A 238400-nucleotide genomic window follows, 5' to 3' on the forward strand; every position below is an offset into this window, starting at 1 on the left:
TTTACAGAGGTCCAAAAAGAGGCAACAGTCTGAACTAGGGTGGGGACAGGATGGTATGTCGGGAGGGAGAAAGAAAACAAAAGAGGCGAGTGATATCTTAGAGACAGAATTAGCAGATGATGCCTGCCTGGACATGCTGGTGAGGAGACAGAGGGGGCGCTGGCAATCCTAAGGCCATGCACTTGGGGGTGGGGGACCTGAATAGATTCAGGAAAGGGAGATTGAGGTGGCCCTGGATTCCTACAGGCACGGAACAAAGGCTCCCCACTATGGCTGGATTTGATTATCCTTTGCAAAGATAAACTGTTGACTCCCAGCCTTCTAGTGTAGCTGTCACCCTTCACTCAACCTCCACCCTTCTAATGGGAATCAGAATCAGAGAAGTCAAGAACTGGCAGGGTCTTTAGAGGTCATCTAATTCACCCTCCACTTTCAACTACCACCACTGAACAGATGAGGCCAGAGAGCAGAAGTGGCGATGAAGAGTGAGTGACAAAGCTGGGGTTAGAATCCTGGTCTCTTGACTCTCAATTGAATGAATATATTTTACCCTTGTCACTCAACCTGGTGATACAACTACAGGAGGTCTTGGCCCCATGACACCCATTTTACCTGGATGCCTAAAGAGACTTTTCCAAAAAAATGTAGGTTTTGTTTTGGCTTGCAAAACCTAAAAGCCCTGGTATTGGAGTAGGATTAGAAGACCTGGTGATGGTCATTGAAGGTATGAGGCATTGGCAAAGATTAGCCCCCAACTATGCTGTACACCTAAAATTAATATAAAAGAATATTGAATGTCAACCATAATTAAAGCATAAATAATTCATTCTTGTTTAAAAAAAGAAAAGATGAGCCCCTTCTGTGCTGATCAAGGAATGAGGTGATGTTGGGGGATTTTAAGAAATAGAAGCTGGTAGTCAGAAGTGGGGAGAGATTAGAGGCAGAAGATGGAGGCAGGGGGACTCAAAAAGAAGAGCTCCCTGGGCTCAGCAAAGTCTGGCCTAAAGCCTTCGCGAAGAATTGAGAGAAGGAAGATAAAGTGGTGGTGATAGTGGGCTATGTCCCCTGGGGATGTAGCACCGGATACCAGAACATGAAGACTCAGTATGGGATAGGGTGGACGGTTTTAGCCAATTTAAAAGAACCAGAGCTCAGCTCCCAAATCGGCAGCACCTCTCTGTCTCCCCTGGGTCTCTGACCACTCTCTTCTCCCTCCTCCCTTTGATTGCTGGTGGTAATTGCTCTCCATTTGGCAATTACTTAGCTCATTAATTGCCTAAAGGAGAGTTTCAGCCTAGGGTGGGGGCAATTGGTGAAGAAAGTAATGCGGAGGGAGGACTCTAGGGAAACGGAAATGGACCTGAACCTGGAATGGGGCTGGAGTGTGGAGGAGGAAAGTGGGTCTTATATACCGGACTCTAGTCAGCTGCATTGCTTTGCTCAGATCTAGTTTGGAGGACCCACTTTTCAATTCTAATACGGACACCAATACTTTCACTCTCAGATACCCTGCCATCCCTGATCTAATCGCACTCTCCATCTGTCCTCCTCCTCCATCATCCATACTGCCACTCTCCAAATGTCTTCCTCCACTGTCATCATCACTACTGTTGCTCTTGTGGTAGGCAACCTCTAAGGTGACTGCGAGTGACCCCTGCCTCCTAGTATTCATGCACTTGTATAATCCTATCCCTTCAAGTGTGGGCTGTATTTAATGACTCACCTCTAGAAAACAGAGTTCAGCAGAGGTGATGGGAAGTTACTTCTGGATTAGACTACAAAAAGATTATGGCTTCCATCTTAGATACTCTCTCATCCACACTGACTAAAGCCAGTTGTCAGATATCCTGTGGGGAGGCCCATATGATGAGGAACTGAAGGAGGCCAACGCACAGCAAGGTCCAAGAGCCCACGAGGAAATTAATCCTGCCAACAATCATGTGAGTGAGCTTAGAAGCAGATCCTCCTCCAGTGGAGACTACAGGTGAGATTACAGCCTCAGCTGACACCTTGGTTGCAGTCTTGTGAGAGACTTTGAACCAGAGGCACCCAGCTAAACCTTGCTCAGATCCCTGGTCCACAGAAATTATAAGATAATTTGTTGTTTAGAGCCATTTAGTTTTGGGGGTAGTTTGTTCTGTAGCAATAAATAATTGATACAGCCATCACCACCACCATTATTATCACCATCACTGCCAATACCGCCATACCCTCAAACTTACCACCATGACTACCATTACAGCCATCACCACTGTCACCACCATCCTCACCTCTAATTTAACCTCAAATAGGGCTTCTCTCATGAGCACCAGCACCACAGTCATCACCACCAGCTACAAATGTCTTTCTAACACCCAATCTGTACCAGGCTCTATGCAAGAATACAAAGAGTTGGGAGCCATAGTCTGTGTCCTCAGAGAATCAGTTGGAGACTCTCTTGGGGAAACAGGATACATCCATGAAAAGCGTATAGCAAGTCCAGGAAGTCTATGCTTACCGCCACTTTGCGGGGTAGGGAAGGCTCAAGAGGATGGGGCCCCTAATCTAGGCCTCAAAGAATCAGTGAGATCTGAATAGGAAGGAATGGAGGGGAAGACAAGAATCAGCTCGATGTATGAAGTGGAAAATGAAGTGAGGACATCTGGCCAGAGGGGAGTTCCATGCAGGGGAGCAATGGGAATCAAGGTCGGAACGAGAAATGAAACACATAGAAGTTTAATGGCATTTGTGCAGGGCTCTCCACTTTCCAAAAAATTCTCTGTGCTAAGTTAACCAAGTGGTCCCATCCTTTTAAAGCTCTGCCCAGTTTCCTAGCCTAGCCATAAAGAGCCACGTCTGGGACTGAAGCCTTGAACCTTCTGCTCCAACTGGAGGCAGTGTGGAGTGATGGGATCCAGCAGACCTGAGTCACAATACCTTTTAGCTGATAACAAAAGACAAGTTATTCAACCACCCAGTCAATTATACCTACCTCTCAGGCTCTTGTATAGATCAGATATCATATGAAAAACTATGCATGTGTTTCCAGGCACATGGCAGCCTGGAAACAAATGTTAATTCTATCTCCCAGCCTCCCTGCACCTTCTCCTGCCCAGCACCTTGTCCCATTCACCTGGAGATTGGGCAGAAGTTCATCTATGCAGACAAACATGCCATATTGCACAATTCCTGAGGGCATCATTTACATATGGACATTAGGCTAGGAGGACTTAGGAAGGAGGCACTATCCATCAGCTGCTTCTAAAACCTCTTGCTCCAGAATGTCTTTCAGGATTAGTCCAGGAGCGTTGACTCCTCAGTTCAGGCTTGTGTGACCAAGAAATCACCTCATCTGCCTTCCCCAGAGACTACATTCCTCCACTCGCTAGGGAGGGCAGAGCCCAGAGCCAGGATCCCAGGGCCGGAAGGAATCCTTTGGAGCTTCTGGATGAAACTCAGCACATGCTTCTGCCAGTGAACATGCCATGTAACAACAAGACAATGCCATCCTCTGTTGTTTACAGCTTTCATATCCACGGTTTTGCTGATACTTACCACCACCCTAGGACATGAGCCTCACTATTACTTCACCCCCACTTTATAAATGAATAAATGGGAGCTCAGAGAGGTTAAGTGATGTTGCTCAAGACCACCGAAGCAGTGACAGGCTGAGCTGACCCCAGATCTCCAAATGCCATGTTGTCCCCCCGAGCCCACACTGCCCCAAAGCTCCCACGGGCTCAATGACTTGCATGAAGTCCCTCAGCTGGGACGCAATAGGGGGGTTAGAACCCAGGCCTCCTCTCCAGCCCCTAGAGCAGTGTTCTTTCTGGTCCGTCACCCTGCACTGGATAGAAAAACTGCTGCGGGGAAACAAGTTTGGCAGTGGAGAGGGAGAAATGATGGCAGGGGAGGGAGGAAGGAGCTGGAACCCTGCGGGTGACTGCAGAGGATGAGGTCGATACAGAGATGGGAGGGCTGGGACGCCAGGGTCCCCAGTTGGCTGGGACTGGGACCAGCCCTTCCCACTCTGTCAGGCCTGGGGCTGCAGGCTGCCAGTGCTTCTTCATCAAGACCCCCGAGAGCCCAAAATCAAATATTCCCCCTCCCTTGCTCAGACAGCCTTATTGCCTCTGACAGCAAATGTATTGCTCTAATCTTTTCTCATTTTGCCAGGATGGGCTTCATTCTGACCTCCCTCTCAGCCTCGAAGGCTTCACAGAGGCAGGAGGGATGCATCAAGGTGGGAGGGAAGTGCAGGGGTTGGGCCGTAAATGGGGCAGCTGCAGTGATGTTAGGTTTGATATGGCCTTGTCTCTATGAGTCTGAGACTGGAGAATTTGGAGATCTCTAGGGGAACCCATGACTGCGGGTTCCCCTATGAAAGCAGATGGGAAAGGCTTGGTGGGCAATGAAGAAGCAAGCACTGGGGCCCCAGGGAAACAGACTTCTGCAGAACAGACAGACCTGGTGTGTGTGTGCGTGCATGCGTGTGCGTGTGTGATGGAGCCAACATTTTAAACTTGGGAGATGGTCCTGTTGGGATGGGGGAAGGCAGGGCATGCCTACCGTCTCCAGAGCGACTGGCCTGACCCACCTATCCTGCTGTTCACTCTGATGCTTAGAGGAGCCTTGCTGATATGAATGCCTCCTGCTCCTCTGGCCACCTCTCCTTCTGGCCTTCCCTGCTTAGATGAGCAATTGGGCTTGGCAAACCTCAGAAAGGCACTGTGGAAGGATCAGAAGCGTGGGTGGGCAGGAAGAGCAGTGTTTGGGAGGCACTCAGCCTGGGGGTCAGGGCCTGCATCCAGAGCCCAGGCAGAAGGGAGAGGGGCTAGGAAGGGCAGAGTGATTGTGGGAAGGAATTTGTTGCTCAGAGCCAACTTGGGGTTCATGAGAAAAGGACAGCAGATGAGTGGAGCTTGACCAGGGATGAGAAAGGGGTCACATATCTAGAGCAGGAATGGGGCAGGTGAGGAAAGGGGATGTCCAGTGCTCTGGCCTGAGGAGGCTGTAGGGCATTCTGTGTGTGTGTGTGTGCGCGCGCGCGCGCGCGCACGCACGCACAATTGTCTGTCTATCTCAGGGTCAGGTAGAGTCCTCGTGTCCCATCATGGTGAGCATCTGTATGTCTGGGTGCACCTTCAGGTTGGGCTGGTAAGTTTTCAGGATCCTGACAGATTATGAGTGTGATAGGGCTTCAGTTTCTGGAATATGTATGTAGGAGCCTGCTTCTCTCTTTTAGGTTCTTTGGCCCTTGCCAGGGAGAAACTCGTGACCGCAAAGGCTGAACTGGGTCAGAGTTCTGCCCAGGGTTAATCAGGGTTAGGAGGAGGAAGGTGAGGAGGTCAGAGAATGGAGGGAGAGTGTGGTCTCTCCTGTCCTCTCCTCTGACTATGAGCTGCTGCCAGCAGGGCAAGCCCACATCTTAGGATCTTCTCCTAATGATTCCCTTTTTAGACAGAACCCCCAGGCTGGCTGACTTTCCTGCTTTTTTCTGTCCCAACTCCACCTTCAGAAGGCTTCCCTGCCTCCACAGGTCTCCATCGGCTCCCTGCACTTCTGAGGTGCATGCCAAGATCACTCACTCAGGAAAGCCATCTGTGCCTTGTGCCTCATTCAGTACCTCTTCTTCCCTTAGTCCCTTCCCTTTGCCTGAGGAGAGTTGAGGTGAAGTGTGAGAAACTTTCCAGGTGGCAGCCAGGAACTGGATCTCAAGGCCCAACTGGAGTGGAATTACTCACTACCACATGCCTAGGTGTATGCACAGTGCCGAGTGACCTGGGACAGGTCAATGTCCCCTCTGGGTCCTCTTACCTTCCTCAGCTCTGGAGACACATCTCCCTTAGAGAGCCTTGTTACAGGTCTCAGTTGTGGTCAGCAGACCCAAGACTGGAAACTTGGCCCCACCCTCTCCGACTTTGGAGAAGCCTTTTTGCCCACAGGCCTCAGTTTCTACATCTCACCGGGCTGCAGCGCCCCCTAGTGGCCTAGAGCCCGTTCTCCAGTGTAGCTGTGTAGGAAGGCAGCTGTAAGGGCCTTGGGAGGGTATTTAGACCAGAGATTTCCAACCTTATAACTCCAAAACAATTACCATGACCCCGACATGATAGTAGTTGTATTTTTGATAGCTTTCGATTGAGAAAATACCTAATGACTGCATTCTGGATCACATCATTAAAATTCATTCTTATTTTATTCATCCCCAGCAGTCACGGTTGCACATAGTCAGTCAGTTACACAGATAAAGTCTTTATGAAGCCAGGGGCTGAATCTCCTGTGATCACTCCAAGGCCACTACAGTTTGGGAACCAGAGATTTAAGCCAGTCATCATGTCACAGATGAGAAGACAGGACTAGAGAGGGGGAAGAGATTGGTTTAAATTAACACAGCTAGTAAGGGCATTGCACAAGAATTTGAATTCAAGATGTATATTTGCCACAGGGACTGCCAGTAGCAATCTTATAGGGGCTTAAATAGGAAGGAAGTTGCAGGCAGAGGTGGGGCAGAACAGGACCATCTCTGAGAGGTGCAGAGGGCCCCCGCCCCATCTTCCTATCATTCAGATTCAGGTAAAATTCACCTAGAGGAGCTGCAAAAGGGACCTAAGGGGAAGGGATGGCAAAAGAACCAACAGGGATGAGCAGAGAGGAGCAGCCACCTCTGCTTCACGCCTTTCCCCTCTTATACTCAGACAGCACAGACTCTAGGCAAGTCAGTTAACTTCTCTGAGACTCAGCTTTTTCCTCTGTAAAATAACGGGGAACTAGCAGCTGAACATTCCCCTCCCCATGGAAGTAATGTCTTTCTTACCCCACAAAACTGTTGGAAAATCTAATGAAATATGTATGAAAGTTCCAGGTAAATTGCAGTGATTGGGAAAGGGAAATTTGCATCCATAATCTTTTCGGTCCTCAAATTAACCCTGTGAAGTAGGTTCCATTATTCGCAGTTAATACTGAAGGTAACAGAAGTTGAACAGAGAAGGAGAGAGCCCAGATTTGATTCCAGGTCTGACTCCCCTGAGAACTGGCTCTCTTGGATTGACTTTTAGGATTAACAGTTAGTAGAAGTAGTACTCGTTATAATTTACATAAATCTCTAGTCGTTTTTGTTTTTTTTTTTTTAGAACCAACCACTTTCCTCTCCCTCCTCTTAGCCTGTCTCCCTATAGTTCAGGCCACCTTGAGCCCAGAGTAGCCAATTGTCTTCTGAGTAAAGTGCTTGGGGCAGGATTAACTGAGGTGGGCACATTGAAGAGGGAGTCGAAGAGTGTGTGGACAAGAGAGGGGACAGTAGAAGGCTGGTGGGTTCCAAACCTATCTTCATCACCTGAGAAGTTTTTAGGAAGTCCCTGAATCTCACTCTTTGTGAATCTAGGCCTTGGATCCATATTTTAGATGCACATGACCAGCCAGGCTTGGGAAGGGGATGGTGATAGTGAGAATATGTTACCTTCTTGGATGTAGCCTTTCAATGGCTATTATCCAGCAGTGGTTCTTGAAATATGGTCCCTAGATCAATAGCATTAGTATCACCTGAAAATGTGTTAGAAATGCAAATTCTCGGGCCTCACCAAAGGCCTACTGAATCAGAAACTCTAATGGTGAGGCCCAGTGAACTGTGTTTTAGCAAGAGCCCTCAACCACTGGCATAGAGCCGGGACCTACGGAAGGCCAGGCATGTTGATAGAACTGGGATGAGGTGGGATGAATGAGCTGTGGCCTTTATTTTTAAAGGGGCTGGAATCTGGTGGAGATGAGTTCAGTACCTCAGTGACTATACGCCCTCTCCCGAGCAAGTCTCCTCCGAGCCTGGGCACCTGAGACGCACAGGTGTGTTTCTGAAGGGGACGAGCTTTTGTTAAGAGTATGATTTATTTCAACACTTTATTATTGTGAGAGGGTGATTCCTAGGCACGAAACGGGGGAAAGCATGGATTTGGGAAATTTCTTTGTTTTTGATTTTTTCTGAAGAGAGGGAGAAAGGTCATCAGAAGAAAAATAAAGTGACAGAGAAGAAGACAGGGAGACACAAAATGATAATTACTACTTATGGAGCACTTACTATGTGCCAGCACTGTGCTAAGGGTTTTGTAAACTGTCTCATTTGATCTTCCCAGAAGCCCTTTACACTATAATCATCAATCCCATTTAATAAAAAGGTAGAGGCACAGAAATCAAGTTGCCTATCACACAGATCATAAGTGATGGAAGTAGACCCCGAACCACCACCAGTATAGCTCCAGAGCCCGTGCATTTACCTGCTAAGCTTTGCTGCTTTTCTTAGAGAAATAGGAAGAAGTACAGGCCCGTTATTTGCTCAAAAACGTTCAATGCCTAGAGAATTTAACTTATTTGGCCTGGTATTCAAGTTCTCTCACACGGTGGTCTCAAAATTTCATCCAGTTTTACCTCTCCCCTTCAGTCAAGATCTCAACACTTCGGCCACAGTGGATTGACTTCTCCCTTTACTTCCTTGACTGCCTCATTTCCCACTTCCCTCCACGTTGGGATCCTATCCATCCTTGAAAACTCAGCTCAAACGCCTCCTCTTCCAGGTAGACGATCCTGATTTACAGCCAGAAGTGGGTTCACTCTTCCTGAACCCCTAGAACACAATTCCCATCTCCACACGCTAAACTCTTTGTGCCTCCCGCCCTATTTCGTGCTCAGCACACTGCCTAAAACGCAGAACTGCTCAAAACATCTTAGTTTAATTGACAATAATTCTCGAATAGACGTAGGGTGTGAGATCTCCAGAGATAAATGAGAAGGAACTGGGAGGCAGAAATCAACTGGGGAGAGATGAGGCCAAACGCTGGGCGGTGGCCTGACCGACCGCAGCCAGAGACCGCGTCTCCTCCTGCCCCGCCAAGCGTCCCCCACTGCTCGGGGACCGACAGCGAATCTGTCGCGACTTCTGGGCTGGCAGCCTGTCCCTGGTGAGGTGGGGTGCGGGGGCGGCGGGGCGCCGCGCGCTCAGGCGGTCACCCGCGTCTTCTCCATTAGCATAAATCCCATTAGCAGCTCCTGGCGCGAGGCAGGCGCAGGGCAGAGGGGCGGCGAGCTGAAGCGGGTCGGGGGACGGCCCTCCCCGCGGAGGCGGTGCGTAATGCGACTACCGCACCCTCCGACGGCGCGTTCCAGTAGAGAGAAGCCGTTTTACAGCCATTACTTCGCTGGTGCCTCAGAACCATCCAGCGAGTGGGGCACTCTAGTCGCGGGAGAGTAAATAACCAGGCCAAGATCGCGCCTCTAAGTGGCCGGGAATCGAACCCGTGCTTTCTGGCACCAGATCTCGTGATTTTCCAGTTACAGGTGCAGCCCAAGGATGCCTCCCTACTCAGAGAGCTATAGTTTGGGGAGAAAGAGAGTTAGGACCCCACCCCAACCCAAGCACAACCTTACCTTTCCTGTACTTTTTTTTCACCAGACTGGTGCAGCTAGGAAGAGGGCTGAGAGGAATGGGAGGGATATGGTGGCAGGATGTGTGGGGGAACAGTGTTTCCAACTCCCATCCATCATTTGGGACACAGGGATTGGGTGGTGGTATGGAATGCTACCACCATCCCATTGAATTCACTTCCACTCATTCAAATGGCTATTTATTGGAGCTGCAAAAGCAAGAGACTATAGCAGTAAATCACAGAAGTACCCTCTCTTTTTTCCCCCCTCTTTAATTCCCCCCCACCCTACTCCTACTCCCACTCCCACTCCTACCCTTGACCTATGCATGTTGCTGTCTCCCTTTTTTTAGGAGGTGGCTCTCTGAAGGCGGGCTGTCTCCGCCCCCATGCTCTCACGTGTGAGCCTGGAGCACACCGGTGCCTGGCTCACCTGGGAGCGCGGCGCACCTGGGGCATGAACTCAGGACCTTCTGCATGTAAAGCAGATGTGCTAACCATTACACTATGGAGCCACCCCCAGGAGTACCCTCTCTTGTTCTCTGGAAATTTATAGTTCAGTAGGGAGAATCAGGATTATTTACTGAGCAATTACTGTGTGCCAGGAACTATGTTAAGCTCTTTACATGGGTATTCCAATTTTCACTTATAGATGAGTGAGCAAAGACACAGATGGCTTGTGGAAAGCCATATGACATAATTGGAAGAACCGGGAAGGCAAAACAAATGAGGTAACGTATATGAAAGGGGAAGAACAGGGTGTTAGGGGAGCTTTATAGCAAAGGTGAGGCTCCAGGCCTCAGAGGACTCCCAGGGCAAGGCGGAAAACATTTAAGCTGCCTGGAAGGGTGAGTAGAATTTAGCCAGGTGGAGAGACAATGATGTCAGGAAGAGGAACTGCAAAATGCCAGAAGGTCAGGAAGTGCTACGCTAGGGGCGAGCAAGGGCCAGTTTAGGAGAGTCTTGGTGAGGATTTTAGTTTTTATTGAGAAGGAAGTTGAAGTCATTAATGGTTTTAAATGAGAGAGGAATTATTAAAAGTTCATTTTTAAAAGATCACTCAAGATTTAAATGCAAGTGGGTAAACAGTTCCATTGGTGGTTTGGACTACTGAATTGGACTAGGGTGGTGTCACTATGGAGAAAAGTGAGCACATACAAGAAATACTTAGCATTTGCACTCAGTAATTGGATAAGGGGTAAAAAGGAGAGGGAAAAAAGCTGAGTAATTTTATACCCCCTTCTCTCCCTCACCCCTGGGTCCAATCGTTTAATAAGTCCATTTAATTTCAAGAATATCTTTCCCACCTGTCCCCTCCTTTCCATCCCCAACTGTTACTGGCCTAATTCAGCTCATGTCCTCTCCCTAATGATAACGCAAGAGTCTTTCTACTTTTACTTTTTTCTCTCTCTAGACCATCCTCCATGTTATCTGAGCATACAATCTAGAAAAAATGCAGACCTAATTACAGTCAGTCCAAGCCTGACTGTCTTATTGTTGTGTCTGTTACAGGATAAAACCTACCCCCTTCCTAGTCTGGCCCCAACATACTTTGCTAGCTTCTCCTTTCCCTCCCCAGGCCAAAGCTACTCAAGAAGCATCACACATGCTGAGCCCCAGTGTCCCCTGCATTTGGAAGTAAATGTTCCATTACTCCCCTAAACCTTCATAAATCGTTTGCTTGTGTATTTATTAAATATGCACGACTCATTCTTGAGAGGTCACATTATCCTCAATTCTCCCATTGCCAGGAATTTGCCACCCCTTTCTATCTGGTAAATTTCTATTCACATATCAAGTTCCAGCTCAGATATCAAGTCTCTGTAGGCTTGTCTAACACACCCACTCCTCAGATAGGATTAAATGCTTCCTCATCTGTGCTTCTAAAACACTTTACACAATTTGGTCCTAGTACTTATTATATTGTATTACTATAGGCATCTAAGGAGGCACAGGCTAATACAATCAATAAGTGCTCCTGACCTGGAAGGGTTGTTGGGAGGTTTAAATGGGATAATATATATACAGTTTCTTTTCTTCATCGCTTTCCTAATAATAGTAACAGAATCTATATTACAATTTGCAAAGTATAAATTTAGTATTCTATACAATCTCTCGTCTTATCGGGAATAATTCTGTGAGGTAGGGATGGTACTATTATTTCCGTTTTATAGTTGTAGAAAGTACAGAAGGGGGGGAAGTGATAATGCAGATGGTTTAGTGGTATGCTTGCTACACAAAAGTGCTCTATCAGTATTTAAATGGAATCAAGTTTTCTAGCTATAAAACCTGTGATCTTTCTAGTAAACCACACTGCTGCTTCTAAGCGGTAGCAGTTTTTCAAATGGCAGTAGCCAGTCATTATTGAGTAATAAATTCAATAATGTAGGGACAACCAACACGGGAGAGGAAAAGGAGATTAGAAAAGTTCAGAGTACATTATATGTAGTAAAGATAAGTGGAGTTCTGCGATACTTGATTGTACTGTAAAATATATTTCTTAACATGGGTCTAGGCAAAAAGAAAGGATGAAAGTCCCATGCTAGCATAATGCCAAGTTCTAATTGAATGTTCATTAAATGGGATTATAGCACTTTCATTTTGTGTTAATTTTTGTTTACCTGACTGTCTCCTCCATTAGTGGCTACTGAAAAGCAGAGATCATATTATCTTTATTTTTCTGATTCCTAGTTGAGTGCTTGTTACAAATTTGGTGCTCTTAATAAATGGGTATCAAATTAAATCCTGGATGAATGCATCCATGAAGGCATTATAGGTCAGTAAATATGGTTGCAAATAACTACTGTTCTCTTTCCACATTACTCTCTAATTCAACAGCAAGACCCAACACTATTAAGTTAATAGTTTGTCAAAGCCTTGTCACACTGCCTGGTGGACACAATGAACCAAGAGTTTGAACTCAAAAAGTATCATTTGCCTTCGATCAACACGGTATTCTGAATGACTTCGGGAAAGGGCTCCGGGGGTAGGGTGAGGGAAGAAACTAGAACTGTTGACCTTAGTAAAAATGGCTACCGTTGGCGTTTCTATGAGAATGCGCATGCGTGGTCATGTCCCCGCCGCTCCTCCCTCCGTGGCCCTGATGCGCGTGCGTCGTAGCTAGAGGGACAGCGCGGGAGGAATAAATTTCTCTGTGATTGGTCAGTGCAGGATTTCAAACTCGAGCTGGAGGCGCGGTGCTTCTCTGCTGTTGGGTGCGGCGCGAGGGAAGCGGAAGGCCACTCAGGTGGGTCCAGGCGAACCCGGCTAAGTGGGTTCAGGGGAGCTGCGAGTAAGAGGTTCGTTTGGTGTTGAGTTTGTGGTGGGAGGGAGGGCGTCGGAAGTGGTGCGCCATAGCCTCTGCGGGGGTTGGGAAGAGGGCGGCACCTACTGCCCCTCCAGAGGGGCTTTCTCCGTGCCGGAAGCCGGAGCGGCCTGAATGGGTGGTGGCAGGAGAGATGGGGGACTTCTTGGCGCCGTGTTTTGTGGAAATCTGGAGCGTCTTTTTGAGATGGTGGCTTAAACAGAGCAGGAACCAACTCAAAGTAGTGGCTCTCACCTAGATGGAGTTCGGAAGTTTGGGGGGTAACACCCCATCCTTTTCTGGGGAACAGTGCTTTTTCAAAGGGAAAAGCCCTGGGATTTGAGAGGCTGCAGCGGCTGGAAGTGGAGCCCCCGTTACCGTATGGGCTGTGTGTATCCAGGTAGGCTGGCCGAGGCAGTAACTTGTTGCCCTTCCCATCCTACTTCTTAGTCTTAGTAACAACGAGGCTGTACTTTTACACTTTCCCGTATATTTCTCTTCGCAGAATTTCATTCGTAGGGAGAGGGTGTGTATAGATAGAAACGTGAGGTGGGTGGGAAGATAAGCCTTTTTTTGTTTTTTTTTTTTTTAAAGAAATGTCATTATCATTCTCTTGAATGTGTGGCGTGAGCTATTCAGTGTTTTCAGAAGGCGCTTTTCCTATAGTTTAATCACTCAATAAGTATTTAAGTGCAAAATGTAAGTAAAAGACAATCTTTTTTGGCTTTAAAGGAGCTTGCAGTTTATTTGGGAGCGATAGAACTTTAAAAAGATAACTGATTGTGGTGAATCTAGTCAGCCTTTACACTCTTGAGAGTACTGTCCATTAGTACAGACAGCCCTTTTAGAAAATATTTGGCAATATTTGTCAAGAGCCATAAGAGGTTTTTACCCTCTGGTCTAGCAATCCCAGCCTTGGAAATCTGTTTCAAGAATCACGGCCACCTGAAGAAAACCACTGTCCTCAGTGATGTCCATTTATTCAATGAATTTTTATTGCTTATTCGTTTAGTGTCAGGCACTGTTCTGGGCACCAGGGTCTGATTAATGAACAAAACACAAAAATCTCAGCTTTCTTAGAACTGAAACAATTGGGGAGACAGACAATAAACAAAATAAGCAAGTTAATATGTAAGTATGTTAGATGGAGATAAGTGTTTTGGAGCAAAATAAAGCAGAGAAGTGTTGGGGGAAAGGCTGCAGTGTAAAATAGGATGGCTAGGAAAGACTTCACCTAGAAAAGACATTTGAATAAATACTTGAAGGAGATGAGAGAGTGACTGTGCAAGAGGTTCCAGGCAGATGTAACTTAAAAACTGGAAATTACCTAAATGTCCAAAGAAGAGAATAGTTAAACAAATAATTGTCACCAACTTTTTGTAACTTAATGGAAACATGATAGAAAAACAGCACCAAATTATTATATAATCTATGATTGCAATTCTATGAAATAAACAAGTGCATACTAGACAAAGATTACATAAGGAGGTGCATATAGTTTAGGGTGGTAAGGATTTAGTTTTACTATTAAAGAAAACTTTAATTTTTTTGAACATTGAAAATTAACGATATGAGGCAGTGTTTTATATTTGCCAAGTAAATGTTGCAGATAATAAAGAAGAGATCATTTGGGACTGAAATGGTTAGGAAATGCTTCTGTGAATTGGTAAGACTTACACTAGATGTTGAATGGAACACTTCGGAATGGGAATTCACAGAAGAAAAAAGGAGAATTAATATACTGAACCAGTAATAATTTTCTGAAAAATAATAATTCAGCTCATCCTTTTTAGTTTTTATTCATATTGGACTGAGGATGGTCTATTTACTCTTTCTCCAATTGATTTGCTCATAAGAACATTAGGTTTTAAGATATTCCTTCTGCCTGCCAGTTGTATGGAGACTTGATGTGGTTAAGCAGAGGCTGGACACTTGGGAAGAAAAATTGTTCTGAGATGCTTTCATATAAAAGAATCCTCTAGTATTGGGATTATCTTAGGGAATTATTTTCCTTGGCAGCAGAGAATCTATGTTGTTCATTTCTTGGGGATCTCCAGATTTAGTAATGTTCGCAAGAATGTTTTTCATGAAAACTCCTGAAAAATTCAGGCAGCCTTCTATTGCTTTGTCTTACAATATTTAACACCCTTGATTCATCTAAACAACATGATGTATAGGTCTCTTAATAATGTTATTTGTAGGTGGAGGAAGAAGAGGATAGAGACTTCCCCCAGGATACTCTGCAGTTAAGATCTGTAGTAGTCTGTTATTCTAAAGGACGATGTCTGTCTCTTGGCTGGGTATTGAAATTAAATTGGGGACTCAAGCAATCACATCAAGCTGTGACTCTTTCCCAGTGATGCACAATCGCTCCCTTAGGGATACTCACAGACTGGGAATCTGTAGCATAGTGACTCCTCCACTTTTGGGGCTTCTCGTCAATAATAGCTGAGATTTTCTAGCATCTTTTTGTTTAAAGTGCTCCACGAACAGATTTCTTTGCTCCACACAGGGATCATTTCAGTTTTCCCGAAAGGCAGCTGCCTGTGTAGTGAAAAGTGACAGCTGTTTTACAGCTACAGAGCAATGTACTACAAGATGATTTTGTTTTTGTTTCCTTTCACATTAGTGTATCTCCTAGCTATGGAGCTAAATAATGAAAGGGGAGAAATAAAGAAATATTCATGAGGGTGAAAATGTGACCCAGCAGGAAAATTAAGACCATTTTCAATTGACATTGAATAGGATGAGTAATTTTTAACTTTCTGAGTTACAATTTGGCTGAGATATCACAGTACTGATGCAGAAAGATATTTTTGTCATCTATGAATAATTCCTGAGAGTCACTTCTATAGAACGTTAATAAAGATGCATGATGGTCCCCCAGCATATAAAGAGAAGAGGATTAAATTTTACTAGTGCCATTTTCAGATTACCTTAAGTAAACCTATGTTAGAAGAAAAACTAACTCTTCTTAGATGCTACAAGCCTCGTGTAGAAAAGCTTGCTTAAGAGGATAAACGTGATCAAATTTTGCCATCACTATTCCAGGGTGTAAATAACTATCAGACCAAAGCAAAAACAAAAATTTTAAACATAACTATAATAATACCTATATTTTTATAGTAGAGTTCAATTTAGGCTTTATGAAACTTTTAACTACATTAATAATATTCCATGAGGTAAGTAGGACAAATATTATTGTTCCCATTTATAGATGTTAATAACATACATGAGAGAAGAGTCCACAAGGTTTGGTGATTATACTTGTGGGACAGGAATTAACTTAACATCATTCTGAGATTTAAAAGTGAGTGACTGGGAGAATGATAAACAAAAGGAAATCAAAATTGGGAGTCAGTAGGGTAGGTCAGTGGGAAGGGTAGTTGATGTGTTGCTTCATGACAGGAATACATTCTGAGAAATGCATTGTTAGGTGATTTTGTCATTGTGTGAACATCATAGAGTGCACTTAAACTTATACACCTAGGCTATATGGTATATGCTATTGTTCCTAGGCTATAAGTCTATACAGTATGTTACTGTACTGAATACTGTAGGCTATTATAACAATGGTAGGTATTTGTGTATCTAAACATATCTAGACGTAGAAAAGGTACAGTAAAAATATGATATAAAAGATAAAAATGCTACACCTGTGCAGGGCACTTACCATTAATGGAGATTGCAGGACTGGAAGTTGCTCTGGGGAGTCAGTGAGTGGTGAGTGAATGTGAGGGCCTGGGACATTACTGTACACTACTGTAGACTTTATATACACTGTACACTTAGGCTACACTAAATTTAGAAATTTCCTTCAATAATAATGTAATCTTAGCTTACTGTAACTTTTTTACTTTACGCATATGAGGGGAAAGGATAGAATGATGTCCTTAAATCAAGCTCAACATCTGGGGCATCTCAAGCAAATTGAGAGTTCCAGGACTGGCGTTAGGAGAGAGGCTAGAGCTTGTGAGATAAATGGGTGATTCGTCTGTAGAGATCTAACGATTAAAGTGAGATAGTTTGATCTGTTCTTTAAGAGGTTAGAGGATTGAACTTTAGGCTTGTCTGGGGTTGAGAGAAGAATAGAGAAAACTGTATAATTAAACTATTTGTAAAACTCTAATCTGGAGACTGACAGTGTGCCAGAATTAGGATTATCTCTTTACTGTTTTACAGTACAGTACTGAGAGTTCAGTTAAACAACTGTCTCCTAGGTATAAGGCATCGTATTAGGAGAACAATGTAGGTCAAGGTAGTTGTATGAGATAATGGTTACTATGATGAAGATGTGTCCTTAGGTAGGTTCTCTGCATCTTTAGACTTTTCGAGAATCAGGTTATGTTTACAAGAGAGTACCTCCCCCCAGCCCTTACTCTAGGGAGTGGTATGCACAAAGAACATAGGAAAGAAGAAAATGTGAGGATTTCTTTTAAAGGACCAAAGGATTAGGTTGTTGAATTGTCATTTAAGACATAAAAACTTTCTGAAAGGAAATTTTTAAACCAGTTTTTAGTTCCCTAGTTGCACTGTGAAATTTTCCCTTTCCGCATTCTTGGACTGGTAGTTTTCCTATGTACTGAGCTCACTCACTGTCTTATAGTCTCAGAATATACAGATGAATGCCAAGATGATAGAAATCAATGCCCCCCCCCCCCTTTAAAACTGATCAGTGGCTTTCATTTTTACTGAGAGCCAAAGGAAATCATCATTTGAATGAGCTACTGAATGCCCTGCTCCTGCTTCTGCCCTGTATCATTTGAGTATATTTGCCTGTTCTGTCATAGTGTTAAATCCTTGGGCATCTCCATGACTTCCAAATTTCTTCTTGCCAGTTTTAATGCTATTATTTTAGTTTCGTTCTTAGTTTAGAGAAAGATTGTTGTAATAAATTTGTTGGTCTGGTTGCTTAGCAGCTTGCTACAATTTTGTAGCTTGGAATACATTGCCGTTTGAAAATCTTGGTTTCCTGCCCTGATTCAGGTATATATTGCATCCAAGCTTGGAATTGAAAGCTTTTTTGCTATTAGGGCAATCATCATATAAGTACAGATGAATAATTCTGTAGCATTTAATAGAAAATATCTATATATTCCTTTGTCATTTGTGGTTTTTATTTTCTTCCCTGCTTGCCCTGATGATAGCATATGGTACAATCTTATAAACATTGTAAAATCACGAAACCTTCATAAAAGAGTTCTTCAAATTTTATTTAGAGCATGAAATAAAGGCCTGGACTAGAATGTTGAAAGGGTGATTAAGCAAAACATAAGAATTCTTTAATGGTATTTCTGAAGACATTCAATTTTTAAATGAAACTTGATTTTTTATTTCATTTCCTTGATAGTTTTCATAACATCAGTTGATGTCTTTATTTCTTGACTGTTAAGTGAAGATCTTATTTTCTCAGAATATTCTCAGTTTGAAGTATTCGGGGTAGAACTGCTAGTGAGGACACAGTTTTTAATCTAATATCAGCAGGTCTTTGGGGGAAATACGAAGCCCGAAATTCACTATACAGAACACAATAGCAAGTGATTTTTTCCTTTGCCTTTCTAACTGTGAAGGTGGTGTATTGTCTCCTTGATGTCTGAATGTGGTACAACATAAGCCTTTGCCTATACTTAGTATAAATTTATTAGACATAGTCCCTGCACGCAGTCCAGCAGAGATCCCTGCATTACAGAAATAATTCTTGTGTTGCTGAGCTGGCGATTTCCCTACTTAATCACTCGTGTGACGTCATCTGTGCTGTTGGTAGGAAATGTGCTGACCATGTCCTGTGTTTTAAAAGGCAGATGCAACAGGAGTACTAGCTAAAAATGAAATTAAAAAATAAACCTTTTAGGTTATGTTGAAGGTCTTCAAAGTCCAGAAGGATTAGAGTGGCAAAAATGTGATTAATCAATAGCCTTGACTAAGAACTACATTTTGTAGTTGGCCACCTAGTAATCAATACATGCTCTTTCCTAATTCCTTTCCTCTCAGCTCCATAGTGATTGCAGGGTGCAGGAAAAGAAGTAGGCAGGAAGTGGGTATTATATTCAGAGGTCTGAAATGCTTTTCTAATTTTCAAATGAGTGTTAAATATTCCAACTTTGTTTTTATAATGAGGATCACACAAAACATTAATTATTGGCTTGAGATTCTTATAATGGTAGCTCCAAATGGAAGAGTCCAGATGTTAGTCACTGATGACTCTAGTGGATTGCTACTGAATCTTTTGTCTGGGGGAGAAGGCAGGATCCCTAATATATATTTGATTTCTTGGCAGAAAGATGGATACTACGATGCTGAACTTGAGGAATCTGTTTGAGCAGCTTGTACGCCGGGTGGAGATTCTCAGTGAAGGAAATGAACTTCGTAAGTCATTCTGAGCTGGCCTGTGTGAAGAGAGAAAACAGATTTCAGATTTGGGTTTTCCACAAAGCTGAAGTGTGTTCCAATCCTAAAACTCTTTTTTAAAAAATAATTTAAAGAATTTTAAATTATAGTTGGCATACAATATACTAATTTTGGTGTACAACATAGTAATTAGACATTTATATAACTTATGGAATGATTACCTTGATAAGTCTAGTGCCCATTTGACAATTACTGGTTTTATAATATTATTGACTATATTTCTTATGCTGTACTTTGTATCCCCATGACTATTTTATAACAATTTGTACTTAATCCTGTCCTCTTTTTCACCTGCTTTCTCAGCCCAGCTCCCACCTGACAACCCTCAAAATGTTCTCTGCATCTGAGTTTGTTTCTGTTTTGTTTATTTTATTCTTTAGATTCCAATTGTCAGTAAAATCATATGGCATTAGTCTTTCTCTGTCTGACTTACACTCAGCGCAATGCACTCTAGGTCCATCAATGTTGTTGCAGATAGCAAGATTTCATTCTTTAAAAAAATTTTTTATGGTTAAGTAATATTATATGTACCACTGCTTTATCCACTCATCTATTGATGGACACCCACATTCCCTCCATATCTTAGCTATTGTAAATAATGCTGCAGTGAACATATGGATGCACATGTCTCTTCAAAGTAGTATTTTGGGTTTCTTCAGATAAATACCCAGAAGTGGGATTACCGAGTCCTTCTTTGTCTCTTGTTATAGCCTTTGTTTTAGAAGTCTTTTGTCTGGTATAAGTATTGCTACCCCAGATTTTTGTTTTGTTCCATTTTTATAAAATATCTTTTTCCATCCCTTTACTACAAGAATGAGTCTCTTGTAGCCAGCATAAGTAAGGGTCTTGTTTTTTTATCTTTCGATCAGAGCACTTAATCCTTTTACATATGAAGTAATTGTTGATAAATATGTAGTGACGTTTTATTATTCATACATTTGATCTTTTTTTTTCTTAAATCCTTCTAACATTTCTTGTAATACTAGTTTAGTCTTGATGATCTCCTTTAGCTTTTGTCTGGGAAGCTCTTTATCTTTCCTTTGATTCTAAATGATAGCTTTGCTGGGTAGGGTAATCTTGGTTGTAGATCCTCTTCATCACTTTGAATGTTTCATGCTAATTCCTCTGACCTGCAAAGTTTCTGTTGAAAAATCAGCTGATAATCTTAGGGGAATTTCCTTGTAGGTAAATAATTGCTTTCCTCTTGGTGCTTTTAAGATTCTCTTTGTCTTTAACCTTTGGCATTTTAATTATGATATGGCTTGATGTGGGCCTCTGAGTTCATCTTGTTTGGGATTCTCTGTGCTTCCTGAGCTTGTATGTCTATTTCCTTGACCAGGTCAGGGACGTTTTCTGTCATTATTTCTTTAAGTAGGTTTTCAGTTCCTTGCTTTCTTCTCTTTCTGTTATCTCTAGGATGTGAATGTTGGTAAGCTTGATATTGTTCCGGAGGCCCCTTAAACTGTCCTCATTTTTTTGGATTCTTTTTTTCTTGTTGCTGTTCTGACTGGGTGTTTTCTGCTACCTTCTCTTCGAAATTACTGATGCTATCCTCTGCTTCATCTAATCTGTTAATTCCTTCTAATGTATTCTTCATTTTAGTTATTATATTCTTCATTTCTAACCGTTTCTTTTTTATGTTTTCTATCTCTTTTTTAAAGTTCTCACTCAGTTCATCTATTCTTCACCTAAGACCATTGAGCATCCTTATAACCAGTGTTTTTAACTCTGCATCTGGTAGATTGCTTGTCTCTGTTTGGTTTAGTTCTTTTCCTGGAATTTGATTTCTTCTTTCATTTGGGCCATGTTTCTTTGTCTGCCTCCCTGTGTTTGTTTCTGTATATTAGGTAGGGCTCCTAAGTTTCTTGGTCTTGGTAGAGTGGCCATACATAGTAGGTGTCCTTTGGGGCCCAGTGGTGCAGTCTTACCTGGTCACCTGGGATATGTGCTCCAGGTGTGTTCCTTGTATGGGTTGTGTGTGCTCTCCTGTTGTAGTTAAGCCTTGGTTTCTGTTTGCACATCAATGGGAGGGATTCATTGGTTGTGAGGACTGGCTGGTGAGGGGCCAGCCCTATGAAGAAGGATTCACTTTAGCAGGGTCTGGTGCCTGTCCAGTCTGCCCTTCAGGTATGTCATCCTCAGATGTTCCCTGGGCGGGTCTCCAGGTTGTGGGTAGAGGTATGATCAAAACTGGCCATAGGGTGTGCCAGCCTCAGGGCCTCCTAGGAGAGGCCCTGCAGCAGGCAAAGTTCAGCAGCAGCCTGTGCACTGCCTGAGGCCACCTAGCAAATGTCACCAAGGAATTCGCAGATGGCTGCCACCCGTGCCAGGCTTGGAAGTACCTCGAGAGGCCAAGCCATGAACTAAGGCTGCTTGCCACTAGTGGTGGGCTTGGGTCTGCTCAGCAAGAGGTACGGGGCACTTGGAGGCCAGGTGCTGCTTGTTTCGGTTTTGTGACCCTTTGAGAGATTTTAGGAAAGTCTGCTGCATAGGCCAACACAGGCCATTTGAATTTAAAAGCCACTGGAGGCAGCTTGGGTGGGTCCACAAATTGGGAGGGGAATCACCTGTGTAGGGTGACCTGTGTTAACCAGGTTGATGGAGACTCAGATATGGCAGCTGCCTGTGTTTGCATGCTAGAGGGGAGGGCTCAATAAAAGGAACAATGGATTCTGCCTGCACTCTGGGAGAAAGCTGCTTCTCTAGATCTAGCTATGAAGTCAGACAACTCAGTTTCTCCCGGTATGTCCCTGGGCTTTCTGAGCAGCTGCCCCAGCACTGGTGCTCAGAGTGAGTGAGTTTGTCAGCAACTCTCACAGCCCTTCATCTCACTCAGCTACAGTCTCCACTTGTTTTTCACAGCCAGAGGTAGTGAGGACTTTTTCTTTTTGCCCAGGAACCCTGGGCTTGGGAGCCCAGTGTGGCACTGGGACCCCTTGCACCTCCAGTGGGACCTCTACAGCTGAGGTATCCTTTCCGATTTTCAACCACTGTGGTTGTGGGACCAGCCCATTTAGTGTCTCCACCTCTCCCACCAGTCTCTAGGTGGCCTCTTTTGTATGTCCCTAAATGTAGGACTTCTGTTCACCCAGACCTCAGACATCTACCAGTGATGGTTGTTCTGTCGTTTAGTTGCAATTTTGATGTCGTCGTGAGAGGAGGCGAGCGCAGTGTCTACCTACTACACCTTCTTGATGGGAAGTCCTTAAAATTGTTTTTCATTTGGGTTGCCTAAAAAGAAAGTGATGGTCACTTATCCGTGGACAGAGCTTAATGAACACTCATTCGAAATGGTCACTTTTTTCTATACTTCTTAAATGGGTTTTATCTAGCATTTTTTCATTATCAAGGTTCTCTTTCCACTAAATAGTTGGCCTTAGTTGCCAATTTCATTTTTATACCATGAACTGTGAAAAATCTATTGAATTTCCAAGGGTGTTGCTTTTTTCTTTAGTAGTTGTCTGCATTTTTTATCCTGGGCTTTTCTTGTGTTTTATAGAACATTTTCAATTGAAGAAGAGAAAAATGTCATAACTTTTTTTTGAAGGAGGGACTATTCATCTGCTTTTATTTATTTCATATTTTGATGCTTTGTAATAAAGGATTGAGATTGGGTAGAGAGCTGGGGAGGAAAAGGAAGTAGATTAGTAAGAAATGAAGCTGGGGCTATTGGCAGTGACTTAAGTGGTCTGTGAGATTTATTCTTTACCAGCTTCTCTTTGTGTTGCTGTCCTCTCCTATTTCAGATTTTCATTAATACCTAATTTAATAAATGTTGCTCTTAAGTCAACCTCATTGATATAAAAGTAATAAAGAACTATGTCTTAAAACTTAAAAAAATCCTACAGTACTTAGCATAGCACCTTATGCCATTTAATATTTCCTTTAATTTGATTGATGTTTTTAATAGCTCTTATCCACTTACAGGCCTTTCAAAACAATATTCTATTTTCTCTCTCTAATAGCTGTTGCATGACCCTATCATCTGGTACTAGCTCAGTAACCATGATAGCATACTAATTAGGCTTCTCTTTGAGGTCACATCATCTCAGAGGATGGATACTTTGGAGTCTAGTAGAAAGGAGTATTGAATAAGAGATCTTAAAAGTCAGGTTAATTCAGCAAATATTTAGTGAGAACCTGTCACAGCCTCTGGCACACATTGAGTTGAGGGAAAAGTGTGACTAAATGGCTTCATGGAGAAAAGTAGGGTTTGAGTTGAGTCTTAGATGTAGGGTAGGATCCCAACAGATAGAAATAAAAGAGGACATTTAGAGTCAGGAGAACAGGTGGCAGAAGAGTGTGGGGTTTAAGGAGAATAGGAGTAAAGGGGAGTGACATAATGAGAGGTCTGCTTTTGGAAGATTAACCTGGCAGAAGTAGAGGTTGCAGTAGAGGTTGGAGGCTGGGAGACTGATTAGCACATGATTGCCATTGCTCAGGAAAGAGGCAGTAGGAGTCCTAACTGGAATGGTGGTTGTGAAAATAGAAATAAAGGGAAATGGGTGGAAAAGATTGTGAGAATAAGATCTCTAGGAGGAGGCAGCTGATTGGATATGGGGACAGAGGGAGGAATCTAAGGTGTGGAGTCTCAATAACTAGTGCTGTGCTGGCTTTTAATGGTTATTTCTGTGTCTTTTTCTCTAGCTGTAAAATAGGAATTTAAATGTCTTTATCTTTGTGAGAGTACTGTGAGGATTTAGGGATAAAATGAGATACTAGTTGTGAAAATACTTCAAAAGTAATTATGCCAAAAAAAACACAAGATGTTTGTTTTTACAGATACTCTTATTTTATAAGCAAATTTACATCTTCCCATTTATTTTTGTTATAAAATAGAGGTACATTTACCTCCCTCTTCAAACCCCTAATTTGGAATGTTGGCTTTTGGGGAACTAAAGTGGTTCAGTGTTTTCTAGACTCTAGAATTGCTTTTCTGCAACCACCCCAGTCTCTGTCTTCTTCTTTGACCTTGGGAATTGCTCCCATGCTCAGGTATCCCGACTCCTTATTCTTGAGTTTCAGCATCATAATTTTATTCTTTCTCCTTTGTATAGTCTTTTTTTTTTTTTGTAGCTAAATCCAAGGTTACTGAAAGATCCGAGTGAAGGTTAATATTCAAATAAAATGACTTTAATAGCCTGGGTATTTTGTTATCTTTGTTTTTCCCAGTCTACATGATTTTTATCTTCTATTTTTATGTTATCATGAGTTGCCTGAACTTCTTTGATGTTGTTGTTGTGCAAATTAGGAATAAATATAACAATATCAGGTTCCTGTTGTATACCAATGCCATGTTAAGTTTGTGCTATGCTATATACAATAGGCAATACTGAAGTATATGTGACATGTTGTCTGTCTTCAATAAGATTATGGTTTTTAAATTTCAGAGACAGGATTCTTTCTCACGAAACAAGATAATACAAATATCAAAATAATATGCTTTGGGAAATATAGAAAAATATAATGTAAGCAAATAGATTAGGAAAGGATTCATAGAGCAGATGGGACTAGAAAAATGGGTACATAAAGAAAAGTAGGTAGGGCATCATTCCATTTGGAGTGCATAGCTTGATCACAAGTAAGAAGGCAGGAATGAGTATGGGTCTGTTCTGGGGTTAGGGACAAACTGGGTTAGCTAGGGTATTGTGTAGCGGCGGGAGGTAAGTTTGATTAGATGCGTAAGGTGGGCTTGGATGCTTGGGGTTTAAATGTGATCTGAACAGCAGCAATTCTTCATTTGTTCAATGAATATTTAAGTGCCTTCTATATGCTAGGCAGAGTGCAAGGTACTGACAATAAAAGAACAAAAGAGATACATATGGTCCTTGCCTGTAAGAAGAGTAGTGAGTAGTGGGGAAGACAAAGGGAAGAGCCTGTGCAAAGGCCTCAGGAGAAGTGAGCTGAGAAAACAAGATTTTTGGAACTGCTTTAGTCTGCTGAATTATGAACCAAATCCTGTGTGTGTGTGTGTGTGTGTGTGTGTGTGTGTGTTTAAAATGAATTAAAGATTATCGTCAATTTGTTTTAAAGAAATTTTTTTCTCCTTTTTAAGTGCATTTTATAATTTAATATATACATAACTTTTAGGAGGTAATTTGAATTTAATAAATCTTTTGATTGTGTTCTTCATGACTGGAACTAGTACCAAGTTGAATTGCGATTCATAAACTGGCAAAAAAAAAGGCCATGTTCGTTGTTCTCCAAGATGAATATTTTTCGTGGTCTGGGTCTAAAGTGCCTCTTTGACCCATCATAACAAACTTAATTCATAATAGAATTGTACAAAAAAAGTAATAACTTAGTCATGTATGCAAATGTCCTTCTGGTTTTGGTTTCACACTAAGCTGAACTACTAGTAATTTCATCATTTGCATTATTAAAATAGGAACTCCTTCCTTGAAGTGAACTGCTTGGAGTTCTATTGTCCAGTTCAGTTAGACCTATAATATATGCCAGTTAGCAATGAACAGGGATTAAAACCCAAATTTAATAAGATTTACCAAGAAGGAATATTCTAAAGAACAAACCAACAAAATTAGGTCAAATGAAAATCCTTTCATTCTCATGTGTTGCAATTTCATAAAATATTTGAGAGTGTATGTAGCACTATATTTAGAAACATTTAATTGACCACAGTGTGGAGCTAGAAAAGTTTTTAGACTGTGTAGTTAAAAAGTGTGTTTTTTGTTCTTTATTTTTTGAAATTGAAATATTACATACATCAGGAAAATACGCAAATTTTAAGTGCACTACTTGGTGACTTGCCAGAGTGAATATGGCTAAGGACTAGCTTTTGTTTTTAATTTTTTTCCTTGTGAATCTATGATGTCTAAATAGTTAAATCTGCAAAAAATTATATTGTTTTCTTTTTTTTTTATATTAAGGAGGAAAAAAACTTAGTAATGTGTTCCAAACTGTTAACTGAACCAGCATATAATTTAAAACTATTCGAATTGTAATAATATATTTTGGGGGGGGGGGCTGATACTTCTATCATCTAAGATAACTAGGTCGTAATATCCTGTTTTGCTACTATCTTTTGTTTGCTAAAAACTGAAGTTTTCTTATGTATAAGACTTGGTTTCTGTAGATCGAGTTGGTATCCTAATTTTAATTTTAAGTTTGAAATTTAGCCATATTAAAATTGTTTTAAAGGGACAACATTGTTTTTGTGCTCTTAGGTTGAATTCAAATAGGAAAAGTCCCTTAACTGCCTGAGAATCGTTAGCCTTGTGTGAATTTGGCCTAGTTTCAGCTGGGTTTAAACTGGGTTAGTTTGACCAACAGCAGGTATATGCCTTGGAAACTTTTTTCATGATGCTGGAGAAAAGTGATACTTAGAGATAGATTGAGGTTAACTAGGAAGTAGTAAAGCATCGTAAAAGAATAATCTGCTGATAGCAGGTGATGAATGAATACCACCAGGGTCTTCATGTTTCAAGGTGCTGGCTTGGAAGTGATGCTGTATTTGCAGACATTTGAAGAAAGTCTACATTCTGCTATCAGTGACTCACTCAGAGCTAGTATGATCTTCTCTTCCCGTGCCTTCCCAACTGGAATGTTTACATACCCTTCAGGGCAGTGTTAAACAGCAAAAGCAAATTGGCTTTTTACTTTCAAATCAATATTTGTATAATTATATAGCTGAATGGAATTGCAGGCCTAGACATCTGTAATATTAATCTACATCTACTGGAGCATATTACTGCAGTTACATTTGAATTTGCTGTTTAACGTCTCTCTGGCGCAGCAATGCGTGAATCTCAAGGAGGCTGTTTTTGTTTTATAGCTGTAACTGTCCTGGTGTGTGACAGCTGCCCCAAAGGTATTCCCCTTTGATTGCCTTCTGTTCCAGAGCTTTCAGTATTGGTGTTTCATCTGGAGCCAGGTGACTAATGAGTTACTTATTCCATAGCAGATGCCACTGGCGAAGCCAAAGTAAGTAGCCTATTGAAACAGGAATTGCTCCCCACAAAACTCTCATCGAGGGTGCTGAACATATATATATATCCAGGATCTGCTCTTGGTTATTTTCAGTTGGATTTGCCTATAGTTTGGCTGGTTTCTTAATTATGTATTTAGAGTAAAACTAACCAGAGGACTCATTTATTAGAACATTTATACTGTTTGATGTTTGAATTATTAAAGTTTCCTCCTTTTCCTTAGAATTCATCCAGTTGGCAAAAGACTTTGAGGATTTCCGTAAAAAGTGGCAGAGAACTGACCATGAGCTGGGGAAATATAAGGATCTTTTGATGAAAGCAGAGACCGAGCGCAGCGCTCTGGATGTTAAGCTGAAGCATGCCCGCAATCAGGTGGATGTAGAGATCAAACGGAGACAGCGTGCAGAGGCTGACTGTGAAAAGCTGGTGTGTATTGTTTTCTGTGCTAGAACTGTGATGGTGGGGGAGGGGGAAGCATCATCTTAGATAATGTTTCCACTTGTCAAATATACCCAGTTTCTTATTCCACATTAAAGAACATAAAAGCAACCTGTCCATTAACAACTTGTCCATGATTAGAGCCGAAATTGCATCCTGGGAATCCTGTCCACCATAGGTTGAAATTTAAGTTTATTTTTGCTTTAGACTCGAAACTGTTACATAGAAGACAGATTTCCAATGAGAATTTAAAGAATTAAAATTGGAGGGAAGGGTAGGGAAATCCTAACATACCGTCATAAGACAATTGGCAGTCTCTCATGCTACCCAAAATACCCTCATTCTTATATCAATAGCTAGTACTTTACCTTGGATACAGGTAAGACAACTCTTAAGTCTTCCCTTCACAGTGCTTCTAATTCAGGGTAAAGGGCTAGATGTATTCAACCAGTTGAACAATGCGGCTAACATAAAACAGTTGCATTTCGATGTGCAAGGGTGGGTCATGATACAAAGGAAAGTCTTTGTTAGGAGGCACTAATCCATCTTGGTACAGTGTTAGATGCCTCAGTAAGCTCAAATTGTCTGGTTCCAGTGTGTCACAGCTTTGTATCCATTTTAATACATTTTGCTCCACCATTTAGGAGGTAGGTGGCTGCTTTGATCTGTAGAAAAAGCTAATAATTGTCCTGATAAAATGACACTAAAGTGATTTTACTATGCGAAATCTATTTTGGGACTCTTATTTTGTAATACTCTCTCCTCTTGGATTAGCAATTTGATCCAAATGTCTTATAGCAGAAACCCCACACTATTCTAGGTGGAGTTCATTTTACCAGTCAGAAATCAGAGACACAATCTGGGCTTGATGTGAATTAATATGCTGTTGGTGTAGCAGCCTTCCTGAAGGCTCATTTACATAATGCTGTATTTTAATGTCTTCTGGTCTGCCCATCCCATAAATTTGAGGTGAAGCTTTCTCCCCTGGTTAGTTAGGATGTTTTACTCTGCTTTGGTCTGTAGGAAAGACAGATTCAGCTGATTCGAGAGATGCTCATGTGTGACACATCTGGCAGCATTCAACTAAGCGAGGAGCAAAAATCAGCTCTGGCTTTTCTCAACAGAGGCCGACCATCCAGCGGCAATGCTGGGAACAAAAGGTGGGGGAACTGCATCTGTTGTTATCTGATCACAAGCAACACAGCTGTCAGAAGTTCTTGTTATCTGAACTCTTAAATATACTGCTTCTGGAATGTGTGCTGAATAAAGCAGAAAAAGACTTTGGAGGAACGGTGGGTGGGAAATAAAAGCAGAGTTCTCCCTGTTTTCTTTTATTGGGTGTATTTTTGAAAAATATTTCCTTGAGATTTTGTTTCACCATGGGTAAAATTTTGATGTTGGTGCTAAATTGCTCATCAATAACTAATCCTGTAGATTGCTAAGAAATCTAAAGGTGAAAGTGGCAGTTCAGCAATACTTTCAGTGTTTACTCTCCAGAGAGCTCTTGTAGCTCTTCTGGTTTAGAAAGGCCTTCTGTGAGCCAAGACTAGACAATAATTTTGGTTCCACTGCATCCTTCTTTAAAATAGTCTCAGCCAGGCTTTGAATTTAACATCCTCAATACAATACATAGGGAAAGGTCAGCATTCTTAGAGCTATTTATTTTGTTGCCTGTTTGTTTTACAGGGAATCTTTATAACTAAAAAGATGTACAGGGTTAATTTCTTAAAAAGCTAATGCTGGGTAATACTCTTTCTTGTAAAAAGCAAACCACAAATGCGATCAAATTAAACTTCACTCTTCTGCCTTGTGAATTTTTAGTAGCCTGTAGTACACACTCAGCAGGGAATAGCACCCATGCCACTGACTGTAATTTTCAGCTGTGGTTATAAGGCCTGTGCTGAAAATGCAGCTGTGCTGCAGATATACTCATGCATGCACACACACTCCCCCATGAAACCATAAAAAGCAACCCACCACAGCTAGGGTTTGAGCTTGTAGTTATCTCCGTAGGGAAGGCATTGCTGTGAAATTGGCTGACGCTACCTGACCAATGTGACTGTTCTGGATGCTGATGGATTTTATGTTTCACAGTCTTCTGTATCTAACACTGTATTGTTTCACTCATCTAGACTGTCAACCATTGATGAATCTGGTTCCATTTTATCAGATATCAGCTTTGACAAGACTGATGAATCACTGGTAATGAGCATTTGATCTCTGAGAATTACATAAATTCTTTCTCCTTCAGGAATATCTCCTATCCTCTCTTCTGAAATTCTTTTATTACTGTGTTATTAGTTGATGTGTTATAGATACTGAGCTAACATTTTAAAATATGAATTCACACAAGCTATAAGAGACTGGCTTACATATTTTTTAGTTTCTGGAAGTGAGAATGTAGAATTTAGGATTTGGCATGAGGTTAGTACATGAGCTGCATGTACTAACTGACTATATCTTGACTTATCAAAGCCCCAGCTAGCAATAAAAAAATTAGCAAAACTGTATTCAGGCAGGGCTTATTTGCTGCTCTTTGGGAGAATAGACTTGTGCCTTATGTCTGCATTAGTTTGGTTCTTAAGGAAAACTTAATTATACTTTACAGTTAGAAGGACAATCAATGCTCTGGAGCTTCAGTCAGAAGACTGATGAAAGTTTCCAGGTGCTTTGATCAACAATGGTTAACATGTCTAAACTCTTCGTTACCCTGCTTTTGCGGGGTGACATCCTTCTAACTTATGGTGGTGTTTCTACATGAAAGATCATCTCCTGATATTTCAGTCTTTGATATTCAGGAGATTGGTAGTTTATTAGTTTGTGTGTCTTTCCTGTTTTACTGGCTGAAAGCTAATAAACAAAACAGTAAATCAGGAGGTTATTGGTAGTTAGTTTTCTGATGCAAGCAGAACAAGTCACAGCTACTTGTTACATGGGCTAGGAATTTTCTGTTCAAATTCAGTATTTGACTAAGTAAATAATTGCCATTTTACAAATAGAAATGTTAGATGTCACCTTTTTAAAATAAGTGATATAGAAAAGTCGGATGTATAATAAAACTAAAACATATTAGCTGATTTTGGAGTTAGACCTATGATATGATATCTGTTGTAACTGAAGCAGAATTAAACAACCAATAGCTAAATTACTTGAAAACGAATTGGAGAGGTTAAATTTATTTAGCTAAGTTACTAAGTACTGTATATAACTGTTTCTGAATTTTGTGTTTTCGGGGATTATCAAGAGTTAAGGAAGTCACAGGCAGCTACTAAAAATGAATGCAGGTGGTTAAAATAAGTGAAATGAAACTAGACCACAGTAAATGTCACATAATTCTTTGGTGGTGAATATGTCTTTTAGAGTCCAAGGAAGACGGACGATTGAGAAATGTAAAACTTGAACTAGAACTTTTTAAGTGGCTATATTGCACTGAACATCTGATTAGACAATAGCAATCCCTTAAGAGCAAGAATCACATTTAGCAGGATCGTATAACACCTAACATTCTGTAAGTTCTAAAACTAATTAGAAAAATAATCAAACAAAGGACCAAATACTGGAGATAATCACGACAAGTTGATTCTTTAACCTTTTCTTGCCTCTGTGATATTCATTCCTGATTCTGTTATGAGAGCTTCAATTTTGGAAAGAAAGCATGTTCTTTAGCTCTATAGCTACAACACTTGAGACCCTTTCTTCCCCTTTGTTCAAATTATAAACTAGGTAGTCTGACTCAAGAAACCTTTAAAGTTCTCTAAATTTATTTGCATAGGGTTTTGAGAAGGTCTAACCAAACACAGAAATTAATACAGTTTAATTATCAACAGGATTGGGATTCTTCTTTGGTAAAGACTTTCAAGCTGAAGAAGAGAGAAAAGAGGGTACGTATACTTTTATTTAGTTTTTAATATAATTTAATTTTTACAAAGTAACAATAAAAGAGTTTTCTCTGGAAATTCTGCCATGATACTGTATTCTTGACATGTTGCTTTAGCCGTTGTTAAATACATGTTGCAAATGAATCCATGCTGGGGGCAGTATTGATGTTCTTTGAGGTAGTAACCCAAGAGAGAATCTGTCGCATTTCACTGTTCTGGATTGCTCTCACTTCAGTCATTGAGTGTAAAAGGATATACTTAAGTTTGTTTTGAGTTGTCATATAAATTTTTATGCAGGACTTTTGTGCTCTAACATAAGCTTCAGACGAAATGTGTGTATAATGGGATATACAGAGATCTATTTGTGTGTGCTTGTTTAGGGTACTTAATATGGTTCCAAAGACTTTATGTTCTTAGATAGGATTACAGCTCTACTTTTTCTGGTGCTGTCATCTAAATTTTTCCAAAGCTTACTTGTTTCTTCTAGGGCACTGAAAGCATTTTTGTGTTGGTACAACTTAAGCTTCACGTGGAAATTGACAATAAGAGAAAGTACATTGTTTGTTACTTACTGTAGCCCTGGAACCTAGGACTTACATCCAAGCTTTCGAATAAAATAATTTTATCTTCCGTGCTTCAGATCTTCTCCTTGGCACTAAAGTTATTGTTATTTGCCCCCTCTCTAGCGTTCCAGTAGCCGACAGTTCATTGATGGTCCCCCTGGACCTATAAAGAAAACTCGTTCCATTGGCTCCACAGCAGACCAGGTAAAAATAGTCAGGCCAAAGAGAATTATGGTCTTGAACACATCAAAGATTTGTGGGCCTGAGCATTAAAAATCTGAGTTAATATTGCAGTGTATTTTTGAGAGAGATGTTTAGTGAGAGTTTTTTATGTTAATAGGCTTCTTATCCATATGAATGGATTATTCTGATTAAGTAAACCACTCTCGGCTTTATGTTTGATTCTTAGTTGCTTGTATATATACCCCTATGACCTATATTTCTGTTCTAAAGTATGAGATTTCAACTTAATATTATTTTGGGCTGGGTCCTTAATCCTAACAAAGACTCAGGAATTTTTCAAGCTCTCCAAAACACCCTATAGTGGAGGAGGGGAAATGAGATTCAATTATTCATCCTTCTTATTCCTTTTGTTTCAGGGAAATGAATCTGTAGTTGCAAAAACTACGGTGACTGTTCCCAGTGATGGCGGGCCCATTGAAGCTATATCCACTATTGAGACTGTGCCGTACTGGACGAGAAGCCGAAGGAAAACAGGTCCATTGGGTTTGTGCCTGAATTTTCTATGTAAAACAACTGGTAAAATTTTGGGGAGAATTGTTTTCTTAGAACCTTATGAGGAAGGGATTGGATGTATTGGGTAGTTTCTTACTGAGGGCCAGAGCACTCTGTGTCAAACCTTACCCTTAGACTGCCAGCCTGGCCTATGTCACTAGTGCATAACTTGTTCTTGAAATGGTTTTTTTTTGCAATAGTTATTATATTCCTTTCTGATTATGGTTACAGATTACCAATTATCTACCAGTTATATTAAAATTAGGGTTAAATTCAGAAGGAGCAAAATACTTAAGACTTAAACTTGTTTTCTAGGTGCTTTACAGCCTTGGAATAGTGACTCCACTTTGAGCAGCCAGCAGCTGGAGCCAAGAGCTGAGACAGACGGTTCTAGCACTCCGCAGAGTAATGGAGGGATGCGTTTGCATGACTTTGTCTCTAAGACGGTAAATACATGATTGCTTCTTTTTTGGGGGTATCTTTAATTTTCCAATTGTGAAAGTAATATGTACTAGGAATAAATTTAAATACATCAGTGTTATAAAGTTAAATGTTGAATTTTCTTCCTCCTTCTAGTCCTACTCTCCAGGGGTAACTACTCGTTATAGAAGGTATATATATTTCAATTCCATGAGTAATATTAAAAGAGAGCAACTTTTCAGAAGCAGTTATTTATGCTTTTTAATGATACATATTTGTGTTTTGTGCTTCAATAATAGCACGTTTTAACTTTGTCCCATTTGATTTCCTCATAAAAAACCCAAGCAAAACTGACAATCTCAGAGGAGTTAACTGACTTGTTTAAGCTACGTGACAGTAAGTGGTGGAATTAACATGGAGGTTTTCTGACTCCTTGTCAACAAGTTCTTCCCACTACTGTACACTGCTCTCTCCTAGCTGAATGAGATTATGCAAGTTGTTTAACCTTCTTTTGCTTCTGTTTCTTTATCTTAAAGAGATCAAAACCTGTTTTACAAGATTATTGTGAGAAATACACAAGCAAATATGTGTAAAAGGATTAGGAAGTTGTTCAGCACTGCTAAGTGCTTAATAAATGTTGGTCGATGATGTTTATCATTTTATAATTCATACCACTCTGTTCCTTCTGCCCCGTTTCATCCTCAGGTTATTAAACCCGAATCTTGTGTTCCATGTGGAAAGCGGATAAAATTCGGCAAGCTGTCTCTGAAGTGTCGAGACTGTCGTGTGGTCTCTCATCCAGAATGTCGAGACCGCTGTCCTCTTCCCTGCATTCCTACCCTGATAGGAACACCTGTTAAGATTGGAGAGGTATGAGCCATCATTGTGTTATAGCTTCAGCTCTTCCAAAGCTGAATGTTTTTGTTTTAAAATTAATGATACCAAATATATTTCTTTCCACACATAATGAACAGAAATTATGAAATATGAACTCAACAGAGTCCTGTTTGGATTTGTCTGTTTCGTAACCTTTCTGAACTATACTCCTCTTCCCTTACCTGCCCTCCCTCCCGTCCCTCCCTTCCCCTTTCTCTCTCCCTACCCTTCTGCCATTTCCATCCTTCCTCTCTCCCTTCTTTTCTTCCTCTCTTTCCCTTTCCTGCTTTTCTTTTCTATTTCTTCTCCCCATCCTATTCTATTTTGTAAAATTTGAAACAAAAGAAAGTAGAGAGATTAGTATAACCCCTGATTCCTGTTCAACTCTCATGATTACTAATTCATGTCCAGTCTTGATTTATCAGTACTTCCACCTCCTCCTCCTGGCCCTGTCCAGTGAATTATTTTGAAGCAAATCCCAGCCATCATATAATTTCATCTGCAAATATCGTTTCTCTTACATTAGAGATATTCCATACTAGGCTATTAAGATTAGGTTGCTTATTTCTAAAAATTGATTCAATCCATTAAGAGATTATTTATCATACAAGCAACATTAGCAAGAATCAAAACAAAATGACTAAGCTGCTACTCAGCCCTCAGCAAAACCAATTTTATTTTATCCTAACCTTAAGAGTTCTTATCTGTGCAGATTTTTATTTATTTATTTTTTTTACAAATTTTCTGTACTCTGATATAGTACCATGGAATTCTCCCCTATAGGTAGGTTTGTATTACAACCCACTGAGTTGTGTTAATATTTCTTACTAAGAATAATTTAAAAGGTTTTCTTTTTTAGTGCAACAAATTAGTTTATATTAAAGGCCATACCTGTAATCTCATTATTGCTTGCTTTCTGATGCCCTTGAGTAGAAGAGAAGCACGGACAGAGTTGTAGCTAGTTGTTTTATTACTTGTTCATGAAGACTGTGGTATCTTTGACCATAAATCAGTCCTGGTGTAGAGGTAGGAAAAACAATTGAGAGTCTCTGTTTTAATATATGCTTTGGGAATAGGAATTTAAAAGTAGACATGATGTCTCAGCCTGAGTATCAGTCTGGAGATGGTTCTTCCCACTGGTCTGGATCTGCTGGTCTAAGTGGTATAAAAACTTAAAACTTCCTTTTCAGGGAATGCTGGCAGATTATGTGTCTCAGACTTCTCCGATGATACCCTCCATTGTTGTCCACTGTGTAAATGAGATTGAGCAGAGAGGACTGACCGAGGTAAGGGTGAACCCTAGGAGAGGATGAATTTATTACTTGTGTCAACAATTAGGAGCTTAACTGAAATGTCACCCCAATCGTAGACAGGCCTATATCGGATCTCGGGCTGTGACCGAACAGTAAAAGAACTGAAAGAGAAATTTCTTAGAGTGAAAACTGTACCCCTCCTCAGCAAAGTGGATGACATCCATGCTATCTGTAGCCTTTTGAAAGACTTCCTTCGAAACCTCAAAGAACCCCTTCTGACCTTTCGGCTAAACAAGACCTTTATGGAAGCAGCAGGTAAGGACAGATCTTAATAGGTACTTGAGTGTGAGTCCCACAAGGGGAGGAATTTTCGACTCTTCTGTTTACAGTTTTATTTCTGCCTAGTAAAGTGCCTGAAACATGGTAGGCGCTCAGATACTTGGATGGATAAATAAATATATCTGTGTCCCCTATGCCTGTTTTCTTTGTCTAAACTTTTGTTGTTGTTGCTTTCTTTTTGCTGTTGTTCAGTCAAGTTTTAGGTTGTTCTTTTGAACTTGGAACCATCTTCGCTTCCTTTTCCTCGCATTCCACATTTAATCCAGTGGCAAATCTTGCCAACAGAGGTCTCGTAAAATACATCTTAAATTTGCAATTTGTCACTCTTTCTACTACTACCACTCTTTACATCTTCACTCTGGAGTAATGTGAGAACATCCTGATTTTCCTGTTTCTACTCTTGCCCCCTACGGTGCGATCCGCATACAGTAGATAGAGTGATCCTTTAAAAATTTAAATTAGGTGATGTTCCTTCTGTCCTCAATATCCTCTAATGGCTTTCCTTCACTCTCAGAATAAAATCCACAGTTCTTAGCATGGCCCAAAAGACCTTACACAATTTGGCTTCTGGTTATGTCTCCAACATCATTTCCTTTTATAGTTTTCCCTTCTTTCCTTCTTTTCCAGTTACAATGGAATTCTTGCAATTCTTAGAACATAACAGACTTTTTCCTTGAGACCTTCACATTAGTTCTTGTCTCAGCCTGGAATGATATTTTCATGGTTTGCTCCTTTATTTCTTTAGGGTTTCTTTTTGAATATCTTATCCTCAGAAACACCTTTCCTGACCACGTTGTCTAAAATAACAGCTCCCATTACATTCTAGCTTTTTGCCTGCCATGTATTATTATCTAATATGTTACATATATTACTACTTAATAGATATTTGCTTTTCGACTAACTCTTCAATAGTACCTGGCACATAGTAGGCCCTTCAACAGGCATTATGAACGAGTACCTACTTGATAATTATAGTCACAGCAGTGTGGGTCTCGGTTGCTAGCTGCTTTCCCTAACTGCAAGGGCTGGCTTTTTAAAAAAGTTCCAATTTCTAATATTGAGTTGTTGGCCAGTATCTTGCCTGTTAATGAAAGTAGAGTCTGATGCAGTCATGAACCTAATCAGGAGTTTCAGAAGCTTACTGTATAGATGAGGCTTTGCAGTCAATAACCTGGAAGCCTGCTGTCGAGGGAAAGAAGTCTTAGGCCTCTTGGTGCTCTCTTTTCATTTACAGAAATCACAGATGAGGACAACAGCATAGCTGCCATGTACCAGGCTGTTGGTGAACTGCCCCAGGCCAACAGAGACACATTAGCTTTCCTCATGATTCACTTGCAGAGGTGAGTAAAGCAGAAACTTTTTTCAGGGAGTTAACGGAATTTTCCAAGGGGAAGATAATGTGGGTTGGGTATTAGGGAGGGAACGTGAGTGATGGATTGTTTTCTTGTAGAATTTATATTTTGGTCTGTGTTTAAGTGGAGAAACAAGTGTTCTAATTTAATGCTCTTTTGCTTAGAGTGGCTCAGAGCCCAAACACTAAAATGGATGTTGCCAATCTGGCGAAAGTCTTTGGCCCTACAATAGTTGCCCATGCTGTGCCCAATCCAGATCCACTGACAATGTTACAGGACATCAAGCGTCAACCGAAGGTAGGCAAGCATGTATATATATGTGAACTTGTGTAACATGACCTGAGAGACGAGGAAGAGGTTAGCCCTGAGCTTTTGGAAGTTTGCTGACATGTTTGGTGGTTTTTAGGTGGTGGAACGTCTGCTTTCACTGCCCCTGGAATACTGGAGTCAGTTCATGATGGTGGAACAAGAGAACATTGATCCCATGCGTGTCATTGAAAACTCAAATGCCTTTTCAACACCACAGACACCAGATATTAAAGGTAAGGTGTAAGTTATGCTTTTTTTTTTTTTTTTTTTTGGTAATTTTTAAAAATTAGTTAATTTTTATGGTAACATTGGTTAATGAAATCCGGTAAATTTCAGCTGTACATTTTAACAGTAAGACATATATATTTACATTGTACGTTCACCTCCCATAGTTAGATTTCTTTCTGTCATTACATATTTGATCCCCTTTACCCCATCTACCTCCTCCCTTCCCCCCTTACTCCATCTACCTCCTCTCTCCCCCCTTCCCCCTTGTAAGTTGTGCTTTTTAAAGGACCCGACTCCCTGTCCAGTTTTGGCCACGTGTCCTCTCCCTGCCTTCACTAGAGTTGTTTAAAATTTATATTATTCAATAAAAAAAATTCATTTTGAGAATTCTAACATTAAAGGAAAATTGTACAGTTCTACCATCCTGATTTTTTCCCCACTTTTTAATGGTCTCCTTTCTTTACACATATAGACATTTTTAAAAATGTAGATATAATAATAATTTAGATATAATTTGTTATGTTTCTTGATATGTTTTACCAACTTGATTTTTTAAAAGCGTTTCCCAGTTCGTGTTACCAGCAAAAATGTATGAGGCCTATTTCATTCTAATCTCACTGGTATTGGTGACCTGTTCTTCCATTATTGCAAGTTCCTTCTAAGAGAGCATATTGTTTTTTTATAGTATAGGTAAAAATTAAATGGTTACATGTTATAGGTGTGAAGTTTGGAGTTTGAGAATGGCCTGAATCAGGAAGTGAATGTCAGCTATTAATTGAGCATTTGCCTGCATAGTTCAAAAGACATAGGTGTGTTCTAAAATGATGATAAAAATGAACTCCAGGACTTTGCTAGGTCTCTAACCTTAGCTCTTAAGTGCTTCATGGGTGGTTTCAGCTTAAAACAGGCTACCTACAAGGGTGCTCTCTTTTTTTCCCCCTCCTTTAAAAATATGTCTTAACTTTGATTGAAGTGAGTTTCCTGGGGCCTGTGACCACTCCTGAACATCAGCTTCTCAAGACTCCTTCATCCAGCTCCCTGTCACAGAGAGTCCGCTCTACCCTCGCCAGGAACACGCCCAGGTATGTGGAATTGGCCTGCTTAGAAAATAAAAAATGACCGCTTTCTTAGGTTTCTTTCCCATCATACTGAAGCTTATTGAAAGAAAGATTGAAAAAGGTCTTAGCTAGCAATTAGACTTTAAAAGGAAACCTGGGGCCTTTTTTAAAGGGTCAAAAGGTCTGTACTGTTTCCCCTCTCTCATCTCAGGTGACAGAGTAGCTTACAGGGTAGTTATTGAGGTTTTTTACTTTTAGTTTATTATATCAAGTCATATTAGAATTGTTTATCATTTTTTATAGAATACTTTTCTAGTTCATTCTTTTTCTTTAGATTTGGGAGCAAAAGCAAGTCTGCCACCAACCTAGGACAACAAGGCAACTTTTTTGCTTCTCCAATGCTCAAGTGAAGTCACGTCTCCTGTTACTTGCCAGCATTTACTGACTGCTAAAAAGGGTGCACCTGTACTCTCTGCTCTTGCAGCCTCCTGTACTCATTACTACTTTTAGCATTCTCCAGGCTTTTAATCAAGTTTAATTGTGCATGGGGGTTTTATTAAAACTATATATAATCTCCCTCTCCTTCTCCTCAAGTAACGTAATATCCACACCTTATACTGTCATTGGGAGCTTTTAGATGGGAGATCTTTACAGGCATAGAGGGGTAGTATGGAATTCATTGTGATTCTTTTGGGGGCTTAGGGGAATGTCCCTTTGGCTTAAAGCTAAATGCCGTTCATAGAATAACCTTTCTCTGATGTTATCTAGAACTAATTTCCACGACACAATGACAAAAGCCCTACCTCTTTGGTAAGACTGACTTGTTTCAGGGTGGGAGGTGGCAGGTGGGAGGGCAGGGTAATGAAAGGTTTGGACATAGGATTTAGGATGGCTCCTTCGGAGAACTTGGAAGTTCCCATGCCCCCATTATGAACTGAGCTATAACATGGAGCCTTTATAAGAATGGGATAGGGTAAGGACAGAACTAGTCATGGGAGTATGCTTAGCTTTAATTTGGATTGATTAAGTTTTATAGTGTTAAGTAGCACAACCTTGTAAAAGTGACACTACAACTTATATTTATCTCTGATAGGCCTCTGGCTGGACTTTGGGTCTGGTTGGGGTCAAAGCCAGTTCTTAAGTTGAATTCATTCTGATGTTTGACATTCACCTGCACCCCCTCCTTAGTCCATTGGAGCCATAAAGGTCAGTATGCTATCTATTTGGCATCCCAACTAACAAGAGTAGGCTGGCTAAAAAGGGAGATTGTCAATATTTTGTGTGGCAAGAAAAGCCACATTCATTTTGTCTTTGCACTTTGGATGCCGGAATCCTCTTGTATAACATAGCCACATCTAGATAAATATGAGCTTTTCTGTCTATTAAAATTACTTTCAGTGTCTATAAAAATGCTTTCTTCTTTAGAATGTTTCTAATCCATATTGATCCTTACTTGTAAAACACATATTTGGAATAATATTTGGAAAAAAGTAAATAGTTTTTTCAAAACAAACGTGAAGTTGATTTTCTTGTCCTGGATGGTAACATTCAATGCCTTTTTTCTTTAGAAGATATTTTTCCTCAAAGTGTTTTGCATCTGTCGTTCATCTCCCATTCCCTCATCCCAACCAGACTTTACCACCACCAGGAGTTTGTTTCTCATTCAGTCTCTTTCATTGCCAAATTGAAATGGTAGATTTGTCCCTATGATTGTTATTCTCATTTGAAGAAACTACTTTAAACAAAAAACAAACTTTTAAACAAGTCTTTAGGGACCAGAATGGTGCAGATTTAAAAAAAAAAAAAAATGACTCTGGCTGGCTGACTGCCCAGAAGGAACATCCTTCACTGCTGGAAGTGACTCTGGAGTGAGCCTGGATGATTAACTGAGGGCACCTGCACTTGGAACTCTGAAGCTAGTGAACAGAATGTATCTGAGATTGAACGTAAACAGTTGCAGGCTTAATATGTAACTGTGGAGAGAGGAGGCAACCTACTGGCTTTTTTCCCAGTAGGGAAAAAAGGTGGCAGCTCTCACAGCAGGGCCCATCTGCCTCAGCAAATTGACAGAGGATGGGTCGCATGTCCCCTTCCCCCCATTTACACACACATGCCTGTTAGGTTTGGGTTTTTTAAACTTTTGTCCTAGATGTCATCTCTTTTCTTATGTCTCTGCAAGCCTACTGTTGGCCTGGCTCCATATTTGCTGTTCTGTAGTATCTCCCCAAGGTGCATTTTAAGTCACTAATGTAGAAGAAGTAAATGGATTGTATAATGTTAGTGAAGGCAAGACTTCTCTATGCAGGAACTGATGGCCCATTAACGAAAAAGGAAATAGTCCTATGTGTCAAGTGTTGGCAGCCAATCTCTCAGTTTTGGGCTAGGCCAAGAGACCTTAGCCATGAAAATAATTATGATCTTAGCAAAGGGAAATATGTACTCACCTCCAACTTCTTTAACAGCACTTCATGTGGAACATCCTGACTTTTAAGGGCTTTCTTAAATTATATTTCCTTGCATTGGATCTATGGAAAAGGTCCAGTGCTCTGGAGTGACAGTCACCCCTCTCTCCTGCTCCTAACCCTTTCTGATGCTACCTCTTACTCCTTCTTAAATGCAGTTTAACTTTACTGCCCCACTTGCTAATAACCAGAATCTTTAAATCCCTTCTCAGTCTATGTAAGACAAGTTTTATGTTTATTTAACTGGGCAAGCATTATATGGTTTGATTCAGCAGCAACAATTTGCATTTATTACTGGGTGTTTAATGATTTCCTAAAAAGGTGAATTCATTGCTTGCAGAAATAGAAGGTAAGAAGTCACCTGAGTTTTGATCAGAGGACTGCAGGGTGCTCAATTGATTGACTGTGGCAAAAATAGTCATTTTTTGGCCATGAACTGAACCTGTGGCATTGAAAGGGGTCTTGAATTCTTATATTCATGCTTAAATTATTGGGTAGCATAAAGTGACAAGTAATACTGAGTGAGTACAAGGAACAAAGATACCAGGCTTGCTGTTTTTTTTGTTCCAGCAGGGCCTCCCTACCTACCTCAAGCTTCAGACTGATAGACAAACACATTCATGTACATATACATATGGCATATGAGTTCCCATTGGAAAAGCATTTGGGAGATCCACTGCTGTGCCTGGTACATCAAGTGGTTTGCTTAATCAGGCATCGCCTTTTCTTAGACTCTCAGCGCGAGCAGGGAGAGCTGTTTTGCAGTCCAGATCTGAGAAGCAGGGGTGGCACAGAGTTCAGTGTTTAGGTTGGCACAGCTCACATAGTAGGTTCTTGGTCAATGTGCTTTGATGATAGTCGTGGTCATGCCTCAAGTTGCAGCTACTGGTGTGAAAAGCTTTTTAAGCATGCAGGATTGGGGCATGTTAGTCATTGTGCTTTTAGTATAAACAGGGTTTGGAGAATGGCCATTTAACCTAAGAATTTAATAGTTTAAAAAAATCTGCTCCCCAGACCTGGCATATTTTGTAAATAAGTGAAGGCCCCAAGTCAGGAGGTCCTTAACTTGTAATTTATTAGACTCTAGTTCTTAGAGTCTGTATTTGTTGATGGTTTCTATTCACGAAGTCAGGCGGCAGACAGCTTGACATCACCAGGAATAACCTTGCAGTGTGTGGGAGCCTTCTCCTTTGCAGTCACGTGGGATGGGAAAGGAGGCCACTTTTCACGGACTCAGGGTTGGAAGCAGAAATTTTTCCTTTTGTCTACCTTCTCCCTCTAATTCTTGCCAGGCTTCATTTAGTTGCATTGTTTTTATATAGCATTACTCTCACATCTCACAGTTGGACACCATCTGTGTGCTAGGTTCAGACACATGTAAATAGATATTTAGACTTCTAATAAAGGGCTTGCCACTTCACATCTTGTATGGTCATCAGTGACGATGGACTTAGGGACCGATTCCCCACAAAGCCTCTAGGAAAAGTAATATGATGATTTACAATATACAGAGTGCTTTTCATTTATCTTACTTCATCTCCCCACACCCATGTACGGTAGGCAGAATAGGTGATGTCATCCAAACTGACAAATGCAGCGAGGTAATTTGGCTCAGATTCCCACAAACTAATTATAGTTTCCCTGGGGTTCAGATCTGAGCATTGCAGCTCCACACTGGAGGTCAGCTGTGGTGCTTGCTATTTCAGATTTCTTCAGCATTGTGGGCTTGTTAGTATGTTATTAGGTACGTAAATGATTCCAGAAACTCAGGGCTGTATGTGGATGTGCTTATTTACTCAACAGATGACCCGAAAAGAGCTGGGGGCCCAGGCTGCTAGGAAAAGCATTTGGGACAGGAGAGTGTCTTAATGGTTGGAGTTATTGTCTGGTAGAATAGAAGACCTGTGCTTGGTGATCCAGGACTGTTTTCTGTGTGGGAGAAGGAAGAGCTGATGTGGGTACTTGAAGTTGCTTCTGGTGGGAATCTGTTCTCCGGCCACCCATGTGCATCTTGTGTGCTCTGAAGCTCAGAGCCAAGAACAGGCAAATCTCTGAACCAAAGCCATCAGCCTGCTTCTAGAAACGTGTCAGTGGATTAGCTTATTGGCTTTCCCCCTGAGTGGCATTAGCTCTCACCCCATCTCATGTTCACCATCTGGCTTTGAGTAAGAAGTTTTCGAGTGATCTCTCTTCAGCAGCCTGCTCTGTGCCAGGGTTTTCTGAGGGCTGTTCAGCTTTCTCCCTCATTAACCCTAGGGTCCAGTGCTCTCCAAAAAGAGGTAGTCTGTTGTCCATACTTTTGCATATCTGGGGGTCAGAAGACTATTTAAGGCCTCAGAAGAAAAAAAAGAAAATCAGCTCAGGAGAATGAATCTGTATGGTTAGTGGCCTACAGGTTTTTTGTTGTCAGAACTAACAAGTGGATCTGTCCTTAGGTGAGTTTTTGAAATGGAATTGCTCCTGCCATAGAGAAAGAGCTTTCTGCCTGTCAGATGATACAATTTGTCCAGATTTTAGTAGAGCGAGGGAAACGAAGGGGCTGGAATATTTCTTATTGGATAGGAAAGCCTGGGGATGGAGGTGCTTAAATGAGCCGCCTCCCCTCCTCTCAGAGCTGGCTGCTCTCTCCTCCTAGGTTAATATACATTGACTGGGGCTAAACGCCTGATGCTTCTGGACAGAGTCCAGCCCCTCAGCAGAGCAGCCGCACTGTGGAGATACAGCTGCTGGCATTAAAGGGCTAAGCCCTTTCCAGCTGCTTTGCTTTAACGGGAACTGCCCGCAGTTGGCAGCTTAACAGAGCCGTCTTAGCCAGATTAGGAGGAAATGACTAATCTAGGCATCTTCTGGAACTGGCCTGGAGGCTCTGGGGCTGATAACCCAAGTAGGGTGGGAGGTAGTTGGATAAATGGTGTTGAAGTGCGAGGTGATTAGTTACTCAAAAATGATGGTCCTGGCTTGGCCTGGCTTGTACTTTGTTTTGTCTCCCTGAAAAAAGTGGGGTTCTCTTTAGTGACCTCCTGGCACTGAGGGAGAGGAGGTGTTCAGAGCCCTGGGTATTAAAAAGCTGGACTAGTAGTAGATGTGCAGAGGAGTTGAGAGTGTGCAAGGGCAATAGTTTCCACTCCCTTAGAGGAAGAAGACTTGGGACCCTCCAGAGTGGTCCCCCTTTGGCTTTCCATTCCCCTTTTCTTCAAAGTCTGACTAAAAGAGCCAAGATTTGAAGGAGAGATGTTTTCCTTGATCGTAAGGTACACTTGAAATATGTTTTACTATCTCTGAGAATTGGAGTATCTTATAATCAATGGAATCATACAAATATAATGATGTGATTTTTCTTTCTTAGTGGCTCATAAAATAGTGGTGCATCTTATCATCAATGTTATGTGGGTTGGAAGTATTAGCCATTTAGGGGAGATAGGCTGTTAGCTAGACCAGATGTGGAGGCCAGGGAACCTGCTACTTAGCTGTGGAGAGATTAAAACAGGGAGTTGCCTCAGGTCTGAGGGAAGCTGCAATATAGGAAAAGCAAGTCTCAGTCCCCAGGACATTTGGCACAAAGAAGCAGACAAGCAATGTGTAGGACAGGATCAAAATCTGTCCCACTCATGACCCTCAGAGCCATTATGTGTGACCCCTGAGTCGTGGAAGCAGGGAAAGCCATTGTGAATCGGTGAGGCCAAGACCAAAATAATAGTATGTCTTGGTGGAGTTAAATCACAATATAAGAGTAAAACACTCAGTGTGCCTTAACACAAAAGAGATGAGAGTGTTAGATACTCTCTTTGGGCAAGGAGTTTAGAGTGTGTATTACAATCTTTTGCCCAGTTTGCTTACAAATACAGAATAGCAGAGGTCTTTCCTCCCTTGAAACGGGAAGGCCATGGTTTGGGAACTGACAAGAAAAGGACAAATAGTCAAGTTAAGGAAACCATTGCCCTGAGATGAGAAGTAGACAAAAAATCTAATTTTACTTAAGAAGATCTTCCAATTCAGTAGAGAGAGGTGTTCAGATAACTAGGAAATAATGTGTTCGGTGCCAGGATGGAGGTGGGTGCAGAGCACTGGGGGAGCTCGGAGGAGGGAGGGGGCCGAAGGCTTAAGAGAACCTAGCAGGTGAGGATATTCAAGCTGGACTGCAGGATGAACAAAGCAGCTAGAGAGGGCCTGGAAGCATGTTCCAGGCTAAGGAAGTACCTTTAGCCTGGTGTTCTGTAACCAGATACTCCTAACTGCTGACCTGGTTTTATCAGTCCATGGGTTTGAGGTGGAGTTTTTGGCTCCTGCCTCTGTCACTGGCCTCCTCCACCGCCAGCTCTGGCAATAACTGCCCCTTCACCTGACTTAATCAGAGCTCTGAAACAGTTTTTCATTTCCCCCTTTACTGCCCATTAGCTGCGGCCTATTAATTAGTGCCATCGGATGCCCCACCCTCACATACCCCCTTCACAAATCATGCCTCCCCTCTACAGCTTTTGCTAAATATGTGACTGCTCCTCAGTGTAGCTGCCCCTCCCTGAGAAGTGATTACAGATCTTGGCTGCGCGGACCCCCTGCCCCAGCTGCCTGAGTGGCCATAGCTTGGCTGGCTGCTTCATCTTGATTAGCCCTTAAGGTCTCCACTCCCTCCCCTCCCTGTCTTGCCCCTGACTTTGCTGGGCCTGGCATTGGTTGCAGGTTAACATCTCTTTTGATAAAGGAGCACTCTTCTTGCACTGCCCCAGATCATGGAGAACAGCGCTGGGGGCCCAGAGGGACTGAGGTGATTCCTTCTGACTGACCCAGCAGAGTCTCTCATCAGAATCCCCAATCAGCTAGTTCCAGAGCTCTTGAACTCAGAATCAGAGATCACAGATTTTGCTCTGTGCTGCTTTTTAAACTCTCATCTCTAATGGCTGCTCCCCTTTTGTTTACTTAGCTTCCATATGAAATTCCAGATACTCAAAACCTTCCTTTTCACCCATTTATACCCACCCAGCCTCCTTACTCTCATTCCTTGACTCTCCTCCAAACCAGCTCCCAGCCACGATTACGCCAATGCTCCACTTCTCTGTTCTGAGGAGGCCCTTATTTCTCTTTCTTGCATTCTATTCTTGACTCCTTTGGGATCCTGCTCCCGTAAAACACTCATGCTCACATACTCTCTTCTTTGCTCAAACTAAGCCTGGGGTAGGAGAGGAAGTGATCCCTTCTTTAGTAATAGTTGGACTGCATTAGAAGCTGTAGGGGAGACAGCCGGACTCATCAGCAGAGGGAATGATAATCTATTGTGATGATGGTAAAAACTGCTACCACTGATTGAGATCTGACTATATGTCAGGCGCGGTGCTGAACACACATATACATCCTGCATATTCTTCCAGACTCCTTAGAAATAGACCCCATTTTCCAGAGGAGGAAAGTGAGGCTCAGGATTTTAAGTAACGTGCTCAAGTTCACACAGCTGTAAGTGCCCAAGCCTGTATTTAAACCCTTTCAACCCTTTCAACACCTAGTCTACCTTTGTATAGTCTTTTTTTCTTTTAACCTTTGTGCACAGAATCCTTTAGGTCAAAGTGATTTTCTTTGGAAAGTCTTGCTTCTCTCCCCTCAGTCTGAGGAGCCCAACAAATGTGTCCAAGAGCCTGACCCGTTTGTGGGCTCCCCCCCTTCCACAGTGCGGTCCCAGATTAGACCTGTCCTCTTTACACCCCGAGGTAGCAGTGGGGGTGGGAAGTGGAGAGGGGCTTCCTGCCAACCAATGGTGAAGGCTCTGTGCTGGCATCATCTGCTCCTGCTAAGACAATCATCAACATAAAAGGCTAATTGTATTAATCACCAAGGCATTCGTCCCGAGCCCCCCTCCCTTTGGGGAGAATTATGAATTGCAATTGCAGATGGCTCTGCTGATTGAAGGCAGTGCTCAGCAGGGAGAAGGGCCAGATCAGATTACACACCATTAATTAAAAACTTCCCCTGACAAATAGGAGGAAGGGAGTGCATGCCAAGGGTCTGTCTGGTTGGGTCTCTGTTCTCCCTGTGCTCCTGGTCCCCCACCCAGGCCCAGGGGCTGTGACCGTGAAGCCCACTGTCCCTGGCTGGAATCCCCGAGATCTGGCTCCCAGAAGGCCAGCCCTTCCCTCATCCAAACAGATGGCCGGATGTCCTATTAAAGGGCTGCAGAGGAGAAACTCACCTTTGGTTACACATTCCTGTCTAACTTTGAATGCTCTTCAGACTATAACCTAATTCCTCACTGCTCATGAAGCTTTTCTTCTCTTATTTAGTCTATTCCAACAGCACAGCTTCAAAGAACTATTTGTGAACGTAGCCCCCAGCTCTCTCTTCAGACAATCACCCTTACCCTTTTGGCCTAAAGTTTCTGGGACAGAGGTTACTCACTCTGGAGTAGGAGTGAGGACTCCTCTACCCAGCTACCCCTACTTGCAAGTGCAGGCTTCCTCGGCTGCTGTCATCTTGGCTCATTTGGAGCTGTAAGTTCTGAATTCTCTTGAGCAATTATTGCCTCCCCTCCCTCCCAGCCACCCAGCCTCAGTCATTCATTCATCTAACTTTTATTAAGCACTCAGTGTGTGCTCGACTCTGGGGGCTTGGAGATGATTTGTCTAAGGCTTAAGGGCCTACTACAGGAGCTCCACCACCTGCTCTCTTCAACCTTCTAGTTCCTGCTTCTTTCCTTTCTTTGGCTGCAGCTTATATAAGTTGCCCTGGAGCACTATTTTGGAAAATTCTAAGCTTGGAGCTGGGGAGACCTTAGGGGGCTGTGGTACTGAGCTGGGTGACCTTTAACAAATCAGTCACATCCTACACACACACACACACACACACACACACACACACACACACACAGAGCTGTCCCTGCTCATCAAAGGGCACAAGAAGCCCTGGGCTCTGAGAGATTACGAAGATAGATGAGTACAACTCAGCTTGGAGAAATGTGAATAGTATTCTACACTGACAATATTACAGAATGCTGAGCACAGCTGCTATGGCCAAGAGCACTGGGGACTTGGTTGCTGCACTGGTTACAGGCTGGGCCCTGTTACCCTGTCCTTGGAAGACTTTGACAGCCCCTCCCCCATCCACAGCCCCTTTGGAGACATCATGGAAAAGGATCTATCTTTTTTATGGATTTGGTTGCTGCATCTCGAGGTACCATGGTGATGGGCATCACTGAGATGAGAAGAACTGACTTACTGGTTTGTCTCTTCATTCCGGGGCCCCTCCCCCAACCTCCACCATCAACACACACACAAAGTTCCCAGGTCACTAGACCCAGGAAGGAGGCAGGGTCCCCTGTAAGTGGAGCAGATGAACTGAGAAAAACCTCTCCCCCTCCTTCTCAATCATTTCCTCTTCTTCCCATTACCAGCAATTGTATTCAAACCCAATAATTACAGTAATAGTGACAATAATCATCATTTATTGACTTTGTTTTTCTAACATTTTAACTTCCTCAGACATTTTCCAACCTCTTGTTTATTTTCTCAGCAGCACCTGGGGGAAGCTTGTGCCCATTTAATAGCTGGGAAAGCCAAGATCCAGATAGAACCCCAAGTCATGGGCAGAGTCGGTTCACAGCAGCTCGTGAATATTAACAAACCAATAAAGACTCTAGTAGTCCATTAGAAGCATTGAACAGAAAACCATGGTTTCCTGGTCATTCCTGAGTTCCTAGCATCCTTGGGACTTACTTATTTAACAGCTTTTGGGGGATCCTGGCAGAGCTGAGATTAAAGCTGGAGTTGCTGCTTCTGGCCCAGGTCAGGGGCCGAGGGCTGGGCTGGCGCTGTCCCCTCAGGATTGTTTCTGTGAATGGGGCTGTGAGGTGGAAGGCGGGCAAACACCCAGGAAGAGCTTGCCCTGGAAAAGTCCTGTCTGGCCCAAACCTCCCTTGCAGCCTGAGAAAACTTCCTCTCTGTGTCAGCTCTTCCCAAGGGTGGGGTCCTGTCCTGGGCATTTGGAGGAGTGAGGAATGAAGAATGAAGAGCTGTGAGAGGGTAATCACTGTCCTCAGGAAGCCCTCAGTCTGAGTAGGAGCCATAGGCACCACCCTCCCCCCAAACCACACTCAAGAGCAGAGACATCCCTCTGAGGAGCTGAGTCTTCTGAGAAGTCTGGCCCCTCCTCCCCACAGCTAGGGTAAGAATTTGGGGTTCCCTAAGTTCTCTTTAGCCCTCAGCCTATAAGCAGAGTGGCTTTCTGGGCTCTAATTCCTTTTTTCAAGACATGGGGATCTGCAGTCCAGATGGATGAGAGAAGTGGAAAGCAATCATGCATTCTCCTGCCTCCCTCTGCCCTGTCCCATTAAGAGATGGAGGAGGAGGAAAATGAACAATTTCCTCCCCAGACTTATCTAGAAATGTAATGCCCAGGAGAGGGATTAGCATACCCTGCCCAAGATGTTAGGACAAGAGGCCACGCACCCACAACCCACACTTGAAAGCCCCCTTCCCACCACCCTAGAGAACCTGAAGATATGTTGCCCACCTACACAGCTCTTCTCAGAAGCCTGAGGGGAGGGGCCAAGTTCTATGCCATCTGACATACACTCTCCATTTCGGTGTTCCCTGAGCTGGACTGGGATTCCTTCTGGGGCTCCACCCCTGCCAATTTCTCCATCTCTGCGGTGCCCATGAGGATGGCCAGTCGCTGGCTCAGGGTCTTGGTGTCAGGAAACAGGATAAAGTTGTAGATCAGCGAAGCCAGGACAGCCCCTGTCAGGGGTCCCACCCAGAAGATCTGAGGAGGCAGAAAGAAGTAGGTACCTGGCTCATGAGCTGTCAGGATCATAGGGTGGCTTTGGGACCCCTGCCTGCTTCCTTAGTGTTGTCTTGGTCTCCCAGGACCCCGTGATCTCTGCAAGGTGGAAGATTTGAGAAGCACGAGTCCTGCACCCATCCACCACTCCCCTTATCCTCACTACTCCTTCCTCCCTCCTTTTCTCGCCGCCCCTGTCCCAGCCAGGAGCCTTGGCTAGTGCCATTTCTGTCTTTGCTGGTGTGTGTGTCTATTTCTGTTTGTCTTTATCCAAGTTTGGAAATTGGTCCAGCTGGAGAAAGTGAATAAGGAAACAGCCAGGACTTGAAGTTAGCCAAGGCTGCGGCTCTTGCCCTGGCCCATTTCTTGCCAGCCCACCGGACACCCTGGACTATTGAAGTTGTAAAGAAATTTAGTACAGAGCCAGGATACTCTCCCTGGTCTTCTGAGCTTAGAGAAAACTCCATCTGGGGTCAAGATGTTCTGCGGCAGGAGGACTTGTCTCCCTAAGTCTCTATGGCCCCACTGCTGGTGAAAGCCACCGTAGTCTCTATGCCCCCACTTGGGCCCTCTCCCCTTCCCATGGCTGCCAGTCGAGGGTCTCACCCAGTGGACTGTAAACTTCCCAACGATGACGGCAGGACCGAAGGAGCGGGCTGGATTCATAGAACAGCCAGTGAAGTAGATCTGGGGAATGATTGTGGGTTCGGGGTATGAAGAGGCTTAAGGTAAGCCTGGGAGGGGATAGTCCCTTCTGCCTTGGATGAGAACCTCAGTTCCAGCTTTGGCATCTGCAGCACCATATCGTAGGTCTGGAGTGTGGGACACAGCCTTAGCCCCAAGGCATGAGGAACTCAGGGAGGGACACTTCCTGGCCTTTAGGCCCCCGATGGCCCCCCCTTTGCCCCTTACCCCAATGAGGTGGCCCAATGCCACAGAGATCCCAATCATGGCTGCTGGGGAGCCTGATGCCTGACGGCTGTCCATGGAAGCAAAGACACAGAGCACCAGCTGCAGGGTCAGAACCAGCTCCACCACCACTGCCTGGCCAGTCGACACGTTGCTCCGGACCTGGGTGAGGGGGTTATACTGGAGCCCACGTGGGCTCTGCTAGGGGATGAAGACCTCCACACACTGTATTTCTTCATTGTAAGGGTGTGATACCTCACCACTGCCAATTCCAGGACTTAAAGAGAACTGTGCAGTAGGGTTTAGGTCAGTCCCAGACATTTGCTCCCTGCAGAAGTGAGTATCACCCTTCTTGCCCCAAAGGTTGATTGGGGCTGGTGATTTAGAGGGATGGCAAGGGCCCAGGTGGGAAAGGGGAGACGTGGAGAAGCTGGGGTGCATGTTTTCAAGCTGACAAGAAGGAGACCTAGGGAAGTAGGTGGAACATAGATGATTAGGGGAATTTGGGGGGGGGGCAGGTAAAATAGGTCTCAGGGTGCTAGGGAGGGAGGAACATAGAAAAAAGAGCAAGGGACATGTGGGGAACTTTAGGGAAGAAGATGAAGTGCATGCATGTCCCTACCACAACCTACAGCCCCAGCCCTTCCTGGCCACCCCAACCCTCTAATGCCTAGTCCTTCTCCAACTCCTGCCCCTTAGTAGAGCTTCTCCATGCTCCACCTGTTTCTCGAACCACAATCACATTCCTACTCTGCCTGCACTAAGGCCACACACTGATTCCCCTGGGCCCCTGGCCCTGCCCAGAGCAGATGTGGAGCATGCAGCTGTGTGGTTACCTCCCTGTTCCCTCTCCAGCCTGGCCCCCCACCTGTTTGGACACCTCACATCTGGCCCTGCCAGACACCCCTTTCTGCACCTACCTCATTAACTCCAAGGGTTTCTCGGACGTCCCCTGGTGTGACCTCATAAAGCAGAGCAGCCCCCACAATGGCCCCTGCCAGCTGGGCAGCCACGTAGGCCACGGCCCGGGGCAGTGAGATTTGGGAGCCCACAAGGAAGGCCAGTGTCACGGCGGGGTTGGCATGAGCCCCGCTGGTCTTCCAGGTGACCTGCACAGCCGTGGCTGTGGCCAGATTGAAGGTAATGGCGACCTGCAGCACAGAGGGAAGCGCCGAAGACCAGTGCAGAGCCGAACCCACACCAAAGAACACATACAGCCCCGTGGCCAGGAACTCGGCAAACAGCGCCTTGCCGATGGCCACCCAGAGCTGGCACCCCAGCATCCCAACCAAGCTGCACCCTCCTATCTCCACCATGTCTAGGTCCTGGTGCCTTGGCTGCAGCCTCCTCTGCTCCCAGGGCCTCTGTTCCCCTTGCTTCTGGTCTCCTCTGTCTCCTCTTGTCTCTTGTCTCTGGCCTGCTCTGGCTGTCTTATTGCGTAGAGGCTTTGCTGGCTCCCATCTAAAGCTCCCCCATGCACTGCTGCCCCAGGACTGTGCCAGTCAGACTGGCAAAGATCAGGCTGATAGGGTTATATGTGTTTGGCTGGGGCGGAAGTATAGGGGTGGCATGAGGGGTGATGCTCACGTGCCTGCTCTACTCTGAGCTCACCTGACAGCCAGGGGAGGGGGATGTCTCAGGGCACTGAGCTGGAACCTCCCAGGAAGTTTCCAAGCTAGATAGGACTGACTGCTGCAGGCAGAGGCCCAACCTGAAGGCTATAGGTAGAGAAGCAATAGTGAGAATGGGATTCCGGGGCGCTCACATCCCTGATGTCAGATTAGCTAGAACAAGATCACTCGATCCTCAAGACCAAGGCCTGCTTCAGAGGGTCCTGTGTATTCTGGGCTTGGCGCGGGCTCCTGTTCTCCTGGCCCCCTCTTCCTGCAGGCTTCACCTCCAGATGGACTCACACTATTCTGTGCCCTGTAAACCTAGATGTGAAATGAAGCTCTCTTCCATTCCCAATTAAAACCTCACTCACAGAGAGCAGATGTGAAAAGAGTTAACTTTACTAAGGATGTGGGCCTGTCGGGGCACAGAGGGGGCAGATGGAGGACAGGTTTATTCCACAGCTAATCAGATGATACACATGGTGGTGGGCACCTCTGTTTGCCTGCCAGGGGAATTGCTATTGGTCCTTCACTTGCCTCCTGCCTTCTCAGCTCCTCTCTGTTCCATTCTCTGCTCCTGCTCTCAGGACCAAACAATTCCTGTTACAACTCACAGGGGGCAGCTTAGCCATTTTTATGGCTATGCAGTCCCTAAGGTCACCCAGACCCTAGGCTCTGCCCTTTTACCCCCAGCAGCAGATGAAGGTCTTTACCCAAAGCTGTTCTCCCTAAGCAGAGTCTGCTGAGCAGTTCAAATAATTGTCTTCACCTCTTAACCACATCTGGGTGCCCTGACCTTGCCCCTGGCCATATCGACCGGCCCAGTGGATGTCCCCTGGTTGTCCTCAGGCTCCTCAACTGCAACCTGTCTCAAAAGGGGATCCTCCTCTCTCCCCGTGCCCACAAACGCACTCTTGTTTGCTCCAGCTTAGTTGGGGGCACTTGAGCATCCTAGATCCTTCCTCTCCTGCCTCCATCCAGTAAAGGCATCAAGTCCTGCTGATTTTGAATCCTTACTGTTTCTTGACTGTGCCCTCTTCTTGCCACCCCCGCTGCCCTGAAGCCTTTAACCATTCTCTCTGTCTGCTCCCTTGCTCTGCTCCAATCAATTATCCACACTGCAGCCAGAGTGATCTTTCTAAAATGCAAATCTGATCCTGCTGCTCCTCTGCTAAAATCCCTTCAAAGACTCCAGTCTCCTCTGGGATCCTGCTCCTCCTGCCTCACCTCTCCCCAATCCTTGCCTTGCCCTTTACCCTCTAGCCTCACCAAATGCCCATTGGTTCTGGAACACTCCATGCTGATCTCTCCTTGGAATATGCTCTCTTCTCCTTAGAGAGCCCTTCCGACTCCCTTTGCTTGGGCAACTCCTAACCCATCACTAAGGCTCAACTTCAATGTCACCTCCTCTTTTCCTGGGTGAGGACCCCTCTGTGTTCTCCCACCGCACCTGGGCATTTTCATGCACTTTAGTCACCATAGGGTATTGTCACAGTGGTAACGTGTCTCCCCAGAGAGACGGTGAGCCCCTGATGGTCAGGTGCCAAGTTTTGTTCATCCTCACATGTAGTGTCTTGTCCAGGGATTGGCCATAGAAGGTGCTCAATAAATATTTGTTGAATGAATGAATGAATGAATGAAAGCATGACCTGGAGGCGGGTGACTTTCATACCTGCTTCATTTCAGCCAGCTATTCTGATAGCCTTATACCCTCCCTCACCTGGGACTGGGCCCTCTGATACCTTCTAGTGAAACATCTCAGGGTTGATCACAGGCTCTGTCCACGCACCCTCCCCCATCTCAGTCACAGTAAAATTCCCTTCCCCACCCCCTTTCTGTTCTCCCAGCCAGATCCTCTGGTATCTAACCTCAGTGCCCCACTGTCCTAGCTGCCTGTTCTCTCCACCCCACCCTCCACCCCCCACCCCTCACCCCTCATCTTTCCATTTTCATTCTCCTCACACCCCTCTGCCTGCCATCTGCGTGCTGCTGAGCACTGCTGGAGACACTGGCCTAGCCATTCGGACTGCTGCCATGACAAGTGTATGGTCTCTGGCCTCAGCAGGGGTTGCAGCTCTGCTCAACAGTCCTTACATCATCCCCAGGTGGCTTTCTCCCCGTCGTTCGAAGGCCTACTTCAAACCTTCCCCATTCTCTTTAAGTACTCCACTCACTCTGGCTTTCTTCCAACAGGTCAACTTGCCTTCTGTCCCACCCAGTCAAGCTAGCAGGCAAGACTTTTTTCCATCCTTCCTCCCCAGCCGCCAGCTCTCCAGTGGCTGCCCTATGCCCTCACCAGCCCTGAAGAAGAGGCAGCCCTTCTCTTATGTTGAGTTAGGGGCCCCCTCTCTGTGCTCTCTGAGTGATGGGGACATCTCCTGGCCATTCCAAGTCTCATCTGTGGTTTACACATCTCCCTCTCCTGGCTTCTTTTTAATGTGCCTGATAATCTCAGAGTAATGGAGAGACCATGGGTTTGGAATGCCATTCCTCTTTGTTTTTCTTTCAAGACTGCTCAAGTCTGATTTCTCCATGAAGCCCACCCTGATTTTCCTCCCCGGCAGAATGAAGGCACGCTTTGTGGAGAACTTGGGCTTGAGTAAAGCCAGCGACAACTTCTGGCTTCAGCCTCCTCAGTGCTTCCACTGTTCCAGTGCAGACTCCTGTGTTTGCCTGGCTTAAAGGAGTCTTTCAATACTCAAGGAATGAAGGAATGTCACCCATACTACTCATGGGTGACATTCCTTCCTGCCACAGTGGGTTCCCTGCCTAGGAGCTGTCCCAGAGAACATTCAGGTCATCTCTCTCCTTCCCTCACCTTAGACAGGGCCATAGAGGGTTTGGGGACAGATACTTACCAGTCCCTACATCTTACCTAGAAGCTAGGTTTCTGTACCTGCACACCAAGCACCAAACAGCAGGAATGCCTATCTTTTGGGAGACTTTGATAAGACAATACAAGCGAGAGCATGTGAATATTGCTTTATATATTGTACTCCTGACCAGTGCTTAACTTCTGTGATCTCGGGTTCTGGACCTATAAAATGGACATGAAAATTCCTACCACCCCTTGTGTCACTGGGAATAAATGTGCTAATTCCTAGGAGAGTGTCTCTGAGTCAAAAAATATTGCTTATTAGGATTTCCACTCCTCTTCCCTCTCCAGTGAGACAGCTGTGAGGACCAGGCTGGGGTGGGAGGGTCCTGGTGCTGTGGCAGCTCCAGGATAAGCAGTACCTGCAGCTCCAATCTGGGCCTGGAGGCTGAAATTATTAAGTGCAGCAGCAGCCCTGTGTTCCAGCTGGCCTAGAACAGAGCCTCCGGTGGCCCTATCTGGCCTGTGACAAATTCCTTCACCCGCTGAAGCTAGTCAGGCATTGGCCAGGGCTTACACCAGTTCCAGCCAGCACCTTGCTAGGCTCAGCCAGTCTTGGGCTCTAGTGTTATGCTTTGAGGTCACTCATGCTCAGAGGCCTTTGCCAAGGCCCCACAGATGGCCGCCTATAGCTGTCTGTCCGGTGACTGTGTGTTTCTCAGACTGCTGAAGTGGGCACCTCTGTGGAAAAGTGTATGTGAGGTGTGTGCGTGTGCGCGCGTGCATGTGCACAAGAGGAAATATGAGCCCTGACTGAGGTCCTCTCAGGGCTTGAGCGAGGTAGAGGAAACAAGGGGGAGGAGAAGGAGGAAGGTACGGGGAGAGCAGAGGAGGGACACTAAAAACACGTCTGAAAGGGAAGAATTCAAGGTTCAATGGAGCTTCCCTCACATCATCTCACCAATCCCCACAAAGGTAAGGAGTTCTGATCTCATTCGCACCTGACTCAGGAGGAAGCTGAGGTACAGAGAGGGGATGAGAAAGCTGATCCTCCAACAGCCCCTCCTCCTGTCCATCCATCTAGACAGCCAACCTTCGGTCCATTCTCTGCCATTACCCCCAGTTCTCTCCATTAAGTCACCCTGTCTATCTTCCTATCTGGTGAAAACTGACAGCCCCTGGGCAGAAGGGGAGTGAGACCGGGAGAAAGCCTCCCAGAAAAGAACCAAGAGTCTTTCTGGGTTCCATCTTCAGGTAAAGCAGAGGGTCAAAGGGGCAACTGAACGTGTGTGCGCATGGGTATGACACACACGTTTGCCTCTCGGAGAACACATGGAGTCAAGGCTTCTAGTTCCAGTCCTGAGCAGCCCTATGAAAGAGTATTGCGGGAGGGTTGACAAGGCTCTCATACGCACGGAGTGAGCAATCCCTGCTAATACACAGCCCTTCAGTACAAGTGAAGGTCGATGTGGCTGTGCACGGCTAGGGTGTGCGTGCTCCTGTGTGCGCAGGTCTTTGTGAGACTGGACCTAGCAGCGAGTGGAGAATCAGCCACCAAGGAGCACAGCGCCCTCTGCTGACCACACAGACCAACTGCCGCAACTTGTCCACTCAAAGCCCTGGGCGGACCCTCGCCCTCTGTCCGGGCTTGGAACTCCCTCGTACTGGGTGCCCCACTCGCCCCGAGGGTCTGTCCCCCACAGGCCCACAAAGGGACGCAAGTTGCTGGGCCAGCCTTGCTGGGGAGAGGCCAGCCTCACAGTCATGGCTGTGCCAGTACCTGAGTCTTGTGGAGACTGAGTGGGGAAGAGAGATCCCCTCTCTTCTGCATCCACTCTCGGATGGTGGGATGAGGGGGGACTGCGGGTAGCTGCTTCCTGGTGGCTCCTGGGGACCCAGCCTGAATGACTCCCCTTGTCCTCCACCCCCACACACCCCATCTGGCTGGAGCCCAGACTCAGGACTCAGGGACGAGGAAGTGCAGCAGCTGTGCATTTGGTGGACGACGTCCCCCCCTGCAGGTCGGAGCTGGCACTTGCGGCCGGGCTGGGGTGTGGGCCGGAGGTGGCCAGTAGGGGACTGCTCCTTGAGGTTCTCACATGAGCTCTGCCATTTGTTGTTAACTATGCCGATGAGGCAGGCAGGGCAGGGCAGGGCAGGGCGGTCGCAGCTCCCACGTGGAGAAGGGCTGGGGACTCTGCGGCTCTCATCTCCAGCTCCTGGGACTGACCCTTGCCAGCAGGGTGCATATTCTCTCCCACCCCTTCCCAGCCCATCTCCTGGCCCTACTGGCCCCTCCTCTTCTGAGGCAAAACTGAAGACCGCAGGGAGAGGTTCCCACACCACAGAGAAGCAGGAGCTCAGGTTCGAACACTCAGGAAAACAGAAGCTCAGAACTGGGGTGTGGCTGGGGTCCCAGATGTGTACATGAGGGTTTCTTTTCACACTAGTTTAGTGAACACTCACTCTGAGGAGCCTGGCCCTGTTTGCATAATGGTTTTAGTTCATCCATTGTCTCATCTTATCCTCACAACCACCCACAAGGTGGGTACAAGAATCCCCATTTTATAGATGAGGTACGGTAATTAAAACTGAGAGAGTTTATGTTACTCGAAGTTGCACAGCAAGACTTGAACTCCAAGCTGGACTCCTTAACTATGCAGGGCTGTGTCTTGAGCTGCTCATCTGCATTCCACCCTCTTCCCCACAGAGAGCAAACAGGCCCCAGGAATCTGACTCCTTCATCTCATCTCAATCCCCACAAAACTCTGTGAGGGAAGCAGTTTTAATTCTCATTTAATAGCTTAAGAGATGGGGGCTTGGTGAGTTAAGGAGGTTTCCCTAAGGTGTGTCAGTGGGCAAGGGGACAGCAGAGCTGCAGGCCCAGAAGAGAAGATGGTGGGAACATTGGCCTGCAGAGGCAGGGGAAAGGATACCAGAGAAGAACCCGGCCAGGTGTGGCTTTTGGGTTTGTGTGTGACGGGGTGGGGGCGGGGAGGGCTGCTCTCTCTAAGCACAGGCTCTCAACACGGCACCTTTTTGGAGCATTGAAGTGCAGAGAGGGAAGTCCAGGGCTGTGCTTCCTCCCAATGACAGACCTAGCTGGTCACCCTCTTGGCATCTCAAGGGGCTGCTGGCTGTTTACTTCTCCACTGTGCCTGGCACACCTTCCTCAAATGGCAGGGACTTGACATAGTTAGGGTGGGAGGGGTGTGCAGGCGGGAGACTCAGTGAGGAGAATGTCTCCTTCTTAGCTCCCACTGCCCCCTCCTGATCTCTAGCTCTATTTCTATATTTGGCCTTGCCCTTCCCACTTTCCCCACCCCAGTATCTGACTCTCTAGGCCTCTCCTGGCCTCAGCTTCCCTGTTTCTTTTTCACAGAGGACTGTGGAACCCATGGGGATCCATAGGGGAGGGTTTGGGATAATGAAGAGGGGAGGTGATGAGCCAGAGTGTCCCAAGAAGAGACTTCTGGGGAGAGATGAGGCAGTACATGAACATCAGTGGTTTATTGGGAAGCCCCTACCCCAAACACCAGCAGCCCTACCCCACGAATCTTTAAGCAGAAATAAATAAGGCAGCATTTAATGAACCAGTCTGTCTCCCTCCTAAGGAGCTCTGGGGAGAGTCAGCCTCTGCTGTCCTAGGATCCCTTTGGCTCTTGAACAGGATCTAGGGAGAGTGGGGGATGAAGAGCGCAGGCCACCCCTTCTTGGCCTGGCCCTGGGGCAGCCTGCGAGCTTGGTGCTGCATTCATAATCGCTGAGGTCTGATCTCATCGCAGCAGCCTGCTGTGTCCCAAAGAGACACCTTCTGCATCAGACCCCAGCCCCTGGCCCCCACCCAGAGCCCCATCATGGATCCCTGCTCCCATTTCTAACTGTGGAGCCTGGGGAGCCAGTACCTCGTCCCCAATCCAGGGGGCCCAGCTATGGGGGAAGGAAGCTTTGCTGTCGTATTTTTCTTTTCTTTTTTTTCTTTTTTTCCCCCTGTGGTTCAGGGGCTGAGGGGCTGGCCCCTGCCTGATGCTGGTCAGCGGGCAGTCAGCTCCATGGTTTTCTTCCGCTCCTCCCGCTGCTCCTCCCAGTCCTCTTCAGGCTCGTATGTGCCCTTGACGACAGCCACACGCTCACTTAGGCTCAGGGAGTTGGGGAAGAGCAGGTAGAAGTAGAGAATGGCAGCCAAAGCAGCCCCCACGATGGGCCCCACCCAGAATACCTGGTGGAGACACGGTAGCATCAGGAGGCTGAGCCCCAGGCCTTAGAAATTAACCACTTCTCCCCAGAGGACAGACTCATGGACCCTCAGAGGAGACGGATATACAGACTTCCAGACCTCCAGAAGGAAAGACTTCCCTCACCTCAGAGACAGATATACTGACACCACACTCTCCAATGACAGGGACATAGACCAGAGACATCCACATACTTAAGGGAGACAGATATATCTCTAGAGAGACAGGGCTCCTTCAACCCTACCCTAAAGAGAGACAAAGGAACCTTAAGAGGAACAGACATATAGATACTTAGAGAGAGGAACAGAATTTCTTTCCCTTCTATGTTAGGATAGAGACATACTGGAGAGAGACCATGAGCCCTCACAGCAGGTGACAGATTGTCTAGAGGGACAGACCCATAGGAAGGAAGATTCTTCCAACTCCTCAACAGGGACAGATAAATAAAACATCAGACACACAGACCCCCAGAGGGACAGACGAAATCCTCAGATCAACTCACAGGTACAAATCCCCTCCCTCTCCTAGAAGGATAGACACACAGGGTACCCCCTCCAGCCCCCCAAGCAGGGTCCTCTAGTCCTAAGGGCTCAAGCCATATAAATCTACCTCTGCCCTTGTTCTGGCTGCATCCATTGCCTACTGTGTCCCCTTCTCTCTCCAGCTACTGCTCTCAGGATCCACCCCCAAGTTCTGGGGCCACAGCATCCAGAAAGTCCAGTTAGCTCTTGGCTGCCATAGCTGGGTGTTCAGGCCCTCATTGCCAGGGACCGAGGGGAGGCCCAGACTCACCCAGTGTGCAGGGCTGAAACGCTTCATGACCACTGCGGGGCCAAAAGAGCGGGCCGGGTTCATAGAGCAGCCAGTGAAGTAGATCTAGACAGAGAGAGGGACATGGTGAGGAGGGGGAAAGTGTTTGTCCACTCCCACAGGGCCCCCAGATGTCCCAGGCACACCCACCAGTACAAGGGCTCAGCCAGGTCTTAAACTCAAGTCTCCTGATTCCTAGGCTGGTGACCTCTCCCTCCATAGGTTCCTATGCACCCCTCTTCTCTTCTCTGTCTTGAGCTCAGGCTTGGTTTCCTGGCTCCACCTCAGTTCCCACCTCTCCCACCTTTCCTCAGGCTACAGAAAGATCTGAGGGTTCAAGTCTGCACCAGAGTATAGCAGCCCCACTCCAGATCCAAACTGCAGGGCTTGTTGGTCCAGAGGGGTGCTACTCTAGGGCCCCATTATTTGTCTTGAGGGGCTTCCCACAATGCCAGCTATGTGGCAGGCAGCTCTGCTCACCCCCACGAGATGGCCCAGTGTGACCGACAGGCCAATGGATAGGGCTGGGGAGCCCACAGGGCTGGTGCGGCGGGAGTCAGTGGAGGAGAAGACACAGAGCGCCAGCTGGAAGGTCAGAATCAGCTCTACCACGACGGCCTGGCCCGGTGTTGTATTGTTGTTGAGCTGGAATGGGAGGGTGGGTTAAGACCCCTGCCTTCTTCTTCTTCTATAGCCAGGGGCTTGTGGAGATGAACTTTGGGTCTCCAAGGACACCTAGAGCCCAGTGCACATCAAGTCAGGGAGGTCATTTGACAAAAGAGACTACATAATTCATAGCGTGTGCAATGCTTGGAGCACAGGCCAAAGGACAGCGCGAGGGGAGCTTTTCCTGGACACAGTTCTTCCAACTGTTCTGCCCAGTCCCCAACCCCCACAGGCTGGCATTTACCCTCCCTCCTGTGGGCAGCGTCCCAGTTTGCCTGCTGCACCCCCAGCCCACCTCCCGCCCGTGCCTGACCTGCTGCCAGTGCCAACCTCAAACCCGTCTCTCCGGTGCGGCTGACTCACAATTCGACAATAGCTGAGAAAATCCTCCTCTGTGTTTGATTAATGAACCCAGTTTGCATGGGACATGGGGGCTGAATCTGGTGCTGGGGAGAGGAAGGCAGTAGGGGGCCAGGAGCAGGAACCAATATTCATCAGAGACCCTACGCACTGGAACTAAATTAGGGGCTTCAAAAATATGGTTTCTAAATGGGATCTCTTGACACCTGCTGTGGTAGGTTATGATGATCCCCATGTGATGGCTGAGAAAAATGAGACCCAGAGAGGCCAGGGTCATTGGAAGCCAGGATTACAAGCCATCTCTCTCTGATGGTTCCAAGAAACCACTGAGGAGCAGACAATGAAGGGCCCAAGACAGAATTCAGGAGTGAGATGGGAGAAAAGGCATAAGTTTTAAATAAGAAAGGAGGAGTAACAGACACCAGGAGAGGAGCCAGGAAGTAGCAGCAGGAGGGGAGCTGGGCAGAGGATGTGGGTATGAAAGAGCGAGGCTGAGCCCCAGCACAGACCAGCCTGGGGATTCATCTTCTTGGCCTTGGAAGGCTCTGCCTTCCTTGCAAGGGTGTGTATGGGCCCACTCAGTGGCACCCATTCTTGAGATGGGATATGGGGGCCTGGTCCCAATCCCACTCCAAGGTCCTTGACCCGAACCCCATTGGCACTCACCGCATTGACAGCCAGATTGCCCCGGGCATTGGTTGGTGCCAGCCCATAGAGGATGCCTGCTCCCGCAATAGCTCCGAGCAGCTGGGCCACCACGTAGAAGGTAGCCCGGAGCAGGGAGATCTGGTTGCCCACTAAGAGGGCCAGTGTGATGGCGGGGTTGATGTGGCCGCCACTCACAGGCCCCAGGGCCTGGGCCAGGGTTCCTATGGCCAGGCCAAAAGCCAGCGAGATCTGCAGGATGGAAGGCAGCGCCGACGGCCACTTGAGGGCCGATCCGAGGCCGAAGAAGACGAAGATGAGGGTGGCCAGGAACTCGGTGAAAACAGCCTTGATGAAGGCCACGGAGCACACCTCCTTCTTCATGGTGGCCTCGGGGGCCAGGCGGTAGCGGGAAGTGCCCGTCGGGGCAGCGGCGACACCGGGGGCAGGAGACTGGCTCCCAGGCGCGGAGCCCTCTCCCACTGCGCGGCTAGTGGCCTGGCACGGGCCCTGCAGGGCTGCGCTATATAGAGGGCGGGCGCCCCCGAGCGGGGCCAGCGCGGGGGGGCAGTGGGCGGCTCCCGCGCTCGGGGGCCAGCGCCGCGCGCAGGGAGGGGACTTCGCGGCCGCCCTGAGCTCGCTGCTGTCCCGGGCCCCGCGCGTCCCCCTGCCGGGGCAGCGTGAGACCTGCCCGGGCCAAGTTACCCAGGCGGCGGTATAGACTGGCCCGCCGGCGGGAGACCCGTGCATGGTGCTCTCGGGGCGGCTCGTGCGCTCCACTCACGCGCTCCGGAGGAGACTAGGCTCCGACCGGACTCTCCTCCGGACCGTCGCTTCTGCCCGGCTTTTATCTCCGGCCGTGGTCTCCCCACTTTCTCCTCGTCGGGCCCTGGGTCCAGCTCCTCCTTTTCCTCCTGCGACCCGGCATCCTTACGCAGCCTCACCCCACCGTGGAGCTGGAACGATGCGAATCCCTAAGGACAGCGCCACACAGCTCCCTGCGGCCGGGTGGCGGGGGCGGGCGGCCGGGCTGGGCAGTGCGGGGCGGTCCGACCGTCGCGGGCCTCTCCCCGACCCAGGCAGGCTAGCCTCCCAGATTGAGGCGGGGGCGTTTTGGGAAAAGCGGGCATAGCGCCAGCCTGCACGGCGCTTGGCAATCCTCGACCCCCAGAGCTGGGCAGTCCTGGTTGCGGGCGGCGGACCTCGGGAAGTCCCCTCTCCTCGGCAGCCGTCCCAGCCCCTCCAGGAACACAGCCCCCTTGGGGATCCCAGGGAGTCCCCTAAGGAGGTGGGGGCCTGAGGTCACTTTGTCCGTGCGACGGGAGTGGGCAAAGCCGGTTCAGTTTTGCTTTAAGTCAGGAAAGAGGCCCCAGGATGGGGGCGGGGAGGGTGGTGGGGGTTGTGCGGAGAGTGCAGGCGCACTACTGACCTCCCGGACCCGATCTTTTCCTCTCTCGCCTTCCTGCCGGAAACCTCCACTCTAAATCTCAGATTTTCCTTCTCCTGCGTCTCCTGCTTCTCCCCCTCCTCCCAGTTTCTTGAATCCCCTCGTCCTTCAAACTCTCACTCGGTCTTGATTTCTCTTCCTATAGCAAGATCTCTGCCTCTCTGTCTTTCTCCTTCAGTTTGTTTCTCCAACCCCTGTCTCTCTTTTTCAGACTTTTTTTTTTGTCTTTCTTCTCTCTCCCCGCCCCATTTCTGTTTTTATCCCTTCTTTTTACAGTCTTAGCTTTTGTCTCTCTGTCTCAGTCTCTTTATTCATCTCTGTCTCCATCGCCTCTCTATTTCACCTTTCCTCTGTCTCTTAATTTCTGTGACTTTCTTCGTTTGTTTGTCTCTACCTCATTTTCCATGTCTGTCTTTTTTTCAGTGCCCCCAAAGCCAAGTCCCTCTACCCCTGGACTGGGCGACACTTTTTTCCAGTTTCCTCCCCTCCTCCTGCCCTTGCCCTTTCTCTCTGAGCTCTCAGCTGCTCTCCACTGGTCCTCCCACCCCTCCCTCTTCCCAGGTTAGGCATGTGGGGAATGAGGCTGGAGGGCCCTCCGGAGCTTGGAGGAGGGGCAGGGAACCACCCCCAAGATCCCAAGAGAGGAGCTGCAATAAAGAACCCACCACCACCACTATAATGTGTCCTTAGGAAGCACTTAGCAAGGTGCCTGGCCTGGGTAAGGCTAAGTAAAGTTTCCTTATGTTGTGACTATAATTTAAAAGCCCACTCAAGGGTCTTTGGTGCTAAGGTGGAGGGTGCAGTAGAGAGAGAGAACAGGTGCTTCTCTGGCAATCTGTCAGGCAGGGGCTAAGGGGAGGGTCCCGGAGGAAAGTCCAGGATTTAGAGAAGTGTATTCTGGGCTCCATGGCAGCTAAGAGGCCAAAGAAAACAAGGACCAAAGAAACCCTGTATTGTTCCTCCTCTGTTTAGTGTTTCCTGCTGGAGCAGCTCCTCCCCCACCTTTCTCCTCTTGAGGCTGGAGGTCTGTCTGTCCTTTCTGTCATGGATCCTGAGGTCCTGCTCCTGGCAGGGCATGACAGCTGTACATAGGATTTTCATTTGGACTTGGGGATCAAGACTTGACGTTGGCCTGGCCCAGACTGTGATGACCCCACTGGCCTTTGGGGACCAGGCCCCTTGGTTGTTGAACTTTCTTGCCTTTAGTTTGTACCCTTCTACCTTCTTTCTCAACTTTTCTCTCTAGGCACTGCCTTTGTGGATCCACAGGTCTCAATCTTTATTACCTTGGGTGAGAAGGACTTGGCAGTGCTCACCAGGGGAAGCTCCTACTGGAGGATCTGGGCCCAATCCTTTACAACTAACCAAAGTCTTTAGCCGCCACTGTGTGATTTAATTCTGAGCTGCCTGTAAGGAAACCCAGACTCAGAGGTTACACAGTGATCTGAGATAGGACCCACGTGGTCACCAAGAATGGGCCTGGTGTGGCTGAAGGAGACTCGATCTGTCAAGGCAGCTCAGAGGGGCCAGCTGGTTATGTTTCCTGGGCTTGTGCTTGAGGTTCTTCTATTTCTCTAACATCAGGGTCACCCTGTCTCCAGGTTGTCCCAAGAAACTACTGGAACTCCTATGTCCTGAAATTGTCTTTTCCCTGAGCACTTGGTCCCTGCCCTGCTAGCCCCAGAGGAACCTCTCTGGGTTGGGAAATGGGCCTCCCCATTTGTGGCAGGGAGAGCTAGACTCCCTCAAGGAGGGCTGCTTTTCACCTTTCCTGATTAGGGGCCCCTGTATTCCCTGGGATTGATGAGTGCTGGGGGTAGAAATAGTAGGGTAATTGGCAGCAGGTGATCCCCCGGGGCTCCACATATCCCCAGTGTTAGGAAACAGTCATTCATTCATTCCACAAACATTTATTGAACATTTACTGTGTACCAGGCACTGTTCTAGGCACTTGGGCATAGGGATGAGCTGAAAGGAGACAGACAATAAATAATGAACATATGCAAATTTTATAGTATCATAGAAGTTGGTAAATGCTATGGAACAATAGGATATATGCTGGGGTAGGAGTAGAGGCTCTTTGAAATTTTAAGTGGGATGTCAGTGTAGGTCTTATTGAGAAGGTGACATTTGAGCAAAGACTTGAAAGTGGAGAGAGTGATTCATGCATATATCTGGGGAGAGAACATCCCAGGCAGAAGAGCTGCCCGTTTTGCTGGAACAGAGGGAGCAAGAAAGAGTGTAAGGAGATGAGGACAGAGGTGGAGTAGGTGGGCAGACCTGGGCAACATCAAAAGGACTGCAGACTTCATTCGAAAGATGGAGGGAGTCGCTGAGCCAAAGAACTAGAATGGTCTCATAAAGTTTTTAGCACAGCTCCTCTGCCGTTGTGTTGAGAAGAGTCCAGAGTGGGCAAGAATGGAAGCAGGGAGACTAGCCGTCACCTATCCAGGAAGAGACAATGGTGGCCTGGAACTGGGGTGGGGAGTTACTAAAGGTGAGGGTGATAGGATTCTGGATCCCTTGTGAAGTAGAATAGACAGGATTCCCCAATGGCACTCACGTGGTGTGTGAGAATGAGGAGTGAAGGATGATGAGCTTTTTGGCCTTAGCAGTTGGAAGGATGGAGTTGCTATCAGTTTAGAGGAAAGGACTGTGGGAAGAGAAGATTTAGGGAGAAGAGCAGGCAGTCAGTTTCAGACATGTTGAGTGCTAGGTGTTGTCCCAGACTCTGAAGGTCTCTACCCTGACTTCCCGAGCCATCACAAGGGAACCAAGAGGGCTGTTCATTGCTCTGTCTGCAGGCCACACAGCCTGCCCATGTCTTCATGCCCTCTCCATGATGCCACATGGTTCACCCCCTGGATGCTCATCTGGCCAGGATGACAGTTAGAATTTGCCACCAATTAATTGAGCATTGTATTTCCTTTGCACCATTCCTAAGAGCAGCTCTGGGGAACACAGGACATGCCAGAGACCCCAGTCTGTCTTCTTGTACCTTCGACCGTATTGACCATTTCTAAGTTGTGGAAGAAATAGCATTTATTGGCAAATGAGCATTTATTAAGCTTACTATCTGCAGAGCACTGTGCTAGACAAGACAGATGAGGGAAGATAGACAGGAGAATGCCATCCAAGAACTGGAAGGAGCCCTGTCCCTAAAGGGTTTACAGTCTGGTTGGGAGACATTGCATATATACATAATCACAGCTTAAAGATACAAAACAGCATCAAAGTGATACTTACAAGTACAAAGTCATCTGGCACAAAGTGGGAATGTGGGAAGGGATGCGGCTGGGAACTGGGCCTATCCACCTGCCCCCTCAAGCTCAGCCATCTCTTCCCCTTAGCTCAGGGCCCCTCTGTTTCCAGGTTGGGGACCTGGAGGCCTGTTCACCTGCCTCTATGCTGCCTGGCCTCTGTCTGGTTTGGGGTGTGTCTGACCTCCACCCTCCTCCAGAATGGGTACTTTTCAAGTGCAGAAACCACTCCATGTTGTCATTTTTGCCCTGCCCTGCCTCAGCGCTCCCCAAGGCCCTGTGTCCACCACAAGTCAGTGGGCTGGGCTGGATAGGCGCTGTTTTGTGTTCTAATTTTTGCCAGGGGCTTCCAAGAGGGGCCTAGGACTTGCCTCAAACCAGACTTGGTCTCCTTTGGCTTCTGAGTGGAAAGATCATGGGGTTTTGAATAAAAACACCTGAGTTCAAGTCTTGGCTCCACTATTATAGAGCTGTGTGACTTTAGATTAGTCTCTTAGTTTCAGTTTATTAATCTATAAAAGAACAGTACAGTCGTGTGCCACTTAACAATAAGAATTATGTTCTGAGAAATGCATTTTTAGGCGACTTCGTCATTGTGCAAACACCATAGAGTAAACTAACAGAGACCCAGATGGTGTAGCCTACTACTATAATTGTATGTATTATATTTTTATAGGCTGGCAGCACAGTAGATTTGCTTACATCAGCATCACTGTAAACATGTAATGTGTTGAGCTATGATGTTACGATGTTACAATGGTTACGATGTCACTAGTAGAAATTTTCGGCTCTATTATAATCTTATGGGACCGCTGTCATACATGTGGTCAGTCATTGACCTAAACGTCGTTATGTGACACATGGCTGTATTTGTTCTGCCCATCTCACATAAGGGATTGCTTTGGAAATAATAAAACCTGCATGGCTGAGAGCCATTATTCCCTATCCTGCCTGAAGTTTTAGGAGGATGAAATGAGCTAATACATGTAAAGCGCACAGCCCAGAGGCCAGGACACAAGAGATGTTTGTGTCCCATCACTTTGAATCCTGCTTTGACCTCTGACCTTAGTGACCCCAATATGGGCTGGAAATGGTAGGCATCTCACATTTAGTTTGGAACTGGGGAAATGAAATCCAGGAAGTGAAACAGACATAGAGAGAAATTCTTAGCAATTTCCAGAGGGATCTGTTGGGGTGAGGTGGGGGAGCAGGAGGACGAAGTGCCTGAGACACATCCAGGCTTTGAACACTCAGTGCCTTGCTGTCTTTAAATTTCCAGAGCAAGGACACTCAGCTAGGAATACAGCCCCGGAGGTCACTTTGGTCTCTGACTTGACCCCTCCCCCAGTAATGAGGCCAGTTGGCTGTCACCAGCTCTATAGGAAGTTTGGGAGAGTCATCTTTACAGCACTCATAGCCCACGGCAGACTTGTTCTGATCCCAAAGGGAGCTTTAGTCAAGGAAGACAAAAAAGACATAGATACAAAGGTGTGCACCATTACACTGATGTTCCTCTCATGTGGTCCATCTCTAAAGGGAGTAGAAGGCAGGAAGGGGCTGGTGAGTCCAGTGCACAGTGGCTGTTTGGTGTGTTGTGGGGCAGACACAGATAAAAGCCTTGAAAGCATGGAGGCAACAGAGAAGATGGAAAAAGGGACTCAAGGTGTGACTCTTACATTAGTTTGCAGCAGGTGGTGGGGAGGAAGGAAAGGACAGAAGAGTCAGGGTCCACTCAGGTCCGGAGAGTTTAAGAAGCTGGACCAGGACGGGGCCATCCCCAAACCCATCTTCTGCCTGCACCTTGGAGTTCCCAGGACTCTCCTTTGCTTTGACCACCAACTAAAGGAGGTGAAGAGGCCAAGGGTCAGGCCCCTTCTGAGTTCTTATCACATGAAGCAGAAGTAATGAAATGATTTCAATAATGTGTGATAATGGTATAAGGAATTACAGTTCACACAGCATCTTTACATGCATCATCTCACTTAATCTCAGTTAATCCCAGTTAATGCACTGGCCTGGAAATTTAGAAGCCCAGGCTCTAGATCTGCCTCTGCCTGGACAAGTAATTTCCCTTCTCTGGTCCTAAGAGTGCTAGGCTGCTTTCTCCACAATAACTGTCCTGTGGTGGGGGCTGGAAGGGAGCAAAACACTGGGGCTGAGGAGGAGGAAGGGAGGGGAAGAGAGATTCCTGGGAAGGAAGAGCTGCTGCCTGGGGATGGGGGCCTATGGTGGGATAGGTAATGGAGGGGTGTTGCCTGGTGCCTGTGGTTGCATGCCTGAGTGCCTTGCCCAGCCAGCCAAAGGTGTGCGCTGGGTGAGAGCGCTCACTTGCGAAACTGAGTGTCTCCTTTCAAGAAGTGTCTAGTTGCAAATCTCCCCACTCCCAATTCAAAGCCAGAGGCCCCAAAAAGGGTTTTGTTTTCTCTGTCACTGTGGGAGGCTAATCTCTAGGTCTGGAGCCACCCTGGAGATGGGTGGTCACAGGCACACACATGGCATGCACATACACATGCCTGCTTCCTCTTGTGGAGAAATCCTCCCTCAGGGCAGAGAGGGGGTCCTTGGCCACCCATTCCTCCTTTTTCTCAGAGGTCACTTCTAAAGGAGCCAGCCATTCTCTGGTTGATACCTCTCTCAGTCTTTAGCAATGAGTCTTGACAAGTCTTGGGTCCCAATGCTGCAGCTTAGGGAAATTTTCCAGCAGGGGCAGGATAGAGAAATCAAGACCCTCCCTTCAGCCCTCTCAAAGTGGTCTCCAGATGCTCCCTTTCCCTTCTCCCTGAAAACACACTCTTGGAGCTCCTGGGGATGACCGCTGGCAAGTACTCATCCACTGCAGAGGAAGTGGATTTATTGCAGAGGGGGAGGAAGGGACAAGGCGGCAGTGAGAAGTCACCAGCAAGTGTACATTTGCACCACCACAGCACACCTGCTCACCCTTAGGAGCATGCACAACCCTGCGCTTGGGGGGACTGAGAGGCACTCGGGGATGAACACACACACATTTGCACACTACTAGCAAAAGCTCATTTCCAGGCCCCCAAAAGCTAATTTCCAGGCGAGGTCTGTACACTTTCTCCTCGCCAGTACCGCGGGCAGGCTCTCCCAAACCCTCCTCTGCCGGCTCACCCACCCTCCTTCCCCAGCTCGGTCCCCAAATCCCTAGCTCCCCGCAAGGGGCCAGAGGGTCGGCTCCTCTCCCGCCAGCAGCCTCTGGACGGGAGTCTTCCAGGCTCACCGCCAGCCCCGCATCCTTTGCCGGGCCGTGCCCTCCTGGAAGCAGCTACTCAGCACTGGCGGCCAACTTTGGACCCGGGGGAAGGAGGGGCAGGTGGGCCCTTGTGTCTTGGCCGGGGCCGGCGGGAGGGGCGGGTGCCCCGCAGTCCGGGCGCGATCTGGACCCGCAGGCGGCCGCTCCGAGCTCCCCAGGGCCGTCCGGGCCGGGCCGGGGCGCTCAGGCCTTGCTGCCCCGCGGGAGGCTCTGCGGCGAGTGCAGCTCCACCGACTGCCGCCGCCGCACCTCGCGCTCCTCCCAGTCGGTGTCGGGCTCCAGCCCCTTCAGCACGGCCAGGCGCTCCGACAGGCTCTTGGCGGGCGGGAACAGGACGTAGTTGTAGAGGAGGGAGCCCAAGATGGCTCCGACCAGGGGTCCGATCCAGAAGACCTGCGGGGAGCGGGAGGGCGGCTCGCAGGGCGCGCGGGGCCGGGTTGGCGGGGGCCGGGGTGGTTGGGGCGGGGTGGGGGTTACGGGGCAGGAGGACAGCGCCCGCCGCGCCACCGCTCCGCGTACGCTTCTGAGCCTGGGGATCTGCTCCTCTCCCCACCTCGCGTGGGAAAAGGGGCCTCACACGCGATCAAGGTTACCAAATTCTATCATATAATTAGTAATGACAACATGAGCTGCTGGGGAAGACTTTTTCGTTGGGGGTTAAGGGTGCGCGTCCCAAAGCAGACTTCCTGGGTGAACTTAGACAAGTTACTTACCCTCTCTGTGCCTCAGTTTCCTTTCATTATAATAATACTTAGCCTCCTAAGGTGGTTGTGAAAACTAAATGAGTTACTATTGGCAAAGCACTTAGAATAAGGCCTTGTACATGCTAAGCACTAGATAAGTGCTAAAGAATAAAAATATATATGTTAGCTAGCATAAATACTACCATTTATCAGGTTCTAAGTGATCGGTTTTACACCAGTAACCTACCTCACTTAATCCTTCCAAAATGCCAGTGAGGCCAGAATTACAATTATCCTCACTTACAGATGTGGAAACTGAGTCTTTAGCATCAGACCTGTAGGGTGAAACTCAAGGCTCCCAAGGAAGAGAGAAGCGTGCAGAGTTTGCTGAGCCCCCACCCCACTCTATTCCAGCCTTTGCCGAGATGAGTTTCTGGAGGAGAGGAAGGCAGGGAGGTCTCAGCCATTACCCAGTGGTCATCAAATTTGCCGGTGACAACGGCTGGAGCCAGGGATCGGGCAGGATTCATAGAGCAGCCAGTGTAGTAGATCTATAATGGAAGATAGGGTTCAAGGAGTGAAGGGAGGTGATGACTGGGCAGGGAGTTTTTGTACCCTTCTCCGGTGCTTGACCTCAACCTAGAGGGAGTCCATGCCACCGACAATTAAGTTCATGTTATATTCACAAGGCTCTGTATTCATTTGAGGCTGGAGTGGTATGTGTCCCTTCGGGGTATCTGGCAGTCAAACCCTCTGGGGTATGTCTGTCCCTCTTGGGAGTTCTGTATATCTGTCCTTCTGGGACATCTTTGTGTCTATAACTTTTGGGGGTTCTGTAGCAGTTTCTGAAGTGGTCCGTGTGTCAACTTCTCTGGGGGAAAGTCTGTGTGTCTGCCCCTCGAGGGAGGCTGGAACCAGTAGCCACAACCTACCCCAAGGAGGTGGCCCATGGTCACAGAGAAGCCAATGGAGAGGGCGGGGGTGCCCAGGCTGTCTCCACGGCGCTCATCAGTGGAGGCGAAGATGCAGAGCACCAGCTGCAAGGTCAAGAATAGCTCCACAGTGACTCCTTGGCCAGCTGTCGTGTTGTTGCCGAGCTGAGGACAGACAGGGAGGGTGGAAAAACAGTGAGCATCTTCCTACATTGGCTCCATCATTCTGCCCACCTGCAGTCAAGGCTCCAGAGACGTTTCCAGGCTGTGAGCCAGAACACCTTAGCCCACATTACCTACAGCTTCATCTTGGGCTGTGGCCCAAAGGCAGAGGGATAGACCCCAATACTGCCTATGGTCCCCCAGCCAGAGATAGGAAAACTGACTCTATAGCCCTTTAGATTTGGGGGCTGGGGTTGTGTGTCTACAGTGCGGGAAGAAAAGGATGCTGAGTCCAGAATTCATTTCCTGAAGAACAAGAAAGGGAGAGATTTTGAATATAGTAGGAAATTTTAGGCTAGCTAATAGAAAGACTTTCCTCTCTCCCTGGGCCATAAGATACTTGTGTAACAAGAGGCCCATTGTCTTTCTTCTTAATGGTCAAAGGGCTCCCATGGACAGGGTCTAGGGACTTGTATCTGGGGATGGTTCTAGTGTGCCCCCTTACCCCACAAATCTAACATTTGACTTTTTCGTCTTACCTTTGCCTGTTTCCCACTGCATTACAGGCCTCAGTTTTGCCCTGTGGGTTTGCTCCTTGTATTTCCTGTGGAGGCTGGGCTGGGGGTGCTAGAGCCCTATACTGCAATGCCTCCACACCCATGTGGGTGCTTGGGGTTCCAGCAGACCCTGCCTTGGGTGATGAGAGAACTTGGGGCCAAGTAAAGAGGCAATTTCATAACCTGACCGCACCCAGCACTGGATTTCTCTTTGGGTTTTGTCATCCTGTGCCCTACACCTTTCCCTCTGGGGCTGGGCACTGCACGGGGAGGAGCTGTGACAGCTCTCACCACCCATGTTCCTTCTTTAGGCTCTGAACCCCCACCCCTGGGTCCTAGCCATTGGGCTGTCACCCTTGAGACTCTCTAGGGTCTAACTTCAATTCCCTGTGATCCAATGTCAGAGCCTCTAGTTGGGGACAGTGAAAAGAGCTTTAAAGGCAGACACTTTGGAGGCCTCTGACTTATTGTGGGGTCCTATTTACTTCAGTCTCAGTTTTTCCTTCTGTAAAATGGGGATAGTAAAATTCAGGAAGACTGTTTAAAGACTAAAAATGACAAAGGCAAAGCCCCAGCCTCATTCCATCTGGTGAGAGAGACAGTGCGAACATGGGTTTGGTGCCAGACAGCTCTGGGTCCATTTTCAGGCGCTGACACTTACTGGTTCTGTGATTTGAGTCATTTGAATGCTGAGTCTCAATTTACCACTCAGGGTGGAGGGATCACAGAATTCACCTTACACTATTATACCAAAAATGAGATGATGTCTGGTCTGGCACAGAGCAGGTGCACATCAGTGAGAACTTCCTGGTGGCCTAGGGACCTCAGAGGACAGCTGAGGCAGCCCCACTGCTTCCCCCTTCCAGCCAGGCAGGGTTATTCAAGATAGTAAATGCCAAGCAATAACTTGGGGGAACTTTTCCAGACAATTTTATTCTGAGGGCCCCAGTCAACTCTGAAATGGTGAAGGAGCAGGAAGGGTAACCCCACGTCCCTTTAGCAATCCCACTGCCTCTCTGTTAGAGGAGATTCCCTAGCCACACATTCTGAAACTTTCTTGGCCATGCTCTCAGGAAGTTCCTCTTTCAGTCTAACTGCTCCTCTCTTTGCTGCCAACTGAACTAATTCAACGGAAAGGGTCACACTCTTCAGTTTGTCCACCACCATGGCCACTCTAGTGTCTTCTCAGCCCTGAGCTCCCAGCCTCATCACATTTTCCAATTTGTAGAAGAGAGAAGCTACCCAGTTGGGATACTTCTGCCCCTCTTATGAGGAAGGACCACCCATGCAGAGGAGAAGACAGCCACAGAGACTGTGCAGGACTCTTCAGAGGTATCAGAGCTCTTATCCAGTGGCCCAGAGATAGAGCGGGCCAAGAAATGCAGGGGACGGAGGCATGAAAGAAGCACTTGCTGTCTAGGCTTGGGATGGGGGTCGTGTGGAGTGAGAGTTATACTGAGGGGGCACAGACCATCCCTCCCAACCCATCCCCTCAGATGTCCAGGCCTTGCAGAGACCCAAGAGGAGAGGGCAGGGCATAGAGGAGGAGGGGCTGTGGCATCTGCCTGACTAGCAGTTAGCTCATGGGCGCCAGGGTCTGGAGAGACCTCACTCCTTTAGCTTTCCTTTGGATTCTGGTGTTTTCTCTGGTATCGACAAACAATAGAACTTTTGGCCTGTACTTCCCTTCCCTGAGCCTCAGTTTCCTTGGCGATGGCTCAGGTGAAAAGATCATGGGTTTCGCAGTCAAGCTTGGGTTTGAAGTCTGGCTCTGGCCTCAGTTCCCATATCCTTAAGAAAAGATATACCCATCTCAGCTTTGCAGGATTGTTGCAAAATGTCAATGCGAAGCTCATGAGAAGCACTTGCCCTGAGGCCCGCACACAGTAGATGTTGAAGAAATGTTGCACCCTTCTTCCCTGTAGAAGACTCTTGGGACTTACACTCTGAGGTTCCTCCCAGCTAGGAAACCACATCTGCTTTGGGACCCTGTCTTCTGCTGAGTCTTAGCCCTGACCTTGCTGTAATTCAGGTATCGAGTCCAATAGAGACCTTGATGCTGCTCTTCCTACATGAGGCCCAGGGCAAAAAGCACACATGTCCTGCTTTCTCTCTGCATTGTTGCTGCTTCTACCTTGATTCTCCTTTGACAGCTGTGTTCCTGCCTGCAGCATCTTTACCAACCCTTCCTCCCTCTGTCTTTCCCTGCCCAGACCCTCATCCAGATCTGTTCCCTCTCATCTCATCCTCTACAAGGGACTCCCCACGATCTGCCCCATGTGGAATGGATCAAATTCCAGTTACTCACAGCATTGACAGCCAGGTTTCCTCGGACGTTTGGGGGTGTGATCTCATGGAGCAGGGCAGCCCCTGCCACAGCCCCCAGCAGCTGGGCAGCCACGTAGAAGGCAGCTCGAAGAAAGGACACATGGCAGCCCACCAGGCAGGCCACAGTCACGGCAGGGTTGATGTGGGCCCCGCTGATGTGTGCCAGAGCCTGCACAAGGGTGCCGATAGCCAAGCCAAAGGCTACGGCAATCTGCAACACAGAGGGCATGTTCTGTGGCCAGTTGAGGGCTGAGCCCAGGCCGAAGAAGACAAAGAGGAGTGTGGCCAGGAACTCTGCAAACACAGCCCTGGAGAAGGCTATGGACCGGAGTTCCCACATGCTGTGGGGCCTTCCGAGGGATGGCCCAGCTGTCTCGGGGCAGGGGGCTTGTGGCTCTCTCCCTCTCTTCCTCCCTCTCCCTCTCTCTCTTTCTCAGGGTCCCTGTGGAGGCTGGGCCATGGGCATTTATAGGGCCCTTTCATCCTGGATTTGGACACGTGGGGTGGAAGTGGAATTTGGGCCAATCCTCCTCTCTTCTATGGCTGACCGCTACCTCCACTCCCCACCCCGGCCCACTGCATGCCTATCACTCTATCTTGGCCTTCACAGCTGACTAATGTTCCCCATTAATAAGCTACAGATAAGGACTGACGTCCTGTGTTTCCGTGTTTGTTCCCTCGGTTACCCCAAGGTTGCTGCCCCAGGGCGGTCCCCTGCCCCCATGGACTCTGTGAATGGGGATTCTGTAGAGATTGTGCCAAACCCCTCCTCTCTGACTCAAACTGTTGGCCAAGGCAGGGGCAACACTTTACCCAAAACTAACCATGAGAGTGGATGTCAACACTACCTCTTCTGGTGATTGGGAAGTCCTTCCTGATGTCTGACCTCCAATTATTCCTTCTTGAATGGGATGGAAAACAACTGGTTGGCTTGTGACACGAACCTTCCAAAGCAGAAAGGTTGTGTGTTCCTTCTTTGGTCACTTTCTTACAATCAATCACCCGTAAGTCATTAAACATAACCTCTTCCCTGGAACCCCAGCCAAATAGCAGCTCTCATAGCTTGAAGGCAGGGGGTGGTTTCCATGGCTTTGGGTCCCTGGCCCTGGCTGGTGGAGCCAACCTCGGGGGGTCAACCAAGGAAGGTGCAGGCTTTCATTACAGCATCATGCTCATCCATCTTTGTGAGTCCTTTCTTGTCTGTCTCTGTAAAAAGGGGGAAATAAACTTACATTATTGGATTGGGGTTTGGAATAAATGAAATAATATAAATAAAGTGCTCAAAGCAGCGCCTGGCTTATAGTAAACCATCAATTAATATCAGCTGTTATTAATAGGATTATTTATACTCTGAGGAGGAAAACAGGTCTCCTCAAACCCACATGTTAAGGTTCCAAGATCTGTGACAAGCTCTAGGCAACCCCTGGAGCTCAAAGCCACGCAGGTCTCTGGGGAAGATCATTTCTTTGGGGCAGTGAGCTGTGTAGGCTCAGGGAGGCTGCAATTTTTGATGACTCTCCAGCCTTGGTGCCCTCTCAGCCCAGCATTGGGCAACGCCACCTCCTGCCATCAATTGCTCTGGCCTGGATTCTAGGAGGCATTTAGGTCTGAGAGTCCCCAGGCCTCATGCCCTGCTCTTCCTTAATCCCTCCAGCCTTACTCCATCTCCTGGGGATCAAAAAGCAGGCACAGGCTCAGAGTGTGGTCAGGAGGACTGGCTTCTGGACCCTGCTCTACCTCCTGGCCAGCATGTCCCCAGGCAAGTCACAATCCCAAGAATGGAAATCTGGGAGGGATTGGAGGCTGTACAGTGGAGCCCCTTGTATTGTATCATGGGGGTGCAGGGACATCGAGGCCCAGGGATGGCAAGTGACTCACCCAAGGTGGTTCCGAAAGTTAGTAGCTGAGCTGGGACTATGACCTGATCTGGAGCTTTCCACCACACCCTACACTGCCAAGTCACACTCTGAGCCTCAGTTTCCCCATCCAGACAATGAGAGTAATGATGCCCACCCCACAAAGTTGTTTTGAAGATGGAGCAAGATAATGAATAGGCAAGTGTGTTGCAATTGAGAATGCATCATCCAGGTATATACTGAGAGTTGCGAATCTGCTGGTGAGGAGTAGGAAGAGAGAAGGAGGAGAAGAAGAAAGAGGAGACCCAAACAGAACGGAGTCTCCAAAAAAGCAGGGATTCTTATGCAGTTTGTTCTCTGATGTATTTCCAGTGCCCAGAACAGTGCCTGATACACGGGTAGAAGCTCGGCTATCTTCTGAATAAAGATAACTTCCTTCTCCACCCTAGCCTCCTGCCAGAGGCTGAGATAAATCCATATGGACAGAAGACTGGGATGGACATGAACTCCACATTTCCTACACCCATCTGCCCACTCTGAGTCCAGCGCCCAGTAGGTTTCCGATTACTTCAGGCAAAGCTCCCCCTGGACCTGCTTGCCCCCTCTCCTTTTCCAGGGCACAGCTCTTACCTGGAACCTTGGTTCTCTGCCCATAGCCAATTCTCCCCAAACTCAGGCATTCGCAATGCTCTAGGAAGAGATTCAGAGGGAGAGATTGCAATTTAGCCACTTTCTGGTCTGGGCCCATCTGGGAGGAGGGGAGAGCTCCAACCATGACTGGGGCCCTAGTAGTAGCCTTTGAGCCAAAGAAGGAAGAAAGTGTTCCTGTCAGAGCCTCAGGGTTCAAGCCCTGCTTTCTGGCAGGCAGTGGAGCTCCCCAGGGGAGGACTGCATTTTGTCTCCAGCGACCACTATGTGGCGGTATCTTTATGAAGTCCAAGTTGTCATTAATTGTATGATGCACTACTAATTAGAGCATGACAAAAATACTTCCTTAGAGATGGATGGCAGTGATGGTTGCACAACAATGTGAATATACTTATTGATACCATGGAACTGTACACGTACAAATGGTTAAGATGGTAAGCTTTGTGTTATGTGTACTTTACTACAATTAAAAATAATTTTTGAAAAGTGAGGAAAGGGAAATGACTTGAAAATGTTTTCTTACCAATTTTTATTTTATACTTATTGAAAGAAGTCTTTTAGATTCATTTAGATATCCGTCTTTAAAGGAAATTATAGGCAAAATCAATTGGCTAAAATATAGCTGACCCCTGAACAGCATGGGTTTGAACTGTGTGAGTCCACTTACATGCAGATTTTTTTTAAAAATCAATACTGTAAATGTATTTTCTCTTCCTTATGATTTTTTTAAATATAATTTTCTTTTTCTTCAGGTTACTTTATTGTAAGAGTATAGTATATACTATGTAAAACATACAAAATCTGTGTTAATTGACTTTCCATTTTTGGTAAGGCTTCAGGTTAACAGTAGGCCATTAGTAGTTAAGTTTTTTTGGGAGTCAAAGTTACACGTGGATTTTCGACTATGCAGGGGGTTGACACCCCTAAGCCCGCATTGTTCAACAGTCAACAGTAGTCCTAAGATTTCTTCACGTTCAGAGTCCAACTTTCCGAAATCCCTTTCTGATTCAGAGTCCCCAATGTTTTCTTACACCGTATCACTCTCTGTGCCATCAGAAGTATAGTGATGCACCATTTCTTGCAAGATTGTCCACTGTTTCCAGAATTTCTTTCCAAGTTTCGGACGATCATTCTTCAAACTTTATTGCAGGTGTTTTCTTGCTTCATGTGTGACTGGCAATCATGTTGCCCTTTTCTAAGTAATAAAACATACCACAGTTTTATCTACTTATGGGGCTCTTCCTTTCTTAGGTTTCATAAAACACTTGGCTGTTGTTTTGCAAGAAAATATGGAATTGTTCTTTAGTGATAACTATTTGCTTCACTAATCTCAAATTCTTGCTGTGCTCCTCTATTTCCTCGCCTTTGTGTTTACACAATAACTCTGTGTTTAACTGATAACCACAGTGTAACCTTTTGAAGACATTTAAACAGCAATTAAATAGCACAGTTGTAGGAATGAGAAGGCATGTTGGAACTCACCTGACCAAGTTTAAGTATGCACAGCTAGTGACAGCCTCTCCCAGCTGCTATAAGACAGCACAATTGTAAAAAATGCTGAGATGAGAAAAAAAGGATACACCTTAGGATTGATGAAATATAGCAGTTACAATATTAAACACGTATTTAGTGCTCACTCTGTCGTGCACTGCTCTAGACATTCTTACACGTATTAACTCTCTTAATTTTCCACAGCAATCCTAGGAGCTAAATATTACCAGCTCAGTTTTTAGAGAAGAGGAAAACGAGGCAGAGAGAGGTTAAGTAACTTTCGGGGGGTGGGGGGGTCACGCAGCTAGTAAGTGGAGAGGTAGAATTAGAACCCCAGGAGTCTGTCTTCAAGAGGACTTTTTTGATTGTGAAAGTAAATCCCTACCTTACCCCCTCCCCTCAAATAATCAAGATGGGAAAGAAGTGAAAAAGAATGCTAAAGCACTCTGAATAATAAAGAAACAGGGATTTGAGTGACTTGGCTGGTGGCTTGAAGGAAGGGGCTGAGTTCCTTGAAAAGCAGAGAGGAGGAGGTTGTCTGTGGTGAGCTGGGCCAGTGGGGATGCCCAATGTGGGGGACAGTGACAGAATTCAGGACCCGTGCTGTCTGACAGCTGGTGTGAGGTGTGTTGCCTGCTCTGAGCTGAGCGGCAAATGCCCTCCATTCTACCAACAAGGTCGGTAAAAGTGGGTCATACACCACAGCCCGTGAGGCTGGAACATTGGGGAATGAAGGAGAAGGGACGGATCCACAGTCAGGTAAAGCGAGACAGAATGAAGAGAGAAAACCCAGGCAGCAGCTGGCAGGAGAGGTGGGAGGCTGGGGCTCAGGTCCCTCAGGAAGCCCGAGAAGTATGGTAGGGTGCAGGATCCATGCAGTTCTGGGACAGAGTGCAAGTAAGCCATTGGATATCCATGTAGGGTTGCCAGATGAAATACAGGATGCCCAGGTAAATTTGAATTTCAGATAAACAATACATTTTTTTTAGCATAAATAATTCCAAGCAATATATGGAACATACTTATACTGAAAAATTATTTGCTATTTGAAATTAAAATTTAAACGTGTGCCCTGTATTTTTCTATGCAATTCTATTCTATGAGAAAGCAAAGGGGAAACCCAGAGGACCGAGGGCCAGGGACATTTGGGTTTCAAACTGAATCTTCGCAAGGACTTTCAGAGATGAATCGTCTTAGACCCATTTTACACAGGAGGAAACTGAGGCACAGAAAGGTTATAAAAGTTTCCCAAGACCACAATGCCAGTAAATAGCAGAGACAAGCTATATAAACAGGTCTGTCTGATCCAGAAATTCAGGTTTTCCCCTCAGTGACAGGCTGACTTCATTCTCTAAACTCAGCTCAAAGGCCAGGCAGTCCTGCCACCGAGGCCCAGGTGAAAGCAGGAAAGGTTGAAGGTCCAGGATCTTGAAGAGACACAAAGATAGCTCCCTGCAGTCTCTCTCCTGCCCATGGGGTGGGGCCCAAGGGTGAAGAAGATGGAAACTCATCTATTCTTTAGCTCCCCACTGTACGCAGGGAACGCTGGCCTTGAACTCAGTGTGTCCTCCTTCCGACCCCTTCACCTTTGGGTTCTGATATGTGTTGTTCCCTCGGCACCATTTTCTATAGCTAACTCGTCCTCAAACTCCAGGCCAGTGACTTTCAAACCTTTTTGACTGAGACTTGCAGGAAGAAATACATTTAATATTAGAATCCATAAACATTACCTGGATAGAAAGATAGAGATAGCGATATAACTAAAACTAACATTTCACAAAAGTTTTTACTAAATGTGATTTTTTAAATTCCTCTACTCTGTTTCACTAAAAAAGTAATTCAGGTCACAACTACTAAATTGATTTCATGATCCACTAATGGGTCACGCTCACGGTTTGAAAAATACCACTTTCAATCTTGGCTTAAAAATCACTTTTTGCACACACTCCTGCCATAGCTTCTCTTTACTCATTGGGGAGGGCTTCCTGTAGCCTCAGTATCACACCTCTCTGGAACATCACCAGTGGTGTATCTCGCCTTTTTGTATCATTCAGAGGCTGGTAATTATCTCTTCAGTGTCTTGCTCCTCTTCTGAACCGTAAACTCCCAGAGGGCAGGGACTGTATCTGGGTTTGCTCACCATTGCACCCCCCGAGCCTAGCACGGGGCCTGGCGCATTATAGGCTCTCAATAAATGTTTGTCAAATGAGTAAATGAGCAAAACCACCAGCTCCTGTCCCCACAAGTCTACGGGTACCCTGCTCTGCATCTTCTATGTTGCAGCCACATGGCATTCCTCAGGGACCTAATTCAGGAGAGAAGTTGATTCGCAGAGCTTGGGCGGAGAGGAGGACTGTGCATTTATGCATTGGTGGGGTAGGCAGGGGTCAGGAACAAATGTCTTCATTTGGAAAGGCTTAGGTGTGAATAAGGGGCTGGGGGCAGGGGGAGTCTTTCTAATAACCCTGCTGTGTGAAGTGGGGAGTTCCAGTTGCTCGAAGGAATCCGAAAAAGGCTGGTAAGTTTCAGGGAAGCTGTAGGAGGAGTTTGTGCACAAGGGGGAGGGTTGGACAAGTTGACTAAAGGAGTCCCATATAACTGCAGAATGGAGAAGCCCTGGCTGCAGGTTTAAAAAGCCTATTTACAGGAGGGTAGCTGGGAGCCATTGTGAGTGCTAGCAGTAGAGGAAGCTAGGAGGAGGAGGCTGCTGGAGGGCATACTTCTCCCTTAACTGAGCTGTCCATCACATCTGGGGGTAGCTAGCCAGGCTGTAGGCCCCAAAGAGCTGAGGGTGCCTTGGTGGCCTCGTGGCTCCCTGGGCTTCCACTCACCCTGGACGCAGGTCTAAAGGGCAGAGGAAAGTATTTGCCAGCTGGCTCAGGAGAGCTGGTGTCTACGCCCTACAGGGAGAAAGAGGAGCTGCAAACACCAGGGCCAGGCCAAGCTGGGATAGTTACCAGAGAAGGGGTGGTAACGAACTGGAAGGTTGTGGGCAGAGCCCCACCACCTTGCTCGCAAAGGTCACACAAACCTGTTTGACTTCCCATTCAGAACAGCGCCGCTGAACTGCCCTGGCTCCCCAGCATCCATGGGTTCTAGCAACTGGGTGACCTGCAGGACACTTATTAGACTCTGTGAAGGTTCCTCTCTTCCCTGCATGTCACCATGCTCCCACCCTGGCACCACACCTCTTCCTGTCCTTCTCAAGCCTCTGCCCCAGCAGCCTCACGCCTCCCTGCCCATCCATCATGTGAGACACCAAGCTAGGCTCAAACTCTTTCTCTCCACCAGTTATCTCATCTCTGTGGCGAAGTGGGTGCAAAACAATTACATTTTATGGATTAGGGTAAGGGAAGCTCAAGGATGTTAAGCTGGTCACCACCTTCTCTCTGCCCCCTGCCCCACAGTGCCCTGCTTCATCTTCATGATGACACAGATCATGCTGTCCTGGATGATTTGTTTAAGCTCTGAGGATAGAAATAGTATTGAAGTCACTTTTATAGTTTCAACACTTAACATGAGATTGGTGTAGAACTGTTGCTCAAAAATATGTTTGTAGAATGAATTGTTTGCCCAAGGTCCAACAGCTGAGAAGTAACTAAGCCATAATTCAAACTCAGATCTTTCTGGATCCCAGCCCAGCCCCACACCCTTCACCCTCCTCCAGGAAACCCTCCCTGACTTACTCAGAATGCTGGGCATTTGGGTGTGTTCCTATCCCCCTCCCCTCCCCCCATACTCACTGAAAACAAGGCCTAGGACAGCATTTCAGCCTAGCTCTGATTCCCCCTGATCTCCCCAGCTCTGTTCCTAGAACCCGGGAGGAGTTCTGTGAATGTGAGATGCCCAGGCTGGGAAAGGGAAGGGCCCAGGAAGAGAAGGCCTCAGCCCAACCAATGGTGTCTTTTTGCCTGTGGGACTAGCCACGGGCCTTATGACAGTGCTCATCTGACCATGATTCCGCTTAGGGCTGGGCCTGCCACCTTCTCATGAGAGCCAGCTGAGGCTTTGGTATTCTCCAGGGTGGGTCCAGGTAGGGCACTTGATCCTCTGCTCATTTTGCTGCAATTTAATATCAGCCTCCAATTTGCACGCTCTGCTGCCATCCTCCCCTCCTCCCTCAGGCCTCTGCTGGGGGATGGGAGAACCAATACATTCCACAGCCCTCTGAGGGCCCCTGGGAATCACGGGACGGACCTCACCCCCAGGCCCTGGGATGGAGGGATTTCTGTGCCCTTCAAGGGAGGAAGGCCTGGATGTCCAGCGGGCTATGGGCAGACTCTGGTGCTATCTCTTAAACTGCCTGGCTATGGAATACAAAGCCACTGAGGCACTCTAAGCTTCCAGGTGAACAAATGTTAAAGGACCTGCACATGGCAAGTGTTCAAAAACATGAGTCGCGGCTTCTCCAAGGGCTGAGGGCCCATGGCTCTGGGAAATCCTCGCCTTATCTAAACACCCACCTCTGGGTGCAATGGTAACCCATTCTCTCTGGTTCTAGCTGCTGAATATCTGTTTCCTTGGGGTTTTAGGACACTTGAAACAGTTCATTGTATTTGTTTATTCATGTGACAAATAGTTATTGAGCACCAGCTATGTGCCAAGCACTGTTTCAGGCTTTTTAGATATACCAGAGAATAAAACTGACAAAGATCTCTGGCCTGGTGGAGCTGATGGTATGGGGCAGTTTATTCAGTCTGTGGGGTAGTTTATTAAATGATCCTTCTCAGCCTGTTCTCTTTCACTTTAAACAACCTGAATGAAAAGAGGTGAAAATAAATTGTAAATTTTAGAAGATAGTGTTTACTCTCAGATGTCACCTTTACCCCTGTATTATCACACCACAGCTTGAATTTGTTATTAATGTCAAATGAGTACAGTGAAAAGTGTGTGCTGTTCCTCAAAAAGGCAAACACAGAGTTACCACATGACCCCGCAATTCCACTCCTAGCTCATTATGCTGCAATTCAATATCAGTACACGAAAAAAGTTGAAATCAGGTGTTCAAACAAAAATTTGCACACACATGTTTATAGCAGCACTATTCACAATAGACAAAAGGTGGAGACACCCCAAGTGTCCTTCGACAGATGGATGCATAAACAAAATGCAGTATGTCCATATAATGGAATATGATTCAGCCATAAAAAGGGATGAAGTACTGATACATGCTACGACATGGATGAATCTTGAAAACATTCTGAGTGAAAGAAGCCAGTCACAAAAGGCCACAAATAGTGTGATTCCATGTATATAAAATGCCCAGAATAGGCAAATCCATAGAGAAGGAAAGTAGATGGGTGGTTGCCAGGGGCTGGGGAGAAGGGAATGGGCAGGGGCTGCTCAGTGGGTGCAGCATCTCCCACTGTGGGTACAGGGTGATGAAATGTGCTGGGACTACATTGTGATAGTGGCTGCTCAACATTGTTAACTTACTAAACACTGAGTTACACATTTTGAAATGGTTGAATTGGTGGATTTTGTGTTATGTTATTTTACCATTTTGATGTGCTGCGTGGTTCTTACCCACACAGGACTTCTTGTTCTGTATTTTGCCTCTGCCTCTCCCAGGGCCTTTGCACATGCTAATCCTTCTAGCTGGGATGATCGTCTCTCTTCTCTTCTCTTCTCTTATTTAATACATCTTCATCCTTTGGATCTCAGTTTAATCATCACTTCCTCAAAAAGGACAACCCCCCCCCCCCCATTACATGGTCAAGCACCATGTGCCACTGCTGTAGAACACTTGTCTTGGTCATAATCATGACATTTGTATGACAAACATCTCCCCTGCTAAATTGTAAGCACCTGTAGAGAGAAGGAAACCCGTGTCTTTTTGTTTTCTGATGTCCCTAGGCCCTAGCTCAGTGCCTGACACAATAAATATTTATTGAGCGCATAGATTAATAATTAATGCCCCAAAGGGAATTCTAATAGAGTCACTATCCCCACCAGCCCCATCTCAGATGGTTTCCCCGGTACATCCACTGCTGTCACGGACACCTCAGAGCCACCACTGCTCCTCATCATAATTACCACTGACAGGTCAAGATGAAGCCAACAGAAGCCAGAGATGGTCATGAGAAGTAGCAGTCACATTCCTAGGGAGCTTAGGTGGCAAGACAGAATTGGACAATAAGGGCGAAGCTCAGGTCAATTATTGGTATTAGGATGAGAAAAAAGTGCCAGGTGGGACAACGGTCTGAGTCAGAATTGTGAAGGTGAGTCAAGTCAATGCTGTACAGGATGGGCTTTCCAAGGAATGCTTGTTGAACGAATACTCCAAAGAATAACATGCCAAGTACTTGCAGGGTGAGTGCCTGGCACATGATAAGAATAATGATAGATTCTGAAGATATTGAAGAGAAGCCTTGAGGGGACTTGGTGGGTGAAGAGATGTGGGATGGAGGGAGGAGGGAGAACAGAATGACTCCGGGGTATAGTTGGGCCCTGCCACCCTTTACCGAGAAGGGGAACCCTGGAGGAGGAACAGGTTGGGCAGAAATAATGAGATAAATTCTGATGTCTTTTTTTTTTTTTTAAATACCTATAGCACCTGGTATTCCTTGGTGGTCTCCCATCCAAGTACTAACCAGGCCCAACCCCGCTTAGCTTCCGAGATCAGATGAGATTGGGCATGTTCAAGGTGGCATGGCCGTAGACTGATGTCCTGATGTTCTGATGTTCTGATGTTGAGGTGCTTCTGAGATAAGTAAGAGCAGAAGCCAGGGGCAGTGGGTGGGAGTGAATGGGAGGTGTGGAAGAAGAGGAGGACAGAGGGATTTCAGTAATTATGGGAGGAGCTGGGGAAGAATGTGTTAGAGAGGGGCGGGAATGGGGAAAACAGATGGTGTTTCATTTCCACGGAGGAGGGAGGAGCTGGGGTCCAGACCCCAGGCTGGTCACAGTTAGGAGGAGGTGGGCCATGTTTCAGAAGGAAGAAACATGAGGGTATGGATTCTGCTGCAATGTGGCAGAAAGTTGAAATTCCCGACTTAGGGCTCCTGATTTCTTTGTGAACTAGGAGGAAGGTCAGCTGTCCAGAGACTGGGAGAGGTGAGGGCTTGAGGGCACTGGAGAGGGTTTGAAAGAACTGCAGTGGAGAACAGAGAGAGAGGGCCAGCAGGAATGGTGGAAAGGGCCTGTAGAGGGAAGAGGCCAAGATCCATAAGGTGGCTTATTGCTCTCTATGCAGCCCTGGGGTGGAAACCAGGAAGGCAGCCAGCTCCATCTGCCCGGGGATGGGCAACTGGGGAGGGGGTGGCAGACAGGGAAGAGCATGAAAGCCAGAAGTTCCTGGGGTATGGGGAGAGAGTAGAGGTGTGGGGAGGGGGCTGGAGGTCTAGGTGAATGATTCTCTGGGACAAGCTGGAGAGAACAAGGGAGTCAGAATCAGAAGCACAGAGGGATGTGTCCAGTGAGCAGAATGTTTAATTTAAGCTTTGAGAAGAGCAGGTAGTTTAAGAAAGACAAGCTCCAGGGTGTGGTTATGGGAGGAAGACTGAAATGGAAATGGAATTGAGGAGGTTAATGAACAGAACAGACGTGGACCATCACTCCCCAGGAGGAGAGTTGAGCTTCCGGGGCTGCGGGAAGGGGGAGAGGAAGTTTAAGGATGATGCTGAGATAATAGGAAGCCTGTCAGAGGACGCTGGAAGGACTGAAGTGGAAGCAGAGGACAAAGAACGGGGAAAAGCTGGATGTTCACAGGGACTCACAGCTTGGATGGTGAAGGCTGGACTCGGTTTTGCCAGACAATCCTCTCTTGGGGCCCTGGTGCGTGGGAGATGAAGGAGGGGCCAGCCACACTGGGGTTGCATTTCTGAGGAATCCAGCACCATGGACACTGACATCATTAAGGCCTTTGGCATTTCTTGCTGAGATTCCCAGAGCAGCCAAATATCCACTTCCTGACCCCAGGAACCTCTCTCTCCAGGCTCATCTATTCCCCAGAATCCTCTCCTGTTTCTCCATTGACCATCAGATGAACTCCAACACCCTGATCTCTCTCACCACACAGGTCACACTTGAGATTACTCGTACTTCCTTGAACTGTCTTGTTCTCTCTATTGCCTCCAGGCTGTGCACACAGTAGGCTTCTACTTCCTAAAAGACCTTCCCCACTCCTGTCTGGCTTCTGGCCCAGGCCTGTTCTTCCTCCAGGAAGCCTTCCCTAATGACCCAAGACTGCCCTTCCTGGGTATTCCCAGAGTACTATGGAGTTTTCTTATCACAGAGCTGTTGTGTCTCTGCTTTGGCCTGTCTTCCCTGCCACAGATGGTACAAGACCTGGATCTTGGGTCTCTAATACTTGACTCAGGGCCCTGCCCAGTGTGGAAGCTCACTAAAAATGCGTTGAATAAATGGACTAGTTGGTTGAACTGGGCTGGGCTGAGCTGTCAGTGATCTAATTTGTTTAGAGGAATAGTGTCCTGTTCTTTTTTCGATACCTTTCTGGGAAGTTGTTCTGGGGGAGAAAAACAAAGTGTCTGGAATGGTTTTAGGGAACTAGCTCCTGCTGAAGCCTACCATCTTCCCCCACTAGCAGTCTGGCCATTCTATGGCAGTCATACTTTTGCAATCATCCATGGACAGGCTATGCCTTGGCTGGGATCCTTGTCCTTGTGATTTATCCTTGCCCCCAAAATCAATGTTCTTGATCATTGCCATGCCTTAGAATGGGATTTCCACTCTAAGTTTCATGAATGTGTGTGTGTGTGTGTGTGTGTGTGTGTGTGTGTGTGTGAGAGAGAGAGAGAGAGAGAGAGAGATTGTGCGTGCTTTTGAGTGAGCTTCCACAACTTTCATCAGATTCTCTCAGGATCTTTGAGCCCCTGCATATGTATCTGCTTCACCCCTTGGAGAACTGTTTGTCTGTCAAAATGCAATTCAGACATGGCTACCTCTAGACACTTTGCCAGCCCCCATGATCACATTTCTCATGCTCTATATCTTTACTGGGTGAGTTTTCCATGACCTGCCTTTTCCACTACAATGTCAGCTCCCTGAGGGCAGGAGTCACAACCCTTTGCCCTTATTTTCTAGAGCTGCGCCAGCCATAGCACACACTCATATATTATTTCCTATGACCAGATCATCCATCTCATCTGTTATGCTGATCCAGAAATTATTTCTCTTTCAAAAAGCCTACCCTGATGGACTAGCAGGCAAGCATTTTTTTTTTTTTTAACCCCATGGTGACACCTCAGGCCTTACCCCTCAGGTCCCTTGGCACCTCACTGTACAAAGGCCCAACATCTTGCCTTGATGACAGTGGAAATGGGTCACCTCCTGGACTGATGGATTGTTCTATATTGGCCATTCAGCTGTCTGTCCTAGGAAAGCCCAAATGTCCAACGAAGGCTTCTAGATGTCTTCATATCAAGTCCCAAGTTCTCAGCAGACTCACTGCAAACTGCCCACCATCCCTCCTTAATTGTATCCCTCTCCCCTCCCCAACTCATCGCACTAGAGAATTTCTGGTTACTTTTTTCCTGTGGATTGGGTGCTCTGCACACTCTTATACTACTACCCAGAATACTGTCCCAGCTGCAACACCCCTGCCCACAGAATACCTCATTCCGTATAACTGCCCACTCTCCTTCCGCATCCTTGCTTTTTTTCATGAGGGCTTCCTCTGTGCCAGACACCATCCTAGTACTTTAAATATTTTATTTTAATTTACTTTTATTTTTCAATTAAAGTTGACACTTGATATTATTTTATATTAGTTTCTGGTGTACAGCATAGTGGTTAGACATTTATATAATTTATGAAGTGATCTCTCTACTAATCCAATACCCACCTGGCACTAGATATAGCCATTACAATATGATCGACTATATTCCCTATGCTGTACTTCACATCCCCATGACTATTTTGTAAGTACCAATTTGCACTTCTTAATTCCTTTACCTTTTTCACTCAGTCTCCCAATCTCCATCCCAACCAGCGACCATCAGTTTGTTTTACGTATCTATGAATCTGTTTCTGTTTTGTTTGTTCACTTATCTTGTTCTTTAGATTCCACATGTAAGGGAGCCACATCCATCTTGAGTTCCCTTTGTCAAAAAGGTCTCTTTGACCAAATTCGTCCCCGCCACTCTACCCATCCCTGCCCCCAGCTTTAGACCGATTCTGACTTATTCTGGATGTGGTTCTGCTCCCCAACAGTGAACACAATTCCTGTCCTCAGGTAGACTTCATCCCGTCCTTGGGTCATGGACAGAAATGGGGACAGTGCTGGAAAGTAGAGAGCTTGAGGGGCTTCACAGAGAGTCTGAGCTCTGAGCAGCCAACAATGGAGGAGGAGGTGGGTCACATTCCTGAAGAGAACTCTGAAGTTCTCTCCAGAATGGTGGGGCTGCCTGGAGTCTCAGAGAGCAATTATAGCAGTGCTCCAGGAATTTAAGTGTCACAAGCAGTTTCCAAATAGTCTTCTGGGGGCAACAAGATAGCCCTGGGCCCCCAGGGCTTGTCCAGCAGTGGGCCGGCAGGGGTTCCCACCCCCTCCTTAAGTCTCCCCTTCCCATAAAGGGCACAGAGTAGGGCTGGGAACTAAGGTCATCTTAAGAGGGGAGGGCTCCATATTCCACAATTCTGCAGTCAATTCCAGGGAGAGCTGGGCAAACCCCAGACCCTTGGCTTATCAGAACTAGAAGGAAAGTTAGTAATTGCCTGTCTCTGTGGTGGTTCTTGGGCCCAGGCTGCATGAAGCCTGGGATGGGGTTTCTCAAGCTATTCATTATAATTCTTCTGGTGCACCAGGCTCTGAACATTTCTCTGACATGAGGCAGCAGCTGAGTAACTCAGCCATAAAGAACCTCTGCTTTTTCCTAGTATTCTATCAACCGAGGTGGCAGTGCTCGCTATCTGCTGTAGATCTGAGTCTGCTCCATACATCTTCCGTTAACAAGAAATGGGGAAACAAATTAATCATTACTTGCATGCGGTCTGCTCATTCGGCAACATTTTTCAAAGTATAACCTCCATGGCAGTGGTGGGGATGGGGACAGATAACAGAAAGTATCTCTGGTGGTGAAAAAGTAGGAAACTATTAACCACTCCAACCCTGCAGAGGATGCACCTGAGGTCCAGAGAGGCAAAAAAATTTTCCAAGGTTGCACAGCAAACTGTGGATGAATATCAAATTTGAGGGCAAGTGTACAACTCCTAGACCACAGCACTTTCTACCAGTTCACCTGCCCTCCCACCAGCGACCACAGGGACTCTCATATTTACAATATATTCCATTTTACATTTGTGGGTCCCCGTTCCTTATGAAAGCCAATCTTTCAAACACCCTCTCACTTTCCCTCTTCAGAGTCTTTGACAAATCTGTTTATTCAAGAGTAAGTGCCAAGAGAGTCCATACTATATGATTCCATTTATATATAAAGTACAAAACCAAATACAACTGATCTGTGCTGTCGCAAGCCAGGACAGTGGTTGTCCTTGTGGAAGGTGGTGACTGGGAGGGGACTGAGAAGAGTTCTAGGGTGCTGGTCACATTCTGTCTCTTGATCTAGGTTCTAGTTACACAGGTGTGTTTAGGTGGTGAAAATGTCACAGGTTGTGTTTATTAATGGCACATGCATCTTAAGGTTTGTAATATGTCAATTTAAAAAATTTAAAGGTACGCGATCAATAAATACTTGTCATTGATTGATGGAAGAAAGCACATTGGGACTACTTCTAAGCAATGATTTAAATATTGGACAAAGCTACACCCTGATCAGTGGTCCACAGTGCTGTGGATGCCCTTCCTGCTCCCACTTCTTGGCTGGTCAGTCAAAGACCCCAGCAGGGACAGGAGCTTCATCAGGACCAATAATCTCTGGCCTAGTTCAGGCCCAGCCTCCTGGGATTAGCGCCACAGTTTACAGTAAGTAAGAACCATGAGAATGCCCAGCTGGTGACAAAGAGAGGGGCTGCATGGATGGGAAAGAAGGCAGGGAATGGCAGACATTAAATGTCCTCTTGAGAAAAGAACAGCTAGAACAGAGCCTGGTGAGACTTTGAGCTGTGGGCAACTCATGTAAACACAATGACATCATCTTTCAGACAGTTCTTGAGAGAAGGACACATCTGAGTATATGAGTGTGTATTGGTGCAAGTGCGTGCCTGGGATCATGCCTGTGCTCTAGCCAGTCCATCTGCTTGAAACACATTGCCTGCCCTGCCTGAAACCCTTCAGCCTTTCTCTCTACCTGGGAACATGGTGGGTGGGCTTCCAAGCTCAGTTCAAAGGCTTGATACCTCCCTGCCTGCCAGGCAGAATTAATTTCTCCTGCCCTCCTGTTCTGGGCCCACTGTGTGACCTTGCACTTGACCCAAGACTCAGAAGAGTGATATGTGTACTGTCTCTATGCCTAAACCGAAGGCAGGAACTCAAACCCCAGCTCTCCCTGGATTGCTTAAGTGACAAATATGTGCACGGAGCTCTGGGATTAAGGTTAATCCCTCTATACAATGAAAATCATTAGCAGATCAATTAAGAGCTCTGTTTGGAGTGCTAATTAAAAGGCTAATCATCTTTTAGTTTAAGCAAGTTCTGGTGTTTTGATAAGACCTGTCAATCATTGTGTTACAGTATTGATTGAGGCTGGGCCCTGGCTGTGGAATGCCTGAGTATGCAATTCGCACATAATACCTCTAGTAATTCACACAGTTTTCTCTTATTGACAAGCATTATAATGACTATAATAAACTAGGGAAACCTCAAGTGAAACAACACATGACTATGCTGGTCAGCCATGAATTTCACGAGTGCATTTCCTAAGCCCTTTTTAGTTGAGGATGTTTGCCCAGGTTCTGACCAAAATGTGAACTATGTGAGCGACTCGATAGCATTCATTTATCGATCCACTCATTCATTCATTCATCGATCCATTCATTCATTCAGCAGAACTCAGCTCCACCATAGTGCTAGGTTCCAGCAGAAGCTGTGGGGAATGCTTTCAAGTAAATAAGCCAGGATCCCTGTCCTCAAAGAGCTCGTCCCCATGAGAATACAAGATGCTATAAAAGAAGTATTAACAAGATGTCCAAAAAAGGTAGATCCTGAATGGAGAGTCTGGAAAAAATTTCCCGGAGGAGGTAGCATTTGGGTTGGAATGAGCTGAATACGTAGGATTTTGTTCATAGTTATATATATTGTTCATTTTATAAAAGGATTCAGAATGCCCAAAACAAATCTTAAAAAAAAAAAGTTGGAGGAGTCACATTTCCTGATTTACATTTACTACAAACTGCAGCGACACTCTGTATCAAGTATCAAGACTGTGATACTGGCATAAGGATACATATAACAGATCAATAGAATAGATGACAGTCCAGAAATAAACCCATATATTTATGGGTATCTTTGCTGAAGATACCAGGATAAGTCAATGAGGAAATAGTAATCTTTTCAACAAGTAATGCTGGGATAACTGGATATCTGTGCACAAGAAGGAATTCGGACCCCATACTAAAATTAAGTCAAAATGACCAAAGACATAAATGTAAGAGGTAAAACTATAAAACTCTCAGAAGAAAATATAGGAGTCTCTTTGACCTTAGATTAGGTGGTGCTTTCTTAGATATGACATCCAAAGCACAAACAACCAAAAAAAAAGTTGGAAGTTATCAAAATTTTAAAAATTTGTGCTTCAAAGGGCACCATCAAGAGAATGAAAAATAACTGACAAAGAGAAAATATTTGCAAATCATGTATCTGATAAGAGTCTAGTATACAAAGAATGTAAAGAACATTTCCACTCAACAATGAAATGATGATCTAATTTAAATATGAGCAAAAGATTTGAACAGATATTTCTCTAAAATACACACACATACGTATGGCCAATAAGCACTTGAAAATACATCCGACAGCATTTGTCATTAGGAAAATGCAAATCAAAACCATAACAGGATATCACTTATACTTACTGGGTTGATTATAAAAAAAAAAAAAAAACACAGACAATAACAAGTGTTGACAAGCATGTGAAGAAATTGGAACCCTTATACATTGCTGGTGACAATGTAAAATGGTGTAGCCACACCACGGTATAGAAAATAGTATGGTGGTTCTTCAAAAAGTAAATATAGAATTATTAATGTGATCCTGCAATTCTACTCCTTTTCCATTCTATACCCAAAAGAACTGAAAAGGGGGACTCAAACAGATAATTGTATGCTAATATTCATAGCAGTATTATTTACAGTAGCTAAAAGGTGGAAACGACCTAAGTGTCCATCAACAGACGAATGGATAAACATAGTGTGAATAATGATACATACAATGAAATATTATTCAGACTTTGAAAGGAAGGAGATTCTGACACATACTACAATGTGGATGAACCTTGAAGACATTATGCAGTGAAATAAGCCCATCACAAAAGGCCACATATTTTATGATTCCATTGATATGAAATACCTTGAATAGGCAAGTCCACAAAGATAGCAAATAGATTAGAGGTTGCCAGAGGCCAAGGAGGGGGAGAATGGGGAGGGACTAGTCATGGGTATGGGGTTTCTTTCTGGGCTGACCAAAATGTTCTATAATTAGGTAGAGATGATGGTGACACAATCTTTTGAGTATAGTACAACCCACTGGATTGAACAGTTTAAAATGGTGAATGTTATGTTATGTGAATTATATCTCAAAAAAAAAAAAAAAAGGTAATTCATGCTTATCATAGCAAGTTCGGAAACAAAAGAAGAAAAAGCAATGTCACACTCTCACCTGGAGGATGTTATGGGCAGAAGGACCCATCAGCAAAGAAGATAGGAAAGGGAGGGGTGAGTGTTGTCCGGGTGACTGGCTGGACTCAGTTAGGATGTCATGTAAGAATATGGGCAAGAAATAGGCTCCTAGAATGATCACCATCCCACCGAATACTGAAAATGTGTTCTATTAATTTATCGTAAATCAGCACATGTTCACAATGTGTATGCACAACAAACAGCAAGTGGGGAGAGCGTTATTTACAACAGAGAGAAAATAGAAACCATGAAACAATAGGGTCCCTGCAGTTGTGGCAGAGAATGAATGTCACACGAAGAGATGTTCAAGACACTTAAAGTGAAACAAAGCATTCTCAATAATAATGATTTTGTAAAAAAAAAAAAAAAAGTTATTCACAATCCCCATTTTTATATGAGTGGAAATAGGCCAAAATGTAACACTTAGCTTATGGAGGTAGCTTGACCTTCTTTGCTTTGTGTTTTCTGTTTAAAAATTATTTTTCTATGATAAACATGTGTTACATACGTAATTAAAAGAATAAAGATAAATATCAATTTAGATTAAATGGTACAGAGAAAATCCTATTTTGCCAATTTTATAATTATTCATGGGAGAATTCAGTGAATCCAGGGGTGGCAAGAGGCAATATCAATGGGTCAACTAATAATTCAAAGCAATTTGCTTTTTATTTTGAGGAACAGGGAAGATCCAGGAGCTCGGAGGACAAAGGCAAGAACACCAGTCTCAATATCTGGTACCTGACGAAGCCAGCAGTTCCATACTGCTTGTGGTCAGAAGGTATAACGCTTTAACTCACCATACTTTTATTCATTCATTAATTCATTCACTTATTTTTTCATTCACTCACCTGTTTGGTTAGCACCTGGTATGTTTTAGGCATGAAGCTTGGTTCGCACGTTCACTTGCATGTGACACACAGTCCTTGCCCTTGCCAAGCCAGGAGTTGATTTATAATAAGGCTATCTGTCCCATAATGAAACAGCCTGCCTACTAAATAGTTAACATTCATCAGTGTTTTCTATGTGTATGTGCTGTGCTTTACATAGATTATCCCATTTACTCCTCTGACAACCCTAGGAGGTACTTAAAATAGTTACTGCTTCCTTTTATAGATGATGAAATGGAGCCCTTATCCAGGTTTCTCGCTTTGGAAATTGTGGACCTTCCACCCCAAGACAAAAGCCCTCCGGGCTCACACTACTGAGCTGCCTGCCTCCACAGTGCATGCAACGATCTTTGTTGGCACAGCCAGGAGACATGTGCTCACCTCCACGACATTCAGTGAGCTCTGACTCTGGGCCAAGCATTTACTGGTCACTGGGGTCACAGTAGTGACTGAGGCAGTGTACAAAACAGAGGTGGGAAGTATAGTTGGATGTTGTCTTCATTCCACAAAAGTGAAACTTAAAACTCTGAGAGGTTGAGAGGCTTTTCTGAGTTTTACAAGCAGCAAAGCTCAGGAAGGGCACAGAACAATGACTGACATAAGGCTCAGTAAATGTTAGCTGCTCTTATTATTTCTAAGGTCACACAGCTAGTCTGCAGCAAGGCTGGGACTCCAGTTTGCGTCTTCCGGTTCAAAATCCAACGTTTCTTTGAGGGAAGCGCCTGAGTGGAGACGAGTGTCACTGTGCAGATGTGGATGCAGGTTGTGTGGTATGAGGTCTATACAACCTGGGAGAAGCTCTTTAAGAAAAAGAATAAAACTTACAAAAATATATGGCCATGTGAACACATCGCTCAGATGTCTTCCAAGGTCCTAGAAAGGCCCATGCAAGTGAGGAGCCCCGAAGCTTCATGGAAAATCCACATACTACCACGTGTGGAAGATTAGCTACCCGAGTGGTGGGCTGGGCTGGCTGGCTGCCAAGGTCCCTTTTAAAACAAAGATTTTGTAATTCTATGTCCTAAGGTCTATACAGCAGCGCTGCACTTATATCTAAGGGTGTCCTGCTTTGGCCCAGTGCTTTAGAGAAGCCAGCATGTCACATACACGCACGAAATAGATTTAGCAAGAGTCCCACACGGCACCTCCTATACTCAGAATACAGCGTGGCCTGGAACCTAAGCATTCACTCCCATGATTAACATCATGCAGACCCCAGGGAAATGCTTCTCCACATTGCTCACTCTGTGTCCTCGAAGTAAAAAGTTTCCTGATGCTGGGAAGGTGCGTGGGTTGTGCTGTAGCCATGTGGGAGACAGACACTGTTTTTGGAGAGGAGCGCAGGAAGGATTTGAGAGGAACAGTGCTTACAAAAAGATTAATGAACTCATCCAATCTTTCCTCTCATCAGGAATGTAACAGACTCCTACCTAACAAAGTCTCGCTTCCCAGAAATGCCAAGTGTCCCTTTTCTTGCTTCTCTTCATGTTCCAATTCATGGTTCTGGATGTACTCATGAATTAGTGCAGTAGTCACAGAGTTGCATGTGGCAGTTGAGAAATGTTTTGTAAGACTAAGTCTTATAACCCTTATATTTATATATTTATAGGTCTGGACGTAATATGTAGGAAACACAATACCAATTTTTTACATTCCTCTGCAGCTTCAGTTCTCAAAGTGTAGTCTGAGGATTCCTGGGCATCCCTGGATCCATTCCAGAGGGTCTGTGAAGTCAAAACCATTTTCTAATAATACTGACATCATTTGCCCTTTTCACACTAACTCTCTTATGAGTACACAGTGTTTTCCAGAAGCTGCATAGTGTGTGATGTCATCATTGTTCTGACAGCTAATAAAATGTATCTTGTACTTGAAAATACATATCCGAAAGGATATTTGCACACCCATGTTCATAGCAACATTATTCACAGTGGCCAGGACGTAGAAGCAACCGAAGATGATTGGCTAAAGAAGCTGTGGTTCATATATACAATGGACTATTACTCAGCCATAGAAGACATGAAATACTACCATTTGCGACAACATGGATAGACCTTGAAATAATCATACTAAGCGAAATAAGCCAGACAGAGAAGGTTGAAAATCACATGATATCACTTATATGTGAGATATAAGCCTAAAAGCAACAAATGAACAGGACAAACAGAGACTCATGGGCATGGACAATGGACTAGTGGTTACCAGAAGGGAGGGAGAAAAATACAAAAAATAAATGCTAAAAATAAAGTAAAATAAAAAAAATAATAAAAAAATAAAAGTAAAATAAATAAATAAATGTGTCTTGTGTGTCATGTTTTAAAAGTTACCAGTTTGAATTTCTAATATGGTAAATATTGATAGTTACAATTTATATAAATAAAAGCTCTCTGGGATCCTCAAGAACTTTTAAGAGTATAAGGAATTCTGACGTAAAAGCGTTTGAGAACTGCTATTCTATAGATCTAGATATTGCTTTAGAAAATTTTCATAGTATAAGAGAGCAGTTTATATGATAAAAAAAGAACGTTTGTAATTTTTTTGTGACAGAGATCATGTATCACATGCCATCTCAATATTTTGTTTGTATATGATATATAAAACTTGAGGTTTAATTCTGAATTCCAATATTGCTTTGAGAATTATATTGATAATTTCCAGCTTTAGTGGAGTAAAGTTTCTCCAAATTAAAGTTAATAAAAAACAGAACTATAACGACTAAAAGAAATTTATCTAATTTGTCATGACTATCAACAAAACACATATTATGTGAAAATCTTAATTATAATGATAAAACTGGTGACTCTCCTATGACAAAGGCTAGAAAAATAAATTTTGTTGAATAAACATGTAATCATTTACAAATTATGTATATATTTACTATTCAACCAAACATTGTCAGACCATCAACATTATGCCCAGATAAAAGTAATAATAAATTTAGTCTTTTGATGTTTTGTAACTTTTGGCTATATAATAACTATAGCTTTACACATTTAGTTAATAATAATGTATCAATATTGGCTCATCAATTGTAACAACTGTACCACACTAATGTAAGATACTAATAATACAGGAAACTGTCGTGGGAGGAAGATGAGGGGTTAAAGAATACATGAGAACTCTGTGCTTTCCACTCAACTTTTCTATAAACTTAAAACTGCTTTAAAAAATAAATAAAGTCTATTATTAATTAAAATGAAAAATTTAAAGTAAATAAGCCAACAAAAAAGTCACAGCAAATGTAAGAAAAGATATGTATCTTCAGTAGGTAAAAAGCTTGAATAAATCACTGAGAAGACCATCTCTCAAAAAAATTAATTAATTAATTAATTAATTAAAAACCCGCATGGGCAAAAGACAGCATAGAAAACTCACAGAAATAATACAAATAGCTCACAAGGAGAAACAGGAAGCTTCTGATAAAACAGTAATTCACTAATCTTCCCAGTACTTCCTAGGAGGAAGCTCCGAATCCTCTCCAAATATAAAAGTGAATAAATGGAGAGGCAACTGGTAATTCAATAGGTTAAAAAAATAAAGATGATTTCTTATCACAGACTTAAAAATATATTCTCCTCTCCTGCTCCCATAGAAATACAGGAAAATAATTTTTTCCACCCCTAAAATCTCAAAATTCTTATCACTGATTTTCTCTGCTAAGACAAGTCTAATTAGTAAACAAACAAAATCCCTGAGAATGGAGTGACATTGATGAACAAAATCCAATAAGTTTCTTTCTTTCTTTTTTTTAAGGCAAGGCAACCCTTGGTTGACCTCACAGATTGCAAGGACCTTATCAGTTTACAATCCTTTAGTTTTTATTTTTTACGCCTACAGCACCTGGTTTTCCTAGGTGGTCTCCCATCCAAGTACTAACCAGGCCCAACCCTGCTTAGCTTCAAGATCAGAGAGGATCGGGCTTCTTCAGGGTGGCATGACCATAGACCCAGTAGGTTTCAAGTGTACCGTTCAACAGTATGTCACATATATATTGCATTGTGCATTCACCACCCATAGTTAGATAGCCTTCTGTCACCAAATATTTCATCCCTTTACCCCATCTGCATCCCCACCCCACCCCTGGCCCCAGTAACCACTAATCCATTGTCCATGTCCGTAAGTCTGTTTGTCATTTTTGTTTGTTGCTTTTAGATTTATATCCCACATGAGTGATATCATGTGGTTTTCAACTTTTTCTGCCTGATTTATTCTGCTTAGCATGATTATCTCAAGATCTATCCATGTATCATAAATGGCAGTATTTCATCTTTTCTTACAGCTGAGTAATATTCCATTGTATATATGTACCACATCACCTTTATCCAGTCATCTATTATAGAAAACTTTGGTTGCTTCCATGTCCTGGCCACCATGAATAACGCTGCTAAGAACATCGGAGTACATACATGTTTTCAGATAAATGTTTTCTGTTGTTTTTTGAGTAAATATCCAGAAGAGGGATTGCTGGATCATATGATAATTAAATTCTAGTTTTTTGAAGAATCTCCATATGGTTTTCCATAAAGATTGTACCAATTTGCAGTCCCACCAGCAGTGCATAAGGTTCCTTTTTCCCCACATCTTCTCCAACACTTTTTACTACTTGTCCTGTTGATAACAGCCATTTTAGTAGATGTGAGATGGTATCTCATTGTGGTTTTGATTTGCATTTTCCTAATATCTAATGAGGTTGAGCATCTTTTCATATGTCTATAGGCTATTTGTATGTTTTCTTGGGAGAATATCTGTTCAGGTCCTCTGACCTCCCTCTCTATGTCTCACTCTTTGCCTCCCAGAACAGAAGGAAGAATGGAAAAGTGGAGAAAGAGCGACGTTGTCAACCTCTGCTGTTTCCTCTGCCCAGCCACGGGTATGAGGACACATATCAGTTGAAGGTTATAAAGACAGAGAAAGCCATGACTTCAGGTCCTCCTTTCGCTCTTCTTAGTCATCATTATCACCACCAATTATCACTAAGGAGCAGCCACATTGAGTGCTGCACAGGGTTCGAAAGGTGATGCCATTTCCTTACCCTCCCAGACTCAGAGGATAGATATGTCAGTCTCCACCCAGAGTGAAATTCAAAAAGATGTGGGAGCTGACTGGACCAGGTGAGAGGGCCAACCCAGAGGGTAGAGGTAAAGGCAGAGTGGAGTGAGAGACAGACTGTTCACTCTGGGCCTGCGAGTCCTGAGCGATGGAGCCCTTCCAGTGTGGTAGGGTGAGGCCAGAGGCTGAAGCCATGCCCTGTTACTAATTCAGTTCTTATAGGCACCTACTATCTGCCAGACCTCATTTCATGCAAAAGCGGTTCCTTTCCTCACGGTGCTTACAATTTTCATCCAATATGTGTTTATTGAGTCCCTACCACATATCTGGCTCAGAGGTGGCTACCAGGGTCTCAAAGACAGATACAATTCTAAGGAGCATATAATGGTGTGTGAGTCACCTACGCACAGAGACAAATGCTAACTAACAAATGATTGGGGTACATCAACTTTTAGAGGACTGGAATTTTCTTAGTTATTAAATGAGGGGTTTGAGCATCTATTACTTAAATCCCACCTGCTTCCAAAAGATTTTGAGATAGCTTCCAATTAAATACACACTTACAATAATGTTGTTAAAATGGAATTAAAATTAAAAAGCAAGTGGAAGGAGAGAAACCAATTGAAGTGGAGGGGAGGAAAGAGAGCTAAAATGAGGTCAAATTGAGTTAAGAAGTTAGGCATCAACTACCTCGTATGTTGTTGCTGTAATGGACCATTAAATATGGCTCTGAGCTTCCTAGCAGCCAAGGCAAAAAGAAAAGCAAAGTGGGCGATATAATTACCATTATCCAGTAAAATAAAACATATCAGTCTTCAGAAGAGATAAAGTTTTTTCCTGGTAATAAATACTAGAGGTAATTTGTTGTGTGGGTCCTTCCTTACATAAGGAACATAGATTACCATAGTAGATAATGCCTTTTAGTAGTTTTTCCAGGACAAAAACAATGTAATGTTTCTCATAGGGTCATTTCTTCTGCCAAATATCAACAGATGGCAAGAGTGTAACATTGAATAGAACTGGCCTGAAGGCATTTTTGCATCAGGCAGCTGAACTAATGTAGTTCAAACGTATACTTTTTGGTGACATGAATTTATACCAAGATAAAATTCAAAACAGTTTTAAAGTAGATTGTTTCTCCACAACATCACCAGCTTGTGTATTGGCAAATGTTTTCATTTTTGCCAAGCAGAGAGGTGAAAAAGGGCTGTCTAGAATCTAGTTTTATCTTTTAGTTCTTCAATTACGAGTGATATCAAGCATCTTTCTACACGTTTACTGGCTTTATAGTAAATAAATATAACTATATGTTCATTAGTTTATTGATTTTTTAAATAAACTACTTGTCTATATTTTTTGACTATCTTTTAAAACTGATTCCTTGCCCTTATTTATAAAACAGAGATAATAATAGCAGTTATCTCATAGGGTTATTCGCTGTGAGATTTAAACAACATAATCTATCTGCTTAATACAGCATCTAGCACATAGCAAATTATCATTAAATATTAGATATTATGATGACTAGGCTGTTTTTAAAAATTCATTTGTATTGTATAAGTTTCCCTGTAAATTAAGGAAATATCGCTTTGACATATATTTTCTCGTTTATGGGAGTAACATTTTTAAATGATAATTATATCGAAGTTTTTTTTAAATTGTCGTGTGGTTGAATGCATCAGTCTTTTCCTTCATGACTCCTGGGTTTTCTGTTCTGATTAGAAAAGCCTTCCTATTCCAAAATTATAAATCAACTCATCCATACTTTCTTACAGAACTTCCATGGTATTATTAATTACATGTAAATCTTTGAAGTAGTTTTAACCCAATCTTTATTACCTGCTCTCCCCCTTCAAAAAGAATCCGGACACCCTATTGTCATTTATTGAACATTCTCTTTTCTCTGTTGATTTGAGTGGAAATGCTTTAGCCTTTCACTAGAGTTCCCAGCCCTTTCCCTAACCTAAGTTTCCTCTGAGTCCTAATAGGCCAGGACAAATGCCAGTCCACAAGCATGAGTGTGACTATGGAGAGTGCTGGACCTGGACGTGGGAAACCTGAGTTCTAACCTCTGTACTGTTGGCTTGACGAGCAAACCTAACAAGTCGTTTTTCTGCTTTCTGGGCCTCCGTTCCTCTCTGTAAAATGAGGAGATAAGACTAGATGGTTTCTAAGGTCCCTTCCAGCTTTAATACTGTTTGATTTCAGAGATTCCAGAGAGAACAAGTGAACCAGAGATCAAGACATTCGTGGTGTTGGTCAGCACTACTCCCTCACCATCCACGCCCCCATCTCTCCTGCCTAAGGCCAAGGGCCTGGGAACCAACTGCCTGCCCTTTCTAGAGACCCTGGTTCTGACAGGGAAGGCAAGGTCAAGAGAAGCTGCTGACGGAGGGTCAGTGGGCAGACGGTACAGGCTGCTGCGAAAGCCAGCCCAGGCCAGCACCACTGGAGTGTGACCATGTCCAAGGGCCCAGACCTATCCTGAAAGAGAAAGGGCTGTAGAGGATGGGAAAGCCCTACTCTGAAGCTAGGAAGTAACTGAACGTTCATGTGTGCTGCACATGCACACGCACACACATGTCATCCCTCAAGGCATACACACGAAGGAGGTAAAATTACTTAGGCTTGAGTGAGACAGACCTGAGTTCAAATCCCTGCTCCACCACTTAATTTGTGTGACCTTAGGCAAGAAACTTAACTTCCAGAGTCTTCTAGAAAATGAACTTCACAATATTTTCATGACCATTCAATGGGTTCTGACGCAGTGCTGAAACACGGTGGGAGGCCACTTCAGGATTCCGCTTGTCCACTCCTGCGTCCTCATTTACCATCCCGATGCTTGAACCTTTGAACAGGCCATCACATGGCACAACGAAAGAGAGCTGGACTTCGGGTTTCAACCAATCATGTGGATTTGTTAGCTCATCTCCCTAGAGCACCCAGCATGGCACATGATTCTCAGTGGGAACATAATAAGTGGTATTAATATTATTACTCATTACATCCTCAATGAGCCTGGGATCTCGCTGAGGGCAGCATCCAGGCAGGTTCTGGGAGAACAGGATGTCCAGACCTTGAGGGAAGAGAGACTGACCAGAAGCCTCAAGAAGGCCCAAGTTTGAGGGATTCACTAAGAAATAAAGATCTAAGATGATGGTTCAGCAACAATCCCGCAGCCCCAGTGGGAGTCTTGACACTCACCCTCACGTTCGATTCAGTTCTAGACAGCCTTTGCAGAGCCATTTCCGGGCCCCACATCTCTGTCATTCCAGCTCGTCGATAAACTGTCATCAATAAGGTTTCCAGATAAATCCAAGATGCGCAGTTAAATTTGCATTTCAGATAAAAAACAGTATTTTGGTATAAATATGTCCTTAAGTTTGGCAGAATATGCCACCCCAACATAAACCACTTTTGACATAAGGATTATTTTGAGCTAAAGGCACTTGAAAACCAGTAGGTGCAAGAAAGACATTTTTTTGTTTATTTGTTTGGCAAGGCAACCCTTAGATCTTGTCAGCTTACAATCCCTTATTTTTTAATTTTTTATGCCTATAGCATCTGATAAGAAAGACATTCTAATCTCCCCTTTTCCTCCTGAAAACAAGAGACAAAAACTCCCATGTGAAAGATGTCCTCTCTGTGCCAAGAAAAAAAAAAAAAAAAACATTTTTCCAAGGTTAGTTAAAGCTTGTTAAAATAACTCTCACCTTCCTTTAGCTGCCCACCCCCACCCCCTCATATAGTTTGGTTACTTTTCCACAATAGCCTCTCGGTTCAACTTAATATAAAAAGTACACAGGTTTTGCCATTTCTTTGCGTTTCCATTTCCTCATGAGACCTCCTGCTTCTCGTAAAACTTACATAAATTTGTCTGCTTTTCTCCTGTTCACCTGTCTTATGTTGGTTTAATTCTCAGGCTTAGTTGAAATACGCTGAGGATAGAGGTAAAAATTTGCCTCTGAAATTCAAATTCAATTGGGTGTCCTGGGTTTTTATTTGCTAAGTTGGCAACCCTAGCCATTGATCAGCCATCACAAATAGTAGTAACAACTTATATTTGTGAAACATTTTAATGACCATTACATTAGCTGTGCAGTGAAGGTCACATCTATTAGCTGGTATGATCCTCCTTTCAGGATATGATTTGGTGACACACTTGACAGTAAGGTCGGGTGAGTGCTGCTGAGGGGAGGGTCAGAGACTTAGTACAGGAGAGAAAGCTTGGCAGGAAACTGAAGTGCATTCATTTCAAAACATGTATTGAGCCCAGTGCTTTTCAAGGCCTGAAAGGTGGTTAACTGATTTGCACAGTCCTCTGCTGTTAGATAGTAGCCTGCTGAATTCTGTAGCCCTGGGGGTTACATATCCCTCTTCCATCTCACAGTGCCAGCTGCCAGAGAATCCCAAAGAATATACTGTACATATATCAGAATTTTCTGTGTATGTGTTTATCTCTCTTTCTATCTAACTATCCCCCATCCCACCCCACCCCTGGCTAAGACCTTCAGAGGGCAAGGACCCCAAGAAGGTAGGGACAGTCTCATTCACCTTGGGAGCCCCAGCCAGAAGCTCAGAGGAGGGTGCTCAGTAATGTAGATTCCAGCGACAGTTTTTCACGGGGGTCCTCTCTTTCCTAGATGCTCTACCCTAAGCTGCTACTTCCCTGGGACAATGACGATGACCCTGGCCACCCACTCTCCAGCTACCCTTCCTCCATGCCACAAAGACCTGGGGTCCCTGGAAAACTCAGAAGTGGAAGGGTGGATACCCAGGCGAAACAGAGGACTAAGAGAGGTTGCAGACATTTAAGATTAAAGAGATAAAATACAAAATGCAAATCTATACAAATAACATGGTTTTGGCATTAGCAGTTCTGGCATTTATTGTAATGGGGGGAGTCCCTAGAATTAAAGTTTAGTGGGGGAAGGGTCGGGGTAGTGATGGTTCAGGGTCAAGATCCTTAGGCAGTGCTGAATATGTCTTAGCATGTTGGAGCAAATTTATGACTGTGCCTCCCTCCGCCCACCCCCAGCTCTTGCCCACTCAGCTGCAGTCACGCTGGCCACCTTATACGCATGCTCCCACGTCAGGGCCTTTGCTCTAGCAGGTGACTGCTTAGAACACTCTTATATCCACTCAGATATCCACTCAGCTACTCCCTTGCCTTCCTAAAGCCACCTCTTCAGTGAGGCTGACACTTGCTCTAACTTCTCCCCAAACCAGCACTCTTTATTGTGCTGGCTGGAAAATTACTGCTTGGCTATGTCCATGGGAACATAGGCTGTCACCCATAGGAACATAACATTCTAACAATGAGCTTTCTGCTTCTGTACCCCCGCTTGCACACCCGACCTGTAGGTTGACAGGTAGTGAATAGAAGAAAAATAGACCTTTGTGTTTAGACAGAATGAAGAATGGGATTTGGGGCTTAAAAACTCTGTACCTCTACATTTCGGGGCTGCTTAATTTGGGGTCTGTGTGCCCCTGGCAGATCCAGCTGGCTGAATAAAGAGTGTGTTTCCTATAACTCACTGAGTTCTGGTGGGCCGTTTGTTTTTTGGGGGCTGGTGGCTACAACATTATCACCCTTGCCCAGTGCTATTTTCTCCTTTCCTAGAAACTTTACCTATTTATCTTGTTGTTTTGTTCTCTGATATATCCCAAACCTTCTAAATAAAGCCTGACATAGTGGGTACTCAATAAACATGTGTTGTATTGAACTCGTTGAACTGGATTTGGAGGGAATCTCGATCGACCACTTGTTTCTAATCAGGTGTGCTTTCAGAGTTTCCTGTGGAGCTTGTTAAAATACCCCAGCCAGAGTCCCTTCCCTGGATCTCCTGAGTCAGACTGAGAAGCTCTCCTAGGCTGCTGGTATATAAAATTCCATCTCTGGTGCAGTCTCTTAATTAACAAGACTTACGGACGCTCCCAGAAAAGCCTACCTTGTTCAAGGTCACAGCGTGGTTAGGGCCAGAGCCAGCAATCTTGCAATTCTCTCCCTCTGGGGCCCTTTCTAGCTCTTCAGGCAGATCTGGAGCACCTCCTAGTGCAGCACAGGGGACCCTCGGTTCGAAATATTAGTTATCAGAGTGCCTGGTGCTGTCGTTCTCTGTCTAGTTTTCTCCTAATCTAGTCAGCCTAGCACATAGTTGGAGCTCAATAAACATTTGTACTTATTACCTACCATTATATTCTTGATAAAAAGAGATGTCTGGGACCTAAGTCCAGTTGATATTTTTGTTTTTCTTTTAATTTTTTTCCAATTACAGTTGATATACAATATTATATTACTTTCAGGTGTACAACATAGTGATTAGACATTTATATAACTTATTAAGTAATCACCCCATAAGTCTGGTACCCATAGTAGGTCCACTTGGTCTTCATCTCACATTCTCTAACAAGACTGAGCAAAAGCAAGACTGGAGAAATCAGGAGCCGAAGGAAGCCCCTGCCCGCCTCCTTTTTTCATTCACTATGCCCTGAGTTTCAGAGCAACGTCCTATGGTGGCTGGAGCACTGGGCTTGGGGCCAGTTGTTAATTGCTTCGTGACCTGAGCACATCTCAAAGCCATTCTGAGTTTGTTTGTTAATCTGTAGAATGGGCTGGCTTCCAGGATTGACTTGAGACTTCCACCTGAAAATGTACCTCTGCAAGCTCTTTGTAAATCACAGATCAACGTGGAACCCCAAGTTTATCACTGTCATCAACCCTCTTGCTTAATGCCTCCCATGGCCACCCAACCCAAGAACATAGTTCCAGCTCCATAGCGTGGAACCCATGGTTCTTCTACCTTGGCCCTAGCACTGCCACCTCCTGCCTCCCTTCCCCCTGATCTGCTGCCACTCCTCACTATACACCCTTTACTCTGGCCATAGAGTTAGTCACCACCCTGAACAGAACATACCCTTTTACGCCTCTGCACCTTTGCACAAATTGTTCCTTCTGCTGAGAATGACCACTCCCTTTGCTACTCACAGAATTCCAGCATCACTTGCCTCCGAAGTACCCTGCTTCCTTGTCTCTGTATGGATGTGAAGTCTGGCAGTCTGGGTTAGATCCCTGGCTCTACCACCTACTAGCTGAGTGACCTCAGGTAAAGCTGCTTAAACTCTCTTAGCTTCAGTTTGCTCACCTGAAAAATGGAGATGATAACAAGACCCACCTCTTCAGGGCATTGTGAGGATGAACTAAGATAACACCTAGCCTGGCCCCTGCCTGGCACAGAGTGGGTGCTCAGGAAATGACAGCTGTCGCTGCTGCTCTTAGTGTTATCATACCTCCCCCTCCCAGCTGCACTGAGGATCTCTGCCCTCTCCACCAGGTAGGTCCTGGCCTGCCATCTAAGATTATTCAAGGGCTATGGCCATGCTATCCTGAACAAGTCTGATCCCATCTGATCGCAGAAGCTAAGCAGGGTCGGGCCTGGTTAGTACTTGGGTGAGAGACCACCTAGGAAGACCAGGTGTTGTAGGCATAAAAAATAAAACAAAAATTAAAAGAAAAAAAATAATAAGATTATCCAAGGGTCGCCCAGGCCAGCTGACTTTGGGGAAGCAGAGGGAACTTTCCTGTCCTTGCTGATTAATGGGGCAGGTAGGATGAGAACCACGATAGCAGTGGAAATAGAATGCACCGAGAACAGCTGCATTCTTAGGCAAGAGGTCTGCATCTCAGCAGGTTAGGGGAAGAGTTGCTATAGGAGTTTCTTCGCCACTCACCATGTGCCAGACCTGATTGTGCTGCATTTCTGTGGAGCAGTGCCAAGAGCCAAGGACAGCACTCCTCACACTCTAGGCCCTGCCTTGATCTTCCCACCTGCCAGGGCCTGCTCTTTTCCAGGTTAGATTTTGTTCCATCACTCGCTCCCACAGTGGTTACTACTACAACTACTAATAATTCTTACTAATTATGCACCAACTACAGGCCAGCAGTGTGAAAATACGGTATCGTCTAAGAGCGTGGGCTTTGGAGTCAGGCCAAGTGCCTGGCATGATGCCTGGCATGCAGTAGGCATACGATGAATAATCATTACTATCTCAAATCTTCACAATAACCACTAGATGACAGTAAGCTTTGAAGCCAGACTGCCCTGGGTTCAAGTCTTTTCCCCTCCCCCGCTTTCTAGGCGTGTAGCCTTGACAAATTGCTCAAGCTTTATGCTTCAGTTACCTCCTCATCTCTAAAACGGGAATGATAATAATAGCTCCCACCTCACTGAGTTGATATGAGGATTACATATCATCATGTCATTAAAGTACTTAGCATAATGCTAAGCACTCCATAAATGTTAGTTATTACTAAACATTTCCCTATTTGAGAAACAGAAGAAAAGAGAACTGTGAAGTAATTTGACCAAGGTCACCAAGCTTGTAAGTGGTAGAGCCAGGATTCCTCCCCTGGGCTGTTTGACTGTAGAGTCAGAGTTCTTTCAACTTTCCCATTTTGCCTCTCATTCCCTAAGTTTAAGCCAGAGATATGATTAAGAAAATATTCTAACTACAATGGGAGTGATTTGTGAAACTTCAAATATATTTAAATTCGTGAGTTCGTGATTAAAAAAAAAATCATTGATTACTTCTAGAGATGCTAAAAAAGTAACTCATCATTTTTAAAATTGTAAAGGGGAAAGAATCAAGCACTGATCTGCTTTTCCTGTATAGTTTTTAAAAGTTAACTGAGGTTAACCAAATAGCCGAGAGAGGGAAGTTTCTCTTAGTAAAAACATTTCAACTTGTAAATGCAAAGGGAATAATAGAATTTTACTGTTTTGCAAGCCCTAATGAAATAATGGATCCAGGCGTTGATCATCCACAGCTGCTTAGGGTGTGTATCTCCTGATGAAAGAACATACCAGCTCCTAGCAGTAATCTCAAACATCAAGTTTCTAGATACAGAGGCACAACCAAGCTCCAGATTGTGGGAAACTCTATCGATATATGACCTGGTTTTCAACAAATAAGTTATAAGGAGGAGAAAGAAAAAAAAGGGTACCTATAATTAAAAAAAAAAAAACTCGAGAGACAAACATTAACCATTTGCAATGCATAGACTTTATTTGAACCCTGATTTAAACAAATATTTTAGAAATGAGACAATTGGAGAATTTGAACAATTGGATATTTAATGATATTAACAATTGTTAATTTTTTAGGTACACTAATGGTAGTGTGGCTATTTTTTAAAGGCTTTTCTCTTAGAGATACATACTAAAATATTTACAGATGAAATGATATAATGTCTGAGATTTGCTATGAAAAAACAGACAGGGCTACAGATCACACTCAGTGGGCCATGAGTTGATAGTCATTGAAGTGAAATAATGAGCATGTGGCAGTTCATTATATTATTCTCTCCTCTTTCGTAGATTTAAAGTTTTCCATAATAAAAACGAAAAGAAGAAACTGAGGGACAGAGGTCACACTAGCCCACCCCTACAGGCTTCTTAACATGCAGCACTAGCTATCTGTATCTCTGAACTCCTCTGGGATCCTTTCTGTATTCACAGGCCCTCCCTGATCCTGCTGTATCCCTGCCTTGCCTACTGCTGGGCGAAGAGGCTCACGGAGGGTGGGGACTGTGGGAACCTGCCTGGGGGACCCCACCTAGAGAGTTGAGGTGTGTAAGAATAGTGCTCCTCAGAGTTGCTGACCCATGAATTGGGCAGGGTGGGGCGCTGGCTTGATGTGGGGGCAGAGTGGTGCCAGGCAGGAGTAGCTGAACGTTTCCTCCCTCCCTGGGCTACACTAGTGGCCTTAACCATCCTGGCCTGAGTGTGGAGAGACCTGTTGAACTTTCACCTAGGTATGTGTGTGCGTGTGAGGAAAGACCAGGCTAGAGCTAGTAGGCTGACTGTAGGAACAAGAATATGCTCCTTTGAAGGGGGCAAAGGGGCAGGAGATTGGATATAATGACCTCGGGGTGTCCTCGCTGCCTGTTCCCAGTTGTCTTCTACCTACTGCTTCTAGCATATATGAGTTTGCCCCCTCCCTGCTCTCTGGAGATTACAATCTAAAGGATTTAAGGATTAAAACCTCCAAATATTCTGAGAGCTGTAGCCACCCAGGCAGACCTGACACCATCTCAGCACAGTCTCTGCTGTCTAGATTCTCTCCCTATCCTATCACTCACCTCATTTCTTAACTCAGTGCACATCTTTAAGCATTTACTCTATGGCAAGCACTGTGTTTGGCATTGAGATATAAAGATGAACAAAACAAGGTCATATTTATCTCTGGGAGTTTACAGTCTACTAGGGAAATAGACAGGAACAGAGAAATACTCGGGTGAAAGAGAAAATACCTGCTCCACACTCTCTTCTCAGGAGCCTCGTGGGGCTTAGCCGACCCTCAAGCATCCCTCCTTATCTCCAGCCTAGTCTGGATGCATCGCAATCCCTCTCCAACTGAGTTTCCCCACAACTTCACCTGTGTGTGTTCCCTCAGAAGAGTGGGGAACGGGGAATAGTTCAGTCTAGATTAGCATGGTTCAGTAGAAAGAAATATGTGAGACACCAACCACATGGTAAGTAATTTAAATTGTTTTAATAGTCACATAAAAAAGCAATAAGAACAAATAGATGTAATTTTAATATATTTAACATATTTAACCCAATACGCCCAAAATATTATCACTTCAACATGTAATCAAAATAAAAAATTTTTTAAAATAAGATATTTTACATTCACTTTTTATACTGCCTTGGAAATCCAGTGTGCATTTTACATTTATAACACATCTTGGACTACCCACATATCAAATGCTCAGCAGCCACATGTGGCTCATGGCAACCATACTGGATGACACGGATCTAGATTATCAGTCTTGGGATCTAGTCTCTTCTAGTTAGTCTTGGAGCTGGAAACTCAATTCCATTACCCAAAAAACAGGCTCTGACTCCTTGAGAGACTTTGCCAAGAAGAAGGGTGGCTGCAACTTCATGTTCCTGCCCAGATGCCAGCCCAGAGTGCCAGACAGGCAAATGGGCTGAGGCTGGGCCAAGGGTGTGGCCCATTAACCAATCAGAGAGTTGAGGGCCTGGGGGCCCAGGGAGCTCAATGGTCCAGCCTACCTATGGGCTCTGAGGACCCTAATGTGGGCATGTAAAGAGCCCAGAGACACCATGCTCTCACTCTGACATCTCCTTCTTGCGGCATGCCTTTCTACACCTTCTGCCAACTCTGTCTGCCAAAATTCTATCTTCAAAATGCTAGAGATACAAAATTAAGTGAAAAAAGAAAGCAGTATAATATAAAATAGAGACCAGAATAAAGCACATCTGTATTAACCATGGTTTTCTCTGAGTTTTAGAACTAAATAATTATTTTCTTCTTTCTAACTTTCTACATTTTCTTTTAAAAAATTAAATTATAAACATCTATTAATTACTTATATAATTGGAAAGAGTAATCTGTATTAATGTACATTTTTAAAAATCCTGCCTGGTCTTCAAAAACCAGTTAAAATGCCAACTCTCTTGAGGGCTTCCTGGGCCTCCGTCTGCATCACTTTCCCCTGTTATGATTCTCACTATAGCCTGGCCCGTACTGAATTTAACCATGGACCAGTGTCTCGAGGGTAGGATACACATCTTGGCATCACCTTAAGTCCTGCTACAGTGCCTGCCTCCTAGTAGGGTCATGCTGTTCCTTTTTCTTAGTTCCCCACTCCCTGACTTCCAACCCTCAATATCTAAAATCACAAAGTCCTCAAGCAGAGGACACATCTTGAGAGGTCACACTATTCAGTCTTTGTCATATTCCTTCCTTCACCTCCTCTTCCTGCCTCTGGGTAGGTTATATGCTTCATTCACCTGAATCTGACCTGGCTAGGTTACAGGTATGTCAGAAATCAAAGTTCCCCGGTGTCAATAAATTGGATAACCTAGAATAAATGGATAAATTTTTAGAAACATTCAACCTACCAATTATAGGAAATCTGACTCATGAAGATAGAAAATCTGAATAGACATACTATAACTAAAAAGGAGATTGAATCAGTAATCAAAAGCCTCTCAACAGAGAAAAGCCAGGATCAGATGGCTTCACTGGTGAATTTTACCAAACATTTCAATAATAATTAATGCCAATCCTTCTCAAACTCTCCCAAAAATTGAAGAGGAGGGAGCATTTACAAATTCATTTTATGAGGCCAGTGTTATCCTGATACCAAAGCTAGACAAAGACACTATAAGAAAAGAAAGCTATAGGGCAATATCTCTCATGAACATAGACACAAAAATCCTCAATAAAATACTAGCAAACTAAATTCAACAGCACATTAAAAGGGTTATACACTGCTCATTTCAGCAGCACAAATGTTAGGAGATTAGCATGGCCCCTGCACAACGATGCTGCACAAATATGTGTAGTGTTCCATATTTCTGAAACTAATGTAAAGTTAAAATTTAAAAAAGAAATTACACACGACTATAAATTTTGCATATATTAAATCTGTATATGATTTGTTATTTTAAAATTATTTTAATAAATTTTTATCATTTTGATAAAAGGGAAAAAAGGATTATACACCATGATCGAGTGGAATTTATCCCTGGGATGCAAGGATGGTTCAACATATAAAAATCAATTAATGTGATATATCACATTAACAGAACGAAGGACAAAAATCACATGATCATCTCAACAGGTGCAAACAGAGCAACTGACAAAGTTCTATTCCATTTTATAATAAAAACTCTCAGAAAAGTAAGAATAGAAGGAAATTATCTCAACATAGTCAAGGCCACATATGAAAAAACCCACTACTAATAGCATACTCAATATACTCAATGGTAAAAAACTGAAAGTTTTTCCTCTAAGATCTAGAATGTGGCAAGGATGCCTATTCTTGCCATTGTATTCATCATAGTACTAGATGTTCTAGTCAGAGCAATTGGGGAAGAAAAAGAAATAAAAATCATCCAAAATGGAAAGGAAGAAGTAAAATTGTCTGCTCAGGGATGACATAATCTTACATGTAGAAAATCCCAAAGACTCAAAAAAAAAAAAAAAACCTGTTAGAATTAATAAATGAATTCAGTAATATTACAGGATATCAAATTAACAAAAAATTCAGTTGCTTTTTATATACTAACAATAAACTTTCTGAAAAGGAAATTAAGAAAACAGTTGCATTTACAATAACATAAAAAAAATACTTAAGAATAAACTTAATAAGAATAAACTTAATTAAGTAAGCAAAAAGACATACCCTAAAACTATATAACATTGATTTAAAAAATTAAATGAGACACAAATAACTGAAAAGACATCTCATGTTGATGGATTGGAAGGCTTAATATTGTTAAAATGTCTACATTACCCAAAATAATCTACAGATTCAATGCAATCCCAACTGAAATCTCAAAGGCACTTCTTACAGTCATAGAAAAAACAATTCTAAAATTTATATGGAACCACAGAAGACTCCACATAGCCAAAACAATCTTGAGAAAGAAGAACAAACCTGGAGCATCATACTTTCTGATTTCTAAATATATTACAAAACTATAGTATTAAAACAGTATGGTGCTGGTATGAAAACAGACATATAGTCCAATGGAAAACAGTAGAGAACCCCCCAAAAAATCCACACATATTACTGTCAACCGATCTTCAAAAGCAGTATGATGAATACACAATGGTAGAAAGACAGTCTCTTCAACAGAGGGTGCTGAGAAAACTGGATATCCACCTACAAAAGAGTGAAATTGGACCATTATCTTACATGATACACACAAAAGTCACCTCAAAATCAACTAAAGACTTAAATGTAAGACCTGAAACTATAGAACTCCTAGAAATAAAAATGGGGAAAAAGCTTCATGACTTTGACCTTAGCGATGATTTCTTGGATATAACACTAAAAGTACAGGCAACAAAGTTGAAAATAAGCAAGTGGGACCACATCAAACTAAAAAGCTGCCACACAGCAAAGAAACAATTAATAGAGTAAAAAGGCAACCTATGGAATGGAAGAAAATATTTTCAAGCAATATATCTGATAAGGGGTTAATATCCAAAATATATAAGGTACTTCTACAACTCAAAAGCAAATAATTACAATAACCTGATTTAAAAATAAACAAATGGCTTGAATAGACATTTCTCTGAAGAAGACATACAAATGGCCAACAGGTATGTGAAAACAGGCTCACTGTCACCAATCACCAGGGAAATGCAAATCAAAACCACAATGAGATACCATAGCACACCTGTTAGGATGGCTGTTACCAAAAACAAACAAACAAGCAAACAAACAAACAAACAAAACCAGTAATAAATGTTAGCATAGATGTGGAAAAAAGAGAACCCTTGTACACTATTGGTAGGAATGTAAAATGGTGCAGCCACTATGGGAAACAGCATGGCAGTTCCTCAAAAAATTAAAACTAGAACTACTGTATTATTCAGCAGTTTTACTTCTGAATATTTATCCAAAAGAACTGAAATCAGAATCTCAAAGAGATATTTAGACTTCCATGTTCGTTGAAGCATTATTCACAAGAACCAAAATGTGAAAACAAACCTAAACGTCCATCAACGGATGAATGGATAAAGAAAATGTGAATTTATAGATATAATGAAATATTTTTCGGTCTTAAAAAAGAAGGAAATTCTGCCATATACGGTAACATTGTTGAACCTTAAGAACATTACGTTAAGGGAAATAAGCCAACATAGGAAGAGGAATGCTATAAGATTCTACCCTTATGAGGTATCTAAAACAGTCAAACTCAGAGAAGGAGAGTGGCAAATGGTGGTTGCCAAAAGCTGGGAGAAAGGGGAAATGAAGAGTTGTTATTTAATGGGCATAAAGTTTCAGTTATGAAAGATGAATAAGTTCTAGAGATCTACTGTACAACAGGTTGCGCCCATAGTTAACAATACTGTGTTGTGCATTTAAAGTTAAGAGGGTGGATTTCATGTTAAATGTTCTTACCACAATAAAAATTAAAAAAAAAACAATTTCAAAATTCCCCAGAGGCACCTACCCAGGTAAACTCGCCTTCAGTTCTAAATCTAGCTTTATCTCCTGCTGTAGGGGTACAGTGTGTTTCCCTTGTTTTGTTGTTGTTGTTGTTTGTTTGTTTTCCTGGGCTCTCTGTAGCCCATCTGGGACCCTTAGAGCCCTTGGCACAGTCTGGTTGAGTGTGAGTATGTACAGTAGAGGATTCCATGCATGGCTGCTAGGCCTTGCTTGGCCACGGCCTCGTTCGGGAAATGAGACCCTAGGCCAGCTCATGCTCCGGCGTCTCATCAGAAACGTTTGCAGATCTGTTTCATGCTTGTGACTGTCAGCAATTCCAAAATAAGGTCTTTTTTTTTTTTTTCCAAATGAGGCTGATCAAACACTTGCAACAGGCCCAAAGTGTCCCCCAGACCTCACTGTCACCAAGCACTGCAGAAAACAGGCTTCAGCCACAGAGACACCACTGAAATATTTACAAGGCTCCTGGCTTGTGAAATGGAGCTTTCCACTCAGAACAAAAGAAAGAGACGTGGCATGTGTGAAGTATCTACAACACATCACACTACTGAGTTTTACTTTCATCACTGAAGCCTCACAGCTCAGTGAAGGAGCTGCTATTAACCTCAGTTAGAAAACTGAGTATTCAAGGCAGGGCTGCGTGGTGGTTGAAAGCCGGGCTCTGGGTTCTGGCTGCAGACTATCAGCTGTGGGAGACTTTGGGCAAGTCACTTAACCTCTCCAAGTCTCAGTTTCCTCATCTGTAAAATGGAGATGATAAGAAGGCCTTCCTGTCAGGACTAAATGAAACAACCTATGTAGCACACTTAGCTCAGTACCTAGCATAGAAGTGCTCAATAAATGTTAGCTATTATTATTACTACCCCAGTCACATCACCCCACTCTCCGCTGTTCCCAGGTCCCTTTCCCCACCACTCCCTCCTTGGCCAAGAACAATCCTTCCATGTTATTCCTCTCAGGATGATTTGCCCCCCCGCCAAGGACCTCCTGGAGTCTGGATACCTACCCAAGGGAATAAATTTCTAATGGTGAAATCTTGAGCCTGGTGTCTTGGCCAAGGATAGAGGGCTGGAAAAGGGGTCCCTCAAATCCCATCTTTTGGGCAGTTTTCTCTTGAACTTTTGACTACAGCTGCCTTGCCCAGACCAGCCTCCAACCTGAGCTAGGCCATCTTGGGGTTAAGCACAAAGTTGGCGCCTCATATTTTCTTTTCCCCCTACCTTTATTTGTGTACCATGCTGGTCCCCTGAGGGGTCTACTTTCCTATCTCTGTCACACATTATCTATAGAATCCTCCTCTTTCCTTCCAGATGCAGTTCAAACGCCACCTTACCCCAATTCTTTCTGATCTCCCAACCAAATACAACCACTCCTTTTTCTGAACCTTCTAAAAGCACAGTGTTGATAAACGTCAATCATGTATGGCTTTGTCTGAAGAGTATTGGGGATACAGAGCTTTCTCTGCTACATCTGACATTCTATAATTTTATAGTTCTTTGTAACATGCAATACAAATTCGTGCTGGTTATAAGCTTCTGAGCAATGATGAAGATGGTACCCATTTAACACACAGTAGGTGAATTAAACTATGAGTTCCTTGAGGGTGTGGATGGGGTATTCTGCATCCTTGTCTCCCTAGCACCTAGCACAGTGCTGGTAGTATAGTAAGTTCTCGATAAATTGTTCTGAATGAGTGCTCACAAGAGCTCTCATTTGTCAGGCCTACCATGCCAGGCACTTTGCTGAACATTGTCCATATGTGCGCTCGAGTCCTCACAATTACCCCTGAGACAGGTACTAACATTCCCCACTAAAAAGCAAGCCCCACAGGGCAGAGATTTGTGTCTTCTGTGTTCACTGCTGTATATACAACAATGTTGGAGATGTAGTAGGTCCTCACTAAATATTGGTTTAATGAATGAATTAATGAATATCCATTTTACAGATGAGGAAACTAAGCTTGGAGAGATTTGATGACTTGCCTAAGGTCAACCCTTTGCACCCAAATGGACCTACTTTCCAAAACCTCTATTCTTCACCACTGAACTCTACCAAGTGGAAGAGATTGGGTGGGGGCTGGAAGGATCAAGATACATAGTCCTACCTTTAAGAAGCTTTCTATCTGGGCGAGAAGCAGAAAGGCACATACACGTAACACAGCACGTGATTGTAACAGAACCCGTGACTGTCCCAGGAATCAAGGAAGGTGGGCACCAACACCAAGACCCAAGGGAAGGAAATGACTTTCTCAAGGGCCCACACGTGCAGAGGGCAGCAGAGCAGGTGGGGCTGGAAATCAGCTCTCCTGAACTTTGCCCCCGCTTCCCAGCTCCCAGCAAGAGCCCAGGAGTAGTGGAGGAAAGAGGAGGATGGGCAAGAGAGGGATAGGAATGTGGCTCCGCACCTTAAGCAATCTTGCAGCTGAGAAGAAGGGTAATATTCAAGGTGTTGATGCTTGCCAGATGCTTTGCGTCCCTGTGCTCTGGAGACCTTATCTGGGCAGGCAGTGCATCAGGAGTGAGGGGGTTGAGGAGGCAGGAATGGAAACTCCAGCTCAGAGGGACTACACAACAGGCTATGGCTGGCCAGCACAGGATGTTGGGTTTTTTGCTGTAGGGCTGCTGGTAGGGAGGGGGAGATGGGAAGGAAGGGGTTATCTGGATAGCAGTGAGAGAGGTAGGGGGCCAGGGACCTGCAGGGCAATAGTGGTCTTTGAAATTTGTAAGGGACAGCAGCCATAGCTGAGGCCCAGGCACACTCAAGACAGTACATTGGGATGCCTGAGCTCACCTGGGCCACCATCTCTTGCAGAAACCTTCTTACTGTGAGTGACCTGGGCTCTAGCATCTCCTTCTGCACTCCTCTGCTATCACTGGCCTCAAATTTACCCTTCAGGGGGCAGGGGCTGGTGCAGGCTGAGTATGCAGGTCTGTGTGAGGGAAAGGGGTATGGGTAAGGATCTGGGGAGAGGTCCCTGGGTAGCTCTGATTTTTCCCATCTAGGAAGCCCGAGAACCTCCCAGCTCCACCTCCACACCCAGTCTAAGTGTTGTCACTGACACACTCTTGGGCTGACAGTCCCTGAGCTGAAGGTCACATTTACTTTTCTCATCTTGGCTTGGCCCCTGACACGTCATATAATTTGGGGTAAGTCACTTTTTGCTTTTATGGCTGTGAAACGAAAAACACCACCTCTGGCCACACCTTCAGCCCCCTCCCCTCCCTAGCATTCAGCTCAAACAGAGCTGGCTGGCAACCAGAGCGGAACATGGAGTGGGATGGGCCGCCATGGTGTAGGCCTGGAAAGAGGGGAGAGGAAATGGCTTGGGTCTACAACCTCCCCATGTGGTCTTTGAATCTCTCCATTCTCACAGCAGCCTGCCAGAGGTTTTGAAGGGAAGTTCTGGAGGAAGAAAATAACTTCCTTCTGTCTCTCCCATTCCCAGGTGCTGCCTCTCCTTGTTCTTCTCTCATTGGCCTCACTCTCCAAGGATGTCCTCTCTTACTCAAGGTTCAGCCACTGTTCATATAGAATGACCATGGAGTGGCAAACCCCCAAATCCAGCCCAGTCCCTGGCAGCCACAATGCCTAACTCCACGATGCCAGGGTTGAGCTGCAGGGTGGGAAGGGGCAAGGCGATCTCCTAAAATGCAGTGCATGGTGCCCCAGGGCTGCGTAAGACCCTGGCGGGACCTCTCTTGGATACCAGGAGCCTCTAGTTGATTGCCTACAGGACATCTCCACCAAGATGCACAGGCACTGCAAACTCAACCTGACCCTGATTAAAAACAAATCAGCTCCTTCTTCTCTTTTAATAACAGCTTCATTCTCCCAGGGACTTAGCCTCCAAACCTCTACCCCTTCGGACTCCCCTTTTCCCTTTGTCCCACTTCCCAAGTCCTGTCGATTCTGCCCCAAGCTGTCTGCCTCTCTCCATATTTTTCTGCCCCTGGATCATTTGTCTTATTTTTAAACTATCGGACACATATGGAACACTTGTTATATACTTGGCTCCATTCTAAGGGCTTTACCAATACAAGCTCACAGCCTTCATTTTTCATTTTACCGATGAGGAAAGCGAGGCACAGAGAAGTGAAGCACCTGAGGGCCAGGATTTGAGCCCAGGCAGCCTGCTCTAGAGTCTGGGCTGTGAGCCTCTGTCACAAGAACTATCACGAAATCTCTGCGCTCGTCCATGCGTCTTCAATCCCTCCCACACGTTTCTCCCAGGCTGGTCCTTCTTCCCTTCTTGCTTAAGAAAACACTTTAATGACAAAAATTATTACAGTAGTTTGGTCTTTCCCAAGCATGACTTTGAACATGTTATTCCCTGCTCAAAAAAACCTTGAAATTCCCCGCTGCCCCATCTAGTACAAACAGAATAAAGCCCATTCCCTCTTCCCCGCTAGGAATTTAAGGGCGTGAAGCCAATAAGCTCCGCTGGGGAACCCCTCGCCTCCTCTCAGGCACTTCTCCCTCTAGCTGCCCTGCCTTCCCTGCTCCCACCCAGCGTGGCACACGGCGAGCTCTGAATGAACCTTTCCTCCTCGAAGAAAGGCTGCACATCTCATTCCTCTTTGAACCACTAAAGTGTCTACCATAGTGTGTCGCAAAAAGCAGGACGCACATGATGAATGAATAACAGTGAAACTGAGTTGCTTATGAGGGGGTAAATAAATTATTTCACTAAGCATTTGTAGAACCATTACAGCTAATACGGACAGCTAACACTAGGTGCTATCTCTACATATATTATCATTTAATATGCTCTGCAATCTTACAAAATTGGTATTATCACTATTCCTCATTAGGAAACTGAGGCTCTGAGAGGGGAACTAACTTGTCCAGTGTTTAAATAGAGAGACTGAGATAAGAACCAAAGCTGCCTGATTCTGAAGTCTGTGCTCTTGACCACCACACCTTACTGCCCCCAGTGGCCAGAAGAGTGTTAGACAAACCTTCCAATGTCCAAAGACCACACAATTGGGACATATCAGTGACGTCAAGGTAACAGAGTCTAACATCCGAGAAACATCATAGCATTGACATGTCAAAATGTCTGAGGAATATAAGGATCTTGTATAATGTACTTCAGTCATCCAAACATGTATCAAGTGCCTATTACATTGGTGCCAGGTGCTATTTTAACCCATAGGTATAAAGCAATGACGACCTCACCCTTCTCCCCTACCAAAAAAACCCCACCTCCTCTCATGTAGCTGATATTCTAATGGTGATGAGAGAGAAAGAGAAAGAGAAAGGGGGGGGGGGGCGGGGATGGGCGCAACTAAACCAAAAATATATGTCAAGGATAAAAACTGCCATAGGAAAAAAAATAAGGTGGATTAGGAAAAAGGTGCTGTCCTATAAGTTGCTGAGGGTATGATGGTGGCCTTGCTCCTTGTATAGGATCAGGAAGCCCTCTCCAACAGTGTCTGAGCAGAGGCATGAAGCAGAGGCCTTGCAGCAATCTGTAGATATTCCGGGCAGAGGACACAGTAAGTGCAAAAGACCTGAGCTAAGAGCATGTTTGGTTCAGTCAAGGAACAGCCAAGAGACCTGTGCAGCTGAGGCAAATGAATGGGGAGAGGAGCAGGTGAGATACACAAACACATGAAAATACTGAGGCTTACATAGAGTCAGGCTCTGTGTAACACCACATGTCTGGGTAGTAGTAATAGCTGGGATATATGGAGTGTGTTTCACGTGCCTGGTACTCAGTGCTGCTGACCCAAAACCTGCTACAGACAGGCTCCCTTAGAGTCTAATGGGGAGACAAAGAAATCTCACGGTGCTATGTGACAGGTGCAGAAGAGAAGCATCTAATCCTGATTAGGAGTCAAAGAGGCTTCTTGGAGGAGGTGGCACTTGAGCTGTCAAACAGAAGAAAAACATTCTAAAACACAGATATGGAGAGGGAGGGTCAGGCCAGAACCTGGAATGGCCAAGCAAAGCTCAAGCAGCAGTACTCGGGGGGCAGGGGAGAGGGCGCGTGGACTGGAGAGTACGGGAGCAGCTTGTGGGAAGAGGTACCTCTCTGTCCCCTCTCTCCTTCTCCCAACCAAGAGAGGGGGGACAGAGAGGAATTCAGGTTGGTAAGGGCTGAGAAAGACTCTGGAGAGGGAGGCCCAGGCTTAGGTGTGTGTGTAGGGAGCAGGGCCAAAGGGCAAGTAGAGGCAGAATAAAGCCTTCAATACTTTCCCTGCCTACCTAGGGCCCTTTCTTCCGCATCATTAGGTGGGTCTAACTGGTTGTTGACAGGGAAGCAGATGGTAAGGGGCCACCCCCACCTGCACGAGGACTTGGTTTCTCATCCCACCCTGTAAGATTCAGATCCTTTTTTTAGGCAGCTCCCTGAGTCCTCACCGTAAGGCAGCCCAGGACACTCTGGTAGGAGGTTCCTCAGGTAATAACAGCTTGCATACTTGGAGTGCCTCATGGTCTTCAAGGGGCATCCACTGCCATAGCCTGTGTGCCTTACAGTCAATCTGGGATGGAGAGAGCTCTGTTGTCATCCTCCTTTTCACAGGAGATGCTGCAGCTCAGAGAAGTTAAGGCCTTACCAAAGTCCATGGGCCAGTGGGTGACTAAACTGGGACTCGAGTCCAGCTCTTGAGATTGCAAGCCCCACAGTAACACTGCAGCAACTGTGGGAAAATGGGCCTGGTGATGGCTGAGTCCTAAGGAAAAGCCTGGGAAAAGACATTGGGGAGCCTCTGGGGTGAGGGGGTGGGGGGAGATGGAGTCGGGGTGATGGAAGCTGAGAGTGGAGGTGGAAAGGGAGCAAAAAGAGGTGTGGGAAAAGACAAAAACCCTGGCAAGGGTTATAAAAACCTGGAAAGGGTTATAACCTGGCAGGGTTATAAAAATCAGAAGCTGCATCTTCCTACACCCCCTTTCTATGACAAGGCAGTGAGGGGCCTCTTGCTCCCATTTCACAGGCGAGAAAATGGAGGCAAGGAGACGTGCCCACCTGGCTTGCCCAAAGGCCCATAGGAATTTAAGGCCCAGGGGACCTGTTAGAAGCCGGGTAGGGTAGACAAGACATTGTCAGTGTGTGATGAAATAATGAGAGGGGAAGGAGAGATGGAGACCAAAATCAGAGCCCTGTCCAAAGAGGGAGTGGAAAGGAGGCAGAGGCACAAATGAAGTCTGTCAGAGGCAGAGATGGTGGAGAGATGAGGCCCCGACACTCAGCTCCAGTTACAGGCAGGGAGCATCAGCTGGCGGGAGTATCAGGGAGTCCCCGCGCCTCCCGCCTGCGCGGACCCAACCACTTGGGCTGCTCTGCAGCGCGCCCTCCTTGTCCCGGGGGTGAGGGTGCGAAGGAAGAGGAGGCGGGAGGAGGGGGATAGCTTACTGCCTCCACCTCTCAGCTCGCGAATCCGCAGAGGCCTCCGCTGCAGCCTCCGGGCCCGCCCCCGATCCCCTCTCCCCACCTCCCCGCCCGGATGGTACGTTCCGATCCGTCTGGCCCGGCTGCAGTGGATGTTGCTAGAATCCACGCGGAGGAAGAAAGAGACGCAGGCAGGCTGCGGTGACCCAAGCGGCCGCCCCTGCCTCAGGGACCCCTTCCCCGTGAGACGGCATCATGACCCAGGGAAAGGTACCGGCATCTCCCCCGCCTGCACCATCCTCCATCCTCCAGCTTTCTGGCTCCCTGTCATCCTAAGCAAGCTCTCTGGACCACTATAACCATCCTCCCCTGGCTCTTTGCGAAGGTCCTCTATGGTCCTTGCTGAAGTTAGAGGACCAAAAGGCCCATTTCAAAAAACGGGCCAGGGCCTCTTCTTGCCCATCAAGCTCACCTCTCTTCCCCTGGCTCCCTTCTACCCTTGCTTTGACATCACAGGACCCTACACAGATAGCCACCCCGCCTCAGGTATCCGTGTGTGTGTGTGTGTGTGTGTGTGTGTGTGTGTGTGTGTGTGTGTTTTCACCGGGGTGAGCCCTGAGGGGCAGTTCCTATCCAGCATCCCCCTCTAATCCAATCCCAACCCCAACCACATTAGCTCATCATTTGCACCCTCCGCAGAAATACCCCCCACGAAACTCCCTGTCATTATTCTACATCTAGATACATCCCCTGTGGTTGGGGGTTACTATGGCAACCCTGCATCCGGATGCTCTAATTTTTGTTTTGGTTTTGGCAGGGCATGGGACTGGATAGGGCCAGATAAAACATCTCTTTTTTTTTCCAGTTCTAGGCCAGAAATGTAGGGGAGGGGCTGGGGCAGAGACTTGGCTGGCCTAGTGGGGTTATATAATAGCAACAGCCTGTAGAATTATACAACCACCAGGGCCTGGGGCAAAGGCGGAGAGTCTTCTGGCCTTCTGTTTGGGGGTGTTAAGGGTTGGGCTGAGAAAACAGAAGAGGACCCTCCCCTACACTCCCCCTCTTTTCTCTGAGATGAGCATCAGAGCCAATGGCAGCCTTCCTTGGGCTCTCGGACCCTCCTCTCCCTGTTTTTAAGCTCATCAGGCATCAAAATGATGTCATTGGGTGATACCACTACCTGCTATTAGGTAGACCTCACTCAGGAATGCCGGGGGGGGGGGGGGGGATGTGTAGGTGGGGAAAGACCCAGGAGTCTCTGGTGGATTAAGTGGCAGGGAGAGGGCTGGTGAGGAGGACTAGCTTTGAACAGGGCTGAAGTCAGAGGTGAGCATCCTTTTCTCAGGGCACATGCCCTGGGTCCGGGCTCAGAGGACCTTAGTTTTGTGGGGCTGAAATGGATGTTCCTGGGCATCACCCTTCTGGTCTGGGCAATGACGGAGACTAGGGAGTGGGGAAGCAGATGATCCAGGGCCACATTCCTACAGGCTTGTGCTTCAGGCTCTTCCCAAGAGAGGTCTTGGGGGCTTAAAATGAGAGCTCCCCCCTCTCCTGATCCTCTCCCTCCACTCCCCACTTCCACCTCCACCATAAGGTCGTTGACAGTTGCTTCCTGTCCTGAGGTGAGTATATTGTCCCTGCCTCTTCTGCCTCCCCTCCCTGTCCCCAGTTAATTCATAGGCTTTCTTGTGATGAAAAAGATCCCCAGTTCAGTGGTCTTCAGGGCTGAATGAGAGCAGAGATCTGGTACTTGCTCAGCTCTGGGGGCCTCGGCTAGATGCACCCTCAAAAGAAGGGACTATGAGGCCTTCCCAGTTTAACACATTCTTTTTTGGAATCAGACATAACTCATTTTCTGAGGTTCAGTCCTTTTGTTTCTCAGTTTTGAAATTATCCCTCTACCTCAATCTTTCACTCTTTGGCAACATAGTTCAGGCCTTCAAAGCTCATAGCCTCTCACCAAAGCTAAATGTGAACCTCGTGGGATCAAGGGGCACATCTGGTGTAAATGACCTGGAGTTTTCAACCTGCCACAGGCAGATTTCCCTCTGGGCCTCAGTTTCCTCATCTATAAAATGAAGGAAAAGACTGAATTAGGTGACTTCTGAGATCTCTTCCAAAACTGACATTCTGTGCTTCTGTTCTGATTTGGGGGAAGGACTGAGATTCCAGGAAGACAGGGCCAGAGCAGGACCCTCAGCCCGGGCTTCGTGCCCTTCCTTTATCCTTCAGTTCCCATTCCTCTTCCTTCCCCCACCCCCCATCTCCTCCCCACTTTCTGTTTCCCTGCTCTCTCATCCCCCCTCTCCTTGTGTCACCGTCAGCCCAGCAGAAGGTGGCCAGTCCCAGTGAATGGTGCCTGAGCTCCACAGCCCAATGGGCCACATGTAGCTCCGTGACCTTGGACAAGCCATTCTTCCTTTCTGATCCTCAGTTCCCGCATTTTAAAACAGAGGTCAAAATATACCTAGCAAGATAGCAGGGAGAGTAAATGAGAAAACTTTTCATTCAATAATACTTTGAGGGTCCACATTGTGCCAGGACTTCCTTGAACCCCAGAGAAGCGGTGGAATCATACAGACCCAGATCCTGCTTCAGGAACCATGATTACCAATGGGGGATCTCCTAAGAAGTTTCTTCTTCCTCAGTTCTTAGCCCAGCTCATGTGTGCCCTTGGCCAGCCCTGACCCTCCTGGAGCTCAGTTCTCCCATCTATAAAATAGGAAGATCCCCCCCACCTCACCGCCCAGCTTTATTGAGTTATAAGTGACAAATAGAAATTGCATGGATTTAAGATATAAAACTTGATGTTTTGATATACATACGCATTGCGAAATGATCATAAGCTAGTTAGCATATCCATCACTTCACATAGTTCCCCCTTTTTTTTATGGCAAGAACACTTAAGATCTAACCCTCTCAGCAGATTTTAAATATACAATACAGTATTGTTAACTACAGTCACCATGTCGTACATTAGATCTCTAGAATTTTGTCATCTTGCATAACTGAAACTTTGTACCCTTTGACCAACATCTTCTCATTTCCCCCCACCTCCCAAGCCCTGGCAACCACTATTCTATTCTGTTTCTACGAGCTGACTATTTTAGATTCCACGTATAAGTGAGATCATGCAGTTTTTGTCTTTTTGTGTCTGGCTTATTTCACTTAGCATAATGTCTTCCAGGTTCATCCATGTTGTCACAAATGGAAGGATTTCCTTCTTTTTAAAGGCTGAATAGTATTTCATTGTATACATATACCACAAAAGTAGGGAGATTCTTGTCTACATCCCTCACCCTCCAGGTGAGACAGTACCCATGGAACTTCCAAATTTGAAGGGCTGGCGAGGAGGGTTTGAAAAGCGTCCTTTCCCTTGTGACCATCTTTGCCTCTACTTCACAGCTCTCCGTGGCTAACAAGGCCCCCGGGACCGAGGGGCAGCAGCAGCAGGCGAATGGTGAGAAGAAGGAGGCACCAGCAGTGCCCTCGGCCCCACCCTCCTATGAGGAAGCCACCTCCGGGGAAGGGCTGAAGGCAGGGGCCTTCCCCCCAGCCCCTTCAGCTGTGCCTCTCCACCCCAGCTGGGCCTATGTGGACCCTAGTAAGTCTCTCCGCTCCCTCAGACTGGAGCATCACAGGGAGTGGTAGGAGCACATGGAAAACATGGGTAGGAAGTTCCCCAGAAATAGACGCACTGTGCAGTTGTTGTAGGAGGCTCTGTTGTCAAAGGCTTGGGATTTGGAGGATTGTTCTGAGGGTAAGTCGAGGCGGACTCCATGAAAAGGGAGACATGCAATGCCTGCAGTCAGAGAGCTTTTGAATGGGGACGAGGGGGTTTTTTCAAGTCACCATGCTAGGACAAACAGAGGGAACAGATGAAGGGAGAAAAACTAGGGGGGCTAGTCTAAAAAGGCTCCCCTAAATGAAAGAGATGCAGAGAAGGGATGAGGCGAGGACAGAGTGGATACAGGAAGGGGCAGCATGATACCGCCGCTGGCTACGGGCGGGGCTGGCTCCCTGCGAGGGGGGGTCAGCATGTTTACGTGTTAGCTGATATGAAACCTTAGTAGGGACACAACCCCATGGAGGCCCCAGGGGCGTTTGGGGGCCAGAAGCCTGAGAATCCACTTCGCCCACCACTCTCCTCCCTTCCCTCCCCCAGGCCATTGTGGGGAACATGATGTGGGATGGTGTGTGGATGCCAGTATCCCTCAGGACCAGGAATAATTCAGAGGCAGACTCACCCAGGCTGAAGCCAGCTCCTTGCAGATCAAGACTTGTAGCTGGTGGGAACCTCAGTGAGGCTGAGCGGTCTATGGGAGCTTTGCCTCAGGGCAGAGAACATACAGCTGTCCGCAAGCTATAAGGAAGAATCTCTTCTCAAATTTCCCTCAGCTCCTTCAGGCTCTTCAACAGCCCCTCAAACCCCTCCCCCACCTTATCAACCCCACCCCCAGCAGAATTCTAGAAGTGGTCCTAGGGACAATGCCTCAGCCAGAGCGTCTGCTCACAAGGAGTGGCCACCATGGTCCGCACCGCCCACTATAAAACCCCTCATTCCAGATCCAAGCAGACCTACTGGAAGGCCAATCAAGGTCTGGTGTTCACAGGAGCCCTTCTCTCTGCCCCAGACACCCACAGGGCTGCTTCCTCCCTCCTTTTCTCCCCTTTGGTGGGTTCTGAATTATCTTGGTAAAGAGACAGGAATATGAGTGTTCAAGGCTGAAAGAATGGCATGCGCAGAGGCCCAGTGGCAAGAGGGCATGTGGCTGAAAAAAATATAGTTAGATAGGAGAAAAATAGGAGGGAGTAATGTGCAGTGGGTCTAGAGGGCTCATGGGAGGCTGCAGAGGCTTTGTTAAGGAACTTGAACTTGAGTAAAAGGCAGTGAAGAGCTATTGAAGAGCTTGAAGCAGACCAGTGCCATGGTCAGCTTTGCAAGCCCAAGACTGAGGGGCTGTTACTGGGATGGGAGGAGGGTGGGAAGATCATGTAAAACTGATGGGGGACAATGGAAGAGAATGGAGTGGACATGTGTGAGGCCTCAGGAAAGCTCTGGACAAAGGGTGTAAGAGAGAGGGTGGTATAGCTCCCATCAGGCACAGAACCATAAGGCTTTCACTTTTATCTCATTTTGTCCCTATAAGGTGGGTATCACTGACCCATACCGGAGAGGAGACTCAGAGAAGGCTGGGGATTTGCTCGAGGTTACACAGCTAGTCAGTATTAGAGGAAGAGCCACATATGGATCTGTTTGATTGTGGAGCTTGTGCTCTTCTGAAAGTCTGAGTTCTGGGATCAACCCCCAAAACTTCAGCCCCACCCACACCCCATTTTTAGTCCTGTCCTAACGTTATTTCCCAGCTGGAGCACTCACAGGACCACCCAATTGGTACCCATTTCCCACCCGAAGGATGTCAGAGCAAGCTAGGGTCAGGACCTTTGACCCTGGGATATGTTAGATAGCCCTGAGAGCTTGTTTGTCCCTCCCTGATTCTCAGCCATAGAGAGTGTCCAGGGAGTGGGGTGGAGGACACAAAAGGAAAGGGTCACATTTGTATGGCAGAGCTTGGCCCCCAGGGAGCCTCAGCCTGGGAGAAGGGAAGGAGAAGGGAGATGACAGTTTATTCTCAGGACTCAGAATAGGGAAGGTGAGAAGCAAAGGGAAAGAGATTTGGGGATCTGGTGAGAGGTTTGAGAATGTGGGTGGAGAGGAAGTCTTCATCTGGTCTGGGAGGCCAGTTTGACAAAAGGCAGCTCTGAGAAGGTGGCCATTGGAGGCAGTATTTAAATACATGGGAGCCCTCATGGCCCTCCCCTTGCCCACCCAGGCAGCAGCTCCAACTATGACAACGGTTTCCCTGGAGACCATGAGCTCTTCACCACCTTCAGCTGGGATGACCAGAAAGTTCGTCGAGTCTTCATCAGAAAGGTAACTGTCTCTCCCCAGTTCTCCAGGGCTGGAGGGGTGGGTTGGGGAACCTTTCAAAAAGCCCCTGGCTTAACCCTCTGCCTGCAGAGGCCACCGCCTCCTCTTCCCTTGTGATGCCAGGTGACAGCAGCTGCTGGGAAGTGCTTCCTTAGGTTTCACCCGCTGCCCCTGCTACTCCTAACCACATAGCCTCTTCCCTCCCGATACTGTGGGGAACCTTTCCTATGGGCGTGGGCTCTGGAACATCTTTACTTTCCTTTTACCTTGTCCTGAATTTGTTCTAATGACCCTCAAGGAAAATGAGGGCACGGGATGCAGGTCTGGAGAGTAGATGATGGGGTCACCGGGAAGCTGGCGAGCTGAGCCTCCTTGGCCTCAAACAGGGCTCCCCGAGCTGAGTGAAACGCCCTCTCACCCCCAGGTTTATACCATCCTGCTGATCCAGCTGCTGGTGACCTTTGGTGTCGTGGCTCTCTTTACCTTCTGGTGAGTTGGCATTGTGGACCGGCACCTTGCAGGGTGGCTGTGGGCAGGCCGGGGTGGGAGGACCCAGAACCAGATGTCTCTTGAATGTTCGCCCGAAGAGATTTGTGTGGAGCAGTGGACCTCCTCGTGCCAGGAGAAAACCTTAGAACTTTTTATATGTACATGGAGGAGCCCTGCATCCAGAGCAGGGAGGACACGGTGCCCTCCGGGCCTGTGGGGGTCTGTGAGGCAGTCATTGCTCTCAGATCTTCTAGCCCCATACCCAGGCATCTTCGAGTCCCAAGCTGGGACAATAGCTGGGGCTCCCTAAGCCACCAGGAGTACATGCCTCCTTTCTTCCTCTCAAGTCCTATAAACTGTGGAGGGCGATTGCAGATGTTGAGCCAGAATTAGACAGAGGGTAAATTCTTATTCTTTCTCCCTCCTTTCTCTGCAGTGACCCTGTTAAAGACTATGTCCAGGCCAACCCAGGCTGGTACTGGGCATCCTAGTGAGTATGCCCCAGGCTCCCAGGCCCCTTCCAGGGAGCCCTCAGCAGGACATGGTGGGAAATATCTCCTGACAGAATGCAAACCCATGGCATCTCCACACCCCATAGGAGCTGTCCTCACAAGAGCATGGCCAGAAGGGCCTTTCTGTAGTGTTTAGATCCTAGGGGGAAGGGAGGAGATGGGTGTGGGTTCTGGTGCCTGCCCAGGGAGGGAAGGGTGAGGTTGGGACCATGGCTGGAGAGACTCACACCTTGGCCCGAAAGGGAAGGAGGAGTGGGACATCTTGGTCCATACTAATAATAATGTTGCTACTCTTATTAATATCATTGTTATTCATGCTTACTAATTGAATTATTAGTTATAATAGCTACCACTTATAGAATGCCTAATAAGGGCTGGGCATTGTTCTGTGTGCTTGATGTATGGTATTGCGTTTATTCCTCAAGTCTACTGGGTGTGATTTCCGCAGAAACTTGAGGCTCAGACAAGTTGACTAATGTGCCCAGGGTCACACAGTGGTGAAGCTGAGATTCAAACCCAGGATTCAGGTTGAAATTTATGCTCTCAATCCCTCTGCTTGGCAGGCTCACTTCTTCCTGAGCCACTCCCCACCTGGTTGAAACATGGCAGGTAACTTAAAAGAGGTTTGACAGTGTAGGTGATTCTAACCTTCCTACCTGGGCAATTAAGGAGTCATTCTGGATAATTCCAAGCCAGAACCATGCTGGACTCACCCACTATGAGCCTGTACTGGGGCTGCTGGGGAGGAGGATAGGTAGTGGGCAGCACGAGACAACATATGAAAGAGTAGAGCTCAGAGGAGAGGAGAAGGGAAGATGTGAGTGAGTCCGGTAGACCAAGCCCTCAGTGCTTCAAAGGATGGAGAGTGGAGTGACTTAAGCAAAAGCATGGCAGTGGGACTGCACATGGTACATTTGGTAAATTAGGGACTAGATTGTCAGAGGGCTGGAAGACTCATGTAGGGCCATCCGGACCATCTCAGAGAATAGTGAGGCCTTATGGGATAGAGGCTCAGGTTGATAGCCAACGGGCTTGCACCACTAGGGTGGTCCCAGGCTTGTTACTGGAAAGGGATCTGGTGGGGGTGTGGGCTTCAGCCCAAAGCCTGCAGGACCACCTTGAGCCCAGAACAGTCTCAGAGTAGGTCTAGAGTTTATACAAGCCAGCCAGAAGCTTGCCACCAAGAAGCTTCTCTTTTCTCCAGAGGCTCATGGGAAGAAGGCTTCTCCTGGCCTCTTGGGCTCCTCATAGGAGCAGAGGAGTGGAAGGGAGGCTCAGTTAGTTAAGTTGGAGGTCCCAGGGGAGGAGACACTCACACCCAGAGCCTTTCGTGAGGCACAGGACAGAGAGCCTGTCCGCAGAACAGACAGGAGGCATGAGTTTAGGGGAACCGAGAGACACCGTGTGGTAAAGCTAATGAGGCCCCAGGGACTGCCACCTGGGCCAGCTCACACAGCAGGTTGACATGGCTCCCAGCACGTCAGCACCACCTGGTAGCCTCGGGCGCCCTGAGAACTCTGGAATGGAGTCCCCAGGCCCCGCGCCAGGCCTTCTGTGGGAAGGTCTGCAGGACGGCAAGCCCTGAGCAGATGGTGGCAGGAGGACAGCCCAGAAATGAGCAGGCTCGGAAGTGGGGCAGAGCCCACCCTGCTGAGGGCAGGCATGAGATTCTGGCCTCTAAATGGTGAACTTGATCAGCGTCCCTGCTAGACATCTCCAGGCAGAAAACAGAGATGCTCTCCCTGGCTCAGGGCTGGGAGGCGGTAGAGAGAAATGGGAAGTGGGCATGGACTGTGTGCTTTTTATGGGGTGTCACAAAGCCTTCAAGATACTTGGGAATTCTGCCACCAAGAAGCTTCTCTTTTCTCCAGAAGAGCAGCCCTTGGCTCTGCCCTGCCCCTTCTCTACCCCTCAACTCTGTCCACCCTGGCCCCTGAATCTGCCTCCGAGTCTGAGATCTAATAGTCTTACCTCCTCCAACATATCAAGTCCCTAATAGCAATAAGAATAAAACAGCTTTTAAAAAAACTTTTTTGTGTGAGGTGCTGTGCTAAGTGCTTTACCGATGTTTTTCATTTAATCCTTACAATGAGCCTACTAGGCAGATACTATTATTATCCACGTTTTACAGATGAGGCAATTAAGGCTCAGTGAGAAGTTATTGCTTCTGAAACAGAATAGCCAGGATCTAAGCCCCCAGTCTTTCTGATTGCAAAGCTTGTGCACCCCTCCCCCACCCCATGGCCCAGGACTGGTCTAGAGCAGGACATATGGGTGGAGGACACTGGGTTTAGACGCTGGCCTCCACCTGAGCCACACTCCTCTGTCCTGACACTCTGTAAACAACCCATGGCTCCAGTCCAGGCCCTGGGGCCCAGGCTCTGACTCAAAAGTCAATCTTTCTCTCACTACTGCTATGACTCATTCTCTGCCCCCTGGGATGGCAGCCTTCCGGCACCCCCAACCCCCACCCCCACCCTCAGCTTTCTCGAGGCCCCAGTCATCTCCCTCAGTGATCTCTTGCCTTATTGTCTGATTGCTCCCTCTGAGCCATGGCAATGGAAACTGTGGGTCTCCCTACAGTGGGTTGGAGTAAGGGCTGTGGGGTGGAGGTAAGGGAACCAGGCGGAGGAGGAAAAGTGTGAGACCAGAGCTGGGGTGAAGAAGGTCAGAAACTTTCCAGGAAGCTGTCAGTCTTATTATAATAATAACAACTCCCATCCTCAAGTACTTATCCCGTGCCAGGCCCAGTGCTAAATGCTTGATGTGCATTCTTTCATTCAATTCTCACCACAGCCCAATGAGTTGACACCAATATTCCTGTTTTCCAAAGCAGGGAACTGAGGCTCTGCAATTAAGTAACTTGTTCAAGGTCACATGATAGTAGTGGCAGAGCTGGGATATGAATGCAAGTGTCAAGTTCCAGAGCTGCAGCATAACCCCCAGGTCATCGGTCCCTCTGCCCTTCCCCCAGATTGCTTGTCTTGAGGGTTGAGGAGCTATGGACCAGAGAGAAAAGGAGACTGGTCCCTTGCCCTAAGGAGGCTTCCAGTCTGCCCAGGGGGACAGGACCCACACCCAGGACACACATAGACAAGGTATTATTATTGTTGTTGTTGAACTAACTGACTAATGACTCAAACGAGACCAAAAGAGAGCAGTTGCTGGAGTGTTTCTCAACTGGGACGGGACAGGAGATTCTGCTGTTCCTCATGGAGCAGGATATTCAGCAGCCACAGCCCCAGTGTTAAGAATCTGTCAGTCACTGTGACAACAGTTCCACATTCGAGAACCACTGAAGAATAGGAAAGGGTAGAGGTGGAGGGCTACTCTTCACCAAATCCAACAGGCTTGTCTTAACCCTACATTCCCTGTCCTTTTACGTTTCATCTTGAAATATTTAAAGATTACCTAGACAGTGCCACTCTCCGGGTTAGAAGGTAGGAATACAAATGAGTAGGTCACAGACTGGCCCCCTAGATGTTACACCTGGGGGTCAGATGAGCAGGCCCATGAAGGGTGGGGGTGCAGGCTTCCATTGAGGTATGCCCATGGTACATGGAGGAAGTCCCTCTAACCCAGGCCTCAGGCACACTTTGCCAGTCAGCCCTTTCTAGCAGGAGCAGAGTGTGAGGGTACAGTTGAACAGAGGGTGATGAGAGGGGAGAAGGGAGAGGAGAGGGGTGAAGTGTAGTGAGGGATGGGCTGAAGAGGTAGACAGGGGTGGATCATGCAAGGTATTGCCAGGTTTTTGAGAATTTTACACAGAAGGCAGGGCTAGAAGCAGGAGGACCTGAGAGAGAGAAGTGACCCTACCTAAAGGGCCGATAGTGGGAATGCAGAAAAGGGGACAGATTTGAAAGCTGCCTAGGTAGGAGGATCAACAGGTCCAAGTGGTTAATTGGGCATGGCAGGGTGAAAGTCAAGGATGATGTTGAGACTTCTGGTTGGGTAACTTGGAGGGTACATGATGTCTTCCGCAACAGGCATGCAGGAGTGGAGCAAGGAAGGCGAGTTCGGGTCCAACCTGTTGAATCTGGCGTGTTTCTGAACAATTTGATATTCAAGTCTCTGGTTGAGAAGGCAAATCAAATGAGAAATATGGGTGTGAGTCATGAGCGTTTGCCTGATAAAGGGAACCCTGTGGATGAGTGAGCCGACCAGAGAGAACACAAAGGGAGATTTGCCCCGCAGGACCCTAAGCATAGAAGGAAGGAAGCATATTTAGAGGTACTCTGAAGGAGATTGAAGAGTGGCCAGGGAGGTAGGAGGGGACCCAAGAATATATCATCGTGGAACCAGGGGAACAATGAAGAGATCAGATATTATTGGAAAGTCAGTTAAGATATGAATGACAAGTGTCAGTTGGAGTCAATGAGTCATATTGATGTAGCATCATATTGTATGTGAGATTTTTCTTGGAAATAATGAGATAAGGTCCAGGGAAACCACTTTAGATTGGATGGTCAGCTATTCTATGGCACCCAAATATTTCTAGAAGCAGGCTCATCCTGTTTCCCTTCCTCTCTTTTAGAATTGGATCGCCACCACCCCCCCCACCCCCCCGCCGCTCATTGCTAAATTCTAGGATGACGGTAACCTTACCCCAGCCCCCATCATCCTGCCCGATTCCCTGTGGGAGTAGAGTGTGGTGAGCAGGGGACTGGATGGAGAGGTCTCAGGGGGGACTAGCTGACTCACCATCCATCTGTCTTTCACAGTGCTGTATTCTTTGCGACCTACCTGACCCTGGCCTGCTGTTCTGGACCTAGGTATGATGATGGCTTGAGGAGCAACTTGTGGAAACATGAGCAAGATCTTGGGCATTCTGGTCCCAGTCCTGCCTACCACCAGTGTACTGTGCACCCCCAAAAGGGCCCCAGCCCTCTCTGGACTCCATCATGCAGGCCTGCCTCCTCCCTCCTTTACTTGACACTTCTTAGGTGGGAGGAGGGTGAACGTACAGATTGGGGCACATGGAAATGTGGCTGAAGAAAGAGCCTCCAAGGAGTGGGGGTGGGGGTGGGCAGACCCACTCCCTGCAGCAGTGACCCAGCCTGCAGCTGCTGGCACCCCACACACTCCTCTGAACTCGGTGGCTTCCCTTGCAGGAGGCATTTCCCCTGGAACCTGATTCTCCTGACCATCTTTGTAAGTGATCTGAGGTGGCTGGGGAGAGATGCCAAGTGGGGCTAGGAGGAGGAGGGAAGGAGGATGAGCCTGGAGTGCCAGGAAGTCTAGGCCGGGGATGTCTAATGTGAGGCCACTGGTGGAGACAGGGGCATTTTAATCCCACTTCTTCCACAAAGATGTCCACCTTCTCCGATGGGCTTAGTCTTCCCTCTCCCTTTCCATCCACAGTAACTTTCCATTGTGATTTTGTTTGTAAGAGCTTTGTATGCAGCATCCTAGAGCTATGAATAATAAAAGGTGGCTGGGGGCAGGTGGTCTGAGAAAAAGGAGCAGAGCCAGGCTGCAAAAGGGAGAAAGATGTAGCCGGCACAAAGCCTGTTGAGATGCTTCTTTGCCAGGCCCAAGTCCTGGAAATAAATGTGCGTGTGAGCAAAACAGACATAAAGTTGGAGGATATATGCAAGGGGTGGAGACCTAGGGTGGTCTTTGAAGGGATCTGGGCTCTAAAGTCAGTTCTGGAGCATTCCTGTTTTACCTTTCAGACCCTGTCCATGGCCTACCTCACTGGGATGTTGTCCAGGTAAAGAGGACAGGTGGTAAAGGAGGGGCCATAGGTCAGGCTTGGTGCCAGGGACTAGCCACACCCTGGGAAGAGCTGCCCCTAAAAACCGTCACTCCTGGGAGCATTTGAATGGGGGAGGGGATTCAGGGAGGCAGGAAACATTGGCCTAGAGCCCTCTCCCCCATACACTCTGCTGGATAGTGTCTCTAGGACCTGGCCTGGTGGGTGGGGTAGGGTGGGAGATGAAAGAGACCAAGGTGACTCCTATCAGGCTGTAGCTGAAAATATCCTAGACTTATGATCATGAAGTTCCCACCTCAGGCACCAGCACAAACCCCTCTCAACCCCTCTCCCACTTCTCTAAGATCCTTCTAACAGAGAAAGGCCAGGGAAGCAGGGAGAGGAAGGCCCCTGGGAAAGGGTAGAGGTTGGGGGCCAGAGGTTACAAGATCAGGTTCCAGCAGAAGAGAGCGGGCCTGGGAGGAGGGCCAGGGGAGCCCAGAAGTCCTGTTGGAAGCTGAGCCCTGGCCTGTGGTCCTGCAGCTACTACAACACCACGTCTGTGTTGCTGTGCCTGGGCATCACCGCCCTTGTCTGCCTCTCTGTCACTGTCTTCAGCTTCCAGACCAAGGTCAGCTCTGGGGCCTATGGGCAGGGAGATGGGGTTAGGGGATCTAAGCTTAGAGCCCTGGCTGGTGAGAGGTAAAGGGGGTGAGCTGAGTGTGGGAAGGCCACTCGGGGGATTGGAGGGGAAAAGAACACTGAGTTCCAGGGGTGAGCACTAAATGTGCCTGCAGTAAAGGCCTCAGCCTGGTAGCTGACATCTGTCCCATCTTTGTAGTTTGACTTCACTTCCTGCCAGGGTGTGCTCTTTGTGCTGCTCATGACTCTCTTCTTCAGTGGACTTATCCTGGCCATCCTCCTGCCCTTCCAATATGTGAGTCTTGAGAGCTCCCAGTGGGCCCCATGGGGAGGGAGGGGGCGCTGCTGGCCCGAGGGTGCTGTTTCCTTCCACACCCTCCAGGGAAGGCCCAGAGCCAAAGGCCCACAGCCTGCCATCCTGTCCAGCCCCTCCTGGCACCTGCCCTGGTCTTGTTGGCAGTGTAAGCAAACCAACAAGGAGGCCTTTCTTGGCAAGCCCAGGCAGCTGCCTGCTTCACAAGCCACATCCGGCTTCACTTTTCCCGTCTTCTCCTCTCAAGGAGGAGGTGAGGCTGGGGGATGGGGTATGCCACAGAGCATTTAAAGCCCTGGCAGGGGAGGGAGCTCTGGAGCTCTGGAGCTTTAGAGCAACATGGGGCCACCAGGCCCAGAGGGAGGGCCCTGAGGAAGGGCTTCCTGAAGCCCTTGGGGGATAAGCCAAGTTCAGAAGGCAGACATTGGCCAGCCAAGCAGGTAGGGGTTGGGGCAGCGGGCCCTGAGCCTACCCCCGCCCGCAATGGAGCATCCAGGGAGCCAGCCAAATCTCAGCTCTTTTACAAATGTCCAGCCTGCCCTGGAAAACCCATCCAGGACTGCTCAGGGCTCAGTGACCCATTCCAGGTGCTCAGGCCACTGCAGATGGGGAAGGGGCAGATTGAGGGCATCACAGGAGGGGCCTAAAGTTTAAATCCTGAGAACCCAAGAGATGAAGCTATTGGAGCCCGGCTGGAGTCTCAGTGCTTATACCCATCCCGTGCTCCTCTTGGTGCATGGTTCCCATGGCCCCTTTTCTTCCAGGTTGAGAGCAGCAGTCCTTCCCCGCACCTGATCCTGCTGAGCCCTAGCCCCCAGGGCATTGGCTCCCAGTCCAGGACAGCAGGATTGGTTCTGGCATTTCCTTGGCTCTTCCCTGGATCCTGTTAACGAAGGGAGGGGCCGGAGCTGGCCTGAGGCCCTCTGTGTATCTAGGGTGGGGGTACAGGAAGGGGCCCCAGAGCTTCAAAGAACCCTTTATCGACCTAGTTCAGGCTGCTGGGATGCCTATATTTCCAGGAATCCTCTGGGGAAAGGCCCTATAGAGAGCGCAACTGGTATGGTACCTCTAATAGGGTTTCCACACACAGCTGGGTGACCTTGAGACCTGGGGGAACCTGAGATTAGGCAGAGATGCTATTCCAGCCTCTGCAGGCAATCTCATTATGCATAGCTAGCAGGGATACCAGATAGCTCCCACCATACTCCTAAGTTCAAATCCTTGTCCCCTTCCACCTGAGCCCCTTACCTGCACAGGCAGAGCCTATGAATTCCCCACAGAGGAACAGACAGACCCAGTACAGGCCAGGCAGGAGGGAGCAGCCTCGGGCCAGACCCAGGTTGGGAGGATGACAGAGCCCAACAGGATGAATTACTCTTGTGCTACCTGAGCCTGGGGCTGCATGTGGAGGAAACAAATGCCAGGCTTTTGGAGCACACCCCTGTCGGGCCCTCCATGCTCACTGTTCTTCTGGAGTTCCACTACCCACCCCGAGCACACAGATAATCAAGAGTTGGGGGAAGTATGGGGTGGCTGCAAGCAGATGCCCAGGGGACAGAAGGTGACCAGGGGGCAGAAGGTTCCACATCCTCTATTCTGTGGGCTGAGCCCTCCTCCCTGCCTCACCACCCCATCTTGCCATCTCTAAGCCCATTTTGTGTCTGCCCCACAGGTGCCCTGGCTCCACGCAGTGTATGCCGTGCTAGGAGCAGGCGTGTTTACATTGGTAAGTGTAGCTCCCTGGGGGCCTTGCCTTCTCAGCTTCTGATCATCTGCCCAGGCCCCTCCACCATCCCTGCCTTCCTCATAGTCCTCTTCCCTGAGGGCTGGGCAGGGCTTGGTGCTAGGGTGAGGGAATTCTCTCTGGTCTCCAAGACAGACCAGCCCATCTGGGCAGAGGGGGAAGGAAGGTTCTAACATCAACTTAAGCTTTAAGCAGCTGGGAAGACATACCCCTAGCTCCTGGGGAGAGCCAGTGCTGCTTGTAGGAGTTGGAGAATGAGGGCGCCCTGACCACGTGGACTAAGTTAGTTGTGGCTCTACTAGAGGTAATCTGGGAAGGCTTCTTGGAGCAAGGACTCCTTGTACCCTGTGAGGGAAAGGCACCTAGATGGAGCTTGTTCTTGGATGTTCCCACAAAACTGAGAGTGTTGACGACAATAATTGTGATTCTGATAATAATAGCTAATATTTATTGAGCACTTGCTCTCCCTGCCTGGCAAGCTCTCCATGTGCACTTCATCCTCACCATAACTCTACAAAATAGGTTCTGTTGTTATCGAATTAAGATGAGGAATCTGAATCTCAGAGGTGTTAAATAATTTGCCCAAGGTTATTTAGCATTTTAGGAAGTGGTAGGGCTCAGTTAGGAACTGGACCGTCTGGCTTCAGAGCCCCACTCAGGGTCTGGGGCTAGGTGGGGAGGGGATTGGGGTGTCTGGAAGCAGATAGCCCAGGGGACAGAAGGTGACCAAGGGCAGACATGGAACCTGGAGCGGCCCGACACAGACCCTTTGCTCAGATGGGCCCCAAACATGAATGTGATGGTGCTCCAGGATCCACCTAGGGATAAGCTCACATCGGTGACATCTCTTTGGGGGCAGGGGGGAGGGGAGGGGCCGCGGGATACAAGGTAAACATTTACTGCTGGCAGGAACAGTGACCAGGCTGGCTGTCTTCTCCTTTATTGGAATGTTCAGCTTAACTCAGTCTGGCCAGAGTTCTGGGCTTAGTCACAGGTTCCAGAGGCTTGTGGGTGACAAACTGGGGGAGCAGAGAAGGGGGAAATAGGGGATTAGACCTATGAGCAGAGGTTTGGAGGTTTTGGATGGAGATCAAGCCCGGAATAGAAGTGTGGTAGGTTCATTCGTTCATTCCCACAGGTCTTTATTGAGCACCTACTATGTGTGATGTGCTTTGCTGTGTCCCCAGGAAGCCATGGTCAATAAGAAGAACACAGCGTGTGGCACATAGTGGCACTCAGTAAATATTGGCGGAATGAGTAAATGACCTCCAGGCTCAGAACTTGAGGGCTGGAAGGGACTAAAAAGGGTTCTAGTGAAACTCCAAGTCCCTCCTTTTACAGATGAGGAAACTGAACCCTAAACAAGTTAAGTGATTTGTCCCACGTTTCCTAGCAAGATAATGGCCTATTAACTAAGTGTGGCCTTGGTCAAGACTAGGTGACCAACTTATCTCAGCTTACCCAGAACTTTCCCAGTTTTAGCACTAAAAGTCTCACTTCTTGGGGGACCCCTTAAATCTTCAGCAAACCAGGATGCTTGGTCACCCTTCAACACTAACTTCTCTCAGCTCCTGGACCAGTGCACTTTCTTCCAGGCAATATGTGCCAAAGGCAAGTTCAGACTAGAAGGATGGCATGGGAAATGTGCGAGGAGGAGAGAAAAAGGGAAGGTCACACTGGAGAAAGTGAGTCTGCGGGGGCATCAGAAGGTAGCCAGAGTTTGCCAGGGGCAAATAGAAGAACAGGGGTCAGTGCAGGGCAGAGTGGGAGAATGGTGAGCATGATAGAGGAGGGTCCCGGAGTTCACGCGGCTTCATGCAGATCAGGCCACGACAAGTGTGTCAGCAACATGGGGAGGCTGTCTGTACAAGTAAGGTTCGATGAACAGTAATCTGTTAAATTTGTTTAGTAATCCCTTGTGTTATTAGGATAATCAAAATAATCCCAACCACCCGTTCCACTCTTTACATTTTACAAAGCAGTTTCACACCTATTACTTCATTGGATTTCCACCGTAACCCAGGGAGGGAGGCAGCCTGATGTTATAAGACCTTCTTTCTACATACGAAGCCCTAGGTGTTAAGGGGCTGGCACAGAGTCCCACTGTCAGTGAGGAGCAGATCTAGGACAAGGCCCAGGTGTCCTGGGTTCACCCTGATACCACTTCTAAGTGCCCCCAGATTCCCCCTCAAAGAGGATAACTCCTATTGGCTTGAGGTTCAGAAAGGCAGAGCTCTCTCCAGTAATTTAGCTCCCTCTTCCCTTGCATCCTCAGTGTTGCCCTCTGTGCTGAATTAGTCCCAACAGCATAGAAACAGGCTATAATACACACGCACGCACGCACGCATGCACGCACACATGTCCCTTGCTCCCTACTCCTCACCCTGCTTTCTCTCCATAGCATTTCTCATCCCCTAACATATCAGATGTTTTCGTGACTTGTTTGTTTTTTCGTTTGTCTCCCTCTAGCAAAAGTGTAAGTTTGTCTGGCTTGTTTACCGCTTCATCCCCAGTGCCTAGAACAGTGCTTGGCACACAGTATGTGGAATGAACGGATGCTGTGAAATGAATGGATGCCTGAGAGGCACATCTGAGGTGCTGTCAGAGCAGGCAAAGAAAACAGCTGCACGGTTGACTTAAGGGCTGCTGCCTCCTAGGTCTTCTGTGAGTCACAGGGGAGGAGGAACCACAGTGCCTAATTACCCATTAAGGTCTCATTAAGAGATCAACATACCTAAAGGCCCTGTTGGGCTCATCCTGCAGGTTATGTAAACAACAGTCAGGAGCATGTGGTGTGAATCTTCCAGTTCCTTGCGTTTTCTAGAGTTAAAGGAGGGAGGACATTCCGCATGTCCCCTGGGTCCTATGGGGTAGGGGAGAGTTGAGGAGGGGGTCGCTGGACTCATTCCCCTCCCTCTCCTCAGTGTCAAGTGGACAGAGGCTCTCAGTGGCCCAGCCCCACACAAATTAACTCAGAAGGTCCTCGATCTCAATCTGACCTGCTTCTAGCATCAGTTCTGTCCTGTGGAATCTGTGGTCACCTAGCTCCAATCCATTTCCAGAAGCAGCATCCAGCACCGCTGGTCCCTCCATCTGCCCATCCTGGCATCTCCCACCTACCCTTTGGGGACGTCTCAGCTCCCTGAGGGGCCCTCCCAGCACTGCAGCTAGAAGGATTGTAAGATAGCATGCAGCGCATCCCTGCCCTGCACCCTGCTTCAAGGAGGATGTGTGAGAAACAGGTAAAGAGAAGTGTCAGAGAAGGTCCAGATCCCCAGTGAGAACCACATCCTAACTCTCACAAGCCTGAGCCTTGGAAGGGCTGTGAGAATCAAACGATTTTCTCTCTAATAGATTGCAGCCTCTCCCCTGAAAGACTGTCCTCTCTGGGGGCAGGGCCATCCATTTGGATTAAGTTGAGATTGGGGGGTGGGGAACCCCAGGCTTCTTAGGGCTGTGGTTCAGGCTTGAGGAACAGGCCCCTTCTAGGCCTCACCTTGTCTCGCCTTGATACATTCTCAAGAGGCCTTAGGTTTCCTGCCTCACCCTACCCCATACCCACTGGGTGCCAGACCCAAATGCCAGTGGAAGTGGGTGAGTCAGCCAAAAGATACTAGCCCCATCCTCCTCTCCCCTCTAGTGCTCTCTCCTTAGGTGCTTTGTAGAAACTCATGGAAAGTCAGTCAGGGAAGCGGGAGGCCTGGGCTGGGCTGGGCTGGGCTGGGGCAAAGCGGAGAGCCTGGAACAGAGCAGGAGGGCTGGGGCGAGAAGAGAGAGAGTGGGTGGGGCTGAGGGCTTGACCTGCAGGTTTCAAGGCTGTGGCTGAGCCTCCAGTGCCCACATGACTTTGGGCAGGTTGCTCTACCTCAGAGTTAGTTCTTCTTTGGGGACACGCAAAAGCTATTTAGAGTTCCCCATTCACCTAAATCAGGAAGCCAAGCCCAGAGGCCTAGGGAAGAACTAGGCATAGCACTTTAGAAGTTAGGTGATAGGCCCAATGGGAACAGAGGCTAGGAGACCAGTTAGGAGGCCACGGCAGTGTCTTAAAGCCAGGGTAGGGTGGCAGGGAGAATGTGTGTGGTCAGTACTAGATGCTTCAGGGACCAATGGTGTTTGGATGAGTGAAGCTTCGATAGGAAATTGTTTTGTTTGTAGAGATGCTGGGCCTCCAACCACTGGACACACACAGGCACCTGGCCTCAGTCCCTGGAAGAAAAGGAAGGCCAAGACTGTGAGCTCTAAAAGCTGGCAGGGATCTCCCTACATTGAGGCCCAGAGAGAGCACACCCGGACACATACACACACTACACACATGCCGGACTTACATACCCCCCTCACACACACACAATCACACTATGTTAGCTGCCAAGCTGGATGCAAGCATTTCCCTGACTCTCAGCCCAGCATTCTTTTCACTCTATCACACTGTCCATTTGACAGATGGGATAATAGGGACCCAGAGAGGCCATCCAGATTGATAACCCCACAGCAGGAGGACCCAGAAAGGCCTTTGCAACCTCTGTCACCTTGAGGCTAGGCTTTAAGCAGTTACTTCCATCCAGCACCAACAGGGACTCCTTGTCCCCCAGACATGATGGCATCTGAGAGATTCAGGAAGAAGACTTCATTCTGCCCCCTTACCATCTCTCACCCTGCCTTTCTGGTGGGGGCCATGATCTATGCCCTACCTTCTTCACAGAGAAGCATTTTGAAAAGTAAGAGTAGCTACACAAACCCAAGCCAGGGGTATGATTTTATTTTAGATTTACCTATTTCTTTCAGAGTCTAGAGGCCCTTTTGCCTCAGCGGTTTACATGAGCCTGAAAGATCCCGTGAGAACCTTCTCTGTTCTGTCACCCACCCTCTTGCCACTAACACCTCACCTGAAGCATCACCTGACCCTCTGGAAGTGAAGTGGATTGCTTCAGGGAGGGAGGAAGGGTGGATTGACCGGTAATTGCTCCTGTAGGGGAAAGTACACTCAAAGGTGTCCCTCTCCCAGTCCTCACCAGGCCTCACCTCAGTCTCACTTCCTGAGGTGCTAATCCCCAGGAACCAACGCCCTGCTCAAACCAAGCCCTAACAACACCCAGGCCCAGAGAAGGCAAAAGAAGCCTCCCCATCTCCAGCCCTGAAGGTAGGGGACTGAGGGACACGGTGATTCAGATGACCTTTAGGACATGAGGCAGAGGAGTATCTACACTGGCAGAGGCAGGGCAGGGAGGGGAGGAGTGCCTGCTCTAGTATGCAGGGTGGGGGTTCTCAAGAGCAGAGCCAGGAGGAGAGGCTGTCAGAAGAGCAGGGGAGTAGGTAGCTCTCCAGATGATCACGTACACTCCACCCAAGTGTATGAGCCTAACTCATCCTTTTACCACTGTGACCTTGGGCAAGTTATTTGACCTCTCTGTGCTTCAGTTGCCTCATCTTTAAAACAGAGCTGATATTAACTCTTACGAGACTGTAGTAATGATTACATAAGATAATATATAAAAGGGGAAAAGAGGACAGCCAAGCACCCGAACGTGGTAGTTTCTCAACTCCTCATTGCCCTTACTATAAATGTGAACCTTGTGATTCAGACAACAAAATTTTGGAGCAGGGTATCTGGGTTCAGATCCATCCTCTGCCACATTTTAGCTGTGTGGACTGATCCAAGCAGGTAACCTCTGTGTGCTTCCATTTTCTTTTTTTTATCCGTAAAATGCAGATAACAATAGTACACACCTCATAGATCATTGTAACTTTAAATGAATTAATACATGTAAAGCACTTAGGAAGTGCCTGGCACATCATCAGTGATTCGTAAGTATTACCTGTTAGTAATAATCAGTTGCCTGAAGTCAGAGACAAGATTTGAACCCAGGTCTGTGTGACTCCCCAGTCCATGTTCTTAAGGATTATATTACACTCGTACCCTGCTTTGTAGGACCATCCACAGGCTCTCTCACATACTTTTGCGCACTGCTCCCCTTTCGTCCTAGGCCATCCTTTTTGACTCACATGCCTGCAAGACCCTATTCCTATAGTAGCCCCTCTGGTGGTGCACACCAGCACACAGCGCTATGTGCAGTTGTCTGTGTCATTTAAATTTTTGATACCCAGATCAGTCAAGACAAGAGAAATGTGTTATGTTGGCTCCAGGCAATTAATAGACTCCAAGCCTCTACTCAACACCTCTCCTTCACCCTATCCTGCATCCCTACCTAGGGCACAAGGCTTAAGGCTGGTTGTCTCTTTCTAAAGAATCTCCAAAGCTCAGCCTCAGTCCTAGAAAGTGATGGCAGGACCAGGTGATCCCAGCACTCCCTGAATCCCCCAGGAAGTCTGTGGTGCTCTTGGCCATGAGCTCTATTTGGGATTCTCTTATTCTCTTCCTATCTCTTCCATCCTGCCACACACACACACACACACACACACACACACACACACGCACACACACACAGGCTTAAAGTAATGTCACATGGTGGAAAAAACAGGATTTGGGGTCAGAAGACTTGAGCTGTCCTCTTGGCTATGTGAAGTGGGCAAGTCACTTACATTCTCTGTGCCTCAGTCTCCTCGGCTATATGATGGAGATGGTAATGCAGCACCTGTCACAGAGGTTTATGGCAAGAGTTCACAAATTCTTCTTTTGTATAACTTTAACCCTTTTTAAAATTTTGAATTACATAATGTGTGATTACATTTGTTCATATATTTCATTGTTTAAAAATTTTACATACTATAGGTTGGCAAACGTTGTTTTGACCATGATCCTCACTGCCTTTCCCAGTGGTAGCTGCTGTCATCAATCTCCTTCCAGACCTTTCGATATGCATTTTGCAGATACTTGCTGTATAGGCTCCTATGAAATAGTTTTGTGAGGTTAACATAAAGGGGATCATCTGCTACAGATTTTTCTCATCGTAGTATGTATTAGAGATGTTGCTGCCTCAGTACTGCTGCCCACAGTTTATTTTAATATCCTCTAACTGATAGTGTGGGGTTGTTTTCAGTGTTTCACTGTTAGGACCAACGCTGCAATGGGTGGCCTTGGGTGTGCTGCTCTGTGCACTCATGCTGGCATTTCTGTAGGACGTACATGGTCCACGTGCTATTTTTAATGCTGATTCAACACATTGCAACCCAAGCTTTTTGTATTCAGTGCTTGTTTGTTAGTGACTGTGAGCTGGCCTTTCCATGGCATGGCTTCCCTAGAGCCTTGCAGCCTTACCTCTGGGAGGACAACGGACATAAGTTTAGGTCCTGGACACAGCAGGGTCAAGCTGAGTGTGTATCCAGGGGGCTCTGGCCAGGTCCAGCACTGGCCAATAGGGTGAACCGGGAAAGTTTGCTTTGGCTCCTCAGCCCTCTGTGAGTACCCCCTCCTTCCCCGAAAGCTCTCTCTATCCCCATCTCTATCAGAATAGGACAGGTGATCTGGTTCCAGCACTGGATAAATAATTATCAGCAAATCATTCGCCTGCTCTGAGACTCCTTTCCTCACATGTAAAATAGTAATAATAATGTCTACCTCCCAGGGCTAGTGAGATGAGATAAAGGATTAGTGTGTGAAAGGACTATCCGGACATCAGTTAGTAGCATACTAGTCCTGCTCCTGCCCCTCATCCTGTCTCATGTGCTCCTCCTGCAGAGTCTTATATTCAGCTGGCTACTAACTCAAGTACCTGCTGTCCTTTTCGATATTAGTGGCTAACCCAGGTTTTAGCTGTCAACTGAGATTTTAACTGCCAATTAGGATGTTAACTATAACCAAGACATCTGCTCTCAACCAAGACGTTAGTTAACAATGCTTACCATCACCCAGGGGGATTATCAGTAGGTAACTTTTCCCCATGAATGCTTGCTCACAATCTAATCTCTGATAATGCCTTTTGCTGACATTAGACTGTCAGTTCTCTGAAAGCAAGTTCCTTAGAACAGAGTAGATGCTGAATAAATATTTTGGGGTATACACTAATGAAAAGCCTTCAGTTGACTCGCAGGCATGAGGTTGCAGTGATGGGCAGTGCCAGGCAGTAGAATTGGATTTGGGGCAAGCTATCTCAGAGAACACCACACAGATAAGCATCCATGGCCATACACCAAGGGCAGGGGCAGAAATCATTTCATTCCTCTTTTCTCCTAGGGAAGAGCCAGCTGGCTCCTCTAGGAGGCCTCCTGGGTGAATGCTTCTTGGGAGGGGCCATCCCCAAACCTGGTCAGGTCCAAAGCTTCCAGGTTGAGAGATTCATTTTCATTAGCTCACCCAGGAGTGACCAGGCTCTGGGAAACCAACCAGGCAAGCTACTGATTGATAAGCCAGATCAGCAGTTTATTAACTTTTGCTGGCAGTTGTGACTGCAAAGTAGCTTGTAGCATTGGAGTTGGCCCCTCTCCTTGCTTGTTCTCTCTACAGAAGGAAAATTTATTTGAGAATCCAAATCAAAGTCAGGAGCATAGACTAGATTGAAATGATACTAAAGAATAATAGCCGATGCCGCATGTATGATGTCATATATTTATCCTCAAAATCACACCATAGTATAGCCATTACTATTGTCGCGTTCTGTAGATGAGGATACTGAGTTCAAGTGGGTGACAGCTACTGAGGAATGATACCAGCGCTCAAACTGGCGTCCCAGCTCCAGCCTGGTGTTCTCAGGTGCCCGTCCCTCAGAGGCTGGCATACTCTGCACAGGGCCCCCTCAGCCCTGGCTATGGCTCCCTATTTTCCTTCTGTTAAGGCCACACAGCTACCCCAATAACATTTCTGCCTCCTTGATTAACCGCAGGAGACACCAGAGGCTCAGCATCAGCATACACAGGTTCTCAAGAGGGCACCTCTTCTTCTGCAGATAATAACAATAAAACCACATTAATAGCTACCATTCATTAAGTGCTTACCATGTGTCAGGCACCGTGCCAGGTGCTTTGCACACATTATCTCCCTGTCACAACAACCTCAGGAGAAAAAAAAACTCATCTCCCTTTTATAGATATGGGCTTACAGGCTCAGAGAGACTAAATATCTTGCCCAGGGTCCCACCACTAGTGAGCAGCAGAGGTGAGCGTGGAATCCAGTTGGTCTGACTTTCAAGCCCACACTCATTATTACCCCCAAATCCCCACCTCAGGGTAATGTGCCTATATGTCCTACTTGCTGGAGTTGCTCCCTGTTGGAACCTCTGCCCCCTGTGCACTGGGGGCACTGTCACCAAAGGCAGGGATCTTCACAGGCTTCCACTAGGCTGTGCCTAAAGCTACCCCAACGAACCTGGTTCCTGGAGTCAGGGAGTCTGGTGTCTGGGGTGAAGAAAATAGAGTTGGGCCCCAGCCCCCAGCATAAAGTGCAAGCTCAGTGGGCAGGCCCCAGCCCCCTCCCTCTGTCCTCTTCCCCTCCCACTCCTGCCACACTGAATTCCTCATTCATCACACCATGCCCCTCACCTCCAGGGCTCCCCTCAGCCTTCTCAGTCTAGCAAACTCCTATTCATCCTTCAGAGCCCAGGTGAAGTGTCACTTCTCTTGGGATACCTGCCTTCTGCCCAATCAGCCCTAATAGTTATACCATTTACTGGGTTTTAATGTAACCATCTCAGTGTCTCCCACTAAGTAGTGAGCTCCAAAAGCAGGCATTTGTGTTCCTTATTGTCTCTGAAGCTCTTCGCAAGTCACTGGCATCAGCTCTTGCCCCATACATATTTATGATATAATAAATGTTTCAGAGGACCCAAGGAACACAGGTCCACACACAGGTGACAAAAGAGCTGGGCACAGCCCAGTTAACAAGAATGTGAATTGATTTAAAGAATTCTAATCCCATGTGGATCAGTGGTTCATAACCTTTGAGACACTAATGGAACTTTTTGGCTTCTTTCTCCCAGAAAAGTACACAATGCCCATCAAATTTCATATGCTACTTCTGGTGGGGTTCTGCTCCACAGCCTGGACCCCAGAGAAAAGCCATGTGGGAGGAGTAGGAGTAGGTGGGAACAGTGGGAAGGCCTGGTAGGGGGCAGCAAGGTGGCAGAGGGGAGCCATCCGTAAGAGACTAACTGTTCATAGTCCAGTAGGCAGGGAAGGCACCCTGGGGAGAGCCTGTTCCTGGGCAAGAGGGGCATAAACCCCAGGTGCTGCCTGCAAACGGTATAGCAGTGTGGTTAAACATTGGGGGCCCTGGAGCACGCCTGCTCGGGTTCAAATCCTGGTTTTGCTATTTTCTCCCTATGTAACCATGGGCAAGTCCTAATATCTCGGGGCTGTGGTTTCTTGGGATAATAGAATCCATACTCGGTAGGGATATCATTAGCACTAAGTGGGCTAGTGTGTGTAAAGCACTGAATAAGTGCCTGTTCTTTGCTCACTAAGCATTCATTTATGTTCTAACTAAGAGCAGGGCATGGCAAGAAGACTAGGCCTCAGCTTGAAGGTCCCATCAGGTTTTCTTCTCCGGGAAGCCTTCCCTAACTCTCTGCCACACTCACGTAGGTCAGGTCCCTTGTGATCAGCGCCACAGGCTTTGGTTACACTCATCATACTAATGATTACTTCCCATTATTCTCGAAGCTTGATGAGGTAAGGGATCTTGACTGTTTTGTTTTTTCCTGTATTCGTGTGCATGGCACATAATAGGTGCTCAGTTAATAGGTGTTACATTCGAGGTAAAAGCTGTTGGGAAAGTTTCAGGTTCCAGGCTGTTACAGGAGGGTCAGCGAGCAGCCAGGCAGCAGGTGTTGGTGGCAAAATCTGGGGTGGGCCTTGGTGGGGATATTGGGCCCTCTTGGGCAGTGTCACAGTGCCTGAAACTTCTGACTTCTCCTCTCTCTTCGCCTTCCCTCAGTTCCTGGCATTTGACACCCAGTTGCTGATGGGTAACCGACGCCACTCACTGAGCCCCGAGGAGTATATTTTTGGAGCCCTCAACATTTACCTAGACATCATCTACATCTTCACCTTCTTCCTGCAGCTTTTTGGCACCAACCGGGAATGAGAAGCCCTTCCCATCCCACCCTCTTCCTTCAGAGAATGCTCCCTTGCTGGTCCTCTGACCCTCCCTGTGCTCCTGCAAGCCCAGATATAAACTAGCTGCCAGCCCAGCCTGTGGCCAGCCTGCTCACTCCCTCAGCCCAACCCGCATCCTCACCCTCAGCAGCTTGTACCTGTGCCATCAGGGCTCTGTGGAACCGAAGTCACACCACCCCTTGTGCTGCCCCTCTCGTCCAGTTACAACTCCCAAAGTGGATCAGTCAAGGCTGGAAGTTCCCCTTTGTGTTCGAGGACCCAAGGGACAAGTGGGAAAAGATCAGCAGGATTTCAGATGTAGGAAAGAGACCCCAGGAAGCCTGGCTGAGGCCTGCTCCTCTACCAATATTCCTCCTAAGTCTGCCACAGCTATGTGACCTTGGGCACACTGTCCTGTGCCCAGTCCTCCTCTCTCCTTCCAGGTCAGGCATTGAAACTTTGTAAGGAAGTGGGTGAGGGATGCCTGGGAGATGAGGTGAGGGTGCTCTGCAGGAGCAGGTGTAGGGGTGGACGGAATGGCTGTCCCAGGCTGCCCATCCTCTCTCAGGTCTGGGACCAGTGTCTTATTCTAGGGACTTGAGCCCTGAGACCAAGAACAACCAGAGAGGGGTAGGAAGCCAATGTCATCTGTAATTGCCTTTGTTTACCCTCCTGGGCCATGACAGAGCACTGTTGGGGCAGGAGGCAGGAGGCCCTGCTCCTAAGTGGAGTCCTATCCTGGGGCCCCTAGGAAGGCGGAAGCAGTACAGCCAAGTAGGAGACCTGAGCTCTGTCACACTGCCAGTTCATCCCAACCTGCATCCAACTGAGAGGCATGTGGGGTTGGCAGGACCGAGACCTACTCCTGTCACCCTCTCCTCTCAGCACCCCCAGGATGCTCCCACAGGCCTGAGGCCGAGTGCTTGGACTCTAGAGTACTTGTGTTCTGAGGGAAGGAGGGTTAGTCTAACTGAGCCAACCTCCTCTGAGGGAATCCTACCCTGCCCTCAGCCCTTCCCCAAGGCCTTTCAGCACATCTTATTTCTTAAACCCTCCCCTATCTGATGCCATTTGCTGGCTTATCCACAGCCTCTAGAGGCCTCAGTTGGCAGTGCCTCTGTCTTTTCCCCTAGCTTCTCTGGCAGCTCAGCACGGAGTCACCAAGCTCCTTCCACTCCTTATCTCCTCATCTCTCTAATTTCGAAGCTATCCAGCCAGGGCCAGTCCCTCCGGCTGGTCCCATGTGATGAGGCCAGGTCTCCTTATCAGCCTCTAGGCGGCTGAGATCTCAGGCAAGGAGTGCGTCAGCCACCCAGCCTCCTGCAGGCCCTGCTAGGGAGGGGACTAAGGGCCACACCTGGGGAGGTGTGCAGCCAGTGCAGCCAGCTCGCGATAACAGCCAACTCCAGGCCAGTGGAAAGTTACTGGGTGGGGTCAGAAAGGTTCAGAGTGGATTCCTCTTCCTCCAGGGCCACTTCTCTTACCCTTATGCTGAGGGACCTGTTTGCCCCTGGGGAGAGTTCCTAGGTACACTGTCAATGCTCCCAACCCCTCCCTCCCCACCTTTCCTATTTGCAACTTTCAAGAAATATTGCAGAAGCATTTGAAGTTTTGTTCTATCTTGGATATTTGAGGAGAAAAGGAACCAAGAAGTGATGGCGGGTGTTTGTGTGTGACATAAAGGCAATGTGTGCTGTCCTAAATTAATCCATTTCACAATCCTACAAAGGTGATACTCTGTCCACCCCCATGGCAGAGGGAGAAGCTGAGGTGATCAAGGGGCTTGGTGATGAGCCCAAGGTCATACAGCTAACAGACCTGGTGGGCCTGGAATGAGGCTGCATGGTGGTCAGGCCCTGGCATCTCTAGAGACTTGTTGTCCTCAGTGCCACCTTCCCTCCCACTTCCACCACAATTTTTGCACTCTGTGGTTTCCACCTCCTGGGCAAAAGCTGGGAGACAGGATTCATGGTGTTAGGCAAGTGTGTCTTGCTGTCCGTGATTCACATTTGCTGTCAGCAAGAAGGAAGACCATGGCAGGGTGGCACAGGAGCGGCACCAGAACACTATTTCCGCCGACTTCCTCATCCAGTTTCTTTCTTAGTGTCTGGCCCCAGTTCTGAGGGGTCAGAACTCCCCGCCTTGTCCTGCCGTTCTCAAGCTGGGCCCTGGTCTTGCTTCTCAGAGTCCACACTCCAAGTCCTCTTCTTCCTAGGACAGTGTATGCAGAAGTTGGGAATGAGAAGCTTCACAGAAGCTGAGCTCCAAAAGCTGGCGGGGCAGAAGCAAGCTCTCAGCAATAACATGACGGGCAACCCAGGGCCATCACAAAGCAGAGTACGGTGCAGAGTCTCCTACTCTGGATCCTGACGGGAGTCAGGGGCACACTGAGCTGACAATAGAGCCAGGGCCAAGGCCCTGGCATTCCACCTGCAGCCAGGTCCTGAGGAACACCTGGATAGATCTTAGGAGGAGGAAGGGGGGGGGGCAGGAATGCGGGATTATAAGAAACCTGAGAAACCTAAAATGGGCTGGTATCACAAGCTGCAGAGGAGGAGGGGAGACTGCTGGCCCCTCACATTTTTGGCAGAGGTGGGGCTGGGCCCAGGAATGGTTAGGTTGGATTTCATGAAGCTTGAGACAGCCAGGAATCTGACCAACTGTAATGTAAGGTCAGAGATCTCTTGCTGAGGGGAAGACAAACCAAGAAATCCTCTCTTGGGGATTGCAGATTGGGGATCAGGGAGCCAGGGAGACACATGCAAGTCCCCAGACTCCCGTACTCATTCCCAGTTGCATGCTTGCCTCCCTCGGTATTGCCTGGGTAAGCCCCAGGAATCTTGGTTCTTCCATCCTCTGCAATTCCTCCCACAGGAATTAGGATCAGTCACCTTACTCCAAAAGGCTCCACTTCTTCCTTCTTGACCCAACTGGGGACAAGTCCCAGGGCCAGTCAGCTCTCCCGCTGTACTGAGATTTCACGTCAGCACTTTGGTGCCCCTTGGTGGCTGTCTGAGGAAAAGCATGTCCTCCTTTGCAGCCGAGAAGCAGAGGGCCTTATGGCCAGGGTTGTGAGCAGGATCTGGCCACTGGCTTCAATTCCCGGCTCTTTTCAGACCTCCTCAGACCTCTTATCAACCTTGGGCTTTCCCTTTAGTCCAACCATTGTCACATCTTTTGGACACTGTTTACCTGTCTGCAGGAAAGCACCCATGCACCACCCACCCTGGAGCTTCCTCCCAGTGTCTGAGGACAGAGACACATCTTTAGACACAATGCTGTCCTTCCCGGGCCTCACCTTCCCCATCCATGATGAGATAAGAATAAAAGTAATTATGACACCTGAGTTGCTTCCTTTGCCTGCCCTTTGTCACCTCAGATGGCTCAGGGAGTCTGTGTGTAAAGTTTAACTGGATTCAGGGGGGAAGATTCATACCAGAGCTGCTTCTCCCAGTGTAGCTAAGTGTGAATTAACTCTCCCAATTTATGTGGAGAAAGGGACACTGGTCTTCCTGTTGATACACACCCTTTGCGGAGGCTCTTGGGATCCCAGAGTTGGAAGGGATCCCAAAGAACTGGCACTTGTCACAGCCCTACTAGAGGCTCCTCCCAGAGGAGGCCCTTTCCACAGGAGCCCGTTCCTTTGTGCACATTTCCATTAGAAGCTTCTTCCTTATTTTGACCCAGAATCTGTTTCCCTAAAAGGAAAGCCTGTATTGTATCTGGAAGGATGCCCAAGAGAAGCAGCTTTAAGTCACCTCTCCTTTGAAGCTTTTCTCAGTCTTTCCCCTAGGTGCCCTGGCCACTCCCACCTTGGAGCTCCCCTGCCCTGTACCACTCTAGCTGCACTTTAACCATTCCTGTCTCCTATAAAACTTGAGCTCCTTGAGGGCACAAACTGTGCCTTATTCACCCTTGAAGTCACAGGACTTATGGCACAGTCTCAATAAGCAACTTTCGAATGCATGGAGCAGTAAATGAATGAATCTACTCCAATTCTTTTTGTACCTAAAAGAGAACTAAGGAGGGGAAGGTGCAGTAACTTGTCCAAGTTTATATGCAAGTTAGTAACTGGGAGTAGGATTAGAAGGTGCGTGGGGTGATGATTTATATGACCAATTCCTTTGGGGAATGTGGGTCCGAGGGTGGCACGTGGGAGGGAGGCACTTCATGCTGGAGCAGTGGGAGACATCATCTTGACTTTTGACAAGGTTTTGGTATAACTTCAGCTGGAACAGGGAAAAGAGCAAGGCAATCGTTCGGGGACTCCAAAGAGAGAATAAATAACATTTATTAAGCACCCATTATGTACTAAGAACTTCCATAGACAGAGATATAGGAAAGGGAGAAAATACCCACCGTATTGCAGGAAAGAAAACATATACAGCAACTCGAGACCACTTCCCTGAGAGTCCGGGGTGGGGCGCAGAGGGGGGAAGCCAGTACGGAGGAGATGTGGCACAGTGGAAAGGGGAAGCCTCTGGGTCAGGGCCTGAGGTGTATGAAAGGTCGAGGGGCATGAACTGGCACAAATGCAGCAGTGGGATGGGCAGGGTTGGCCACACTTGCTCTCTCACCTCCCCCTATTCCAACCAGCCCTTCGGCCTCACTCTATCTGTCTTCTACCCATTCTGTCTTTATTAGTTTCCTGGGGCTGCCATAACAAACTACCACAACTTGGTGGACCAAAACAACAGAAACAATTTATTCTCCCACAGTTGTGCAGGCAAGAAGGCTGAAATCAAGGCATCAGTACGGTTGGTTCCTTCCGGAGTCTCTGAAGCCAAATGTGTTCCATCCTCTGTCTTATCTCCTAGTAGCTGCCAGCAATCCTCAGAATTCCTTGGCTTGCGGCTGCCCTCCAATCCCTGCCTCCATCTGCACATGGCCTTTTCCTCTGTGTCTCTGTCTTGAATGGCCCTCTCCTTTCTCTTATAAGGGTACCTGTCACTGGACTTAGGCCCCATCATAAATCCAGGATGATGATCTCTTCTTGAGATCCTTCATTACATCTGCAAAGACCTTATTTCTCAAAAAGGCAACATTCACAGATACCAGGGATTAGGACTTGGACATCTCTTTTTGGGTCCACTATTCAACCCGCTACACCACCACTCCCTCTGGTGGCTACTCTTTTGGGTAATGACCTCTACACACATTTCCCCCACACACCCCTGTGGTAGTCTCCACACCCAGGCTCTTCATTCCCATTCCAGAGCTCCCAAGTGTGGCTGGAGAAATTCCAGAGTGGAGATGGCCTGATTCAACTCACATATGCCATCCTTTTTATGGCTGAATACTTACTATTCCAGCATATGGACAAAGCACATTTTATTTATTCACTCATCAATTGATGGACATTTGAATTGTTTTCCCTTTTGGTTGTATGGATGTTACTGCTGTAAAGATTTGTGTGGACATATGATTTCATTTATCTTGAGTATATACCAAGAAGTAGAATTGCTGGATCGTAGGTACCCATATTTAACCTTTTGAGGTTACTGCCAAGTTGTTTTCCGAAGGAACTGCACCATTTTACATTTCTACAAGCAATGTATGAGGCTTCCAATTTCTCTACATCCTCACCAATACTTGTTATTATCTTTCTTTTGTATCTTAGCCATTTTTGAGAGTGTTAACTAGTATCTCATTGTGATGGTGATTTGCATTTTCCTCATATGGCTTCTTGCATGTTTGGAAATGTCTTCATTCTGTCTACACTTAATCATTTGGCTGTGTATAGAATGAAAAATTGGAAATCTTTCTTTTAGAATTTTCAAGGCATTGTTTCATTGCCTTCTAGCTGCCAGTGTGGCTGTTGAGAAATACAGTGCTATTACAGTTCTTGATCCTGTGTGTGAAATCTTTTGTTTTGAATATTTCTGGAAACATGTAGAATTTTGTCTTTGTCCTCAATTTTCTGAAATTTTATCATGTTGAGTCTTGTTATGAAACTAATTTTTATCCATTATATATGACACTTAATTGGCCCTTCATTTCTGGGAATTTTTCTGGAATTATTTCTTAGAAAGTTCTTTGTTTTCTTTGATAGTTATTTGATAAATATTTTGATAGTTCCCTCTGCTTTCTCTTTTCGTAAGTTCTATTTGCCTATCAGAACTCCTAGGCTGGACTTTATTTTTTGTTTTCTATTTTCCACCTCTGCCTTTTTTGCTTTTTTCTGTTTGTCAACCAGAGTCAGTTTCTGTTACTTGCAACCAAGAACCCTGACTGATATAATAAAAATGATTTAATTCAAAAGGGAAAAGGGGGGTGGTTCTGAAAGAAAAATTTAGGGATAGGCTGTTAATATCTGCAGGTCCTATGGGATTTCAAAGAGGACAAGAAAATGGTTTCAGTTGTGGAGTGTAAGCTAGAAAGTCTTCCAAAAGATCTTCATATACATCACTATCTCATCAGTAATTAGTGAAGGTAGATTGTTGGCTTTATTAGTCCCTTCGGGTCTAAAATGTGTGTTGGGAATGAGATGGACGATGAGAAATATCCTTTTTTCCACTTTACTTTCCATTTGGGACTGAGAAAAAAAAAACAGCATGGGAACATGAAGAATCTGAAGACTATACCCGATTTAATGAATTTATGTACAGAAATCCGGCTTCGGTCTTCAGGTTAATATTCCGCAAATATTCACTCTCCTCCTTCCTGGACAGAGGCTACTTTGTTCTCTCCCAAATCCATTGCTTTTTCTTCCTGGACACATTACTAGGCTATGTTCTCCCCTCCTCTTGCATCCAAGTGGGCCATAGGACTGAGTTCTGGACAATGAAATGTGTGTGGAAGTAGGGAATGCCTCTTCTAGACGTGGTCTCCAAATCACCCCTTGAAATTCTCCAAGTTCATGCCTCCCTCATCCGTAGTCAGATATAGAGGACTCCCTGGAGGACTCCAGGGCACCAGAGAAAGGCGGAGCTTCTAGATGAATCCATGAATCTCTGAGAAGCAGAGGGACCTTCCTTCCTCCCCCACTGATCCATATTGGACTGTGATATGAGGAAGAAATAAACCTTTATTGTGGTAAGCCACTGAGATTTGAAGGTTGTTTGTTCCAGCACTTAGCCTACCATGACTAATTTGACTCCATCTTCGGAGAAACTGCCTTTATCTCCTGAGTCTCAGTTTTCTCATCTGAAAATGAGAGGTTTAGAATTGATGCTCTCTTGGTTGCCTTTTAGCTGTAACACTCCACTTATAAATTGTATGATTATTATTTCCAAGTGGTTTCAAACTCTGCAAGGACTAATTGCAGAATTTCTCTATTATAATAAAGAGTAAATTCTCCATTTATAGATGGGTTATGTTCCAAAAGTCCGGGTACAAGTCCCTTGTTGGAACATTGTTTTTATGAGGAAAAAGTTCCAATATTTTAAGATATACACAGCTTCCTACTTCATCCTCAGTTCAGAGACCCCCCTGAACCTCAGCTAGAGGCACTGAGTGAGCTGGAAGATCAGAGACTGGGCAGAGGCTCTGAGACATGATTAGAGAGGGACAGGTTGAGAGGGTAGGATGACTGGACCATGGGCCAGGATGTCAGCTGCACAAGGTTCTTTGGGAGGCCACAGAAGACATTATGTATGTGAATTATTCCTACCTTGGATATTTCCAATTCTACATATATTTCTTCATTATACAGTGCTTGTGTACATGTTCTGTGCAGGGATGGATTTACCATGGAGCTAATGAAAGTCAAGCTTCAGGGTCCTCATACACACAGGACCCTTCCGAGGCCCTAGAAATGTGTTCACAGAAATGTGTTTTGTAAAATTTGTAAAAGCAGGATATTTTAACTGCAGTTGGTTAAGACCGCTGCCTATTTACACTTCAACTTCCCTTTCTTCACATTTCCCCTTGTGTTTGATAGCCGCAGACATCTTACTGGAATGGCTACAAACATTTTTGGAATCCAGGTAAGGGGAAGTTTAGGTGGGGGATACACTCCATTTGTGATCTATTCACATGGTTAACAGTCACTTACATGCAAATTGAGCTATGATCCACCACCCAGATGAAGGGACAGGTCCAGGAGTCTCTGCCTACCTTGCTGACTCACCTGGAATTATGATATGTAGGTGCAAGGCCAGAGTTCAAATCAAGATCTAAACTTTTCATGCTTTTTTTCCCAGGCAGCTGCTGAAGATGGTAGAGGGACAGGTCCTGGTGCTCGATGGCCCAGGCCATCTCCTGGGCCACCTGGTGGCCATCGTGGCCAAGCAGGTACTACTGGGCCAGGAGATGGCGGCCGTGTGCCATGAGGGCATCAATATTTCTGGCAATTTCTACAGAAACAACTTGAAGTACCTGGTTTTCCTCCTCAACCAGCTGAATGCCAACCCATCCTGGAGTACCTGCCACTTCCAAGTCTCCAGCCTCATCTTTTGGCAGACCAGGCAAGGCATGCCACCCCAACCAGAATAAGCAGGGCCAGGCTGCCATGGACTGCCTCAAGGTGTTTAACGGAATCCTACCATCCTATGACAAGAAAAAGTGAATGGTGGTTCCTGTTGCCCTCAATATTGTGCATTTGAAGCCTACATGGAAATTTTTCTACCTAGGGCACCTAGCTTATGAGGTTGGCTAGAAATACCAGGCAGTTACAATGACTCCGGAGAAGAGGAAGGCCAAGAACCCATTATCAGAAGTAAAAATAGCTCACGAGGCTACGGAAACAGGCTGAAAAGAATGTGGGAAAAGAAACCGATAGAAATATACACGAGATCCTCAAGATCCATGGACTCCTGGTCTGAGCCCAATAAAACTGACTGGCAATTCCTAAAATAAATAAATAAATAAAAGTAAAAGAAAAAAAACCTAAACACGTCATCCAGCACCTGGCACCAGAAGTGCGTGAGAGTGAGGAGAATCAAGTTTTGAAAATGTATGAAGCCAGAAACTAGTCTGAAGAAAATTTTTCCAGTTGTCAGCTGTGCAAAAATATAAGCAAAGAATTCTGTCCTTACTGACATCAATCAAAAGAAGTTTTGTCCTGTTGGCAATATACTCGCTAACAGCATATATCATTATAAATGTACCATACATTTTTTTCTCTTTTGATGGGAACTTTTCAAATTATAATTTATCAGAATTCCAGTCTTTTTACAATGTTTGATGATTTGATACAAATTGCTGATATCAACACAGATAATAATAAAACTCATAATACACCATCTATAATGAGATTTTCAAAGAAAAATCAGCTAGCAAATGTAGTCAATTTGAATAGTACATCTAAGATTGGTCCCTGCACAATAAAATTTGAAATGCTCTGAAATCTTATAGCTCATAAATGAAATTTGATCAAGATTTCCCCCCAATTTGATAACAAACCTAAACATTTGCATGACATTGCCAATAACAAATTGTGAACCTGAATCTTTCCTAAATGATTAAATAACAAAAGACAGTTTTGATCTGCCATGCTAAGAAAAATCTGAATTATTTTTGTAGTCCTTTTTATAAAGTAGCATTATTAAATCATTGCCCTAAGAAGAAGCAATCAAAGAGTACATGTGCGAAAATGTAAGGAAAAACTAATATTCAAATGTGCCTGGAATTTATTTCATTAAACTATTATGGGGATTTTTTTATGATGTTTGTGGTATTGTCAGCTTTAAAAATTATGTGATTTGTTGTGATTTATATTCTCATTGTATATAAATAATATTCACTTTCACATCTATCTTTATAGTTCTAATTTAAAAAAAAAAAACAACACATCCCCACCCCCACAATTGAATAAGCATCAGGCTCCACTAAACCTGGCCAACTGCAGTGCAGAGCATGCTCATAGGTACTGATACAACTATTTGAGGTGTTGCGGCTGGTTGGTTACTCACATACCAGGCCCAGGAGCTGGGTATTGTCAGGTTATCTGGACTGATCAGGCTATGGAAAACAGGCACAGGATCAAAAAGTCAGAGTGGGTCAAACTAAAATGATTTTTCATGGGCTCGTCTCTGAGGCATTTTAGGTCCCCAGTCACATTACCAGGCCCACCCCTGTCTTTGCTTCCTGGGGATCCCAGAATCAGGAGGAGCCCTGCCTTTCACCATCTAAGCCTGATATTTTGTTCTGTTTTGTTTTTTTCACTGAACAGTGTTTCAAGTACTCAAAAACATTCTCATTTCCTTAATGAAATTAAACTCTTTACTGGCCGAAAAGAAAAAAAAAACATGCTGTTTAAACAAACAAACAAAACAAGTGTTTAGTAAAGCAGAATGATTGTAGCTCCTTGAAAATTGAGCGTTTTTCAAATGTTTCTGCTAGCATCAACTAGTGACACAAACGGGTAAGCTCAGTTCACCATAATCTGTCAAATCCTGAAAAGAGAAATGGTACCAGTGCTGCCTTTTTTCCCTTTTCTGGAAGGTGTACAAAGTACTGTGTTTTACTCAACTCCACTGTGACTTTGGTCATTAACTTATATCCCCAAATAGATCAGGCAGAAATGAAAGTACGAAGTGAAAACTGGGAGGAAAAGAGACAGGGCCTATTTTTTACCCTGATGACACTGTCTACACGGGTCATGCTTCAGTCCCTTAGAAGAAGTTAAGCAAATCTCAGGCCTCATAGAACAGGAGGCCCCTTTAAGATGACTGGCCAAGTAGGGAGAGGTCAGCACAGAACAACTCTGCTGACCCCTGGCTGAACCTGTTGGATATTCTGGCCCATCCTGGCTTCTGATTTGAACCTGCCACTTAGGCTGACCCCTCAGTTTCTATCCTTACCAGCTATTTTTCCTATCGCTGCCTCAGCCCACATTCTGCCTAGCTTCATTCCACATCTGTTTCAGATTGAATCCATTCTCCCTTCCATTTCAGTTTTTGCAAAACTAAATAACTTGCAACCTCTATTGAGTTTGTGCGTGTGTGTGTGTTAATAACACTTAACATGAGATCTGCCCACTTTACAGATTTTTAAGTGTGCAATACAGCATCGTTATCTGCAAGCACAATGCTGTACAGATCTTCCCCTTTCTCTCTCCCCCAGCTCCTGGCAACTATCATTTTATTCTTCGATTCTATAAGTTTGACTATTTTAGATACCCTATTTAAGTGGAATCATGCAGTATTTGTCCTTCCATGACTGGATTATTTCACTTAGCATAATATCCTCAAGGTTCATCCATGTTATCGCATATTGCATGATTTCTTTCTTTTTTAAGACAATGTTTCATTGTACGTATATACCACATTTAAAAAAATCTATCCATCTGTCAATGGATATTTAAGTTGTTTCCACACATATTGACAATTGTGAATAATGTTGCAGTAAACACGGGAGCACAGATAGTTCTTCAAGATTCTGGTTTCAATTCTTTTGGATTAATACCCAGAGATAGGATTATGGGATCATATGACAGTTCTATTTTTTTTTTTTTTTTGAGGAATCTCTATATTGTTTTCTACAGAGGCTGCATTTTACATTCACATCAATAATGTACAAGGGTTCCAATTTCTCCACAACCTTGCCAGCACTTGTTGTCCTGTTGTTTTTTTATAGGACCCATCCTATCAGGTGTCAGGTGTTATTTCATTGTGGTTTTGATTTGCATTTCCCTGATGATTAGTGACATTGATCATCTTTTAAAATACCTGTTGCCATTTGTATGTTTTCCTTTGGAGAAATGTCTATTCAAGTCCTTTGACCATTTTAAAATCGAGTTGTTAGTTTTTTTACTATTGAATTATTAAGGTTCCCTATATATTTGGAAATTAATCCCTTACCAGATATATGGTTTGCAAATATGTTCTCCCATTCTATAAGTTGCCTTTTTACTCTCTCAATGATTCTCTTTGCTATGCATACGCTTTTTAACTTGAGGTAGTCCCACTTGTTTATTTTTGCTATTGTCATCTGTGTTTATGTTTTCATATCAATGAAATCATTGCCAAGATCAATGTCATGAAGTCTTTTTTTTTGTCTTATATTTTTTCATAAAGTTTTATTTTTTTTCTAAGTCATATAGTTTCGGGTCTTATGTTTAAGTCTTTAATCCATTTTGAGTGTAAGATAAGGGTCCACTGTCATGTTTTGCACATGAATAGCCAGTTTTCCCAATAGCCATTCTTGATACTGAGTTTTCATTCACCAAATATTTATCGAGCATCTTTGGCTCGGGCGTTACAACGAGCATAGGGGACCTAGGGGATTCAAGGTTGAGAATAATATAATGGTTGCAAGCGCACCCTCTAGGCCCAAACTGCATGGGTTCAAATCCTGGTACTATTATTTCTAACTGTGTAACCTTGGCAAGTTTCTAACTTCGTTGTGCCCCAATGTCCTTATCTACATAAAAGGGATAATAATTATAGTCCTTTCTTCACAAGTTTAGTGTGAAGATTAAATGAGTTAACACATGTAAAGGGCTTGGAAAAGTGTCTAGCACCTGGTAAGCATTCTTAAGTGCTGGCTAAGTTAAAGCATAGTCCTTGCCTTTCAAGAAGCTAACAGTCTACAGTTGCCCCATCCACCTGTCCCACCTGGCAGGGTAGGGCCATCTAGGTCCTTTGGTACCTCAAGTGACAGATGGCTCCTGACCACCTGTTTCTGAAATCATGGATGAGCCAGGTGCAAATTCCTGTGTCACAGTTTTACTGTGTGACCTGGGACAAGTAATTCTACCCTGGGTCTCCCTTTATACATTTGTTAAAAAAAAAAAAAAAAAAAAAAAAAGGACCAAAATTGACTCTAAGATCCCAACAAACTCCATGTTCTGGGTAGTCTAAGTTGAAACTCAGATAAGTCTCTTAACCTCTTGGTACTTGTTTCCGCATCTGTAACATGGGATAATATTACTAACCATTTCCTAGGTTGAGATGAAAACTCTACAACTTAAGGAAAACACCAGGAGTCAACGCCGGATCCGAGCATCGGCCTTTTGTACTCACTCGCCTCCGCCATTCGGCGCAGGCGCGCTGGCCCGGAGCCGCAGGTTCCTCACTTCCGGTTCCGCGGGGATCCAGAAGCCACACTGAGGCTAATGGCGGCGTCCACAAAACAGAATTTCGGGGTTGAGGAGGCCGTGTCCGAAGGCAAGAAGCAAGTTCTGGAACCTGGGGCCGCCCCGTTCGGAAATTTCCCTCATTATTCCCGCTTCCACCCTCCAGAGCAACGGCTCCGTCTCCTGCCCCCGGAGCTGCTTCGCCGGCTCTTCCCTCAGGGTCCCCAGACGAAGCCGATTCTGGGGCTCGACGTGGGGTGTAACTCCGGGGTGAGTGATGGGAGAGGGATCAGAGATCGGGCAGCCAAGCAGTTGGCTGCCTCCTTGTGCACTGGGGTTCTGGACTGGGCGTGGCATCGCAGCTTTCCCAAAATGAGCTTAAAGGCATAGTGTTCGTCAACCTCGTGCTCCTGCTAGCTGTCCCCCAGGGTCCCACCACCATCTCTCTTAGGAATGTTGGGGCGAAATCTTTCTTAACTGCATTCCGAATTCCCGCGTCCCCGCCTCCGCGTTCGCCGCCTCAGGGCCACACCCCCCGTGGGAAGGGCCACCGTTTCTGGGTTTCTGGCGCTTACCTCCTGTCCAGCGTGGCTGGCGAGCTGGCTGGGGAGAGGGGGCTTCCGGGGACCTACGTTTGGGAGTGTGGGGTTTGGGATTGGTTTACAGGAAGAGATGAGCCCGAGGTGACAGAAGCGTGCCTGGGATTAAGATTCGTGTGCCATGCAGTGCAGGACGGACCCTGGAGTCAAGTGGATATTTATTTAGAAAGCAATGAGTTGACGGAATACAGTGTGGAGGATCGAGAAAGAAAATACAGCGTCCTGCTGAAGGAAGGCATTGCCACGTTTTCTTACTGCGAAGTATTCGTAGGCATATAATAGTTATCGTCAGACCACATGCAAAATAGCTAAATGTCTGACAGCAAATGCTTCAAAAGTTAATACTCTTACTCCACTTCCGGAAGCGGGAGTGGGTGGGAAGAATTTTACAGTATTGCTGGTCTTCCGCAGAAGAGACTTCTGGTGGAGGGTTGAAGGCTATAGGTACACGGCTAATAAAGGAAAGGAGGACATTTGGGTATAGACTCAAAGCCGGAATGAGCAGATAGGTGGGTGTCTGGGTGTACCCTGCAAACATTTTCTCTATTCTGATCATATAGGAAATCAAAGGGAGAAAGCAATAGAAAAGTAAGATTGGATTTAAGGTTTGGGATTTCATGAAAGGCCCTAGGAAACCAAAGATTCTAAAGTTGACAGTAGTATATATACACGTATTAGAGGCAAGGGCATAGTTGCAGTTAACTAGGGCAGTGGTTCCCAAACCTGCTTGTATATTTAGGGAGCAAGTCTCTTCTGATCCTAAATTCTCCTTTTCCCCTATACAGTGGCAACTGCTTTTTATAATTTCTTGGGTATGCATGTGTATCCTATGTGTATACAAGCATTTATATATGTAAATATCGCCCCCTCTTTTAGTTCTATAAATAGTAGCACACTATTTTGTACCTTTTCATTTAATAATTTCGAGATCACTCATGCTACATTCTTTTTCAGCAGCTTCAATATATTTTATCGTATAGATATGCCATAATTTATGGGGTGCTTTGTTTAAATTTTAAAACTCCTAGACCCCCACTCTAGACCTACTGAATCAGGATCTTGGGGGATTCAGCCTTTGAGTCTGTATTTTCTTTTTTGAGATTCCAGGGACTTTAGGATTGGGGAATTCATGATGGATAGGATGAAGAGATGTGGTAGAGGAGCTACTGATGTGACAAAATTACTAGTCAAACATAGGGCATACTCAATATTAGTTAGGAGGAGGGAGACAGCAAACAAGTAAATGGAGAGTTGGGAAAATTAAGCAGCTTAGTAGAGGACCTTCCTACTCAAAGTGTGGTCCTTAAACTACAGCATCGGCATGGCTTGGAAGCTTATTAGAACTACAGACTTTCAGCCCTTGCCACAGATCTGCTAAATCAGCCTTTATTTTAACAAGATCCCTAGGTGATGTGTATGCCCATTAAAGGGTAAGAATCTGATGTAGAAGAGAACGTAATGTAGCCTAACTCTTTCTGTGATATTGGACAAGTAAGTCACTAGCCTCTGAATCATAATTTTTAAAATACAGTTTTGTTTTATTCTTGGTAAACTATGCCACACATAAAGAAAAGTACATAAAACATAAATCTATACTTTATGAATTATAAAGCAGACACCTTTATGACTGCTGTTCAGATTAAGAATAAAACATTGTCAGCACTCCAGAAGTCCCCCAAATGCTTTTTCCTGTTCATAAACCCACCTCTCTACTCAGAGGTAACAACTAGCTTGACTTTTATTATTACTATTTCTTTACTTTTCTTTATAGCTTACTATTTGTGTAGCCCTAAACAATGAAGTTTAATTATATCCATTTTTGAACTTCACATAAATGGAAGCTTGCTATGTATTTTCTTTTATGTCTTGCTCTTTTACTTAGCATTGTATATTTGTGAGAATCATTCATGTTGCTGCACTGAGCTGAATTCCTTCATTTTTAACTACTTAGTATTCCGTCTCAATAAAAATATCACGTTATTCATGCTACTATTATAGGACATCTGGGTTGTGTCCAGCCACACTTCACCTGCACAAAAGGCATAAATATGTTCATCACAGGACTGACTGTTGCATAGAGCAAATGAGGTAGTGAAAAGGAAAATGCCTTGAAAAAAATGTATAGAACAACACGAATGTGAGTTATTTATAATGGTTATAGAAATCAAAGTTAGAAAAAGGAGATGGCAACTTTTGTAAGAGTCAAAAAAATGCTAAGATGGTGAAAATCACAAATCACCAAAGGAGGTCAGCAGTGACTTTTGGAAGTAATGGATGCAGAAGCAGAGTAAGTCTCAGAAGAGGGTGGTGAAGCATAAGACAGATAGTAAAACTGAAGCTATAGAGTGAAGGCTAGATAAGGACTTTTGAGAATCCACTTTCCCAACCATAGGTCTGAGTAGCAGGTTTTTATAAGATGGTGCTTGCTCTATTTCTCACCTTACTGGTAAGGAACACTGGTTATACCACTGGATCCCTTTGCTTTTGCATGGAGTCCAAGATACCCAAAAAAGAAAAACATAGCAAGTTTACCAGCATATTACTTAAACTGAAAAATACTGCTCTAGGTTTATTTCTTGCATCCCTTGGGCTGTAACTTAAAACCATACAACCCAATTAGCCATCGTAGTCTGAAAGTATAGAGATGATGCATTACAGTCTGTCACCCCTGGAGGGTGCTGACAGCCTGCTCTGGAAAACTTTCCAGGCAACCTCCCTAGGCTATACAGTCTTGGAGCTTCTCATCCTCTAAAGACAAGAATCAGTGGCAGTCTCAATAAGAGATCAGAGGATAGGAGATAGGTTTCTCTTCCATTCACTGGTTGAAGGCTGCAATGACAAAGCTCTTTTGGATTCCTCTAGGATCTGAGTGTGGCTCTGTACAAACACTTCCTTTCCCTACGTGATGGGGAGACCTGTTCAGATGCCTCAAGAGAACTCCGTCTCCTCTGCTGCGACATAGATCCAACCCTGGTGGAGCGAGCTGAAAAAGAATGCCCTTTTCCTGATGCCTTGACTTTTATAACCCTGGACTTCATGAATCAAAGGAAACGGAAGGCTCTCCTGAGCTCTTTCTTAAGTCAGTTTGGATGCTCAGTTTTTGACATTGGCTTCTGCATGTCAATAACCATGTGGATTCATCTGAACCATGGGGACCATGGCCTGTGGGAGTTCCTGGCTCACCTTTCCTCCCTCTGTCACTACCTCCTTGTGGAGCCACAGCCCTGGAAGTGTTACCGGGCAGCTGCAAGGCGTCTCCGAAAGCTGGGTCTCCATGATTTTGACCACTTCCACTCCCTTGCCATCAGAGGTGATATGGCTAGTCAGATTGTGAAGATCTTGACCCAGGACCATGGCATGGAATTAGTATGTTGCTTTGGCAACACCAGCTGGGACCGAAGCCTTCTGCTCTTCAGGGCAGGACAAACCACAGAGACTCATCTGATCCCTGAATCACTGGTAGAAGAAGGAAAAGAAAGGAACCGGTTAAGATTCTGGAGATAGTGAGAGAAGAGGACTAGAAGACTAGGAAAGAGACATTGAGAGGGTTTCATACTGAGAAATAAATTCACTCTCTGTAACTCCTTAACAGTTAGGCTGGTTTAAAACCTTGCAGAAGCTTTTGGCAAAATGTCCAAGACATGCAATTGAAAGATTAGTATCTTGTTCCCCATCATTTGGAATGATCCCAGAAGAGAATGCATCAGTGGAGCAATGAGCTGGGCTATCTGGATTGAGATGGCCCAGAGAAAGTTATCCTGTTTCTGGGATATGGAAGGGGCTGCTTTTGGTTATGTGTAAAGGCCAAGTTAGCCTTAGAATGTATCGGTTCTCTACGCCCCTTGAATCTGATCTGGCTTTTTCAGGCTTCTGGACTTAATCTTGCTGCTTCTGTATAAAACCTCACAATATAATCTGGAAAGGAAAGTCACTGGCCTGGTTAAAGGAGAGGGTTAGTAAGAAAAATAACTTTCCAACCTGACCAGGCTCAGCACATCAGTTACAGATACTAGTCAAGATGCACCGGCTGGCATTTAAAAAAATGTTTAAAATATTTAAATTATGAACCCAAAATCCAACTGGCACAAATGAAATGAATGAAGTGGGATTGTATATGATATATATAATTATATATAATAAAAGTGACAAGTATGGTTGAGAATGCCCTGTGAATCTGAGGATGGTAAGAAACCTCTGCTTTTACACATTCTATCCAGGAAGTTTTCAGCTCAAGATAAAACCTCACCCAAGCTCAGAACAGAAAACAAGCCAGCAAAAAAGTTAATTCAGGACTTTTTTGTCAATATCCTCTACCAAAGCACACCATTATGGAGGTGGAGGGCACACATTAGTATGGGGATAAGGATATGTACAGTGAAACATGCATAAAATGCATTCTACAATTAGATGACTACAACATAAATGCTGTGGGATAGGCGTTGAAGTCTGTTGGGTTTTGATTCTTAAAACACCCATGAGTTGATGGAAAGTTGAAGATGGAGAAAGATTTGTGTGGTGAAGAGAAGATGGAAAAACAAAACATACTAGCTAAGAAGGGAGATTAGATTGATGAGCTTCGAAATCCCTAAGATCCTATTATTTTCTGAATTGAAGTTATAGAGGGAGCAGGGAACAAGAGTCTGGAATACCAATTAGACGTTGGACCTATTAGTAGGGAAGTTAGGTAAAAGCTCCTGCAAAGGAATTTGAACTTTATGCAAGAGAGAGCAGAGGCCACTACTGTCTGTAAACAATAAGAGATTGGAACCCAAACCTTCATTTAGAAAAACCAGTTTTTCTGTTCTGTGCAAACTAATTGTGTTAGTTGGTGCCATTTTCAGTCTCAATTAGACCCCAGAATTACTTCTCAATCTTGCTGTATTGCTGTTCCTGATCACTGTTATCCCAGTGACTTCCAGACTTTTACCCTTCTACTGGCTCTTGACTCTATCCCTACTCCATTAATCTAAGCAGATGACCTAACCACCAACTTGCGCCATTCTTGTTTGCTGTGTCAGGAAGTCTTCTCTTGTCCTAAGTCTTGAACCTCTTCATCTTCCATCCTTTCACTTCTAAACTTACCTAGTGAGTTTTTACCCCAAAAAACCTCTCCCTAAGTTCTTGATCCCAACCCTTACTACCTCTTCCAAATGATACTTTATAGAGGATCCCTTTTTTGTCTCCTTGGCCTCATAGACTCCCTACCGTCCACCTGCCAACATGATCAAATTTTCTTTCATCTTCAAAACCACCAACTTTTCCTGTGTTCTGTCTTCTCAAGCTTATGCAATATTTCCTCTTCACCACTAAACATGAGAAATTCCTGTGAAAGACGACCCTGCTCCCTCACCTCTCATTCATCAGTAACCACTTGAATGCCAAATCTGTGGCTCTTTTCAGACTTCCTCCTGGGCGATGGCACCAGTAAACACTATTGACCCCTTCTTCTTGAACTCCTCCATCTCCCTTAGTTTCTCCACCACAGCACCTTCCCTTCATTCTCTTCCTATCTCTTAGTCTCTGACTACCCCTTAAACAGTTGGTACAACTCTGCATAACAGTTACCCAGTGAGTCCTGGATTCATCTCCAGAAACAGTGATTCAGGTCAGGAATGAGGCATAGGAATCTCTTTAGTTTCATTTGTTTTTTTTGTTTTTTGGTTTTTTGGGGTTTTTTGTTTGTTTGCATTATTTATTGTCAAATATACATAACAAAATTTACCATTTTAACCATTTTTTAGTGCACAAGTCTATGGCATTAAATACATTCATAATGAGGAAAGCATCCCACATGATTCTGATGCAAGCAGACATGGACCACAATTAGGGTTCCTTAGATTTCCATTCAGTACTCTTCTAAATATTTTTTCTGAATGAGTTCCTCCACTCCCATGCCTTTAACAACTACCTATATACCAATAATCACCAAATATTTTGGTAGCCCCAAATCCAGTTACAGATTAATATTTTCCCTGTTATGTAGTTATATCCCCCTGGATATTTCTTAGACATGCAAATTCAACATACCCCCAAAGCAAACTCATTATCCTTATTCTAAATCTAATCCTGTCTCAGTGATGGCATCCTCCCATTGCTCCAGCTACAAACTTCAGTTGACTCTCATTTATAACCCCATGTTGAAATAGTCACACAATCCAACAAATTCTACTAATAATATGTACTGCTAATAACATAATTCCATCCATGTGGCTGGCACTTACCACAGATTTCTCACATCTACCCTCCAACCCATTCTCTGTCCTTATGCCATTGTTCTTTTTCTCTTAAAAACCTTCAGTGGCCTAGAGTCTCGTGCTTTATCTAATGCCTATGTTGTTCAATATAGTAGGCACTTTATTTAAGTTTAAATAGAAGTAAGTTTTAAAATTCAGCTCCTCATTCATACTAGCCACATTTTAAGTATTCACTAATGGTTACCTTACTAGACAACACAAATATAGAACATTTCCATCATTGCTGAAAGTTTGTTGGATAGTGCCAGTCTTCAAGGCCTTGATCATTGATGGTCGGGCAGCAGGTCAAGACTGAATATAAAAATCTGGAAGTCAAATAGAGTGAGATTTAATGAGTAGTAAATTCCAAAAACAAATGCATATGATAGGATGGGACCAGGTTCTAGGTCTGAGGGCAGCTCTTCATAGTTTTTGAAAGAGGGAAAAGGAAGAACTAAAAGAGGCCTGGTTAGAAATAGAAAAAAGAAGAAAATAATATAGTACCATGCATTATACAATATAACTTTTAATCCTTGAAACAGCCCTACAGGATAGATACTTTTATTATCCCCATTTTGTAAATATGGGACCTGAAACACACAGGTTAAGTGATTTGCCCAAGGTCACACCTAGTAAGTGGCAGAGCTGAGCTTTGAACCTAGGCAGTATGGTTGCAGAATCTAGACTTTGACTGCCATGCCTTGAGATGTCACAGAAATCAAGAGACTGGAGAGTCAGTGTAAAAGCGTGGGCTTTGGAGTTACTGTGCATCCTCAAATTATGTGTTCAGACCTGCGAATAAGAGCCTCAGCCAGGCCATTCTTAGCTATCCCTGATGTTCTTAGAATTCCCCTCATGGAAGTCATACCTAATTCTAGGTCAAGGACCTAAGTAGTACCCCTGCTGCTGCCTACCATTTAAACAGGCTTGGTCCTCATGGGTATTTTGGAAAAGTAGTTGGCAGCCACATATAGCAGACATAGACCCTCTTAAGTCTCCCTCAGTTCTAACTACTCTCACTGTACTCTTGACTTGCCAGCAACCCTACCCTTCCCCTGAATTCCTGAAATTCCCATCTATCTACCTCTAGCTTTGACCCCTGAGTAGAACCTCCTAAAAGTAAGTTTCAGTCTGTTTCATGTTCAGGAGACAGGGATTCCAAGGCCAATAGTCAGCTCCTTCTCAGCCCTCTGGGATTGAGTCTGATCTGGAAATAGTACAGTGGGAAGAACGTCAGATATAAATCAATCTGCCAATGACTCATTGTATGGCCACCCCGTTCAAGTCATTTAACTTCTTTGAGCCTCAGTTTACTCATATACACAACTAATATAACAAGCCCCTTTCCTATGCCCAACCGAGCTGAAGGATGTGAAGTTATTTTGCAGAATACAGAGTATTAAAATCTGTAAACATGCCACAGACAACTAGGCTTGTTAGATCAAAGACTTATGAGAAAAAGACCTCATCTCTGTATAAAACATGCATCTTTAAATATTTGGGTTTTAGGATCAGGAAGTAAAGAGTTCAGCTTCAGCACTACCGAGTATTTTAAAAGAAGCAATGTTGGGAGGGGGTGATTGTTGCTATTGGAAATGAGGGCATTTTATAATCATCTCAGAATGATCACAGGAGTTATAGATCTGAATTTACCTATTTCTCTGTAGATCTTAATTTAAGAACCCTTTGAAACCTTGTGATTCTACTGGGGGTCTCCTGCCACCCTCCACCTAGACAGAAATGTATATGGGGCTGCAGCAGTCTAAGTAATGGTTCCCCAAGATGTCCACATCCCTAATCCCTGGGACTTGTGAATGCTACCTTATAGCAAAAGAGACTTTGTAGATGTGTACAAATGTGTAGATTAAGGATCTTGACTAAAGATTAAGGATTTTGAGACAGGACTAACCTGGATTATCGGCCTTAATTGTAAACACAAGTTACAAAGAGGGAGGCAAAGGGAGATTCGACCACAGTAGATGTAATGATAAGAGGTTGGGGTGATGTAAGGAAGGCCTTGAGTCAAGAAATGCAGGTGGCTTTTAAAAGTTAGAAAAGGCAGGGAAATGAACTCTCCCATGTAGGAATGCAGCCCTGCCAACACCTTGATTTTAGACTTCTGACTTGCAGAATTGTAAGAGAATAAATTTGTGCTGTTTTAAATCACTACATTTGTGATGATTCGTTACACCAGAAACAGGAAACTAATACAGGGGCTATGAATACAATGAGATTAGGCTACAAGCCCATGGCACCTGTCCCAAATAACTCCTTGATGGCAAAAAATGGTCCTGTGCCAAAGTAGTAGGCAGGGGCTCCATCTAGTTAGTTAACCATTAAAAGCTTTGGGCGATGCTTCAGCATCTGAACCTGACCTATTCCTTACTAATAGTTCTATTGGTTGAGCAGTTATCTGACCTGTTTAGAAGGAAATGTTACTTTTCAAGTCTGCAGCAATTAGTTTCAAAGATGTGTAAAGAGTGCTTATAAAGGTGAGACCCTGATACCAAGAAGGTAATGATTGTAATAATGACCTATGAGAGCCCTTGGAGACAATATCTGTGGTTCCAAGAAAAGATCATCTTATTTATCCTCAAATCAACCTAATTTAGGAGCCAACGCCAAGTATGACTTTTTAAAGGACTCGAATAGGGAATTGCCTTGGATATACTTTTAACATTTAAAAAAAATATTTAATACAATATATGTACAAAAATTCTTTCAACATGCAGTCTGTATAAAAATTATTCATGAGATATATTACACTTTTTAAATATTGTCTTAAAAATGTGTGTATTTCACATTTATAGCTCTTGTCACTTCAAATGCTCATTAGCCACAAGGGGCTAATGCCTATACTTTTATCGCAAATCAAAAAGTATTTTATCAAATTCCTTCCATATATCTAGTATGCTTTTAACTGCTGTGGAGGTAGGGAAAAGTAAATTAAACCACCCTGGACTTCCAAAGGTTAGATTTTATTCATTCAGTAAATATGTTAAAGTTGAAGAGAAAAGGAGAGGCTCTTCCAAGGTAGCATGCAATCATGTGAGCTTCAGAAAAGGAAAACTTTTTTAGGCTACAATAGGCATGGAAGACTTTCTGGAGAATGAGATTTGAGCTGTCCCTGAAAGGAAAAGAGCTTATGCAATGATGGACAAAAGTAAAAGGAGCATGCCCTATGAACCTGGATAAAAGAACCTGCTGTAAAGGTACACAGGAATGGGTGTTTTGTACTTTGACAACAGAACAGGACTGACTGTCTAGAATGGAAATGTCATTCTGAGCAGAAATGAGAAATACCAATGGTCTTTGCCATTTAAGTAGCTCTTGGATGGAATATTTAAAAGTAAAAAGAAAACCACAAACATAGTGGAGGATAAAGGTAATTTTAAAATTTAGAATACTTTCTAAGCATAACAAAAAACCCAAAGCCATAACAGAAAAGAGCAATAAATTTGACTACAGAAAGCAAAGCAAAAAAAAAAAAATCCAGTAAAGTCACATGACAAACTACCAAGGAGGAAAACTATTTGCAATACATATGACAAAGGGAAAATTTTATTATAACATAAACAACTTATACAACTATTAGAAAAAGACATTCACAAAAAATGATAATAGCAAATACCTGAAAACTTGTTTAATCTTAATCCTTATTAATTACATGCAAATAAAAGTTACATTATTTAAAACACTATTGACAAGTTTTTAAGACAGTGATGATGAGAATATGGGATATAAGTATTCTTATACCCTGTTACTAGGAATTTAAATTAGCATGACCATTTTGAAAGGTAATTTGTCAATATTTTTCAAAATGGATACTGCATAAACCCAGGAATCCCATTGCTAGGAATTTATCCTGTGGATATACTCACGTAAGTATGCAAGGTTGTATGTTCAGTGTTACCCATTACAGCTGGTTGATAAAAGTGAAAAGCCAGAAACCTAAATTCTCATCAGTAGGTAAAAATATGGTACAGCCATAAACGGATTACTATGCAATTGTTTTAAAGAACAAGGTAGATCTACATATGTTTATATAGAACAGTTGCTAAGATATTTTAAGTGCAAGAAGTAAGGTGCAGCACAATGGGAATGGTAAGATCCCATTTTTGTGCCATTTAAAAAGAATATACAGAGACTAATAAAACATCTAAAGGCAAAAAAAGAATAGCAGATAAGCATATTTAGTCATATCAAAGAATCAGCCAAAAGGTTAAAATGGCTCATTGCTGGGGTTGGGAAAAGCAGCAAATAATTGCTTCTGTATTATTTGATTTTTAAAGAATATGTACCTATGCTTTTTAAAAATAATATTTTAAATATTTTTAAGTTAAATTAAGCAGTGTCTTTCTAAAATAACTCATGCCCCATTGCCTCACCCATCTATCTAACTTTTCCCTCACAGCATAGCTGAAATTCTTGAAAGAGTTTTAAACACTTCTTGTGTCCATCCCTTACCTTACACATCTTTCTCAACTCTTCAAAATCCGTTTTTGCTAGCCACCAATGACATGTGGCTAAGTCAGCAGTTATGTCTCAGCCTGATCCAACTTGTAATCAGCAATATCGGAACTATTTGGTCTTTATTTGGGCTCTGGTGACAGCACTCAGCCAGTTTTGTTTGTTCTTCGCTGCAGACCCTTCTGTAATGTTGCTGTTCCTCTTCTCTCTTTGTACGATCTCCCCCACTCTATGGCTTTAGTTACCACCTATGTTCTGATGAGTCACAAATCTCGATCTCTGGTCCAGATCTTTTTCCTGAGCATCAGAATTATTTATCCAACAGCATTATACATCAGTGCTACTCAACCATTTCCACATCATAGCACATACAGAAAATGATGGTGTTTTCATGGCAACACAGCATAACCAAGATTACTGTCTGTCAGAGGGAGCCTGCTGCCCTGAGGGTTGAGAAGGTCAATATGCAGCACATTTGTAACTTCTTCCTGAGGCACAACAGTTGGGATGTTCTTACCTCTAGGATAGACATTCCCACTTAGACATCCTCCAGGCATTCCAATGTCAACATGTTTCAAAGTGAGCATATCATTCCCCAAACCTGCTCTTCCTCCAGTGTTTTTTATTTCAGTAGGTGGTCCTACTCTCTGCAAGATAACTCAGTCCAGAGGTCTTGGCTTAGCTCCGTTTTCCTCCACTTCCAATCCCAAGACCTGCTGACTTTACTACTATTTTTGAAATCATCTCCTCTCCATCTCCATTATCACTTTCCTAGTTTAGAGCACATTTCTCATTTTTTTTCCCCACAAATACTACAAAAACTTTGTGTCTGGTGTCCTTGGCTTCTGTTCTCTCTATTCTCCACGCTGCAACCACAGTGATCTTTCTAAAATGGAATTATGATTATGCTGCCCCCCTGCTTAAAACCATTCAAAGGTTCTCTGTTGCTCTTAGGATAAAGTATGATCTTCTACTGCTTACTTTTTCAATCTCATTGCTTATCATACCCCCAAAAGAATTCCACGTTAGTTCTCTAATGCACAATGCCTAGCATATAGTAAAGACTCGATAAGAAGTTTCAATTGATGAAAATGCGGGAAAAGGGTTTTAAAAACCTGGGCAGATCCATCATATCTGTGCCAGGTAAGTTTCAAAGTATGCACTGGCAACGCTGTCCTGACCCAAAGAATATAATTCCCCCATGTAGAATTAAGCAGCAATAGCAAAGCTATGTTCCTGTTAAGTAAATAGAATAAGCATTAGCGTATCTTCAGCTCCTCTCTTCCTCTTATTGAGCAGGAAAGACATCAAGAATACACCTAAGAGTCAATACAACCTGGAGAATAGGCAGATTATTAAATGCTTTGAAAGGCCAGTGACATGACCAATCTGACGTCAGGAATTCTAAACTGGGGTCAATTTATTAATGTAACAGTGGCCAAAGAGCTATACTGCTAGACTGAGGAAAGAATATGCTCCAATACTGAGTGAATGACCACATAGTATTGAAGCAGAGGACCCCAAAGTACTGATGTGAGCAGTGAGGGGTTGGTTCTCTGAGATGCCATCTACCAGTCAGTCATTGGCACTGTATGCACAGTTAGACCACACCACCAAACTGGTTTGTTTCCCACAGCTTGCAGCAACCAGAGACCTAAGAAGCCTAGCTTGTTTTGTAACAGGCAACTCAAGTAAAGAACAATATATGATCACTGGTGTGTTATAGGTGAAAAACCTACTTTGGGACTTCTGTATAATTTTTAATAATTTAAGTGAATAATACCACTGAGAAACAAAAATGTTTTAAGCTTCATCAAAGACAGAAAGTGATTATGGAGCAATGTTAGCTATCATTTTATCTCCTGTCTGTGAAGATAGTTTGTGAAGCATAGAGAATCTGCGAAAACCTGAAAGCCTGAACGTTCAAGTGTGTGCAAGAGCCTTTAAGTAGGGCAGGTACACAGCTTTGACAAGCGCAGATGCTCTGGCTGTGTAAAATGAAATCATCTGAATGAAAAGTAAAAATCATCCAGATTGATTTGCTTCCAAAAACTTAGTTATTTGGAAACATCCAAAAACAGTTAAAAATATCTGGCAGACTTAAGGTTTATCCATCCCACAACTTTGGAATGCAACAGATACATGGAGTTTTATGAACTTAACAAGCCTTTTGAGGAAAGGGTCATATCTAATTTTTGTTGTAAAACCAAGAACTCTTCCACTGATCCCTATTCAATAAATGTTGGGTGACTGAATAAGGATTAATTAATGCTATGGAATTCCAAAGATGCCACTATCATCAAGAAATAAGGTGAGGAATGAAAATGTTCACAAAAATATTTGAACAAGAATGTTTATAGCAGCCTTATTCATAATATCCCCAAACTAAAAATGTCCAAATGTCTATCAACTAGAGAATAGGTAAATAAATTGTGGAATAATTCATACAATGGACTATTACTCAGCAATAAAAAAATAGACTACACACGGCTATATCTCAAAAACATTACAAAGCTAGAGAATATAGATGCCAAAGAGAACATACTTTATAACTCCACTTATACAAATCCAAGAATAGACAAAACTACAGTGATAGAATTCAGGAAGTTGCAGGGAGTGGGTGGTGTTAGGTGCAGGGTAATCAACTCTAAATGGGCGTGACAGAATTTTCTGGGGTGATGGTTCAGTATCTTGTTTTGGGGATTACATAGGTGTATATTATTGTTGAAATTCACCAAACAGAACACCTAAGATCTGCATATTTTACTGTAAAAGATAAATTTAAAAAAATATTTTTAAGCAAAAGGAAGAGAGCTGTTGGGAGTAATCATCATGACATCTTTTAGGCTCCAATAATAACATCCTCATGCAAGGATGAAAAAGTCAAGCTACTGCTATGCTCAAGAACCCAAAATGACTTCTTTATCACCTGCCCTGTCAAATCCATATCTGGTTCTGATTGCCATACTAAACCTCCTCCATTAACTTCTCTCACTTCCCACCCTACTAATATGATTAGCTCACTGTCCCACACAGATAATTTGCTCTGAGTTTCTTCATGTCCTTAATGCTGCCTGGATCCTACTCAAATTCTCTCTGCCCTCCAAATCTCATTTTAAATTAAGGAGCCTCCTTCAGAAAGGAACTCTTCTTAATTAATCCTAACCAGTCTGAGCACCCTATATTCTCTCAGCTTTTATGTTCCTTTATTAGACTAATATGATGGTTTAATACATCCTGCAACAGAAGCAATTTTAATAAAATGGATAGAGACTGTGGCTAGGGATCCCTTTGTATTTCCTTGCAGAACCTAGTTCAGAACCTGCATTTCCAGGCCAGTCAGTAAAATGCGGATTATGCAGATTATACGGTATCCAGAGAAGGACAAATTACCCAAGGTACAATGAGAATGAGATTCAAGGGAGCTCTGAGGCTCTGTAGGGGGCTAGGTGGGCTGTTTGCTTTTCCTCTTTAAGCATGTGTTAGTTCAACAGGGAAGGAACTTGTCTCAAGTGAGATAGCAAGGGGCTGAGAACAAGGTCGTGTCTTTTATGCCCAGCTTTCACTCTCCTAAACCAGTAAGGAAGCAGACCAGCACTGCTCTGACAGGAGTGGAGCCTGTTACCAGCGCCCAGTTTTGCATATTACTGGGAGGTCCCCATCCCAAAGGAAGAAAAGAGAGGCTTGAGCATTTAAGGCCAAGGAGGCACTCAAGCCTCTTCCTATGTATTTACTCCTAACGCGTATGCAGGAAGGCAAATCGCAAACACAACCTCATATACACGTGCACGCACAGCACCACAGAAGCAGACGCTCATGCCTGTAGGTCCGCGTGCAACTAGTTTTCTGTACCATAAATGCCCCCCATTCTACGCCGGCTCAGCCCAGCCCGGCGTCTTGTACTCTGTCACTGGGTAGGTTTACCAGGCCCGACCCCGCCTAGGCTGGGAAGAGTGTTTCTCTATAAGGGGGAGGGGCGGTCCTTCCCTCCGGGGCGGAAGCGGCGCGCGCCGGCGGGACAGACTCTAGCTTTCGTCCTGGGAACATCTGGAGGAGCTGGGAGGAGCGCGCATCTAGGGTGAATGTGGGTTGGCTGCGCGGAAGGCGGGGGGCGGGATCTGGGTGAGGGGCGGGGCTCCCTGGCCCCTTTAAAGCCTTGACATCAAGAGGCAGCCCCGACACCCCCCTTCTCTGCCCCTCGCCCCCGACCCGCAGCCATGGACCTGGCACATCCGGCCTGCCCTGGCCCAGCTCAACACCTGATTTCGGTGAGTTCCAGGCTTACTTGCGATGTGAAGGGCGACGGGTGGGGGGGTTCTGTAAGCCTCGGGCTGGGGGTGAGGGGTGCGAAGGGTAAGGCTCTCGTGGCAGCCTTGGGTCCGACGGGGCGGCGCGGCTTCCTGCGTGGATCTCGTTGCCTGCCCTTTCCTCCGCACTCTCCCGGGGTTGGGGGGGGGCCGGCTGCGACTCTGTCCACCCCCACCCCACCCCCTCCTGCCCCCCGCGCCATCCTCGCGCACACTCCGTGGCCCCGGAAGGGAAACTTTCGGGAGAGGGGGATGTTCCGGGGGCCGGTCTTCCTCCCTCTTTGAAAGCACTGACCTTGCCCCAGCTGCGCACCCCACCCGCATCCCACAGTCCGGGTGCCGCTTAGCGGTGCGGGGTTGTTGGGGTGGGGGAGGCTCTTCCCAAAGCGCAGGCGCGGAGACGAGCCCGGGGCTTCTCTTAGCACTCCTTGCAGTTCCCGTGGCCTGGGGCGGTAGGGCGTGGAGGATGTGGGGAGAGGCGGAGAGAACAGGGTCTCCGAGAAAGACCCTTCGGTGGCTTTGAGGAGCTGCGGATAGGAGGAGGGGAGCCCGGCGGGCTGAACACTAAAGAGAGGCTGAGTAAGGAAGAAGGGCTGGGCGGCGAGTGGTGCTGGGGCAGCGCCCGCAGAAAAGACTGGGTCCTGGCTGTGGTGCCAGAAGAATGCAGAGAATTTATCTGTGCCCGACACTCCCCAGGCCTAGCCCGACTAGGAAGGCTGCTGTCCGAACCCCAGCCATGCTTCTTACCCTGGGCCCAGGATAGATACAACCCTAGCACTACCCCAAGAGCCCACAGGGCCCTCACCTCCCACAGGCCTGGTTTTCCACGTGTCTCAGCACTAGCCACTTTGCCTTTCCAGATGCTACTTCTTAAATGCTCGCTGAGGGTCTTAGTCTGACAGGTTCTTTGGCTGTAAAGGCAATTCCTCTATTCCCTCCTTGCTCCTGCTCCCCCTCCCACACAGGTCCTCCTGTCTAAGCACACTTGTCTGCCAGAGGTCGTGGTTGGGAGGAGATGCCTAGAACAGGGATGGTCTTGAGGGACAGTAAAGAAGGGGTTAGTGTCTAACCATTCTGTGGTCAGTACTTTTGGGGAAGATGGACCTAGCCCAATTTCCTTGTTGCAGACCCTCTCTTGCAAAACATTGGGACCCCTTGTCTGGCAAGAAGGGAGACACAAAATTCACTTCTCCTGTTGGTTCACTGTCTAAGAACAACCGGTTATTACATTTCCTACCTCAGAGAAATGCATGTATTTCTGTCTGGGGAAAGATTTCCACATAGTTCAGTTTGTTTTTAAAGTCTGTGGTCTGTACATGACATGGCTTGGGCCCTTCAACATCTTTTTCCAGCCCAAGCCTTTGGGAGAGTGAGAACCTGGAGAGGCAGGTTGCCTGAGCTGCAGGGAAGAAGGCTCTTCCAAAATAGGATGGTGGAACCAATGTGTATGAGGACCGAGCTATTGTCACTGTGGACTGAGTCAGAAGCTCTAGTTCCTGTGCTTCCTAGCTTGCTGTGTGACCTTGGCCAACACAGCTTGCCTCGCTAAGGCTGTTTCCCCCTATCTGTAAAATTTAGCAGTTCGACTAGAAAGCACTAACATTACTGAGGGCAGAAAGGCCCTTGGTACAGTGGCTCAGTTTGGAGAGGTAGGTTTTGGGTGATGTAGTTAGAAATCACAGTTATTTGGGAGTAGAATGTTGGGTGGAAGGGAGTAGATTCCCTTATCCTGCCTAAGAGCAACCATTGCCCTGCCCACCCCTGGTGCCTTGAGGTGTGAACTCCTGCCGGGATTTGGCCCACCTAGTGAGGTCTCTAGGCCCTGGTGAGACATCCTGGCGGGCCAGTCTTTGAGTTGGGCTTCTGGGGAGGGGTTGAGAGAGGAGGAGTCAGCCAGAGGCCAGCAGGGTAAGCAGATTCCCTGGAGACAGTTTGCATCTCAGCTGTTGGGACTTGTTTTAGGATCCGAGCCAGGGAGCACTGCACACTCATCCACACTCTTATAGGAAGAGGACAAGGAGGGCCCACTTCTGTTGCCCATCCCATCTCCTGGCCCTACTTACCTCACCTCTGCACTTCATACCTCCAGCTCCCAGGCAAGGGGCTAAGGAGCCTCCCAGAGCCCTTCCACACCAGCTAAGCAGCTGCAGAGAGAGGCAGCCCCTACCCCACCTTTCCCAGCCTCCTTCCTGCAGTGGGTGGGTGGGTGGGGGTGTTAGGGCTTTCTCAGGAGTTAGGCTCTCCAGGTTGGGACTTGCTCTCCAGCTCAAGAGCCAAAGGCCTCACGTTATCCTTGTTTGTTTTTATCCTTGGTCTCCCAGGTGCTGAGGGAATTGTTGAAGGAGACAGGGTTAGGCTGTGTGTGGGATTGGTTGGTTGTGGGGCATGTTCTCCCATATTACTCTTCCCTCTGCTAGCACCCCCTTCTCTGAGTCCTGCTGCCCATGGGAATGAATCTGCAGCAGGAGGTACTTACATTAGACCCAAGAAAACCTCCCTCATTACTAGGAGCCCCTAGAAGGGAGAATGGAAGCTCCCAGGGAAGTCGGTTTTCCAGAAAGTGGTTAATGGTGGTGTCCCTGTCAGAGTGAAGGATGCAGCTGTTGCTAGGCAGAGGCTGCTGTTCTCTCGGGGTGTGGCTCTGCGGCTGGCCAGCCAGAGGCCTCAGAAGCAGGAGGAGAAAGGACCCTTGTTTGGTAGCTGAAGTGGGGTCCCTGGGCCCCATCCTCCCTGGGTCACCAGAACAAATGCTGCTTTCCACTCCTGCTTCCCCTGCCTCCTCCCCCAAGTCACCACCACCACCACCTTCTGCTTTGACATCCTCACCCAAACCTGGCAGGCTCCTCCAGCCCCAGTCTAGCTGCACTAATGAACTGATTGGATTTTCTAAAAGAGTTTGGGATTTCTGATTGAACATGCAAATTTATGTAAATCAATCTGGGATTCACCACCACATCAAAACAAAATAGAGTCATAGGCTGGAAGGAATCCTAGAGACAGGCTAGTCCAAATCTCTCGTGTTAAAAATGGGAAAACTGAAGTCCAGAAAGGAGAGTGATTCATACGGTGATGAGTGTCAGGCAGTGCTCCTGACTCTGGTCAAGTGTTTTATGTGGTGCTGTTCTGCTTTAATTTCTTATGAACAAGGAGGCCTGACTTAATTTAAAGCAAAGAGGGCAGTTCTTGAACCTGAGATTTTGAAGAGCTGGGCCCTCCAAGGGCACAGTATTATCTCAGGGACCCACCACCACCACCACCACCACCACCACCACTACCAGGGGCTCTGTTTAACTTTCTAACATGGAGAAGTAAAATAATTTCAGATCCCTTAGAAAAACACCTTTAATACTTTGCCCCAGGTCCCACTGGGGAGGGTTGGAGGACACGATCGTTGGTTGCTGCTTGGCATGGCCCTTATGGTTTCCCTAGAGCTGAGACTGTATACGTTGCAGCTTCTCTCACAGTACCAGGCTTATATAGACTGTGGATAGATCTGCATAGGCAGTGCCTCATCTTTCCATCCTCATTTGAATCTCTGCTGCTTCCCTCAATGGCCACTAAGGGAACAGATCTTTGGTCTTCTATGTCTTATTGCCTACCCTCCCCTGCCTCTCGGAGGGCACAGGCCAGCTTGGTCTCTGCAGGTTTTTTCAGCATGACCAATCCAAAAAAGATTTGCTGTAGGAAGGATCTCATTATTTTAAGATCAGTGCCAAAGATGGAAGGCGGCTGTAAAGATGAACTCGGGTCCCCAATAAGCAGTCTCCCCACTTGACGGGTTCTTGATCTGATCCACTTAACCCAGCTGCAAGATGTCCCCCACTCCCAATTCATGGACTGTGCCTGTGGCATGGGGTTGTTTGGAAGGCAGAGCCCTCACTTACCCTGCGGTGTCTGCATACATTGCAGAGATGGCGGAAATGCTCAAAGCAGTAGTCAGTCTGCTCTGGGAGAGTGGGTGTATGGGCTCAAGATCAAAACCCCTAGCTCCCAGCCAGGGCTACCACCAGGCCCTGCTGCAGCCTGAGGAGGGATCTCGGGACTCACATCTGGGGTCTTTCCTCACCTTCTCCCCAAACCCAGATCAGGCCGACTCTGGAAGGAGTGCCCTTGTCTTCAGTATCTTCCCCAAACACAGCAGATATGGAGCCGGCTCCTTCTTTTCCTCACTCCCTGTGGCCCTGGCACCTGCATCCTTAGCTCTGTGTGAGGAGAATTATTCTCTCTGGGCCTCAGTTTCCCAGCCTATGCTGATAGATTAATAACACATCATCATTGGGGTGTGGCACCTGCTTGATAATTACCGTTTTCCCAGCTCTGGGATTTACGTAGATGAAAGAGGCCTGAGGAGGCCAGGCTGTTATTAAGGTGAATTATCATTGCTGTTATTACTGATTTCTAAAAATCCAGCAGCCGCCGAGAAGAGCCTGGTCAGGAACAGCTCTGGGAATTCTTCAATACTCAATAAGCTTTTCTTTTTCTTTTCTTTTCTTTTTTTCTTTGTAGCTATTTTTAAAGGAAAGGCTAAAGAGGTCTGGCTGTCCATGCTGTGCCTGCACGGCTTGGGTAGTGGGTGCTGCTTAGGACATTGGTCTATAGTTCTCACTCTTACGGGGTTTGACATTGTCCCTCCCTGAAGACTCTCTGCATAGGGGAATAATGAGGCTTTTCCTAGACAGGACTGTGAGGGGCCCTGGAATCCCTGGGGTATGGCCCTGGGGTTCTCAGCAGCTCTAGTACCCAGGGGCTGATTCACTTCACCCCTAGCTAGCTTGATGTGGGGGCTGTAATTGGCTCTTCTGTGTGAAGATCTGTTGAGACACCCCCAGAACCTACTTGCAGCAGCTCCAGGTACATTGGGAGTTGCTTATCCCACCCTACCCCCATCTGCCCCAAACTCTCACCTTGCCCAACCTTCCAGCTGTGCTTTTGCCCTTGGCCAGACCATAGCCCCTTCCCAAGGATCTAGAATGAACCCAACTCAGGCAGAAATGGCCCTGAACAGCTTGTGAATAGTTCGATGTCACCATGCCATACCACAATCAGGTTGGAAGGGCTTCTCTCCTAGCCCAGGGAGAAATTTCTGGAAGAGAGTTGAGACACTGGCATCACTTGGCCAGAGTCTCCCACTCATCTGGCCAGACCTCCTCACCCCTCTCTTGTTCCAGGGGCCTGGTCCCTACTTACTAATAGGGAAGAAAGTAGTTGGCCCCATCTGGGAGGGGCTTTAGAAATCACCTGGTCACATGATTATTCCTTCAAACATTTTTTAAAGTTTTGTATTTTATTTATTCACTAGTTGTTTTTTTTTTCCTAGTCCAAAAAATGATACAAAGAGGCACACATTGAGAAATTTCACTTCCCCTTCCACTCCCATCTCCCTCCTTAGATAATCACTTATTAGTTTCTTATATAACCCTCAAGAGTTTCTTTACACAAAAGTAAATACAAGTATGTATTCTTTTTTTTCCCTTTCCCAAAAGAAAGCATACAATGTATACTGTCTTCATCTGTCACCTTACCTATTGGCAATATCTCAGTGTGCATAGATTTCTTCTGGCAGCTCTGTTGGTTTCTGACATTTACTACCCACCACAGGGTGCCCCATCCATCCCAGGCCTTGAGCAGTATTCATTCATCTTTGTATATTGAATTTTATTCAGATGCCAGGGTTAGGCCAAAACCAGCTTCTGAGGAATTCTCAATCTATAGCCAGCACATTCATTCATCCAGCACCTACTATGTGTTAGATGTTATGCTAGACTCTGGGGGGTAAAATGGTGATCCAAAAAGCCTACATTCAATAAAGGGTTATAGAATTACAGCTGTGATAAAGGCTGCAAAGGACATGTACTGTAAGAGCAAGTAATCGGAGGATCTGGCCCACCTGGAGGTGGGGGCGGTATGTGAAACAAGGTAGGAGTCTGGGGACGGGACTGCAGGTATGGTACCGTGTGACCCGGACAGCTGGGCTTCTCAACTGTAGCAGCTTCTCTTCTCCCCCTCGTCCAGTCTGTGTCCCTTGAGTTTTTTGTGTCCAAGACAAGAAACCCACTTCTCCACCAGATGGTGTTGATAATGCCCTGCCTCGGCTTTCTCTTTCCCCAGCTCTGGGCCTGCAGGTTCCTAAAGCTGGAGCTTCCTTTCCACTGTAGGCTGAGGGGAAGTTGAGGGGTGTTTGCTTCTTACTTCCTCTGTAGACAGCACCTCACTTCCTGTCCCTGAGACTAGAAGAAGGCTAAAGTTTTTGGCTTTACATTCCCTTCCTCTCCCCGCCCCCCACCACTTTCCTGGGAAGCCTATGGCCCCATAAGAGTAAAGCGACATCAAAGCCAATGGCTTCTCCGCAAAGGCCCTGCTGAGTTCCTAACCCCCACCACTCTACTCCACAAAGGAGACCTGTCTTTTCAACAGCAATTCCTTTCCAGTCATGATCTTATCCTTTTCTGCTATGCCCTTCCCTGCAGGGAGAAAGGAATCAGCGAGAGCTCACCCCATTTTACAGATAGGAAAACAGTCCTAGAGGTTTTCTAGGTTTCACCTAGGGTCATGCAGTGTGGCGGAGCCAGAACCAGAGTCCAGGAAGTCTGCTCCCATTTGTGGGCATGAAGAAGAGCAGAGCCCAGTGTAGGACTGTGGGTGAACCAGAGCTACTTTCTCCTCCCAGAGCAGAGCTGGCAACTTAGGAGGTCACCTCTGGGCTCTGTCCAAATGGTGCCTGGATGCAGAAGATACTTGGCTGTCCAGAGCCTGTTCCCTTTGAAGGAAGATGCCAGGATATGAAGCTTGAGGAAGTGAGTACTGGGGACTGAGCATGGGGGACTGGGGGACATATGCCCAGCACTCCCGGTCCTGTAGGTACGGCCTGAGAGCCAATAGGCTGTGCAGCCTCCCAGGCCCTTTTTCTCTTGGATCTGAGAACAGATCGTTGACATTCCTGTAGTTAGCTCTGCCGTTGCCTCTAGGAGCTTCTCTGTTTTGGGTCCTCCTGTGGGACCCAGCTTCTGTCTCTGGTAATGCTCAGAGTGTTGAGAAAATGCCGGTTCTCTTATTCATTCAGGGGATGGGAGAGGAGTTGTAACTGGCATGGGCCAGAGTACCACGAAACACTCACCTTCAAATGCCCTTCAATTTAATTGCACTGAGTCATTCTGCTTCAATACACACCCAGAGATTTCTGCCTCCTTACTTTTCTGTTTATGCCCTTCCTTCTGCCTGGAATGACCCCCTTCCCATTCCTTGTATCTAAACTCTCATTTCACTTGATGCCTCAAATTCTGAAAAACTCTTCCAGCTCCAACTTAAAGTTCTCCAAGACTTCTCAAGTGGAACTTCCTTCCCAGTACAGCTGTTTACCTGCATGGCTTATGCTCCCTACTGCCTGAAAGCTCTAGAAAGTCTAAGAGCTGACCCATCCCTTAGTACCCAGCATACCGAGTCATCTATCCAGAAATACCTATAGAATGGATAAATTAGTCCCATTTGCCAGAGGGAATCATTGAGGCTTAGAAATGGGTTGAGAGCTTGGGGAAGATCATAGCAATGTCAGTGACAAATCTGAAATGTCCCTTGTTCACCCCTTAGTATGGTTTGTCATATGGACCCTTAGAGCCATTTGGGTGGTGGGTATTTGGGGAATCTGATAAGCCCACCTGTCCCTTCTTTCTGGTCCTTTTCTCTCTGGAATGAAAGAGATCACCAGATTCAGGGCCTGGTCAACAGAACAGTGCACAGGCAGAGTGTAGAAGGAGTACAGAAATGCAGGCAAAGCCCCTCCTCTGGGAGCTGTGTGCTTCTAACAGCATAGCAAGTCTCCTCTTCCACACAGGAGAGTACTAGAAAACAGGACACGGTACAGTTTGAAATCACTGATCCTGCAGGAAGTACTTTAAGGAGAGAGATCAGTGTGGGCTCTGTCAGTTTCAGAATAATTGCTCTGGGGCCAGACCAGGGCAGGGCTTCCAGGGTCATGTTGAGGGCTGTGGTCTCTCCCCAGTGCAGTAGGAAGTCATGGGAAGATTTGAAGCAGGAGGGACACAATCAGTTTTAGAAAGAAGATTGCTCTGGTAGAGCCCCTTGGAAAAGTGATTGTGGTAGGAAAAATACAAGATAAGCCTGAAACATCTTATGGTGCCAAAAAGTAAGCAAATGTTAAAAATTAAATAAATAAATGTTTTTAAATGGAGGCATGTTGAAAGGACATAGGAGCCAACCTGAAAGAATTCCCAGTCGCTAAAGCTGGAATTTAAGCAATAAAATACGTGATGATAATATTGGTTTATAATGCGAAGAATAAAATAAATATCCATGAGTCCATACTAATATAAACATATAATTAAATAAATGGGTGTGAAGGGACAGTTCTTCCTTACAGAAAACTTTCAGTTAATAAATTGTACAAGGAATGAGGGAATTTGAAAATTATCATTCGAACACCATGGTAATTGTTGCAAACAGGGTCTATTGATGAATCCTAAAATTGAGGAAACAGGATATTTGCATGTTCACAAAGCATTGCCCCCCCCAAAAAAATTTATTAATCACAAAAGGAAAAATACTAACTTTATGGTGGAGAAACCACTTAACCAAATGATTAAGGTTAACTTTGGTAATAATAAGCCATCTCAACATCACACATACCCCCAGACATAATGCACCAAGAAGGGCATATCACTTAAGGTATTTTTTTCCAAAAATCCATAACTTTAATTGGAGAAAACATCAAAGAAATCCAGATTAGAGGACATTCTCCAAAATACTGACCAGTTCCCTTTCGAAGTGTCAAGATCATAAAAGACAAAGACTGGGAACTTATGAATTGTAGGAGACTAAGGAGACATGGTGATTAAGTACCATGTGGGATCCTGGGTTGGATCTTGGGATAGAACATCAGTGGAAAGGACACCAGTGGGCAAGAAAACTGGTAAGGTCTGAATAAAGTCTGTGGTTTTGTGTTTTAAAACGTGTTCTCTAAAGAAAGATGTAGAACAGTGAGAACATGCTGATATGTCTGTTTAAAAAATAAAATACACACGCAGAAGTAGAGGTTGAAGATGTCAGGGGTAGAGGAGGAGCATAGTAGACAAGGGAAAAGTTGTCCCGGAGGAAGTGGTCACTGTAAAGAAAGTAAAAGATAACCCATAGAATGGGAGAAAATATTTGCAAATCATCTGATAAGGGACTTGTGTTCAAAATATAGGAAGAATTCCCACAATTCAACAATAAAAAGACATATAACCCAATTTAAAAATGGGCAAAGGAACTGAATAGATATTTCCCACGGGAAGATATATAAATGGCCAATGAGCACAAGAAAAAGATGCTCAACATCAGGGAAATAGAAACCAAAATCATAATAGATATCATGTCACACTTAATATAGTGATTAGACTCAGAAAATCAGACAATAACAAGCAGTGAGGACGTGGAGAAATTGGAACCCTCATACATGGTGGGAACGTAAAATGGTATCTACTTTGGAATACAGTTTAACAGTTCCTCAAAACGTTGAACCTAAAATTAGCATACGACCCAGCAGTTCTACTCCTAGGTACATACCCAAGAGAAATGAAATACACACAAAAACTTGTATTCAAATGCTCATAGCAGCATTATTAACAGTAGCCAAAAAAGTAGAAACAGCCCAAATGACTATCAACCAAATGATAAATGGATAAACAAATGGTGGTATATCTATACAATGGGATATCATTCGGCCATAAAAAGGAATGAAGAAAAAGAAGCCAGTCACAAAAGACCACCAGTTTAATAATTACATTTATCTGAAAGTCCAGAATAAGGAACTCTATAGAAACAGAAAATAGGTTAGTGGTTGCCTAGGATTGAGAGCGAGGGGGTGCTAACTAAAGTGTAATGAAAATATTCTAAAATTAACTGTGGTCATGATTGCATATATCTGTAGATATACTATAAGCCACTGAATTGTACACTTCAAATGGGTGAGTCATATGGGATGTATGGGATGTTAACTATGTCTCAGAGCCTTTAAAAAAAAAAAAAGTCCAAGAGGAAGTGGCCACCTCCAGGAGGAAGAGACACTTGTGCCTGAGAAGGCAATGGGGCCTGAAGAATATTGTTTGGATTTAGCGTCGTGGTCATTATGGCTGAAGTTGGACCAGGTTGAGAAAGAAGTGAGAAGGGAGAATGGCATTTTTGTGGAATTTGACTGTGAAAGACAGAAGAGCGCAGACTGGAGAAATATCAGTGGGAAATTATTTTTAAGATGAAAGACATCTGAGAGGTTTTAAAGGTGGATGGGAAAGATCCCTTCAGGAGTTGTTGAGGAGGTACAGAGGATTGATGGGGCTGGGAGGATAGTGGCAGGAGATTTGAGGGGTTTTCCCTCTGCTGGCTTTAATCCTTTGGGGAGATGAGGGGAGGTGATAAGCCAGAAATCTGAGGAAAGGGAAGAGGGTTGTGAAGCAGTCATTTCAGAGAATTGAGAGAGCATCTCTTAACAGTAAGCCTTGTTAGGAGTGCCAGGCAGGACTGCCCATGTGGCTGAGATGGCTTTCCTTTGATGAGGAGAGAGTGAGAAATAGTGTGAGCATAAGCCTGGGGACACAAGTGCATGTCAATTCCTGTCCTTTCCCACCCCCCGTCTCTAGAGTCTGTGGAAAGGAGCAGTGACCTAGAATGCTCAAGTAAGGAATCTTCTAGATACCAGGGATTCTTCTAGAACTGTGCTGTTTAACACAGTAGCCACTCACTGCACGTGGCTATCAAACTTGAAAATTCAGTTTCTCAGTTGGACTAGCCACATTTCAGGTGCTCAATCGCCACGTGCGCTTAGTGATTACCATATTGGACAGCACAATAAATATTTCGTCATCACAAAAAGTTCTACTAGATAACACTGGTCTAGAAAAGTGGTTCTCAAACTATTTGGCCTGAAGACCCCTCTATACTCTTCAAAAAAAGAGCTTTGGTTTATATGGTTTATATACCTATCGGCATTTACAGTCATATAAATTAAAACAGAGTTTTAAACATTTAATTCATTTAAAAAATAATAAACCCATTACATGTTAATATTTTATGAAAAATAAAATATATCTTCCAAAAGAAATAGTGAAAAGAATGGCAATGTTCTTCATTTTTGCAAATCTATAATGTCTGACTTAATAGAAGGCACCTGGATTCTCATATCTTCTTCTGTGTTCAATCTGTTATGATATCACATGTCACGTAGTCTCTGGAAAATGCCACTATACACTCATGGGAGAATAATAGTGAAAAAGGCACATAGTGTCTTAGCGGTATTATGAAAATAGTTTTGACCCTGTGGACTCTGTGAAAAGGCTACACTTTGAAAACCATTGTTCTAGAACAACCTCTGCTTAGCATGAGGGAACTTACCCCTGAGAGGCTGAGTGATTTGCCTAAAGTTGCACAGCAAGTAAATTGCGGTGTTAAGAGTCTAGCCTTCTTTTCTGAGGATTTTTCCAGTACCCTAGGTTGGGCCATGTGGGTCCTGCTGGATTTTGGGGAGTGGGGCCTTGGCATCTTGGCTGCAAAACCCCTGGCATGTGGCCCTATAAATAAACCCATTGTGTCTGTGTCAGAGTCCCTTCCCTCTCCCCACCCCCAGCAGCTGCTCTTTCTGTTGTTGGCTTATGCTGTGGACAGGGAGCATGAGGGGTCCAGGGGAGGAGAGAGAAGCCATTTGGACTCCTAACATGACTGCCCTTCCTCCTGCCCTGCCTGGAAAGGCAGGCAACCGATCCTACTGTCGTTCAAAAAACCCACACCATAGTGTGGAGATTCATGGAGTGCCTGTGAAGAGGAAGTTGGAGGGGGATGCAGGGTGTCCCTTCCCCATGAACACATGCCTCTCAGGAGGACTATTGTGTCTTGGGGCCAGTTCTCAGAAGGAGGGAAGGAAATTCTTGTCTTCCCTCTTTCCCTGAAAGGGGAGGAGACCAGTTGGAACTCTTAGGGCTAAAAGATGCTTTGGGCCCGGGATTATGGTGGCCACTTTCAGGCCAGGAGTGGGGCCTCTGTCTTTATATTTCTCCCCACACCCCAGGCAGCTAGGGCTGATCTTGGCTGGGAAGGAGTGTTTGCTGTGGGTGCAGAAGTTGCTGTTTACAAGTGGACTCCTGGGTGTGACTAGGATTCCAGAAGGCAGCTGGGGACTGAGAAGGGAAAACTGTTGGTGTTATGGACGATTCCGTTATTAAAGGGAACTTCTCCATCTCTGCCTTGCCGCAGCTGCCCACCCCTCCCCCACCTCCTGGTCCCTGGCTTCTCTCCCTAGAGGACTCTGGGGGGAACAGCTGGTGAGTGAGGGGCTCATCAGGGCCTAAAGGCCTTGGCGGAGGGCCAAGCTGGGGAGCATGGAAGGCAGGCCTGCTGCCATCTCTCTGGTCCCTCCTTCCCAAGTCTAGACCTGAGTTCAGCCTGTGCCCTGATAGGGGAGAGGGCAGAGGCTACAGACCCCACTCCTTTGATCAAGCTGCCTGAAAAACCAGGATAGTCAGAACTCTTTTGAGGCCCTGGAAGCCCCTGTCCCCTCCTGGTTTTAAAGGGGCAGGGGGTGCTAGGGCCATACATGGCTGACTAGGTTCAAGAGTTAGTGGTCATCCAGATTCACTCTTCAGCTGGGCTGAACCAGCCACATCGCCAGGTTACCCAAGGACCCCCCCCCCACACACACACATACACACATAAGCAGCTGTTCCCACTTCCCTGTTCCTGGCTGCTTGCAAATTGCCCCCCCACACACACACACACCTCCCCCAGGACTGGCTAAAAGGCTCTGCTCTTCCTCCTTTCCCTCCCTCCCTCTCAGCACTGAGGTCACCTCCCTCTGAATCAGGCCTTTGTGGGAGGCGGGGCTGCCCTTTGGCAGTTCTGGCGAGAGAAGCCACCAGTTAGAGCTCCCCACCCCCTGTAGCTTCATCCCTACCCAGTCCAGCTGGCATCTTGTGTTCCAGATCCAACATCCAGGGTGTGTGGTAGGACCATTGGAGGAATGTTTGAAATCAGGGCCATTCTGAACACCCAGGCCAGTGTTTTCCCAGACCCCAGGTCAGGCTGCACAGAAGTTATGAGTAGGAGTTGTGGGCCTGGTGGGAGGAGTAGAGGTGCTTGGCCCCTTGGACAAGGAGCCCCAAGTGACACCCAGCAGGGACAGCCAGTAGGAACTGACTGCGTTGGGTTTTTTACTCATGAGATTTAGGCCCCAAACCCAGACTCTGAAGGGCCTCGTTAGGCTCACGTGAACTGGAGGTGGTAGTATCTTTCTGGATCTTAATATTCCCCAGAGGAGTGTAAAGATTCAGGAAGTTTTCTTTTCGCCATAGAAATCTTGAACTAAAATTGAAAATCTTGAACTAGTCCAACTCACAGTGTGCACTCCTCCCCTCTGTCAAGTTCAAATGCAGACCTCTTCCCTGTGACTCTTCCTGCCCTCTACTCGTGGCCCTGCAGACACAGAGAAGGCCCCTCATCCTGAGTTGGCCAGACCATCTCTGCCGAGAGCAGCAAACATCTCCCCAGAGTGGGGCTGAGTCACAGCCTGCCTGCAGCCAATATTTCTGGAGCCTCTCCTAGGCCCAGCTAGGGCATGGCAGAGCTATTGCTCTTGGGTGGCTTATCACTTAGAGAGTCTCCTCCAGGTCACAGTGGGGCTCAGGCGTCCCTGTACCGAGATTCACAGGGGTTGTGTTGGATCCCCGCCCTCCTCAATACGTAAAACCACATGTACAGTCTTCACATTCCGGGCCTTGCGCCTAACCTTGGATGCCTTTTTGTTTTTATTGTTTTAGGAGAAGATATCTCCTAAACCACTTTCGCCCTTAGTTTTTGTTGTCGTGTGAAGGACACAAAGACTTGGGCTCTTCCCAGGTTTATCTTTACCCTTTTCTAGCCCCTGGACACCGCCCTATTCATCCCACTCCCTCCTTTCACCCTCCCAACTTTTTTCCTCACACTCCCCAGCGCTCCCTTTCTCACCCCAACCCCACTATTCTCTGGGAGTTTCCACTGGGCAAATAAGTGGCGAGGGAACTGAGGGAGGGCCAGTGATGCATGGGGGAGGGTCTCTCCTAGAGCAGGGGAGCCTCCGGCTGGAGCAAGTGGATGAGGACCCAGAGATGAGTATTGCGGGTGAGGCGGGGTGGCACAGGCCCAATGGTAACCTGAGGCCTCTTTTGGTTTAAACCCTTATTTGTGTATATGAGGAGGATATTTCCTGAATATTTTTCAGTTTTTACCAGGCCTGTCCATTTCTACTTTTTTCTATCCATTTCTAAATATATTAAACATAATGTTATGAGCAAACAAAGTTATACTTGATATATTTGCACGATGTTAAAATCACAAAGGACTTTAGATTGTAGCGGAGTGTTAAAAATAAGTATTACAGTTTTTCCTTTTCTAGTTTTTAGAAGCCGCTCCCCTCCCCCACTGTTATACATACATACACACTTATAATCAGGAGGAAGTGTTCTCCGCTTTTGCAGTTACCTGCTTCTCTTTCTAGGGTATCTGGCAGGGGAGAGTGAAGGCTGGGCTGGCCCTGGGGCTGGAGAACCGACAGGAAAGGAGTTGGAGAGGATGAGCCCCTTGAGGGCAGTGTAGGTTGGGCAGCACTCTCAGGTCTTCATGTGCCACTACAGCAGGGACCCTAGGGTGAGGGACTGGAGGCTTGGGGTCCGCCTGCCTGAGAACAGACCAGAAGGGGGCGATGTAGCAGCAGACTCCACGACAGGACTTTGCACAGTGCTAATATGCAAAGCCTCCATTTACTGAGTTCGTGCAAGAAGCTCTACTTACATTATCTCATTTCATCAACAACTCGTTAGGCTGTGTTGTCTTATCCTCATTTTATAGGTGAGGAAACATCTTACAGAGTCAGGATTCTAACCTAGATGTCTTAACTGCAGTGTTCCAGGAGCCCTGGAACGCACAGAGCTTACAGAATATAAAGAACTTACAGGACAATTTGTGCGTGTACAGAGAGGCTGCATGGGGGTAGGGCGAAATCCAGGCCTGTCCAGTGTGCTTTGTGAACCAGCCACATGTTTTGGGTGGTGTCCTTTGCCTCCAGAGCCTTTGTCTTCATCCAGGCTGGTGCACTCACCCCCCAGGCCCACCATCACCATAAGGTTAGTAGGAGAATCAGATGCAGTGGTACAGGAGAAAGTGCCAACACACAGGATACGCCCAGTGTTTGTGAGTACAACTTCCTGTTCCTTGGTTTCCTCATCTCAAATATAAGTATTGATAATAGCATTTACTTCCGTTCATGGTGATGCGGATTAAAGAAGACTTATGTTGTGGAAGGGCCATAAAGCCCCATGTGTCGCTATTCATTTCTGTCTGCTATCTGAGTGACTCCTGGCTGAGAGCTGGGACCTTTGCACTGGCTCTTCTTCTGCCCAGAATGCTTTTTCCTTGCCAGGATTTCATCCGGACTTCATTCAGGGCTCTGCTTAACTGTCACCTCTCAATGCCTTATCAGGACCCGGCATATGTTCCTTGGTTTATCTGTTTATTATGTGCCTCCCCCAATAGAATGGAAGCTTCATAAAGTCAAGGCTTTCGCTGACTTGTTCATCTCTGTGGCACTAAACCTGGCATATGGCACCTGGCACACAAAAGTTCAATAAATGCTTGTGGAATGCATGGCTGACATGGTCTCCCTCTTTTTCCACAGGCAAGGTGACCATTCTGGCTGCTAGAGTGAGTGTGCCAGCCTGGCTGAGAGGGCAGAGACAGGTGAGGGGCTCTGGGGCCTGTGCATGCTGGTGATGGGGACTGGAGGAGGAGGGCTAGGGTGGGAGAGGCGCCCCCTGTATCTCACTGTGGAGGATGGAAGAGAGAACATTTAGATGCCTGATTGACAAGCTCCTGAGGGCTCTTTACTTCCTTGGTCCAAAAGTGCTAAGCTCCTTTTGTGGGAGCGTCGATGGGGCAGGGAGGCAAGTAATTGGTGGTTGACCAGAGGCCTCCACCCTTCTACATTAGGGAGGGTTTCCCGTCTACTGGAAATTTCCACAATATTTTGCAGAAGAAGGAAATGAGCACTTTCCTCTAGCAGAGAAATTGAAACTCAAATGGAAGATGGAGCCTGGTTGGGTATAGCCAGTAACCATGACAACAATGTGAAGGGGGTGGAGGGATCACATACGCAGTATAGGTCAGAACTCTGGCTGAGTTGTGTTCAGGCAGTCACAGACTGGTCTGTTTACTCATCAGTCTGTCTTACATACTAGGTGTCACGCCAGGAAGTGTGAGCCTGGGCAGTAAAGTGAATAGTGTTCCTGTCCTCACAGAAGTGACAGTCTGGGGGCGACAGTTACAGAGCCTGACTGGCCTTGGATTGGGAGCCCTGAAGAATGAATAGGAAGGAGCTGGCCAAGTGGAACGTAGGGGAGGGTGTCGAGACCCACGCAGAGGACCAGCATGCACCAAGAGGCTGGTCCACTGGGCCTTGAGGAAGCAGGGAGCCTTGGAGGCATGCCAGCCACCTCCCAATGTCCCCAGGAGGATACATATACCAGTTGGAGGACAGTCTCAACGGGGAACTCAGGTTTCCCAGCTCCTGGACAGTGTCTATGTGACCTGTGATAGGGTTTATAAAATAATGGTCTTTGTTCTTAAGATGGGCAAAGTGTCTGTGTCTGTCCTGTGACCAGGAGAGTCTTAATCTGACCCTGAGTTGTTACAGTATTCATGGCACATCAGTCACACTGAGCTAAACTTCAAGAATACTGACAAGTTTTGTCTTTGTCCTCCTCCTCTACTCACTCCTCCCTGGGCCCTGGAGTAGCCTGCTGGGCCTTCTCTCACGTGTTCCCAGCACCTGATGTCGGAAGCCATGGACCAGCCGGCTGGGAGTCCTGGAAACCTGAGGCCCGGAGAGGGTGGTGATGGCAGCATGGAACCCGGCACCTGCCAGGAGCTCCTGCACCGACTGCGGGAGCTGGAGGTGGGTCACGGGGCAGGGCGAGGGCAGCAGGGCTCTCCTTTCCTCTGAGCTTGGTATGAGTGTTTCTAGTTGTGGTCAGACCTTTCCCTCTGCCCCCTTGGCCAGGCTGGAGCAGGGATGACCATTTCTTAGCAGAGCTCCTCTGAGAGGCCCTCTTTGCTCTTAGCTCTCCAGGCCAGATGCCAGCTCAGGGACAAGAAGCATGCACAGGAGTAGGGCTGTCCTAACCCCCAAATGTCTCCCTTTACTTTTCTCCCCCACTTTCATGCTTCTGCTGGCTCTAGGAAAGGAGTAGTCACTGAGGCCGTAGGGAGGAATTGGTTGACCCGACATCCAGGAGTTGAAGGCCAAGGATGTGTATCCTTAAACTAAGGCCCTTTGTTACATTCTGAAGACCCTACCCTCCTCCCTCCATTCTCCTCTTCCCTCTCCCCAGAAAAATAAGGTTACTCTTGGCACTCCTACCTTAGGTCCTTCTGGCCACTGTGTCTCCTGAGCCCTCCAGCCTCATTGACTGAAGTTGGGTGTTTTACAGAAAACCAGAACCTGAGCTCTGTGTTCTTGATGCCCTCGGTCTGTATCTGCAGGCCTCCTCATGACAGAATCCTAGGAGAGTCAAGAGCTAGACAGGGTTGTAGTTAGTAGTAGACTCCTTGCTTCCCCTTTCCCAAAAGGAATTTTCCCTGAGGGAGGAATGATCCCATCGCCTCCTTTCTGCCCTCTTCCTCCCTCCTGCAGGCAGAGAACTCAGCACTTGCCCAGGCCAACGAAAACCAGCGGGAGACCTATGAGCGCTGTCTGGATGAGGTCTGTGGGTTCTCCAGTGGAACCGATGCTGGGAGGGCTAGAGGGTGGGGAATATGACTTGTCTGCTCCAGACAGAGGCTGAGTTAACTGACAGCTCTGCCTCGGGGCTTTCTGTCCCCAGGTTGCCAACCACGTGGTGCAGGCACTGCTGAACCAAAAGGTAACCGGCCACAGGAGACGTCCTCACCCCAATCCCAGCCACCCTCGGAGAAGCTCTGGGTACCACAGGGGAGGTCCTTCCTGGGGACCCCTGAGCCTGCTCAGCTAAGCCTTTAATAAGCTAGAGGAGGGGACTTGGTAGAAGTGTCCAGTAGGCCCAGCGATGTGCCCACCTTCCCCACCTCAGACGAGTCTGTACTATTCTACCTGGAGGCAGGGGTGGGCTAGGTAAGGCTGGATCTCTGAGTTATGGTAACTTTGATTTGGGGTGGGCTAGGTAAGGCTAGATCTCTGAGTTATGGTAACTTATCCTGGCCCCAGCTGGTTTCTCAAGGTTGTAATGGCCCTGAAAGCAATGCTGATGTTGTGAGCATAGGTGTTATCTAAATATTTACTCAAGTACTATGGGTAACTTCTTTACATATGATCCCTTCTGACCCCCAGATCTTTCTCTGCCTTGTATGGGCCCTTCTTGGATGTGTGCTTTTTAAGAGGCAGAGGGTTGGCTGTAGGGATGGGGAAGATACCAATGGGAATGGGATTTACCTCCTGCCAGGGGTGGTTAACTTTAGAGAATTTGCCATCCCCTGAAGATGCGATAGCCACAAACATAGGCAGGCTCAGGTCGCTCTGCAGGAGAAGGGCATGCCCAGGAGGAGTGCATGCTACTCTGGTGAAGGGGACTATGCTCAAACTGCTTTCCCCCGTCCCACTCCCCACCCCTTGTCTCCTTCTCATTTCACCCCCTTCTGTGTGGTGGTAGGACCTGCGGGAGGAGTGCATCAAGCTGAAGAAGAGGGTGTTTGACCTGGAACGGCAGAACCAGATGCTTAGTGCCCTGTTTCAGCAGAAACTCCAGCTCACAACAGGCTCCCTCCCTCAGGTGGGCACAAGCCATTCTTCCCTCATCATATCTCAGATTCCTGCCTCCACAAGCCCCATCATCATCTCCACCCTTTTTTTCCCCCGAACACCTACAGAAGCAGGCTGTCAGCCATTCCCCTCCATTCTGGGGTCTGTTCATCCAGGGAAGACCTGCCTCGCCTGATAGATACGAGCCTTAGATGGGGTAAAAAAAATCTCTAAGACCCCTTCAAGTGGGCTGTTCCTCACCTCACAGTTGCTCCCCACCCAGCTGGGTAGCATCCCTTCATGTTGACAGAGAAGGTTCTTGTTCTTACCCTGTGTGGGGAGATGGGTGGAGGCTGAAAATGAAATTATTTCACGCTCCCAAGGGGCCCCTTTGGCCGCTACATTTCTTCTTCTTGGCCAGGGGTAGGGTGGGACTGGGTAGAAGGCACCCAGCGCTTGGTGTCACAGAAAGGTCAGGAAAGGCACTTGACTGGATAACTGCGTGTGCGCATATTGCAATCCTCACTCATGACTCTGACCACAGACCCTGGTCCCTGCTTCTAGCCCTGACACCTGCCTTTCCCAGGAGAAGCAAGAGGCTACTAAGATGTCACTTGGGGTCACTCAATCAGGAAGCCTCAAGGGTGGGGTGAGATGTGGGGGTGAGAGGATCAGGAGCAACTCTAGGTACCTGAGCTGAACAGCAGGTTCTAAAGTCAGATGGCATATGCCTCACCCCACCCCTGACCTTGACAAGAAGAGAAGTACTTCGTGTGTGTGTGTGTGTGTGTGTGTGTGTGTGTGTGTGTCTGTCTGTCTGTCTGTCTGTGTGTCTGTGTGTGTGTGTCTGTGTCTGTCTGTCTGTCTGTCTGTCTATCTGATGCAATCCAGGCAGCTCTTGGCCCCCAGACCCTGAGCAGGATGCCCTCTGCCCCTTGGGAAGCCTGACCCCTGGCAGAGGAAGCCTTTCATCACCCTGGCCTTTCTGTAGCCACCGTCCACCAGGCTGGTGGAGAGCTGGGGGAATCAGTGGCAGGGACTACAGCTTCCCCATCCCTGAGTTCTGCCCTGCTACAGAGTTCACCCTGGAATCCCCAGAGTCCTACCCATACCAGCTAGTCTCACCCTGTCCATACCCTTCTCAGTTACTGCTGATAGAAGAGGTGTAGGTCATCCTTAAATCATTTCTTTTTCACTTCAATGACTTCTGGGATTTGAATTTAGGATTTTTAAATGAATTTTGGGGTTTGGGACAACAATAGATTTATCTTCCCAAGACGTAACATGATGTAATGGAAAGAGCGTGAACCTTAGCCTCAGATAAACTTGGGTTGGATCCCTAACGTAGCTAATTCTTAGCTGTGTGACCTTGGGCAAATTATGTAACCTTATGAAGCACAGTTTCTTATGGAGAGGGATAAAAATACCTACATTGCAGGTTAGTGTAAGGATTAAATGAGATAGTATATAGTGCTTGGCCCAATGTCTAGCAGCTATTTATCATTATTAATGTTATTCCCAAGTTGTACTTTGCCAGGATGAAAGCTCCATTGAGCAAATGTTAATTTAGCTCTTATTATGAGCAATACCTTTGCCAGTACATATGGAACTGGACAGGGCTGTGGCCTGAGCAGAGCAAATGTAACCCCTGATGGCTGGGACTGTGCAAGCTACAGACAGCAGTCTGTACAAAGCAGTAGTACAACAGTAGTACAAAGCAGAGTATGACAATGCTGTAGAAGAGCCAGAGGGAAGAAGAGGCCATTAGACACTGGCTGGGAGGATTCCTTTAATGAGGTGACGTTTGGCCTGGGCCTTGATAGATGGGCGATATAAAAAGAATGGAATAGGCGGTGGAGAAAAGGGATTCCCTGTGGAAGGGACAGAGCAGGGAAGCCTATGGAGCAGCAGGCTGTTTGGCTGGGCTGGAATAAAGGGTGTGTGAAGGACAGTGAGAGAGACAGAGCCGGAGACACTGTCAGGGAAGAACCGGCAGGCCAGGCCCTGATTGCCGGCAGAGGGGTTTAGACTTGTCTCCGTAGGCAGTAGGCGGGCGTAGGAGGCTTTCGGCACAAAGATTCTTTAGAAAAAAAAGAAAAAGGTACTTTAAGCTGCCTTGTACACTTGATATTAGAAAGCTACCAAACTGGGTCAAGGAGACTAAAATGCTGAGCAGTGTCCAGGCTAGAAACATGAGGATCTGTGCTGAAGGAGTGGCTGCAGGTGGCCAGAGGGAAGGTAGAGAGATACTGCAGAGACAGGATTTAAAAGATATGGAGAATGAGAGAGAGGGCAGTGTTAAAGTTGACCGTTATCTAGTTAAGATGCCTAAGCGAAAAAAGTATCATTCTCAGAAACTGAGAGAGAAGTGACTCATGTTTAAATCCTTTTGTAATCCTCAGTGTAGAATTTTCACAGGAGACCCGCTAGAGGAGACAAAAGTCATCTCCTGCCATCTTTTCTGGGACCCAGTAACAAACGCCTCTTCTTTTAGTCTCAGCCCGTGATGTTGGGGTCACAGGCAGTCAGAACAAGAAGGAGCCTCTCTGTATTTGGGGAGGAAGCCCCACAGAAAAGCAGAGTGATCCTGGAGGCACGGTGGCACCTATGTTAGGCCTGCCACTGCCCCTCTTTCTCCAAAGCCCCCTGACTGGTCTCACCTCCCTACCACCTGGGTATGCATTCCTTCAGTCTGCCAGTGCTGTGGTCTCCCAAGGCTCCTCCGACCAGATGGTGGGGACAGTGGTGAAAGCACACCTTGGGCCAGATGTCCCCAAAGGAGAAAACTTGGAAGGACATTTTCCTTCCCTTGGATGGGATGGCCTAGCTCTTGAGGGAGTAGGGACCTGGGACAGAGCACCTGTGCTAATCAACTCTACCTCTCCCTGCAGATCCCCTTTGCCCCTCTCCAGCCACCATCCGAGCCGCCAGCCTCCCCCTCTCTGAGCTCCTCCGAGGGACCAGCCACCTCACTGCCTCTGGGGCGCTGTGCCGGGCAGAGAGAGGTAGGAGGGCAGGGCACAGTGGTCTGTGGCCTCACTGAGCCTCTGTTGCTGTTTCCTAATGAGTCCCAGGGGAAGGGCTACTTGCTTCCTGATGCACAGATTCTTGTCCAAGCTGGGTGTGAGCCCTCAGTTTCACCTCATACCAAGAAAGACAGATCTCCACCCCCAACCACTGGGAAATGCATTAGTACTGCAGTAAGAGTCATAGCTTACTCTGCCAGGCACTGTGCTAAAGACCTAGATCTCATCTATCTTATTTTATGAGGGTAAACATAATTACCATCCCATTTTACAGATGGTACAATGAAGCTTAGAGATTAAATAAATTGCCCAAGGCTGTATAACTAGTTAAGTCGTAGATCTGGGTCTTCAACCTACACAGTCTGACTCCAGAGCCCATAGAGTTAACCACTACATCATACTGGACTGGGCCCAAGAAGGGGCCTGGCCAAAGCCAGGAAGGGCTTGCAGTGGAGTTGCTCCCAAGCGCCTTCTCCTTGAGGATCAGGTCAGCAAGCCACTGTTGGACCTGAGAAGCCCTGGGCCTGGTCTGCAGTGACTGACTTAGGACTTGGCCACATCACATCCCTTTCTTGAGTGTTCTTTCTGGAGCCTAAAAATGGACAGGCTTCCCTCCCTTGGCATAAGTAAGCATTGTGGTCAGGGTTGTGGGTGGTCAGCCCTGTAACCCTGACAGCAGTGAGAAGTGGTAGAGAAGTGGGATTGGGATAACGAGGAAGGAAGGTTGAGTGTCCACCAACCCGAGTTATGCCCAGAGGAGGAGTGGGGCTAACCAGGACTCAGTGACCCTTGAGGATGCCAACCCATCATATCCCAGGAGCTATCAGTTTTTTCTGGGGACACAGACAAAACCAGGCCAGCTCTGTTCCTGATGTACTCAGTTGTGCCCACCTCAGGTTCTGGGTCTGCTCATGGTCTCCTCTTCATGCCATTTCTCCTCCAAGGTGTGTTGGGAACAGCAGCTGCGGCCAGGAGGCCCAGGACCCCCGGCCGCTCCACCCCCGGTTTTGGATGCCCTGTCCCCGTTCCTTCGAAAGAAAGCCCAGATCCTGGAGGTGCTGAGAGCCCTGGAAGAGACTGACCCCTTGCTTCTGTGCTCACCTGCTGCCCCCTGGCGGCCTCCATGCGAGGGTCCTGGCTCTCCAGAGCCCATCAATGGCGAGCTGTGTGGCCCACCCCAAGCAGAACCCTCACCCTGGGCCCCCTACTTGCTACTAGGCCCTAGTAGTCTGGGAGGCCTGCTGCACTGGGAGCACCATTTAGGGGGCCCAGGGGAGGAAGAGGGTTCTGGGCGGCTCTGGGGCCCTGCTAGGGGCTCCCCGCAAGCCCAGAGTACCAGCTCTGGCCCGCCCTGTGCCCCAGGCAGCAGCAGCTCCTCCTCTTCTGATGAGGCAGGTGACCCCAATGAGGCACCCAGCCCCGACTCCTTGCTTGGAGCCCTAGCCCGAAAACAGTTGAACCTAGGTCAGCTCCTTGAGGACACAGAGTCATACCTACAGGCCTTCCTGGCTGGGGCTGCAGGCCCACTCAATGGGGACCACCCAGGTCTTGGACAACCATCCTCTCCAGACCAGAGGCCCCCACAGCTGTCCAAGTCCAAAGGCCTCCCCAAATCACCTTGGGGTGGGGATATCCCAGAGGCTCACAGGCCAGGCTTTGGTGCTACCTCAGAGAGCCAGGGGCCCCTCCCCTTCCTCAGCATGTTTGTGGGTACAGGGGATGCCTCCCTGGGCTCACGACCTGGCCACCCCCACTCTTCATCTCAGGTGAAAAGCAAGCTCCAAATTGGCCCCACTTCTCCCGGAGAAGCCCAGGGACCCCTTCTGCCCTCTCCAGCCAGAGGTCTCAAGTTCCTAAAGCTGCCTCCAGCCTCGGAGAAGGTCCCTAGCCCAGGGGGCCCCCAGCTCAGCCCCCAGTTCCCCCGAAACTCACGAATCCCCTGCCGGAACAGTGGCTCCGATGGCAGCCCCTCCCCACTGCTGACCCGCAGGGGCCTGGGTGGAGGAGAGCTGTCCCCAGAAGGAGCCCAGGGCTTGCCCACCAGCCCTTCACCCTGCCCCACAACCCCAGACTCCACACAGCTCCGACCTCCCCAGCCACCCTTGTCCACCTCCACGCTGTCCCCAGGACCAGTGGTGTCTCCCTGCTTCGAGAACCTCCTGGACCTTTCCCGGAGCACCTTTAGGGGGCCTTCCCCAGAGCCACCTCCATCCCCACTGCAGGTGCCCACCTACCCACAACTAACTCTAGAGGTGCCGCAGGCCCCTGAGGTCCTCAGAAGCCCTGGAGTTTCCCCCAGCCCTTGCCTTCCAGAGTCCTGCCCCTACGGGAGTCCCCAGGAGAAGAGTGTGGATAAGGCAGGCTCAGAGTCTCCCCATCCTGGCCGCAGGACCCCAAGCAGCTCATCCAAGAAGCCCAGCCAGGGGGCAGGGCGGCGGCCTGGGGATCCTGGCTATACACCACTGAGGGACAGACTGGCAGCCCTGGGGAAACTGAAGACTGGTTCTGAAGGGCCCCAGGGCCCAGAGAAGAATGGGGTGCCAGTCAAGCCTGGCACCGAGAAGGCACGGGGAGCAGGAAAGTCAGGGGAGAGCACTGGAGACATGGCATCCCCCACCCCTAAGCCCCTGGAACAGCCAGAAGCCAAGGGCGCCCTGCGAGGAGCAGTAGCCTTGGGCACAAGCAGCCTGAAGCAGCAGGATCCTGGGCTCCTGGGGGACCCGGGGGCCCGAGTCTACTCCTCCCACTCCATGGGGGCCCGGGTGGACCTGGAACCTGTCTCACCAAGGAGTTGCCTCACCAAAGTGGAGCTGGCCAAGAGCCGGCTGGCAGGGGCCCTGTGTCCCCAGGTACCCCGCACCCCTGCCAAAGTGCCAACCTCAGCACCTAGCCTGGGCAAGCCCAATAAGAGTCCCCATGGCAGCCCGACCAAGCTACCTTCCAAGTCACCTACCAAGGCGGTCCCCCGACCTGTGGCCTCGCCAGCCACCAAGGAGCCTCCCAAGCCTGATAAGGGGAAGGGCCCACCTTGGGCAGACTGTGGTAGCACCACAGCTCAGCCTGCACCCTCAGCACCAGGACCCACTGACCCAAGCCAGGGGCCTGAGGGGCGTGCCCCACACTCTGCTATCGAGGAGAAGGTGATGAAGGGCATTGAGGAGAATGTGCTGCGGCTCCAGGGCCAGGAGCGGGCACCAGGCACCGAGGCCAAGCACCGCAACACCAGCAGCATTGCCAGCTGGTTTGGCCTTAAGAAGAGCAAGCTGCCAGCACTGAACCGCCGCACAGAGGCCACCAAGAGCAAGGAAGGGGCCAGCGGGGGCTCCCCACTTCGGAAGGAGGTCAAGGTGGAAGCCCGGAAGCTGGAGGCTGAGAGCCTCAACATCTCCAAGCTGATGGCTAAGGCGGAAGACCTGCGTCGGGCTTTGGAGGAGGAGAAGGCCTACCTGAGCAGCAGGGCCCGGCCACGGGCTGGGGGACCAGCACCGGGGCCCAGCGCAGGGCTGGTGCAGGTCCAGGGCCAGCTGGCTGGTATGTACCAGGGTGCAGACACCTTCATGCAGCAGCTGCTCAACAGGTGAGAGCCTAGGATGAGTTACCAGGTGATCAATAACGGGAGTACTTGCCAGGGGCCATGCTGGGACTGCCTGTCCTGGGAGCTTGGGCTTCACAGAGGTTAAAAGGGGTTGGGGATCAAGAAAATGCCACCAAAGGATCTAGGGGTTAGTGGCTTGACCGCGAGGAAAGATGGGTTTGTGCCTTGCTCTCCACCTCTCACTGTCTGATGTCAGACTTGTGAGACTCAGTTAATCATTCGGGAAGAGTGAACAGTCCGCACTTTCCTGAATCGTCTCCTGTGTCTGAGGCAGCCTAAGTGCCTGCACATGGTAGTCAAGGGAGTGTTGGTTCCTAACCATGGGCCTGATGAAGGTCTTCTTCTGGGGTTTTCCATCCTTTAAAACAAGGAGGATCCCCTTAGACCCATCTTGCCATTTGGCACCTGCCACAGACGCAGCAGTGGGAGCTGTGGTTTAGAGAAGGGGCCACCCCACCTTGGGGTTGCTCTGTCTGGACCAGATAAGGCAGCATGTCCACAGGAATTGGGCCACAGGTAGGGTGTGATTTGGACAGCAAGTATGCTCTCAAGTTTAGCTGGGGAAAGCAGAGTGTGCCATGTGTGGCTAGGACGTGACCTAGTCTGCCATCTCCTTGCCAACACTATCAGATGATCTCTAGACGTGACCCTGCATAGCCTTGATGAGTTCTCCCATCTTCCCTAATCCTGCTGTTCCTCTGTGATTTTCTCTAGAGTCTGCCTGTTCCCAGTGTCAGGAGGGGTTGCTGGGGCCAACCACCAGGGATATGTCCCCTTCCCCAGGGGGAGAGGGCTGTGGGTTCCTCACTAGGCCCACACCTGTTGGAGGGAGCAAAGCCAGAATGACCCAGGCCCAGGCTTCCCTCACCCTTATCTGCAATGCTGCCTCTAGGGTAGATGGCAAGGAACTGCCACCCAAGAGCTGGCGGGAGCCCAAAACTGAGTATAGTGACTTCCAGCCAGTGTCCTCTGACCCCAAGAACCCCTGGTCAGCCTGTGGACCCCGAAATGGCCTTGTGGGCCCTCTTCAGGGCTGTGGAAAAACCTCTGGAAAGGTAGGTTCTTGGGACGGGGCCTGGGTGGAAGGCTGCCTCTGTGGCCCTGCTTGATCTCTTACCCCTGGAGGCCTCCACTCCCTGGGGCCTGGGAGCTGCTGGACACACTCCTGGTCTCTGAAGGGTCTAGGGTGGGGAGACAGCCTCCTGAGGGCTAGCAGGATCCATACTCCAGGTTTCCTAATGGCAGTGTTTGGGAGGGCTTCATGGTGGGGGAGGAATGGGCTCAGAGGTCTCCTGTTCCCCACACAGCTGAGCAGTGAGCCAGGGAGGCGAGAAGAGATGCCCTCGGAGGACAGCCTGGCTGAGCCAGTGCCCACTGCACACTTCACAGGTCAGCAGGGTCAAGGGCCAAGGATGGGACTTGATCCTCACCCGCTGCTTACTTTACTTCTTCCTGTCACCGCAGCAGTAGCCAGGTCCTGAGTGCCATTTTGGTGCCGAGCACCAGGTGGGCACTGGGACTGCACAGAAATAAATCCTTTTGTTCCCTAAAAGGGTGCCTGTCCCCTATCCCCCAAGCCTAGGGGAAGTGGGACAGGGTAGGCAGGGCCAGCTGAGCCTGTTGGGCCTGGAGGGCCCCTGACCAGGGGTGGAGCCTGGGCTGGAAGGAGGAGACAGAGTTGCAGCCTCACATTTGTGACTTACCCCCTCCCCAGCCTGCAGCTCATTGACTCGAACCCTGGACAGTGGCATTGGGACCTTTCCACCCCCAGACCATGGCAGTAGTGGGACCCCCAGCAAGAATCCTCCCAAGACCAAGTCACCGCGGCTGGACCCCCCACCCGGAGTTCCCCCAGCTCGGCCCCCACCCCTCACCAAAGTCCCCCGCCGTGCCCACACGTTGGAGCGTGAGGTGCCAGGCATAGAAGAACTGCTGGTGAGCGGGCGGCACCCCAGCATGCCGGCCTTCCCTGCACTGCTCACTGCTGCTCCCAGCCACCGGGGCCATCAGACCTGTCCTGACGGTGAGTGTCCAGGCAGGTGGGTGGGCCGTCCCCAAAGCTTCACCCACCACAACCTGCCTTCCCCTTGTCACCACATAGATCCCTGTGAAGACCCAGGCCCTCCCCCTCCTGTCCAGCTGGCCAAGAACTGGACCTTCCCCAACTCAAGGGCAGCTGGTGGCTCTGCCGACCCTTTCCTGTGCCCATCCCGACAATTGGAGGGGCTGCCCCGGACTCCCATGGTGAGCATGGCCAAAGGGGATCGGGGATGGGACTGGAGGGCAAGGTGAATGAAGGGGAGACCAGTATGCTGTCAAGTCTCCAATCCTGTTGGGGAGGAGGATTGAGAGGACAGCCCCTTGGTTGTCCCCTGGGCCGCTCACCCACCTCCCTTAGTCCCCTCTCAGGGAAAGGGTTTCTCTCCCTCCCTTGAGCCTTGGTGAGACCTGCTCAGTCATGCCTCCAGCCTGCTTCCTCTGAGCGTGCCCCACCTCAGTGGGCCCCATCTGCGGAGCTCACATCCCAAGGGCAGAGCCCCCATCAGGCAGAACCCAGTACCTTTCAGACTGGGCCACGAAGCAAGAGGAGCTTCTCCCTGAGCTGCTTTTCCTTTTTCAGGACCTGCCCATGGACCGGAAACGGAACCTGGAGCCCAGCCGCCCAGCCCCTACGCCCCAGGGACCAGCATTTGGGGGTAGCCGCACCCCCAGCACATCAGACATGGGTGAGGAAGGCAGAGTGGCCAGCGGAGGTCCCCCAGGGCTGGAAACCTCAGAGTCTCTCAGCGACTCACTCTATGACTCGCTCTCCTCCTGTGGGAGTCAGGGTTGAGGGGCTGCGTCATGGCCCCCCTCTGGAGCTGGGGACCATATAGACTGGACTGGTTTCCCTCAGGCCCCGCCCCTGGGGGTCAGTGGGGCCCCTCCCTGAAGGGACCAAGGAGACAAATGGATAAAAAAAAGTGGAGGGAGTCCCTGCACACCCCACTGCCCACCGCTGCTGTGGAGGAGATGACCGCTCTCAGCTCAGGGAGAGGCCTCACTTGTGGTCCCTCCTCTCACCCAGAGTAAGGCTCTTCCTCCGAGGGACTGGGTTTCCGGGCTGCTGTGTCCCAGCCCTAGCTCCTACTTCAGGCTGAGCCATCTTGTGGTGCTGGGCGTCCTGCCCGCCAGCTGTGCCATCTCCACCCAACCCGGCTGTCCCTGCCCCCAGCCCCCACGGGGCCAGCCCGGAGGCCTTGTTCTGGTGGGGTTTGGGGGCGAGGGGCCAAGTTGCCTTCTCTCTCTGTCTGCCCTGGTCCTCCCTGCTGTCTGGATGGTGCTGCCCCACCCCCATGTCTTTGGGGTACGTTTGTCTTTTTTTGGTTTTTTTACATTAATGCGCCTGGCCCAGTCCCTACCACCGCCGCCGCCACGCCCCAGTCCCCGCACTGCGGTTAACTTATCTGTTGTGATCAATACGGCTGCTCTGCTTCCAGCCTCTGCTTCTGCAGTATCCCTAATAAAACGTGGAGGCCCCTCCCTGCCCCTGGCTCTGCTTGTTCTGTGGGAGGACTCAGGTGGACAGGTGGATAGAGACTGGGCGCCTGGGTGCGAGTGAGACTTTGTCCCAAGCACCCTTAGGAGGCAGCCCCTCTACCAGGGAAGCTGGCTAGAGTCACCTAGAAGGTAACTAAGGATTGAGGAATTGGGGCCTGCTTAGGCCTGGAATGGTGCCTAGGTTTGGCCTAGGGCATGGATAGGGCAGAAGGCTGGGCTGCCCTGTGCGTGCGGATGGTGGCCGTGGACATGCACTTAAACCCCTGTATGTACCAGGTGGGGTGAGGACCTACAAACTGAGCATCAGAGGCTGGAGGGTAGGCAGATTTGAGTGTGTAGCCTATTGTCATGAAGTGAGGCACAACTGGGTCTCAAACTGCTGCTACCTTCTGATTTCTGCTCAGAACTTGAGCTTTCCCTGGATCTTCTTGCCCCAATTTCTACCTCATTTCTACCAGAAGTTCCCATGGCTCTCAGAATCTCATTTTAGGATGGGGAGGCCAGGAATGAGGCTGTGTGGAACGGTCTTCACATGGCACGAGAAGACCAGGGGGTGGTTTTGGTCCTCCAGCCTTTGTATTTCCCGTTGGGCATGCAGCTGGGCAGTGACCTGAAGGCGAAGCAGGCGGCAGCCGGCTCATCTCGTTGGCTAGCCGAATTGGGCCTAAGAAGGCCCCCTTCCTGCCTGTGTTGCAAGGTGCGGGATGACTTGCCTGGAGCTCATACCTGACATAGCCTACACTTGCCGCCTCCCCATGGCGTACAGTCTGGAAGCCACCTGAGCAGCATGCATGCTTGGCACCCCTAGCCTTGTGGCTGGGACTCTGGGCAGTTCATTGTGGGCCTGAGGACACTCTGTGGTAGACACATGGTCTGCGTTGACACTGCGGGCTTGGTGAGCCGAGGTCAGGGAGTAGTGCTGGCCCCTGTCACAACTCATTTATACCGCTGGACTTCCCTATGCTCTGAGCAGTCTAAAGATGCTTGGGGGTGGGAAGGGGGTCAGCACCTCCCTTTATACTAGCTCCTTCCAACAGTGTCTCCAGCTCCCAAAAGCTCCAGGAAGTGGTGAACAAAAAAAAAGACTCACATTAAAATAAACACCCACCATGCTGCCAGCCTCCTGATCCCTAACCCCTACCACAGACCTGCTGGAGGAAGCACCATCATCCTCATTTCACAGATGAAGATACCGAGTCTTGAAAACATTCAATGGTTGCCCAGGGCTGAGAAGTGATGGAGCCTGGAGAGAGTAGTTCCTTTCTGGGTGTGTAGCTTTGCTTTCTTCTGCCTGGACTTTTCTCTTCCCCTTTTGGCCTGTGGATCACCCCTGATGGACAGGGGTGAGAGCACTGGACTGGAAGTTAAGAGTCTTAGCCACACAGTCTGGTTTTATGGGGACAGTTGCATTTCTTCTCCAGGGCTTGGTTTTCCTTACCTTTGGAGTATTAGAAGGTTGGGCCAGACCAGCCGTTCCCATCAACCGGACTTTCTCCTTAGCTCTCTGCTTCTGTTCCTACCCCCTCCCCCAGCCTGGCCTCTCTCTCCTGTTTCCCTTAGTTGATGTCGTCACAGAAGAAATGAACAAGACTTAGAAAAGGGTCAAGTCAGATGTCGATTTTCTTTAAATGTCAAGATCCCATTTTCTTCCGTCTTCTACTTCCAGGTTTCTATCCCACCATCACTTCTGCTTTGATGGTCTTAAGTACAGTATCACCAAGTTACAAATCTCTGCCTCCTGCCAGGTGGGCTCGAAGAAGTCTATATCCTTCTGCTAACTTACTATTTCTTGGTTTTTCAAGCCCTTTTCTCTGTTTGAACCTGATTTCTTGTTAGAACAGAAATGTTTGTCTGCAGGATATTTACCCTATTTCCTTTCTGGAAGGAGCTTGGCATGGTGGGTTTGACTTTGGACTCCACTTCTTAAAAGCGGAGACAAAAGGGTCTATCTATGTTTCTATCACCAGGGTCTGGTCAGTCTGCTACCAGGCTCTGTTCTCCAGTGTCTGTGAATGCAAGGTGGTACCTTGGTCCCTGGGGGGGTCTGCGCTGACTGGGGAAATGTCAGTCAGTCACCAAAGCAAGGTAGCAGTAACTACACCTAGCGTGTGGAGCCAGCTCTTTCCTGCTGACTGTTCCAAGGTGAGCAGCTCTTGTTCCTAAATCTCCACCCCCCTCCCATTATGCTGCTAAGAGTGCTGGGCTCAGATGAGCCAACCCACAGCCCACATAACTGCACCCCTCTCTACACAGACCAAATAGTCCATCTGAAGTAATTCTGTGGAGGACACAGGTGAGTCAGACACTCCTGAGAAACCGATTTCTTCTTGTACTTTAAGGAACAGTTTTACTAAAAGACCACTAGATCCTCACTATGACAGAACCTTTTATATCTGAGTTTGCAACATCCTGCTTGCAGGATTAAAGTGACCTCATTGCTTTCTCCATAAACAATTGGTCAATATTTGCCTCAACATTCAGTATGACCCTTTCTGTTGGAGTTCTTGAACAAAAGAAGCCAGAGCTGCCAGACCCCCTTATCCCTCCCAAATGGCATCAAGGCATCAGCAAAAGACTATGAAAAGATTTCATGTTCCACCTCACTGCTCGCCCTGCCTTTTGTAGGAATGTCCGAAAATGTTAACTGAGGTTTTCTCTGGGTTACCAGTGGTTATTTTCTTCTTTACTCATTTATAGATTTTCTGCAGAGTATGTTTTCTTTTATATATATAAAAAATTTAAAAAAAGAAAGAATCATGCTTTGCAGAAAACTCTAAGTTAAAACCCCATTCTATAATCCTGTGTGAGTTAATTCTAGCATATAAATACATTTTTTAAAGACATGTGAAATTGAAGTAAATACAGTTGAGCATTTCCATGATACTGTGGTGGGTAAGAACTCATGCAAATTATAAAAGCGCATGTTCATAGTTTTTAAAAAAGGTAATTGAAATTGAATAGAATGTTATCCAAGGAAGAGGAAGAGTCTATTTTATACTTCAACTTCCATTCTCACTCCCCAGACATAACCCGAGTTGATTGGTAAACCTTTCACATCATTTTTTAAATACACACAGCATGTTTAGACTCACCTTTCATTAGACTTCGAGGTTATCCTACAGTGTCTGATCTGCTTCTCGTAGCACTGACTATGTCTTGAAGCTCTTCCCAAAGCCCATGAAGCTCCATTCTCATGTCTTTGAATGTATAGATGTTCCATGTTTTTGCCATGACAAACGGTGCTGCAGTGAACATTGCTCATGTGTCTTCGGCTGCTTGTGTATCTCCATAGATAAAATTCTATAAATGGAATTGCTGGGTCATACAGTATGCTTAATTTAAATGTTTTATAGACATTAACAAATTGCACTTCAACAATATATAAGAGAGACTGCCTTCCACATCACTGAATATTATCAAACTTTTTGTTCTTAGCTAATCTGGTAGGAGTAAGTGATCATGTAGTTTGTAGTCCAATGTAGTGACTTTCATATTTACCCAAAGTAAAATGGGGAGCCATTAGAGAGTGATAAGAATAAACTGTAGAAGGCAAGTATGGAAGCAAACCAGTAAGGAGGCCTCTTGGGTAATTCTAGTGAGAGATGGTGGTGACTTGTTCTGGGGTGGAGGCTCTTTAGGCGACAAGATTTGCTGATGTAGTGGATGTGAGGAGGAGTCAAGGACAACTCCAAGGTGTATGGAGCAACTGGTAGGAAGAAGTTGCCATTAACTGATATGAGGAAGACCGTGGATAGAGCAGACTTGGGGGAGGGAAGATCAGGAGTTGAGGGTTGGACATGATAACCTGAGATCTCTATTTGACAATATCCAAATGCAAATGTGGAGTAAGCAGCTGGTTATAGAAGTCCAGAGTTTAGAAAAGAAGCCTGGGCTCGAGATAATAAAGCATAGTAAGTCATTAGCATATGGGTTTTATTTAAAGCCAGGGGATTGGAGGAAGTCAGTAAGGGAGTAAGAGGAGGAAAGCTGTGAGTCCTAAATCCTGGGAAAACACTCCATTTCTTTAGAGGCAGAGGAAATGAAGAAGAAACAGCTCAGGAGACCAAAAATATGGTACCGAGAGACTGTGAGGAATATAAGTGAAGGGAATATTTTGAGAAAGATTAATCAGGGTCGAATTCTGCTGATGTGTCTGCCAAGATGAGGATTGAAAACTGCCTTTTGGATTTAGCAACATGGAGATCATTGGTGACCTTAGCAAGAGCAGTGATAGAAATGAAAGCTGTTTGGAGTGGTTCAAGAAAAAATGGGAAAAGAGGAATTGGAGTACAGACAACTCTTCTAACGAGTAAGGGAGAAGAGAGCAGGAGAGTGGAATAGGGTCAAGAAATTAGATTTTTAATATTTTAAGTCCTACTTTCGAAACTATCTCAAACTTACATAAATATTTCAAGTATAATACAAATAACTTTTCTCCTAAACTATTTGAGAGTAAGTTGCCAACTTGATACTCCATCACCCCAATACTTCGGTGTTTATTTCCTACAAAAAAGAGCATTCTCATATACCCCAATACCATCGTCAAAATCGGGAATTAATATATAACTACAACCTAATCTGCAGAGCATATTCAGTTTTCACTAGTTGTACAAATAATATCCCTGAGCTGATTCAAAATCACACGTTACATTTCGTTGTCATATTTGTTTAGTCTCTTTCAATCAGGAACAATTCTTCGATCTATCCTTGACTTTTATGACCTTGACACTTTTAAACTTTACAGGCCATGATTTCTATTTAGCTCATTACTAAGGATGTTCATTTTCATTTCTTAAATTGGTGTTTGCTAGGCTTCTCTATTATATATTTACTATTCTTCCCTTTATAATTTAAAAAAAAAACGTGAGGAGGTATTTTGAAACCATGTAAATATTTCATTTTCATCAAACTTCCTATTTATTCACTTATTTATGTCAGTGGACTCATGGTTTCCTATTTTATTCAGTGGTTTATCAATGCATTACTACCATTATTTACTTTGATGCTCAAATTCTCCACGATTTGGTCAGTAGGAGTTCCTTCAAGCTGGCTTCTGTCTTTCTGACAAATCCTTATCATTCTTCGAGGATGTACTTTCTGGCATAAGGTAACCTGCCTGAGATTCATCTTGGACTTTCCTCAACTCATCCCTGGAATCAGCTGAAAACACCCTGGTTTCTTTTATGGGAAATGATATTTAGAAACCAGAATCTGAGCATTGGGTATGCTCATTGCTATTGGGGAATTGCTGCTCCCGGACCCTAAGAGAGGGTTTTTTAAAGATAAAAGAAATTAAAGCATTTTCTTACATTTATGGGAATGGTACAATAGAGAAAATTTGGGGATGCAGGAGAAAGAAGAGGGAATTTGGGGGCTCTCATGCACAAGTGGCCTTAAGCAGCATTTATGGTACAGAAAGGAGGAAGGCATGAGACAGGTGATTGGGTGGCTGTGGTGGTATCTACCTATAGGAGTATTCTTCTGATTGCTTTTCTTTTCTCAAGGAAATAATCAAGGTCATCAGCTAAGAGAAAGGATGGGAGATAGAGGTATTGGAGTTTTGAGAAGAGAGGAGATAGTATGAGAGTCATCTGGAAACTCAAAAGGGTAACTAGACTAGGGAATCTGGTGAGGATTACCACACAGCATGAAGGGTCCACTTAAGGTGATTAAAAATTTAAAGTGAGACGTACTAACATGAATGTATTGGGAGCTTTTCTCCTGCCGTGCTGGGTGCCGAATAGGCAGCAAGTTGGATGAGCCAGGGCTGCCAATTTACCAAATGAATGAAATAAAGGATAGGGGGAGGCAAGGGAAATTGAAGGTGTACACAAGGAAGTGGTTCTGTCACTTGGCTATGGGCTTTACATTGATAAATAAAAAAGAGAATAGAGGACAGAGTCTTAAGAAAGGAGAATCAATAGGTTGTAGATCCTGGTAGGCTCAAAGGAATTTTGGAGATAGAATACTAGAGGAAATGAGCTGGAAAGATGCTGGGAAGAAATGAGGTGGTAGTCAGAGGTTGGGGTGCCTGAAACTGAGATTATGGGTGGTGTTATGGGTCGAATTGTGTCCCCTCTCCCCAAAAATAGTTGAAGTCCTCACCCCAGGACCTCAGGATGTGACCTTATTTGGAAAGAGGGTCTGTACAGCAGTAACCAAGTTAAAATGGGTCATTTGGGTGGGTCCTAATCCAATATGACTGATGTCCTTATAAAAGTAGAGAATTGGACCAGGACAGACATGCATACTGGCAGAACACCATGTGAAGATGAAGATAGATATCAGGGTGATGCATCTACAAGCCAAGGAATGCCAAGGATTGCCAGTGAACCACTGGAAGTTAGAGGAAAGGCCTGGAACAGATTATCCTTCACAGTCTTCACAAGGAGCCAACCCTGCCAACCCCTCGATCTTAGACTTCTAGCCTCCAAAACTGTGAGACAATAAATTTGTTACGTAGTCTGTTGTACTTTGGTAAGGCAGCCCTGGGACACTAATACAGAGGGGTTCCAGTTATCCGTAATGACAAGGACCAGAGAATGCCATGGAAGTGAGTGGCTTTGATAAGATATAACACGAGGTAAGGTAAGATTATTGGAGGAGAAGAGCTCATGGAACTGAGAGGCCAGGGTACTGAAAGGATTATCTGTATGGATATTGGATCTCCAAGAATTAGAACGAAATTAGTATTGGAGTGATAGAAAGGCAGGAGACAAACCCTTCAAGAAACTAGAGTATGTAGCCAGGGTTTAATAGATAAGAGGAAAAGAGAGGCAGAGTGTGTGGTACAGTCTGTAGACATGAGACTCAAAGCTGAGGGACTTTAGGAAAAAACAGTCTGTAAGTAGCACTGAAGAGCAAAGAGGGTACCCACATACCTCTGGTCAGGTGGCACATGGGCAGAGGGAGAGAAAGCGGCGTTCGCCTGAGCAGGCTGCAGGGAGAGCAGTGTCCTTAGGGAAAGCTGAGAGGGGAAAAGGGACATTCAAAGAAGCTACATCCGCAGGGAGTTTGCTGATGAAGGGCTGTGAGCTCTGGGGCCCAGCAGAAGGGTTTCGGGAGATGGGAACAGAGTAAGGAGCGTGCTGAGGATCAGAGTGGTCATCACACAACCATGGGAGCAGCTACAAAAGATGGGGGGCCATATTTACCAATTTGCTACAAAGGGGCTCTTTTCACAGTATCCTTTTGGTGTTTTTGAATTTCGCACCACGTGGATGGAAAAAGTGGTGAAGATGTGCAATGGTCACTGTAGACAGAGCAGAGGGACCGGGTTAAGCACAAATCGAGGATTTTCAAAGGAGCCTGGAGCCCAGTGGAAACAAAAGAGCAGGAATGTCCAGTGGCACCAATCTCCAAGACAGTGGGATTTTTGTGGTTGCTGTTTCTTTTCTTAGAAGGATATAGAAGTTTGGTTCTAAAACTAGAGAAGAAAGATTGTGGGATTAGTGCTAGGGTGGCGGGTGAGGTCATATACCCTAGGCTCCAGCTCAAGCAAAAATAACTGATAATTCTATATAAGAGCAAACACATGTACAGCATGTTCTAAGTGCTTAAACATATCGACTCAGTTAATCCTCACCACAGTCTTTTTAGGTTAAATATTACTGTGTTCCCCATTTTAATATGAGAGAGTAAGACTTAGATTGCTTAAGTAAATTGTCCAAGATAAAGCTTGTCTATGTAAGAGCTGTGGTTCAAACCTAGGCAGTTCAGCTCCAGAGTCTGCATTCAAAATCATAACAAAGTAAAGGTGATGCCAGGAGAATATTGAAAGGAGCAGGATAAAGTAGGTCTGTGTTTGGGGGTGGGGTTAGGGGCGCAGCTGGGCTTTCAGTGCAACCAAAGTGCAGGTGAGAAGGGGACGGAGGACGTGAGAGCTGGAAAGATGTGGGTTGCGGTCTGAGAGTAGAAGTCTAGACTTTTATATCAGATGCAGCTGGCTGAAATGAGGTGGATAGAGGTGAAAGTCACTGGAGAGGTAAAGATCAAGGAACAGGGGAGCTGGGTGGTGCAGGACCAGTTAAGTATTCCAACGTGACAAGGACATGGAGGAAGAGGACGACTGGAGACAGGTCCCCAATAAATGCAGTAAATGTTTCCTGCAGGAGAGTGGATAGAAAAGGCTGAGTCCGGGCAGAGTGCAACTGGGGCCTAAGACTCCAGACGCCATTAAGAAACCGCGTTTCTGCAGTTGACTCGTGTAGAAGCCAACAGGGTAGCACTGGGGGCCTTTTCTAAGGCAGGAGCACTCCAAAGAATTATTTTAAAATCGCACATTTAAGGTTGCCACATATAGTCTTTGCGATTTTTCACACTCAAAAAAAGAAAAATTTCCTGCAGAACAGTTGGAAAAATATATTGCCACCAGGTGGTGCGATGGCGGCAGCTCCCCTCCGAGAGTTTTGCAGGCCTGAACTGCCACCCTGTGGTAAGAAGGGGAAATACAGGGTGCCTTCCCTTCCCCGTTTGAGACCAAGGCTCTTAATTCCTGGCTACCATCTCCGCACACCCACTACTACATGCGTTGCATGAAGTACAGAGAATACGAATATGTGGACTTGGACGGACATGAACTTTTTCTGCTTCATATCCGTTTTCCCTGGAACCACCCCTCCCAACCTGGCCTCCCAGCTTGGCATCGTGGTGGGCGCTGTTCCTACAGCCAGTCCCAAGGTAGGCAGGGTTGACAAGAGAGCAGGAGGGACTCTCTTCCTGACCCTTCTGAAGCCAGGACGCGTCAGGACAAGACCTTCCTCCCCACCCCAGGCCTCCCCTTTCATCTCTTCAGTTCTGCACGCTGTTGCTTATGCAACATTTGTTGTGCAGCTAGTAGGTATGAAGCACTGAGCTACATAAATGCCCAATAATCCAATTGCTGGTTTTATGGTCAACATGTTTAATTTTATAAGAAACTGCCAAATTGATTTTTGACGTTACTCCATTTTCTCTTACCACTGACAATGTATGAGGGATCTGGTTGCTCCACATTCTCATTAGTACTTGGTGTTACTACTAAAGAATTTTTTTTAGCCATCCTAATAAGTGTATAGTGGTTTTGCTCTCACTTTAATTTGCATTTGCCTAGTATCTAATGATGTTTAACATCTTTCATGTGCTTATTTGCCATTTGTATATCCTCCGGTGCAGTGTCTGTTCAAGGAGTTGACTACTCACTTTTGTGGTTTTAAAATGTTCCAAATCATCTACTTCTCTCCCGTTCCCTCCAGCTTCAGAGTCCTATGCAAAAGCTTCCTAGCATCTGCATGGAAGTCCCCCCCACAATTGTATTCTCAACATGTCCAAAGCCAGAACTACCATCCAACTCCCAATCCTGGACCTCCCCAATGGAAGAACTAACACTTAGAGGTTTAACTAAACACTATTCTAAATGCTTTATGTATTTTAATTAACTTAAACCTCACAATAATCCTATGAGGTAAGTACTGTTTTTACCTCCACATTACAAAATGGGCAAATGAGGCACAGAAAGGTTGAGTAACTTGCTCAAGTTTGCACAGCTGGCAAGTGGCTGGTAGGAACCATCCAGACCCCTGTGTCACACACCTTTGAGTCTTCTGCCTTATTTCCCCACATCTATTCAGTCCCTAAAGCCTGGACATTTTACCTTCTGAATATATTACTCCATTGTCTTTCCTCCTATCCTTACAACTACTTACTGCTCTATTTCAGACCATCTTTTCTTTTGCCTGGACCATGGTAAGTATGCCTTCCTCCCACCTTTTTTACTTTCTTTTATAGAAAATTTCAACCATACAAAAAAGTAGAGACAATGGGACAATGAATAGTCTATTGCCTAGCTACAACCAATATAAACTCATGACCACTTTGCCTATACCCTCCACTCCCTGCTGCCACCCAACTGTATTATTTTAAAGCAAATCTCAGCATATTTACTGCATTTATAAATATTTCAGTATGCATCTCTAAAAGATAACTTTTAAAGAACAACCAACAATAATATTAGCATTATTTCTTTCAATCATCAACTAGTCAGTGTTGGTATTATTTATCTATTGTTATGTAATTTGGTGGTTTAAAACAATGAACATTTACTGTTGCTCAGAGTTTCTATGGGTCAGGAATTTGGGAGTAGAGCAACTAGGCAGTACTGGCTCAGAGTCTCCTGAGATTGCAGTCATCTGAAAGCTTGACTGGTATGGATCTGCCTACCAGGTGGCTCATTTTATACTGGCTGGCAAGTCAGTGCTGGCTGTTGGGGGCATACAGAGCTCAGATCCTCTCTGCAAGGCCTTTCCACAGGGCAGTTTCAAGGACTTCAGAACCTGTGCCTGGTTTCCCCAAGAGCAAGTAAACCAAAGAGCCAAGGAGGAAGTTGCAATGTCCTTTTTGTCAATAGCATAGCTTCATAAGTCACTCACACTTCTGGAGTAATCCTTCAGTCATATAAGTCAGCCTGCTTCAATGTGAGAGGGTATGAATACTATGAGGTCAGGATCCTTGGGGCCCATGCTAAAGAATGGTTACCACAAATCAAATCCCAAAATCTCTCTCTCCCCCCCTCCTCCCTCTTGCTTTATAGTTTGTTTATTTTAATCAGGATCCAAACAAGGTCTACATCATTACATTGATTACATTTTCTTGACATGGCTCTTATGTTTTAATTTCTGGGATCCTTTCCCGCTTTTGGTTTTGTTCTTATTTCTTTGCTCCCCCCTCCCCCCTTTTTTTTTCAGGAACCAAGTTGTTTGTCCTTAGAGTTTTACTGGATTTTGCTGTTTGCATCCTGTGATGTCGTTTAACATTGTCCTTTGATTCGTGTTTCCTGTAAACTAGTACTTAAATATAGAACTCACAACTTCACTGGTAGTGTTGTTTACTTGCATTAGCATCCTCCAAAGGTGATATTTTAAAAATATCATTATAAATTTTAAAATATTTGCTTTCAATCCATTGTACTTATAATTATCAGTGCTGAAACAATCCCATCTCTGGCCAGTAGGAGCCTCTTTAGGTTAGCCCCTGAGTCTTTGTAAATTATACTAGTCAACTCTGATAACTTCTTTGCTTTCTGCAATAACATTGTTTCAGGTTCATCCTACACATTTCCTGTGCAGATTTTTATGCACCATTTCTCCAAGGAGCTGCCCCTTTTAGTGGGTAAATGAGACCACAATTTGGGCCTTAACAGTACAGTTGTCTTTCAACTGGCGTAACCTGGATGAACCAATCAAGTCCTAACAAGAAGCTAAGACTACAATAAACATGTCAACCAGAGGGCAAACGTGCCAAAATGGAATAACCTGATTGTAATGCAAACTTTGGTTTGTTATATAAACTATGAGGACAAGAATTTTTATGCTTTTCACTGATGATTCCTAGTACTTGGAATAGTGTGGCCATAATGGTGACTCATAGTACTTGCAGCGAGTTGGTTATGCCTTTTTATTACGCATCCCCAAACTCCAAAGCTTGGCTGCCCACTGAACCAACTGCAGTGCTACTACAACCACCTACAATATAGGCTGGGGAAGGGGAGGACCAGAAAAGGGCCTGGGTTATGTATTGGACAGAGAAAATCTCCAACTTTTGTGGCAAGCTGGCCTACAGAAAGAGCACCTAAGTGGTGGTAGTGGTGGGGTCCTTGTTTCTATTCACACCTAGAGCAGAAATTCTTGTCCCACTCCCAGCCCCACTATCTGACTAGTAAGTCAGACAGTACCCAAGCCCCATGTTCAGCTACGGCCTTGAATTTAACATACACTAACACCAGAAAAGGTTAATGAATTTTATTTTTTACAAATTAAGACTATGTAGATTTCATATATTTCTTAATCAAAAACACCTCTGTCTTCACATTATGAGTTAGAGAATGCAGCCTGAGCTGAAAACCAAGGAACTAGAAAAGAAAGTGAAAATTACAGTGATTACTGTATTAAAAACCTGTTAGACATTTTCTTTAAAAGTAGTTTTTTGTATCTTGTCATTCTTGGCACTGTTTCTAAAGAAAAACTCCTTTATCCCAAGCAAAAAAAGCACAAGAGATGGAATCTGGCTTCAAGTGATGTAACTCAGATTCTCAGGCCTAGCAGAGAATCAAATTTATGGAGTTGCTATTGGGGGTTGAATGGAAAGGAAGTCCCTTTACTAAGTACTCAAGCCACAGGCTGGAGGCAGCAGGTAATTCAGAGGGCAGTATCATCTGTGGAAGCAAGCCTTTCTGAGTGGCATGCCTCTCCAGGAACACAGAGTCTGGGAACAAATCACTTCATGGAATGGCACAGTGATGTGGAGCACTGCAGACCAGTAGCCACTGGGTCAAACCAGTATACTAGGTAACTGTACTGAGTGTGAACAGGGAGAGCCAAATACGGTGTCCTTTTGGCAATGAGCTTTCCATGCCTCAGTTCCCCTTACACGGAAGCCCTGTGAGTAGCCAAAGACACACTGCTCCCAAGGCCCGCCCATCTGTGCTACCTGACTGTGGCAGCCCACAGAGAAGGAGCTGGTAATCCCCATTAGTACTGCCCTCTGCCACTTAACAACCACAAAGCTGCAGGGAATCAGGTGTCTTGCAGGTCACCGGGGCCCTGCTAGGAAGGCTGCAGATTTATGGAAACAAGTAAACAGCCAAAAACTAAAGTGCATGTGTAAGATGAACACTTATCTCCTGCTCTGAATCTCTGGCTTGACACTACCTATTATCAGGTGAGACATTACCAGGATGGAATATAAGAAAAATGCACCAAAGAACTGTTATGAATGCTGCCTCCCAAGCCATCACAGCTTCATTCTGTTGATCTGAACAAAGAACCACTCAGTAGAGGGATTTTTGTCCCAAACAAACAACTCCTTATCTAGGTTTGTCTGGTAGAATCAGTTACAATTACCCCCAGAGGCTCAACCATTCCTCCTTCCCTGTTCTTCCTCTCCTGGGACCTTTAATCATAGCCACCCAGTAGAGGCCGCTCAATAACTAAGGTGATAACAAAAAAAAAAAAAAAAAAAAAAAAAAAGACCAGGGGAAATTTGAGAATTCTCTGCTCTACCTTGCAATACATAATCAGCCTTTTCATCAATGCCTGACAGGAATTAGTTTTCCCTTTGGGCTGAAATCCTCCACCCCAGGAATGGAAAGCAGTCAGATTCCCTGAGGGTCGGACAAGGGACAGGAAAGGGAACACACACAAATCCACAATCCTCCTGATGGCAAGGCAGAAAGGTATGTTTCCCAAACCAACAGCAACTTGGGCAGCACAGAAAAGCAAAACATCCACCAGAAAAGGCTCTTCATTTTCTTTGTAGGAGTTGACAGAAGCTCAGAAATAATGAGCCCAAGTAACAATGGGACCAGCGAACTTCTTTCCAATGGAAAACACACTGCCCAGTCCCACAGGAACTGTGCACCAACCAAACAGTGCCGAAGAAGGAAGGGCCGAGGTGGCTCTGCCCAACAGTTCAGATTCACTTGGTACAGCACAGTCAGGAAGCAGACTCCTGGAGTTGGCTCCCTTTGCAGGTCTCACTCATTATGGCGGACTGGCTGCCTGAGCAGAAGAGGCTAAGGATGGGAATGACAGAAAAAGGGGTGGGAAGAAGCCCAAAAATATGAAGCCAAACTCCAAACTATATCTTGCTAATCAGTTTTTTTGATCAAAAAATTCAAAATAGAGAAAACCACAGAGTACAAAAGCTTTTCTGATGCTTTTCATTATCACAGAACACGCCACCTGTAATGTGTGCAAAGAGGAAATGAGGGGGTGAAGGAAGAGGAAGCCAAATTGGGAAAGGCTGGATGGTCGTTTCACTTCTTCTCTTTTTTCTTGTCCTGGAAATGGGAGAAAAATTACCCAATTAATTTTTGCTATCTGACATTCAAACTAAAACTCTAGTGAGCCAATACCTGGCTGCTTCTGGTTAGGGCTTGGAAGGGATGAAGACAACACAAAGGAATGAGAAATGCTCCCTGAGGGTAGCAGGAACTGAACCTTAACAATCTTCCACTTGTGGTCCCCCAAGTTGCTGACAGACTTGACAAGAATAAAGTTTAAGCAGCTGTTCTCACTCCCATGCCAAGAGTACCTATGTGGACTACCTGATCACTCTTGGCTTCTCACAAACATCACAGCTCAGATCCCAACCAGTGAAGGCTGCGGACTGGCCGCCTACCCTGAAAGAACTAAAAGGGAGGTCAAGGCCGACTTTACATTAGGCCTGAGAAGGAAGCATAAATCCTGGGCATAAACTGACATTTAGAAATAATCTAGTCCAGTGGAACTCTTCATTCAATCTTGAGTGGAAGCCCAGTGTATTAAATAAGTGAAAGTTGAGTTGCTTTGACTGACACTGGGGCGTCCGCTTGGTGCTCAGTCCCATTGTGGCACAGACCACAGAACCACTGATCCTATCTAGTCATCTGCTTTGACCACCACTACACTGTCTCTTGTTCCATAAGGTCTCTAAGAAAAGCTCGTGTGGTTGCATTTGTTCCCCTCCTCCAGAAGTAGACTACGTTTGACACTAACCATATAGAGAATGCTTTTTTGGAAAAAAATTAAGACCAACAATGGATAAAACTGGTCCACTTTTGAATATCCTTTTCTGAATCATGACTATCTTTATACCCTTGAATTCTTCTTATAGTAGACTGTTTCTTGCTGTCGCTGAACTCTTTTGCCTTTGATACTAATCTTAGGGATTAGTTTTTTTAAAAAAAGAATTGTTTTCACTTGTTCCTTTGTCTCCATCAGCTAAAGATTTCTGGTCTACTTCTTAAGTAGCTTGCCTTATAGTAACCCTGAACCTACACAGTGTATAAACAAGTTTTCAGATTTGAAGTATACACAGGTGCTGAGCCCAGGAGAAACCATTCTCTCATCTCTGGGTGGGTGGTAGGCTGACTGACCTTCTCATTCATAGCCAGGATGATCATGAGTTTTCTGAAGAGAGTAACAAAATCTAAGAAGAGGTCAACGCAGTGCCTGAAAGAGAACCAGATTACAAATTGCACTTCCTACTTTCCTTTATCTATAAACCCACAAAGATGCAAAACATAAAAACCCCACCCCATGAGTCAGCTTCACCAACATTCCACCACCAACTAAGGAAGTAAAACTCTGGTGTCTGAGATCCTTTCAACACAATGAAGCCATGTAGCACAGAGAAAAGAAACACTGAACTTTAGACTCTATAGAGGCCCGACTCTGAACCCTGAACTACCACTAACTTTGAGAGGATCACAACATGAAAAATTATACAAATTAAAAAATTGTATGTATATCTTCTCATTGCTAAAGTATATAAAATTAGAACAAAAGGTGGAAAATCCCTTTCCCTCTCCTCTGCCTAGAGGTAACCACTATTAAAAGTATGTGTATATAAATACATATTATTAATTTTTTAAAATGTGACCTCTTTCAGGAATTGAGGGTAACTATGCTATTTGGTGCATAGTTCCAAACCATGGGTATCCTGCCACATACACCCCTGAAGCTTGCCCATTTAAGTTCAGCCTATGCCATCTGCTCCACTCTTATCCCAACCAATGTAGACAGAAAGGTGGATCAAAGGATGGTCCCTAGAATTCAGAAAAAGCTGCGGAATTGAACAGTGTGCCACATCCTTCATTCTCATTAAAGAGCAGTTTTCACACTCACCAGATATAATCCTTATCTCCATTTTCAGCCTTTTCAATAATGAGTTGAGTATCAAAAAGGACAAAGCCACACATGACCAACAGCCCCAAATATAGGTTTGCCTAACAAAAGAATGAGATGAGGTTACCTTATGGTAGACACAGTAGGGAAAAAAGCCATACTTTTGGCTCTTGGCCACTCGAAAGTACATCAAATGCTAATACCACTGACATTAACATTCATGGGAACCGAGCCTATGATGAAGAACACATTACTTCCCTTGGCACAATTTTGCATTTATTTTTTAGGTCACTGGAAGAGCTTCAATCATTTTTAACAAGTTGCTGCTGCTGGACTGGTCTTAGAACAATGATCTCTGAGCAAACCGTCCTCTCCTTAGCAATGTTCAACTTGTTTAGTCTTAACTTTCACTGACAGCAGAAGGCTCCAAGAGCATTGCTCAACAAAGGTGAGTATGCCAGAGGATTCTTGGTCTATCTTGCTTTAGGGTTAAGCAAGAAAAAGTGTGAGGCAAATGGCCACTGGAAAATTATATGCAGTTTTACCTGGAAAAGCCAAATGGATCCAAAGAAAAGATTCCCCAGGGAAGACAAGAGCATCAGGCTCATGGCTGACATCAAGATACCTGTAAGAAATAACAAAAAGCTGTCTTGAGAGAAGCCCAAGTAGAGCAATGCCATTAAGGCTATTCCTATGTTCCCCTCAAAATGAAGGCTTTCTATTTCAACCCAATAGTCAGGGAAATAGCCCTAGTGAAAATCCTGGCTACGGACTCTCTCCCTGTTTCCAGTTCATACTTACCTCCCAGAAAGAGGTAGCTACGGCGCCTGGCATAGAGTGCACTCAGGGTGAAGCAGGTGAAGATCATTGCTGTGCCCATGAAAGCAGTGGGAAGGATGCTGTTAAGGTAAAGACCATTAGTTGAGGGCTATACAAATACAGTCTATATTTAGTAGGTACATTCGTAAAAATAAAAAAAACAAGACACGACTACAATAGTTACCTGGGGTTGATGGCAATGCACAACTCCAAAGCAGGGCCCAGACCAACACCTAGAAAACAACAAACCCCAGAACACAATGTTTCCATCAATTCTTGAAGAGGACCCTCATCCAAAAGCTGATCATTAATAGCATTAGCTATATCTAAGTCCCTATCTGGAAAAAAAAAAAAGGACTATAGTAATTAAATCTCTTATAGTCTCCTTGTTTTCAAGAAACATAAATAAATACCTCATTATAAACAGAACTGCAAAATTGTCCTCTTAGCTGAAAATCATGGATGACCCCAGGAGGAATAGAGATCAGGAAAAATGAAACGGATATGTCAAACATTTGTTTGCAAAACTGTGGAGAGGAGGGGTGTGAGCCTGTAACATGGGCCAGGTCGGGAATTAGATTAGAATTAAAGGATGAAAAGTAAAGCAGAGCCTTATGGCCAGCAACCTTGTAGTCATGCAGGACTGACTCCCTTCGTAGCAAAAAAGGCCAGACCAGTTCTGCACGTGAACACTTGCCAACAGGAGGGCACAGCAGCAACCTGTTCTGGCTCTAACGTTTCCTCTACTTTGGCTACTCTCCTTTCTCCTGATTATTCCATCCCTTAATGCTTTCGAAAACTAGCTTTTCCTGATCTAAAAAATCTTAATCTCTAAATCTTCACCTTTCTACAATTTCTTCAACATGGTATAGATTAGACCCACTCAGAACGAGTTTAATATTGCTTTGTAAGTATTTTTATTATGTAGCTTTAGTCCTGTTTCCCTTAATGATAATTCTATAAGTACCGTGCTTTTACTAATTTTCTTGAGAATCAGCAAAGTGCCTTGTGTGATAGATCTCAATGTATGGCTTTAGCTAATTGTAAGATTCAGAACAGATGTTCCTATGATAGTTGCCAGTGTTGAGTCCAACTAAATCAGATTCTTGGGCCTCATTTAGTCCCACGTCTACCATTAACAAGTAATACTATCGAAGCTTGTGATTCAAGTACACAAATGCTTATTTTTTAATACAAAAGTAGAAGTCAGTCACTAGTCACAAAGAGCTTACTCTCTGGATAAGGAAGCAAGATGCATCTACGTGAAATAAGAAAGCAGTACGAGGCAAATACTTTCAAATATAAAGTTGGATAGTAAGTATACCAGTTGGGGTGAATAAGAATACATACAAATCTCAGGCCTTTGCCTGAAAAAATACCACAACAGTCCTTACCACAAGTTAGACCAATTCCTTAACATACCTGTAAGGAAAGCAAATCCAGCAAGAAGTCCCAGTCTTTTTTGCTCAGTTTCATGGCTATGAGGTGTTGCCATAAGCCAAATCATCAATCCCAGGGAGCCCAGGGCAGAGAGCAGGCCAGCCTGTAAAATCCAGAGTCTATAATTAAATACTTGAAAGTACTGAATTTATTTTGAAGGAGACCTTATTAGATACAAATATTCATCTTCCCAATTTGCCTCTAACTGGGAGTAGTGGAAAAGGCAGTAGGGGCTAAAGAGAGAAACCAGAAGACTTGAAAAATAAGGTTAGGATCATGGCCTAGAGAGTCCATAGACTACAACTACCCAAGTTAAACTATGACTCTTGACCAAGAAATAGGAAAGAGGAACCAGTGTGAGATGTGCCTGAAGCACATTCCCACCTGTAGAACAAACACATAAACACAAACACATATACACACAGAGAGGGAAAAAACAACAGAGAGGGTGCTATAGACTGAATCTTTATGTCCCTCCAAAAATTCGCATTTAAGTCTTAACCCCCAAATGATGGTACTTAAGAGGTAGGGTCTTTGAAGGTGATTAGGTCCTAAGGGTGGAGCCTTCTGGAAGGGTATTAGTGCTCTTATAAAAGCCAACTCAGAGAGCTCCTTTGTCCCTTCCATCCTGTGAGGACACAGCCAGAAAATGGCCACTCATGAACCAGGAAGTGGATCCTCACCATTCAACAAATCTGCCAGTGCTTTGATCTTGGACTTCCTAGCTTTGAAAACTATGAGAACTCTGTCATTTAAGCCACCTAATCTATGATATTCTGTGATAGCAGCCTGAATGAACTGAGACAGAGGGCAAGTACCAAAATGTTAACAGTATGCAGTTATTTCTAGGTGATGGGATTATGGAGTTTTATGTTTACTTCTTATCATTAGTCTTTAATCTGAATTCTACAATGAACATGCCTTCATTTTGGCAGGAAAAAAACTCTTTTTGAAAAGTCATCAGAAACAAAGAGAAATCATTAAGGATGTATATAGACGCTGAAGTTCCTTCCTCCCTTTAAAGATAGAGTCAATTCTTGTTTTTCACAGTAGTTATGTTCTATAAAGTCACTATAAACAATGAATTCGTGAATATTGAACAATTGCTCCTGGGGGAAATAAAAGGTTAGGTTCTTGTGAGCCCCTGGTCACAACATTTTCATCAACTGATCAACATATAACTTTGTTTTGTGTGTGTTTTCTGTTTAAAGACACTTTGATATTTATTACGGATTCATTAACATTGAGCTCACAGTCAACAGCATTATAATTCATGCCTGAACAAAGCTTATTTAACACACATATTTTCTCCATAAGCCATGTCACAGTCTTCTCTCACTTAGGAACACTAAAGGCACTTCAGCACAATGTTTGGGGGCCATTTTAAACTGTAAAATTACCAACAAAAAGCACAAAAATACAAAATGTCTCACAAAACAAACTGTGAAAGGGACACTTGTTTACAGTTTGAGAGCCTGAAATAAGGCAGTGTGTCACCTTGTTCAACTTCAGCTGGAACATGGGACAGGCAACTCAAATTTTTTACTGCTCCACATGACTGCAAATGTCTACAAAAGTACTGATTTTAGGGTTACAAATAAATTTTAGTGAGTAGGTAGGTATATACACAAATATGAAATCCATAAATGAGGATAACTTTATTTTACATTATTTAAAAAGGCCGCTCTTGCCTAAAAGGTAGAATATGTTTTAGTCTAAACTCAAGGGATCAAAGTCCTATCCTTTGAGTATTGAAAGTAACTTTTCACACAACCTCTAGCAGGAGAGGCCTAAGCACAAGGATAGTTCACAGCAGTGCCAATGCCAATGCAAGCACACCCCTGTACTTACACTGAAGAGGACTTACTCTAAAAGGGATAAGCCTTGGCTAGTGAGAATTTCAACCTTATTGGTTATTCCTCAACCATCCCTTTTATTTCTGCTGACCAAACAAGCTCTCCCTCAACACAGGAAAACTGTGTTATTGAAAGGTTTCACTCAACCCTGCAGATAAGATTTCAACCTTGCCTGTCCTGGTAATTAATCATACAATCGGTGTTTTGTATCCAGGCATTCCACAGTCATTCAGACCAAAAAAAAAAAAGGGAAAAATGGAGGAAAGGATAAAAAGGCAACTATGCAGAAGAACCCCAGCATGTATGTCTGTATCTAGATACTTGAGTATCTAGACAGGGCGGAATTATCAGAAAATTTAAATGGCTCTACATGTCCTGATTTAATGGCCGGCTTTGGCTGAGTTCAGATCACGGACTATTGAAAAAGATTAAGGAGAATCATAGACTTGTAATACCCTGCTGAGCTAGTCTCTTCCAATTATAATTTGTACAACAGCAATTAGGAGAGAAAACTGCTCTTACCTGAATGAAATGAGTGACCACATGGACATAAGCCCCTGCAGCTGCCACAAACATACAAAGGGCAAAGCTGGCATAGACCTTCTTCAGGTGCTGCTGTGTTGAAGGGGTTCTAGGAAAGAATGTTAATAACAGCTATCACTTTGGCACCAATCCAATCTTATCTCTTCCCTCTCTTCTCCTTCCCGAGGAATACATAAAAATTATATTAAATTAAAAAAAAAATGTTTTGACAATAGGTTAACAGGGAATCTTGAATGCTGGAGAAGAGCCAAAAGCTCCAAATTATGAAGAATCAGTATCAAAACTAGAATATCTAAGTGGCTTTCCAATGACTACACAGCAGCCTTAGAATCTTGGTGTTTTTGTCATATCCTTGGAATTCTAGTAAAGTTAATAAACCAGGGAAAAGCCAGATATGAGAGTAAAAGCAATAAGAAACTGTAGTCAAGGTCAAAACACTTACATGTGGGAAAATTTTAAAAGCGCATCAAAGTTGATCTTCCGATCAAATACGTTCATGATGCCAGAGTCTGTGGGACACAGCCTCCACTCTGCAGAATAAAGGATAAAAGGAAGAAAGGTTATTTTAAAGACATAAATACATAATAACATAAATCATACAAAAGTTGCTATAAATTAAGAAAAATGAAAGCTACTTAAAATCGCAACCATTTTTATTTTTGTATTTTTCCTTCTAGAATACATTTGCAATCATAATCGACCATTTTAAAGAGGACAGAGAAAAAAGCCCATTCTCTCCCCAAACTATTTCATCACAAGCATTTGATTTCTATTCTTTCAGAAGGTAATTTGCACCTTTAAAAGACAGTTTGTTTCTTTGAGAAATTCTCAATTAGTAACCTTGTTAAAGAAACCTAGTCACTGAAACAGAAAGCAATTTTATGTTGTTTCAAGATGCTACTGAATTCCCTGAGCAAAGGCACAGAACCTCAAATATTTAAGAAAAAGAAGAAGAAAAAGAAAGAAAAGAGAGAAGAAAAGAAAAAAGGAAAGGAAAGAAAAGAAAAAAAGAAAGAAAAACTATAAAGCTGGGTCTGGCACCAGGACTTGCATTTTAAATATACATGTGTAGAAGCTTTCTACCTAATGTACTTTAGAACTGAACTAAAGGGGATTCAGTTTTAAAAAGAGGAAGGTTCCTACCGCCACTCTATCAAAAAGGAATTTGTGTCAAAAGGATTTTTTAACACAATTTTAGAACCTTTCCTACAAAAGTTGATATAGTACAAAGAATTCCTCCATATCCTTTACCCAAACTAAATATTACTATTTCACCATATTTGCTTTATTTTCTTTCTATATATAGCAATATATATTTAAAAATATTTTTTCTAGCCTGCAGACACAATGCCCCTTTTCCTCTAAATACTTTAGTGTCTATATCCCGAAAACAATGATAAAATCAGGAAATTAATACTAACACAATCTGATCTGTAGACCTTATTCGGATTTTGCCAACTGTCCCAATATGTCGGAAAGGGCATTTTTTAACTGAACTATACCCAGGTAACACTACATCAATACCATAAAGTCAAGCTATTAAGTTTTGCTCCCTCCCCTATCTCAAATGCAATCCTAAATAAATGTTTAATCTACAGAACTAAAAATCTCATCGATAGCTCTCATCTTTCCTAAAAATAAACTTCCAGATTCTTATCAGACCCATAATGCCTATCCATTTCAAATCTACCCAAAAAGGCAGGGAAGAAAGGGACTGAAAAACAAAAGGAAAGTTTTTCGGAAGACAGGCCAATTATTCCCACCCATTCTAATCAACACTAGCCCAATATTCAGCAAAATTCATCTGAGCAATACAAGTTATAATCCCAAAACTGATTTCCTGAGAAATCCTGGCCCAGTGGAAAGATGACATTCTTAAAGAGTTCAAAAGCACACCATCACATGTTTCCTGAAGGTCTCTCTCACAAATGAAACAAAATGGCTGGTGTGCTTTCTCTGATTTCCACCTTCCTTTCTTACCATCCCTACTTACCTCAATTCTTTTGTTAGTTCTGTTCTTAAGGATGGATACAGGGATAAGTTGGAGAACCTACTAAAGCTGTTGCTCTCATCTCTAAGTCACGGGGCTCTGAGTCCTCTTGATCTAGATGGTGCAATTATTGCAGGCAGTTGCACTGCCAACCACAGCCTTCCATAATCATGATGACTATGTCCTCTAGAGAGCATACTTACAGCATGGCAGAATCCAGTACCTGGAAAGTGTCTTTGTTTAAGGCTTCCATTAACGCCCCTAATGATGTCCCTAGACAGAACTTGCAACAGTACTGAAGCAACCTTCAGAGCCAAGTTTCTCAGTAGTAATCACAATGATGCTTCCAGTTTCAAACTCTTGCTTCTAGTTTCAAGAGTTGAAAAAAAGGACGGGGTAAATCCTCAAATACCCAGGGAATTTTTAGTCAGAAAGGGGCAACACTCTGTAACCAGACCCCATTGAGTGGAAACTTAGGGAGAATGGCAGAAACTCCTCCCTCTGTCCACTCTCATATTTCCCAAGGGGTACCAACTGCCTTTCTGGGACTCTTACAACTGCAGATGGAAAGCCCAAAACCATCAAAGGTTGTGAGGGTAAGGAGGGAGGTGGCAAATAGGAATTTCTCCATGATTTAGTAGTGGCTTATGATTTAAAATCATAAATAAATAAAACCAGTTTTCTAATATCACTACCTATTCTAACATTTAAGTGAAATATATAACTACCAAATTTTCTAGATGCAAAGATACACAGCAATTTTAATAATAGCTTTATGAGGGGGAAAGAAATGTAATAAAGTATTCATTTAATATGACATGTATAATTACATAATTTCAGACATGCTAAAATGTAAGGGGAAAATAGTTGTCTTAAAACCAATGAAATATGATAATTTGTTCTAGGTCTGTTCCAAATAGACAAGAACTAAGGTGCAGATAAGTAATGAATTAAAACTGTTCTTATACGTTTTGCTAGACAGACTACACTTAACCAGGTTTCTATCTTAACTTCAACTAGTGTTCAAAAGCTGCACAGAAAAGATATCTACATTTCAATGAGCAATAAGCAAACTCAGCTGAACAAGATTAAATTGCACTCATAACTCAAAAATATCAAGTCCCATACCAAAAGTATTCTCACTCTTGGGAAGAGTTGGCTCTTAACAGGGTTTTAAGTATTTAAAACCATTAACCAAACAACTCAGCTAACATTCCAGAGGTGCCTCCCTCACAGTTAAATAAAAATCTTTGCCTTTTTTTTTTTTTTAAAGTGCATTAGTCTATGGTCATGCCACCGTAAACACGCCTGATCCCTTCTGATCTCAGAAGCTAAGCAGGGTCGGGCCTGGTTAGTACTTGGATGGGAGACCACCTAGGAAGATTGGGTGCTGTAGGAGTAAAAAAAAAAACAACCAAAAAAACACACACACACACACACAGTGCATTATGATGGTAAATTTATGTTATGCATATTTTACCACAATAAATAAAAAAAGTACATTACAGGTTACTCAAAAATTCTTCAGTATAGTAGTCCCAACACACTATCACAAAATAAGCCCATTACGAAATCAATACCAGCATTGGTCTGTCTTATCTTGAACCCCAACTCAAACAGAAATCTAGAAACTGGATCCTCTTTCCCATTCCCCAATTCTATACTAAACTCTAAAACATGGAGGTGGGATTATTTACATAGAATGCAATGTGGAGAGTGCCTCCTGAATGCATGGGAAATTTGCCTGCACTGCATTTGTAAATGACAAGTAAATGTTCAGGTGTTAATCATAACCAAATTCCTTTCATTTGGTCCAGAGCTTCATTTTATACCTTCTTCCTTAGGAGAGCAGGAATCCCTAAACTCATCAGAATCTGTCAAAATCAGTTGTTATGCCATATACTGCTAAAGCTTTCTTGGAAGTGTCACCATTCTGTGGTTCTCCCAGTCCAGAGCCACCCAAAAACAAAACAAAACTTCCGAATAGCTTTACTTAAGAAAGAAAAACTTAAGTAAAAACACTGTTTTGTGGTATTTTGTGGTCTGTTTTTACTTGGGGAGGGAAGAGCACCAGAGGCAGACAGGAGAAAAATATTCTTATCGATGAACATCTATGTCTTATGTTTTGTTAAATCACTTATTTTGTTGTAGGTATCTTTCTTACCCTTGTCCTAAAATGAAAGATAATCAAGGGCCAAGCTTTAAATTAAAAAAACAAACAATTTTCTGCGATCTTATTCCAACATCTGTTAAGTATAATGGATATGAAACATGGCCGAATGGCCAAAAGCAATGCAAAATAGAAACAATCATGCATTTAGTATGTATTAAACAATTTTTTTTCTTGCCTTTGAAAAATAAAAGCCTGCTAAAGGCTGGAACCTGCATAGAAGTTGCCTCGCTGTATACAATTTAACATTAACCCAGCAAGTCAAAGAAGCACTACTCACACATTTAAACATTTAGTTTGTGAGCTATGGTTCTTTATTCCTTTTGTAGTAATTTGACCATCTTGAACCCTGTTTTTACACATTCAAAAGGGGCCAAATTGATACAAGAAAAGAAAAATCCCATGTGGTTAAATAAAAAAGAAGAGGTTTATTTATCATTTTCAAGCAGTTTTTATTGATTAGTTTTCATACTCTGTATAACCATGTCCCTAGCATAGTGGTTAAGAGCATGACCTGCTACACCTGAAACCTGGCCATTATTTCCTTAGCTGTATGACGTGCAGCAGTTTCTGGCACTTAACCTCACTGTATTTCAGTTTCCTCATTTGTAAAAGAGTAATATATAATATTACCTACTTCACCGGGTTGAGAATTAAGTGAGATAATACAAATAAACTGCTTAGAATAGTGCTTCATACATAAGACTGGCTCCATATGTTAACCACTGTTGTCACTAGTGTAAATACCCATTACTTGCATGTCCTCAGTGTACACTTCGTCTATTGATAGTCTAGTTTTAGAAGACATTTATCACAGGCCTAATTTACATATGCCCTGGAAATTCATTTTTAAAAAATTATTAAAACATTAACTTACAGCTAGCTATATTCTGAAGCTTTAATATTTACCTAAATGAGAAAGTAAAATTAAACAGGGGTGGGTAGAAGTCTAAGAAAATTATACACTGGAATTTAGAGGAACGTGATAAATTTTTTTACTGGTAAAATGACTTTTCTTCAAACGGCATGTCTCTCTTCTGGCACTGTATACTGCACCTCCAGTCTCACAGGGCCACAGGCCTTTTGAGACAGCCTAATAACCATTAAGTGATAATCTGATGTGGTAGGGCTTTTGATGAAATAAAGTCATTAGCTTGATGCTTTCCTTGCCACCCATAGGAAGTAGGTCTATTTAGTTTTAAGAAATTCCATTTCAACTAGGGCAGGGCTTTGATTGTCCTAGATCTGGACCCTGTATGTCTCAGTTCCCCATCTCTCTTAACTTGGGCCAAATTCCCTGGATTAGCTAACATTGAATCTTGACTCTTTAGGGGACTGGACTGCTTCAGAACCAAACCAGTACCTGGAGGTGGAACATCTAATGCCTTCAATAAATTACTTTTTGTACCAAACTTTGACAATATTGAATCTCCCTTTCTATAATACAACTGTTCGACAGACATTGAATAGTAAGAAGGCCCAATGTCCTAAATACATAAAATCATCTTCCAGTATAAACCGGCAATCCCTCCCCAGTAACCCCATATTTAGCCCAAATGACATCCAGCACAGATTAAGACAAACAGCACACCTACTCAATCCTCATCCTTAAAGCTCTTTTTTCAAGTGTTTTGGATTTCAGTTAATTATGCCAAAACTTCCTCACATGATTGTAAGCACCTTCAGAGCGGATTGATTGCATGATTCCACTTAATATCTCCCACACTGAACCGTAACTAGGAGTCTCCAGAGAAATCCAGACCCCACTATCTGATCTAGAACGTTGATAACCTCAAATTAACATTCTCCAGCTGGCTCAGAGGGGAACCTACCTTGAGGAGTCACTCAATGGCCCTAAATACCAACCTCTACAGTTTCTCATTCCTTGGTTTTAATACTGTCCTTGGAAAACAAAAATGTGTATAAAAACGACTGCATGAAATCTTGTTAGAAACTCTGGGGAAACAACACAGTTGAGTGGAAGACACTTCTACCAGCTTCTACAGTGAAGTCAAAGTAGCAAAGGAAAATTTAGAAGATTGAACATCAAGAGAATATTCAGTGTTTTCCCAGAGGAGAATAATACTCTTGGGGAGTTTATGAAATAGAGTGAAACTCTTTAAGCCAGCAGTAGTTACCTTCTATCATAATACCACTGACTACATTTATATAAAATTTTTACAACTTACAAAATGCTTTTATATACATAACCCCCCTTTGATCTTCACATCGATTCATGAAGAAAGGGTAAGAATGATTAGTCCCACTTTAAAGATTAAAAAGAAAGTTCAAAAAGGCAGAGTAATAGTGGCACAAGTACTGGATTTGGAAAAAGAAAGCTCAAAAAGGCAGAGTAATAGTGGCACAAGTACTGGATTTGGAAAAAGAAAGTTCAAAAAGGCAGAGTAATAGTGGCACAAGTATTGGATTTGGAGTCACAAGTTCTGCCATCTTCTACCACATTACTCTAGGTAAATCATTTTACCTATGGTCGTCTACACTTCCTCATCTGTAAGATAAAGATAATTATCTGGCTCTACCAAGCTTATTGAATGCCAGTAAGAAAATCTGTGCGAAATCATTGTAAAGTGCTAAAAGGACCTTGGTACTGACCAACAAGAGAGTCAAAATAAATAGCAGAGCCAGAACCAAGTTAGGGGGTCTTCTGACCTCCAAAGTCTGGTACTCTTTCTGTTCTTAAACCCTAGAGTAGAAAAGCAAGTTTTCTTTAAGCTGATTCCGGCCACGGGTAAAGAGAAATATTTTTTTCCTTTTTTTAAAATTAATGTATGCTGATTCTATCACACTGTTCCGCTTTTGTTTTGTTTTTTAGCATTTTCACAATAAACATGAACTATATCCGTAACAGGAAAAAATATAGAAATGCCGACCATCTGGATTAATTTTATCTTATTCTTTAGGAGAGTAAGACTTCAGTCAGATCAACAGTATATAACGTAAGAGAGAGGGTACCAAACCATGTTTCCACAAGATAAATAATGTAAGAAGGAAACTCTGAATCTAAATTACAGATTGCATTTCTCAAGGATTCAACCATTCTGTCCCCACTGGAGAAAAATGGCAGAAAATCTAATGTAAACAAATTACTGAAGCCAGAACAAAAAAATAACAGATCAAGAGGAATAAGAAAACATCAAAGAGAGCAAATCTAATAATTACGGAAAGAAGTGTTCGCATAAGCCATAAGAAATGTGGTTGTGCAACTGGAATAATCTTTCTTGAACTGAATTCTTAAACTACATATTGATAAAACAGAAACAAATATCAATAAGTAACTAGAAAAGCCCATTCTCCATTAACCTTTAACCTTAAAATCTTTGTGTTTCAGGCACAGTCAGATCTTCTACTGGATTACACATTCACAAACCAACTATTGCTAGAACAGAGTCTCAAGTTCAGAGAGGTTTTTTTTTTTTTTTTGTAATTGATCAATAAATAAAAGGTTGATGCAGTGGACAATGCAACCTAGGCTGGTACAGGGTAGAAATTCCACTTAATACAAAGAATACCACAAACTACTTATTACCACAGCTCCAGCAAGTAGGCACAAGAAAAAAACAGCGCCAACGCTGCCTTTCCTGATCGGACTTTGCGTAAGACGCCCACAGGCTCAGGACCAAACGAAGCCAAGCCACCTCACCTGTCCGAAGGTAACCAATCAGACCAGAGCGGGGCTGCCCAGTAGTGCTGGGAAGCCAGGCCAAGCCCTGGTCTCTTCCCACCTCCTGCCTCTGCTTTTGGCTTCCACGTAACTAAGGAGCCTCGCGTGTCACAGAGGAATGTGACATCATCCGCCCCGCCGTGACAGAGCAGCCTGCCCGACAAGGCGCTTTCTCAAGACCTGGCCCCTGCCGCTCACCCAAAGGCGCCCGGCCAGAGCAGCTGTAGCAGAGCGGCGACCGGTCGGGTGGGGCAGGGGTGACCAGAAACCCGTGAGGTTTCGCTTTCATTCACCTCGGAAGGGGTGGGGGACGTTTCCAGAATCCCAGAGGTCGAGGCTGGGCCTGGGCCCGTAGGAGAAGGAGGAACGCAGAGTAGGAGGAAGGAGGAAAGGGAGGCTAAGAACTGGCCTTGGCTGACGCTCCCACGTAGAACGGGCGCCTCGACGCCCCCCAAAACCCAGGGGACTTGCACCCGCCCCTCCCCCACCCCGGTTCAGTTGCGCACGCGCAGTACTAGTTCCCGTCTTCCCCCTCGCCGCCCAGCTTTCTGGAGTCCCGTCGCAGAGCAAGGCCTGTTCCCACTGGGTGCAGTCTGTCCGAAAATGGAGACTATTCTCATTAGTGTTCGGACAATAACTGCTAACCCAATCCTTCCCTTCGGCACTCCCGGCTTGCGCAGTCATTGCTTCAGACGTACCTTCTTACCCGCCTCTCAAGAGCCTACTCAGCTCTCCCAACACCGGATATGTTTCTGATTCTCCCAGCGTCTGTCCTGGACTCTACCCTGCATCCGCCCCTCCAGGAAAGCACCGCCCTCAAGCTCCGCTTAAGAGCAGTCCTCATTGGTCGTTGGCTACACACCTGTCGGTCCATTGGCTGTACATATATAAACTTCGGCGGCTTCCTTCAGAGCCATTCGAAAATGCCCTTGTCGATCAAGGTTCTACTCACCAACCGGCGTCGTAGAAAAGGTCTTCGCCTTCTCCGAACGGGTCCCTGTCCAAAGTCGCCTCTAGTGGAGAAAATGAAGAGGGGCAGGCCCCACCCAAGACACATGGCAAGTAATGGAACCCTTACGACCCGTGATGGGACAGCGTTGTAAAGTCCAAAATTCTAATTTTAGGCTTGTTATGGAATGTTAAGGGGAAAAGAGATTCAGAAAACACATGGAAAGCTCTCACATAGGGGCCGTGAATCTAGAGGAGCTCAAGCTTCAGAGCATCTTTGAATCCACGGACTTAATAAAATGGTGGTTATTTTATGTATGCCACCAAATTAGGGGTGGCATAGATAACTGGAACCCTGTTCTTTCTACAAATCAATAAGAAAAAAGACAAAAGTCAGCATAAAATGTGCAAAGGGTGTAAACAATTCACGTAAGAGAAAACCCAATTGCCCAATAGACATATGAAAGTATTCTCACTAGTAATTAGAAAAATGCAAATTGAAACATTGGTATACCATTTCACCCAAGATTGGCAAAACCGAAAAGTCTGAGGACTCCAGTATTGTTGATGAAGTGGAAAAATAGGAAATTAGGCCCTATTGGTGTAATAGAAAATTAGCATAAACACTTGGAGAGTAATTTAACAAGATCTAGCAAAGCTGAAATGAACATTCCCTTATAACTCCGAGGTATGTATTTTAATGAATATGCATGAAGATACATAGCTAAGGCCGCTCATTGCAGCATTTTTAAAAAATAAAAAATTTAAGACATGGTATATTTATACCATGCTCTCTCAACAGTGTTGATGTCATCTGAAAAGGGTAAAAACTAGTTCTTAGAGGCACCAAAAATCTTAAATGTGGTTTGGCAGTGACCCTCCAATATTTAATCCTATCCAACAAAACTCTTATTCCTTAGTATTTAATTTCTCTTGTCGCAAGAAATTAAAATTAATGTGATTCATTTAATAGCTTGTAATTAAATTTTCTTTAGGGAGATAATAAAAGAAAGGTTGAGAAACATTTATACAATGAAAAACCATACGGCTGCTACAAGAAATTTATTAGACTTACATGTATCAACATGGACAGATGGACAGACACATTTTGAACACAATGTGAATGAAAACAAATTACATATTGTTAAAAGCAATATGGTGCAATTAATGTAAATATAAAATAACGCCCAGAACAATAATGTATATTATATAGAGAGAGCAAAAGTTTTTTTAAAATTTGGACAGTATAAACATTAAATTCATGATGACACATGCTTCTGAGGAGGATGGGAGATGAATGAGAGGGAAAGGAAGCTTCAACATACTTATAACGTCCTGTTTGTATAGGAAATTATCTGAAGCAAAAATTGTGAAATCTTAACATATAATTTTAAGAAATGGGCACTGGGGGTTATTCTCGGTGCTTTTCTGTTGTTTTTCCCCCAAACTTTTCAAATGGAAACAAAATGAAAATTTAAATATTACAGAAATTCTTATTTGTTTTAGGTATGTGCTAAGCGCGTCTATTTTGAGTGGGTCTGTATTGATGAAATTCAGTTTAGGAATATTGAACCTGAACAGGTGAAACAGTCAGGGGTTGCTTATAAAACAAATATATATTTTTTAAACTCTTCCTGCCTCTTGGTTCTAAAGGTCTTTGAGTTTACTCAGGACCCTGTAGATCTTTATTCTTTCTCCTCTCCTCTCTCTAATCCAGGGGAGGGAAAATCTTCTTAGTTTGGTGAAGGTTCTTCTTTTTTATCTGGCCAAGACACTATGCCCTTGAATACTTTGCCAAGGAAGCAAAATGCTTGGCAGGCATTCTTAGTTCACTGACCCTATCCTACTTGCCATATTTACCCCCACCCCCATGGGAGCCAAGAAGCACAATGCCAAGCAACAGCTTGATGAGGGAAAACAGAAAGAGAAAAAAACAAAGGGGAGGTCTTAAATGTGACTTGAGGCTTCCAACCACAGCCGCCATATTTGGCAGCTATGTGATAGGCCACTATACTCTAGATCTTTCTACAATGTTTTGAAATTTAAACCCACAAGAGTCCTAAATTACACTTTGTTCTCCCCCTCCTTTGCTTTTTTATTTGTCCATATCACTGTCTATCTACCCTTAGTTTCTATTTTACCCACTGAAGTCAAGCTAAATTACATATATATGAGCTGCCTCCCAGGAGGGCCCGGAACTTGGTTTTCAGAAAGAACACTAAAAAAAAAAAATTTAATGGTTCAAAGAGACTGTTCCTATATAGGACAGAGGCCCAGGGAAATAGAGATCATCCAGTCAACCCTGAAAATCCTCAGCATGTATACATCCAACCTAAAGTTAGGGTACCATGTATAGGGTGACCAACCATTCATTTACTTGGATCTAAGGATTTCCCAGGATGTGGAACTTTCATTGCTAAAACCTACACAGGCAACCCAGGATGATTGCCAGCTCTAAATAACCTAAACCTGAGACAGAATGAAGGCTGTAGGGTGGAGCCCTAAGCAGGGAAGAGGCCAGAAGCGAAAGCTAAGTGACCTCCTCCCGTAGAAATGAATTTGAAGGAAAATTCTTTGGACTTCAATGATTTCAAAGAGCATAGATGCAGCTAATGACCAAAATACAAAACTAAAAGACCTTAGGAAGATCACTTAAGCTTTGTAACTTCTTTATATTTATAATTTGTTACCCTTTGTGTCTTACTAATGAGCAGAAGTAAGACCCTTGTGATTCTAGGTTGCTTTAATTTTCTTCTTTTTACTTTACTTTCTATAATTCTAGTTAACATGTATTGTTACTGCTTCTTATATGCTAGACAATGTTTAAGATGCTTTATATGTATTAACTGATTTGATTTTTGCAATCTATCTGGAAGGCAGGAACAATTATTACATTTAAGATGAGGAAACTGAGGCTCAAATAGTTTGCCCAAAGTCACAGAGCTTGAATTTGAGCTCTGGGTTTGTTCTTCTGAAGCCCACGCTCTTGATTATTAAACTGTACTGCCTCTCATTGTAAAATTGGCATGTACTGTTAATGTAATTTTGTAAAGTTGTATGTGTATTTTTAATAACATCTTTGAAAGAAAATGGCAGTTGTACTTGACTTTAAGGGCTAAGGGAAGTAAGAGGATGGTGGGAAGGAAGGAAAGTGGGAAGACAGCAACAAATTCTGAATTCCAGAAGTTAGGGAGGAGGATGTAGCAGAGTTAGAGAGGAGAGAAAAAGCCATTTGAATTCCTTAGCCCAGAGCAAAGACAGTAGAAGAAAGGAGGCGGGGCACAACTTGGGAATGACTTAGGGGTCTTTTCTAAACTTAACTGTAGGGAGGCCATTGAAGTTCCCCCTACAAGTAGGGATAATAAACATGGCTTCTCTGAGGTTATTTCTTCTGTATCTAACACCTGTCCTTTCCTGCTTTTATAACCCTACTCTCTCCTTCTGATTTCAAATGTACTCACCTTATTCTGCCCAGTAGTTTTGAGAACAAGCAGCTAACAGGAACGAAACATATTAAAATCCACACCATCGCCTATAAATGTGTGTATTTAACATTCTGTCTAAGATTCAGGAGGAACCTTTTCAAGTCCCAGATCTCATTTGCATGTTCATTGATATCTAAAGGAAAGGAAGGAAGAAAATTGAGCTTTCTTTTTCCAATTACAGTATTATGGGTTTTTATTACTGAAGACTAGCAGAAGAAAAAAATATATATATAGCTTGCAATATATTTTTAATACCAACCCAGTCCCTTTTAACTTTTCGGAGTGCAGTAATAATAACAACAAAAGTATTAGAAAAATGTTTTACTCTTTTTAAAGTAATTTTCCATCTGTTATTTCACTTTGTCTGCATAACAACTCAGTAGAGACGGTAATGCAGACATTATTAATCCCATTTTACAGACAAGAAACCTAAAACTCAACTAGATTAAGTTACTTTCCCTAAAGAGCTATCACTGATATTTCATTCTTGAAGTGATTAGTTCTTTCCACATCACTGTGAAACTTCAGTCTGAATTTCAGATTAATTACTTCAATGTTTGCCAGCATTTTAAAG

At 45.7% G+C, this 238400-nt stretch overlaps 8 protein-coding genes and 5 pseudogenes across 21 annotated transcripts; 7 read left to right on the forward strand and 6 right to left on the reverse strand.

Moving 5' to 3' along the window:
- Positions 1–12516: 12516 nt before the first annotated feature.
- Positions 12517–40006, forward strand: RACGAP1 (Rac GTPase activating protein 1). 6 transcript variants are annotated; one of them, XM_016151810.2, is made up of 17 exons: positions 12517–12633; positions 18968–19056; positions 27268–27470; positions 28506–28642; positions 29615–29684; positions 31310–31363; positions 32047–32127; positions 32523–32649; positions 32974–33104; positions 33784–33948; positions 35145–35240; positions 35324–35522; positions 36781–36886; positions 37063–37195; positions 37305–37440; positions 38409–38517; positions 38828–40006. In XM_016151810.2, the coding sequence occupies exons 2-17, from the start codon at positions 18972–18974 to the stop codon at positions 38901–38903; spliced, it is 1908 nt and encodes a 635-aa protein (XP_016007296.1). In that variant the 5' UTR covers positions 12517–12633; positions 18968–18971; the 3' UTR covers positions 38904–40006. The 6 variants fall into 6 exon arrangements, with proteins under 6 accessions (XP_016007296.1, XP_036092746.1, XP_016007297.1 ...); XM_036236853.1 differs by having other exon boundaries at positions 32523–32640; XM_016151811.2 differs by having other exon boundaries at positions 12545–12633; positions 18972–19056.
- Positions 40007–48390: 8384 nt separating this feature from the next.
- On the reverse strand, positions 48391–52335 carry AQP6 (aquaporin 6). Of its 5 annotated transcripts, XR_001597730.2 has the most exons (5): positions 51545–52335; positions 50628–50786; positions 50322–50402; positions 49724–49814; positions 49578–49619 (listed from the first exon to the last, which is right to left on the reverse strand). XR_001597730.2 is itself a non-coding variant. In XM_016151815.2 (4 exons), the coding sequence occupies exons 1-4, from the start codon at positions 51938–51940 to the stop codon at positions 49488–49490; spliced, it is 846 nt and encodes a 281-aa protein (XP_016007301.1). In that variant the 5' UTR covers positions 51941–52335; the 3' UTR covers positions 48391–49487. The 5 variants fall into 5 exon arrangements, 4 of the variants coding, with proteins under 4 accessions (XP_016007301.1, XP_016007302.1, XP_016007303.1 ...); XM_016151815.2 differs by lacking the exon at positions 49724–49814 and having other exon boundaries at positions 48391–49697; XM_016151817.2 differs by having other exon boundaries at positions 49587–49814.
- A 6694-nt stretch (positions 52336–59029) lies between these two features.
- AQP5 (aquaporin 5) lies at positions 59030–62261 on the reverse strand. Its single transcript, XM_016151807.2, has 4 exons — positions 61790–62261; positions 60578–60742; positions 60080–60163; positions 59030–59271 (listed from the first exon to the last, which is right to left on the reverse strand). Exons 1-4 carry the CDS (start codon positions 62150–62152, stop codon positions 59086–59088), a joined length of 798 nt encoding a protein of 265 aa, XP_016007293.1. The 5' UTR covers positions 62153–62261; the 3' UTR covers positions 59030–59085.
- Positions 62262–66239: 3978 nt separating this feature from the next.
- On the reverse strand, positions 66240–74859 carry AQP2 (aquaporin 2). Its single transcript, XM_016151806.2, has 4 exons — positions 74389–74859; positions 71362–71526; positions 70900–70980; positions 66240–70139 (listed from the first exon to the last, which is right to left on the reverse strand). Exons 1-4 carry the CDS (start codon positions 74746–74748, stop codon positions 69930–69932), a joined length of 816 nt encoding a protein of 271 aa, XP_016007292.1. The 5' UTR covers positions 74749–74859; the 3' UTR covers positions 66240–69929.
- A 10088-nt stretch (positions 74860–84947) lies between these two features.
- LOC118614334 lies at positions 84948–85066 on the reverse strand (annotated as a pseudogene).
- A 12809-nt stretch (positions 85067–97875) lies between these two features.
- LOC118614768 lies at positions 97876–97993 on the reverse strand (annotated as a pseudogene).
- Positions 97994–106464: 8471 nt separating this feature from the next.
- LOC118614829 lies at positions 106465–106583 on the forward strand (annotated as a pseudogene).
- Positions 106584–121560: 14977 nt separating this feature from the next.
- On the forward strand, positions 121561–147838 carry FAIM2 (Fas apoptotic inhibitory molecule 2). The gene is made up of 12 exons (XM_016151805.2): positions 121561–121703; positions 124839–125037; positions 127268–127368; positions 127790–127854; positions 128291–128344; positions 133088–133138; positions 133478–133517; positions 134042–134079; positions 134605–134692; positions 134903–134998; positions 136689–136742; positions 147583–147838. Exons 1-12 carry the CDS (start codon positions 121689–121691, stop codon positions 147730–147732), a joined length of 951 nt encoding a protein of 316 aa, XP_016007291.1. The 5' UTR covers positions 121561–121688; the 3' UTR covers positions 147733–147838.
- Positions 147839–155879: 8041 nt separating this feature from the next.
- LOC107514293 lies at positions 155880–157332 on the forward strand (annotated as a pseudogene).
- A 3377-nt stretch (positions 157333–160709) lies between these two features.
- On the forward strand, positions 160710–171088 carry BCDIN3D (BCDIN3 domain containing RNA methyltransferase). The gene is made up of 2 exons (XM_016151804.2): positions 160710–160974; positions 164166–171088. The coding sequence occupies exons 1-2, from the start codon at positions 160744–160746 to the stop codon at positions 164805–164807; spliced, it is 873 nt and encodes a 290-aa protein (XP_016007290.2). The 5' UTR covers positions 160710–160743; the 3' UTR covers positions 164808–171088.
- A 5059-nt stretch (positions 171089–176147) lies between these two features.
- On the forward strand, positions 176148–205238 carry NCKAP5L (NCK associated protein 5 like). Of its 5 annotated transcripts, none has more exons than XM_036236246.1 (14): positions 176155–176274; positions 182981–183107; positions 191999–192060; positions 193115–193273; positions 194012–194080; positions 194202–194240; positions 195003–195122; positions 197983–198096; positions 199062–201694; positions 202605–202767; positions 203020–203101; positions 203427–203735; positions 203814–203956; positions 204333–205238. In XM_036236246.1, exons 4-14 carry the CDS (start codon positions 193151–193153, stop codon positions 204543–204545), a joined length of 4008 nt encoding a protein of 1335 aa, XP_036092139.1. In that variant the 5' UTR covers positions 176155–176274; positions 182981–183107; positions 191999–192060; positions 193115–193150; the 3' UTR covers positions 204546–205238. The 5 variants fall into 5 exon arrangements, with proteins under 5 accessions (XP_036092138.1, XP_016007289.2, XP_036092141.1 ...); XM_036236247.1 differs by having other exon boundaries at positions 193145–193273; XM_036236245.1 differs by lacking the exon at positions 182981–183107 and having other exon boundaries at positions 176148–176274.
- An 11773-nt stretch (positions 205239–217011) lies between these two features.
- TMBIM6 (transmembrane BAX inhibitor motif containing 6) lies at positions 217012–234230 on the reverse strand. Its single transcript, XM_016151802.2, has 10 exons — positions 234092–234230; positions 225994–226081; positions 225531–225639; positions 223135–223255; positions 221897–221945; positions 221695–221792; positions 221439–221518; positions 220894–220994; positions 220143–220218; positions 217012–219065 (listed from the first exon to the last, which is right to left on the reverse strand). The coding sequence occupies exons 2-10, from the start codon at positions 226047–226049 to the stop codon at positions 219042–219044; spliced, it is 714 nt and encodes a 237-aa protein (XP_016007288.1). The 5' UTR covers positions 226050–226081; positions 234092–234230; the 3' UTR covers positions 217012–219041.
- LOC118614560 lies at positions 228822–228940 on the forward strand (annotated as a pseudogene).
- Positions 234231–238400: the final 4170 nt, after the last annotated feature.

This window comes from Rousettus aegyptiacus, unplaced genomic scaffold (assembly GCF_014176215.1).
Source record: "Rousettus aegyptiacus isolate mRouAeg1 unplaced genomic scaffold, mRouAeg1.p scaffold_m13_p_2, whole genome shotgun sequence".
Classification (NCBI taxonomy): domain Eukaryota; kingdom Metazoa; phylum Chordata; class Mammalia; order Chiroptera; family Pteropodidae; genus Rousettus; species Rousettus aegyptiacus.

Excerpts from the sequence above, each read along its gene's own strand:
- RACGAP1 (XM_016151810.2), top strand. The coding sequence starts at position 18,972 with ATGGATACTACGATGCTGAACTTGAGGAATCTGTTTGAGCAGCTTGTA. Across the intron at positions 29,685-31,309 it reads ACAAGACTGATGAATCACTG|GATTGGGATTCTTCTTTGGT; the intron begins GTAATGAGCATT and ends AATTATCAACAG. Across the intron at positions 37,196-37,304 it reads ACATCAAGCGTCAACCGAAG|GTGGTGGAACGTCTGCTTTC; the intron begins GTAGGCAAGCAT and ends GGTGGTTTTTAG.
- AQP6 (XM_016151814.2), bottom strand. The coding sequence starts at position 51,940 with ATGGTGGAGATAGGAGGGTGCAGCTTGGTTGGGATGCTGGGGTGCCAG. Across the intron at positions 50,787-51,544 it reads AAACCCTTGGAGTTAATGAG|GTCCGGAGCAACGTGTCGAC; the intron begins GTAGGTGCAGAA and ends CCCCTCACCCAG. Across the intron at positions 50,403-50,627 it reads CATTGGGCCACCTCATTGGG|ATCTACTTCACTGGCTGTTC; the intron begins GTAAGGGGCAAA and ends ATCATTCCCCAG.
- AQP5 (XM_016151807.2), bottom strand. The coding sequence starts at position 62,152 with ATGAAGAAGGAGGTGTGCTCCGTGGCCTTCATCAAGGCTGTTTTCACC. Across the intron at positions 60,743-61,789 it reads GCAATCTGGCTGTCAATGCG|CTCAACAACAATACAACACC; the intron begins GTGAGTGCCAAT and ends CTCCCATTCCAG. Across the intron at positions 60,164-60,577 it reads CACTGGGCCATCTCGTGGGG|ATCTACTTCACTGGCTGCTC; the intron begins GTGAGCAGAGCT and ends CTCTCTGTCTAG.
- AQP2 (XM_016151806.2), bottom strand. The coding sequence starts at position 74,748 with ATGTGGGAACTCCGGTCCATAGCCTTCTCCAGGGCTGTGTTTGCAGAG. Across the intron at positions 70,981-71,361 it reads CCATGGGCCACCTCCTTGGG|ATCTACTACACTGGCTGCTC; the intron begins GTAGGTTGTGGC and ends CTTCCATTATAG. Across the intron at positions 70,140-70,899 it reads GCAAATTTGATGACCACTGG|GTCTTCTGGATCGGACCCCT; the intron begins GTAATGGCTGAG and ends CGCTCCCCGCAG.
- FAIM2 (XM_016151805.2), top strand. Across the intron at positions 133,518-134,041 it reads TGATTCTCCTGACCATCTTT|ACCCTGTCCATGGCCTACCT; the intron begins GTAAGTGATCTG and ends TTTACCTTTCAG. Across the intron at positions 134,080-134,604 it reads CTCACTGGGATGTTGTCCAG|CTACTACAACACCACGTCTG; the intron begins GTAAAGAGGACA and ends GTGGTCCTGCAG.
- BCDIN3D (XM_016151804.2), top strand. The coding sequence starts at position 160,744 with ATGGCGGCGTCCACAAAACAGAATTTCGGGGTTGAGGAGGCCGTGTCC. Across the intron at positions 160,975-164,165 it reads ACGTGGGGTGTAACTCCGGG|GATCTGAGTGTGGCTCTGTA; the intron begins GTGAGTGATGGG and ends GGATTCCTCTAG.
- NCKAP5L (XM_036236245.1), top strand. The coding sequence starts at position 193,151 with ATGTCGGAAGCCATGGACCAGCCGGCTGGGAGTCCTGGAAACCTGAGG. Across the intron at positions 201,695-202,604 it reads ATGCAGCAGCTGCTCAACAG|GGTAGATGGCAAGGAACTGC; the intron begins GTGAGAGCCTAG and ends TGCTGCCTCTAG. Across the intron at positions 202,768-203,019 it reads GTGGAAAAACCTCTGGAAAG|CTGAGCAGTGAGCCAGGGAG; the intron begins GTAGGTTCTTGG and ends TTCCCCACACAG.
- TMBIM6 (XM_016151802.2), bottom strand. The coding sequence starts at position 226,049 with ATGAACGTATTTGATCGGAAGATCAACTTTGATGCGCTTTTAAAATTT. Across the intron at positions 221,793-221,896 it reads TGCATTGCCATCAACCCCAG|CATCCTTCCCACTGCTTTCA; the intron begins GTAACTATTGTA and ends TTACCTTAACAG. Across the intron at positions 220,995-221,438 it reads GATCCATTTGGCTTTTCCAG|GCAAACCTATATTTGGGGCT; the intron begins GTAAAACTGCAT and ends TTCTTTTGTTAG.